At 45.5% G+C, this 286,885-nt stretch overlaps 9 protein-coding genes across 23 annotated transcripts in view; 4 read left to right on the forward strand and 5 right to left on the reverse strand.

Annotated features, from left to right (window-relative positions):
- Positions 1 to 2,232: 2,232 nt before the first annotated feature.
- On the reverse strand, positions 2,233 to 27,078 carry Cplx1 (complexin 1). The gene is made up of 4 exons (XM_041632224.1): positions 26,944 to 27,078; positions 25,542 to 25,644; positions 7,540 to 7,715; positions 2,233 to 4,003 (listed from the first exon to the last, which is right to left on the reverse strand). Exons 2-4 carry the CDS (start codon positions 25,570 to 25,572, stop codon positions 3,806 to 3,808), a joined length of 405 nt encoding a protein of 134 aa, XP_041488158.1. The 5' UTR covers positions 25,573 to 25,644; positions 26,944 to 27,078; the 3' UTR covers positions 2,233 to 3,805.
- A 13,495-nt stretch (positions 27,079 to 40,573) lies between these two features.
- Positions 40,574 to 95,597, reverse strand: Gak (cyclin G associated kinase). 5 transcript variants are annotated; one of them, XM_041632110.1, is made up of 28 exons: positions 95,360 to 95,597; positions 91,010 to 91,071; positions 90,134 to 90,193; positions 89,241 to 89,355; positions 87,003 to 87,145; positions 84,186 to 84,311; positions 81,436 to 81,525; positions 79,463 to 79,598; positions 76,944 to 77,056; positions 74,911 to 75,001; positions 73,455 to 73,578; positions 70,096 to 70,145; positions 69,411 to 69,559; positions 68,375 to 68,497; positions 66,238 to 66,371; positions 62,872 to 63,066; positions 62,316 to 62,433; positions 61,796 to 61,875; positions 57,716 to 57,909; positions 56,533 to 56,679; positions 55,037 to 55,435; positions 54,383 to 54,514; positions 53,213 to 53,335; positions 50,136 to 50,252; positions 43,935 to 44,147; positions 42,646 to 42,791; positions 41,257 to 41,433; positions 40,574 to 41,114 (listed from the first exon to the last, which is right to left on the reverse strand). In XM_041632110.1, the coding sequence occupies exons 1-28, from the start codon at positions 95,502 to 95,504 to the stop codon at positions 41,013 to 41,015; spliced, it is 3,804 nt and encodes a 1,267-aa protein (XP_041488044.1). In that variant the 5' UTR covers positions 95,505 to 95,597; the 3' UTR covers positions 40,574 to 41,012. The 5 variants fall into 5 exon arrangements, with proteins under 5 accessions (XP_041488044.1, XP_041488043.1, XP_041488045.1 ...); XM_041632109.1 differs by having other exon boundaries at positions 54,383 to 54,553; XM_041632111.1 differs by lacking the exon at positions 56,533 to 56,679 and having other exon boundaries at positions 54,383 to 54,553.
- A 145-nt stretch (positions 95,598 to 95,742) lies between these two features.
- On the forward strand, positions 95,743 to 119,792 carry Tmem175 (transmembrane protein 175). 8 transcript variants are annotated; one of them, XM_041632032.1, is made up of 14 exons: positions 95,743 to 95,901; positions 96,028 to 96,181; positions 107,841 to 107,864; positions 108,254 to 108,289; positions 109,413 to 109,669; positions 109,844 to 109,882; positions 112,601 to 112,698; positions 114,597 to 114,648; positions 114,918 to 114,953; positions 115,614 to 115,697; positions 116,022 to 116,186; positions 116,953 to 117,031; positions 117,309 to 117,444; positions 118,580 to 119,792. In XM_041632032.1, the coding sequence occupies exons 5-14, from the start codon at positions 109,526 to 109,528 to the stop codon at positions 119,244 to 119,246; spliced, it is 1,500 nt and encodes a 499-aa protein (XP_041487966.1). In that variant the 5' UTR covers positions 95,743 to 95,901; positions 96,028 to 96,181; positions 107,841 to 107,864; positions 108,254 to 108,289; positions 109,413 to 109,525; the 3' UTR covers positions 119,247 to 119,792. The 8 variants fall into 8 exon arrangements, with proteins under 8 accessions (XP_041487966.1, XP_041487963.1, XP_041487965.1 ...); XM_041632029.1 differs by having other exon boundaries at positions 109,498 to 109,669; XM_041632031.1 differs by having other exon boundaries at positions 107,845 to 107,864; positions 109,498 to 109,669.
- Positions 119,784 to 133,948, reverse strand: Dgkq (diacylglycerol kinase theta). 2 transcript variants are annotated; one of them, XM_041632026.1, is made up of 23 exons: positions 133,521 to 133,946; positions 131,205 to 131,284; positions 129,271 to 129,370; positions 128,892 to 128,977; positions 128,690 to 128,815; positions 128,302 to 128,455; positions 128,151 to 128,225; positions 127,974 to 128,074; positions 127,575 to 127,804; positions 127,403 to 127,493; positions 126,911 to 126,965; positions 126,715 to 126,776; positions 126,258 to 126,408; positions 125,806 to 125,844; positions 124,988 to 125,103; positions 123,402 to 123,553; positions 123,041 to 123,189; positions 122,752 to 122,930; positions 122,393 to 122,493; positions 122,156 to 122,302; positions 121,947 to 122,058; positions 121,710 to 121,862; positions 119,784 to 121,434 (listed from the first exon to the last, which is right to left on the reverse strand). In XM_041632026.1, exons 1-23 carry the CDS (start codon positions 133,771 to 133,773, stop codon positions 121,336 to 121,338), a joined length of 2,811 nt encoding a protein of 936 aa, XP_041487960.1. In that variant the 5' UTR covers positions 133,774 to 133,946; the 3' UTR covers positions 119,784 to 121,335. The 2 variants fall into 2 exon arrangements, with proteins under 2 accessions (XP_041487960.1, XP_041487961.1); XM_041632027.1 differs by lacking the exons at positions 119,784 to 121,434; positions 121,710 to 121,862; positions 122,393 to 122,493 and having other exon boundaries at positions 121,952 to 122,058; positions 133,521 to 133,948.
- A 13,660-nt stretch (positions 133,949 to 147,608) lies between these two features.
- On the reverse strand, positions 147,609 to 154,046 carry Slc26a1 (solute carrier family 26 member 1). The gene is made up of 3 exons (XM_041632012.1): positions 153,944 to 154,046; positions 152,176 to 152,793; positions 147,609 to 151,449 (listed from the first exon to the last, which is right to left on the reverse strand). The coding sequence occupies exons 2-3, from the start codon at positions 152,764 to 152,766 to the stop codon at positions 149,926 to 149,928; spliced, it is 2,115 nt and encodes a 704-aa protein (XP_041487946.1). The 5' UTR covers positions 152,767 to 152,793; positions 153,944 to 154,046; the 3' UTR covers positions 147,609 to 149,925.
- Positions 148,177 to 162,495, forward strand: Idua (alpha-L-iduronidase). Of its 3 annotated transcripts, XM_041632014.1 has the most exons (15): positions 148,177 to 148,336; positions 148,950 to 149,090; positions 159,016 to 159,101; positions 159,249 to 159,356; positions 159,608 to 159,703; positions 159,792 to 159,994; positions 160,068 to 160,247; positions 160,362 to 160,578; positions 160,844 to 161,056; positions 161,136 to 161,257; positions 161,345 to 161,470; positions 161,543 to 161,619; positions 161,925 to 162,025; positions 162,135 to 162,264; positions 162,374 to 162,495. In XM_041632014.1, exons 1-14 carry the CDS (start codon positions 148,197 to 148,199, stop codon positions 162,239 to 162,241), a joined length of 1,917 nt encoding a protein of 638 aa, XP_041487948.1. In that variant the 5' UTR covers positions 148,177 to 148,196; the 3' UTR covers positions 162,242 to 162,264; positions 162,374 to 162,495. The 3 variants fall into 3 exon arrangements, with proteins under 3 accessions (XP_041487948.1, XP_041487947.1, XP_041487949.1); XM_041632013.1 differs by having other exon boundaries at positions 162,135 to 162,385; XM_041632015.1 differs by having other exon boundaries at positions 160,101 to 160,247; positions 162,135 to 162,385.
- An 8,651-nt stretch (positions 162,496 to 171,146) lies between these two features.
- On the forward strand, positions 171,147 to 183,905 carry Fgfrl1 (fibroblast growth factor receptor like 1). The gene is given in 8 exon segments (XM_041632011.1): positions 171,147 to 171,528; positions 172,033 to 172,131; positions 180,180 to 180,452; positions 181,558 to 181,638; positions 181,748 to 182,032; positions 182,112 to 182,465; positions 182,607 to 182,971; positions 182,973 to 183,905. Coding segments are annotated over 7 exon segments (1,509 nt in total). The 5' UTR covers positions 171,147 to 171,528; positions 172,033 to 172,046; the 3' UTR covers positions 183,039 to 183,905.
- A 25,085-nt stretch (positions 183,906 to 208,990) lies between these two features.
- Positions 208,991 to 249,559, reverse strand: Rnf212 (ring finger protein 212). The gene is made up of 12 exons (XM_041632244.1): positions 249,451 to 249,559; positions 245,298 to 245,359; positions 235,853 to 235,927; positions 232,284 to 232,340; positions 231,064 to 231,122; positions 226,700 to 226,752; positions 226,547 to 226,598; positions 225,105 to 225,147; positions 222,990 to 223,053; positions 211,962 to 212,040; positions 209,469 to 209,632; positions 208,991 to 209,103 (listed from the first exon to the last, which is right to left on the reverse strand). The coding sequence occupies exons 1-12, from the start codon at positions 249,557 to 249,559 to the stop codon at positions 208,991 to 208,993; spliced, it is 930 nt and encodes a 309-aa protein (XP_041488178.1).
- Positions 249,560 to 279,768: 30,209 nt separating this feature from the next.
- The window catches only part of LOC121433605 (lysosomal-trafficking regulator-like), a 42,290-nt gene continuing 35,173 nt past the window's right edge, over positions 279,769 to 286,885 (forward strand). The window contains 1 exon segment of the mRNA XM_041632090.1: positions 279,769 to 280,230. Within this exon segment, the coding sequence (XP_041488024.1) occupies positions 279,769 to 280,230 (462 nt within the window).

Consider the following 286,885-nt stretch of genomic DNA (forward strand, 5'->3'; position numbering starts at 1 on the left):
CGGCTTTCTAGTTTTGATTGGGCAGGATCTGCATGTGATCATCTTGGAACCAATCGTGGCGCCCCTCAGTGGAGCGCGGTGATTGGATCAAGCCTCTTCTGTGATTCCCACACTGCATGCTGAGTCCCACTCTCTGCACCTTGCACCCTTCCACCAGTGGCCGGTTTGAACTGGACTTGGTTATGGGTACCCCTCCTTCACACCTACAGGAGACCTGGCATGTTGTCCCGTTGCCCCTCTGCCCTGGCCCTCTTTCAGCACTGAAGTCCTGAGAGCAGCCAGTGTCCAACAGTGTGGACAGGTGGCGCAGACCCAGGAGTCCTTGGCCCTGCTGGTTTCACGTTGGACAACAGGATTTGTCTAGCTGCGGATTAGCAGGGAGAGACAAAATGGTCCTTAATTGCAGGTGTTTTTAGTTTTCTGGAATGCCTTGATGATCAGAAAGCTTGTGATTGGAAACAGCTCTGCCTCTTGGTCTTAGAGAGTGGAGCACAAGTCAGAACAGATATATATCTGCTGGCTGCCGGGGCTAGCTGCCTACAGATGCCAGAGAAAAGCTGTAACCAGAGCCTGGAGAGAAAATCAGCCAAAAGTGTTCAGGATAAGTCAGCATCCAGAAGGTCCACCTCCAGTGTCTGGGGTTAGGCTGGCAGGTGGGGGTTTTGTAGGAACATCATGTCCTACAGCTTCAGGACAACTTTTCCCTAGCCCTGGTGCCTATCCCTTAACTTGGAATACACACACTCCGTGCATACACAAGCACTTGCATGGAGAGTGCCCACATGACTCCTGCCTCCCATCCTCTTGATCTCTATGTGTCACTCCTGACAGTAACCACAACACTCATGAATAGCAGTTCCAGTTCCTGTAACTGCATACCCATTTTCCTCCAAGCAGAAATCACTAATTACAGTGTCTATTCAACACGTCTCCCATCACACACACAACTACAAGAGAAGGGACCTGGGCTGGAGAGATGGCTCAGTGGTTAAGAGCACTGACTGTTCTTCCAGAGGTCATGAGTTCAATTCCCAGCAACCACATGGTGGCTCACAACCATCTGTGATGAGATCTGGTGCCCTCTTCTGGGGTGCAGGTACACATGCAGGCAGAACACTGTATACATAATAAATAAAATTAAAAAAAGAGAGAGAGAGAGAGAGAAGGGACCTCAGTTGTTCCAGGCCTAGAAGATAATATAACATAATCTGTCAGGATCTAACCCATCAATCTTTGGGTGACCAACTAATTAAGTTCTCCATCAGCTAAAACATTCAGATCATTGTTTAGGCCCAAGGTGGAATCACAGACAACTGTGAGGTGGAGCACCAGATGACAGGTAGGTGACTAATAGGAAGAGTATCCATTCTGGGTGACAGCATTCTGCAAAGCTCCAGAGCCTAGACTCAGAGATCAGGGTCTTAGGTACACCTCCAGGAAAAAGAAGTAGCTGCTGCCCCAGCAGCTGGGATGTGCCTGGAGGAGGTGGTAGGGCTTGGGGTGGATTTCTTCCTCCATAGTCATGAGGGACGTGAGAGATACTTCTCCTGTACTTGGAGAACAGGAGAATCACCTAAATCATCCCCATTTCCCACTTTTCTCTTCACCTCCACCCACCCCAGCAAGTGAGAGTGAGATACATGTAGCCTTTCTGCTCAGACTGGCAGGTTTTGCTGGTTGGAATTTCCACCATTGCTGTCTCCTAGAAGAGGGATGCCCCAAAAGAGAGATGAACAAGGGCTCTTTTAGGACAGGCATCTCGGGTTGGGCTAAGCATGGGGCAAATTGGGATTGCAGACCCACAGAATGAGGTAGATGGACTAGAGTCTGATAAAATATGGCAGGACAGAGAGCTAGCAGGTGCTGTGAGCACTTCCAACTGTTCAGCAGAGTTGACAGTGATCTCAAAAGGTGTGCCCAGGGTATAGGGACATCACCCTGGGCTGGGCAGGGGAACAGAACTATGGAAATTCTAGTGGGTCCAGGCCTGGGAAGCATTGTAGTCTGGATTTACCAGTGCCTGGCAGAACTGTGAGGAAGGAACATTGTGTAAATTGGGGGCTCACCCTGGGCACTGGGGTTCTGAAGGGACAGCTTTGCCCTCTGGAGAATAAGTTGGAGCAGTAAATCTGAGTCAGGACCTAGGAGACACTCTGTATTTGTCCCCAATGTGAGGGAAGCCTCCCCTCCCCCAGGGAGAATGGAAACCCAAGAAGGAAGAGTCACACGGTGTGAAATCACTGTTTATTGGCTGTGATTCCCTCAGAGAGAACATGTGAGGCCTCTGACATGCAGGAGGTGCAGGTACAAGGACAGACAGACAGGTAACACATAGGCTATACTAAGCGCGGCGGCCCTGTGCCCCATGCGCTAAGAACAGGATGCAGGGTTAACTCAAGAGAAGGCCATCTGCTCAGAGCTGGCTTTTCAATCAAACCAGCCAGAGATGCAGAGAGTGGCCCAGGTGAGCAGGATATTGTGGGCCGAGCATGCTTCATCTCTTTGGGCAGAGGGCGTTCTGATTAGTATTGCAGTCTAGTTGTTATGGCTTCTCTAAAGAGCTATGTAAGGTCATGAAGGTCAATGCCAAGCCACACACCTGGCCCAAAACTCGTGGACACTTAATGCAGTTTTAATGTGAACAGGAAGGGTCGGGAAGACCAGGCTGGCCTTTCTGTCAAGATAAAACTTATCAAATACAGACCTCATTTACCTGAGATTCAACATATTATGATGTAAATTAAACGAATATGAAGAACAAAGGCTGCTGGCTGGGCATAGGGGAGTAGCTGAGTCTTATTGCCCTTGGGCCACACACAGAAGAGAATACCACAGTCCGAGCCCAGGAGTTTGCATGTGCGGGCCACTGTCAGCCCTTCAAAGGAGGAATAGTGGAGAGGGTGGGACACCTGCTCCCGTGGCCCTCTATCTGTTCTGCACACGGATCCCCAGAGCCCTGGGCTCTTAGGAAGTGGGGCATTTTGAAGGTAGGTGTGTGGTGGTAAAGCCAGGAGTTCCCTAGAAGACTGCCTGCCCTCCATGAAGAGAACAGGAGGCCACCAGGGAGAGATGGGGTCAGGGAGAGATGGGACTCTGGGAAGTGTGCATCACAAAGGATATCGAGGGACTCAAAGCATGTCTGAGACCCACCCACGTCCAATCTATTGCTTTGTTCCCCCTGGCTGTGGCATTCTTAAGAAGCCAAACCTTGCCGAGCGACAGAGAAAGAGACAGCTGGACAAAATGTGCGAGGGCCGCCGGTGAAGACTAGGGTGGTAGCACACAAACAGGAAGACAGAGCTAATGGTCCAGCAGGTCCAACAAGTCCAGAAACTGGGGCCATGGGCTCAGGGAAGGGCTGGGGCCCCAGGCACCCACGGCTCATTCCCCAAGTCCCACCCCACTATGGCTGTGCTCCTGAGTTTAGGCCCTGACTGGTGGCCACCCACGGAGGGATGGCACCCCAGGGGTGGTCAGGGCTGGCCCTCGGGGCCTGACCTTGGGCAGGCTCAGTGGGAATGGTGAACTCAAGATCAGTAAGGAGGGGTCCAACCACCCAAAGGCAAGGATGCACAGCACAGGGGCCTGAGGGTCACACCCTTGCCTGGTGGGGCCAATGATGGCAGTGCGGGGAGGGTTGGCCAGAGGCTCCCGAGGCGCGAGGGGGACATGGGCGGGATAGATCTAGGACTATGGCTTATTTTTGCAGGGGGGGCTGCATCTGCTCCCAACATCCCTTGTGGGGGGAGGGGGCTCCGAGGGGGTCTGTACAGTGGGCGGGGCTCCTGGCGCTGAGGCAGGATCATTACTTTTTGAACATGTCCTGCAGTGGCCCAGGCAGGTACTTGATGACAGTGTCCAGGATGCTTTCGTCCTCCTCTTCCGGCTCGTCCCCACAGCCTGGAGGGATGGCCTTCTTGGGTCGAGTCAGACTGCCTTCTGAGTTGGCTTCCATGGCTGCCTGGGCCTCAGCCTCACGCTCCTCCTTCTTCTTGATGCCATACTGTGAAGGAAAGGGTAATCAAGCAGGGCTTGCATACTCCCCTCCCCTGTACCCAGCCTGGGTGGCACTGATGCAATACACAGAGAGGCTAGGTCCTTCTTACACGGAGAAACCAACCAGGTGGTTCTCACAGCTGGGGAAGCCTCCAGCTGCGTCCCAGGCCCATCCTATTCACCAGGGCTCCAGAACTGATCCCGCTCAGGTTTTGGAAAACCATACAGAAAATGGGACAACTAAGAGGTGCCTGGAGGACACATGGGATTGGAAAGAGAAAAAAGGTCTGGGGGTGGCTGGAGAGGTGAATCAGCAGTTACCAGACTTGCTGTTCTTTTAGACTGGGACTTGGGTTTTGGTTCCCAGCACCAGTGTCTGTAACTTCAGCTCTAAGGAACTTGAAACCTCTGCCCCTTCAGGTACCTGCACTCATGTGCACACACCTACAGTGTAGACGCACGATCCTACACGTAATTATAAACAATAAAAATAAATATAAAAAACAATAATTTGGGGATGCTACAAGGGAGGAACTGAAGAAGGAGGGTGGGGAAAATCACAAAACACACTTTGTTTATAATGGCATCTAATATATTATATAATGATTTAAAAACAAAAACAAAAAATAAAAGAGGTGCGAAAGATCACAGAGGTAAGAAGGGGCTGCTCGCTAGGGCTCCCTGCTGGAGTCTATCCTGGGACCCCACCCACCCACCCACCCACCCACCCACCGACATAGCACTAATCCTGGCTCCGTTTCCAGCCCCTTTTACGGTGGACCACCCTTCCTGGAAGCCTGAAAGCATGCAAACTCTACAAACTCATAACTTTGTTTCTCCTGCTTATAAGGGAACACAGACACTCCTGACTTATTTCACTACCAGCCCCTATCCAAAGAAATGATGTGATCTGTTTCCAGATGGGGATTTGCCTGGGTGCTCATCCTCTGCTAAAGCCACTTTTATTCTCTCCTGGTGGAGGAGGCAACGGTCAAATTCAGTCAAGACCAGAGGAGACAAGTGTCCCTAATAAAAAACAAATGGGGCTCATTTCTGCTTCTTTGGTGATCCCTCCATCCCTTAACAGAACTGAGAATAGTTTTGTTGACCAGGTGAAAAAGCACGGCAGTGAATGTCATTTTCCCTGGTGCCTTCCAGTACCAGACAGAGAAGTGATGGGTGTCAGCTGGCATGAAAGGCAAACACGGGGGCCACCCCCATCTTCAGCCTGGCACTGGTCCCACTGCAGGTCACCTTCTGGGAAAACCTTACCCATACAGGCAGAGTCCCTGTGGTACAGAAGAGGAACACGTGGCTCAGTGTTCTGTGGGGTAGTGTGTGTGTGAGCCAGGAGAGATGTCTCCAGAAACTGGGTCAGGCCAGAGCAGCTTCCAGCCAGGGGAAGAGCAGAAGGATAAGCCAGGTGGGGTCCATGGGCAATCTGAGAGTCTGAGCTGCCTACGGCTACATTTGGAGACAAGTATGTGATAATTACCTGAAAGCAAGTCCTTCCGCTGAGATTCAAGGTCGTTCTGAAGCCACTTTGAGCTCTATCTCAGGGAAAGTCATGGTTATTCTGCTCGAGAATGCCATCCGGGCCACATCCCAGAACCAGACTCCACTTGTGTGGTCTGTTCTGGTCTTCTGGACTCCAATGATAAATGCCAGGCTAACCCCAGCCAGGTATTCATTACGTCAGGTACCCAAGGACAGGACCACAGGAGGTATCAGTCAGGTTAATTAGAAGGCACACGCTGGGGAGCTTCCAGAGCCAGGTGAAGACTGGGGACTGGGTTAGGGGGTCAACAGAAGACCTAAGAACATTGTTTAGAAGAAGCCTCTAGCGGCTGTCAGTGGTAAGAGCCAACGACTCTAGCTGGTATTCACCGCACACCCTTCCTCATCATACAGATGAAAGAGTCTGAGTACAGAAGCTTGGGGCCTCAAACATGCCAGCTCTACACCTGGGCCTTGTCTCTTTACCAGGAGGAAGGTTCTGGCTCGACAAACGGTTCACTGTGGGTGGCTGAAAGCAGGCGCCAATCGGGTGGTACATATGCAAACCTGAAGGTGTGTGTGCAGATTTGGATGCTGTGGAAATAGAAGTTGGATGGTAGGTATGCAAATCAAGTACCTGCTTAGATGACTTCCTAATGGACACGGATCCTTCTCTAGGAAACACCCCACCTCTTGAGACACTCCCAAATGGCCATGTCCAGTTTTCTGAATGGATTACTGGGGCCTCACATCATATGGATATGAAAATTGTCCCCATTCTCAGTCTCTTCCCCTCCCCCATCACTGCAAAGCCTTGCAACACCATTCAACCTATCAATCCCTGACCAGAGAGACACAGTCGAGGGAAGGTCGGGGATCCAGTTCTAGTGAGGAGCAGGGGCTGCCCAGTGAGGGCTAAAATGTCATACCCAACAGGCAGAATTTACTCCTGTGGGAGCTGGGAAGGTGGAGCAGCAGCAACAAAGGCCCAAGAGTCAGAACTATCAGGTAGCCGGGCAGTGGTGGCACACACCTTTAATTCCAGCACTTGGAGGCAGAGGCAGACAGATCTCTGTGAGTTCGAGGCCAGCCTGGTCTAAAAGAGCTAGTTCCAGGACAGGCCCCAAAGCTACAGAGAAACCCTGTCTCAAAAACAAAACAAAACAAAACAACAAGAAAAGAACTATTAGAGTTTGGGGTGGCCAAGCAGTGGTCCAGCAGCAGGAGGGTGTCGGGAGCATGGCAGCTCTGTACCACCCTGTCCAGTACAGGCTGAGGTCGGATGGGGCCCTACAACTTTACCCTTGGGCCTATCCTTCCCATGGGGTTCATTTGAATGTTCTCCATTTCTTCTTCATAATTAGTCTGGCACAGGCTGTTGAAACTTTCTGAAGTAGTGGTTCTCAGCCTTCCTAATGCTGCAACCCTTTCATACAATCCCTCACATTGTGGTGATCCTCCCATCCCTAACCATAAAATTATTTTAATTGCTACTTCAGAAATAATCTTGCTACTGTTATACATCACAATGTAAATATCTGTGTTTTCTGATGGTCTTGGGTGACCTCTGTGAAAGGGTCATTCTATCCTCAAAGGGTCAGGACTGACAGATTGAGAACTGATGTTCTGAAGAATGAATTTCTCCACAATTTCCAGGAAAATGTATGAAAACAGAAAAGTGGAGAAGGTACCCTGTAGGGTCTTCCTTGAGTCCTTTTTTTAAAAATACTGAGAGGTCAAAGTCTTTGTGAGTGGTGTGATATCTGGCTGTGCTTGCAGCTGCTCTGAGCCTGATGAGCCAGCAGCCGAAAGATCCTGAGAGCTGGCCGTGGCTAACGATCCTTATATAAGCTGCCCCTGAGCGCAATAAAGTTTGGCATTCTTGTATCCAGGATGACCCGTGTCCAGGGTGTCTCTCTCTGTCTATGTGTTTTTAAGTCTCCAGCTTAGTTCCCAGCTAGCCTACGGTCTTGTAGTGGCACGGGTGCTTCAGGACCCTTCGGCTTTTTACGTCCCCGCACCTATCCGCACCTATCCGTTGCTCACCTTGTCTCGGATGCCCTGCCGCATGACCTCACGTTCCGCCTCCATCTTTGCATACTTTGCCTTGCGCTCCTCCTCTGCCTGCCGCAGTGCCTCCTGCCGTTCCTCCTCCTTCTTGGCAGCATCAGGGTCCTTCTCCTCATCACCACCAAGCATCTTCCCCATGTCCTTGGTGGCCCCTAGGAACAAAGGCAGAGGTCAGGCAGTAGCATTCAGCGTTCCCAGTCCCTTCTGCCGGGCATGGGTCCAGTGGTGCCCATCCCTTGTGGGAAGCAGTGGGTGTTCTGGCTGTGCGCATACTTGCAGATATATGTGCAAGTAGTTGTGTTGTAGTTGCATGTTCATATGCTTATCTGTGTATCTTTTTATTGGTGAACATGTTACTGCATATGTGTGCCTAGATGCACTGATGTGTCTGCTCATCCATGTGCTTCTAAGAGGCACATGTCATCCCTGAGGCTTGTGCTGGGCAGAGGATTTGGCTCTGGAAGGTGGTGGAAGGAAAATCCAGATGTGCAGATACATGGATGATGAACAGTTAGGGAACAGATGTCTGGTGGACAATACTGGTCACTAAAGTAGGCACCAGGCACGCACCCATGACCCAGGCTGCAGGGACTGCCTGTCTTTAGCACCAATAATTGCCCCTATGCTAGGCACCAATCTTCTCATGAGCTCCTGAGTCACAGGCCCTACAGAAACCACCCCAAATGCCTTACAGTTTAGCCCAGAGGACAGAGGCTGTAATTACATACTAAAGCTTGACCCAATGAGCAATCCTAAGCCCACTGCACCCAGACATCATGTCACCCAGGATGGGGCACTAAGCCCCACAAGATCTCAGCGTGGGTGCTGGTTCCCTAGTTTTTGTGTCTCTGGAGTACCTGCAACCCTATTACCATGACAAGCAAGAGCAAAGCCAGACGTCCTCTCTCCTCTGCATGATGTCCTTGGATGTTTTGATTGCCTGAAACTCTACCACAGGTGATAGGGTGTGGAGAAACTGAGGACACATCGTTGCTGTCAGGGTGAAGACAGAGACCCAACTTGAAACAGACATTTTCTGACAGAACAGATCTTGAATCTTATTGAAAGTTATGAGCTTCTTGGTTAGTTCTCAGCTGCATCTAGAAACTTACAAAGGAGATGCTGGGTCAGTGACTCAAGGGAAGTTGTTGGGTCGTGAAGAAATCTTTCAGTGGTTTTCCAGGTAACTCACTGGATTCTCGCTGCCTCTAGCACTGCTGTCTCTGGCAGGTGTTGGGGCAGGCAAGGACAAACCTTGCAATCCTGACTGCCTTCATGTAAATTTTATTCTCTACTAGAACAAGCTAATTTACACTTAAGTGAGAGAAACCCATAATTATTTCTCCCTCTGAAAAGGTGCTGGCATTCTAAAGCAGAGATAACTGAATCCGGTGTCTATGTCTATTCCTAGAGCAGTGATTCTCAACCAGTGATTCACAACCCCTTTAGGGGCAGGTCGAACGACCCTTTCACAGGGGTCACTAAGACTATCAGAAAACACCGATATTTATATTACAGTTCATAACACCAAAATTAGTTATGAAGTAGTAATGAAGATTTTATGGTTGGGGATCAGCATAGCATGGGAACTGTTAGGCACTGAAGGACCAGAGCTATAGGAAGGCTGAGAACCACTGTCCTAGAGAAGATGAACTGTGGCTGGAGTGTGACTGTGGGGGCAGTGTGGCTTGTGGCTGCCTATTTAAGGCCTGGCCTGCACCCCACTCTTCACATAGACTGCAATCTCCATTTTACTGACTGCCAGCTATGTGCTACTACAGATCTGTGTGCCTTCCCTGAATCTCCCTATATGCCAGGGATTTCTGCTTGGGCTGGCTCTGGGCTCTGAAGGAAGATCTACATCTGTTACAGGAATTCTGAGCCTTCAGACTGTGGAGGAAGCTCTGGAAGGCAGGGTGACCCCAGCCTGTGGTGCATGCACACAGTGACATTCACAAACCCATAATGACAAATGAATGTGTGCACTCACATACATGGATGAAAAATGTCTTAACAGATCTTTTACCAAGAAACTTATACATGTGGCAAATATGTAGAAATGTGTGATTGGCTGATAGAAATAATGCTTGGTCACAGGAATTCAAGATTAAGTCACCAACAAGTAGAGAATGGCTATACAAGTGCTGGATAAGATGTGCAAACAGCAACACATACTGGTGGGATACAGATGATACAGGAATTGGGGGACAGTGGGTCGACGTCAGCTTGTTCTTTCTCTGCCTTTTTCCCCCAGTGCTTGGAATTGAACTTAGTACCTCACATGCTAGACAAGCACTCTGCCATGGAACTATTAGGGGTTTTGTTTCGTTTTGGTTTTTCGAGACAGGGTTTCTCTGTAGCGTTGGAGCCTGTCCTGGAACTAGCTCTTGTAGACCAGGCTGGCCTTGAACTCCCAAAGATCCACCTGCCTCTGCCTCCTGAGTGCTGGGATTAAAGGCGTGTTCCACCCCTGCCTGGCTTAGTTTCTTACAGTGTTAAACACACCTATAATGTGATTCAAAAAGTATAGTCCCAAGTATTTATCCAACAGAGATAAAACTTAAGTTCACATGAATCTGGGACAAAAGTTATAGCAGTTTTGTTTGTAATAGTAAAACAAAATAACTTCTCTGGCCATCAGCAGGCAAATGGGCAAGTGAACCACGGAACGTGCATGTGGGGGATAAATACTGCTCAGCAATGAAAAGAAGTAGGCCATTGGTTGACGCGCCCAATAGATTGAAAGAAGCTCGACTCTTTGGTGCTGAGTGTAAAAAGCCAGAAAAGAATTATATGATTTTTATTTAAGTAAATTTAAGTGTTGACTGATCTATAATGAGAAGGCAGCTTTGGGATTCTCTGGGGATGGCAACAATCTTAGACCTATGGAAGCTGGTTGACCAATTCCTGTAGGACTAGTATTTGTACTTTCTAAACACCAGAGACACCACAACTCTAATGAGTATTCAATCTCAAAAGACTAAAACTAGAGGTGGTAGAGACCATGTTTCTTGATCCTGATCTAATCAAACTACAAGTTCTAAACAGAAGACCAAATTGCAGAGGTTATAGCCCCAGAGGTTCAAATATTAGAAACAGTTTGCCTTTCAACTGAAGCAGATATTAAACTGAAGGCATAAAAAGCTCGAAAACAGCGGAAAGCAGACACCCTACAGCTGTTCTCTGGCTTTTAGGGAATCACAAGACCATGCACGCACCTGGTCGTGTTTGCACAGGGCATCAGCTCATCCCCCAGAAGCTGCAGGGAAAGTCTGGACAGTTTCAGTGCAGACAAAGGGATCTTCATTTCCCCAAATCTTCACCCCATGATTTGATTAACCTAATCTAACAGACTATATGTCTAAAAATAAAGTCTATGACTAAAGCTGTTCTGGATGAATAATTATAACCTTAATCACAAAGAAGGAAAATCAAAGTGGAGGGGCTTCATAATCATTCTAAGAAATAAAAAAAATTAATCCTACCCAGGTAACGCTGGCACACACCTTTAGTCTCAGCACTCAGTAGGCAGAGACAGGTGGATCTCTGAGTTTGGGGCTAGCCTGGTCTACAGAGTGAGTTCCAGAACAGCCATGGCTACACAGAGAAACCCTGACTTGAAAAGTTAAAAAAAAAAAAAAAGATCCAATGTGATATTGGGAGAGAGGATCTATAGAGAGAATCAGAACTGCAATGAAAGAGAACATACTTCTATTACAATAAAGTGTGACAGGTGCATTGCTGTTCAGCTTTGGAGGCCCAGTTTCACGAGAAAAGTAAATAATAGTGAGTATGGCATCTTAAGACACAGCACTCTCTGTCTCTCCACTTCTCTTGCTGTTGGTGCCATCTTCTGTCTAAAACTCTCAGGATGTTCTAGCAAAAACTGACCAGAACTAACTGCATAGAAGGATAGCAGGGGATGACATTTTACCTAAACTCAATATAGTTTTGCCCCCAAACTATCCATGCCAGTTGAACACACGTACCGAGAACTTGCATTTACAATTATGGAAACAAACTGCATTTTACAAAGAAATCTATAGAATCTTAAGGGTTTTTTAAAATTTATTTTTATTTCATGTGCATCCATGTTTTTCCTGCATGTATGTCTGTAAAGGTGTCAGATTCCCCAGAAACTGGAGTTACAGACTGTTGTGAGATGCCATGTAGGTGCTAGGAATTGAACCTGGGTCCTCTGGAAGAGCAGCCAGCGCTCTTAACCGCTGAGCCATCTCTCCAGCCCATGCTTAAAAAATTTTTTTAAAGACATACCAGCTCCCTGCTGGACAAGCTTACTGTGAAGATGGTGACACCATTGTGGTATGCAACTGTATGCTGCCTGGATTGAATCTCTGACTTAAACTTTGGGGTATCTTAAAATTCTTGATATATTTAAGGTTCTTATGACAGAATGAATGTCTGAAAAATGAAAATACAAAGCCTGAAACAGTAAAGCATACCTGAAATCTTAAAACTTGAGAGGTGTAGCTGGAGTTTCATGAATTCAAGGCCAATCTTAACTAAATAGCAAGTTTGAGGCCAACCTGAGCTATATGAGACCCTGGACCAAAGCAAAGCAAAGCAAAGCAAGAAGGAGGCCAATAAAGTAACAACAGAAGGTGGTCATGTTGTAGATGTTTTAAATGTCATCATGTCCACTCCTGGGGACGGTGCACAGTTAGTTCTTGGAGAAAGGGGGTTAGTGGCAGAAGCTTGGGAAAGTGGTCAGACATTGTTATGCACATCCTCCTACCTAGCCCTCTTACTCCCGTCATCTGTCATAAATGGTCCTTTGTTGGGACATGGGCCTACAGATATCCACTATCCCAACACAAGGCTAGAGATAAGGGATGTCTTGGGCATATGGCCATATAACTGGGGAACATCTGGAGTTATAGTGCACTTGCAGATGTGGAAGACCTAGGAGAGGACCATCATATCCTAGAGGAGGTTGAGAGGCTGCCTCAACCTCCTCTATATTATTATACTGCCTATTATGCAGTATAATAGGTCCACTATGTGAAGAAAAGTTCATCACAGACTCAGTTTTTGGGAAGAAAAGAAAAAAAACCTGGTGGGTAGCCAGGCATAGAGGTGCATGTCTTTAATCCCAGCATTTAGGAAGCAGAGACAGGAGAATATCTGTGAGTTTGAGGCCAGCCTGGTTTACAAAGTGAGTTCCAGGCCAGTCAAAGTTACACAGAGAAACCCTGTCTTGAAAAATCACACACACACCCCAAAACCAAAAACCTGATGGGCAAAGATACCCATGATCTCACAGTTCTTTGAGGATCAAAAATTACCAGAGGCTGTATGTCATCCTCCTGTTAATCCTCAACCCTGGGTGATGGAGGAAGGTCATTGGCTAATAAAGGCACTGCCCTGGCCCATTTTATTGGTTCTGTTTACTCCTCCCACCTATCCTCTAACCAATAAAATGGGCCAGGGCAGTGCCTTTATTAGCCAATGACCTTCCTCCATCACCTGGGAAGCTCTGGGGATGTTCACTAAGATCCACCAAATGCCAGTTTCCACTATACTGAGATACCTCGCACCATACATTAGGACAGGTATTACAAAAGACAGAAAACAGAAGTATTGGTAAAGATGTGGGGGAAAGTGGAACCTTGGCTGGGAATGTGTAGTGGTCCAGCCTGTGGAAGACAGTTTGGTTGGTCCTCAAAAGGCCAAGCATTGGGCCTGAAGAGATAGCTTAATACTTGGGAACACTGGTTGCTCTTGCAGAGGACCTGGGTTCCTGGCGCCCACATGGCAGCTCACAACTGCCTGTAACTCCAGTTCCATTGTATCCAGTGCTCTCTTCTGGTCTCCAAGGATGTTGAACACACATACACACACATCTATCTATCTATCTATCTATATCTATCTATCTATCTATCTATCTATCTATCTATCTATCTATCTACATATACTACACACACACACATGCACTTGTAGGCAAAACACATAAGTAATAGAAAGATCAAATACAGAATTACCATATGATCCAGTAATTCTGAGTACGTACATAAAAATGCTGAAAACACGAATTCAAACAGATATTTGTCCACTTTTAGTCTGAGCAGCATCATTCATAATAGCTAGGAGGCAAAGCAGCAAGAATCAGTCCACAGGTGAATGGAGAAAGGAATAAATGTGTCTGCCCCCACCTTACATATTGCTCAGTCTTAAAAGGGAAGGAAGTTTTGACACAGACCGTATAACCTGGAGACATTATACTGAGGGAAATGCACCAGTCTGTGAAGCCCTCAGAGGACTCAGGTCCATGGAGCAGAAAGTAGAAAGTAGTTTGTGGGCTGGGAGACATAGATAAGAAGCTAAGTGTTTTCCTGGGACAATTTCAGTTTGGAAAGATGAGACCATTCCAGAAGTAGACGTGATGGCTGAACAATAGTGTCATGTGTTTAACAACACTGCTTTGTGCACCTGAAACTGATTAAAGCAGTGAAACTCATATGTATTATCACAATAGAAAGAGAACTATAATTTTAAATTACTTATAATTCCATCTCCCTGGTAGGTTTCCCAAAGCATACATGAGGCTTGGACCAATCTGGTCAAAGCATGACTGGTAATGATATCACCTGTGCAATGAGGCTTGCAAATGTGACCTCCCTAGCAGCAGATGGGTTGTGATATTAGAATGGAAGCTAGAGGTAATGGGGTCATGCTATAGGCCCTAGAAAGCAGCTGGTTTGCAAACTCCCAGCCTCTACCTCAGTCCTCCACAGTAAAGAGAACAATCAAGCAGAAACAGAAAGGAAATTAAAATGACCACACAGGCGCTATGCAAGTGTAGTGTGAAGACCTGAGTTTAGATCCTAGCACTAATGTAATAAAAAGCATGAGAGAGGTGGTGACAACAGGAGGATTGTCCGGGCCTGCTGGAAGTCAGCCCAGCTCTAGACACAGCTCCAGAGAGCTGCTGTTTTAAAGGAATAAAGTGGCAATCATAGCTGAACACTCCGCATCCTTCTTTGGTCTCGTCACACACACACACTAACACACTCACACACAGTAATAAACAAATAATACTAAATACATTGTGTTTTCTATCCTCATACATGGGAAATCTTCAATGAAATTCACACCTCAAAGTATACTTATTATAAAAAGCTGAGAATAATGTCTAGGAATTCACAGATGGAATCTTTCAAACATTCAAGAAACAGGTAATTCCCGTGATATTTAGAATGTTCCTGGAAAAAAAAAAACAAGGAAATCCTCTGTGTTATTTTTATTAAATTACCATAAAAGCGATGCCAGACGTCATGCTGAAGGAAAGGGATGAAGGGAAGGATGAAGGGAAGAATGGAGAGAGGGGGACAGGAGGGAGGGAGGGAGGGAGGGAGAGAGACAGAGGGAGGGAGAGAGACAGAGAGAGAGAGAGAGAGAGAGAGAGAGAGAGAGAGAGATGGGACTGTGGGGGGAAGAGCACTACAGCTTCCAAATGACTAGGAACCAGCACATGGACCAGAGTAGTATCAGCCAAAGGGAAACTGGCATCTGCCATGTTCTAAGGAAACCTATAGGAAAGCACAGCTTCAGTTCAGTGGAGTTCATTTGCAGAAGGTAAAGATGCCCCAGCACCAAAGCATCAATCATGACAGATGTCACCCAGAGCCACAGTGGCCATTGTGCACCTGCGTCATAAGGTGCTGTTCTGAGTATTTGTGTATCCCAGAACAATTCTGTTTCTTTCCCCCACAACAAGTCAGTTCCTGTGTCCCTGATGTAGCTATAGCTTTCACCGCCTTTAGAGGGGGCCTAGAATAATAGGAACTTGCACCATGTCTGACTACTGGCCTGCCTCCTTCATCTTGCTTTACACACGTGGCGAAGGTAGAGACTACGCGTGTAGCTGCTACATGACCATGGCAAAACAAACAACAACAACAACAAAAACGGCAAATGTGCCCTGCCACATTGAACCCACTGCTAAAGTACAATGAGGGCTTATCAGAACATATAAATCTGGCAGGCGGTGGTGGCACATGCCTTTAATCCCAGCACTTGGGAGGCAGAGGCAGGCGGATCTCTGTGAGTTCGAGGCCAGCCTGGTCTACAAGATCTAGTTCCAGGACAGGCCCCACAGCTACAGAGAAATCCTGTCTCAAAAAACCAATAAATAAATAAATAAATAAAATCCTTTACTCTGGACCGGCAGCTGGGGAGCCAGCATGGGACCGAACTAGACCCTCTGCATGTGTGTGACAGTTGTGTGGCTTGGTCTCTTTGTGGAGCCTGTAGCAGTAGGACCAGGATCTGTCCCTGGTGCATGAGCTGGCTTTTTGGAACTCATTCCCTATGCTGGATGCCTTGCTCAACCTTGATGCAAGGGGGAAGGGCCTGGTCCTACCTCAACTTGATGTGCCAGGCTTTGTTGACTCCCCATGGGAGGCCTCACCTTTTGGGAGGAGTGGATGGAGGGCTGGGAGAGAGAGGAGGGAAGTGGGAGGAGGTGAGGGAGGGTGAACTGTGGTTGGTATGTAAAATTAGTAAAAAAAATAAAATAAAAAAATAAGCCTTTGGGGATGGAGAAATGGCTCAGTGGTTAAGGGCATTGCCTACTCTTCCAAAGGTCCTGAGTTCAATTCCCAGCAACCGCATGGTGGCTCACAACCATCTGTAATGGGGTCTGGTGCCCTCTTCTGACCTGCAGGCATACATGTAGGCAGAATATTGTATACATAATAAATAAATATTTTTTTTTAAAAATAAGCCTTTTAAGATGAATGGTAGTGACACACACTTTTGATCTCAGCACTTGGAGGCAAGTGGACCTCTGAGTTCCAGGCCAGCCTAGTCTAAAGAGTGAGTTCCAAGACAGTCAGGGATACACAGAGGAATCCTGTCTCAAAAAACCACCGCTACCACCACCATCCAATCAATCAATCACAAAACATTTTAGCAGTGCTCAGAATTAAACTTTATAACCTTTAATGTAGTTTTTTAATAAATGTGTTCTTTCATCTAAGTTGACAATAATAATATCTATTGTTCTTGTACTATCTATGTCTGAAGAGATGCACACATCCCATTTCTGGTCATTGTCATTTGTCTCTTCTTTCCTTTTCTGATCAATCTGGTTGTTGATGTTATTGATGTTAACGAACTAACTTTGGATTTTTTTTCATTTTATTCATTGTCCTATTTTATTCACAGCATATACTTTTAACTCTGAACTACCTCTCTAGATTCTTATGCTAAAAGCTAAAGTGAACTATTTATAGCCTATCTTCTAGTAGAGCTTCATGACAGAAATTTCCTTCTAAACACTGCTTTAGTTGGGTTTGGTGGTATTCTCAGGAGAATGAGGCAGAATGACTGAGAATTCTAGACCAGCTTGGGCTACACAGGGAAACCATCTCAAAATACCAAAGGATGATTAATTTTCCCAGCTTCTTATATGCTCTCTACATATTTACTTCCTTCAAAAATATAGTTGACAAGAATTTTCTCCTATTTTGTCTTTTTACTCTGCTGATAGTTTCCTTTGCTGTGCAGAGGCATTTTGTTTTTATTTTTTTTTTAGAGTGATTTGCACAAAGTCTATTCAGATTTTAAGATGAGAATATGCAAATAAAATTCATTAAAATATTTTATTTTATTTTTCCCTGTCCCCCTCCTTTCCTCTCCCCTTCCCCTCTCCCCTCCCCTATTGTCCCCATGCTCCCAATTTACTCAGGAGATCTTGCCTTTTTCTACTTCCTATGTAGATTAGATCCATGTAAGTCTCTCTTAGGGTCCTCATTGTTGACCTAGAGGTTCTTTGGGATTGTGATTTGTTGGCTGGTTTTCTTTGCTTTATGTCTAAAAGCCACTGCTCTAGCGCTCTGCCTGCTCCCTTGGTCACGGTATCTCTTTAGAGCAATAGATGAGTAAGTAACATAGTTCTGAAAGAAGAGCCCTCACTCACTTCAGAACCATTACCCAGCCCCTTTAATCCCAGCACTCAAGAAGCAGAAGCAAGCAGAACTCTGTGAGTTCAAAGACAGCCTTGTCTACATAGTGAGTTCCAGGTCAACCAAGGCTAACTACACAGTGAGACCTTGTCTCAAAAAACAAACAGGGGCTGGAGAGATGACTCAGAGGTTAAGAGCACTGGCTACTCTTCCAGAGCTCCTGAGTTCAGTTCCCAGCAACCTGTGGTGGTTCACAGTCATCTATAATGAGCTCTGGTGCCCTCTTCTGGCGTGTAGGCATAACACTGTATACATAATAAATAAATCTTAAAAAAAAAACAGCAACAACAAAACCAAAACAAAACTAAGTAAGTTTAACGAAATAAATTTATAAGTATCACAAAATCAAATGTGAACACCAAAATGCTCTTGTGTACGAAGAAAATAGAATGTTAGCTCAACCCTCTACACTAACTCAAAAGACCCAAAAACAGAAGATAAGAAAGAATGAAAATGCACAAGGAAGTCCTGCATCTGGGAAGTGCAGGCACAAGAATCCTGAACTGAGCCAGCCTGGGCTACTACATCATAGAGAGACCTTGTCTTTGTGGGGAGGGGTCAGGGATGTAAGTGGGCAAGATTTTGGACATGATGAAACCATTATACATTGTGTACATGTGTGAAAACATGGCAGTGTACCTGTAAATATGCAAAATTACTAAAATATATTTTTAAAAGTACATGGAACCCCTGTAGTTACCTTGGCAAGGACTTGATCATTTCTGGCTCAAGCAGTTGGGACTAAATAATGTTATTTATTTCTTGAAACAGTATCTCACTATGTTGTCCTTGCTAGCCTAGAATTTGGTATGTAGATCAGGCAGGCCTCAAACTCATAGAGATCCACTGGCTTCTGCCTCTCACTAGGTCTCAGATACTGAGATTAAAGGTGTGCTGCCACAGCCAGCTTTTTATTTTGTTTTTACACATTTATTTACTTATTTATCCTGTATGTACGCGTGCACACACGTGTGTGTGTGTGTATGTGCATGTGTATGTGTCTACACATGAGAATATGCCATATTGTGGGTGTGGAGATCAGTGGATAATTTTTTAGAATCAGTTTTCTTTGCCTATGCAGTAATCCAGGGATTGAACCCAGGTCATCAGTCTCAGGAGTAAGCACATCTTCCCCCTGGGCCACCTCATTGACCCTGATGTAGGCTCCAGAGCTCTGCAGAAGACTTTTGCTTTTCTGTGCTTGTTTTAGAGGCAGGGTCTCTCTCTGTATCCCTGAGTGGACCGGAACTTGCTATGTAGACTAGGATCACCTGTAGCAAACTTACTGCTCTGCCTCCCAGGCATGTAGCAGATTTTTTAAAAAGATTCAGTCTCCATTTTAAAACGAAATAATGAACCTAAAGAAAGCACCTCTGAAAGTTAGGGTGATAAAGATCAGGTCCAGCACACTGCTGTGGTGGGTGCTGGCACTGCCGAGGAAACAGGCCCTGACTGAACCGCAGCAGAGCTGGCTCCATTGTCTTTGTTTTTAACTCATATGGTTATTGGTTTTGTTGTCTTTTATTATTTCCTTTAGCTTTGAGATTATAATATAATTACATCATTTCTCCTTTCCCTTCCCTCCATCCATACCCTCCCATATACCTCTTCCTGCTCTCTTCAAATTCAAGATATCTTTTCTCATTAGTTGCTGTTACACACGCTTATGTGTATGTATACACATATGTATTCCTAAAGATAATCTGTTCAGTCTGTATAATGTTATGTGTACATATGTTTTCAGAGCTGACCATTTGGTATTGGATAACCAACTGGTGTGTTCCTCCCTGGAGAAGATTATTTCTCCCACTCGCAGAATTCCTTAGCAGCCTGTAAGTTGAAGCCTGGTGCTCTTCCTCCATCCACTTTGGCATGTCTGTTATTGTCCTTGGATGGAGTTTTACTAAAGCCACAGGAATGCCAGCCCAGCTAGACAATGGCATCCAGTAAATACTAGAAAAAAAATCAAAGTAGAATTCTAGGCAAAAACTAGAGGATGATTGACATGATTTTATATTATCTATTAGGTTTTTGAAGTAAAGATGAAACACATGGTGCTGGTTTCAGTTTTTGTCAACTTGTCATGAATCAGTTATCTGGGAAGAGAGAACTTCAACCGAGGAACTGCTTCCATCACACTTGCTGAAGGAAGTCTATGTAGGCATTTTCCTGATTAATGATTGACGTGCAAGGATCAAAGCTACTGTAGGTTGTGCCAACCCTGGGCAGACAGATGGTCCTGGGTTTTATAAGAAAACACGCTTAGCAATCCACGGAGAGAAAGCTAGTAAACAGCACTCCTCAGATAAACTGTAAGCTGAAATGAACCCTTTCCTCTGTAAGTTGTTTTTAGTCTTGGTGTTTATCATAGCGACAGAAACCAAACCATGACAATCGTTTCTTCCCATGCAGTAACCACCTCGAGCTAGGGATGTTACACAAAGTAGCCCCTCTGTCTCCAGCCACTGAAATTCCTGATGAGCCCCAATCCACAATGGGCCTTCCCCTTCCCTCTTGGCTTCTTTCTGGGAATACCCGTTCATCACCACCCTATCTTCACTCCTATAGTACATAGGAGAGGGGGTGGCACATTCAGAACCTGGTAAGCTAGAACTTTTTATCCTTTCTGGTCAATGAATAAACTTCTTTCTAGAGGCAAGACTCCAAGGTTCTGGCCTAAGATGCTTGCTGGACTTGTGTCTCCAAGTCCTACCCCTTAGCCTACTGGGGATGAGTAATGTTTTGATATCACAGTAAATTAGTTTTCTGCTCTTATTCCTGCTTCTGTATATCCATCCCAGGTATCTCTTGAGTTTTAGAAATCTGGTCTGAAGTCCCTGATCCCACCATGCAATGTCTTCAAGTCAGAAAGCAAAAAGGTCCTGGGAAGGTATCTATGAGCTGGACTTTGCCCTGACCTTGTCACCTACTTAAGCACAATATTTAGGCCTTTGGTCTCATTGGTTCCTTATGGCTTTGCCTTGGTGAGTAGATTCAAGGTCCTCGCAGGGCCGGTTTTCATCCCAGATCAGTTCCGAGCCTTGTGTTGTGGAAGCCAGCATCTATGCCCCATGTCATGGGCTAAACAGAATGAACACACCGGCTCAGTTTCTGCGGGGCTTCCCTTGATTTTGGACCTGAGACATCAAAGACTGCTCCTGGGCACAACCCCTTTTGTGGTTCCATAAGCTGACTAGAGCACACACGATTGCCGTACTGGCTAGATCCTTCGGGGAGGAAGAAAAGGCCTGCTGTAGGTACTGCCATCGGTTCCTATGGAGCAAAGTGTCAGACAGACAACACTGTCTGATCTTGGCTTTTGGGAAAGGACAAACACAGAGGAAACAGAGATTAGATGAAGTCACCAATTAGTAAATTCAAAGAGTCGGGCTCTGTGACAGATGGCCCAGCCACCAGTCTTGAACGTGATTGTAATTCTGGCCCTCTGCTCAGTCATTCTTCCAGTCACTCGGAACTGATCCAGTCCACTGACTCTGCCATGTGCTCTCCCCAAACAACCTCAGATGACCAGAGGTGACAGTGCTGCTGTTCTCTGCTGAGGGAGACAAGGGTCAGGGATAGTGAGGTAGGACCCAAGGCAGGGGCCTGGGAGCGCCTCCATCCAGCTGAGCAGTCAGAGCCTGACATTTCTATTGGGTGCGACCACTCATAAATGTCAGTCTGAGACAAAGGCCAGGAGCAGCAGCTGCAGACAGCAGGGCACCAGCCACCCTTGGAGCCTGTGCTCCAGCAGCTGCCTGAATGACTAGATTAGTCCTCCACGTCTGGACCTCAGTCTGTACCTAGCACTGGACACCAACTCCCAGTAGCAGTTCTCAGCACAAGCTAAATGCCCTTGGCTGCAGAGTCCACCTCTCTTCTCATAGAACCATAGGCTGTCCTTCTTATCCTGCTGAGCTGCTGGTCCTATAAAAATGCAACAAGAGACCCTGGGACCGTAGAGGCAGAGAGCGGTGGTGTTCACCCTAATCCAGGAGATAAATGAGGATAACACCGGAAAACTAAACTACGTGGGGGCAAAAGCAGGTGAGGGTGGCTCTGGAGAGATGGTGAGACCAACCGGGTGCTTTCCTGTCCCCCGGCCAGAAGCTCCTTCCTCCAGGGATCCTTTAGGCACACAGGCTTCTCCAAGAAGTCCCTGGCTAATAGTGGGAAACCTCAGACTCCGGGTTTCTGCAGAGCGGGGTGTTTAGCCCCCTCTACCCACCCTATGGTGGTAGGCAGGAAGGAGCCAAAGAAGAGGGTATCCCGTGGGAAGGTGCCAGGGGAGAGCCTGCAATGCTGCCTCTTCTTTCTTGATTCCCTTTCCAGCTTGGGTTGGGCTTTGCTAGGCTAGTCCGCACCAGGCAGCGTGAATTTGCCCGTCACTCTGAAGCTTCTATGCCAGTAACCTCCAGCAGTAGACGGCTGTCACGGCTAGTTCTGCAGTGTGCAGCATTGGCACACTAGTGTCCATTAGGGCTGGGAAATGTACCTTGAGTCCCAGCCAAGATTTCTTGCCAACCAATGGCTCAGAACATAAATGACAATCGGTAAAGTGCTCAGCATCCTCTTCAACCCCAGTCAGGACTAAGGCATTTTCAGTTGATCCACCGTCTAATCGACCAGGAGTATCCTCTCCTAAGGAAAGAGCTGCCTTTCAAGGTTTAGGGAGAGAAGCTGTTTCCCTGAAGTGTCCTTCTCGCCACTGAGAGTCATGGGGCGCGAGTTGGATCTGCTGCGGTGCACCGTACTAGTGTCTTCTGAGTGCACAGGAGTGTGGGTATTTTGTCCTCAAGTGTTTGCTAGCTGCCTGCTCTACTGGGTAAGACAGGAAACGGGGAATCCTATCTATGAAGGGCTCATGGTTAGCAGGCCTGGCATCAAGTGCAAGGCCCAGCCAAGCACTGAGAGCTATTCATTCAATTCCTGCCCTGGTCTGGAGTTCGTGCGTCTACACCAGCCCTCATCTTTGTAGCTGCTTCAATCAGTGGTGCCTAGTGGAAAGCTTCCACAGGATTCCACAGACACATCTGCCAATCAGATAAAGGGCTGTTGCTTAGTTTCTACCCAGGGTAGAGCAGTGATACCAGAATAGCAACAGCCACTTTAAAACTGAGGGGTAGGATAAGTGTGGATGGGCACAAAGGGTAACACCAGGTCCCAATGGCATTGCTGAGCCACCCAATCCTCTGCCACCCTGACTCCAGCTGCTTTCCTCTGGGTCTCTGGTACTTCATCGTGAGACACCCTTCAAGAGCTTCACCTGCAGCCCAGCTCAGTGGCAACCCCATTATCCTCTTTGTACGGGAAGCTCTGAGTGTCTACCTGTGTCCCATACAGCTAAGACCAGCAGTAGTCTGGGAACTCAATGCAGAAGGGTGGGAGAAACAACAGAGAAAGCTGTACTGGTGAGACAAGGTGTTGGGTATTTGCAGCAGACAAAACCGCGAATGAAGATGGAAAGGACACCTGACTCCTCACATCATGCCACGCTCCTCCTCACTAACACCCTCCAGGCTTGCTCAGCTCCTCACAAATCGCATCCTGGACACTTGTCCACCTGTCCCAAGCCAAGGTGCCAGACTTTCACCTGAAATCTTCCTTTTCTCATGCAGTAGGGGCTCCAAGGGTTGTGTCCTGCTCCTGAATCACATCATGGTCTCCAGAGAGGATGCAACAGGTGGCACTAGAATGGAGAACCTCTGGCAAGCAGCAGAACTGGGGCTTGACTGAGCCCAAATAGGCCACTGGAATTGCACACACAGCAGAATCCAGGCACCCACATAGCATCTACAGGAAACACCTGAAACTATCTAGAACTTTGCAATCCAAGGTGAATTTGTCTCTGAACCGAAAGCCTGTGAATTTCAGGACATCACTCACGGTTCCATGGCATTCACACACAAGTCTCGGTTTCTCTGAGCCTCATCTCCAGAACGTACTGTTGCCCAGGCCTGCCTCTGAGGAGGCATTAGGAACACATCAAAAGGGACACGAGGCTTCAAAGTGGGGGCTATTGCTCCTGACAGGCATGGGCCTAGAATGGCCAGGCAATGACGAAGGTGTGTACCATATCCTCATCTAGCCAGATCACAGACCTACCCCTCTTTGGTCTAGGGTCGTGTGAAGCAACAGACCATAAATGCCTGGACCTGCAACCCTAAGAAGACGCAACCCAGTGAAAGAGCTGTACATCTCTTTCTAGGATATTGTTTTCTTTCCTGTCACCTCGTTTCTCTACATCTGGGGCTTGATCTGTGTCCTGGGGTCTCTGGTGCATTCTGACCCTTATCTGGAACTCATTCCTCTCCTCTAACCATCTATGTCTGGCTCCATTTTGCTCACAAACATCCTAAGACACCAAAGGTGACATGCACTAGAGAGAGAGGAGTTCAGGGCCCATGACAAAACTGAGAGTGAGCTGGTGAAGCTATTACCAGCTCCACCAAACATTGCAGGAACTACATTCATATCCCCACAGAATGAATGCAAAACAGATATGGCTTGGTTTTGATGATGTTCAGCTTAGTATGTGGCTGCTACCCTATAGCCCTCTGTCTGCTGGTTATCTCCCACACCGGCAGCTTCCACAGCACCCCAAGAAACACACCCCATCGCTGGTGCAGGAGAAACTTTGGGCTGGCATAGAACAAAGAGGGAATCCAGGCTGGCAATTACCCAGCTAATTTCAGCTATGTAGACAGCCAAATCAGATATTTCAGTTTCTTTAAAAGCCCACCTCAGGGCCTGAATTAGCCATCTAATTAATTATCTGTAGCAGCCTGGGATTCTCTGGTATAACACAGGTCGCTACTGATGCAGGATGCTAGCTTGTCCCTGAATCCTTTCCTGGTGATGTAATCATTATAATTAGATTCAACCTGAGTCTACCTCTGCCATGAACTCTCCGCAAGCACAAGGGGTCTACTTTTCATCATGTATGAGAGAAGTCAAAGACACCCTCTGGGTGGGCCTCTCTCTTTGCTAGCCCTGAGGCCCCAACCAGCTTCCTCTCTGTAAGGTCCCTCCCTTCCCCATATCAGCAAAGGATGCCTAGCGCGTTCCAGCTGCCACTCACGTCAGTCAAGAGGTCCTCCTGCAGGCTACAAGGATTCTCCAATAGTAGAACTGGTAAAGTCTTGGCATTGACACCACACAAGGTTGCTGGGGCACCCACAGCAGGCAGCTCTGAACAAACTTAAGGCCCGTCTAGGGTGATCTCAAAGTCTACAGGCCTGAGCTGCCCAAACTGCCCTGCTGAAGCTCATTCAGGCCAAATGGGAAGCAAACCTTCAGTTCACTGTTTTAGCGCCTCCTGGCCAAGAACTTGGCCCACTGTTCTCTACCAGCTTCTAGTCCTATTGCTGCTGGTTACAAAGATGATTTTGGACCACATGGGGACAGGAGTACCTCCAAACAGTGGCTGCCCTTACTCAACAATATAAAGGGGCTATATTTTCTCTGCAGAAGGGGATTTGGTTACATTTGGCTACACAGTTATCTTTTCTTGTCCTTGCGAACAGTATCATCTCTTACCTGGGTGAAGCCCATAGGTGCCAATGCCACAGTTAAGATTACCCCAATCCTGTTTCCTAACCCAATGCTGGTGCACCTTTTGTTCCCCGGACGGCCACGGTGAAGGCTGCTCACAAGCCTCCTTGGAGTATCTGCCTTGATTTATGTGGCTCAGCTCTTGATTTGCCTCAGTATGACCAGTGGGCTTTACTGGACCATGGGATGGGAGCACATTGCCATCTTACACAGCACATCTTGTCTTCAATCCCAAGCCTTGAGTTCCCAGGGGATTCAAAAGTATTGGGCTAGGGCACTGCCCTGGTTTTGTTCAGTTGGTAAGCGAGCATCTGTAGAGGCTGTGTGTGAGGTCAGAGTGGTCATGCAGCAATGTGTTTAAGTGCCACTGCAGTGGAGACATGTCTGTGTATCCATAGTGGCCCAACCAGGTCCCCCTCCCTGCCCACTTCCTACCTCCCAGGGCTTGTTTCATCACGAACTCCATGATGATGGCTTGGTTCCTCAGGAGCCACTCCGGGGTCAGATTTCACATTCAAGTGTGGTCAGAGTCCTCTTCCTAGAGAGAGCAGGTGATCACAGGTACCCTGACCAGGCTTTCCTCAGACCCTCATCTACTCCTTCCGCCCTTCTCCAGTACCCTGTCGGGGAGGCTTTGACCCATAACCAGACCAGGACGGCAGGGTCCGGAGCCTAGTCAAATCAACAGTTATCTTGCTGCTTCTGGGGTTTCTGAAGGAAGCTCTTAGCTGCCACTGCAGCTTACAACTTGGGGACACCAGTTACAGGAGTCTAGCACCAGCCTCCTCAAGGGGGGGTGGAGCCCAGGGGGCGTTTGAAGGTCAATGCTCCACTGTGGTGCCTAGGTTCTGGCTGCTCAGCTTCCTTGATAGTTCTGGAGCAGTGGGGCAGGGGCCCCTCTGGAGAAAGACTGGAGTGATAAGTCCATAAATGCTGCCCCCCCCGGAAAGGTCCTTAGGGCTTCTTACTAGTATCAACTATATCCGTCTCTAGGGAGACTCTGGAGGCCCCCAAAGGGCCCAGAGCAGAATTGGCCCTGGATTGGGGAGAGAGAGATGGCAGAGGTCCAGTCTTCCAGTGGGAATGGGGGCATATGGCCCCCACCTGCCTCTGCATGGAGTGGGGTGACCCAAGCCAGAATGTACAGCCCGGGCTGAAGTGCCAGCAGCGCTTGGGAAGGTGTTTCTGCAATGCCAACAGCTGCAGGGACAACCCTCTTTGTAGGGTCTTTTCTGCCAGGGAACCTAGTCCCTGGGGATCCAGTATTTCACGGGCTTCCCTCTGCGGAATGAGACCCCAACGAACTGTAGAGGAATGCCAGGCAAGGATAGTGTCCCAGAAGCTAGGGGTTCAGGGATGCTTTTGCCGCAAAGCCAATTGTCTTCTAAACTTCTGTTTCCAGGGAGTAGGGGGATGGGGGCTCCGCAGGGCCAGCCGCAGAGAGGTTAGGACGCTGCGGAGAAAGACCGAGGCGTCCAGTTCTTTTGCGGCCGCCGCACCCTTTGCTTTGCGGACGGGCGAAGTGCCCGGCCCGAGCGCGGCCTCAGGCCAGAGCGCACCTCTCAAAGGAGAAAAAGACGCCTATGGGAGAGGGAACTGAGGGCCGTTTCAGCACCTCGCGCTGGACAGCACCCTCAAGACTGAGCAACCTTGAGGAAAATCCCGCGGCTGAGTGGAACCAAGAAAGAGCCAGGGAACCCGGGAGCTGGGGAGGAGACCCAGGGCTAGAAAGCGGGGAGCCGGGAAGGGAAGCCCAGGAGTCGGGAGGAAGACTGGGCTGGGAAACCGAGAGGAGGGAGCCGGTTAAGGCCGGACCAGCATCAAGGGCGCCAGTTACCTTCCCGGGGCGGACGATCAGCAGCAACGCGCTCTGGGGCCGGCGGGGTCCATGTGGCGCTCTGTGCTGCTGCGGCGGCTGAAGGGCACCGCGAGGAGGGCGCGTCACTCTGAGGCGCCCCCGCCCGCGTCCCGCATGACGAGGAGGGCGGGGCGCGGCGGAAGGGGGGGGGCAGCCGCGCCCCCGGTTCACAGATCCTGGCCTGGAGCGCGCGACCGCTGCATAGGGGCCCCTCCTTGGTGCCGGCCACTCTTTCCACTCCAGCTTGGAGACCCTCGAGAAGTCCTCGCTTGCGAGAACAAGGAGAACGCAGGGTTGGGGTCTGCACCCCTAATCTACCCATCGCGTTTTGCGCCTGACCCGGTTGCCTTCGTCTCTACTCTTTTGCTGGCAGGGCAGGAGGAAGCGAGCAGAGTCCGAGACCCGGTCCTCCCTCTCCTTCCCCCCTCCATAGCGCTGGATAGGCCTACACATCCAAGCTTGTCCAAGTGTGCAGATCCAAATGTGGCTTTGAATAGACAGAAACTCCAGCCAGCAAGGGACGCCTGAAGGTCACTGCGGACACAGATGGGCGGGGGCTCCTCTGGGACAGCCTTAGCCCCGCCTCTAGGCCGCCCCTTCCCTGGCGCCAGGATTTCAACCCTGCTGAGCCAGCACGGTAGAAGAGCCTGGTTGCCACAATGTTGGCCTGGCATCCCTGCACGCACCCTGGGGCTTCTGTGAGGCAATCAGCTCCGCAGAAGCCTGATTATCTGGGGACGCCTAAGCTGTTCTGGCTCTGGCTAGCCAAGGGTGACTATCAGCCTACAGGGGCTAGTGCTGATGGACATTGCGTTAACTGTTACTGTTCCTCCTGGCTGAGTCATTCCTCAGGATTAGGTAGCTCTTGACCTCCATCCAATTCAGGGAGATTTCTGGCCTAATGAGTATTCCTCCCTCACCAACTTCCCAAAGTTGCTTCAAGGTGCTTGGCAACTTGAGCTCACAGGGGTGGTGTCCATCACTGACTTCCTTTCATCATATCCTGTTCCTTTGACCTGGCAGACAAAGTAGAAGAGACTAGAAAGGGAGCTGAGGTGAAGAGAGGAAGAGAGAGTATCAAGCCCTACGCTTTCAAGCTCCCACTTCAGTCTGGGGAGCTTAGAGTTTGGGAACTTAGGCAGCCCCTCAATACGGTCTGTTCCCAATGGTGGAGTGAACTGCACCTAGGCTTATGCCAACGAAGAGGAGACCAATTAGGAAGCTGGACCAGCAAAACTCACACTGAACACAGAGGAGTTTAGTCTCCCAGTGCCCCTCCTCCTGGCGCTGTCCATCTCAGTTCACCCTCCTGGTAAGGTTGGTTGATGCCCCAGGTCTTGTGTATGCCCAGGACTGGTGCCCTGTGGGACAGCATCACAGATGTGCCCAGTCTGGCTCTGTCTGTGTTTTCAGTCTAGGGTAGCTAACAAAATCAAGGACTGGAGTAACAGACCCATCATTTCTCATTGGCTTTTCCTCTCTCCAGCACTCCATTAGATGGACCTGACCCTCTGGCAGCAATCCTGTAGAAGATCCCAGGTTGATCTCCTGAGCCAGAGCAGGCCAAGCTCATCCATTTACTACCCATAGCCCCAAGACTGACTGACTGACTAACAACTAACTAAAGGACCCTAGGACTTTCAAACTTCTACTTCATCTCTGTTTCTCTCTGGCTGTCTCTCTCTATCTCAATATATCATCTTTATATCTGTAGCTCTTGTCTTTATGTCTCTCTGTCCTAGCTTTTCCTTTTGTGACCGTATGGGTACTTTGTCTGCCTGTCTGTACACCACATGTGCATCTGGTGCCTGTAGGGGCCAGAAGAGCGTGCTGGGACTGGAGTTACAAATTTTGGTGAATACCATGTGGGCACTGGGAATCGAACCTGGGTCCTCAGAAAGTACTGTCAGTGCCCTCAACTATTGACCTATCTCTCTAGTTTAATTTTGTATATGTGATTTTTTTGTTGTTTTTTGAGGCTGGCTTTGAACTTGATATCTAGTCAATGGATGACTTTATACTCTTGTCACCACCTCTGAAGTTCTGAGAGTATTGTACACTGCCATACCCAGACTCTGGGAGAAATAATGATAGTCTAGGTTTGAGTGACAGAACCCTGGGAGGTGGCAGCTGCTTGGGCCTGAGACATGGTTTGAAAGCAAAGAGGCCAGTCTGGCCTCAAACTCACAGAGATCCCCCACTTCCACCTCCCAGCTGCTGGAAATTAAGGGTATAGATCACCACTCCTGGCTGCTTCATTTCTATTTTAATATTCTTGTGTGAGATATTTCTACATAAAAGGAATATTAGAAGCTGGGCGGTGGTGGCGCACGCCTTTAATCCCAGCACTCGGGAGGCAGGCTGAGTTCGAGACCAGCCTGGTCTACAGAGCTAGTAGCTAGCTCCAGGACAGGCTTCAAAGCCACAGAGAAACCCTGTTTCGAAAAACCAAAAAAAAAAAAAAAAAAAAAAAAAAGAAATTAAGAAAGAAATATAGGTTGATAACCATCCATAATAGTCAAGCGTGTAGTCATGTTAGTTAGGTTTTCTAGATATATAAATATATATTTCAGTTAAGTACTTTTCAAATCTTTCAGAGACCTTCTGAATTTTAAAATGTTTAAAAAATTTTGGGCTTCTCATGGCAATGAGACACATCTGCTCCTGGCAGCACCAATCTACTTCAAGAGTAAGATGGGCATCAAAAAGGCTCTTCATGGAGTTTGTTAGCCATTTGGGCAAGAAACTGCTCTTGCCTGGACTGCTTGATGGTATGTGGTATGAACTGGACATGCAGATCCAGAAAAAAATGACTGCTGAAGGTGAGACAGTCCTTCAGGGTTCCTGCTTCATCTTCTGCAGGACACAGAAGAAAGTGACTGTCAAACTGCCAATATAGGCAGATCTGTCTTTAAAATTTCCTGCTACATGGAAAAGTCTGCCAGATACAATGAGCCTGTAGTCTAAAGATGGATGCCCCAACAGTACAAAAGAACTCTGGGTGACTGCCCAGGCAGTGGGATGTCTCTGTCAATTCTAGAAGTCTGGAAGTTGTTTACAATGCACTTCCTGTTTACTTATGTAATATTATATCCTTCTGGAGTCTTTGATGGAGTTGAAATTATAATTATAGTTTTCCTTAGTTATGATAAAAGATAATGTAGATATAAATATAGTAACTGTAACTCTTGCTTGATAACTGTTTTGTTATATATAATTTTACTACATTAAAGTTAAAACCTTTTTTTATTTAAACAGAAAAGGGGAGGTGATATGGGATTCCCTTTGGTATGCTATGACTACCATTGGTTAATAAAGAAACTGGCTTGGCCTGACAGAGTAGAACAGAGCTAGATGGAGAAAACTAAACTGAATGCTGGGAGAAAGGGTGGAGTCAGGAAAAACCGTGTAGCCCCACCAGAGACAGATACCAGAACTCTAATCATTAAGCCACAGCCTTATGGCAATACACAGATTAATGGAAATGGGTTAAACTAATATGTAAGAGTTAGCTAATAAGAAGCTAGAGCTAATGGGCCAAGCAGTGTGGTTATTTGGGGGCCAAGAAGCCAGAAACTAATTAGTGGCCTCCTAGAACATCCTGTAGCTTTTCAAGTCTTTTCCCCAGGTGTGTGGTCTCAGTACCCTGGCACTTAACACCAATGGTTACTTCTTCAAATCTCCTGAGAAGCTTTAAGCTGCATACTAGGGGCTTCCAAGGAAATGGTTCCAAAGGCCTCCTTACATCCTCTAAGAAGCGTGACCTTCCTTTCCTCCACTCTGAACTACCTTGTCAGCTCAGCCTGTGTGCTTACAGAAGAGCCACTTCTGTCCCTAGACAATTCAGACTCACAGAAATAGCTGAGTGGTTGCCTGAGGATGTCAGTGTGGGGAACTAAGGTTGAATGGATCCAAGCAGCTCCTACCTTTCTGATGCCATGGAATCCTGGAACAGTCATCATGTTCTAACTTCCCTTCTGTTCCCTGAGACCTGAACCTCACTCCCAGGAAGATCCTAAGCTAAAGCAGGATTAAGAGTGAGATGTGGACACATGCTGGTGGGGTAGGGAAGCCTGGAGGCCTAAGGCATGCTAAGGTTCCCTGTTCCTGGCTGAGGTCTCATCCATTAAAGCTAGGACACTTCAGGTCATGCCCCATGACTGCCACTCTTCTAATATTTGTAATTTCCAGTACGCCATTTCCTCCAGGCTCAGGGCTGACCCAAGTTCAGCAGCTTGCCTAGGCAGTAAGGCTGGTTCTCTAGCTGCAGGTAAGAGCCCCTGGCTTCTTAACACTTGTCTGGGAGTGTAAGTCAAGTAGCCTCCTTCAATGCGGTGACTGAGCTGGCTCTTGAAGAGCAGGCTTCAGGGAGACTCTCTTCAGACAGGAGTCTGCCTGATGGTGATTAGTGGATGATGAAAACCTCTTATAAAGATGCAGATGAGTGGCAGGGTAGGAGAGGTGAGCTAAGACTTTTTGGAAGGCATATACTTCTTTCTGCTTCTTCTCAGGTAACACACAGATTGAGGCCATGTCACATGCAAGTATTTCTGGACTGTCACATAGCAGAGAGGCAGTGCGGGGAGCCATTTTAGCTCTGCTGCAGCAAAGCCTGCTGCACTCAGATACTGAAGCTCTGGCTCAGGTCTGGCTTCTCATTGGTACACATGGGCAGAGATCTTCTCCTGACCATTGGGGCTCAGTCCATGGCATCAGTTTTTGGATCCAAGTCTTGTCATGTGGTGTGGCCAAGTCAAAGCAGGGATGAATGGGAGGTATAGAAAAGCAGCTGATGCTGCAGAGGGTGCCTTCCCTAATGAAGGGAGGGCATCCAATGTTGAACTTCAGCAACTCAGTAACTTTAAACCAGTCAGGTGGGAGACCTACAGCACCATCCTGGCCTTTTTCTTTACCCTCATCCCATAAAGCCAGTTGGTGACTGTCTCAGCATACCACTGACACCCAGAAAAGAATATGAAGCCAAGTTGTAGGAATATTTTTCAGTATTGGATATTAACTTCTGTGAAGTAATCACTCTACAAACTGTATCCCCAACCTATGGAACTGGTTAAGAAATGTTAACATAAAATAACTTTCTGGTAACTAGGGTTAATAGAAAGACAGGTGCTGAGGGAAAGAATGTATATCCAAGTGTGGGTGTGGACTTCTTAAAAGAAAGGCATATTTAAGTTTCTATAATAACTATATAGATAGATGATTTTGATGACTTCTGAAGTTATCTTTAGGGATGGCCAAGGAATCTTTCCCTTTTCATAAATGAGATCATATGGTGGTCCCTGCGGGACACTGGATATGATACGGCTGGTAGCTGGTAAAGTAAAAACATGCTTAAGCAGATTGTTTTTATTTTTATTTATTTATTTATTTTTTTTTTTTTTTTTTTGGTTTTTCGAGACAGGGTTTCTCTGTGGTTTTGGACCCTGTCCTGGAACTAGCTCTTGTAGACCAGGCTGGTCTCGAACTCACAGAGATCCGCCTGCCTCTGCCTCCCGAGTGCTGGGATTAAAGGCGTGCGCCACCACCGCCCGATTGTTTTTATTTTAAATAAAGTTTACGGTCTTGTTTGGGAGATTCCTAAAATCCTGCAGATTTGTAACTTGGAAATACTACACACTATATGCTTAGGCTTTAAGCATGGATATTGTGTTTTTTTTAAATTTTATTATTACAATTTATGTGTATATATATGTGGCTGCTTATCTGTATGTACATCCTGGAGGCCAGAAGAGGGCATGAGATCCCCTGAAACTGCAGTTACAGTTGGTTGTGAGATGCCTAATATAAGTGCTGGGAATTGAACTCAGATCTTCAGCAAGAGTGCCATTAACCACTGAGCCATCTTAAACAGCCACAGCCCTTTCATTATCTTTTTATCAAGACAGGATGTCCCTATGTAGCAGGCTGGCCTAGAACTTTCCAAGTAGACCAGACTGTCCTCAAACACAGACATCCTTTTGCTTCCACCCCACACCACACATACAAGTGCTAGGAATTAAGGGTATATACCACCACTCCAGCCTGCTTCATTATTATTTTAATATTCTTGTTTTAGATATCTCTATATAAAAAGAATATTGGTGCTGGAGAGATGGCTCAGCAGGTAAGAGAGATTGATGCTCTTGCAGATGATCTAGATTTAGTTACCCACATAGCAGCTAACAACTATGTGCATCTTCAGTTCCAATGGATCTGATGCCCTGCATGTGTACATGCAAGCAAAACACGCATGCAAATATTTTTTTTAAAAAAAAATTAAAAACAAAGTAAAATGAACATTTTTTTTATGTAGGCAAACTTCACAGCAAATCTCATTAATTTTCCTGGAATTCTTGACCCTCAGCTCATAAGGATTTCAACCAGGCTCTGGGGTAAGGGATTTCTTTCTCCTTCTGTGTATCTTAGGGTTACTGTTGCTGCGAAGAGACACCATGGCCACAGCAACTCTTTAAAAGAAAAAAGCTTTAATTGGAGAGGCTTACAGTTTCAGAGGGTTAGTCCATTATCATCATGGTGAGCCATGTCAGCACGCAGCAAGCAGACATGGTGCTGGAGAAGGAGCTGAGAGTTCTACATCTTGATTGGCAGACAACAGGAAGTGAACAGTGTCACTGGGCATAGCTTGAACATAGGTGACCTCAAAGCCCACCCCACAGTGACACACTTCTTCCAACAAGGCCATACCTACTCCAACAAAGCTAGACCTCCTAATAGTGCCACTTCCTATGAGCTTATGGGGACCATTTTCTTTCATACCACTATATTCCACTCCCTGCTCCCCAAAAGCTTATAACAATATAATGCAAAATGTGTTTAGTTAGTCCAACTTCAAAAGTCCCCAAAGTCTTTCACAGTCTCAACAATTTAAAATCCAAAGTTCAAAGTCTCTCTTCGGCTGACTCCACTCCCTGTTAGCAGCTTTTCTCGGCAGGTATCCCATGGCTCAAGCATCCCCAATCTTGGGGTCTACAAGGCAAATCCGTGCTTTAACTTCACAGCTTCACACATTATCTTCTCTGGGCTTCCATACAGGTACACCCCTGAAATGCCTGGCCTCGGTGGTTTTCTTTAGTTGTGGAGGGAGATTCCATAACCCCTTTCTTTTACCCTTGACTCTAAAGCCAGAACCATGTGGCTGAAGTTGCCAAGTACTTGCTGGGGCTGAAACATGGCCCCCTCATTCAATTACAGCTTCACCAGCTTTTTGCTTTCCATAGTTTCCTTTACTACCTAAGCTTGGCTGTCCTAAAATTGGATCTGTAGACTAGGTTGGTCTCAGACTCAGAGATCTACCTGCCTCTGCCTCTGGAGTGCTGGGATTAAAGGCATACACTGCTGTGGGACAATGCTCTTATACACTATAAAGATTTGTCACTCATATTGGTTTAATGATATGCTGATTGGTCAGTAGCCAGGCAGGAAGTATAGGTGGGGCAAACAGACTAGAAGAATTCTAGGAAGAAGAAAGGCAGAGACACAGTTGCAAGCCAGACACAGAGGAAACAAGATGAGAATGGCTTACTGAGAAAAGGTACCAAGCCATGTGGTTAACCATAGATAAGAATTATGGGTCAATTTAAATTTAAGAGCTAGTTAGTTTGGCCTGAGCAATAGACCAACAGTTTATAATTTTTTATAATTAGTGTCAAGTTGGGAGTTAGGATTTCTATTGCTGTGGAGAGAAACCATGACCACAGCAACTCTTATAAAGAAAAACATTTAATTGGGGGCTGGCTTAGAGTTTCAGGGGTTTAGTTCATTATCATCATGGTGGGACATGGCAGCATGCAGGTAGACATGGTGCTGGAGAAGGAGCTGATTGCCAGGCAACAGGAAGTGAACTGTGTCACTAGGTGGACTTGAGCATAGGAGACCTCAAAGCCCACCCCCACAATGACACACTTCCTCCAACTAGGCCATATCTACTGCAACTAAGTTACACCTCCTAATAGTGCCGCTCCCTATGAGTTTGTGGGGACCAATTACATTCAAACGACCACACTGTGTTCCCTTAGTTTTCCTTATCTTTCACCCTAACTCACAGACATGCTTGAGAATTGTAACCTTGAAGTGGATTGCTTGGGCCCTACTCCTACTGGGTTGCCTCCTGGATGCAGAATAGTACTCATGTGTCTCCAAAGTCCCTCTAGCAACCTTGAATGATTCAGTAAGATGACAGAAAAATTACCCAACACCAGTCTGGGAATGGGTTCAGGAATCTGCCTGTGGGTAATATCCTTGTAAGACATCAGTACAGAATCAGAAGAATTTGAGGTCCTCCAACAGGTTTTGGCTTCAAGAAGAAAGACAAGTTGGACTAGGGTTCTGGCCCACCCCACCCCTCTGCTATTAGCTCAAGCAGGGCTGGACTTAAGACAAGTTCAAAATACTACTTGTGTATTGGCTGCTGGGAAACATATAGAGCAAAGAACTCCTCAGGAGGTGTGAAACAATGTCTGAGATGGGCATTCCTCAGCTGGGGACAGAGGCCAGTTCCATACTAGGCAGGGGAAAGATGCAACGCCTGGAGCTAAAGACATGATCTTCAGACATGCTGCCTAAGGCTATTAGGAGGTATGGCTTTGTTGGAATGGGTATGGCCTTGAGGTTTTCTATGCTCAGCACACTGCCCAGCCAACATCCTGTTGCCTAAAAGATATAGGACTCTCCAGCATGTTTGCCTGTATGCTGCCACACTTCCCATTGTGATGATAATGGACTGAACCTCTGAAACTAAGTGAGCCACCCAATTAAATGTATTCTTTAGAAGAGTTGCCATGGTCATGTTGCCTCTTTAAAACAATAAAAACCTTAACTAAGACAGATTGCCATTCAACCTTAGGTGATGAGAAGGCCTGAATTCTCTAGCCTAGGGGCAATAACTTTTCCATGTTCTTCCCAAGGACTCAGCTTATTGTCTAGTCACTTTTTTAGTCTCTGTGTTGTACAGAGTAAAGCTCAGTATTCTTAGATTGAGGACTAGGGCCCTAGACTACCTCCACATTGTTGCTCTTAGTACATGGTTCTTTCATTCCACACATGGTCTCTGTAGGGCTTTGTATGTAGGATCAAGGTCAGAATTCCAATGAGGGGCTCAGGCAATTTTAAGTGAGTAGAGAAATGTGCCTATGTTAAGCCCAGCAGGGAATTCTCTGGCCCTCCCTCAGCAGAACTGACACTATCAGATGGGCTCAAGTAGCCTGTCCCCTCTGCTCTGATAGGCATGAGTAGCAAGCCTACCTAGAAACCATTATCACATCTACACAACCTTGGCTGAAGGTAGGGTTGGGTCTGGGGTTCTGGGTTGAACCTTTTAGTCTTAGTCAAAGCTTTGAGGATCAAAGTGGGAGCCTCAGCCAACTGCCCTATGTGAGCCCGAGTTCCCTTCTGGTTAATATAAGAACATCTCACTTGCTTCTCCTACACTTGGCAAGACTTTCTTGTGGACTAGGCACAGCCCTGCAGTGGCTCATGCTCAGGGAGGTGGATTCCTTGAATCCCAGCAAGAATGCTGTGAAGGCTGGGCATAGCAAGAGTGTACAGAGCATCACACTCATCCTTTGTCACCAACTGGGATCCCTCTGGGCTCTGACCCATAAGTGCTGTTTGTTGAAGTAGGTGGCAGTCTACCAACCAGAGCATTCGTGGCCCAAGGCCCTACCCATAGCTACTAGCCAATCTGCCTGAACTTGCCCAGCTCCAGTGCTGGTACTAGAATCAAGAGCTCCATCAGGCTGTGTATTGGTGAAGGGAGGTTATGAGCACCATATAAAGGGTTTCTGGGTCTCTGTGGGGGCCAACTCGCATTGTCTTTTAGTCCCCAAATTATCAGCTAGTCTGGATACACTCTACCCCACCTCAGGGCTTTTGCTGACGGTTCTCCAGGCCACTTTTGGAGACCTTCCCACCAGGTATAGCTATCTATCTACTTTCTAGGTGGGTTTTCTGTTCATCCTTCCTACCTGGAGGTCAGGGCCACAAAAGCAGGCCCATACTTGCACCCTTAGATCCCCTAAAAATAGTTCCCTCAAAATATGGGGGATTATGAGGGTGTTTACAGACTAGTGTGAAAGCGCTGGTTCTATCCAGCCATGTGTTAAGGCCTTGCTAGACAGATCTGTCAACCTAGAAAGCACTGGTTTACCCAGCCACGTGCTAGGCAGTGTAGGAGGGTCTTCTATGTGTTGCTTTCATTGGTTAAATAAAGAGACTGTCTTGGCCTTTTGATAAGACAGCAGCTTAGATAGGCAGAGTAGACAGAATAGAATGCTGGGAGAAAGGAGGCAGAGGCAGAGAGCCGCGGCCATGAAGCTAACATGTCAGACATGCTGAATCTTTCCCAGTAAGCCACGGCCTCGTGGTGACATACAGATTATCAGAAATGGGTTGAATCAAGATGTGAGAGTTAGCCAGTAAGAAGCTAGAGCTAACGGGCCAGGCAGTGTTTAAATGAATACAGTTTCCGTGTAATTATTTCGGGGTTAAGCTAGCCAGGTGGCGGAAAGCAGCCTGCGCTCCTCTTACAACAGCTAGGGCCTTGCTAGACAGATCTGTCAACCTAGAAAGCAAAGATAGTTCTTGGCTGGCAATCAGGTAGGTAATCACACCATGCAGGAGTATTTCAAGAACATTAAGTGTCTGGGCTGTGATTTGTTATCTGTATACTTTTCTCCACATGTGGGTGCTTCCGAAAACCCATTTATGAGCCCCAATTCCTTTTGGGTGCCAGTCTCCTTGGGTGGAACTTCCCTGTCTTGCAGTCAGCGTCTCTTTTCTGTTCCCTTCCTCATTCTGCAATGAATTAATAATCTCTATAACCTCTGGGAGGCTGGGCAGGTGACCTGCTGCCCCTTAGTTACAACCATGGTTCATGCCCCAAATGAGGGCTTCCAAGGATGCGGCCAAGTACAGTGAGGACTTGGATTTCCCCCAACCCCAGGGAGGGCAGTGTTAAAACCAGTAAACTGTTGGAAGAATTTGAGGTCCAACATTCAGGCCTGGGGTAAGAAAGGTTTGGGAGCACTCTACATTGTAGGGTTGGCAGAATGGGAGCTGGGATACTCCAGCAGGGGTGGAACAGAAATGCAGATGGACATAAGGCCTAGCACAACCAATGTCAGTGGGGAACCAGTGAGGTTGGGAACTTCTTTATAGTTCCAAGGACTCCCAGAGTCCACCTTTTCCCTATCACTGGAGGCTGTTTGCTACCTAATGGATCCCACTGAGCCCACTGAATATTCCCCAACATGATCAAGGAGCTTTATAGCACCTGTCTGAGCCCCACCAGGTCCTGAACTGGGAATCCTGAGCAGCTTTGAAGTGAAACATCTCGGCACCTATTCAGGTTGCTCATTATTTTTTAAAAGAGCAGAACACTAAAAATAGCATCAACACAAAGGAAATAGGAGTCATTAAACAAGGGAATGACAGAATGAAGCTTGCATATTTCAGGGCCAGATTAAAGGGGAGGGTGCTTGGTGTCAAGCATCACATATGGGGCAGGGTGGGCAGTGCCCACCATCCCCAACTCAGATTCTGGGCCTGCACTGGGCTAGGCTGAGTGGCAAGGAGGGAGGGCTAGGTCTGCTGAACTGGGGCTCTGAGCACCAGAGGTGGTCATGGAACCAGGGCCATCATGGTGTTCTGGGCAGTAGTGGCAAACTTCTACCTTCACGGTGCTGGAGCTGGGACCATTTGGTATCCACTATGGTGGTGGTGCCTAGGATTTCCAACACTATTCTACGAGGACATCATACTTGCTTCCAGGGTTCTGTAAACAGTAATCCCAACTAAAAGAAAATAATATTCCTCTGCAGTAGACCCACAGTGACTGAGGTGACATGATAGACCTGAAATGGAGCAGCCCAAGGGAACAAAGGATAACCCCTATAACAGACATGCACTTTAACTGGTCACTAGACTGGCAGAGAATGGCCCCTTCTTAGGCTTCCATCTGGATGGATGTGGGGTTAGACCCCATTGCCTGTATTAACTAGCAGTCACCTTACCACTTCTTATCTGCTCTTGCTTTGTTAGCCCAGTCAAATGTGAACCCTCATTTCTGCAAGTTAAGAGCACCGGGTATTGTTCAGCAGCTAGTGGATCTGAAGCTTCAGCCAAACTTGTACCCATGGAATGCCACTGGGACTCTCACAGACAAGTTATCTTATATACACGTTATAACCAAAGGGCTAACATGCACTACAGGACTTGCATATTTAGCCAGGCTCTAGCTGGCATCATACTGAATTAATGACTTACATCTAGATAAAGAGGCCACACAGGGACGTGGCAAGTGTTCTGCCAACAACATAATTCCTTGGGCACCTGTGAAGAGATGCTACTTACAGACTTCCAGGGGAAGATGAATTAGTCACGCCTGGCTGAAGTCACCATCCATAGCCCAGAAGCCCTATGATGAAGTCTGTGATGGGGGCAGTTGAAGAAATTACATTTAAATTCCCTGAATAATAATGCAAAGTTCTTGCTCTAATCCTGCTCAGATCCAGAACAATCCAATGGGGCAGAGGAATCTCAATCTTTTTTTTTTTTTTTTTTTTTTTTTTTTGCTTTTTCGAGACAGGGTTTCTCTGTGGCTTTGGACCCTGTCCTGGAACTAGCTCTTGTAGACCAGGCTGGTCTCGAACTCACAGAGATCCGCCTGCCTCTGCCTCCCAAGTGCTGGGATTAAAGGCGTGCGCCACCACCGCTCGGCGGAATCTCAATCTTGAAGGCAGAAGGGGCTCTGAGTTCTGCATCTGTGTGGATCCAAACTGACACAACTGCAGTCATGGTGAGGTGTCTGTGTCATGACTTCCCAAGTGAACCACAGAACAGATCATCAGAGTGCTTTACAAGTAGACCCACGATTTTGACATTAACTTAAGGTAAACCTGGAACATCCAGTCCCGGTCTGGTCAGTGTTGTCCTAATCAATACATATTTAGGTGCTTCAGATCCAAATCATGGGGTCTGGGGGTCTTGTTGCATCCTTTTATTTTGTCCCCAATAAATACCACTGCAGTTATGGTTGTCTGCCTGCCTACTGGATTGTTTTGAAGCAGTGTTCCTCACTCTAAACTGCACTCTGACCATGGACGGTTAGTCCAAGGGGCAATATCAAGCCACCTGCCCCATGGCTGTGTCTTGTCTACACAGTGACGAAGGCATTTCTTCTGTCAGTGACTTTTAGGCCTGGACCACTGGCTTGAGGTTTCACTAGAGTCCTTAGAAAATGAGTGAGATCCAGCCAATAAAGCAAGTGTCTGAGAGTAGCAGCCCCTGGCATGTGGAAGTACCCTAAGACCCCTCCAAGAACTCTAGTTATGAGCTGAGATGAAGAACAGCAGCATTTTGGAAGGTGGTGTTAGACTCCAGGCCCTGGGAAAGGTCCAATGCTGTAGACTAGACTCCCATTCGATCTCTTTCTAGAACTTTCCTTTAACAAAGTGTTTGGAGAAGACAGTATCAATGCTGGTCTTTGCAGGCAATTCTCAGTCAACCTCAAGATCCTATAATATATCCTAGGTGAAAAACTGAGGACAAACAGGTTACCAGGTACCAGGTAAGAAGTGCTTTCCAAGCCAGAGACTGCACCAGCCATCAGAAAATAGTTTAATTATGTACAGATGATTGGTGAACTGATCAGAGTAGGGTGTGAATGCCCCCAGATTTGAAGAAGTGGCAGGAGGGCAGTGCCGGCGACATGTGCCATTCAAGAGGTGACAGCCACCAGGCACCAAGTAAGTCACAAACCGTGACAGCTGTGGAAGGAGTATAAATCAACACTTTTCCTCTGGGACAAGAAAAAGAAAAACAAAACAACAAACATCAGATCCGAGGAATGCTTTCTCTCCCAGCCATGGAATGGTATTTGTCCATGATGAATGCAGGATGGCTGGGAGTAGATGGTCCAGGCCCCTGGGGCCGCATCACCTGCCACACCTGCTTATGGTCCCATCTGTGCATCAGTCAGGCCAGCAGCATTCGGGCTTCATGAGCAGCTCTTGCAGTCACAGCAATCCCTGGCCTCAGAAGAGAGGCCTTGAGCCCTGGTTCTCAAACTCAGACCATGCATCATTCAGCTCCATGAAGATCATCTTGGCATACTGCTCGTATGGCTGCCCAGTGGCCTGTGGGCAACAGAGGGAGAGCCAGACTGACCACTCAGCCCACTCCCTACCAGCACCTTTCATGCGATATAGCCAGCAGGCAAAAGGCTCCTACAGGATGAGAGACAAGCACAGGGTCCAGAAGCCCCCTCCATACACTTACTTTATCTGGATGCACTACCAGCACTGCTCGGCGGTACTGCTTCTTCACCTGCTCTGGAGTCACCAGGTCAGCCATACTCACAGGTGTCCAGCGGCTCTCCCCATCCCACAGTACTGTGTGCAGCGTGGACAGCAGAGCACGGATGTTCCTCTCCTTGCCTTCAATCCACTCCAAAAGCTGCAGACACCAGTGCATAAAGAACCTCAGGAAGAAGCTGTAATTTAGGAGACCTCCCTCCCTGCTATGTGGAGTGTGGGGTGGGAAAAATCAACGTAAGCAGCAAAGCAAGTACTGAGGGATATTCAGATGCTAGAGAGGGTGGGGGCATCATTTCAATGGTCCTGGGTCCTAAAGGGAAAGACAACCTGCAGGCTGGGGAGCAAGCTTCTATGAAAGCCCCTTGAAAACATGGTTTGGTACCTCTCTTTATTCCTATAGGAGAGCAGGGAAGCCATGGCTCCACCCTACTCACCTAGCCCTTCTTTCAGCACTGGGCCCACCCCAGACCATATAGACCAGGTGGGTCAAGCTATACATCTAGGACAGAACTGAGCCCCTTTTCAGCCATATAAAAAGACAAAACCCTAATCCCTCAATACAGCCTCCTGACCGATGCACAAGGTTCAAAGAGGACAATTGGGTCCCTGGCAACCTTTCAGGTAGTTTGTAAGGAAACGGCTTCACTGTACCCTAAAATTGATCACCACACAAACTTAAAGAAATAGTTACATTTAATATATAGAGTGGAACAATCTGACTGACCATTGTACTATGCTGATTCCTTCTTCCTGCACAGTGAGTGCCCCAGGTCAGGACCAAAACCCAAACAAATCGCTGTCCTTAAAAGCCAAATAAGCAGGGTGGTGGTGGTGCATGCCTTTAATCCCAACACTTGGGAGGCAGAGGCAGGAAGATCTCTATGAGTTTGTGGCCAGCCTGGTCTACAGAGTGAGTTCCTGGACAGTCAGAGCTGTTACACAGAGAAACCCTGTTTTGAAATAAACAAAAAAACAAACAAACAAAAACCAAACCAAACCAAACAAACAACAACAAAAAACCAAAACCCACAAAACAAAAGTCAAATAAACCTTAGTTTGGATGGGTACAGGTCTGAGCTATGCCCTCTTGCCAGCTCAAGGCCAAGGTCAAACATGACCAGAGGACTAGAAGTCCTGTGTGGTACTTGCTTCCCTCACTGATCTCAGTATCATGAGCAGCACTATGAAATGCAAATATCAAGTATATATCAGACTGCCCGGGAGTATGGCTACACATGCCACACTCCTATATGCCCTACTCCAGGGGCCTCCAGGTGCTAGGTTCACACACAGTGAGTCTGACTGGAGACAGTGAACTTCACAGTGTGGTCTGGTCCCTGAGGGTACCCACCTTCAACTTTAATGGGTCTGTGTCTCTGGCTAGGTCCTGTTTCCGCATCTCAGCCATGGTCTTTGGCCCCTTCTTGTCAGATTTGGAGAAACCTTGATTAGGCAGCAGATCTTCAAAATCATTTTCTGAGACTTTTGGCTTTTGGGCTAGGAAAAAAAATAGACATTTTTATAGACATTCTGCCTGCTTTTACCTTTCTCCTTGAGCATGAGCTGTCCTGATACCTGGACAGAAAAGAAGAAAAACATGGCTTCAAGGCCACTGGTTAAAGGCCAGTGAGAAAGGGGAGATGGGGAGAGAAAAGTTAGAAGGGAAGGAGGTCGGGCCTTGGGAAAGCAGGAGGATTGGGATCAAGGAAGGTTGGACAGGGGAGCACGGAACCACAATTCTTAGTTAAGGGAACCACTTTAGGGTTGGCAAGAGACCTGACCCTAGAGGGGCTCCCAGGTGCCCAAGCTGAGGTCCCCAGTTAGTTCCTTGGGCAGTTGAGAATAGGGAACCTGAAATGACCCTATCCTTGAGCAATACTGACGAATATCTTGCATATCATCATAGAACCTTCATCTGGTGATGGATGGAGATAGAGACCCACACTGGAGCACTGGACTGAGCTCCCAAAGTCCCAATGAGGAGCAGAAGGAGGGAGAACATGAGCAAAGAAGTCGGGACCACGAGGGATGCACCCACCCACTGAGACAGTGGAGCTGATCTATTGAGAGCTCACCAAGACCAGCTGGACTGTGACTGAAAAAGCATGGGATAAAACTGGACTCTCTGAACATGGCGAACTATGAGGGCTGATGAGACGCAAAGGACAATGGCACGGGGGTTTGATCCTACGTAATGTGATGGCTTTGTGGGAGCCCAGCCAGTTTGGATGTTCACCTTCCTAGATATGGACGGAGGTGGGAGGTCCTAGGTCTTACCACAGGGCAGAAAACCCTGACTGCTCTTTGGACTGGAGAGGGAGGGGGAAAGGAGTGGGGGGAGGGGGAGAAGGGTGGGAGGAGGGGGCGTAGGGGGGGAGGAGGGGGAGGGAAATAGGAGGCTGGGAGGAGGTGGAAACTTGTTTTTTTTTTTTCTCCTTTTCTCAAAAAAAAAAAAAAAAAAAAAAAAAGGCCAGTGAGAATTAGGAGAAGGGCACATAAATCCAAATCTACTTTCTTGGGGCAGTCTCAGTGAGCAATATAAATACAACTGTCTCAGCTGGCTCTGAGGGGAGAAATAGAATGCTCTACTCACAAACCTGTAGGTAGTTGTCTAAATCACCAGACAGACACAGGACTTACCAAAGCTGGGCACACGGACACCTCTCTCCTCTCGAGCTCCGATCACACTGAAGTGAGACCTTAGCTGTTCAGAGGCTCTGGGGGCTGGCTTGGCCTGGGGGGTCCATGAGGTTCCTGGGGCTGTGGGACGACTTGTCTGCCAGGAGCTGCTGCTTTTGGGAATGGAGGCTGATGTGGTAGCAAAGGCCCCTGTAGGAAGTCCAGCAGGCAGGCCTGAGGAGACACCACAGGACACTTGTAAGTCACTTAGCCAAATGGTGAGTTGCTTCTTCTGTGGCTGAGGATACTGAGTTGCTGGGACAAACTGCTGTCACTTAGTTGATCTGCTCTAATCAACAAGTAGATAGCCCTGAGTAACCAGGGATATACACGTGTGTTGCTCAAACACTTCTAGATGCCAGGATACTCTACATGCACACCCACACAAGCTTGATATCCCCATGTGTTGAGTGTTCTATGGAGCTGTCCCATTGTGTGGACAACTTCCTCAGAAAGCTTCTCAAATATGGGGCTGATTTTTTAACTTTCTGTGAAATAACTGAACTCAGAGAAGTCGCTAGACTCATGCCAAGTCTAGAGCACCTTCAAAGAATGTCCCCAGCTGTGAAGTTCCTCTGTGAAGGTTGTTGTTATTTGTCAGTATCTAATATCACCCAGGAGATGACCCCTGGGCATGTCTGTGGGGGATTATCTCCCCGCACTGCCCCTGACAGGGTTTCTCTGTGTACTCTTAGCTGTCTTGGAAGACTCTCAATTGATGTGTGAAAATCCATCTTAATTGTGAGCTCATCCGTGGGCAGGGGATCCTGGGCTGCATGGAACAGAAAAGGTAAGCTAAGTATTAGCGTGCATGCATTCATCTTTCTCTGTTTTCTGACTGACTGTTTATGTGATCAGCTGATTCAAACTCCTGCAGCCTTTTTATTGCCATGGAATATTTTACAGTTTATTTTCTTGGCTATTACCAACAGCTCTTCTCTGAACACTTGTTTGATTTTTTTTTGTAGAAATATAAGCCCATTTCTCTGGGATAAACACTGGGGTCCTATGGTGTCTGCATGTTTACTTCTGTAAGAAACAGACCAAGAGTAGCTGTATCATTTCACATCCTTACAAGTGTGTATATATACTATAAACCCAGTTTCTATGATCCGTGGTGATGCATGGTTGCTGCCTAAAACTTCTGGCAGCTGATGACTCAACACTGTCTCATGTGCTTATTGGTGTGCCAGAATTACTGCTGATGGAACCTCCCTACCTCTTCTCATTTCTCCACCGGATTACCTTTTGTTTTTCCATTAGTTATATATTCTATATAAGAGTCCTTTGTCAAATAGTTTTTGAAATGTTTTCTTCCCACATTTTGTTTGGTCTTTCCACAGTTCAAGGTCTCAGATCTGCGCTGTCTTTTGCTAGTAGAGCTGCTCTGCCTTATATTCCATCTGCAACGGGCTGAAGCTCAGTATATAGCCGAGGCTCCTTTTCTTGCCTGTACAAGTCCAATGACTCTAGTTCCATCTGTAAAAACTTTCACACACCTTTGTCTTCCCTGGGTGTATACCTGGGTCCCCTCTGCCATGTATTGGTGCCTAGCCTTTTGCCAACACCAGTTTTGGTTTCTGTGGCCAGACAGTGTACTTCAAAGCCAGGGTGGGGCTTCTATACTACTCTCAACTACAACAAGCCCCAAGCATTCTTGTCTATCTGCTTTTTCAAATAAATGGCAGCAGAGGCTTACCAGAGGCCGAGGGAGTATACAGCAGGTGACAACTAGTGTTCAGCAGGCCAACTCACTAGATGAATGACTCTCTGATGGGGAGCCCTGCTGGACTGTAAATGACGAGCTGTTTCTGTCTATAATTATCTCGTGTGCTGCCACATTCCTCCTAATAACAGCTATGGGTGTTTCCCCACTGCTTGTGAGTCTGTCTCATGTATCTATTACATTTACTGGAAACACGTAGCTGTGAATGGTCAGGAATATGACTTCTGCCTAAACTGTATAATTTTGATGAATAGAAATACTAAGATATTTTTCATTATTCAGACTGACATAGGAAAGTAATAGTATTCTTAGTCACAAAGATAGTTAATTTTAGACTTCAGAACAAATGCAAAACAAGTCTGCCCCTGCAGAGAATACACAGGATGAATTCCCAGGTGTTTATTGCTTATTCAAGGTCAGAGACTGAAGCAACTTTAGTAGACATAACTTCCTCAGCAATGGGCTTTCTGAACATACTCTCAGCCTCAGTTTATGTTATAGGACTCAGGGGGTCAGACAACTAATTGCTACTGTTAAGTCCTGAATTTCAATGCCATTTTATGTCTGGGATTCCTAAGTGCTAAGTGCAAGGCCAAGGGTTTCTCACTGGCCAGTCAATGTGACTTCCCCAGCCTGAGAAAGCCATGTGACTTATCTTGTGTTATGAGACTGGGTCAGGCCCTGAAAATGTAACACAGTTGTACAGGGTTTGGCTGTGGAGAGAGAAGCTGCTGTGTAGAGCAATGAGGAGCCTATGCAGAGCTTATTAGGAAGCTATATAGAGCTGTGTAGAGGTGCAAGAGAGATTTTGAGAGAATTTTTTCAAGATGAAGACAAAGAGGGGGTTACCACCAGAAAGCGTGTGCTGATTTCCCTTTTAGATAGATATTCAGTTCCCACTGCATTCATGGATTTTGTTGTTGTTGCCAAGGTTTGAACTCCAACCCCAACTTCCTGAGTGCTGGGATTACAGCTATAAATAAGCCTCTATCTCTGCCTGGTCGAAAGCTTTACAAAAAAATCAACTATACATAGTGTTGTATGGTTATATAATTTTGGTCTCCTTGAGCTGTCCTAGTAAACCTAACAGCAACAGACTACCGTTTGGTGATCTTAGGTATTGTGAACTTTTAACTTAAAGTTCTAAGCCTTGTAAATTTCCTCTGATCTGACAAGCAATTATGCTACCTGCAAACAGGAAAAATTTAATTCTTTTCCTTCTATCATATGTAATTTCTACTTCTTGCCTCAGGTTATTAGCTGGGTCTCTTAATAAGTAGACTATTATGGGGGCATCTGTGCTGCTCCTGGGTTCAGGAGTCCTTCATAGTATGTCATATCTGATACAATTTGTGTGCCTGCTCTGAAGATACTCTCATCATTTGATGCTGTATTTTGTTTTGTTTTGTTTTTTTTTGAGACTGGGTCTTTCTGTATAATGACTTGGCTGTTCTGGAACTCACTCTAGACCAGGCTGTCCTTGAAGTCACAGAGATCTGCCCGCCTCTCTCTGCCTCCTGAGTGCTGGGATTAAAGGTATGACGTGGGATTCTTCTCTGAATACTGTGAATATGTTCTATTACCATTGGTTAATAAAGCTGCTTTGGTGTATGGCAGGGCAGAATAGAGCTAGGCGGCGGGGGGGGGGGGAAGGGGAGGGGAGAGGGCAGGAGTAACTAAACGGAATGCAGGGAGAAAGAAGGCAGAGTCAGGGAGATGTCATGTAGCTGCTAAAGGAGAAAGACGCTGGAACCTTACTGGTGGGCCATAGCCTCGTGGTGATACACAGAAATGGGTTAATTTAAGATGTAAAAGCTAGACAAAAATAAGCCTGAGCCACTGATCAACAGTGTTGTAATTAATGTAGTCTGTGTGTGATAATTTGGTTCTGAGAGGCTGGAAAACTAAAGTGCAGTCTCCATTTACAAAAGTGCATCACCACCACTTGGCTGCTGCTGGGTTTTAACAATCATCCTATCAGAAGCACTGGTAAGAGCATGTCGTTGTTCTTCAGCTGATAAACATGGCAGATGCTACTCTCTGACTCTGGAAAGGCAGATCAGATTGGTGCTCCCTGAATATGCCCCACTTAGTGGTAGTTGCTGCCCTTTAATCCTCTGAAAAATTCTGTGCCCTAATGTTGTAAGGGTCCATGTCTGTCTTGAGGGGGGTGGCTTGAGGCTTTCTTTCCTGAACTAATTTGGCATATGCACTTCGGAAAGTCAGTTTCCTCTCTTCTAAGCTTTCTAAAAGATTATGTGGAACTGGTCATATAAACATTTGGTAAAATTCTCCAGTGAACTCATTGGAGGCTGGGGAGTTCCCTTTTAATTCATTCTTCATAGTGACGAACTATTCAAATGCCCTGCTTCATGCTTGGAGTTTGGTAGTGGCTACCTGTGAGATATCTGCATATCTGGATGCTGCCAGTTTCCCTCCTAGCACTTGACTTTATTCTTTCACCACCTTCTAGATCCCTATAGACCCTGACCATTCCCGACACTGATGGCTTGTGCTATCGTTCCTTTTTGGTCAGTCTCAATAAATTTTTTACTGCTACTTTCAAAGAAGCAACATTTTGTTTCATTGATTCTTTCATTATTGAGCAAGAATCTCAAATAGTTCAGGCTAGCCTTCAAATCATTTATGCAACCAAAGACAACCTTATACTTCTCTGATTCTTCTGCCTCTACTTCCAAGGGTTGGAATTATAAGTGTACCACCACTACACTTGATTTGGTACTAGAGTTTAAAACCAAGGTCTTGTATACCCTAGGCATGCATTTTATTAAGTGACATAAATTCCCAGTCCCTGTTTCATTTATTTAAAACATTTTTTTCCTTTTTCCAGATTGCTATAGATTTTGATCTTCTTTTTCAAACCCCTTGAGGTGTCATTTGTCATGACGACATATTCCATCCTTTCTTTTCTTTTTCCCCCCCCAAGAAAGGATTTCTCTGTGTAGTTCTGCAACTCTCTCTATAGACCAAGATGGTCTCAAATTCAGAGATCCACCTGCTCCTGCCTCCCAAGTACTGGAATTAAAGCCCATCTTTTCTAGAGCATGTAACCTACACACTCTAGTACCCCCAGCTGTTATGTGCCAGGTCCCTCTAAGATGCAAGGTATTCCCCTTAGTGCAGTGAAACACGGCTATTTCCTGGGCCTCCCTGCTGACACTGGTATTTAAAGCACCGTTTTCCTTTGTATTCTTACCATCACTGATTTTCTGAAGGCCAGAATACACTGTGATTTCAATTCTTTTATCCTGTTGGAGGAACCTGCACTCTGTGCTACCAAGTATGGCCTAGGACAGTCAAGCAGCCATTGTGATGAATGGTATATATTGCATTTTCATTTGTGACTTGGGCTTGCTGAGTTTTCAGCCTGGTTTCCTTTAGGGCTGCTGTTTTCCCAGGGTATAAAAGAGCTGAGGGCTAGCTCTGTCCAGGACCAGACAGGTCTCCTTACCTTTCAGAAGGCAAACACTTTTCCTAAGAAGATGCCTACAGCCCTACCCTGTGTTCAGATCCATCAACCTCAAATCCACATAGGGAGAGGAAAAACAAAGATATCAGGCAGAAACTCCTAGAAGATCCAAGAAATATAGTATAATTTGGAAAAAAAAAAATGGAGACCATTAAGAAAAAAAATAGCATAAAGGATGTTAACAGCATGAGTAAGAGAAGAACTCCCCATTCAACCTAAGAACAGAGTGAAGTCAGAGAAGAGGAGAAGGGGCAGACAAGGGCCCACCCAGGACATCAGTTCTGGAAACAATGAGTCACAGGATAAGGAACTAGAAATGAGGATGTCAGGTGCCCAGTGTGGTGCTTCAGCTGAGCTATGGCCAGTCAAGCTTCAGTGAGTGACATCACTACTACCTGAGACAGATGCCAGAGCAAGCAAGTGACCTGCCAACAAGCATCCTGACAATATCCTCAACCCGAAACCCTACATGCCCCACCTATATAGCTTAGTGTATTTCCCGTCTCAGAAGCTATGAAGAAGAGGTACTGACCAAGGAGCTGAGGAGTCCTAGGGAGATTCACCTGAGAAAGCAAACCCGAGATGTTATCTGTGCAATTCAGCTTGTGAAGACAGGAGACACAAATGTGAGTCAGCCCCAAGACAGGCATGGATGCTGCAAGGAGTGACTGACCCTTATCAAGTGCATGCTGATGCTACACCAGTACTCAGCAGAGCCTCATCAACTCCTAGACTGTCCTTACTTCCTGGACACACTATAATCCTGAAGTCAGCTGGTGCACTCACTGCATGGCCATGAGGATCATTAGTTCTAGCAACTCCCATTTTTAGTCTTTCAGTCAGTGGGCATTCAGAATAGAAGCAGACACAAGCTCCCAGGGTCCCTGGACACAGTAGTAGAAGGTGAAAATGAGTCTCTTGGCACATAGGGTTGGCCCCTCATTACCTTGGAGGCTAGAGCTGAGATCACTGAGATCAGCAAATGGGTCTAGGCTCTGAGACTTGGTTTGGCTGGAGTGGTGACCTGGTGGGGCTGGGTGACCTCCAGAAGAGAAGAGGGGACCTGGAAAAAGGATTAAGGCCATTAGAATTGCACAGTATAGAATGAATGACAGTGTTCCAAAGTCCCTGATCCCCACTCAAGGTTTGGTAATTCTTTAAGGACAGTGAGCAGAACACACAGGCACATCTGGCACAGTGGCTAGCACCAGCATCCATATTGTTCCTCATGGAAATCACTGAACATTTGGTACCAAGAACCAGAAAACGTCCTCATTGTTTTGACTTCATAGCACTACTTTTTATAATATATCTAAAATGTGACTTCCTTTATGATATAATAATGTAAATTTGAGACTAGTCTAAGCATAACATCTTGAAATAATTGTTGTGTAACTACTCAAAATATTATCTAGTCATTAAAAATGATGGCTATGGAGATGGACAGATGGCTTGGAGGCTGAAAGCGCTTAAGTAAAGACACATGGATAAAAGGGTATACTGTATAACTCACTGTGGCACACTACAGCTTCCATGACATGACTTTTTTTTTTAATCTTAAATTTTAATTTTGGAGGAGTTGCAAGGGCAGAGGGCAGATATGCAGATGTGGAGAGGTAAATGGGATCAAGATGCATGATGTGAAAGACAATCAATCAATCAATCATGAGGACCCAAGTTCAGATCCCAGCACCCATGTAATAACATTTGCACTCATAAAAAATAATCCTTAAAAGAACGAGAGTTATCTATAAAGAGCAGGCAGATATCTATTGATTTTGAGGCCAGTCTGGTCTAGTGAGTTCCTGGACAGCCAGAGCTACACAGTAAGATCCTGTCTCAAAACAAAACAAAACTACTGTGGCTCAGCAGGTTTTTACTTGTTATGTAAGCCTGATGACCTGAGACTGATCCTGTGAAAAAGCTGGATATAGATATATGCATCTGTAATCCTGGCACTTGGTGACAGGGAAGTAGAGTCAGGAAAATTGCTTAGAAGTTTGCAAGCCAGTATGTGCAGCAGAAATGAGAGACCCTGCCTCAACAAGGTGGAAAGAAATGATTCCAAAAAGTTGTTCTCTGACCACCAAATGTGTGCCATGGCATGCACACGTGCTATATAGCAGGTGTAAATCCACACTCACATACAAATACATGCATATAATAATTAACAAATATGAGCTGGCTAGGTGGCATAGTTGGTATAGGCATTTGCTGCCAAGCCTAATATCGTGAGTTCAATCACTAATACATTACAATCCCTGGGGCCTGGATAGTAAAAGCAGAGAATGGAGTTATCCAAGTTGTCTTCTGATCTCTGCATGCCTGCCATGACAGGCACACTGTCCCCTGCATCCCCCTAAAAATAAACACCATGTAGAAGCCTTTTTAAAAATTAAATTTAAAAATTTTTTAAAAAATTCCCAATGTAAAAAGGGAGTAATAAAGAACATGAAATAATCCTGTATAAAACAAAAACAAAAATACCCTACAACCAAAAGCATACAAAGTAATAGTTAACCCCATCTGTAATAAAAAAATTCAAACTGAAAGCACCTACAGGGGCTAACAAGTGGCTCAGCAAGTGAAGAGACTTGTTGCCAATCCTAATGACTTGATTTGATCCCTGGAATTCACATGACAGGAGAGACCTGAGCCCTACAGATTGTCCTGGGATTTCTACAACGGCATTCTGACACACGTGCCAACTCATACACACATTAAAATAAATGTACAACTTTTAAAAGATGCTTACTAAACTAGAAAAACGTTTTAAATTTATAATATAACTCTGATGAGAAACAAAAGATAGAAATTCTTGTTCCTATGGGATGTACTCACTCATATTTGGTTTCTAGCCATAAATAAAGGACACTGAGCTTATAATTCATGTTCCTAGAGAAGCTAAATAAGAAGGTGAATCCAAAGACAAACACATAGGCATCCTCATGAATATTAACCTTCATCAGGCGATGAAAGGAGACAGAGACAGAGACCCACATGGGAGCACCGGACAGAAATCTCAAGGTCCAAAGCAGGAGCAGAAGGAGACGGAGCACGAGCAAGGAACTCAGGACTACGAGGGGTGCACCCACACACTAAGACAATGGGGATGTTCTATCGGGAACTCACCAAGGCCAGCTGGCCTAGGTCTGAAAAAGCATGGGATAAATCCGGACTAGCTGAACATAGCGGACAATGAGGACTACTGAGAACTCAAGATCAATGGCAATGGGTTTTTGATCCTACTGCACGTACTGGCTTTGGGGGAGCCTAGGCAGTTTGGATGCTCACCTTACGAGACCTAGATAGAGGTGGGCGGTCCTTGGGCTTCCCACAGGTCAGGGAACCCTGATTGCTCTTCAAGCAGATGAGGGAGGGGGACTTGATCGGGGGAGGGGGAGGGAAATGGGAAGCGGTTGCGGGGAGGAGGCAGAAATCCTTAATAAATAAATAAAAAATAAATTAAAAAAAAATTCTTGTTCCTGAGCAAATAAACTGAGGGGGATGTGGATCAAAGACTTTGCAAACAGAACTATTGGATCAGAATGTGTCAGCAAGGTAGAACTGTAGGTGCACAAAAAGATCAGATGGATATTCACAAATATGAACTACTCCTTGTAATTCATGTTACCAACAGGGCATATGCCAGTAGCCATGGCACACGTGACAGTTTTTCTAAGGGTCCTTCAGAGAACACAGAAAAACATGAAGGTAAAGTGTGGGCAATCAATTACACACAAGCATGGAATTATGTTGCAGAACGTACTTGCCTTCATGAAAAAGGAACAGCATGGAAGAATAGGAGGACCAGACACGACTGTACTCAACAAAGTATAAGCAATTATCGAGTGTCTGTGTTCCCATCGAACAAACAACAGAGAACTCTGTGGTCACCACACGTTGGGCTGACTGGAAGGCAAGCAAGCCCTCTTCATCCTCTTCTCAAAAGGGCATGTGGAGACTCCATGGCCATAGTAACCATCTTGAGAGCCCAGCTAACAGTGGGGCCCATGGTCATACCTTCTGGTACTGGCATGGAGGCTGGACCGGGCATAGCAGTCTCAGCCCAGGTATCCCATCCTCCTAGCAGATCTGGGTGGCTTGATGAAGCTATCACCTTGTTGGGCTCTGCTTTGAGATCCCCTGGAAGGAGCCAGAGAAAAGCAAGTTTGGTGTATGTGCCGTCTCACTTCACATGATGTTTGGCAACCTCTCTCACCTCCAGATACAAGCAGAAGGCAACCTATTGGTCCAGCAAACAACTCAGGGGACAAGTATGGCTAAGCAGTTGAGGCCATGCCTTGCGCAGACACCTGGTAGTTGGTATTCTGAATTCAAAGGACTGGTGCTCAGAACTGGCTGGGCTAGATAGTCCTGAGGATGTAGCAGGCTGATCAGGCAACATCTTCACAGGGCAGTGATAACAACACTTGTATACTGCCTTTCTGAAAGGGCACTCAGAGCCTTTCTGCCTTTCTCTAAACCTACCATACATAGCCCATGATGAGTAAGGGGCTCACAACCATGTTCAAAAACTCCCTGAAATCTGGAACTAGTCCTTGTGCCCTCTGCTTGTCAAGCATCCACCCCAGCATGGCACAGTCATATGTCATACTTTCTACCACAAGGCATTCAGGGCAGTCAGTTGTCCTCTGGAACATACCCTAGTAGACCATCAACTCTGTTTGGAAAAAGAACTAAGCTTTCTCTTCAAGATTTGGCTAGAGTGACAGCCTGTCCTCTCCTTTCCCAGACCCCAACTTCTGTCTAAATGGGCCATGCCTGCTGCTCCAACACACACACACAAGCCTTTATACGTCTTGTTGTCTATTCCTAAAGTCATAGCCACAATTCCAGAGTCAGGGAAATGCCCACTAGGAAGGCCTGTAAACAGCGGTGGAACCTGTCCCAGATTTGAAGAGACAGCTTAAATTTGAAGACACAACTTAAAGAGATGAGAAAAAGACACCAATGTGTCCTGTCAGGCTTTGAGATACCGTCGACTTTGGGAAAGTCACCAAGGGGTATGTTAGTCCCATTACACCATAGCTGCAGTAGACAGAAGGCCCTGCTGCCTACTGATCTATCCCTGAGCACTATCCCCAGGGGCCTGTAGGAAGTAGGAGTTCCTAGGCCCTTCCAAGCACAAGCCTGTGGCTTCTATGTAATAGTCATCATGGCCATACTCACCTAGGTGCAGGAAGGTAGTGCTGGAGGATGGGGGCGGGGCACTGTGGGTGGATGGGAAGGCAGTTGAGGAAGCTACAGAGTCAGGATTGAGAAATTCTCCAAAAAGATCAGGCTTGGAGCAGGGCTGGGCATCTGAGTTGGATGACAGTAGGAGTTGGTCAAATGGGTCCACTAGGAAACAGAGGGAGGGCAGGGACAAGCATTATACCTTAGCCTGTATCCTAGGAGCCCTGCTCTGAGGTCTCTACTTTCCTCAACATATGCACTCAGACCATTCAGCAGCCTACCTGGGGATACATGGCCCCCCTCCCTAATGCCCCACAGCTTAGGACTCTCCCATGGCCCTCCTCTCCAATGCCCCACAGCTTAGGACTCTCCCATGGACACAGCATCACCCCTGAAGCCAAAGCAGGCAATCTTGGTTTATGAGTAGGAACTGATGTAGCCACGAGCAATTTCTCCAGAAGGCAGTTTCCTCCCTCCAGATGTCAATATAACAGTGAAGATCCTTTTTCTACATGGCAGGAATGGTTAACCCTGATTCTTACTATGAAACCAATTATATGCATAACTGAAATGTACACCAGTGTCCTTGTAGGGTGTTCTGTACCCCAAGAAGAAAAACTGGGCTTGCCAGAAGCAGAGGAGCCTCACCACCAAGCAGGTCACCAGGAGTTCCCATTTGAGCAGCATCAGATGGCTCAAGAAGGCAGCTCAACAGGTCAGTGTTGCTGGAGGGGACCCTGCAAGTCTGCAAGGGGGCAGCAGGCCCTGAGTCACCCTCAGAGTGCAGGCCCAGGAGATCCACACCCTCTTCCTGCGGTGCAGGCTCCTGTTGGGCAGCAGGCATGCCCACATCAAATATTAAATCTTGCTGTCTGGTCCCAGCTGCCAGCCTTGGTGTGTCTTCTCCAGACCCTGGCTCCCTCTCTTCACTGGGGAATGGAGGCTCTTCTTCATCTGACATTTCACTTCCATCTCTGTCTGCAATCAGGACAGACTGACTCTCCTTAGGAGAGGTATTGTCTGCACCAGTCTCTGGTTCTTTTTCCTCTGTGGAAAGAAAACCATCGGTTGATTGACTCACATGCTGGGGTAGCTGTAAGAGAGCAGAAAAAGCTGACATAACCAGAAGCCTCAGTAGGGCCCAGGTTGCAACCACACAGCCAATACCAGGATCTTCATGCCCACCCCTGTGGCCAACCTTGGGCCTCAGAGCACATACCTTGAGGCTTAAAATTCACAGACCACCCACCCTGGAACCACAATACTGGCTTCTATCCAACAGCAAAGAAGCCAAGGTTCTAGGATTTTTCTTCCATTTCTCCCGAGCCCAACTTCAAACAGGTCCACCTGCTAGCCTCTCCATCTCTATGGATAGCCTTGGTAAATCACAACCTAGCAGGGGACATACCATAGCACTTCTTAGGGGAAATGTCATTTGCTGAGTACACCCTGGGATATGTCCAGGAGGCGAATGGTCAAGGTGAAGATCCTAGGTATTTAGTTGTAATAACTAGGCTATAAGATATGAAGAAGGGACTAAGAAGCTCAGCAGAAACTAGAGGCAGTAAAACATAATGTAACTCCCAAATGGAGAAGCGATCAACCACCATGGTTCAGTTTATCCTTCTACTGAGGCCCCTTCTCTGCTTCTTAAGAACCTCTGGGTCTGCTAATAAGACTATGTGTACAGGGATTTGGTCAGTAAATAATTTCAAATCAATAATGAAATGAAGTTGATACCTCAGGCTTTATGGGCATATACATGTGTGTGTGTCTAATGCTATCATGAAAGAATATACAAACTGTTCTTAATTTATGTGCCAGGCACACAGCTAAATGTGTAGCTCAGTTGTAGAAGATTTTCAGACATGCATGAGGCCTGGGGTTTGATCCTCACCAACACAATTCCTCCCACAGCAGGCCAATGTGTAGGATCTGCAGTCCCTCTAAGGATACATCAACTCTGCTTGTCCCTATGAAGTTTAACCTAAGTACTTGACCTTAGCATATGGCCCTTGCAGAATGCTCAACTGTGTGGTTAACAGAACCTGATGTCAAAAGTTAGTGGTGACAAGTGAGTTCAGGGGCATTGGACAGATTGGTCCCCAAGGAAGGATGAAGGATTAGCTGTGCCCTATGCCTACCCTGCCAATCCAGCGTGTGAAGAAAGTGGTTGGTGTCCGTGCTGCTGCTCTGCGGTGAGTCCGACTCTGTGATCTCAGCCTCTGGAGACCCTGCCTCAGCGTCATACTGAGCTGTGGAGCCCGGCTGCCGGGGTAGCTCTGGCTTCCCTGCCAGGAAAAGGCTGGCATCAGGCTACCTGTGCCAGGCACAACACTGGGCAAGGTACAGCCAGAGCAACAGGGCAGGTAGGCCATAGGTACACCCGTACCAGTTCCTTGAAAACAAGGTCTGGCTGCAGGCAGATTCCCACCATCCTTCTATTCAGATGCTGTGTCACATCCATGAGCACACACAGCATACTCACAGAACATACACACACACAAACATATACATTCCTTTTAAGAATACTTAGTTGTCTGCAGATTAAAAATACAAAATGTACAAACCCAGATGATAAAGAAGCTGCAAGCAGCAAGTCAAGCCCAGTCTGTCCACTTTTTGTAGAAACTGGGCTGACATAAACACCTATGCTGAGTGGAGAGCCATGCCGAAAGCCGCAGGTCTTGCTGTCCCACTCTCAATGGAGCATTTACATTGTTATGCCCAGAGCATATGACCTGAGTCAGCTTATGGTGTGGACTTAACTCTGGAGGGAATCCTTCCAGTCATAGCTCCTGGCTCATGTACCGAGAGAGCAACAGCATCTCACTCTATAGCAGTGTTTCTCAACCTTCCTAATGCTGTGACCATTTAATACAGTTCCTCATGTCGTGGTGACCCCTAGTCATAAAATGATTTTTGTCGCTACTTCATAACTGGAATTTTGCTACTGCTATGAATTGTAATGTGAACATTTCTGGAGACAGATGTTTGCTGGAGGAGTCACGACTGACAGGCTGAGAACAACTGCTCTAGAGTTTGTTTTCGCAGAGCAAGAGAATAGACTTCCCTGCTGGGCCCATGTCAGGCCCAGGTATTTCGTGTGGCTAATGAACCCATGAAAGGCCTCTGGATCACAGTGTTATGTGTCACCTTTCTTAGTACCATAGCTGCACCTTATGAAACAATGAGTTTCTGCTACCTTCGGTAGCACCTAGGAAAGCACAGATCAGGAAGTGGTGCCCAAATCAGGGGGAAAGGACCTGTTCCGGTAAATCTTTCCTAGAAGTCTAAGTACACTGAGAGAGTCAGGGCATAGCTTACCAAACTTAGACAGGATGTCCTGCTGCTCTTCCCTGCTTGAAAAGAGAATCTTGGGGTTCAGGCCCCGCAGGCTCGTATTCTCCCAAGGTGGAGCTTCTCGGCTGGGCCTGTCTCTTGATTCCACCTCCACCTCCAGATTTACCTGGAACAGATCTGGGTACTTCTCCTGAATATCACAAGCGTCCAGGTCATACCTACAGGTATCGAGAGGGAGTGTGTGAGTAGTGGCCAGGGTGTTTCAGAAGTCCTTCAGCATCCGCAGAAAGGATAACAGACCGCTGGTGAGGCAGTGGACACATAACCATCCCTACCTGTGGGACACAAGGCACTTACAGCAGGGCTGATGTACTCAGGATCACTCCCCAGGTCCCATAGTGTCAAGGCAGGGTTTCCCTGGCTGTTAATGTAAAAGACTAATAAGCTAGATTTCTGTGTTCTCCAAGTCTATGGAAGGCTAAGTGCTCAGAGAGACTACAGGACAGCTGCCATGACTCCTACATCCAAGAAGACAGGGAAGCAAGTTCCACAAAGCAGACCCATAGCCCTGACCAGAGGAGAGGCCCTAGGTCTCACTCCTCACCCCTAAGCAGACACATACTACAGATATCTGAATGGTTCAAATCAGGTACTCTGAAATCTTAAATAGATTTTTACAAAAATATGTGCACCTTGGCAAAAATCCCAAATAGATAATCATAAATCCAGGACTTCAGGGATTCAGTTATTAGAAACTAGGAGTAAGACTTGCTGACGATCCAGGGAGGCCACTTGGGCTGTGAGAAGAGGAACAGGCAGAAAGCAGGAAGCTGGGAGGTCATAGGGTCTTCAGACATCACAGCAGCATGGGGAGCGGAGGATGATGAGCCAGGCCACCCTGCAGGCAGCAACCTTAATCATTTTACAAACTGTCCCGACATGGTAGCTCCACACTGCTCTAAGAAATCCTACATTTTGAACATCCCAGAGTCACAAACATACCCTGGTTTTCACATTTGCCACATAATATCTCTGTACGTTAAAGTAAATTTTGTACCTACCAACAACACCATTGCCAACAAAATCTAAGAAACACACACAGCAGTGGTGACCTATTTTCAGGGGTGTCCAGGGTGCCAAGGGAGGCCATGTATTCCTGGTCCCAAGGGCTTCTCTGAATCTGTGACTGTAGTTATCTATACTACTGTGCAAGGAAAGCTGGGGAGGTGGGGAGGAAAGAGTGGTGACCTGGGTGGCAAAGCAATGGTTCATTTTGTTTCTTACTATTATAAAATAAGCATGCAGGTGAGCCCGCGAAGTTTAAGACCCCCAGTTTATGCTTCCTGCCTGGGATGCAGCCCTCTGCATACTAGAGAGCACAGGCAAGGTGGCTTGGCTCTGTGACAGGGGTTTTCCAATTGTGTCTTTCAGCTGGGACGTAACTCAGTAACTACATGGGGCTAGGCAGAAACAGCTTACATGTAGCTGATGGCTACCGGGAGGAAAGGCTGAAACTTGCCATCAATGAGGATGGAGGGACAAGGCAGGAGAACCCACGTATTCTATGTACTTGGCAGGCTCAGCCTCTAAGACAGGTCGATGACAGTTCTGGGCACAGCTCATTTCTAACTTCCTTGCCCAACTGACCTTGAGACTACCCAGCCTAGCCAGCAGGGCAGTGAGGGCACAATGAGGGTGTGTGAGCAGGGGCTAGGAGCTGGGCTTTAAGACACAGCTCACAGGCCCTGGAAGGTGGATACCAGTATGTCTAGGCCCCAATGAGAAGTGAAGAGTATTCTCACACATGTAGTACATTGTAAACAATATTCTGACTTGTGTTGTGACTGTAGTATGATGCACTGAAACTCACCTGGGACCCTCACTCAATCACAGGACAACTCAGAGACTGACCCACTCAAGCTGATCTGATGGTCTTGCAATTCTTTTCTACAGCTACAGTTCAGCTGCTCTGAAGAGCCATCTGCTGCACTTATATGTAGCTTCTCTTGTCAACACCCTTGCCTTACTGCAGGCTTATATACTCAAAACATACTTCTGTGTTTGGAAGCTCCCCCAAACTCAAACAACAGTACCATACACTGGATACTTCAAACAAGAGAAATCAAGTTTGTTTTCCATTTTTTTCCCTAGTTACTGAAGTTTGAGAAACTCAAGTCACTGTATTAAAGATCTATATAATGATTTATTTACTTGTTCTGCTGGCTAAAAAAAGACATGACAGCAAATGTAGTTTAACCATCCTGTTAATGGGTGCTCACAAACACATGAATGGTCTGCCGTTGCCCTCACTCCTTTCATCACACCACAGTGCTTCCTCTCAAAGCATCGCACCGCACCGTGGTCCACACCAGCTGTTGCTGACAGTGACTACATCTTTAGCCTGTGTTTCTGAGGTAGCGGCCATTCTACCACTTTTAGCCTTTTTAGTCATCATTGCGTGTATATTTCTAAAACACGGCTCTTGTAAACTACACACATTTGAGGTCTCTTTTTAGTTGAGTTGTTTGTTTAAACAACATGACAACATCATCTTTCATGTGGCATATTTTGTACATGTGGAATCAGACTGGGGATGGGTTTGCTTATTTTCTGTCCATTTCCTCTGGTTCTGGTTCATTTCTCCACCCTGATCTTACCTAGATTAATCATATCTGTGTTCCATTTTTATTCAGCTCTTTACTGTTTTCTGTGGAATCATAACATAGTTCCTTAGTCTACAATTAGCACATTGCTGACCTCCAGGCCTCAGCGGCTAACGAGGAAACATTTCATTGTTATCTCTCCTGACTCTTTGGTGCTGCTGTCATGTATTTTACTACAAACAAATCTTTTTTTTTTTTTCTTTCTTGAGGCAGGGTCTCTCTATACAGTCCCGCCTATCCTAGAACTGGAGATTAAATTCCAGCATGAATATTTGTGGAGACATTTAAACCATATCAGTATTAGTCAGAACTATTAAAAGTTCCTGCTCATTAACTCTAATACCTAAATCATATAATCTTTTATCTACATTTTCTTTAGTCATTTGGTCTTAAAAAATAATTAGCCAGGCCTCCACGGTGGCTGAAAATTACAGAAACTACTATTTGCAAGAAAGAGTGAGGCACCTGTAATTCCAGCACTTTTAAGACTGAGGCAGGAGGATCAACACGAGCTCCAGGCTTGCCTGGGCTACATAGTTGGTATGAGCCTAAGCTTCAGAGTATGAGACCTTTGCCTCAAATTGAGATTGAAGTATCAATATCAAAGAGACAAATGCAAGAGATTAGCGCGCGCGCGTGCGCACACACACACACACACACACACACACACACACATCTCTGAAGCTGTGACCTGTGGTAGGCCTGGTCTAGTGCTCTCCTTGAAGAACACAGCATGGCTGTGGCATTGCCCTTGGAAATCCTCTGCTCGCTCCTGGACCACTCACTTCCTTTCTGCCCAGGGCTGGAAAGTATGCTCAATGGAGCAGAGAGTCCACTAGCAAGACTCACACACCTGAATCTGAAAATACATTCTGATGCTTACAGGCTACACCGACAACCTTCAACTGGTGAGTGATGCCAGCTGCTCACCACAAGCTAGAACCTAGTATATACAACAGCATCCTGCAAGCCCTCTAATCAGCCTACAGGTAGATTAGTGCAGTAGAGTTTGTGCATACATTTGTCTGTAAAAGCAGACCAAGCTTCTAGAAGGTAGGACCAGCATGTTACCTCCAAACTTAGTACCCAGCAGAGCCCTGTGCACAGAACAAAGAATCGAAATGTGGAATAAATTTTGCCACTCATTGGTTATGCCACATCAAGACTTAACTAGCTAAACTCTAAAAAGAGATGCATAGGGTCAGTCCAAAGGTATCAGGGTACAAAGTGGAAGCCACTGGGCCCTTTGTAAAGTGTGAGGGGCAGAACACACAAGCAAGCAAGGGCCTACGTCCACTTTTGCAGTCAGCATCACGTGGCAGGTCTTTCACCTGCTAGCCTTTTTTTTTCTTTTTTGGGACTGACCCATACGCATGTGTTCAGCTAGTGGTTCTGGGTACCTGTCCCTCTCCAACAGCAGCACAGTGCAACACCAACATACTTTGCAAATTTCACAGTGGTTGCATTTCGAGGCACGAACCCAGTGTGGAACTGGATCTGGAACATTTTCATGGACGCCATCTACAAGAAGACCAGCACAGGAGACCCATTGAGAGTGCATACTAATCCTGGATCAGAGTTCTTCCCCAAGAACACAAGCTGCTAGATGGGGCACGCACAACTTAAAGCACAGGACAGATAGGATAACACTATCTGGAGGCTGGTACTCTCGGCCAAATGCTTGGTGAGAGTGGAGAAGATGCCTGCATAAGGGTCAGAGCAGCTTGGGTTGAGGCAGGAGAGGCACCAAAGCTAAGCACAACAGCTCTTCATCAAGACTATAGCCTATGCTCATGGGGGAAATTCTTGACCTTTCAGGCTAAAATCCCGTTTGACCCATGCCACACAAAGAGCATCGAGGACTAGCCCAAATACTTACGGAACAATGTCTTACAGCTCACTGGATAATAAGGTCAATCAGGAGGCCAAAACACACAGTAAGCAGCTCTAGCAACACTTACCTTGGCCTGCAGTCTCCCTCCTAAAGTGGATCTGGCATGGTAAATGATGATGAGCACATCCCCTTGAACTGTTACGCCCAGGGGGATAACAGCCCTGCCATCCTCAATTTTAAATTCCCTGGAACACATTAAGCCTTATGTAAGCTAAAATAAATAAACATACAAATAAATAAATAAAACAAGAGTTCTAAGATTTTACCCAACACTTGAATCCACACTTTCTCTAGCTGTTTGTATAGGTTGCTAGCAGAATATTTATCACAAGAAATTACTCCTTTTGTTTGCTTTTCAAGACAGAGGTTGTCGATATATCCCTAGTTATTCTGGCACTTGCCCTGCAGACCAGGCTAGCCTTGAACTCAGAGATCCACTTGCCTCTGCCTCCAAAGCATAAGAAGTCACTCTTGCACATACATCCCTCTCCTCCACCCTTAGCCCAACATGCAGTCATTTGTACCTAGCACATGTCAACCAGAACACATGACAGTTTCTACTTCAGAAGTCTGCAAGAGGACACAAAACATCAAGGGGTGAGTCACCCCAAATCTGTACTCACTTCATCCTGTCGTATTCCTGGGATGTGGTGGTTATGCGTTCCTCCCCAACATAGACCTCACAGAACGGTCGGCAGCCATTCCTCTGCTTACTGAACAATGGCACAGGGGTCATGACAACAGATTTCACCAGCATTGGCTTGCTATGGGGTGTGATGGGCTCCTCTGCCACCATGTCACATACATATTCAATATACCTAAGGCAGACATGCACTTGTCATTCAAGTATGTGATGTATCCTCAGGGGACAGGACAAACACATCAGTCATTTTTCCTTCTCAAATAAAGTATTTAATGCCATAAATCTCCCTTTGAAGGTTTTAGTTGCTCTTCAAAAATCTGTTACTATATTTTGAAAGTATTTTAAATCCCTTGAGATTTTTTTACCTTCCTTTTTTACCCATGAGTTGTTTAGAAGTTTTATTTTGAAATATTAACCCTTAGGACCCAAGAACGTATTTTTGTATGTATAATTTCAATTTTTTTTTTTTATTTAGGAGCTGGAGAGAGGACTAAGCAGTTAAGAGTACTTGCTGCTCTTCAGAGGACCCTAGTTGAATTCTCAATACCCGTATCAGGCAGCTCACAATGACCTTTATTTTCAGTTCCAGAGGAATTTGAACACACACACACACACACTTAATGGCTCAAAATGAGGTTGCTTTAATGTTCCACATGTGTTTGAAAGAAGTGTTATCTTTGTATTTATGGTGAAACATTCTATAGCAGTGAGTGTTAGGAAGTCAGTGATACTGTGTGTATTTATTCTACTGACTACTGAGAGAAGAATAATGGTAGTCAATCTTAAAAATTTTTATTTTAAAATTAATTTATTTTATGTGTGTCAGTGCTTGTCTGCATGTATACTGATCTACTCAGCACTTGAACATCTGGTACCCTGGAGGCCAGAAGAGGGTGCTGGATCCCCCCCTGGGACTAGAGCTAAATACAGTTTTGAGTAATCATGTGGGCACTGAGAATTGAACCCAGGTCTTTTCTGCAAGAATACCTAAGTGCTCTTAACCACTTAGCCATTTCTTCAGCTTTACCATACTATAAATTTTGATTAAGACAAAGACCACATAAATCAGACTGGCCTCAAATTTCTTACATAATTAAAGCTGGTTTTGAACTTCTTATCTTCTTGCCTCTAACTGCTTCCAAGTACTGGGATTACAGATATGTGCCTCTATGATCAGCTTTGCTGTTGTTTTTGTTTTTTGGAGGTAGAGGTTTGCTATGCAGTCCAGGCTGGCCTTGACTCCTGGTCCTAACTTCCCAGTCTGAGATGACCATGCTCAGCTTGAATCTACTTTGTCTACTGACAATAGAGCTTTTCTGACTTTTTTTGGGGGGAGGAGAGTGTTTCTATGGTTTACTCCTCTAAGAGCCTGAGATTCTCACACTACTGCGGTGCAGCTCTACTAATGTGAATATCCACACCCCTCCTCCCCCCGCCATCTTGTCTGCTTTCCTTGCTAGGGTCTTTGGTAGACTTATCAGCTATTTTAAATTTCCTTCTGAATTCCAAAGTGCTCTTTGGTTCTGTTTATTTCCCTAAGAAAGGACTAGACACTGTATATGCTTTCTGGAGACCGTGGAGAACAGTCATCCAGGAAGGGACACTCTGTCACAATGCCCCAAGGCTTTACTCATGCCTACTACAGTATTCTGGGTCTTCCCATGTGGTATCCAGCCAAATACGTCCTGACAACAAATGTACCATCTCTTCAGTGCTCTTTACATCTGAAGCGAGTTGAGGGCATTTGGGCCCCAGTTTATAAGGGGTTTGTAAAGGGCATCGATGTGAAGTTGTATCAATCACTATTAGGACAAGAGTGGAGGCACCAGAGTTCCTGGTGGAGTCTCAGAGACACTGTCTTGTTTTATGTTCTACTCACCCTCAGCAGCTCTGCTGCCCACATCTCTGACCCAGCAGGCCTCAACGTGTGGGAAATAGAAGCACAAAAGACTAAGAGCTGAACATGCTAAAATCCTTCCAGCCACCCCTAACAGAGGCTAGGAAAGGGACAGAGATGTACAGTCACTCTCCTTATATGGCCTGAGGAACACATTGCAGTCATGATGACCAACCCACCAGGCAGTGAGCACCTAATACTACTGCTAAAGTGTAGGGTCCCTTACTGGCCTGGAGCTTTGCCTCAAAACAGCATCCATGTTGGCTTTCTGTGTTATGCTCCACCCATCCTCACACCCCACTCTCCTTCTCAGTGAGAAGGCTGATCCATGCCCTTCCAAGTACTCACTAGACAAGAGGACAGCCGGGCAGTGGTGGTGCATGCCTTTAATTCCAGCACTTGGGAGGCAGAGACAGGGGGATCTCTGTGAGTTTGAAGCCAGCCTAGTATTCAGAGCAAGTTCCAGGACAGGCTCTAAAGCTACACAGAAATCTTGTTTCAGAGGACATTTATGATGGGCAATGTCTCTCTAGACCTAGACTTTCAAATGTGACTCTTGTTCTAGGGGAATGGTGAATACTAACTAAACAAGAGTGGACATAGCAAATGAAGTAGTTCCATAGAGAATGAACGAGGTGGCAAAGCCAGGCACAGCCTCAATAATTTGCTTTTTAACCAGACAGGACAACTCATGTCTATAATTTCAGCACGAGGGCAGCTAAGACAGGACAGTGGTGCAAGTTTGAGACTAGTCTGGCCTATATAGCAAGATCTAGATCAGGCTGAGCTTTACAGTGGGTCCCTATGTTAAAAAAAACAAAACGATTCTCAGAAAATTAGGAAACAACCTTCTTCAAGAACCAGCAATACTACTTTTGGGTATATATCCAAAGGAATGCTCAATAGTGCCACAAGGACATGTGCTCAACTATGTCCATAGCAGCATTGTTTGTCATAGCCAGAACCCGAAAACAACCTACATTGCAGGTGAGTGAAAGACCTACTTTATGTCAACAGGAATGTCTGAGTGAGTCTTACATGCATTTTTGTGACCTCAGAACAAGCGGGGTAACATTTCATATTTGAAAGTTTGAAGGTTCACAGTGTATTCCCAAATAACCTTCCGAGTACACACAAGGCTAGATCCCACAGAAAACATGGCCGCACCAAGTTCACACATTTATTGGAAAACCTGGTACCCAGGCACTCAACAGGAGGCTGCCATCACAAGTCAGAAGCCATCACACCTTGAGAGTTCCAGCTGAAAGTCAACTGTGATCTACACTTGCTGCATACCTTTGGGCACAGGTCTGGGGGCTGAGCTAGAAGCCACAGTGATGCTAACTTGGCCTGGAACAAACTAAAGTACCTGACCTTAGGTCCAACACAGTGAAGGCAGCATCACAAAAGCTGTAGGCATCACTGTCCCCAGCAAGAATCACCTGGTACCTTTTGTGAGACGGCCATATGCCTGGCGGGCAGCGCTTCATGCTGAACATGTACACGGCAGCCTCTGCAGTGCTGAAGAGACGGCAGAAGCACAGGAATGCGCAAACTGCCACAGCAGAGGCAGCTCTCCCATCCTAGAATGGAGAAAGAAATAAATTTCCTTTACACATAGGCCCTGTATAAAAAAGATGAGGGCCCACAGCAGTTCCTATACACCTCCCAACTGTCTATGGGCCTAAGAGAAGGACCTCATGCTGGGCTTGTTTAGGAACATGTAATATGCTTGGTGCAGTGAGAATTCAGAGCCCCAGAAGATAACAGTCAGTAACAAAGTACACAGGCTGGCCTCCCACTCAGGTTGGCCTGCTGGCCTCACCATGTTTAATTCCTTCCCAAGACCTCTCATCAACATCTTTATCTTCATTTGTGTTACTGGGAACTGGACCCAGGCCCTCCTGCACGCTAGGGAAATGCTGTATCACTTATTTTGAGACAGGGTCTTGTTAGTTGTTTAGGCTGGCCTTTACCTTGTGATCCTTCTGCCTCAGCTTCCCAAGTGGCTGAGATTACATACAGATCAGTATCACCAGGTTCATCTTACCACTGTTCTTGTTGTAATACTTATTAACAGTTTAGCAGATGTGATGTTATACGCCTTTAATCCCAGAACTTGGGAGGTAGAGAGATGGATCTCTGTGAGTTAGAGGCCAGCCTTGTTGGGGAATATTATTTCCAGCTGTGTGACTTTTGTTTACACTGCCTTTGTTTAGCTCTGTGAAGCTGTGTTGCTGTGCCTGTCTAAAACACCCGATGGGCTAAGAAAGAGATGAACAGCCAAGGAAGGACAGGTGGGGCTAGTAGGCAAAGTGTAAAAAAGAGAAACAAGGAGGCGAATGGGGAGCAAGAGAACAAGGACAGGAGGACATTAGGGGCCAACCACTCAGCTACACAGCAAGCCACGGAGAAAGAAGAAAGGTATACAGAAATAGAGAAAGAAAAAAGCCCAGAGGCAAAAGGTAGTCAGGATAATATAAGTTAAGAAAAGCTGGCAAGAAACAAGCCAGCTAAGGCTGGGCTGGCTTACAGGTAATAATAATTGTGTGTTTATTTGGGAGTGGTAAGGTGAACCCCTTAAAAAGCCAAAAGTAAAACATCCCACAACACAGTCTGGTCTACATAGTGAGTTCTAGAACAATAAGGGTATGTACAGACCCTGTCTCAAAATACTAGAACACAGGTGCAGTAAAGCAGGGCTGAGCCCTAAGTGTGCTTCCTGTTGGGTGTCACACTGCATGTAGGTGTCCCAATTTTTCTCCCTCACTCTGTGGTTAGGAAAACCTGAGGTAAAAACTCATTTATCAGGGCTGGAGAGATGGCTCAGTGGTTAAGAGCATTGCCTGATCTTCCAAAGGTCTTGAGTTCAATATCCGGCAACCACATAGTAGCTCACAACCATCTGTAATGAGGTCTGGTGCCCTCTTCTGGCCTTCAAGCATACACGCAGACAGAATATTGTATACATAACAAATAAATAAATAAATATAAAAAAAACCCCTCATTTATCTCAAGATGCATACCCCTCTCCCAGAGGAGTGGCTTATTGCTGCTCAGATAAAGGGCCCTTATGAGTGCTTCTTATCTCATAGGAGCAGAAAACACCAGGGAGTCTGTGTCCATCAAGCCCTGATGGAGGAAGGTCATTGGCTAATAAAGGAACTGCCTTGGCCCATTTTATTGGTTAGAAGATAGGTGGGAGGAGTAAACAGAACAGAACGCTGGGAGGAACAGGAAGTGAGCTCAGACTCCACAGCTCTCCTCTCGGGAGCAGACACCTCAGAGAGAGGCCATGCTCCCGGCTCCTGGGCAGAGGCACGCGATGAAGCAAGCTGCCAGGTCAGACATGCTGAATCTTACCCGGTAAGACCAGTGCTCACAGATTATTAGAGATGGGTTGATCGGGTTATCAGAATTAGCCAGTAAGGGCTAGAGCTAAAGGGCCAAGCAGTGATTAAATGAATACAGTTTGTGTGTTGTTATTTCGGGCATAAGCCGAGCAGGCGGCTGGGGTGCTGGGAACGCAGTCCCGCCGCCCTTATTACTACAAAGCCCAAAGCTGTAAGTAGCCAGCACAACTCACCATGCAGTGCACAACACAGACGTTCCTGTGGTCTTCCCGGAGCCAGGCATGCATGTTCCTGCATAGAGTATACAAACCGTGGAGATGTGGTGCCCGCCTGGCTGCCCAGCCACACTCAGAGACCTGTGGGGGAAAAAGTTCACTCAGCTGAGTTTCTGTACCAGCCCCAAAAAACCTGGCTGGCATCTCCACATGGTTACCATGTTCCTGCCTACAAGATAGTCCCTTGTGTGTGTGTGAGTGTGTTTGAGACAGGATTTCTCTGTATAGCCCAGGCAGTCCTGGAACTTGCTCCGTAGACCAGGTTGGCCTTAAACTCAGAGATCTGCCTGCTTCTGCCTCCTGAGTGCTGGGATTAAAAGTATGCACCACCACGACCCAGCAACACTGTCCTTTTTAAAATAATTTATTTTTTTAACCAGTGTGTGTGTGTCCATTTATGTACATAAACAAAAGTGCCACAGAACATATGTACATGGAGGTTAGAGGGTAACTAGTAAGAGCTGATTTTCTGGTCCAAGAGACTGAACTTTGTTGTCAGGCTTGACAGCAGTCACCTTCATCTGCTGAACCATCTCTCTGGTCCCCCAGAATTGTCCTTTTTTGAATGACTTAATAAATATGGTGGCCTGTGTCTCTGAGCATCTTTCTCAGCTGGGGTTCTCATGTGACATCTCTCTTGGCTATGAGTGACCTATGCTACAAGATTCATTCAGGACTGTTCATATGTATGACTGAACAGTCCTGGAACCCAGGAGCAGTAAAGGGGAGGTCATCCTAGGTTCCTGGAAATCAACAATCTTCCCAAGGTTTTCATCACATTGTGTTTGTGTGTGTTGCAGAATTCCCTTCACACTCTGGCCTATCCCCAGCCCCGGCTACACCTCTAGCCCTAGCCTCTCTGGCAGCTGCCATGTTCTACTCCTGGCAGCTGCCGAGCACTGTCCATATCAGGCTAGTGCAGATCCATCACTTAGAACTGTACTTCACTGGGAAAAGAATGACTTAAATCATAAAATAGTTCAAAGCCACTTACCCGGTTGTGGAATTTGGAAGCCCGGTATATCCTTGGAGACAGGTTGTAGACAGCATAGTGTCCTGGATGCTTGGCATCCAGAAACAACCGCACATCCTCTATGTTGTTTTTGATTGCTGACTCCACACCTTCTGCTGGGAATGACATCACTGAAACAGAGTAGATTCAAGTTAGCTGCTCAAGGATTGCCATCTTGGGCTGTGCTTGCCTCCTAGCCGGGTAGCTAGCAAAACACAAGCTCTTCTCACCCTCTTATGTCCCTCGGCCTGTGTAGTGGGAGGTGTGCAAGCTTACAACACAGGAAATTTCACAAAGCTAATCACAGACATCTGGCAAAAGTTTGCAAGAAACCTGATACACATCATGGTCTATAGCAGCTACAGTTAGCTCTTCTGATTATTATTTTTTGCCTAAATTTTCTAGCTTTAAATATGCATGGCCCTACTATTACATTATTCCCTTTGTACCCTCAGAGTTCCAATCATGCCAGCTACTGGGCTGACACTGGTTCTGCCCTCTTCATAAGCCAAGAAATAAGCTCAACATAGGCTACCTACCCACCACCAATCTGGGCAGTCTCCACGTCATACCTCAGATGAATCCATGGCTACCAAAGAGGCTAAAGAGGCATACTGGGCCCCTTGTCTAAGTCCCCTATAGATGTCTATCATCCAATTAGACATACCTGCAATTCTGGATGTGATATAAGATATGTCCAGATCACCCTTTGCATAGCTGGAATGAAAAGAACATTCAATCACTACAGAAACACACTTGGCAGTTATATCTTAAGAACATTAAGTGGAGCCCAAGTCCTAGAATGCTGAGGTAACCTTGCTGGCAGGCTGCAACCCATGAGAAGTATGTGTGTGCATGTGCACAAGGTCTTGTGTGTAACTTTGCTGTATGAGCTGACACCCAATGAGAAGTGGCATAAAACACCTGAAAGTGGGAGACAGCAGTCCCAGAAGGGCTTTAGCCATCTTTTGCTTTCTGAAGTATTCTCCAAGGCAAAAACATTGAGGGCTAATCCTGACAGTAATAAAGACAAGGGTGTGTAGACATCAGTCATTGATCCCACTGCTTTAGGGGGCTAGATAGGAGCAGTGATGGGCAACTTGAGTCAAGAGCACACCGTATGCCCTGTACAAGCCTAAAAGGAGACAGCAGACATTGCTGGACGGAAACAAAGACATCCAAGTGACCAAGACACATCACTGCTCATGGCCACCAAAAACTCTTAGGAACCAATCCCCTAGATCGGTTCACAAAACTGACAAAAATACAGACCAAATCCTAAATGACTATGCAAGAACTCAACAAACTTATTCTACATACAATTCCTCTTAAAAACCAAAAAGCACATATGCTAGAACAGCCAAGATAAGTTGGAAAGGAGAGAGGAAGATACATGGTGTTGCATAACTATTTTGAGTAGTACACTATAACTGGGCAGAGAGGTCAAGACAAGAAAGTCAGAGACAGCTAAAGAAGGCTCACTTGGTATCAGCAGAGTCAACAAGGGATCAATACAGAGGGTCAGGTGGGAAAAGGAACAGACATACACTATAATTCACTGACATCATTCACTGATTATGATAATCTTAACAGTTTCAAATGTCATTTGAACCTATTTAAGACAGGCTAACTTAGGGTATAAAGGGCTTTCTGAGACAACAAACAGTATGTACTAAATATAGTTTTATCTGGTGTTTAAATTTTGGTGGGAAAAGGCAGTAAAACTAACAGGCCACATATCAGAACTAATTAGTTCCAGTCTTTTTCTTCACAAAAACAATAACCCAATAGTAACCAAGATACCAGATATTGGTGGTAGATGTCTTTAATCCCGGCATTCTGGAGGCAGAGGCAGGCAAATTTCTGATCTCTGCGAATTCAAGGGCAACCTGGTCTACATAGTGAGTTCATATCAATCAGGGCTACAAAGGTAAACAGAGTGAAGTGCAAATATAAAGCAGACGACAGCATTAAAGGAAGACAAACATGCCCCAGCATTAGGTCAGGTACAGGAAAGCACACGCGAGACACCTAGTGGTATACAATAGGTACTGAGTATCACTTAGGGCTCCACATACAGTATATCCTAACCGCTAGCCTGTTTAGGAGAAAGTACAGGGGACCTAAACAGTTTAGCTCTGGGCACAGGCTCAAGGGTATACACATAGGTTTGTACCTAACATAGACCAGGGTGGCCCAGATCTTGACTTCTAAAACATCAAGCAGCCTCAAGCAACCAAGAGTGCCTGAAGTGGTCACTCTTGCCACCTGTCACCACACTTGGATATTTTCACATATGATATAACCAAAATATGATGGAGTTTACTGCTAATTTAAATCAATTTAATAAACACAGGAGTTATGTAACTCTTACCAGTTATGTCTACTTTGTAGCCCACAGGTTTCATACAGCCAAAGACAGTTATAAATGTAGCTCAACAAAAAAACCATAAACTTACTTAAAAATCATGAGTTGTTGTTGCTTTGGTTTTAAAGTTTATTATAAACTCAAAGTTGTAAGAATGAGAGAGAGATGCCATTTGACCTGGGTATGGAGGTCAGCAACATCACAAACAAGCAGCAGTATGGTGAGGAGTGGTGCTTTAGAGAGAGCGAAAAAGCCCAAGTACTAAATAAAGCTCTAGGAAACATCCAAAAGATAAAAAAGGAAAAATCATGCCTGAGATAGACCCAACAGAACCGAATGGGGATACCGGAGTGACTGCTTCACTAGACTTTAGCAGTGTGGACTAAACAACTATTGGATTCTTGGCTTTTCTGTCACGAGACAATCATCACTGGACTATCCAGATTACAGCCTGTAAATCATCTAATAAAACCTGTATAAAATATGTAATATTCATTCTATCATTTCTGTTCCTTTAAAGAACCCTAATATAGACAGAGATCATGTTACAGTATCAAAAGGCTGGACATGCCCAGTAGTTTAAGCATATATTCCAGGCAGAAGGCACATGCATCTGTATGCTCACGTAACTATTTCCACAATGTGGCACAGCCATGTGCACTCCCCACTGGCACAGGGCAAACACATGAAACTGCTAAGGCTATGAACATAAAACAGTCACACACACACACACACACACACACCCCAAAACAAAGGAAAGGATGTTGCATCAACTGTAGAAGTTTGGGGACTACAAGCACTATGATCCAGTGGTGCTTACTACAGCAGCAGACACCCTTGTAAGGGCCAGTGAGACTACCCGAGCATTTAGTCACAATGCCCTCCAGAGAGCTGACGGAGTAAGCTTTAACACAGTGCTGTTCTGGAACACTCACCAAGGCTCGTGGGCTATCATTTGACTTTCCTAAGCACATACTCACACCTACTGTGTCCCAGGTCTCTCAGAGAGACTGCCTTCTAGCAATGAGAGGATGTTGGAGGGTGCCACTTTGCCCTGCAACTGCTTCATCTATTTGATGCCAAAGAAAAAGAACAGAGTCATCATGCCAGTTACTGGCAGAGCTAAGGAGATCCTGAGCTGATGGTGCACCAAGTCAGTTCTGTCTCGGGTCCTACAGACAGGAGCTTTAGGTTTGCGCTGGTTAGTGTTTTGTCAACTTGACACAAGCTGGGATTATCTGTGAAGAGGAAATCTCAATTGAGAAAAATGTCTCCATAAGACTGGCCTATGGGGTAGGGGGTCCTAGGCTACATAAGAGAACAGGCTGAGCAAGGCATAGAAAGAAAGACAGTAAGCAGCGTTCCTCCATGGTCTCTGCTTCAGTTCCTATCTCCAGAGTTTCCTGATTGCAGTTCCTACCTTGGCTTCTCTTGATAATAGAATATAACCCTGTAAGCTGAAATAAACACTTTCCCTTCCAGATTGGTTTTGGTCAGTGTTTCATCACATCAACAGAAAGCAAACTAAGACAAGGTCCCAGACTCAAATCTGTATCTGGCTCAGCGCTGACTTAACAGAGGGTTACAATGTATATAACACCGCCTTGGGGAAATCTCCATACAGGCAAAGAACAGGATAGGACAGCCCTCACACTTACTTAGCCACAGACTGGATGACCTTGGAGGAAGTATCCTTGAGGTTGGTGAAGAGCCGTTCTGTCCCGCCCCGTAGGATGTCGAGAAACCCACCATAGGGCTGGTCATACTCTGCCAGAGTCATAACTACAGGAAAGAGCCACAGTAGGTCAAGAGTATGTCCCCAAGAAGCCTCATTGCTTCCCCAGATTCCCTCAAACCCACCAGTGAGCCATCTTTCCCACTAGCAAGTGATAGCCTGTTGTTTCCAACAATTTCAGAGACTCAAGGAAAGGGCAATGTAGGCACAGAAGGCTATGTGAACACATCAAATCCAGTTTCTACCTGGAACTGTACCAACTATGAGTCACAGTCTCAAAATGGTAACTACAGGACAAAATGGTAACTACAGGACAAAATGGTAACTGCATGATACTCTTTCTAAAGTGAGTGCAGGTAAAGCCAACAAAAGTGGACTCTGAGACCACAGTGACACCCTCAAACTGTGGTGGTAGAGCTAACACAGATGTGACTTAGGCTCTGAACAGCTCCACAAACAATAAACCCATATAGCATGATGTAAAAGACACCCTGAGACCCACTCTCCATGGTCTACAACTGTACCACACATGCTAGGCACCGTGTAAAAACCTCAAGTACTAGGACACTGCGGTAGCCAATCATTGGAGACAAGAACCTCCTCTCTAGGAAACAAAGATCTAGAGAAGGACACAGTTAGTCCTTGACATCACAAAAAAGAGATTAGAAAATGACTCATCCCACAGTCAGTCCAAGACCATATCTGTTTCAGAGTCCTCCTCTCCCTCATTGATGCTCTTAAGGTGACCATCCACATGAGATGGAAGACCACTGTTCTGTGGCTTGGCCTTCACAAACCAGCAGGAACAGCCCTCAACCCTTCCTACTGCACTCTAGCTCCTAGGACCCCCATCTCTCTCCTTCTCTCCTCCTAGTAGGTACCTGTAGTACACTGTGACCGTAAGGTATCATCTGCTAACCTTGTCTAAAGCAGGTTTGGCCTTGATAATTTCTGAGAGGCACCCTGGAAGGTCTTCTTTTATGAAGGGTTTCCATAGGTTTTGAACTGTGCAGATGTCCAGGATACAGTGTACCCTTCAGAGGAGCTAGAGACTATGGTCAACCATGCCTGGAAGACTTGTTTCATTATATCCTGAATGGCAAGTGAGTTAACCCTTGCTTTATTAAGTGCTAATGTGACTCCAAATTTGTTTCTCCTGGATCTTGCCCTGAGAACTCTTACCTTGGCTGATTTTGAATACAAATGCCCTGTAAAATTCTGCATTCTACTCTGAACACAAAGGCTCAAAAGAACTATGAGTTCCTTAGAATGGTAGAGCCAATTACCAGCTGAAAAACCCTTGATATCTGCTCTGATGAATACTGGGCACCTGGTAAACAACCGGTGAGAAAGGCCAGTGGTTAGGCTGGGGCACTTACCTCCACCGTAACTGCTATTCACAGGGCCCCCAGGAGCAGGTGGTGCTCTCGAAGGCCCTGAATTCCCAAAGCCACCATTCTGTTCCAGCAGCTGTAAGATTCAAAAGCATGGCGTCAGCTTCAAACAAAGCCAGAGCTCGTTTGCACCTGCACTTAGCACTGTGCCCTCAGTTGATGAACAGACCTCCATCTGCTTTACTCTACACAAGGATAACACACAGGAGTCTTGGCAGGGGTAGAAATAAAACAAAACTTCCACAGCTTTAAAACAACATTCAGGGTAACCTAGGGAGTAACATCAGACAAATGCTAACACCTTTATCCTATGAAGACATATCTAGACCTTTATGGACATAAAATCCATTCTTCCTATTCCATTTCCTCCCAAATCTACTCGACCATTTTGAGTAGATGTATCAGGCATGCAGCCCAGAACACTAATACCTAGTGCTGTGTGGCTCCTTGGACCAACCTTGCATTATTCTTTGAATTCAGTCCACAGTGCATATTGTCTAAGGAGCTGGTTGGTTCAGAGAAAGTTCATGAGTTCTCTAAGCACTACAATCATAAAACTCTTTGTGTCTTCACTGGCACAGTACTTCTTCCCTGACACACTATGAGGAACAAGGCCCACAGTCCTGCATCCTACCTTTCAGTGGTCTCCAAGACAGCCATCAAACACTCCTGCAAAGGACCAAAGGTAACAGGACAGGCCCCAGGTAGCCCTGCCACAAAGCAATCCCCCAATGCCTTCTTTGTCCTTCTGACCTATTACCATCAACCTGATCAACCAAAGAACTTGTCAAAAGCACCCATATCATCAACCTGCCATCCTCAGTACACACTGTTTGTAGTTCTGAGATCCCTCTAGTGCCAATAGAAAGGGTCTTATCAGCAGGTTCTCCTAAAGGAGTCACAGACCTCTTCTCCCCACGACTTCTCTGAGGATCCCTACCCACAGATGAGGACTCAGACCAGTATATCCAAACGTCCTCTCTTCCATGTTCTACCCCTGCCCTTCAGCAGCATAGACCTTAACCACCCTGATAACTAGTTCAATATCAATAGACTCGGGGAAGCTCTGCTTCTAGGTGTGAAAGAACCAACAACAGGAAGCAGACAAAACTATAACCAGGAACTTAGTCTCCTCACTGCAGGAATGAGCTAGAAGGTAGGGCAGCAGAATCAGGCCTCAGCCAGAGCTGTGCATAAGGTGGACATGGATGTTGGATTCTTAGAGATGCTCAAGGACCTACCTATATCCTGAGGGTGTAGGCTAGATTTTGTAGTAATAAGGGAGGCAGCGGGGCTGTGTCCCCAGCACCCCAGCTGCCCGCACTACAAGATTTATGGCTGTTTTAGAAAGACTCCTGGTCCACATGCCACAACGTCTTCTCGGACTGCCTGCTTTTCCCAAGTACATGACAGAAGGTGCCTCAGTACAACAGTAGGACACAAGGCAGAGGATGGCCAGCAATCATATGCCCTGATCCTGTCTTAAGTATGGGGATGAGTAAAACCACACTCCCAGAAACTGTGAGATATAGATACTAACAAATATCACCTGAACCCAGAAAAAAAACCAAACCAAACAAAAAAACCTACCAGATGATATGATAGAGCCACTCTTTTGGCTCATCTAAGTGAGCATTTCAGAGTTTGAGACCATCTGAGCCAGGACCCACAGGAGTGCCTGTCATGAGTCTGTGAGGGCCTGTAACTTCAGTTAGACCAGATAAAGGAGCCTCAGGCTAATGCCAAGAATACACAACACCACTGGGAAGTGGTGACGCACACCTTTAATCCCAGCACTCGGGAGGCAGAGACAGGAGGATCTCTATGAGTTCGAGGCCAGTCTGGTCTAGAGAGTGAGTGCTAAGACAGGCTCCAAATTTACACAGAGAGACCCTGTCTCAAAACAAAAAAGAAAAACAAAAACCCACAAAAGATTAGAGAGAGAGAGAGACACAGAATAAATACACAACACCTTCAAGGTCTAGGCATGGACAACAAGAGCCTCATGATGTCCTTACCTCTGTGATGGGGGCCTTGGGGTTCACATTCCTGGCTGCTGCAATTTCCTGAAGTTGTCGGACAACTTCAGCAATGGACAGCCTCTCCTCTGGGTTGACCTTTAGCATTGCACCTAAGGCAAAATAATAACACAATTTAGCCCTGTTGTTCTCTTGCCAAAAGTCAGATCTCAGGACTAAATATCGTAGCTTCCCTTTCCCTACCCACCAAGCAAGGGGCTCCCTTCCGGGAACTGATTGGCAGCTGGATTTTACTCATATGCCCACAGTCAGGAGGATTAAATATCTCCTGGTTCTGGTGGATACAATGTCTGGGTGGGTTGAAGCCTTCCCCACCTCTAACAAGAGGGCCCAGACAGTCTCTGATATTCTTCTCCGAGAGATTATTCCTCGGTTTGGACTCCCAACTTCTCTTCAGTCAGATAACGGTCCAGAGTTTACTTCTCAGATTTCTCAAAATCTGTCTAAAGCGCTCGGGATCCCCTGGAATTTTCATATACCGTACCATCCTCAGTCGTCAGGTAAGGTAGAACGAACTAACCGCTCTTTAAAGGAAGCCCTCATTAAGATGTCACAAGAGCTCCACCTCGACTGGGTAAGGCTCCTGCCTTTAGCTCTTTTCCGACTCCGAGCCCTTCCAAGGGGCCCCCTCCTCATCTCACCCTTTGAACTCATGTATGGGCGGCCGGTCTTAACCCCCGGCTTCTCATCGGAGACCTCCCCCCTTCCTGACCACCTGCTCACTCCCCTCCTGTTCCACTTACGCTCACTACTATGGGACTTCACAGATCACTCACTAACTCGACCATGTGCTAATACATGTCCGCCGCCAGTTAAAATAGGGGATGAGGTATTACTCTCACCCCCAGGCCAGCGCCCTTCACCCCTTTCCCCTAAATGGCAGGGCCCTTTCAAAGTAATTCTTTTAACTCCCACAGCTGCCAAGCTTAAAGGAATTCCTCATTGGATTCACCTGTCACATCTTAAACCGTTTATCTCCACAGCTCAAGATAATCCTTCATACACGGTGACTCAAACCGGACCCTGTACTCTTAAGTTCCAAAGGACGCCGGATTCAGCCCCCCCTACTACAGTCTAAGGAAAACAATGGTCCCAATCCGTCGCTGTGTTAACACACCCTCCCTTCTTTAAATTCATAAATAACCGTCTAGCTGTCGTTACAGGTACCCCCATCAAATACGGAGTCAAGTGGTAAGCAGATTCTCCTCTACAAAGCTCTTTAACGTAACAGGCCAGCCGCTGACTGCAGCAGTGGCCCCTGAAATGTTAAGAGATGTATGGTTAGAATCTATTTCTTTTAAGACAGTTTCCTTAAGCTCCGGGATGCCAGCCCAACGGATCAAACACAAAGGAATAAGTATCACTTAATTTTTTTATCATTCTTAACCCCGGACATCCTAAGACCCTCTCCTCCCCCCCTTCACCCCAGCTCCCCAAAAATCCCCCCCTTCTTTTAATTTTTTTTCTTTTACTAATGCAACTTTTGCCTTCCAGCATCTTAATGATGACCCAGCTACTCAGGAAAAGCCACACAGATTTCTTCAATCAGCCGCCTCAGACGACAGCCAGGACTTCAAACATCAGTGACCAACTACACCAGCCAGCAACCCTGGACATCATTGACCAACTACACCAGCCAGCAACCCTGGACATCAGTGACCAACTACACCAGCGACCGCAAACGCCAATGGGACATTGCCAAGATAATCGGACAGTCCCTGGACCCCTCAACGCCCAAAGCCAGCAGGAAGCAGCCATGAGAGACTGGACTACGCCCCCATTCCCTACCCTTTAAGGTCCCCCAATTTTTTTAATCAAACCAAAAGGGTGAAATGTTGTTCTCTTGCAACACTACAACTCCCAGCATCCCTCTGGACTCCAGCGCACGCAAGCGCGGGACACATTTCCCAGAAGCCTTTGCATCCTCCGTTAAAAGCAAGGACAAGTCACGAGTTCACCCCTTCTTGCCTCTTTTTCCTTCCCGCCTTCCCTACCGTGTTTGCACGCCCCTCCCCACCTGTTTGTTGCCCCTCCTCCATTAAAAGTGCACCCACGTGGGACTGCCACCTTCTGTGTCTTTCCTCGCGTAACCCTCGTCTAACCCGCAGGAATTAAGAACAACAAGCCCCATATCACCTACAGCCCTGGGCTTCCACAGGACAGCACCACCTGCTATTGCAAAGGTTACAGAACAAAGATCATATACTTTACCCATAGTACTGACTTCAGAAGCAAAGGAGAGAATGACAGAATATCTACAAAAACTAAACAGGTCTATCAGAAGTGGCCACTCAGAATACCATAAGCTCACCAGAAGGGTGGGCAGGTGGCAGCTCCATGAGAAAGCCCCCCCCCCCGCCAAGATGCTGTCAGAACATCAGCTATAGAGGCAAATGTGGGACCACATGGCCAAAGGATGAGCAGCTGCACCTAAAACCCAACAGGGAAGCTCATTTCCTCAGGTTTCTAAATCAAGCAAATTCACAACAGGAACTTACGAATAAGGTCATGGAAGACTGTGTAACGAGTGTCATTCACAGGAATGGAGTACTTCCCATTGACTATCCGAAGTTTTGCTCCATCCTCAAAAGGATGCTGCCGGAAACATAGTAGGTATAAGATACAGCCCAGTGCCTGTGGGGAAAACACGGAGAGCAGGGTCTGAGAGGCAGATTAACGATGGAATGAGAACGTGCAGGGAGGACAGAGGCTGAGTGCTGAGGGTGGGAGGACTGTGCAATTACAAAGGGCACGAGAGGCTGTGCAGGGACCCAGGAGCCAAGGTCATCAGCAGAGGGGACAAAAGAACTGCTCTTCCAGAATCCATGTCTGGCACCTTACAACCACCTGCAACTCCAGTTCCAAGGAGATTTAATGCCTCTGGCCTCCTCAGGCACTAGTACTTACTACACACACACACACACACACACACACTGACCCTCAGACTCACACATACACGTAATTTAAAATTTAAAAAGTCAACCTGGCAAGATGGGCCAGTAAACAGCAATTCCGTCCATGGGAATGGTTTGTCCTACTCACTACACCCAACAGTGTGAACGGGGGAAACTGAAGCAGTGGGATTTTATCCAGATGTGTGCTGAGAATACCCTAGGGTGGACTAAGAAATTAATGACGATGTGTCTTCATTAGTGGGGTTAGCACTGGCCCCTATAAACTTCAAATACATAAGTCCTTGACAGTGTCTGGGGGCTGATGATGCCACCACTGTCTGAGTCCCTAGGGAAATAATAGCTCTAGTCACAAGGAGGGTCCAGCTCAGTGTGTAAACAGGGGTCATGCAAAATTATATAATTAGTCTTCTTCTATTTCCTACCATATAACTCCTAAAGTCCTTGATTGCTGGCCATCTGTATGTAGCTTCAAGGTGGGGCATGTCACCAGAAAGACCAAGACAAAAATCAGGATTAGAGGCCTCAATCTCTGAGAGGACAGAGGAAATGAGGGTTAAACTGACTGACCCTGACCAATGTTGTGATCAACCATAAGGTCTCCACAAAATGCAAATGCCAAGATTCATGGGAGCTCTCAGACAGCTGAGCAGATAGAAGATCTCACTCAGAGGGTGGTAAACTTTGGTAGAGTAGTGAGACCCCCACCTACTCTCCTACAGGCTCTATCATTATCAGTTATGATATCCTCTGTGATAATCAACTAGTAAATGTGTTCCTAACCCCAGGAGGGGTTTGTGGAAAGCTAGGCTTCTAGTCAGTCAGTTAGAAGCACAAGAAAACAATCTGTGACTACTACTGTTGTCCAGAGGGGTGGAAGTGGGCATGTCGGGCTCCTGACACCACAGCTGGCAAAAAGACAGCCTAAGAATGCCCCAGGGACATCCTTTTGTAACTGACTGATTACTGTACATGTGGGACAGACTTGAGGTCACAGAGGTCTCTTGTGTCAACTGTACCGGTGTGAAAGAAAAGTAGATGTCTGTGGATGACGACAGTCCCAGAGGGTATTAGGTACCCTTGCAGAGACATCCCTGGGCCTGGAATTCAAGACTCCAGAAGTAGAACAGCAGTGAAAATTGTCTGTATTGTCTGTCATGAGATGCCTGTGCAGACTCAAAGTCATGCTGTTACTTCAATCGCTCTACTATTTTTTTGAAGATTTATTTATTTTATGTTTATGAATGTTATGCCTTTTGCCCTTGGAAGCCAGAAGAGGGTTTTAGGTCACCTGAACTGGAGTTATAGATGACTGTAAGTCAGCATATGGGCACTGGGAATCGAACCTGGGTTCTCTGCAAGAGGAACAAGTGTTCTTAACCACTAAGCCATCTATCTTTCCAGCTTCCCCTTCAATTGCTCTGTTAATTCACCTCTGGTAGCAGTCACAACTGATAAGGGCAGGGAAAATAAGAGAGGGGAGCTGATGGGACATGAAGCCTCTGCAGCTCCTGCCATGACCTAACCAGGCACCAGCAAGAGAAGGATTCAGGCCTCACCCAGATATCCTGCTTCTCGCCAATGGGAAAGTTGGAATACAGGTCTACAATTTCTGGCGTTCTGTACATGGGTGTGGTATTCCTCGTGATCTGAAGAAAACAAATATTTCAGGGGAAGTTAGACATAAGCATTATTTTTTTTTATTTTATTTTACACAGAGACCCTACAACTTTCTAAGATTTCTACTGAAGGCTAACACAGTGACTTTTCCTCTCACTGTGTTCTGGAAGGACCTCTGGCCACTCCTCCAGCAATGCAATGCTGCACCACTACTTTCCTTACATAAATTGTAATCTCTCATGGCCACCCAGGATTAATGAAAGGAATCAAGTCAAAGTATTAACCCACTGGAGTATTTTATTTCCTCAAAGTAAACAAACATACCCGGCATAAGAAACCTCTTTCAGAGTGATCAAAGCTTACACGATGAGCAAAAGGAAATACTAAATACTAAAGAGGCTTCCAGATGAGTTCTAGTCGAGAGATAGCCTGTATAACCTAAGAAATAATGAAGTCTTCTGGTCTTTTTTAGAAAGCCACCAGAATTCAAACACTGGGCTCCATCCTGATGACCTTATCTAATCCTAAATTCTTTCTAAAAGGGTCCATTTCTAAACACCATAGTTGATGTAAGATTCTACACTATGAATACCTCACAATCAGGATTAAGCTCAGTATAAGTTTGGAGAAACAAACCACATTAAAACCATACCAGATGGTAAATGTCAAAAGAATCCAGATGCTTGTGAAGCAAATCTAGGACATTTTCCACCAAAATAGACCTACTGAATCGTGACCATGGGAAAAATGGTATCCAAGACCTTATGAATAACAAATACATAAGCAGGTTCTTGGGCTCCTAACTTCAGAGATGAGCAGAGTACTACAGTCAGTAGCAGACAGCAAAGATGGGTTAAAAAGAGTCATCAGCACTGAAGGAGACTTGCATGATGGAGGAAGGTCATTGGTTAAATAAAAAGAAACTGCTTGGCCCTCATTGGTTAGAAGATAGGTGGGAGGAGTAAACAGAACAGAACGCTGGGAGGAAGAGGAAGTGAGCTCAGACTCGACAGCTCTCCTCTCGGGAGCAGACGCCTCAGAGAGACGCCATGCTCCGACCCAGGATGGACGTAGGCTAGAATCTTCCCGGTAAGCGCACCTAGCTGTGCTACATAGAATATTAGAAATGGGCTAGTCCAGGTGCGAGAGTTAGCCTAGAAGAGGCTAGATAGAAATGGGCCAAGCAGTGATTAAAAGAATACAGTGTCCGTGTAATTATTTCGGGGCATAAGCTAGCCGAGCAGGCAGCCGGGGTGCTGGGAACGCAGCCCCGCCGCCCCTATTTACTACACTTGCAGGACACCAGAAGCTAGGAGAAAGGAGTTGAACTCTACACACAACAGACGGGCATAATGAAAGGACGCAGGACTGTATCCACATGTCCCAGATAGGCAGGGCACTGAAAAAGGATCACTAAGCAAAAGGAACTAGACTGGACTGATGATCCAAACACACACTTGACCTGAATGGTTTTCACTCACAGGGGTGGTGACTGACAACTCTGATATACTGAAAACTGAGACACCGCATATACAGTGGGACGAATGCTGAGCAGCAAGGGCAGGGCTTTCAAGTATCCTTCTTGGGCTTCAAACTCAACAGGGAAATTCTGCATCATCTTTGCAAAGGTAAGGACACACTTGGTCCAACAAGCATGGCTCCAAGTAGCCCAGAAATCCTGCCTTTAATAAGGTCTGCATCATGCTAAGCAATAAGTACAATTGTCCCTGACAGGCATTATACCAGAGTAGTTATGCCTCTTCTTCCACAGATGCATCCCTAGGAAGCAAGTGTCCTCTCCTGAGAGGCAATCTGGCCTTGAAGTGGCTTCACCTGAACTAAGCTGCAGGCCTCTCAAGAAAGAATATTTCTAAATAATTATTTTATACTAGGGATTGAATTTAGGCCCTTGCTTATGCTTTGAGCCACATATTCAGCCATCCAAATGACATTACATTTTTTTCTAAGTTTAGAATAACAGAAAAAAACTGGAGATAGCTGCACAATAATGTGAGTATCTTTTTCTTTTTTTAAAGATTTGTTTATTTGAGTTGGGTGGTGGTGACACATGCCTTTAATCCCAGCACTCAGGAGGCAGAGGCAGGCGATCTCTGTGAGTTCAAGGCCAGTCTGGTCTATAAGAGCTAGTTTCAGGACAGGCTCCAAAACTACAGAGAAACCCTGTCTCAAAACAAACAAACAAAATTTATTTATTTATGTATATAGTATTCTGCCTTCATGTATGCCTGCACACCAGAAGAGGGCACCATTATAGATGGTTATGAGCAACCATGTAGTTGGGACTGGAACTCAGGACCTCTGGAAGAGCAGCCAGTGCTCCTAATCTCTGAGCCATTTCTCTAGTCCCTAATGTGTGTATCTTAATGCCACTGAAATCTGACTTAAAATGTTAAAATAAAACTTGTTGTGTATATTTAAGACAATAAAAATAATTCTAAGAAATCAACAGAATGACGATATTTAAAGGTAGGTTGATAACAATAGTATGAGATCAAATGAATTATCCATTCTGTTTAAAGCTGTGGCTACAAATTAGCAGAGTAAAGCCAGGAAGATGATCATGCTCCCAGGATACAGTAGCAGGGAATCTGCTAAGAATTTTTATTTATAAAGTCATACTCAGACTTGTACCCGAAGACTCAGAGGGGGACTCAAATGCATGCCTCACCTCTTCCTCCACCATGGCTCGCTTCTGGGCGCTCCAGCTGTAGTCAGGATAATGGGAGATGGTTGTGGCACTGCCAAAGTCACACAGCTTAATGGTCCCCTGGTTACTAAGCAGTAAGTTTTCAACCTGCAAAATGCCAAAGGACGATTCTTATGAACTTAGTGTGTACATGGAACCTAAACCCCAGCAAAGACAAACAGGAGTATTAGTCATGTTCAGTTCCTTATCAGGAAAACCCTTTGCATCAAGGTCCAGGCTGCTGGCTGCTAGGGGCTACTATAAAATTTCGTAAAGTTAAAAACATCCACCCAGCAAACAGATAACCTAATGAAAGACAATGAACCTTATGAAAAGTCAGAAGATAAAGAATAAAATATACCACTAATATCTACATTAATTTAAGAATAAATCTAATAAAGATAGACAAAAGACTTTCTGTTTAGAAACCATCAAAATAATTGAGTTTTTTGTTTATTTTTTTAAGATAGGGTCTTACTTTGTAGCCTTGGTTGGCCAGGAACTCATTATATAGACCAGGCTGGCCCTGAACTTACAGAGATCTACCTGCCTCTGCCTTCCAAATGCTGGCATTAAAGACACACATTAATACACCCAGCCAAATTTTAAATCCATGACTCATAAAATTACATGTAATCCTAATTCCAGTACATAGCTTTACTGACATCCTGTTCCTCTTTCTAGATACATTAAGTATTCTGTGCATTCATCAGAGTAGAGTGTCCCAACACAGGTCAGCCAGCCACCTACCATTCCTAGTCTAGCTCTCTGTTGACAGTCTATCAACCACGATGAAGAGTCATAGCAATTCTAATAAAATTCAGAGTTTTAAGGAGGTAGGAACCTGCAAAATGAAAATGCAAATAAACTATAGCTACTTGTATGATCTGTCAAGGTTGAAGTGTATGTAATACCACAGGCTGGCAAAGGGAAGAACTATGAAGCTTGTTTGTCTCCAGAACACCCTGGGTTAGATGCCTGTACCCTCCAACCACAGAGGACACTTGCTCCATAGATGAGCCAGATGGAACTATTCTCAGGACACACAGGCCAGCAGAGTCAGCTACAAACAAGGGAGGTAAAACAGATGTGCCACGTTGTTCACAGAAGAAAAGCTACACACTGAGAAAGTCCCACAATCTATAGTCCATGAGATAAGGCTACACAGAAATACAGATGGAACTGAACATAACACTGAGCAAAAGCCAGGCGCAAAAGAATGCACAGGTACAGGTACATTCAAATGACACCCACCAGCCCAGAAAACAAACTGTGTAGCATCAAGGGGACCAAGAACATCATCACTGAAAGCAGGCACTGGCTGCTGCACAAGTCAGATCTGCCACACTGATGTGCCTGTTTCACAGCACGCAGTGACTACGGGGCAGCCAGCTCTTGGGGCTCCTGAAGTAGAAGGCTACAGGCTTCACCTGTGCAGACACCTCAGTGGGTAGGTGACTGATTCTCCACTAATTTTATTCTTTATATTCACTTTTTAAACACACATCCACCTACCACCACCAATAACCACATTGTCTTCAAGTCTAAAGAAAGAAAAAAAGAAAGAATGAGTGATTTTTTTGTGTGTGTAAAGAGGTGTATGCATGCAACAGCATATCTGTGGATGTCACAGAGAGCAAGTTCTCTCCTTTCATCACATGGAACCTAAAAATCAACTCAAAGTTGTCAGGTGTGGGGGAGGGAGAAAAAAAAAAAGTTGTCAGGTGTGGTGGTTTAGATGAAATGGGCGGCCGGGAGGTGGTGGTGCATGCCTTTAATCCCAGCGCTCAGGAGGCAGAGGCAGGTGGATCCTGTGATTTCTACAAGAACTAGTTCCAGGACAGGCTCCAAAGGTTTGAAGGCTTGGTCTCTAATTGGTGGAACTGTTTTGGGAAGGGTTAGGAGGTGTGGCCTTGTTGGAGGAGGTGTGTCAGAGGGGATGGGCTTTCAGGTTTCAAAATTCTGTTATTCCCAGTCTTTCCCCACGATTACCTCTGCCTCCAACTTGAGGACCAGGATGTAAAGTAAGTTCTTATTCTGTTCTACATCACGCCTGCTTGCCTGTCTGCTGTCATGCTCCTCACCATGATGGTCATGGACTCACCTCTAAAACTATAAGGAACTGAATGTTTTCTTCTCTAAGTTGCTTTGGTTATGGCATCTCTTCACAACAGTAGGAAAGTAGCTAAAACATCAAGCTGGGTAGAAAATGCCTTCACCTGCTGAGCCATCTCAACAACCCAGTTTCAGATTTTTTTTTAAATAGACACAACAGGGAAATGAACACTAGGCTATGGCAATACAACTTTAAAGGTTTTATTCAATAATATACCAGGAATTCTAGTAAGTCAAATATATATAAACAAAGGGAAAAGAATAAGTGGGAGAAAAGCAAAATAAAAAGAAACTGAAGAATAAGGTGCTGGTAGCTATAAATACTCAGCTTCATTAATAACAGAAAAAGGTGAAAGAAACTCAAATGACTATACTCCTCAGCCCGGCTACACCAGTTAAAAAAAACACAGTAATTCAGACAGGCAGGTGCCACCCTCAGCTAGGCTGTGGTACACTCACACCGCCCATAGCTGGAGATGCACAATAGAAGTTTTTTCATGTAAGTGATTCCCCACCAAGGTCAGAACTGCACCATGGCAGCAATTCTGTGAGCAAAGGCAACTGAGAAGCTTAGAATGACTGGACAATAGCTGAGCAAATAGCTGACCAAGCATGAGGGGCACAAGGACTAGTAGGAGAACAGAGTGTGAAGACATACAGCCAGCAACGTAACCCAGCTGGTACCTTGAGATCCCTGTGGATGATGGGTGGTTTCTGCCTGTGCATATGCTGCACTGCTCTGCATGTCTGGTAGAAGATCTTCAGAATGCTGTCGCAGGACAGAGGGCCTTTACATTCAACTCTCCTGAGAAACTCCACCAGCTGTCCTAAAGAAGACAAGTGAATTTATTCACCCTGGGGTTCAGAATGCTATACTCTACTTGTTTACAGGTTTGGTCTGTCTCTGTGTATGGCAGCCCAGGTGGGAGTGGCATTTCTAAGGCCTTAGTCAGGGTGTATACCCAGTCAGTGCCACTCTAGTCACTCCTTAAACTTCTGTAGGAAGGCAAATAAAAGGGGGTCCTTGTAACTCTGGGTATGAGAACTACCCCTGCTCCAGGGAGGGTAGGGGAAGGAAATGGTTTGAAGCATCCCTGGGACAAAATAAGAAGCAAAAACCATCATATGAGAAAGCTTTGAAGGCAGAGGGAAAAGTTCTAGCAGCTAAGACCGAGGCAGTGACCAAGGTCACTGAAAGAATGATCACAAACCGGAAGTTCTAGGCTTATATGCACAGCACAGCAGAGGCAGAGCAGAAACCCTGACCCTCACTACAATTCCTCACCACAGTCCCCTGGTCCAGAACTACACCATGGCTTGCTGGTAGCCCCATGCTGGCTTCTAACTCTTGCAGGATTAAACTATTTCTGCTCCCAACACACTTGATTTGCAGAATCTATTTACAAATCCAGACGAACAGTGGACCATGGTGAAACACGGGCAGGCTCCAAGGGGCAGGAGCAGGTTTGTCCACCTAAGCTCTATGTCAGACTGATCATAATGCAACTTTTAACTGGCGCATTTGATAGCTCATTCTTGGTAAGAATTAAGAGATTTTTATTGTTTTGATACAGAATTACAAAAACTTGCCTTTTTGAAAGCATATACATATGCCACCATAATAAGCCACAAGACTACCTTAAAGTTCATTTATTTTGGGGCTGGAGAGATGGCTCAGCAGTTAAGAGCACCTATTACTCTTGAAGAGGACTTGGGTTTGTTTCCTAGGATTCACATAGTGGTTCATAACCATCCATAACTCCAGTTCTAGGGGACCTGATATTCTCTTCGGACCATCATAGGCACTAACACATATGTAGCACACATACACACAGGCAGGTAAAATCCTCATACACATGCAAAATTTTTTAAAACATTTATTTTTTTATTACATCTTTAAAAATTTCACGTGGGCGTGTGGTGACAATGCACACAGGAGGTCGGAGGACAATTTGTGGTAGTTGTCCTCTTCTCTCACCATGTGTGTCTTAAGGACTGAACTCAGATGGTCATGTGTGGCAAGCTCCTTTTCCTCTCTGGGCCTCTTCTGTCCCAACACTCACTGCTCAGGTGGACACATAAGCAGCCAGTTGTACCGTAGTTTTCCCTCAGCATAGGCATCACACAGTCCAGACTACACTGGGAATGACAGCATTTTGGCAGACATTCAGCAGTGGAGCTCTGTGATGGACTTTGCTATTTTTGAGTGGTCAATTCCACTTCATAGCCAGAATATGGGGTTCAACTCCCTATTGTTAGGATTGCAGGAGTGCAATACCACACCCAGCAAGGGAAAGACTAACCTCAGGCATTACCCATAGTCACTTAAGCAACCATTCTGTCCCTACGGATCTATCTGAGGTGTGTCCTATCAGTGGATCAAAGAGTCTTCCTGATGCTTTCTTAGGTTTGACTTGGATAAGGCTGCAAGCCAGCTAAGGGCTTCCTCCATTCCTCAAAAGAAAGCACTATTTGCACTATCTAAAGACATGCCACTTATGGGCCTGTGTTGATCCTTTCCAGTTCACATACGACGACATTGCGGTTCCACTGCATGCCTGCCTATCCTTTTTCAGGAGAAGGACATGATGAGACCCTGCTCTTCAGAATCTAAAGCCTAAGGCCAGGTATGGTAGCACACACCTTTAATCTCAGCTCTTGGGAGGCAGAGGTAGGTATCTGTGATTTCAAGTCTAGCCTGGCCAACCAGACCTACATAGTAAAACTGTCTCAAAACATACAAACAAACAAAGAACCTATAATCCATGAAGGACACACAAAAGCATATTCCAAACAACACAAACACCAGTGGATAGTTGTTTGCTTCTTTCAGCCAAGACCAATGTATTTTCAGAACGTCTTGGGAGTATTTAACTACCATCCAAACATGTCGGAAAACACTTAAACTTCAAGGCACTTTACCTTTACAGAGCTCTGTAAGCAGAAGGAACTCAGCCTGCCCGGTGTCTGACTCCTCTTTTCCTATGGACGCTGCAGAGCAGAACTGAACAATGTTGGGGTGGCCGGAAAGTTTTTTCTGCATGTCTTGTTAAAGAAGATATCAGTAAGTATGACCACAACTCTGTGCACTTAAAAATAAACATTCATAAGTGTTAAGAAACCAAAGTCATGATAATCACATTGCCTTATGCCTCAGCACACATAGGCTGAACAAAATGATGAGGGAGGGGCAAGTAAGGACAGCGAGAAGATGAAAATTGTGGCAGGAAGCTAGTGGAAATGCTAAATATGAGCAGGCCAGAGACACAGGCAGAAGCCCTCCGTGCTCCACAACAGGAAGATGGTCAGGAGTGACTGTGCCCACTCAAAACTCAGGCAGTCACTGGGGTATTAGATAGTACATCCGAAAAAGAAAAGGAAGCAAATCCTATCTGCAGTAAAGACTATGCCTTAACATGTAGTAGAAGAGAAAAGGCAAGAAAGGTCCCGTCAAGTACCGTATGTACAGGGTGAGGAGAGCAAGCAGGGTGTACATTCATGCCCACTGATATGGTAGCATCCACTAGTACTTGCCCAGGTCATTAGAGGGGCAAAGTGGGACTCTCCTTGTGATAACTGACCCATCTGTTTGGCATGAAGACTTCAAAGGCAACCCTCTTCCCAACACCTAGGAAACTTCTACTTCAACTGTGCGAATGAGTAGTAGAGAAAAATCCTCTGCATGAGAAATCTGGAAATCTGATAAAAGCAAAAGGCTGATTTTTTTTTAACTTATCACAGGAGCCTCCCAGGAACTGTGTCAAACCTGACACATTTAGTGATGGCAATAACTCTCAGTCCCAGGAAAAGGATACCAAGAAGCAAACTTCCTGAATGATGGCTCTGTTCTTTTCCTCTTCATTGGATAATAATCTCTGTCAGGGAATAGCACACAAGAAGATTGAGGTCTGTTTACCTTCTGCTTAACAGATAAAACATCCTGGAGATTATAGGCAGTTTCTGAGAGACACTGAGTCTCAGGGAGCATAGTATACCATTTACCTGCATTTGAACATCCGATCTCATAGAAGTTTAGAAGACTTGAATGACCTTTATACTCCAAAGACCCAAGAAAAAGTAAAAGGAGGCCAGAGTAAAACAAGACAAACAAGGAGACAGAGTATACACCAGCAAAAATAGGCATACAGTGTGTACTGCCAAAACCAGCCTGGTCTGGGGGTCCACTGGCTATGCCCCACTTGCCAAGAGAGGACACCCCTGTTTGACTATCAAAGCAAAGCTGGACCTACTGCTATGTCTCAGGGCAAAAAATTCAGAGCTGCCTAATTAAGCATCAAGATCTAGAGACCACTTCCTACCACATTACTTTATTCCTATTTACAGGCAATTTATAAATGTAAATTTGGTAAGTAGCTTCTGAATTCTTCAAATTCCTGACCCTTGTTTTGAATGTGGAGCAGAATAGATGAAATCTATACAGCGTCACTCCTACTCCTCCCTCCAAAGTGGACCAGCTCCCCAGGTAGAATAGGAAGCTACCAAGAGAATTCTCAATGTAAGATGGAGTTGTGGGCATAAAGGCAAGCCCTGAGAACATGGAGGAAACAAGGATTAACAGACTGAAACTGATTGATACACACATAATAACAGAGATGCATCCTTGAAAACAGCCTAAGATATCTTTATAAAAAACTAAAATCTCCATAAAGTAACCCATCATTAGTTATTACCTTTAATGCATACTCTCTGCCACTTCCCAGATCTTGAGCTTCATAAACAAATGCGAACCCTCCTGAAAAAAAATTGTCAGTCAGTGCTATGACTTTTTTCCCCCCAGTGCTATGACTTAAACTTAGAAATACCTTTACTGAATAAAATACAAACCAAATTTTGGCCATAGATAGTAATTGCTTCCTACAAAAAACTGCAGCCCAATTTCTATGCCACAGCCCTTTATACCTTCTGCTCAAAGATAGGGAGGGAAAATGTAAGTCAGATCAGCAAATAGAAAGAAACAGGAAACCAAAAGCAAGCAAGTATCCTGAAAACAAGTAAGTAATACTGATGAATTCTATCTGGATTATCAACACTAAGGAAAGCTAATGTAAACAGAAAAAATGTCAATACCCAGATGAAGAAAGTGGACTATGCTCTCCTGACATCCAAAGAGAAAAAAAAAAAACTGATCAGTATCACTCATAAAGATGGATCAAAGAACTCAGTAAGTTTGTAATATTTTGGCTTTTCAAAACAGGATCTTGCTATGTTGGCTCTGAATTTACATTCTCTACCTCAGCCTCCCCAATGCTTCATTTAAACAGACAGTTCCGTCATAAAATTTAAAACTGCCAGCAAACCAAGACTAGAAAGAAACTTCCTCAACCTTATAAAACAAAGTCCCTAAAGGACCAACAGCAGCAGTGTTAGTGGTAAAATGAGAACAGGAAGAAGGCCAAGGTGCACATTCACATCGCTGATACTCGGTATTATACATGAGTCTTTTGCCAATGAAATCAAAGAACAAAATCAAAGGCATCTACATCACAAAAGTAAAGATGTTTTCACTTGTAGATTAAAGTGATCTTTCATGTAGCAAATTTGGTAAAATCTCAAAAAGAAAATAATAGAGAGAAAAAGAGGGGAGGAAAGAAGTGAAATGAAGAAAATAGAAGAAAAAAGGCAGACTGGCAAGATGGCTCAGTAGATGAAGGAACTTCCCACCTAGCTGACAACTCAAGCGCAATTCCCAAGAAACTGCATTGTGGAAGCAAAGAAGCGATTGCTCTGACTACATGCTAGCCATGACATGCCAACCCTCCCAGCCCAAAAAAGAAAGAGAAAAGAAAAACAACTGAACTATAACTAATTTAGGAAGGCTACAAGGTATAAAAACAAGACACAAAAAAATCAGAGGCGGGAGAGATGGTCCAGCAGTTAAAAGCACCCTTGCAGGGGACCCGGGTTCCGTTCCAGGCAGCCACATAGTTGGTCAATCTTTCTTAATTCTAGTTCCTGGGGATTGGCTGCCCTCCATAGGTACCATGGACACATACAGTGTATAAACACAGGCACAGTCATACACATAAATTAAAAAGAAAAAATCAGTGAAGACTTTGAACAAGTTCCAAAATGAATAGAAAGCTATCCAGCTTTATGGTTTTGCCTAACAACCTATTTCACACTCAAGTATCAAATTGATTAAAAAAAAAAACTATGACAACAAAGCGTGGTGTATCATAAACTCCTCTGTGACAAAATCTGACATAAACTGATAGGTGTAATTTGCCTACAATGAGAATATTTATTCATTTACTTAGAGACATAGCAATATATTTGACTATAGAAATTTTTCTCAACCTGTCTGGGAACATCCCTTTCAGAACTCGAAGAATTGTGACGTTAAGAACCTTCATTATGCCAGGTAGTGGTGGCGCACGCCTTTAACCCCAGTACTCGGGAGGCAGAGGTAGGCGGATCTCTGTGAGTTCGAGACCAGCCTGGTCTACAAGAGCTAGTTCAAGACAGCTAGGGCTGTTACACAGAGAAACCTTGTCTCAAAAAACCAAGACAATAAACAAACAAACAAAACCCTTCCATTATTATATTCTTTTAGCTTGAATCCCAATGGCCCATGGTCTAAGGCTGCTGTTCAGAAAACTCATTTAAATAATCTATGTAAAATACTACAGATTTCTTACTGTCTCAATCCAGAAAAAAACTGAAAATAGCATATTATGTTTAAAAGGAAGAAATCTATGGCTTACAATTGCCCTGATTATTTTTATTCCTGTCTGGGCCAGAGAGCAGAATGAGCTGCTAGGCACAGACAGAGGCTGCCCACACTTCCTGGTTTCTCATCTTGGGTTCTGTGTGGTCTGGGTAAGCTTCCTGCTTTACACAAACCTCCCTCTCCTGCCAATCAGGACCACCTCCCACCACAGACGGCCTCATGGCTCCTTGACCAGGTAGGTACAGGCCACAGCAATCTTCTGCCCTCCTACCTATCCTAGAATTCACATTGTTTACTGCCCCACCCCAAGCTGTCTCTTCTCTACCTCTCTCCCTTCTCAGTTTGTGGATGGAATCCAGGGCTTCATACATGTTAAGCAAGAGCTCGCCCTATCACTGAGCTATATCCCCAGCCCTTTTCACTTTGTTTGTTTGTTTGTTTGTTTTTTTTGAGACAGGGTTTGTCTGTAGATTTGGAGCCAGTCCTGGAACAAACTCTGTAGACCAGGCTGGCCTCAAACCACAGAGACCTACCTGCCTCTACCTCCTGAATGGTGGGACTAAGGTGTGTGGCGCCACCACCCAGCCCTTTTCAGTTTTTGAAACTAACTAGCCCAGGACAGCCTTGAACTCTGTTTGTAGCTCAGGCAGACCCTGAAGTTGAAATTTTCCTGTTTCAGACTCTCAACATGCTAGGATTATAGGTCTATGTCATCAGTCCAGGGCTGAATTTCTTGAAAAATGAGGTAACTGCCAGGTATCTTCAGAATAACAAACCAATGGCATCATCTTTATCATTCCAACAGATGAAAGGGAACATTGCATACCATTATACCATTAGTGGAGGCATTAAATCCATCTCTGAAGGAAAAAGTGCCAGAGGTCTTCCCACCAAATCACATCCAAATCTGTTTCTATCCACAGTGGAGAATATATGTGACAAAGCTACTGCCAAAGCATCCCGTCTGCTCTTCCACAGTAAAGAACATTAAACAAGTTCCCTGCTCCCACAAGGCACAAACGACGTGGATAACTTCAACAGGATGATTCCCCAAACCTGAGAGCTACTTCAGACTGGGTCAGGCCAGTTTTCTCCCTGAAGCAATTTGGCAGAACATAACAATGTTTGGCAGGTAAATTTCACAGCTAGTGAGACCTGGCACACTCCAAGGTAATGATGGTGGGCGGGGGGAGGCACAGAAATGGCTCAGAAGTGAAGAGCATTGCTGCTCTTGCAGAGGAGAGGACAACGTTAGATTCCCAGCACCCACGCCGAGCTTAACAACTGTCTATCCAGTTCTAGGAGATCCAATGCCTTCTTCTGGCCTCAGCAGGCAATACATACAGATGTTGCCGAGATACAGGCAGGCGTCCATACACACTAATTAAAAAAAGGGGGGGGGGGAGAAATCACAGAAGAGAGAACAGGATTCCATACATACCAATTGCAGATCCTGTGTGAGGAACAGAGAGGATGTTCAGGAAGCTACAAACTAGACTGACTTCAAGACACATGACTACGGCATTGTCTACCAAGCACAGTTTTTAAAGGTTACACCTACTGGCTTTGCTTCCTGTAAGTTATAAGATGTCAAGAGGTGAGGCAAACACTAAGGCTATAAGAGAAAATGAGACTACAAAGCCCTATCTATCCTCTCCCTCACTGAGCAGGGGCGATTGCTATGGACTGTAGAGATCCCCAGAACTCAGCAGCACCAGCACTGCAATCTCGAGACAGTCTCCTTGACGCAAAAGCAACCCTGGATATAATACAAAGAATAATTAGCTTATGACCCCAAAGTGACTGGGCTCAACTCCTAACTCCACCTTTCAACCTTTTTAAACTTTTTTTTTTTCAGCCCCAGTCACAGCCTTGGCCCCAGACAGAGGTGGTCCCTCCAGTCCCAGGCCTCCTTTACCGGACAACCACCTGCTAGCATGACCCTTGTACGAACTCTACCCTCCAGGAAGTGTTTAACCCAGACGCAGCCTACCCTTAGCAATCATCTCCAAAGGCCCTAACAGAGGCCCCTGTGGTCACCCTTCCCTGCCAGGCTCCACCCCGACCTGATTCACACCCCAGTCTCTCCACAGTAAATGACCTGGTCCACATCCCAACAGTGACTATTCCCACTGACTCTGCCCACAGGACTCTCCGCGTCCCTGAGCTGACCTACACTGTATTAGTGATTCTGCCGGGCCCAGACTTGATTCATACCCTGGACACGATCTTTCTAGCTGCCCCTGCCCACAGTGGTGACCCTCGCGCGCCTTTACTTGAACCACACCCCAGCAGCGACCCTCCCTGGCTGCTCCAGCCTTCCGCGGCCTGGAGACGCCTTACACCTCACCTTCGGCTAGGACCCGCCGCACCCGCAGACGTAGCTCGCCCAGTTCCACCGTCTGCCCCACGAAGTCACTCTGGTCACGGCCGGCAGCTCCACCAAGAGAACCAGGACCTGCCAGGAAGTCCAGCGCAGACTGCAGCAGTGACATGGCGGCGGCCACTCAGTGGCAGCGGGAGCCAGGCTCCGGCTCCGCACTGCCGGGTCAGCAGCTGCGGGAGAACAACCCGGCCATCTTCCGCCCGCGCCGTGACGTAAACCGAGAGCAGGTTGCGTCGCTACGCCGCGGCCCCGCCCCGACGCAGCAAGCGGAGGGGCGCGTGGTCCCGCAGAGCTAGCAGGACGCGCAGGCGCAGAAACTGCAGTCCCACGGGTGTCAGACTCCGGAGAGGAGCGGAGAGGGGCGGTCCCTTTCTGGCCCTAACCTCGCCCCGTTGCTTCCGCTGGCCGGAGTTACGACCGCTTTTGCCGGGTCCAGCCTCGGTGGCTGGGGCGTCACGGGACGTTGGGCGCGTGCTGCGGACCGTCCCAGAGCCTGACGCCTCAAGGTAGAAGGGAGGCCTGGAGCTTATCCTAGGGTCCCTTAATGCCCGGTTGAGGAGAGGACATGTCTATCAGACAAGCAGCCAGCCTATAATCCACAGACAAACATTCTTATGTTTTGGCCCACACAGGTTTGGGGGAGGACGAACTAGTTGCTAGCCTTAAGACTGAAAAACGATAAGTTTGAAAGAAAAAAGGGCTTCACAACGTGCGTAGAAAACTCACCTGGCGGTACTGGACCCAGAATCCTGTGTGATGTCAACCATCTAGAGCTGTTCACTTCAGGTGAGACTCGTGAGATTCCCCTTACCTCTGGTTTCTGAAGCCACGTGAAGTTGCAGCCCGTGTGTAGATGATGTGTTTTGGAACTAAAAAGTTGGCCCTCAGGCTCAAATCAACATCTTAGCCTTCCCAGGACTGTAGCTATTAAACTACGTGCTCTCTTAAAAGTCAAGCTGAAAAGAAAGATGATCATTAGCCACAGTGAGGTAGGTGGAAGGCGAGGAAGCTCACACGTGGAGGAATAGAGAGCTGATGGAGTAGAGATGGTATCTGAAGGTTACTGAGGAGGTTTGTGGTGAACAGTGGGAGCTGAAAGGGCAGTGTGGTGTTGACATTGTTCTTAGATGGGAGACATGAACAGCCCAAGCCAATGGGAGTTAAGCCTTCCTAGTACAGCCGAGAAGGGTACTGTCCCTTAGAATAGTAAGACAACCAAGTCACATCCAGATATGGGATATTTAGTTTTGGCATAGAAAAGACTTAAGCCGGACGGTGGTGCACACCTTTCCCAGCACTCGGGAGGCAGAGGCAGGTGGATCTCTCTCTGTGAGTTCGAGGCCCCCCCTGGTCTACAAGAGCTAATTCCAGGACAGGCTCCAAAAGCTACAGAGAAACCCTGTCTCAAGAAACAAGACCGCAAGAGGGGGAGAGGAGGAAATAGGGCTTGCAGTTGCAGGTATGCATTTATTGAAATGAAGTTGAAGGAATCTTGGTGGATTCAGATTTTACTAAATAGAAGGAAACGAAATCTGAAAGTGAGAAAAAAAAATGGAAACCCAAGGCTTAAACAGTGTTCAGGAGACCTAAAACAGCCATTGGAAGAAACCTCATAAATAATTTGCTAGAATGGATAAGGGAATTCAAGACTGTAAACTCTTGCTGGTATGACCTAGGACAAATGGAAATCATGTAAATACTTTAGAAACCAGAGTCTTCTCAGACTAATTATTTCATAAATATACCTATATGGCTTTGTGGTAGATGTCATACTGAGAGCATGTTAACATACTGCATCTTATGGGCTTCTCTCCTGACTCACCTCATGTATGAACGCATACAAATCTAAAACTCTTACTCCACCAACACTTTCTCTTGTAGCAGATTTCGTAGTAAAGGTTATTGTCAAAGAGTAAGAGAATTATTTTATACTGATGAAGGAATGAAGTCATCAAAAGGATGTTTCAGGGGGTTTGAGAGTGGCTTGGTGGTATAGATTACTTACGCTTGCCGAGTGCCAAGGTTCAATTCTCACCACTACATGGTGGTTCACAACCATTTGTAACTCCAGGTCTAGGGGATCCATTGCCCTCTTTAAACCTCAATGTGTAAAGAACATTTACTAACCTCGAATACCTGGGCAATGAAACAAGTATGTTCTCTGACCACAGTGAATTAAGTTATCTAGAAATTAACTATGTGAAAAATGTTCTGAATATTTGGAAAGTGGATAGCTTACTTTTATGTGTCAAAGAATCAATCAAAAGTAGTATTTTTGCCCGCCGGGCGATGGTGGCACACGCCTTTAATCCCAGCACTCGGGAGGCAGAGGCAGGCGGATCTCTGTGAGTTCGAGACCAGCCTGGTCTACAGAGCTAGTTCCAGGACGAGCTCCAAAGCCACAGAGAAACCCTGTCTCGAAAAACCTAAAAAAAAAAAAAAAAAAAAAAAAAAGTAGTATTTTTGAACTAGTTGAAAATGAAAATAAAGAATTTCAAAATTGTGGGATACTATTAAGTCATTAGTAGGAAATAGATCACATATTAGTGACTTTAGTGTTCATCTTAAAAAACTAGAAAAAATGAAGTGGTGGTGGTGCACGCCTTTAATCCCAGCACTCGGGAGGCAGAGGCAGGCGGATCTCTGTGAGTTCGAGGCCAGCCTGGTCTACAGAGTGAGTTCCAGGACAGGCTCCAAAACTACAGAGAAACCCTGTCTCAAAAAGGAAGGAAGGAAGGAAGGAAGGAAGGAAGGAGGCTGAAGGAGCTAACTAGAAAAATCAGAGAAAATGAAACCCAAAGTAATTAGAAGGAGGGAGATAAATACCAAAATGCAGTGAAACGAGCAACAAGACCTGATTCTTTAAGGTCAATAAAACTTAGAAGTCACTGGGCAAATTAAGTTAGAAAACCAGAAATGTCTGAGATCATCACAGATGAAGGAAATGTGTACCTAAAGGTTAACAAAAGCTATTATATTATGAACATTTTCCCAATGTTCATAATATAATGTTTCCCAATGTCTAAATAAATGGATTCATTGAAAGCACAAACTTAACTTACTCAAGAAGAAATAGGGCCGGGCGGTGGTGGCGCACGCCTTTAATACCAGCACTTGGGAGGCAGAGGCAGGCGGATCTCTGTGAGTTTGAGACCAACCTGGTCTACAAGAGCTAGTTCCAGGACAGGCTCCAAAGCCACAGAGAAACCCTGTCTCGAAAAACCAAAAAAAAAAAAAAAAAAAAAAAAAAAAAGAAGAAGAAGAAGAAATAGGCAAATAATTCTATACCTATTAAAAAACATTCAACTTCTAAATTAAAATCTCTTAAAGATTTCAGACTTACATGGCTCTACTGAAAATCCACTAAACATTTAAGAAAAATGATTTTAAAAATCTATATGAACTTATACAGAAAATTGAAGTATTTCTACAGCTCATTCCCAACATCATAACTTTGGTATCCTAACTTGTCAAAGACATTACAAGAAAATAACAAACTAATATTTTTCATGAGCATAACATTTTTTTTAAAAAAGATTTTTTAAAAAAAAAATGTATTAGATTAAAAAAAAATACGAATCCAAGTTTCTACTCCCTTCCCTCCTCCCATTTTCTCCACACACTCTCCCATCCCACCCCCATCCAATCTTCAGAAAGGGTAAGGCACATTGCTTTTTGGAAGGTTCAAGGCCCTCCCTACTATGTCTAGGCTGAGCAAAGGTATCCATCCAAAGAGAACAGGTTCCCAAAAAGCCAGTACATGCAGTAGGGATAAATCCTGGTGCCCTGCCAGTGCCCCTCAGTCTGCCCCAGCCATGTAACTGTCACCCACACTCTGAGGGACTAGTTTGATCCTATGCTTGTTCCTTCCCAGTCTGTCTGGAGTTGGTGTGCTCCTATTAGCTCAGGTAAACTGTTTCAGTGGGTGAGCCCATCATTTTCTTGATCTCCTTGCTCATATTCTCATTCCTTCCACTTTTCAACTGAACTTTGGGAGCTCAGTCCAATGCTTCGATGTGAGTCTCTGCCTCTGTTTCCATCAGTTGCTGGATGAAGGTTCTATGGTGATATTTAAGATAATCTTAAAAAAATATGTTTTAGCAATTAAGTTTAACATGTAGGACTAGCATCCTTAATCCAAAACACAAAACTTTTAATGAGTGCCAACATGATGCTTAAAGAGTTTCGGGCTTCTCATTTTGGAATTGGAATTATTCAGTCAATAGAATGCTCATTTTCCAAATTTTTTTTTGAAATATGAAATACTGTCTCTGTATATAAAGAATAATATATCACAACTGATTGAGGTTTATCTGTAGAATGTAAAGTTGACTTTATATTTAAATTTTGACCAGTGTGATTTGTGCTTACTAAAAAGTAAAGAACAAAGCAAAATAGCCTGACATAGTGAGGCACACCTTTAATAACTGCACTTGAGAAGTGGAGCACAGAAGACTTTTAGGATAGTTGAAATATTTTGTCTAATGCCATAAAGATGGACATATGTCCTCACACATTTCTCATTGCACAACACAAAGAATAAACTATAATGTCAACTATGAACTTTTAATGATGTATCAATATTGTGTCAATTGTAACAAATAGGTCACCTTAATACAAGAAGTTAATGAGGAAATGAAATGTGAATTAGTATAAAAGAATCCTTTATTTTGTACTCAACTTGCTTTAAAAGTCACCGGGAAAAGCCAGGCATGGTGGCACAAACCTGTAATCTCAGCACTAAGGTGTCGAAAGCAGAGAGATTATCCTGGGCTGAGACCCTAGTGGAGGAATGAAGAGAACTCAAGACTGGAGGAAGAATTGAGAATTGCAGATTCATAAATGATAAAAGAACTAGCCAGGTGGTGGTGGCACCTGCCTTTAATCCCAGCACTTGGGAGGCAGAGGCAGGCGGATCTCTGTGAGTTCAAGGCCAGCCTGGTCTGCAGAGCAAGTTCCAGTACAGGCTCCCTAACTACTGGGAAACACTGTCTCGAAAAACAAAACAAAGAAACAAAAAATTTATAAAACATACAAGTATTTTGCCTGCATACATGCATATATGTGCACTCCATGTGTTCCTGGTACCCTTGGAGATCAGAAGAGGGTGTATTAGGACTCCTGGGACTGGAGTTACAGAGTGTTGTAACCTAACATGCAGGTGCTGGGAATTGGACCTGTGTCTTCTGCAAGAGCAACACGTGCTCTTAACTGCTGAGCCAACTCGTCAGTACCAGTTGTTTTCTTAGTAATGTGGTAAAGTATGCATGAAAAAAAATTGTTTTAGATAAGCCTTGCTGTGTAACTTAGGCTGTCCTCAAATTTGAACCCTTACCTCTAACCCTTAATAATGAGATTATAAGCATGGGTTCCTACACACATGTGCACACCACACACCATTGTGTGTGTGTGTGTGTGTGTGTGTGTGTGTGTGTGTGGCATAAGCATATGCATTTGTGTATACCAGAAGTCAACACTGGATTTCTTTCTTTCCTTTTTTTTAAAAGTTTGTTTATTTATTTTTTAGATTTATTTATTATGTATACAACATTCTGCCTCCATGTATGCCTGCAGGTCAGAAGAGAACACCAGATCTAATTACAGATGGCTGTGAGCCACCAAGTGGTTGCTGGGAATTGAACTCAGGTCCTCTGGAAGAGCTGCCAGTGCTCTTAACCCCTGAGCCATCTTTCCAGCCCAACACTGGATTTCTTATATCATTCTCTGTCTTTGTTTGTTTGTATGTATGTGTGTATGTTTGTTTATATGTGTGTGTGTGTGTGTGTGTGTGTGTGTATGTATGTGTGCGTGTTTGTTTGTTTAGGCACAGTGCTTCTCACTGAACCTGGAGCTTATCACTTTGCTGTACTGGCTGACCAGTGACCCCACCAGGACCCTCAGTTTCTGCTTTTCATTGCTGGGATTACAGAAGTGTGCTCCCACACCTGGTATTTTATATGTGTGCTGAGGCAGATCCTCATGCATGCATAGCAAGCACTTAAATCACTTAGCCATCTTACCTTCCTATTTAGTCATTTATAAGTGCATAGTTTAGTGGTACTAAACACATTCACATTCTTGAACAGCTGCCATTATCCACTTACAGAACATTTCATCTTGTAAAACTGAAATTTTGTTCTCATTTAAACTCTACTCCATTGTCCCAATCTCTGGCCCTGTTGTCTCTCTCTCTCTCTCTCTCTCTCTCTCTCTCTCTCTCTCTCTCTTTCTCTCTGTGTGTGTATTGATATTTATTGAGCTCTACATTTTTCTCTGCTCCCCTCCCTACCTCTCTCCCTTCCCCCCTTCAACCCTCCTCCAGTGTCCCCAGTTTACTCAGGAGATCTTGTCTTTTCCTACTTTATACTTCCCATGTAGATTATATCTATGTAAGACTCTCTTAGTGTCTGCATTGTTGTCTTAAGTTCTCTGGGATTGTGGTTTGTAGGCTGGCTTTCTTTGCTTTATGTTTAAAAACCACTTATGAGTGAGTACATTTGATACTTGTCTTTCTGTATCTGGGTTACCTCACTCAAAATAATGTTTTCTAGCTTTATCCATTTTCCTGCAAAATTCAAGCTGTCGTTATTTTTTTCTGCTGTGTAGTACTCCATTGTGTAAATGTACCACATCTTCCTTATCCATTCTTTGATCAAGGGGCATTTAGTTTGTTTCCAGGTTCTGGCTATGACAAACAAAGCTACTATGAACATAGTTGAGCACATGTCCTTGTGGCACGATTGAGCATTCTTTGGATATATACCCAAAAGTGGTATTACTGGGTCTTGAGGAAGGTTGTTTCCTAATTTTCTGAGAAATCACCACACTGACATCCAAAGGGGCTGTACCAGCTTATATTCCCACCAGCAATGCAGAAGTGTTCCCTTTTCCCCACAACCTCTCCAACAGAAGTTGTCATCAGTGTTTTTGATCTTGGCCATTCTTACAGGTATAAGATGGAATCTCAGAATTGTTTTGATTTGCATTTCTCTGATGACTAAGGATGTTGAACATTTCCTTAAGTGTCTTTCGGCCATTTTAGATTCCTCTGTTGAGAGTTCTCTGTTTAGGCCTGCACTCCATTTTTTATTAGATTATGTGTTCTTTTGGTGTCCAATTTCTTGAGTGGTTTCCTGTGCCAATGCGTTTAAGTGTACTTCCCACTTTCTTGTCTATGAGGTTCCATGTGGTTGGTTTTATGTTGAGGTCTTTGATCCATTTGGACTTGAATTTTGTCCATGGTGATAGATATGGGTCTATTTTCATTTTTCTACATGTTGATATCCAGTTATGCCAGTACCACTTGTTGAATATGCTTCCTTTTTTCCATTTGATATTTTTTGCTTCTTTATTAAAGATCAGGTGTTTGAAGATGTGTGGATTGATATCCAGGTCTTCTATTCGGTTCTATTGGTCCTCCTGCCTGTTCTTACGCCAATACCAGGTTGCTCCTCAACTGAACCTGTCTAGCTGCTCTTATTATTGGGTTATAAAGAGTCTTTATATTCTTTAGTTGCTAGATCCTTATCAGATAAGACTTACAAATAATGTTTCATATTTTATAGATTGTCTTTTATTTTCTTAATCTTACCCTTTTGAGTCACAAAAGGTATTAATGTTGATGAAGCTCAACTTTAGCATTTTTTTATTTGCTATTTAATTATTTATTTATTTTACTTTTTAAAAATAGGGTCCCTCTACATAGCCCAGGCTATCCTGGAACTCACTATATAAAACAAGCTGGCCTCTAACTTGCCTGTATGTTGCCTCCCATGGGACCAAAGGTGTAGGCCACCATGCTAACATTGTTGCTTATGCTTTTTAATGCTGTCTTTAGAAATCTTTGCCTGCAGCAATTTCCCCAAAACTTTCTTCTAAAAGTTTCATGGTTTTGTCTGTTAAATTCAAATCTTTGCTCCGTTTAAATTCATTTTGTTGGGGTTCTTTGGCATATGGACATTCAGTTGTCCCTATACTATTCGTTGAACATTCTTTTCCCTATTAAATAATCTCTGCTCCCTTGTCGAGAATAAAAAAATTAGTTAACCTTAGATGTTTGAATTTATTTCTGAACTTTACATCTCTGTGCCAGCACTAGGAAAACATGAGTCTTTCTCTGCCTGTCAGTGGATAAGCTGATAGTTCACAGTGAAAGTATGACAGCAGGCAAAAGACGTGTGTTGTGACGTTCTCAGGAACATGGTGAATCTCAGGTAGCAGAAGCCATACTAAAAAGATCCCTTAGTGTGTGCCTCATGAACAAGGCATTCTGGAAATGGCAAAGTATCAGTAATAGCAGAAACACCAGTGTCTATCATCAACATCAGCCGAGTTTAAGGTCTAGGCATGGAAAGCTTAGAAGGGCTAGCTGAGGATGGAGCACTCTTCAGTCTTTATTTTATGAGTATAGATGTTTTGCCTGAATGTATGTCTGTGTGCCATATGCTTGCAGGGTTACAGATGGTTGTGAACTGCCATGTGGGTGCTGGGTTATGGAGCCATGGTGTTGAAATAGGAGCGGCAGGGCTGTGTCCCTGGCACCCGGCCGCTCCCCACGGCTAGGAGCTGCGGTGAGCTGCATTCCCACCCAGCTCTGCACGGCTAGCTTTACCCGAAATAATTACACTGAAACTGTATTCATTTAAACACTGCTTGGCCCTTTAGCTCTAGCCCTTACTGGCTAATTCTGATATCCCAATCAACCCATCTCTAATAATCTGTGGGCACCGGTCTTACCGGGAAGATTCTAGCCTATGTCCATCCTGGGTCGGAGCTTCATGGCGTGTGTCTGCCATGTTTGTGTGTTGTTATTTCGGGGCATAAGCTAGCCAGGCTGCCGGGGTGCTGGGGATGCAGCCCCGCCGCCCATATTACTACAGATTGGCGCCCAGACATGTGGACAACTGAATCCACTGAAAGCCTGAGAAAGCTTGGGAAAGAGAAGAGCATGTTTTCTTGGTAGCTGCAATTTAATAGAGGCTTCCTGACTCAGCTTTAGCTGCAAAACCCTGCAGCTCATTAAGAGGTCCTGTCACGAAACACTTAAATGGTGTTGACGAAAAGCTGAACGCATGCTTTTCGGTTTTCAGCCATAGCAGGAAAAAAGCTGCGCCATTTAAAAATGCCAGCTTTCTGGGCTGTCCTGCCAGGGCAAACTCTGACTCTTTTACGCAGGCGGTTCGTGTGGTTTGCAAGCACAGGCTGCTGAAGCTCGCTTGCTGGCAGGGACCTTGAAATGCCATAGAGTTGTGGCAGTAAAGTGGCTACAGCCAGTACCTCAGCCCTGAGGGTGGAAAGCTAAGGAATGGGCTGGATCCAGCCGCCAAAGCAACAGCTTTAGTCCTACTGAGATTGCTTGGTAAATTAAAGACTCATGTGGTCAGAAAAACAGAGAGAGATACAGTAAAGAGAGCGTCAAAGACAAAGAAAATTTTTAAATGATTTACAGCGTGTTAAAAATATATGCAGACTAAAAGTTAAAATTCTTAAAGTAAAAAACAAAAAAAAAAGGAAGAGAGTTGTTGTGTGTGGTAGTACACACCTTTAATCCCAACACTTGAAAGGCAGAGGGAGATTGAACTCTGTGACTTCAAGGTGTGGTAGCACACGCCTTTAATCCCAGTGCCTAGAAGGCAGAGACAAACAGATAGATCTCTGTGAGTTCAAGGTGTAGTAGTGTACATCTTTAATCCTGAATGCCTGGGAGGCAGAGACAGGTGGATTTCTGAGAGTTCAAAGACAGCCTGGTCTACAGAGTTACTTCAGGTCAAAGATACAGAGAACCTGTCTCAAAAAGCAAAGAGTTAAAAGTAAAAATAAATGAAATAGAGGTTAAAACAAAGGTGTACAAAGATGGAAAATAAACAGAGAATTTTGATACTGTATGCTATTGTGCTCTCTTTGAATTGTTTGAATGCTGAGGAAAGAGCAAAAGCTACTAAAAGATATTTGTTTATAAATGCTGCTGAACTAATCCAACATAGATATTTTGAATTTGGATCTAAGGATATGATACTTTGGAAAAGAGATTCTTCTTTTGTTTTCACAGAGGATCAGACCTTGTGGATTGCATTTATCCCGATATGGTATGATGGACCACGCCCTCCTGAAGGGTTGTTGTGAACATCTTCAGAAAATTGCTTCGCTCAACTGCCAACTGAGATGAAACTAGCACACAGTTTATACCGTGAAAGACCTAATTAACGACGCCCCCATTCAGCAGGAAGCAGTTTGGAGAGAAAAAACTGCGCCCATGTTCCCAAATATGGTTTATAAACGTTCTTTTACATTTAAAGGGGGATATGATATAGATATGAATAATTTGCTTTAGTATAGATTTTGCTTTATTGATAGAGATTTACGGTCAATTTTGTTATATGTATATGTATTTCTGACAATGAGACACTCTGCTCCTGGCAGCACCAATCTACTTCAAGAGGAAGATGGGCATCGAAGAGGCTCATTATGGAGTTTGATAGCCATTTGGGCAAGAAACTGCTCTTGCTTGGACTATTGCATAAACTGGACACAGAGAACCCACAGAGAGAGGACTACTGAACTTGCCTAAGGTGAGATGATCTTTCGGGGTTCCTGATTCATGAAAGAGTCTGCGAGACATTCTGCAGGACACAACAGATAGTGACTGAACTGACTTTGAATTTTCCTGCTTTATGAAAATGTCTGCTGGATACCATGGGCCTGAAGGCTGAAGATGGATGCCCCAACGGTACAGAGGAACTTTGGGTGACTGTCCAGGCAGCGAGATGTCTCTTGTCATTTCTTGAGTTTTAAAAGTTGCTTTTTTCTTGTTTGCTTAGGTAGTATTGTATCTTTCTGGACTCTTTGATGGAGTTAAGAATAGTTAGTTATAGTTATAGTTTTCCTTAGTTATGATAAAGATTATTATAACTTTTACTTGATAACTGTTTCGTTATATGTAATTTTGCTATGTTAAAGTTAAAGCCTTTTCGAACAATGAGGGCTGATGAGACACCAAGGACAATGGCAGGGGGTTTTGATCCTACTTAATGTGCTGGCTTTGTGGGAGCCTAGCCAGTTTGGATGTTCACCTTCCTAGATATGGACGGAGGGGGGGAGGACCTAGGACTTACCACAGGGCAGGGAACCCGGACTGCTCTGTGGACTGGAGAGGGAGGGGGGGGGAGAGGAGTGGGGGGAGGGGGAGAAGGGTGGGAGGAGGGGGAGAAGGGTGGGAGGAGGGGAAGGGAAATGGGAGGCTGGGAGGAGGTGGTAACTTGTTTTTTGTTTATGTTTTTTTTTCTTCTTTTCGCAATAAAAAAAAATTAAAAAAAAAAAGTTAAAGCCTTTTTTTTTTTGTTTGTTTTTTTGTTTAAACCGAAAAGGGGGAAATGATGGAGGAAGGTCATTGGTTAAATAAAAAGAAACTGCTTGGCTCTCATTAGTTAGAGATAGGTGGGAGGAGTAAACAGAACAGAACGCTGGGAGGAAGAGGAAGTGAGCTCAGACTCCACAGCTCTCCTCTCGGGAGCAGACGCCTGAGAGAGACGCCATGCCCTGCTCCCGGGCAGACACACGCCATGCCATGAAGCTCCGACCCAGGATGGACATAGGCTAGAATCTTCCCGGTAAGACCGGTGCCCACAGATTATTAGAGATGGGTTGATTGGGATATCAGAATTAGCCAGTAAGGGCTAGAGCTAAAGGGCCAAGCAGTGTTTAAATGAATACAGTTTGTGTGTTGTTATTTCGGGGCATAAGCTAGCCAGGCTGCCGGGGTGCTGGGGATGCAGCCCCGCCGCCCTTATTACTACACCATGGTCCTCTGAAAGAATAGCTAGTGCTTTCTCTCCAGTCCTCCTCCAGTCTTCGTGGTTGGGGTAACTCAGCTGTGTGTATTCCTCAGTCTTTGTGGTTGGGGTAACACAGCTGTGTGTATTCCTCAGTCTTTGTGGTTGGGGTAACACAACTGTGTGTATTCCTCAGTCTTTATGGTTGGGGTAACACAACTGTGTGTATTCCTCAGCAGCTCAAGAGACCTGCACAGCAAAGGCATGGTTTTGACTGCATAATCTAAAGCAGTGATTCTCAGCCTGTGGATTGTGACCCCTTGGTGGTTGTTGAACAATCCTTTTGCAGGGGTCACCTAAGACCATCAGAAAACACATACATTTACATTACTATTCATAATAATAGCAAAATTACAGTTATGAAATAGCAATGCAAATAATTTTATGGTCAGAGGGTCACCATAATATGAGGAACTATATTAAAGGGTCATAGCATTAGAAAGGTTGAGAACCACCGATCCAAAGAGTGAGCTTTAAGTGACCGTAAACCAGGGATACAACAAAAAACCATGTTGGTACTCCTGCCTGCCTTTGCCATCCACCTGCTTATCCTGGAGCTAATAAATCTGTTTCTGTCTGTGTTTTTGTCTTACATATTGCCATTTATCATGAACAAGGAAGATGACAGAACTTGTCTTTTGGTAACTACTTTTTTTTTCCTTCGTAGCATTGTGTTTGAATTTTACCTCTGGATTCATGTGTAGGGTCCTCACAACATTAATGGCTTAATAATAAGTCATATTTTTTTTCCTTTTCTTGTTGTAACAAACCTTGCTTCAGTGCAGACTCCAGTTGTGTCCCCTCAAATTCAGCTGTTTCCCTGTAAGGGTGTTGTTTGCACTTTTAGAGTTGTTACTAACTGCCAGTTCAGATATGGCCCCTGTTTCTCCCTAACATAGCCAAGTGTCCTCCTCATATCCTAGCTAGCTCTTGACTAAGTGTCTTTACTATTCTAATTGGTACCACATTGCTTTCAGTTGTGTTTCCTTGATTACTAGTAAAGTTGAATTTTGTTTTCTTTCTTTTGCAGTGCTGGGGACAGAACCCAGGACATCATACATGTAAGGTAGGCTATCTCCCACTGAGCGGTACTCAGCATGAATGCCTTATATATACTTGTTTGCATCTTGCTTATTTCCTATCTGAAGATTGATAGTTGTCTTTGTTATCCCTTTGTTTTTTCTGTATCATCTTGTAAAGGCTTGTGCTTGATTGCTAGAGCAGCATGCCACATCACCCCTTTGTCTCTGATTTTGTAGTGCCTGATGTTAGATCAACAGCATCCTCTTCAGAGTAAACCCAGTCATTCTTTATGTTAACCTTGTTTCAGTACTAAAGGGCTTAGGCTTGTGACTACCCTTCAAGTATTCTGGCTCCTACTTTCCCATCCTCCCAGGGAGTACCACTGCCTTTCAGCCTCTTCTTCCCTAACTCTGCCGCCTGAGGCTGTCCTTCCTATGTCTTAGTAAATGTGCCCAAAGCAGGGTACATTTATGTTGTTGGGCTAGTGGGCTTGCCCTTCTAGATCCAATTATTAACTTTCCTCTTATTGTCTCAGAACCTGCTCTCCCAGAAACACTTCTGTACCCTGCTTGGGCAGACATATTCCACCTTATTCCTGGTCACAGCTTCATCGTTCTGACCAACCTTGCCACGCTCCTATTCTCTCTCCCATAATTGCAAGTGGGGACTTGGAAAATACTTCCCAGTGACCCACTCTTCCATATCCTATAACTGCTGAGTGTTTCTCAGAGTTTCTATCACTGGGTCTGGTGTGGATACAGATGGATTCCAAGTCTGTACATTAGCCCTTTGCTCCTGGAGCACAAATACCTCTCTTTCTTAGAGAACATTTCAGCTGGCATTGTTTCTGAACAGCTTAAAAACATCCCAGAGCCTGTGAGCTAAGGCCATAACCGCCCTCAGGGACATTATCTTTAGCCAGAAGATGTGCTGAAGCCTGACAAAGCAGCTTGTAGTGGAAACTTGGGGTCAGATTTCAGGCCTTCCGTGGTCCCATAGTTTGCTGAGCATCTACCCTGTATCGTCAGTGCTTTCCCAGAGACAGACAGTATATCATCCCAGTCACAGAGCTCACTGATGAGTCTGATGCTGATACTCTTTGCCTGTGGCTGGGAAACTGAAGGGGCTACCTTGTGAAGTGTCTCTTTCTTTGTCTCAATACCTAGCCCTTGTTTCTACATTGAAATGGCTGAAGTCCGCAGGGTTGGCCACCTGGGACATCCCACTGATAAGAGCTACACTTCTTCCCAGGCTGCTGTGACAACTTGGTGGCCCCACCATGTCCAGGCCTCAGACCCGGGAGCAGGCAGTGGATTTCGAGGGAGACTCATCCCTACACAGGAGAGACGAGGAGGGGCCCCAGAGCTCCCACCGCATGCTGGGCTTCAGTGATGCTCTGCTCTCCATCATTGCCACTGTCATGGTCAGTGCTGGGCCCACCGCAAATCCACCCCTGGTTCCTGCAGCAGCCTCAGATACCCACACCTTTCATGAAGTTGGGGCTGCTCAGCAATAGTCAAGATCTCACATACCTCTGCCTGTGAGTACCTACAGCCCAAGAAGCATCTCTTCATTATTTTTGTCTTTGTTCCTTTAGATCCTGCCTGTGACCCACACAGAGATCTCACCAGAACAGGTAACAGGAGCAGACTGGTTTGTACAGTGGGCCAATAAGAAAACCCAACCTGGACTTGGGGAGCCAACCCCCCAATCTGCAGGCAGCAGAGCCCAAGGCAGGGTATTTATTGAGAGGGCAAGACACCTGTGTTTCTTCCTGGGAGGATACGTACTTAGAGTTAGGGCTTAAGCACAGGCTCCTTCCTGCAGTGGAGACTTCTTCTAACCAGGTGGACAGTTAGTTATAACATGTCTGCCCCACCAAACTAGCCTGTGGGGGTAGCAAAGAGCTTTTTAAAAAGCATTTCCATTTATAGCCAACTTTATGGGAATTTTAATTTTTTTTTCCGGAGTCAACAACATGCAGCTCTTCAGTGAACTTTGAGACTTGGATAGCACTGAGGTGTATTCCTTGGTTTCATCCTTGTGACTGGCATGGCACCATACAAGCCTCAAGAGGCAGGTTGCAGCACTACCTCACTGTCCCACAACAATGAGGTGTGATTCTAGCTATACCTGCAAGCTGAGCTAGATCTTTGGGGAGGGCCCAGAACTACTGAGGTTTTTCTTTTGAACTGTGGTTACAACACTAGTGTAGCATCAGAACGCACTTGGACTGTGCTTAACGCTGTTCTGAGAAAACACCTGCTAGTGGGTGGTCTACATAGCCAGCTCCAGGCCAGTCAGGACACACAGTGAGAACCCGTCTCCAAAAAACCTAAATAAAATTAAAAAGCATAGTGACAGATACAGCTTAGTGGTGGAGTGTTTGCCTAGCCTGCATGAATGAGGTGGTAGTTTTAATTCCTGGTACTGAAATTTTAAAATTTCATTTGTTTTTTGTTACTGTTTTTTGAGACAGGGTTTCTCTGTGTAGCCTTTGGCTGTCCTGAAACTTGCTCTGTAGACCAGGCTGGCCTCAAACTCCTAGAGATCCATCTGCTTTTGCCTCTGAGTACAGGGATTAAAGGCTGCACCACTCCCACCTGAAAATGTATTACTGCGAGAGTATAATGTGCATGGGATAGTGCTGGCACACATATCCCACAGCGTGTGTGTAGAGATCCGAAGATACTTAGCTCACTTTTCTTTTGGTTTGATAGAGTTTTGGGTTTTTTGTTGTTGTTGTTGTTGTTTTGACAAATTATCTCTGTGTAACGGTTCTGGTTGTATTGGAACTTGCTTTGCAGACCAGGCTGACCTCAAACTTACAGAGAAGATCCGTCTGCCTCTGCACCCTGAGTGCTAAAATTAAAGGTATGTGGCACTATGCCTGGCTTCTGCCCAATTTTTTAAAAAGAAGACTTAACTTATAGGCCGGGTGGCAAATTGCCTATGATCAATATCTGCTCTGGAGGTTGAGACAAAAAGGTTTCCAAGTTCAATGCCAGCGTAGGCAACTTAGACCCTGTCTCAGAATAAAAAGTAAGAGGCCAGGTGTGGGAGTGTGTACCTTTAATCCCTAGCACTTGGGAGGCGGAGACTGATGGATTTCTGTGAATTCAAGGTCAGTCTGGTCTCCATAGTGAGTTCTAGAACAGCCAGGGCTATAGAGAGAGACTCTGCCTCAAATACAAACAAAAAGCTGGGCACACCTTTAATCCTAGCACTCACAGAGGCAGGTGAATCTCTTTGAGTTGGAGACCAACTTGGTGTACAAAGAGTTTCAGGACAGCCAGGACTGTTAACACGGAGAAACCCAGTCTCAACAAACAAACAAACAAAAACAACCCAAACGTGGAAAGATACTTGAGGGTATAGCTCAGTGGTGGAACACAGGAGACAAAAACATACAAACGAATGTTTGTGAGAGCATTTGATAGGATGATTCTGAAATGAAATTTCAAGTCACGATCCAAAGCAATACTTGCACAAGAAGAACTAACGAAGCCAATAAACAAATTGATTTCTTTGAGTATGTTTAAAAATATAAAGCTTAGCCGGGTGGTGGTGGCGCACGCCTTTAATCCCAGCACTCGGGAGGCAGAGGCAGGCGGATCTCTGTGAGTTCGAGGCCAGCCTGGTCTACAAGAGCTAGTTCCAGGACAGGAACCAAAAGCTATGGAGAAACCCTGTCTCGAAAAATCAAAAAAAAAAAAATATAAAGCTTCCTTCTCATGATTTTTGAGGTAAGTGTTCTTACCTTTGAAAATTGAGGTTTCTTTTCAGTACAGTGGTCTCTGTTCAAGCCACAACCCCTTGAGTGGTATCTATGGCAGACCCATTCTGCTTGTAATCTCATTGGGGACTTTTAAAGGTGTCCTGCCCGTGACTATGCTAGATAGACCTTGCTATAGCTTAGACATTTGTGTCTCCAGAATCCACATGTTGGAACTTAAACCCCAAAGTGAACACTTTAGAAGGCAATTAATTACCTTCTGAGAGGACTGGATGCCGTTTGTCCCTTGTGTCCCTTACTGTTGAGGTGCTTGGACTCTCTCTGACAACAAGCCTGCTGACAGCCAGGATTCTTTTCCACTTGAGGTGATGGTATCAGACTGTGATACCCAGGAATCTATTGCCTTAGAACTGCCTGTAAAAGACACTTTTGAGGGTGGATGTGGGATAAGTGTGGCAGATGTGAGATTAGACTGGGAGCAGACATAGACTGTGTGCACTATGAGGCTGGGGACCTTCCTAACTGTCATACTCTGCATTAATGGAAGTCTTGTTGAAATGACCACTGTTGGGTCACATATGTTACTTTGTTCTAATAACAGTATTCTTTTTCATACAGCAATTTGACAAAAGTATACAGAAACTTCTAGCAACTAGGATTGCTGTCTACCTGATGACATTTCTAATTGTAACTGTGGCGTGGGCAGCACATACCAGGTAGGGAGTCAGACCTTTATACAAGGTCCTCATTGTCATGAGTTACTCAGGGTAGGCAAAGGAGGAACAGGAAGCTTCCTTAAGCAGAGCTGGGCATGTAGGTGTTGCATTCCTGGCTGTAGATCAGCATGTTCAAAGGAAATACTCTTCAGAGAATGCTTAGTGTGCAGAAATATCCAGATCCTAGTAAAGATTTCACCGCTGTGTGTGTGTGTATGTAAGAGACAGACGGAGGAGAGAGAAAGAAACTATGTAGTAGACCAGCCTGCCTCTGCCTCCTAAATGCTGGGATTAAAGGCATGCATCCAGCTCACTGCTCTTTAAAAGTACATTGAAAAGTACAGAAAAATGCTTCATGTTATATACTTGTCCTTGGCAAGATGATGCTGATAGATGCCTTCCTATTGGAAGAATTGGGCAGGCTTTATCTTTTTCATCTCCCTTGTTTATAGAATGTCCAGGAGGCTCACAGCCTGGTGGGTGACTTTAGCCAACCTTCCCTATACCTACATCATGATTCATTCATTAGGGGCCACACCCACTGTGAAAAACATCAACAGCAGGGTTCTGAGGCCCAGGGAGCCTGTGAGGAACTTCATGGCTCTAGTCTGCATCCTGCTTTGGGTACTCACTTACACGCATGGTCTTAGTACCAGCAAGTAGGCAGCAGAATGGCCATCTCTGGGATTGCAGCCCCTTCTATTTGGCTTATTAAGACTTCAGCCCAAATGAGCCTGTGCCACTGACGTGAGCCAGGGGTAGCTCCTGGAGTGAGAGTGCCAGTTCAGCTGAGTCCAGTCCAAGGGAAGGACATGCTCAAAGTTGGAAGGGTGGCATCTTTAGCCACAGTCAAAGACTATTGGGAGCAACCCTATTGTAGGGCCCAGGCATTGGGGGAAGCTTCATGATTCCTGGCAGTCTGTGCTCATGTTTCCATGAAGGATGGTGCTCCATTTTGTTTTCTATTTACGTTGTAGTATCTCCATATAAAACCATTTCTCTGTTAAATACCAACTTCCAGCAGGTGCAGTTTATGAAATCTTTGAGGGGAAAATGAGAAAGAAATATTTCCTTTCTTCAAAATGGATTTTAGACATAATGAATAAAAACACAAGTGTACTGCACAATAGAGCTCTAGCTTCACATCCCCAGAGACAGGCAGCTGACAGCCGCCCTGCTAGTCCTGCCCTTAGCAGGGCCTCTCCGGAGAGTTAAAAGTCCCCTACGTTTGTGCAGAAGTCGTCTTCAAGGCTTTCTCTGAAAAGACTGTTCCTAAGAGCTACAAACTGTACAGGTGATTTATATAAGCTATTCCTGCAAAATAATGGGAAGAATGTATGGGAAAGATACATGCTTCCCTGCATAAGCTATGTTTTCTTTGAATTTTCTGACTTTCACACACTAGGTAGTATTTACATTTTTTAAAAGTTAAATTTTAGCCCGGTGGTGGTGGCGCATGCCTTTAATCTCAGCACTCGGGAGGCAGAAGCAAGCAGATCTCTGTGAGTTCCAGGCCAGCCTGGACTACAAGAGCTAGTTCCAGGACAGGCTCCAAAGCCACAAAGACACCCTGTCTTGAAAAACCAAAAAAAAAAAAAAAAAGAAAGTTAAATTTTATTTTATGTGTGTGCCAAAATCAGAGGATAGCTTGTAGGATTTGGTTCTCTCCTCCTGCCACGTGGGTCCAGGGATCAAACTCAGGTTCTCAGGATTAATAGCAACCTAAATAGCCACCTAGTTTTCTCATCAGTCCCACTAGGTAGTATCTTAAATTTGATCAAAAGTGACATCTTTAGTGATGCTTTAGCTAGAAAATACTGTGGGAGGTGCATTTTAATTTTAATATTATCGGAGCCATATTTGAATGATGGCCCATCTTCTCTTTTTCCTAACTTTAGATTGTTCCAGTTTGTTGGGAAAATAGATGATACACTTGCCTTGCTTAACCTGGTGAGTTATTGTTGTTTTGAAAAATGAGTTTAAGGTATGATTTAGCCCTCTTGAAAGATAGGAAAGGTATGGGTCCCCACAACCTGGATCATGTCCATTCCTGGAAGTTCCTCAGATAGCCCGTGGGGTCAGTCTGTCCAGGACAGGGGCACAGGCTTTTTGGGTCTAGTGCCACAATTCCTGTAGATATATTGCTGCCTTCCTGGAGTGTCCCTTACTCTCTAGGCTTTCTGGTGACTGTGACCTCCCCTCCTTTCCTTTCACTACAGGCCTGCATGATGACCATCACCCTTCTACCCTACACAGTGAGTAAAAAGATCATCTCCTTGCACGCCTCACTGAGCACCTCTGTGTGTGGCAGTCCTTAGAAGTGCAGGTTCAAGCCAGGTGGTGGTAGCACATGCTTTTAACCGCAGCACTCGGGAGGCAGAGGCAGGCAGATCTCTTTGAGTTTGAGGCCAGCCTGGTCTACAAGAGCTAGTTTCGGGACAGGCTTCAAAGCTACAGAGAAACCCAGTCTCAAAAAACCAAAAAGAGAGAGAGGGGCGGGGGGGGGGGGGGTGCAGGTTCAAGTCCTGGAGTACAAATTACAAAGAGAGTTCCAGGGAACTAGTGGTTGGGGCTGAATAAAGAGGAAGGAATTTAGGACTCCTAAAGGCAGAGGCCACTGAGAATGTCCCTAATGCCCCTTCCTCCCACCTGCCTCTCTCCATAATCTCCACAAGCATTTAAAATTCTTAATATAGGCATTATAGCTATACAAAACTATAACATAGATAATTCAGACCTGAAGGATTTTACATGAGGTTAGTGATACTGGCTTTAAAGGCCTGAAATAGTGGTTTGCAGAGCTGAATATACCCATGCCCAGCCCCATACCCTCGTCCTCACACTAGGACAGTTTTCTTCTCAGTGCAACCTAGCTCTGATAGCCTTTTGGGGGTTTGTGGGGGTTCTTTTGACAGTTTTCTCTAATGGTGACGTTTCCTGATGTGCCCCTGGGCATCTTCCTGTTCTGCATGTGTGTGATTGCCATTGGATCTGTGCAGGTAGGGACATGGGATATGATGTGTGTTTGCCATGGGGTGTGCAGGTCAGGTGCTAACATCCTGATCTACATCTCAAGTAGGGGTCTTCCCCATAATTGCACCTGGGATGTGGCATACCCAGGGCCTCACAGTCTCAGAATAGGATGAAAATTTCTACCTTCTTCTTGACCCCAGCCTCTCAGAACTTCCCAGGGTAGGAGGCCATCAAGGAGGGACCCTCTTGCTCCTAACCCCTAAAAATGTGTTGGTCCAGGGGTAACTGGTACTTCTCTACCTGCTGATGGTGCCCTCTAGCCTGTTTTGTTTGTTTTGTTTTGACTACAGGCACTGATTGTGGGGTATGCGTTCCACTTCCCAAACCTGCTGAGTCCACAGATCCAGCACTCTGCACACAGGGCCCAGTCTCGACGACACATCCTGCGCCTAGTCCTCCGTGGCCCAGCTCTGTGTTTTGTTGCAGCCATCTTTTCTCTCTTCTTCTTCCCCTTGGTGAGCACTGAGAATCTCAGAGGAAGTCTTAGCACAGCTGAAAAACATCAAGGACAGTCAACAGGAGAAAGAACAGGCAATGCTGTAGAAGCTGTCTTGAACAGGGTCCACTTAAGTACTATGAAAGTACATTGAATTTTAAACCAAAGTATCCTAAGAATTGTGGAAAAAGCAAATACTAGTTATTTTTAAATGTTTGGTAATAGGCACGAGCATCCTCATGCATACAAACAAAAAATAATAATTAAATGTAGTTAAAATTAAATAAGTAAAAATTAATGAATTTTGGTAAGCATTTCAAGACCTTGGCAGGTCATCTTCTTGTGAGGGGATAAGGTTCCAGCTGAGTGGGTAGGAGCCAGGGAGCCCAGAGACTTTTAAACTACAACAGAACCATATATAGGAAGCATCTAGCCAAGCAGCCCTTGACTGGAGAGGTCACAGGTAAAGTGTCTTTTCAAGCCCATTCCCTTTAATTTCATGGTTGGAATGCATACCTTCTGTTGTTGTGCTGTTTCCATTCTTTATGTATTCTGGATACTAAATTCTCAGAAAGTACACGACTGGTATGCAAAAGGAAGATAGCTCTTCCTTTTGGGATTAAGCCTTTATACACAGTTCGTTTCCATAAAGGACAGTTCTCTGGATTTTCCTTTGTTGCTCCTGCTGTCCCTCCATCTGTGGCAGAAGAATGGGACCAGACTTCAGGTGTGAGCAGTTGAGATTCTCAGGGAAACACCCTGACCTGTTTTCTTTCTTTCTGTAGTCATATGTGCTGATGGTGGCTGTCATCTTCCTCCCTCATATCAGCAAGGCTACCACCTGGTGCAAAGACAAGCTCACGGGTAGGTGACTGCACACAGTAAGCATGTTGGAAAGTTCTCTGATTGGGAGAACTTTCTGATTGGGAATAAGGCATCAGTATGTGATGGCCCTTCTGGGCTGAGCCTTGGTCTGGTGGCGGGTTTGCTGGGCCCTGGCTGCTTCTTGCCCCTTAAAATCTCTGCATCATTTCACCTCCTGACCTGTTTATTCCTGTCCCCTTGGAGAAGAGGGAAGTGATAGCCACACTGGTCTGACAGTCCCCCACCTAGGCTGTTTCCTTCCCTTGGCATGTCACAGGCCACAGGGAGTCTCCAGCTCACAATGTGGGGCCCTTCAGTATTGATCTGCACGCACCTCTCAGCAAAGAGCGGGTGGAAGCTTTCAGTGACGGTGTCTATGCCATCGTGGCCACACTCCTCATCCTGGACATCTGGTGAGGACCCCAACTCTGCTACTTTGGCCCATCTTCCAGGTGGTAGTATGTCTTTCAGTGTCTTGTGAGTACCTGCAGATTTATGTAGGCATCCTCTTCCCCTTCGACCTGAAAGCACAGGTGCTAGGGTGAGTGTCCTTGTGCTCTCTGTCCCAGGAGTATTCAGGCAGTTCCCTCAGACCTTCTCCTCTTCCATACCTCTATGGCTTCTGTCTGACCTGGCTCTGATACAGTACTGTTGGAGCTCTAGTTTGGGTGTTCACTTTTATTCCCAAGTGTCTCTCCCATCCCACCCCCTTTTTTTTATGCCCCTTGACCTCATCTAGTCTATGGTTCCTCAGTCATATTCCATTGCATTCTTATTTTATTAAACATGTTACAATTCTGGTTTTAGATTCTGCATCTGACACTATGATTCTCCTGATACTTCTGAGTAGGTTTTCCTATTATAATTTGCGAATTCTTATTAGCTAGAAGTAAATATTCATTAGTACCTGATATCCTCAGGTCTTAGATTTAAAGAATCTTCCAGAACAATCTCCTTTTGCTTCCATTGCCAGGGCTGAAGGACTCACAGCTAAGAAGCCATGTTAGGGCAGGAAATTGTAGCCAATAGAAGGCTGCCATCTCCTGCCTGGAGTCTTACCCCATTTGACAGCCCTCAGGCTCTTCTCTTTTGCCCTCACTCATGTCCCTCCTTCTAGCTGATTTGGAGAAAGCAGTGGGCACTTGGGCATCCTGTCGTACACGTCCAGGTGATGGGTTCCCATCGCTAGACTCTATGCTTTAATACAAGCTGCAAGGTTCAGGATAGCTGTGGAGGCTGTCTTTTATAGGCACCCTACCCTCAGAAGGCTGTCCCTGGCCAATGAACCAGAACTATCTGTCAATTCTTGGCTGTCAGATAGGGCCACCAGTTAGCAGAGAATATAGAGGACTGGTTAAATTTGCATTTTTGAGTAAAGAAGAGTGGTAACTGATTAGTATGCTAAATATATGTAAGTAGACATAGGGAACATTTGTGTACTAAAGATCACGTCATTAATCTCAAATTCACTTATGTTGCTTGTCTTATCCCGGGGGTCCGACCATCTTTGGGAGGTTATTACAAATGCCATCTGTTCATACTTCCCAGTGAGGACAACGTTCCGGATCCCAAGGATGTCCGAGAGAAATTCAGTGGCAGCCTTGTGACTGCCCTGGGTGCATATGGGCCACAATTCCTGGCGTACTTTGGCTCCTTCGCCACAGTGGGTCTGCTTTGGTTTGCCCATCATTCACTCTTCCTGCATGTCCGGAAGGCTACACAGACCATGGGGTTACTCAACATACTGTCACTGGCCTTTGTGGGCGGCCTCCCTCTGGCCTACCAGCAGACCTCAGCTTTTGCCCGACAACCCCATGATGAACTTGAGCGTGTGCGGGTCAGCTGCGCCATCATCTTCTTTGCCAGTATCTTCCAGTTTGCCATCTGGACTGCAGCCCTGCTGCATCAGACAGAAACACTGCAGCCAGCTGTGCGATTTGGTGGGCAGGAGCATGCTTTCATGTTTGCCAAGCTTGCACTGTACCCCTGTGCTAGCCTGTTGGCGTTTGCTGCCACCTGCCTGCTGAGCCGCTTCAGCACAACCATCTTCCACCTCATGCAGATTGCAGTGCCCTTTGCCTTCCTACTGCTCCGGCTCCTTGTGCGCCTTGCCCTGGCAGGCCTTCAAGTCCTGTGGGACCTCCGGCCAGAGCACCCTCAATCAGGCCAGGGTGAACCCGAGGCACAGTCTCAGCTCTTGCCTGCCCCCTGCTAATGCCAAGGAAGCTACATCTGCCCATTCCAGGCGTACCGTAAGGGGTTCTATGAAGATGGCTCAGTAGAAGTCTGTGACCTTGGGGCTGTGGTTTTATTGGCTTGAGTATTGTGTACATTGTGAAATATCAAGATCTATTTCAAGATTATGAACATTGTTCACATTTTGCAGTAAGGGGTTTCATGGGAACTAATTTTATTGCTTTTACCCATTTACTTTCCTCCCTTTCCCAACACTGCCACGGGAAGTTACCTTCTGACTAACCTGAATAAGCTCTTGAGGCTGTCACTGAGGTCATGTTTGAGGCAGTGGCACCCAGCCAAGATCAGAGGTCCATCCCTTTTACTTGCTATGTCCTGCATGTGGCCACACAAGCCATCCTTATGCTCAGAACCTTCAGGCAGTTGAGTCTGGGCTAAGTCAGGCTGTGAAGTTGCTGTCTGGCTTACGTCCTCACAAGTGCAGAGCTTCCCTGGTGGGACTGACAGTTTCTCTGCCCATTCCCATACCAGTTGTTAGACAAAGACAAGAGGCAACTACAGGACAGCAAAGCCCACAATGTATTTGGCCCAGATATAAGTTAGATCACATTCAGGTAGTGATAAATTACACACAGAGACAGAACACACTCCACAAAGTGACAGTCTCACCTAATACAGAGGACATGCTACACTGATCTTAATTTACAAACAATTCCTATAGATTGAAATAAAAGTGAAAAACTACATCACAATTTCTTTCGAACGTGGAAAATGATGTAAACATGAGGAACATCTATACTGAGAACACAAATGGCTATCTGATGCACTTGTATGCACTTTTGGCAAAAGCAGATGAGGGTATGGCACAGTGGGCCTATGAAGCTGCCAGCCAGGAATATCCCCTGGTCCATACCATAGCCACTTCTGAGAGTGGCACAAGCCCAGGATCTAGACCTATTTACTTGTCTATGGGGGTAAGCATCACAGGCTACTTCCCACGTAGGTCCTTCCCCATCTAGGGCTGGGGCTGGCCCACTGACATCTTTTAGGCCCCTGTTTCCCCCATCTTTTCACTTTTTGGGAGGGGTTTTAATTCTACAGCCCAGTCAGTTCTTGAGCATGCTATTCTCTTGCTTTAGTCCCCAAGAAATGAATTACAGACATATACCACCAGGCTTAGCTAGACAGCTCATTCTGGGGTACACTCCTCTGGGGTCTGAGGTGTGACAATTGAATTCTTGGGTGCATGGAAGAGACAGCTTTGTCTCATTCTGTGAGCCTGATGCCCCCAGCAAGGTCTGGCCATCAGAGCTACTTTGGTTTGTAGGAGCCAGAGTAGCAGCTCTGCATCTACAAGGAAGGGCTGCAGGCTGGCAAACAGCATGTATATAAAGTGCTATACGTTGAGTCTAAGGGAGCTTTAGCCACTCCACAACAACAGATGTTATTTACACATTCCTCAACCAGGTTCCACCTGGCTCTGTTCTGATCCCTTCTTGGCACTAGGTGCCCACTTGAGGGCCGAGGAAAGACACTCAGGCCCTGGCACACACTCCAGCTCTGACACATGGGTGACACCTGAACTTGACTAGCCTCCCCTTCCTAGGTATAGCTTTTCAGCTCAGGGCCACCAGCTGGATGAGCCAAGAGGACTTGAGGATACCACACCCACCCAGTGGGTGCAAGAGGAACAAGCAGCATTCTGTATCTACTAGGCCAGGGCCTAGACAGGGCTACTAGCTGCTTTGAAAGAACACAAAATAAGATCAGAGGACCCACCTGGATGACCCGCATCCAGAGGTGTTGGGCTCAACAGGCTCTAAGAGAGGTTTTATATAAGGACCAGTCGTGTACAGAAGACAGACTAGCCAGAGCTTCATGCCCATGCCATATAGACCAGTACTGTGGCAGTGGCCAATACCTACCCACTCCTAGGTTTGCACATGACATTGGATAAGGATGAGGTATGGTAACATCCCAAGACCCATGAAGATGTTATGGTCAGTGGCATAGCTAAGTCCATCTGTTGGCCAGCCAATGTGTGACTTGGAACAGAACCAAAGACGAGAAAGGCTGGGTAGTTGAGACCCTTCATCTTGGCTCCTCTATTAAGGATTGCTCTCAGGAGCAGGCAAGGTGTCCACTCGGGTTTCTCTGATGTTGCCAGCCTTCCTGGGCTTCTGCTTGGCCTTCCTCAGCATGTGGACCTGTTCCAAGGCAGGGATGGAGGGTCAGAGGACCAGAGTAACATTACAAGTGATAGCTCTGGGACCTCTGGGCCAGTGAATACTTCTTGGCTCCATTCCACAAAAGAGGGGCAATGACTTCAAAGAGCTGGCTGCTTTCTCCAGGGTCTTATGACACCTGGAGTCTGGGAAGGCCAAAGCTTAGACCCACCTGGCCTTAGCTACTGTACCGCATCAGCCTACAGTGGCCCTAACCCTGACCCATCTTACCTCTGCTCTCAGCCTAGCCAACATACCTTAGGGGCAGTAGCGGAGATGATCATGTGCCCTGGGGCCTGAACCCAGGGCTCACCATCCACTTGTACTGGAGTAGCCTTTAGGAGTGTAACACGGAAGTAGGAGCCCTGGGCAATGCGGATTCCAGAGCGCAGCCCACCCTGGACTTGGCCCTGGGCAAGACAAAAGCTGAGCTAGCTAGTGGGACCCAAGGGGTACCCCAGGGTCTGCCTACCAGCCTGCCAGTGAGTGCTCACCATGTGCACGACACCTGTCACACCCACCACCTCCAACAGCCCGTCGTCTATGCGTGGCTTCTCAAACCTTGAGTCGTTGTCAGAGCCCCAGAGGTCAGCCCCTGAGCCCCAGCTGCCCCCAAAAGATGAAAATACAAAGTTAAGCATGGACTAGACACAGACCTAGCGCCTGGCCCAAACTGCAGTCTCTGAGAGCCCAGCCCCAGCACCTGGGGATGTTGATAAAGATGAGACCCTCAATGCTGGGTAGCTCCACCTCCTGCTGTTCCACCTGCAGCCTGATCTCCTTGTGTAGACTTCGAGAGTGGCTGATCTTCTGCAGCCCGACCCGCACATATACACCCTTGTTGTGGAACCTGCCATGGGAGGCAAACATCCTGCATTACCAGGTAAAAGTTGCTGGCTGCTGTGAGTGACCTGGTCCCCCAGTCCTGCCCTACTAGTACCTGCTTGTGAATTTGCCAGGCTCCTCCTCACGTGCCTGGTGGAAATCTAGGCTGAGCTCCGCATCGATACCAATGCCACAGTAGTTACTCATCTGAACAATCTGGAGACAGGGCATAATAACCAGGATGCTGGCCAGCCACTCCCAAGTGTCCCAAATTGTGACAGCCATCCCTAACTGTTGTCACCAATGCCCTTTCCTAATAACCTCTGCTTAAATGCCACAACATCCCCAGAGAAGGCAAAACCCTACAACCCCACAGGCTTGAGTCAGCAAGCTCCTGCTCTGCCTCAGGAGGAAAGATGAGCATCAGCAAAGGGGGAGTCAAATGTAAGATCCTAGCAGGTGCGACACTGGTACCTTGGGTGGCTCCGTGTCTACCACACTGTTCTCTGTACTATCAGTCTCATGAGCATCCAGCAGGATTGTCCAGCGATCCATGAGCACAGCATCAGCCTCATCCACAGACACCAGCACAGAGAATGGGTCCTCACCACTATAGCCTGCCCCCCAACGGAGGACCCGGCCAAGGTCATTCCCTAGGAAACAGGAAAGGCAGCATAATCCACATACCACCATAAATCTCTAGCAAAACCCATAGTAGGGGCAGCCCTGAAATCCCATCTTTCAAGTTGATGGCTAAGCCCACCTGTACCCAGGGGCAGGATGGCCACAGATGGCTCTGGGCAGGCCAGATGGCGCCTTGTCTCCTCCAGGGCAGCGAGCACCCAGCCCACGGTGCCATCTCCACCACACACCAGTACCCGAAAACAGGGCACCTGAGAGAAAAGGTGGAACCTGTGTGGGAGACAGTGTTCTGCCACTACCTCCTGGCTGCCCAGGCCAGGACCTGGCTACTCATTCTTGTCCTGGGCAGCCCTTTCCTTTTCAGATGTCCATCTCTGGCCACACAGAGGATTTAATGAGTCCAGCAGTGCCATTTGGAGTTTCTACTAGCTAGAGACAGGTAGGGGTTGCTCTTTTCACAAGTCAGAAAACTCCAGACTCACCCAGGAAGAGGTCCCCCGTTGGTCAGCTCAAAGACCTGGTGTGGATTCAGTAGCTTCCGGAAACTGTAGAGCAGCTCTCGGCCTTTGAGGCCCCCGCTCTTTGGGTTCACAAACACGAGGAGGGGGCAGCAGTCAGGAGGCAACTTCGTGTGCTGAGAAGTGGGGGACTGAATTATGTTGCGGTCAAGGTCCCACATAGAAATTGCTTAAACAATGTGCAGCCTCAGATTCCAAGCATACTAAGCCATAGCCAGACCTTCCTGAGGCTAAGCAACTCAGAATATCTTTTCCCTTGAGAGCACCACCATGGCTGCTTGGAGCTCTAAGCATAAATGCCAGGGACATACTATGACATATGTCAAGGGACCATTCCTACCTTGCTAGCCATGAAGCCACAGGCCCATGTTGGAAATCCATAGATCCTGGAGTGAGAGGCCTGGCTCTTGCAAAGCTACCAACATAACCTTTGGAAGTCAACAGCTTCCAGATCCCATTTGCCACATGGCAGCCAAAGGACTCAATTTACAGGGGTAACCACACATCTCTTGCTGGTCATGGGGACAAAATTATTTTCCCCATACATAATACCAAGAGATAGTCCCTAGACACAGTAGGCTGGTTCAGGTCCCTACACTGGTGTTGGATAACAGGAGACATACAAGCCAAGTACAGACACAGGATGGACAAGGACATACTGAGATGGGTGCCTGCACTCGACTCTTGCTCACTTGCTGCAGGGCAGGCAGCTGAGAGGAAACAAACTGAGTTAGGACAGTGCCTGGGTAAACATACAGGGAACCCTATATCCTTGGGCACTGATGACAGCTACGTTCAGGGCAGAACCAGTAGGCAGGGGCAGGAGGGACTGGTAGGCACTGCCTGAGCTCATACCACTTGAATTCTGTTCCTCTTAAACTTGAGTCTGAAGTAAGGATCAGAATTCAGGATACAAGCAGGACATGGACACCTGCAGGTACTTTGTGGGGCACAGGCATAAATCCTTCGGGCACTCCTCATAGGCAATTCCTCTGCCCTCTGTTGCCCTCTGAGTTTATCTCTTCCCAGCCATTGACAGGTCATAAGAGTGGTATCTGAAGACGGGAAGCTCCACCTATTGGCCAGAAAAACCCTAGGCACAGGGCCACCTGGGTTGGGGCCAGCATCAGACTCTAAAGGACGGGGCTTGGCAGGATGTAGGCACATGGTCACAACACAACCTGGCCTTCAGTGGGGGTGGAGCTGTGTCCTGATTATATGTATAGTGTTCTGCCTGCATGTATGCTTGCACACCAGAACAGAGTGCCAGATCTCATGTGGCTGCTGGGAATTGAACTCAGGACCTCTGGAAGAGCACCCAGTGCTCTTAACCTCTGAGCCATTTCTCCAGTCTACCAGCTTTGGTCCTAAGCATTATCTCACTTGAGTCAGAAACCATGGACGAGCACTGACTCTCTGACCTCTGATCCTCCAATGTAAATTGTCCAACCTTGTCCCTTTTTGGCTGTTATAAGGTAAGCCAAAGCGGCACATAGCAGCCACCTGGCAATGAGGACATGGTCTTGGGTATCAGAGTCCTAAGCACTTACCAGCACGTCTGGAAGCACTAGTGCAGTCAGGGGCCGGCCATGCACTGCTGTGTCTCTGGCCAGCATGTATAGCCGCTCAGCCTCCGCGAAGCAGGTGACATCCAGAATTACCGCACCTGCCACAGGTGGGCCAATGCTCAGGGTGGGTGTCCCATGCATCCCATCCACAAGGCACTCAGTGAGGAGTCCTGTGTATCCTGCCCCAGGTGCCCAGGGAAGGGTGTATTGTGCATCTTCCCCAAATGGTACTCAGGGCAGGGTCTGTCTTATGAAATCCACCCCCGAGATGTCACACCCACAAAATCTCTCCTGTGTACCATGCCAACCAGGCACGTAGGCAGAGCCTCAGCTACCAGTCTCAGCCTAAGCTCTGACCACAGCCGGCTCATGTCAGCTGACTAGGTCGCATCCACAGCAAGGGGCCACTCTTCCAGCAAAGTACTTCCACAGAGGGCAGACTGAATTTAGAATCCAGCAGTGGATAAAGTGGTTCATCTCCCTGACCAACCATCCTCATACCCAAATCTAGTACCATGAGCACTGCGTGGTCTCTGAGTGCCCTGGGGTCACCCACCAAGAAGGATGGCAGTGCATTTGAAACCTTCCTTTCCCAGTGAAATATGACAGCCCGTAAAGGTGACAGATTTGGGGAAACAGCTAATCTCAGCCACATTGTAACAAAAGCAACAGATGTAAACCAGAAAAAAAAAAAAAAAAACGAACCCAAGGGATGATTTTAGACATGTGCATCTAAAGAAGGGAGTAAAGTTCGGGCTCTTCTACCCCACTCCAAGAACATTCACCAGACATCAGCTCACCTTGTAAGGAGTAGACGTGACTCACAGACACCACAGCAGCTGCATAGACAGTTTGCAGTCAGAGTGGCATATTGAGACCTGGACCTGACCTCCCAATCTAGGGCCAGCCTCCCTTCCAAGGACATCTATATACAGCCCACCCAAGCAGCCTTGACCCATCCTTTGGGGTCAGCCCCCTGGGAATTACCCAGACCCTATTCCCAAAGTTCTCGACTCCTGAATGTACAGGGACTCCCCCTCCCCCCCAATAAGAAGCATAGTCTAAATAAGAAACAAGAGGGGGAAACAAGAAGCCTCTCCATAAGAACCATATTGACTGGCCTGGGGTGGGAACTGAGCAAGGGCTTCAGATGGTGCATGAGGAGGCAAAAGAACTTGGGTTTAGCACCATAGCCCCACTGCCCAGTCAGGACCCTCTCCCAGCCAGAGCCCTGAATAGCCCAAGGTCACACCTTTGGTGGCCATGGCCTCATGCAGCAGGTTGCTGTAATCCTGGGGGGACAAGCCAGGTGGCAGGCCACCCACGAACAGGGAGACATGTGGGGTCATGGCCCTGCTCTCGGCCACGTAGAACCGCGTCTGGCTCACCTGGCGCACAGATGTCTGTAGGAAGAACAGGAATGGGGAAGGCTGGGCAGCAGTGCCCACAATGCTTCTCCATCTCCCCATTCAGCTCTTGAGGGAACTAACTTGGATATTCTTGAGACTCAAGGCCTCTCAGCTCGAAATCGGTGCCATGTTATAGGGTGTACTGCCAGCCAGGGATATCAGCTGGCTGGGGAGAATATGGTGTCTGAGAAAAAATGCCCCTCTGCAAGCGGCAGGTGGGGGACAGCCTCAGTGGCATTCTTCTGGAGGCCATGGCTAAGGGCTGGAGGTCCCCTGGAAGTACTGTCTATACCCACTGACCTGTCGGATGTCCCAGAGTCGGTCTAGCAGAGGTTCCTCATCCATCAGCACTGTCCTCTGGACTGTAGGATAGAGGGATATGGCATGTTAGCACTGGGTTCCGCCTTTGCAGTCATCGGGACAGGTGGGGATGCAAGCAAATCTAGGTGGCCCAAGCCTGTTACATAAAAGGATCTGAAAAATGCAACTCACTTACCTTGTCTGCTGCTCATGAGCACCTCAGTCAACTGGAATTTCTCCTGATCCTCAACCTACATAGTATGGGCCAAACATCAGGCCTAGAACAGAGCTCCAGCCGCGCACCGCAGCCCCGGTCTGCGCTCTATGTACTAGGCCCCAGTTCACGAGCTTTGGGCAAGGGACTGGAGGTTGAGAACACAGACGCAGAGACAGACCGACACACAGACCTTCAAACACTGATACCAAAAGCCCATCTTTAATAGTACCATGGAGGCTTAAATACACTGCAGTCAATGGCCAACAGGTGAAAATCCCATCCTCTGATCCTCTAAGCTAGGCACAGCTTCTAGTAACTTTAATTAGAAGGTTCTAGCAGGGAAAAGCAGCTGAAAGCCAGGACTCAATTAGTCCCAACAGCTCCCACAACCACAGGACATGCAGAGGAATAGTAGCCTGGCCCATTGGGCAGGTGACCCCAAAGTTGGGTGGGAATGGTCAGTGTACATACCTGCCGTCCAAGCAGTGGGAGAACCTCCTGAACCACAGACCGTGCTGTACTCTGTGAGTTCACACGGATCGACACGTAGGCCACACCCACCCTGCAGGGGACAGGCTCAAAGTTTGGGCTTTGGATCCTCACCCTAACCCTCCCTCATCAGATCCTGTGCTTTGAGCCTTACCTGAGCCAGGCAGGGTAGATCTTCAGGATCTCCTGGGCACGAGGCAGAGACCTGATGACCCAGGCCTCAGGCATGGAATCTCGGGGCCCAGGGCCTTTGCTAGCCTCTTCCTCAGTGGTCCCAGCCTTCCCCAGGGCCTGGGCATTGCTGGAGAGTGTGGTTAGGGGCAGTGCCTGCAGCTGAAAGTCCCTAGGGTCCTCGTTGATATAGAAAGCCCGAAGTGCTGCCTCCTGTAGAGGGCAGAGCCAAGTGTGTGGGGCCAGGTGAACAGTGGACCAGGTTAAGGAACCAGGTAAAGGAGACAGGTATGGAGAAGCCAACTGAGAAGGGTGCCAGGTAAGCAGGGGGCTCCAGGCATGGCAGTGTGTACCATACTTCTGTGCGAAGGCCCACTCTTACCATCACCTCCTCATTCTGAGCCAGGCGGGAAACTGTAACCAGGCGAAACTGATTTCTCCTCACGGAGTCGTTGCCATCAAAGATCTTGAGGGTCTGTTTGGCTAGGCCAGAGGGGAGCAGCTGAGAATCTTGGGGGCCTGGAACTAGGCAGGAGTGACAGCTAAGTGGGATACTTACTGGATTCTGTAGCTGTCGGCATCTCTCTGCCCACACCCGTGGCAGCACTTCCATCCAGGCCATCATCCCCATCACCTGAAGGACGGACAAAACCCTGTACTCAGTACCTGGCCCAGCCAGGGTACATCCCGGTCCCACTTCTCTGTCTCACCAAGCTCCAGGGTCATGGCCTCGGGGATACGGAAGCAGTGCATCTTGCTGAAGTTTCGGGACAACAGGCGCACACACGAGGGAGGCAGTACCATGGAGCGTAGACGCCCAAACGTACACTCGGGAGTGAGTGCTGCGGAGCACACTGAGTGGGCCTGGCAGGACAAAGGTATAAGTCTGGCATCCTGGGCAGAAAGTGGGCCAATTCCACATCCACCCGGCTACACACCCATCTAGACAGTGCACAAAACCAGAGGGGCTACTCCATAACTCAGAGAACAGTAAGATGTAGACAACTTAAAGAAAGGAGCTTTCCCCCTCCCTCCTCATACACCCTGTCACGAAGCCCACCCCTATCAGGGCCCCATCCATCCCATTCCCATGCCCACCTGCACACCACACCACTCGCAGCGTACACCAGCCAGCACATCTGAGGAACCACACGTCTTCCTACAGACCTCACACCGTGCGCCAGAAGGCAGGTTCCCCTCCCGCCAGTGGTGGTGATATGTGTCCTGGGGACGGGGGAGGCAGTCAGAAGCTCAGCCAGCCGAACCCCTACCAAACCTACCCCAGTACTTGTACACTCACATAATCCTGCTGTCCATCCTGGTGGCACTGACGACAGTCGCTGCAGGCGAAGGGCACACAGTCGGGGTGAACGTGCAGCTCACACACTGGGGGGCGGGCAAGGTTAGGGGCCTCTTGCCATACCCTTGCCATCCTCACTGACCTCATGGCTTGGGCCGGCTCCAACCCCAACCCTTGCCATCCTGAATCAGCTTCTTTTAGACTGATTGCTTCTTGCCTGGTAGGCTCCTACTGTTGGAGCCCCCCAAATTAACCTGATCCTACTCCCCATGCACTTAACAAACCACATATAGAGGAGGGCTGAGCTACCCAGGGCAGCAAAGACCAAGCCCCTTGAGCAGTGAGCTCAGTTCGAAGAGGACCACAGGCCCAATGGTACCTTCACAGCGGAGCGCAGGAACCTCCAGGCTCTTGCGGCAGACCACACAGAACTTGCGCTTGTAGAGCCCAAGGGAGCCAAAGCAGTGGGCTACAGGGACCTATAGGGGCAGAGCAATCCTCAGATTTGGGCCTGCTGGTCCTGCTGCCTTATCTCTGGTAGCCTTGTGAACTGGCCCAGCATCACCTTCTGGTAATTGCTTGAACAGAGGGGATCATCTCTCTTCCTTCTTCACCTTCACAGATCTATAGCTCAGGTCCTGGTTGGGAGTACCTACCTCACTCAGCTGTACTACTGTGAGATCTGGACTGGGACTAGCCTGGCTGACTGTTGGACAGGTGAGCAGAGAAAGAACTCAGTAACTTAACATCTGTAGTACTGTAAGCACATGTAATAGAAGTCCACCTGGCATCCATTCCTCACTCCACAGGCCAGCAAGACTGTCAACTCCCAGACACCTGTCTTGGTAGGTTCAGGAGCTTCCAACAAACCCCAGATCTGCCCTTTGGGAGGCAGTTACAGTGACTGTAAACACGTGATAGTAAATCGCTTTCCCATGAACACAGATTGGAAGGGTCAGGTCTTAACTTGACTGGTCCTTAGCCCAAGACTTAAAGACTTAGCAGAACAGAAAAACTACACAGTAGAAGGATAGTATGTGTGTCCGGGACGGAAGATGATTTTTATTTTCTTTTTAAATAGCTACATACTCTGAAAATATTTACAATCTTACTAATTTTTATTTTAATTCTCAAGTAAAATTAAGAATACATTGAGATCATTTAAGTAGCTATGGCCTCAACATGTTCACGAGGGCACCACTCTGGCAAGCACAGCACCCTGAGAGGACAGCAGCCAGCATCTCTGCATTTTTGTGCTCACACCTAGTAATTAAGTATCCACTAAGTAGCAATGTTAAGGGAAAGCTGACAGTGTTACAGACACTGTCAGCTTCAACTTCTGCTTACTGCAGTGCCTTACCGCACCCCTTAGTTTCTTGTGTCCTCTCTCCCACATGCTAGTGCAGACAAGGGCAAGCTCGGGGCAGCAGAGGTGCCAGTGAAGTGGCCTTGTGCATGCAGCTGATGGGCAGTGAGGCCGTCATGGTCGCCTGCTTGAATGATGTCTAGCTATGCTGCTGTCACTACTACCATTACTCACAGAAAGGAAGTCTGTGCCCTGTTGGGAGCCTTACTGCCCTCTCCAGGGCTCTGCAGAGGAAGGTCAACAGCCAGAACAAACTCCAAGGCTCTGAGGCTTTTTACATAAAAATGTTACACCCTCGAAGGGTTTAAGTGTATTTGTGAAAAAATATCCATGGGGCTGGAGAGATGGCTCAGCGGTTAAGAGCATTGCTTGTTCTTCCAAAGGTCCTGAGTTCAATTCCCGGCAACCACATGGTGGCTCACAACCATCTGTAATGAGGTCTGGTGCCCTCTTCTGGCCTGCAGGCATACATGTAGAAAGAATATTGTATACATAATAAATAAATAAATATTAAAAAAAAATATCCAGAGATCCCCTGTTGTCTTTGCCCATTTTCCAATGTTAACATCTTGCAAAACTGGTCATTGTCACAGCCAGAGCACCAAGAGTGCATGCAGCCTAAGCAAAGTACCCAGCCTCCTGGACCCTTCATTTGGTCCTTTTGCAGCCACATCCACTTCCTCACCTTGAACCTCTGATCTGTGTTCCTCTGGCTTCCTCATTCGGAGTGTTCCATAGACAAGTATGTGCCCTTTGACACTGACTTTCCTCAGTTCTCTAGAGATCCACTCAGGGTGCTCAGCTCATCGATGGCTCCTTCCTTCTGACTGTGAGCAGGACTCTGCCCTTTGCTTCCTAACTGTGATGTGGCTAAACTTACAATCAAAGGACAGCTACAGGTCGGCACTTAACCCAACGAAAGCCATGTGCGCTGCCCCCACACTCACCCGGACTAGACTTGGAGCAATGCTTGTGCACGGGGTCTTCACCTGCTTCAGGCACTTCTCGTGGGACATGAAGTTGCATACTGCAGGGAGGAGAACTGTGTGAGTCAGGCCACCTTGCTACGCAGCCCCACGGGTGCTCAGGAAGTGCGAGGTCCCAAGACGCAGCCTTTGTCAGCATACCAGTCAGCATGGTACCCTAGCCCTGTGCCACTTAGTGTCAGGGACATTATTCCTGTGACCTTTGTCATTATGTAACAGGCAGTAATACCATCCTCAAGAGCACAAGGGCCAGATGCTACAGTGGGACCACGGTGGGAGATGAGTGTGCCCTGCTGTCTTGGGAGTGGCCCATGCCCCTCACACTAACTCGGAACTCCCATGTCTCTGAGGCCAATAGAAGAGCAGAGAGATGAGTTTCCAAAGGAAGAGTGCACATGAAGAGCTGTGGGAGGGGCACAGGGCTTACAAAACACACGGGGGCAGAGGGGGGCTTGTTTCCAGGCCTCAGCACAGATAGAGCTTCAGCGGTGAAACAAACGTGGAGATAGACAAGAGCGATATAAGCCTGTTTAACATTATCAAAGCCAGGTCAGGACAAGAGAGTGAGGGTCTGGCCCTCCGCAGATGGGAGGAGGTTGTAGGAACAAAAGGGCTTGACCACTAAGACAGCCTAAGGAGCCAGAACCTATCCAGAGGTCCCCAGCCTATCCTTCCCTTCTGCTGAGACCCCAGATATCTCCCTCCTAGGAAGGGACAAACACTGGAAGGAGACTAGGGCTTGTGAGAAAGCAGTGACCCAGCAGGAGTCTTTCCCAGGCACTCCATTTACTCTTGGAAGGTCTTGCCAGTTGGCTCCTTCATAGGCCGAGGCAGTGCCTGCTGTGTGCAGAACACCTTACATGCTCCTCAGGTCGAAGGGCTCTGCCCACGCGGCTGTGAGGACATCTGCTGGAGCCCCAGCCCATTTCCCCACAATGCTGCCTAGAAGGGGCTCTGCACCCTTGCCTGAGGACCAAACTCTAGGGCCATTATACCCCAGGATTTTGCTTGGGTTTCCTGACTCCATAGATCTAGTCTCAGGGGTCATGTCTATAAGGGGTCCCTGGAGTCCACCCTTAGACTTCAAGTCCTACTCTCATTATCTGTCCGTTCTACAGAGACCCTAGGTCTAGACTCTGACCTGCAGGCCTACTTCCACTAACCACATTAGACTTAGACTGGAAGCTTTGCTTTCTGTGGCTTTCAGCCATAAAGTGAGTCAGGGAACAACCCTTCTACCTGAAACCCTGCCTCTGCTACTCTTGTAGGTCCTGGAGTATAGCTTCAAACCTGCAGCTAAGTCAGTGTACGAATCACAGCCTTCATCTTAGAGGGACTCTTATGTTACAAACGGGCAAAGTAGGACAGTATAATATATCTGATCTGACAGAAAAACCAGGTGACAACTCCTATCACTGGTAGCCCTGAGGTGCCATGACAACTAGACATCCCCACTAGCAGAAGACACTCCTGTGTGAGGAGCTATGGCCTCAGTGATCTCCCTGAGCAGGACAGATGCTCCTTAACTGGCTCCACCTTCAGTCCCTGGTCAAGACACTCTGTCAAAGGCTCAGATGCCTCTCTCAGTCTTGGGCTGTGGGTCTCAGGGCTTGCCTCCTCACAGGAGGAAGAACACGAAGAGGGCCAGCCACAGAATTACAGAGGTGCCATCCTCTGCCCTGCCCAGCCGGCTTGGCAGCTGGGTGGGAACTGTGTTTGGACATGCCACATCTGTAAAAAAAAAAAAAAAAAAAGTCTGGGCCTGGCTCTCCAAGCAGTTGAGCCGGAGCAAAGCAGCACTTAGTCCCTCTGTGCACCAGCCTGCACTTGGGACAAGAATGACCAGGCCTATGGTTCAGGCCAGCCCTGCTTGTCCACTCCTAGTGTACCAGTTGCTTAGAAAGCCAGACACGAACACCAGAGGGACCCCCATTGATTAAGGTCTCAGACCTGCCTTCTCTATGCCCAGGCCCAGCAACTGACTCAACACACACCTTGCCTCTTGCAGCCACGTTGGATTCCAGCCACAGCATTGCACTATGGCGACTCTGTCTCCACCTTCCACTAGGAAATCCTGAGATCCCAGACCAAGAGGGGTCAGACCCGGGACACCCCTCCTTCCTACCCCTAAAAGCAGGCGTCACCTCCAAAGGGACGTCCTATTCAAACAAGAGACTGTCTCTAAGGTCACTGCCAAGAGGGACAGGGCTCAAAGGTTAGGGCAGTGTCTCCGGGAGGAGGCTGGGAGCGGCCTCAGCAAGCAGAGTGGACTCTCACCATCGCACAGGAAACCGGCTAGCCCCCAGATGAAGTCCGAGCAGAGATGGCAAAAGGTGGGCTTGGTGAGTGTCACCTTGCGGAAGCTGTGGCCGGGCGCTGCAGGGCCAATAGCTCTGCCGGTCCTCTCTGGCCCTGACCCCGGGCGTGCGCGGCCTGAGATGCCCAGTACAGGGCTGCCGGCAGGGCTGCCGAGACGTGGGGAACCGCTGCCGGGCCAAATCCGGGCCCCAGGCTCGGCTGCCGCCTCCATCCGCAACCCGACCACCCCAGCTCCAGCTGCGCGCTAAAGCCAGGTCGGCGGTGTAGAGGGCCCTCGGCTGTGCCCGCTCCCAGCTTCCGACTGCGCTACCTAACGCGCAGGCTCGCGTGGGAGGGGCCCGAACGGAGAGAGTGGCCAGGGCCTCCAGAGGGGCGGTGCCACCCTGCTGAAGGCGGGACCTTTGCACTAGGAGGAGGGACGAGGTGGCCCACAAGCATTCGATACGTCCTCCAGCGCCAGTTGAGCAAAAAAAAAAAAAAAAAAAAAAAAAAAAAAAAAAAAGGAATGGGCCAGATATCCCACACAGGGTCTCAGGACACTGGATATAAGGCCTTTGCTTGTACAAGCAGGAGAGACTCTATGGGAACATTCATAGCTAGCTGGAAAACTTCAGTGGGGCTTCCACAAGTTCCCTTACCCCATGGCAATGAGTTCCCAGGCCTTTGAGGACCTGCCTGCAAGGGAAGGGCATCCACAGTAACCACAGTTTTGTGCTGTCTACATAATGCCTGTGAGTTTAGACCTGCAATCGCTCTGCCCCCATCGTTAGCGGTCCTCAAGGGCCTTGCTTCTCTAGGTCCTGGTTTGGAGTTGGGGAGACCCTACTGGCATTGATGGTCCAAGGAACTCCTGGCCTCTAGCCCAGTTCCCAGAGACCACAGTGGGGACCTGCAGGATCAGTGCATTAGGGGTTAGGGGAAGGAAACTGCGATAAGAATACTATCAGCACAGGTTAAAAACGCCTGGATAGAGCCACTGCGGAAGAAAAGCCTGAAGATAAGTCAGAAACTCTTGAGATCAAAACAAGGAAGCCTGGCTTGAAGAGCTCTGCTTGCCCAAGAGAAAAATATAATCCAAGAATGGCCAAAAGGCCGAGGGAAGACCCCTGTGAAACTGGGAGAGCCTTGATCCTCCATTGCTTCAGGACTCACTCCCCACTCTGGGCAGGCCTAGATACTGGGGATGCAGCCTGTTTTCCTGAAGCTGTGTCTGGGGCAGACGGACCACAGTTGATTAAAAGGCCAGGAGCAGTCACTGGCCAATGGAGAACCTAGGACCAGGTAAGGAGAGCTCAGGAAAAGTATACAGGCAGGGGACTACTAGTGCAGACGAGTGGCTGAGCAATCAAGGAAAAGACAAGGGCCGTGGTAGCGCAGGCCTTTAACCCCAGCACTTGGAGGCAGAGGCAGGTCAGTCAGTTTGAGGTCAGCCTGGTGTTGACGGTCCTCTCATTGTTTTGCTGGTGAGTTCCATGGATCTTGTTTTTTATACTAGTGCAAATTGAATTGTGCAATAAGTGCTGGTGGCTCAGGTTCATAACCAGATTTTTACTTTTTTTTTTTTTGAGACAGGGTTTCTCTATATAGCTCTGGCTGTTCTGGAACTCACTCTGTAGACCAGGCTGACCTTGAACTCAGAGATTCCCACGCCTCTGCCGTCTGAGTGCTAGGATTAAAAGCACGTGCCACCACCACCCTGCTCAGATTTTTACTTTTATGAATAACGTTTCTTGAACATTCCATTCTTGTACCTGCACGGCCCATGCCCAGATACTCATATGTCTGGAGTTACACAAGAGGTAGCAGGGCACATTTCAGTCACGTTAAAAAATAATACTTGTTATGCCCAAACAGAGGAGACCGAGCCCCATATGTAAAAGAAAGAGCCTTTATTTTAATCAAGTTTTCAAACTCAGTCTCTCCACAAGTCAATGCATCAGAAAAAATGGAGAGTCCCGAGCTCAATTAGAATTGGGTTTTTATAGTAGTAGAGGTGGGGGTGAGGGCTCTCTGAGGTTCAGGACTCCTGATTGTCTGACATTTGTCTAGGGTGTTGTCTGGCAGGTGATTCTATAGTCTGGCAGGCGACCTACCTACAGCTCTACAGCGTTGGGAAGTTAGGCATTTCCTTTGAATGGTCTGCCCTTGGGTGGGGGTCAGGTTATCTCAGCTGGTATTGCTTCAGGGTAAACTACTGAGACTCAGGCCTCTTAATTAAATTTATCAATGGCCAGAGTCCCAGGTGATAATGGTTGGAAGTAAAGAACTTCCTTTGGGTGACCTGCCCAGACTTAGACTTATTGTGGCTGGCCCCCAACTAAACTGCCAGGCATTGTGGCACACACCTTTAATCCCAGAGGCAGAGGTGGGAGAAGGGGGGGTGAGGGGGGTGGGAATCTCTGTGAGTTCAAGGTCATCCTGGTCAAACGGCGTGGAGCTACACAGCGAGTCACTGTCTCAAAAGATAAAAATACTAAACTGGTTCTACCAGTTGTGTGGAAGACTCTCTAGGCTGCAAACTCTGCTGACTGTGGACCCTCAAATTTGTATTCTTTGGTCTCTGCTCATATTGCAGGGGTATCTCTGATGTCAGAGGACCTTTACCCATCTTATTTGCTTGCCATTTCTGGCTATGCTATGAAGCCTTCACACATCTTACTGTCTTCTGCTGGGCCTTTTGTTCTCACTGGCAGGGATCTCTGGAACTCACGTACTTGTTATCTGCATTAGTTCTCGTCCTAAATAGTCTCTGGAAGGAGCACTGCAGACCCTGAAAGGAATGCTGTATCACTGCCCTCAGGGGCTAGAAAGGTTCTGCTAGCTGGGGCACTTGATTGACACAGGACCTTACGTGGCTCTGCTTACAGATACCTTGTTTAATAAGTTACATATATATAGCGATTCATGACTTTCTTCTGTGGCCTGAAAGTGCTATCACTTGAAAGAAGCTTCTCTAAAATATCTTTTTCTGTAAGAATACCACAACCTAGGGAACAGGAGTCAGCACTCAACCCTGCACTAAGACCACTTCTGTGACTAACAGAAGCAGGAAAGTGTGGTGATGCAGATGAACAGGGAGTGGGAATCTGCATGTCAGGAGCTCAGACTGCTATGTCCTCAATGACATAAAAGCACAGTAATATTGATTTGGATAACACAAACACATTTAGGGAATTTGTAGATTCAGGATCTGTGGACATAGTCCTTGAGGCCACACCTCCCTTATAGCAGGGCAGTCCTTCATAGTCTTGAGGGCAAGAAGCCCTTCACTGTCACCAGTATGGGTGGCTCATGATGTTTCTGGCTCCATCCATGTCTGAGTGGCCACACTTCCTTTTCTCCTGAGGACCCATGGGTCATCCTGCAGGTCACTTCATGCTCCTGTTTGTAGGAGAATGTGGTTAACCACACACAAACAGAATGGTGGGAGCACCAGCCATTCAGTGACCGAGTCCTGTTAAATGACAGTTCCCACAAAAAAAGATGGCTAGGCCAGTACCATAGAACTCATCCACTTGAGCAGCCTAAAGTGAATGCTCCTCCATGAAAAAAATTATTATTACAAAATTTGGTATATATTTACTTGGTGTGGGAAGTCCTTCTGTTTATGTGTTGCTTGTATTGGTTAATGAATAAAAAACTGCCCTGGCCTGTTGATAAGGCAGAACTTAGGTAGGTGGGGAAAACTAAATGGTGTACTGGGTGGAAAGAAGCAGAGTCAGGGAGACGCCATGGATCCTCAGTCTGAGATAGACGTGTTGGAACTTTGCTGGTAGGCCAAGACCTCATGGAGATACACAGATTAATAGAAATGCGTTAAATTAAGATGTAAGAGTTAGCCACTAAGAAGTTAGAGCTAATGGGTCAAGCAGTGATTTAATTAATACAATTTCTGTGTGGTTATTTCAGTTTTGGGCGGCCGGGATAAACAAGCAACCCTTCCTGCAACATTTACTCAGAAATAGACTTGGGAGTGGCACTATTTAGAGGTGTGGCCCTGTTGGAGTAGGTGTGACTGTGTTGGAGGTTGTGTGTCACTGGGGGTGGGCTTTGAGGTTTCAGAAGCTCAAGAGAGGCCCAGTGACTCACTTGTTCTTCCTGCTGCCTGCAGACCCGAATGTAGAACTCTTAGCTACCTCTCCAGCACCATGTTTGCCTGTGTGCTGCCTTGCTTTCCACCATGACTATAATGGACTAAACCTCTGAACTGTAAGCCACCCCTGATTAAATGTTTCCTTTTGTAAGAGTTGCCGTGGAGAATCTCTGAATTCAAGGTCAGCCAGGTCTACAGAGTGAGTTCCAGAACAGCCACGGATAGAGAGAAACACACACACACACACACACACACACACACACACACCCTGTCTCACCCCCTTCAAAAAAAAAGGAGTTGCCATGGTATCTCATCACATCTATAAAACCCTAAGTCAGAGACAAAAATCACAAAAATAAAGCATTTTAAAAAAGAGATTAAAAGCACAAACATCACAAAAGCTATAACTAGAATTTTTATTCTTTACTGATGAGTAAATTGATAGTTTTTAAAAATTTAATTCAATCTTATGTGTATGACTGTTTTGTCTGCATGTATGTCTGGGCATGTATGTGCCTGGTGGCCGTAGATGCCAGAAGATCTCCCTGAAACTGGAGCTATAGAAGGTTATGAGCTGCTGTGGAGTACTGGGAATGAAACCCAGTCTTTTGTAAGAGCAGCAAGTTTTCTTAACCACGGAGCCATCTCTCCTGTCTCCATGTTGCTACTTTTAAATTGTCTCTTCTAACAAGAAGAAGATAACTTAGCCCCTCCATGGCTGAGTGAACCCCAAAAGTTCAGTTCAACAGAACTTGGTCTGCTGTCACCTCATTAGTGATAGAAGTGTCTTGTGACTGAGGGGGCTGGAGAGATGGCTTGGGGCATTTGTTGTTCTTGCAGAGGTCCCTGGTTCTAGTCCCAGCATGTACATGGCAGCTCACAAACATCCCTCACTCCAGTTCCAGGACAACCAGTGTCTTCTGATCTCCTCAGGCAGCAGGCACAGACATATAGTGTGAGCGAACACTCATACAGATAAAATAAACCTTTTTGCTTTTAAGACAGGTTCTCTCTACATATTCCTGTAGGCCAGGTGGCCCTGAACTCACAGGGTTCCACCAGCTTCTGCCTCCAGAGGGCTGGTATTAAAGGCATGCTCCACCGCATCTGGCAAAATTAATCTTTTATTTAAAAAAAAAAAACAAAAAACAGCGTGGCGGTGGTGGCGCACGCCTTTAATCCCAGCACTTGGGAGGCAGAGGCAGGTGGATCTCTGTGAGTTCGAGACCAGCCTGGTCTACAAGAGCTAGTTCCAGGACAGGCTCCAAAACCACAGAGAAACCCTGTCTCGAAAAACCAAAAAAAAAAAAAAAAAAAAAAAACACAGAAGAAAGAAAGTCTGCTGCTAAGGAGCTGGAGAGTTGATTTGGTAGTTAAGAGCACTGGTGGCTCTCAGAGGATCTGGGTTCAGTTCTTAGCACCCACATGGTGGCTTGCAACCAACTGTAACTCCAGCTCCAGGGGTCTCTGAAGGCACTAGGCACATGCACGATGCACATACATACATGCAAGCAAGTAGAAGGGCTGCTGTTGAAGTTGGGATAACACTGCCCAGTGCTGACACAAAAACCAGAATTGTCTTCTTAAAAAGAATAAGAGTTTATGCTGGAGCCATTTTGAGTGACCTTGGTCCAGAGACACAGATTTAAGTTACCCCAAATTCCACATTCTAACATGGAAACAATTTCATGAAGTTATATAATTTTATAGAACGAGGAAGCCATAAATAAAGGAAATTTGTAATATATTGATGGGTACATCAGAGAGGAGGTTTAAAAACACGGGGTCAGTTTTCGATAGGCTTCAGATGTTACACAGTGACATTCTTAGCATGTGGGTTTGTGTAAACTAGTGGCCCTGATAAATTAATAGATTTAAAAAGCTTTCATGTATCACAGGATGGCTATCCATGGGGTTAAAGCTAGCCCAGGTTAAGTTAATTAGCCTCTGGACCGCGGCATCCCAACTCTTCACCTCGCTGCAGCTTGGTAGACAGAGAGTCTTTCCAGAAATTCTTGTTCACGCTGGAAGGTTTGGAAATTGGCTGCTTCAGAGGTAGCCAATGTGAAAGCCCTCTGATGCACACTGTGGGAGCTTTGAGTGCTAGGACCCTGCCCCACTTTGTCCATCAGCATTTTCTGTGGAACCAGGAAGACCCTGGAAGCAGCCATAGCTTCCTGGAAACTGTTTTCTACTCCAGAATGCCCAGCCCTCAGTCTGTTAAGAAAAGAAGTGACTAGAAGAATGTAATCTCCGCTAAGCTTCAACTGATACCTCTAAAACTTAATTTCCTTTTGGTCAAGCCCCAAAGTACTTACTTCCCCAGCCGCAGACCAGCCAGAGAGAAGTTGGAGATGATACGGACCGTGCACTTTATTGAGTCTTACAAGATGTTAATATGCGAACACCTTTTAGGACATTGAAAGGGACTACCTTAGCTTCTTAGTGAGTGATGCCATTGTGGACTTGGTTTTCTAGGGATCCTCTGTCCCTCTTTGCTAGTCCTTTTGTAGACTTTATCTAGGATGATGACCCTCAACAGCTCAGAGTGCTAAGAAGCTAGCATTTTTGCCTCCCTCTCCTGCCACCCCAACTTCTGGCCATTGGCCCAGCATCCACTTTCAAATCCAGGCAGGTTCTCATCAGGTGACCTGCACCCAATTGACAGCTTTCTGGAAAGATGCACAACCTACACTTCCTTTGGGAAGAGGCCTGATATGCCAAGCAGGCTCTGGAAACACCAGTTTTAATTGGAACAGAAGCAGGGGAATGTGACCCAAGCCTTTATTGGGGTTCCCAAGAATAAGTGTGTGAGGTATGAGCTATTGGATAATCTGGGATAATCTCACTCTCAAACTACTGGGGCTCTATGACAGGCTCTGTTGTCCACCTTCTTAGGTTCTAGAGCAAGGATGCCCACTTGGTGTGAGTCTGGACACTCAAGTGTTTAGTCTTCATACCAAAGGTACTCCATTTGCTCTCTGGAATTAGCCAACCTGGGGCATTGTACGGGTATATCTAGGATCAGAGCGCTAAATGTCACATCTAGAACACAGAAAGTAAGAAAATATAGTTAACACTAGCAAGATACATAAAAAGTGAGGTTGGTCATCTAAAGGAATAAGCTAAACTTTTGAGGAAAAAATATTTCAAGATTTTGTACAACAGATAATGATCAGGGAAGGTGATGATATAGGACAGAGTCCACTGGAGAGGACCAGCAAGGCAGACAGACTCCTTACCTCTTCTTCCTCTGCTCAGCCAGCGGCAAGGCTAAAACCCCCAGACTGGTGACAGAAAGTGAGTTGAGCTGAGTAGAAAGAAAAGATAACAAACATAAACGTCCTGGAGAGCAATTATAAGCCCACAGTTGGCTTTTTTTTAAAGCTGAATAAAAGATAAGTTGTGTTCCAGTGGGTTATTGTGGCCTGGTGCTGAAGTTCTTGCTCTCAGGGCTCCATATCCAATCTCTCTCACATATTAAGAACGGCAAAGTGAACCCCACCCACTGCTGGTGCATATTCTTCCATACACTGGTCCATGCTCCTGTTGGTGTCATTTTAACAATGCTCAGGACCAGCTGCCTCATCCTTGGGTGGACACCCAGCTCTCTGCACCTCCCTTTGAACCCCATTAGTGATCACACCTTCTCAGGAAAAAGCCTGTCTCGCCTTCTTTCCAGGAGCAGGTGTAGCATTTTATATAAGCCATGCTCCTTCAGGCACCAAGTCCTGTGCCTTGTAATTGTCTGTGGGCTCTGCCAGAAACATATTCCTTGTTTACAAACTGCTTTCCTGAAGGGGAAACTATCAGCTGATAGTTTCAACCAATCACATCTAGTTAGGGTGTGGCCACCTAGAGCCCAGGTAGAAAAACTCTTTTCATAGTGCCTGCCGGACCTATCAGATTTCAGAACTCCCATTCTTATAGTGTAAGTTTCCCCTCTTTAAGCATTAAAGTATTCCTGTTACTCTTGAGCTAGACTGGTTATTTATCATACCGATCTAATTCGCGACATTTTCCCATGGGCATTTTCGTTGGGGCCCTTGAGGCTCTCCACTGTGACTGCTTTGGGAACCTCTCATCTACAAGCCAAGTCAAGCTCCTCCTGGTTTTCACAGTTGTCCCCTCACCCTTGTGAAAGAACCACTAGAATGGCACAGGCCCAAGCCGCTTGCAAAGCTTTCCTACAGATAGGCCCTTACAGACATGAACCTATCCCTCTTCTGCTGCCACGGACAGGCTTCTCTAAGACAAGGTAGAGCCAAACTGGACCCTCTGGTATGTTTATCTTCAGAAGTAGATAGTTCTCCAAGTCCAATTCCCTGCCAAAAGCTAGGGTTCCGCCTCAGATCTCAGACCATCTGGTGGGACCCTTAGTATTCATGGCAATGAAAGCCGATGAATTGCTGGCAGCCCTCTGAACAAAATCTGGAGTGTTCAGAGAGGAACTGATGATATCCATCTCCTAGCCAGGATGGACCTACACCTAGCCACTCTCTAGGTAGCCTCTTAGCACACAATACCCTCAAATGACACATGGCCCCACCCTCACATGTAGGATACACTGCTGGGCTGGAAAACTCTGGAGATCTGCCCGTTAGTACTCAAATACAAATCAAAAGTACATACATGTCATTAGGCCACAATACCAGGTCTTGCTGAAATATCTTACCTATTCTTTCAGGATGTCACTCCTATGTCTGCTGAGTCCACATGCCTGGCTTAAGAGCCTTGGTTTAGTTTTCAGGCAATTTTATGAGGCCACCTTAGCCCCATCTCCTGCTGCCTCCTTGTGTAAGCACACCGTCGCATCTGGGATCCACTGGATAATCTAGGATAATCTCACATCTCAAGATCCTAATTCAATTATGCCTGCAAATATCCTTCACTGAAAGAAACACCCTTCACTGCATGCAATAAAGACTGCATGTTCTGGAACTACGACAGTGGAGTTCTAACACTGACACCTACCTCTAGTGTCTGTGCTGCTTTTACCACAGTGTAATTCTCCAGACCCATTTGTCTTCATGCCCCCATAAGACACTCCTACTACTGTGACTTTCACAATTTATTAGATTTACACAGTTTTTATACTCCTACTTTTCATTCTTTCTTGTTCCTCTGCATTTGACAAGGGATCATTATCTTTCAGCTTGAAGAACAACATGTAATATTTCCCTAATAAAAAATAGGCAGCAACAATTGTTCCCACAATTTCTCTAAAATGTTTTGATTCAACCTTTGCTTTTCAAAGTATCTATCTGTGTGTCTATGTACGCCATATAGATATGTTTCTCACTATGTTGTTCAGGCTGGCTTCAAACTCTTAGGCTCAAGCAATCCTTCTGCCTCAACTTCCTGAATGTCTGAGAATTGAAAGATGTATCACGGCACCCAAATTGATTTTTTTTTGGTTGAATTTAGAATTTTAAGTAACCAGTTACTTACATGGTAGTTAATCTTTTTTTTTTTTTTTTTTTTTTGTCAATGTGACACAAACTAGGGTCTTCTGGGAAAACAAATCCTCTATTGAAAAAAAAAAGCCTTTATCAAATTGGCCTGTAGGCAAGTCTGTGGGGGCATTTTCTTGATTAATGACTAATGTGGGTGGGTCCAATCCGCTGTGGGTGGTGCACCTCTTGGCAGGTGGCCATGGAGATCAAGCCAATAAGCAGCTTTCCACCACAGCCTCTGCTTTAGTTCCCACCTTGAGTTACAGCCCTGACTTCTTTCAATGATGAACTATTATTGGGAAGCATAAACCAAATAAACCCGTTCTGCTCAAGTTGCTTTTGGTCAGCATGTTTTTATCACAGCAAAGAAAACAAACTAAGATGCTTACTTTCAGGACTTAGAAGGCTTGTTTTCAGTCTTCAGGTCCAGCCCTTCTTCTGAAGAGTCAGTGTTCATTTTATTGTTTGCACTTTGAAGGCCATTTTCATTTGGCTGCTTCCAGGATCACTTTGTTGCTTCATTTTGTCTTTTTCTGCTTGGTCTTTACAGTTCCCCTTAATTTTTTTTCAGTGCTGGGAATCTGCATATGGCTTTGCACATACTAGGCAAGAACTATACCATTGAACTACAGTCCCAGTTCTTGACTTTTTGAGACAGGGTCTTGTTATGTAGCCTAGGCTGCCTTGAAATGTGATTCTCCTGTTTCAGGCTCCTGAGTGCTAAGATTACAAATATGTACCACCACGTGAGACTTTATATAGTGCTTTAAATTTTTTGAGATTTATTTTTATTTCATGTTGTATGGTATTTTGCCTGCATGTATGTCTGTGTACCATATGTGTGCAGTGCCTATGGAGGCAAGAAGACAGTGTTGTATGCCCTGGAGCTGGAGTTGTGGACAGTTGTGAGCCACTGTGTGGGTGCTGGGAATTGAACCTAGGTGTCGGCCGATTTTTCTGTCCTGCCATCCAGCTCCCAAATCACAACATGGAGACTTATTGCTAATTATGAAAGCTTGACTTGTATTGTTTCTAACTAGATCTTCTTATAACTTAAATTAACCCATTTATATAATTTACTTTCTGCCTCATGGTTTTATTAGCTCATCTCCGTATTGCCCATCCTGCTTACTCTGGATGTGGCTGGTGACTCAGTCCTTCTTTCCAGTATCCTCTGTACCCCAAAAATCCTGCCTAGCTATTGGCTGTTCAGTTTTTTACTAAACCAATCTGAGTGACACATCTTCACAATGTACAAAATGATTATTCCACAGCACCCAGGTCCTCTGGAAGAGAAGTCAGTACTCTTAACTGATAAGATATCTCTCTGGTTCATATGATGACATACTTTTTTTTTAATATTTATTTATTTATTAGGTATACAGTATTCTTTCTGCGTGTATGCCTGCAGGCCAGAAGAGGGCACCAGATCTCATTACAGATGGTTGTGAGTCACCATGTGGTTGCTGGGAATTGAACTCAGGACCTTTGGAAGAGCAGGCAGTGCCCTTAACCTCTGAGCCATCTCTCAGCCCCATGACTTACTTTTAATCTGATAGTTTGATTGTCTCTCTGTGTGGATACAAATGTGTGTTCATGGAGATAAGAGATCAACACTGGGTTTCTTCTTCATTTGTTCTCCATCTTTGTGTTCTTTAACACTTTATTTATTCATTTGTGTACATATGTGTAGGAGCACTTGAACGCCACAACATACAGGTAGAGGCCATAGGACAACTTGCAGGCATCAGTTCTTTCTTTCTGCCATGTAGATTCCAGAAACTTTGCTTGTATCATCAGGTTTGGCAACAAGAGTTCGTATCGGCTATGTTATGTCACCAGCTCTGTCTCTCAAACTCGGAGTTCTCAAATTCTGCTAGACTAGCTAGCTAGGAAGTGTCAGAGGGTCCTCTTGTGTCCTCCTTCCCAGTGTTGGGATTACTAGCATGTGCCACCACACCCAGCTTTTCCACTAGGGCTCAACTCAGGTCACTTTGTTAACAACCATCTTCCTGGCACCTCAAGCAGATCAACTTCTAGGACAGCCAGGGCTCCACAGAGAAACTTTGTCTCAAAAAACTACTACTAGCTGGGCGGTGGTGGCGCACACCATTAATCCCAGCACTTGGGAGGCAGAGGCAGGTGGATCTCTGTGAGTTTGAGGCCAGCCTGGGCTACAAGAGCTAGTTCCAGGACAGGAACTAAAAACTATGGAGAAACCCTGTCTCGAAAATTCAAAAAAAAAAAAAACAAAACCTACTACTACTACTATTACTACTACTACTAGGGTCAGGCATGGTAGCAGATGCTTTTAATCTCAACACTCAAGAGGAAGAGGCAAACAGATGCCTGTGAATTCTAGTACAGACTGATCTACATGGCAAGTTCCAAGTCAGCCAGAGCTATATATGGAGACCCTGTCTCAACAATAATATTAGTTAGGATAGTAGTACACATTTTTATCCTGTATCACCACCAATTATTAACATTTTACCTAATTTGCTTTACCTCACATATTATGTGCACTCTTTAAACTTAAGAGCCATTTTGACAAAAACCTTTGATCCCAGACATGTCAGCTAAAATATGAAAGGAACAAGTTCATCTCCATTCCCACTGTGACGCAGTCCAGTCATTTATCCACCTTGGATCTGTCATTGATAGAATTTTAGTACATTTTCAGGTTAAAAATTTCCCCGTCTGCTCTGTGTGATTGATCATCTTTTTCTGACCCAGGATCCATTCCAACATCAATTAATAACCCATTGATGATTCATTAGCTTGAGCTTCCTGGAGTGGAGGGAGTGTGTTCTCTTCTGTCGGATGGCGTATACCTACCTTCACTCACTCGGGGCTTGAGATTTGAACTTCAGTTCCTGTGAGGGTAGTTCAGTTTCTGTCTCACCCTCACTTTCAGGGTATAGCTGTCTAATGTACGGAACCTGATCCTCAGCTTCTGTCCCACAATCCTCATAAGACTGTTCCAACTTCACAGCTTCTTGGCCACTGCTTCCATCACTGAAATTCTCCAGCTGTAAATGCCTGTCTCACCATCAGAGAAACTGTTTCCCAAGCCGTGACCCCAAGGATCCTGCCATCACTGCCTGTTCTAAGGAAGCTTAGTCTGAAACAGCTTCGCTCCCACTACTGTCTCTCTCTTTAGTTTCAGCCTGGACCCTTTCCTGTTACTTCAGCTTTTAGGTTATTGAAAACGATCCACTCACCATATTGCATATTGGCAGTTTTCTCTGGAGTATTTTTTTTTTTTTTTGGTTTTTCGAGACAGGGTTTCTCTGTGGTTTTGGAGCCTGTCCTGGAACTAGCTCTTGTAGACCAGGCTGGTCTCAAACTCACAGAGATCCGCCTGCCTCTGCCTCCCAAGTGCTGGGATTAAAGGCGTGCACCATCTGGAGTATTTTCTATCTCTGCATTGTTCCTAGAACATTTCTGTGCATTCGTGGAATTTTTTTATCTTTACCCCCCACCACCTTTTTTTTTGGCATCTGTAGCTCAGGCTATCCCAATCATTTCTGTTGGGTGTTGTGAATGACCAACATTGATGCCTTGCTATCTGCTGCTTCTATTCACTACTTGATATTCACTATCTTACTTTTGCTTGCTTTGTACTTAATAAACTCACTAATTCAGAGGAAGAGTACCTCATTCTTCATACAGAAAGTCCTACCAGGTAGCATCCAGACGTCATCTATGACTGAGCTTTGTATTCAGTCACTGAAGAAATGCCACATGGGCTCTTGACTTTCTGATCCTTGAATAAGGGTTATGACATAAGAGCTTTCATTTCTCCACCCAGAAACCTTCCCTTCACCAGCTGTCCTGAGGACCGAAGACTTAAAATCACCAATCTAAGGAACTACAAATACTAGTTGTTTGACTTTAGGAATGGTCTGTTACTGTTGGTGTCAGGGAAGGACTACATGAGAAAGGGGTTTTTCACGGGATCATGAAACGTGATTGCTTTTATTGTTGAGGGAACCATAGAAGTTAAAGGCATATGCTACGAGGAGTGCCAGGAACAGGGGTCGTTAGACCCTAGTTGATCTGTTTCACCATTGCTAATATCCCACTCAGCTTGTGTGCACAGTTCAAATCTAAACAGCTATTGACCTCGCCTTTCCCAGACATCTGGGATTGACCTTTGACTGTCCCCTAGAAGTGACCACTTGGCTTCTGAAGCGTATCTGACCATGCCTCTTATTCTTAAAAAATATCCTTGGGGTCCCCCTGCCCCGCAGCAAACTCCGGTGGGTCCCAGCAGTGCCGGGCGCAGGCTCTAGGGTCCGGCACCCGAGCAAGCGGCTACAGCTTCTCACCAGCGGGAGGGCACGCACGCGGCGGGTCAGACATATAAACACAGAAAATAGCCATAAATGTTTATTAAAATGGGGGAGGGAGAGAGAGAGAAGAAGAAGAAGAAGAAGAAGAAGAAGAAGAAGAAGAAGAAGAAGAAGAAGAAGAAAGAAAGAAAAGAAGGGAGAGAGAGAGGAGGAGAGAGACAGAGCCCCGTGTGTACACCGGGAGAGAACACAGGGATAGAGAGCAGTGGCAGGCGAGGTCAGAGGTTAAAAGGAGTGGGCGTGGCCAGGGTAGGGACGGAAAGAATAACAATGCCTGTTTTTCTTACAACAGCTCCAGTTCAGGAAAAAGCATAGACCCGCTCTGCCAAAGCTCTGAAATACCCTTGACTTTCTTGCCAAACCCAATCCTTGGAATAGTTCCGCAGCGCCATCTTCTGGTACAGCTTTCCACCTTCACTCCTCACGAGACTGAGTAGTGTCTGACGTGCTTTTCAAACTTCTCGTAGGCCTCCCGAGAGACCTTTCCTGGCATCACCAGGAATAATGGCCTCACCGAGACACCCAAGGCCAGTGTTCTGCCAGTGGTCGTTCGGAGATTGGAGCGTCTGAGACGCAGCAACCTGGGCGGAACTCGCCAGGGGAAGAGGCGGCGCGTGTTCTGCCTGCCCCTGCCTGGGGAGCGGTCACGTGGGTTCTACCCGGAGGCGGAACCGCTGCTACCGGGACCTAAAGGCTTGCAGATCAGGGGCGCCTGGATACCTTAGCCATGCGCCCCCGGCGCCTCGCGTTTCTAGCTGTGCTCTTGGCCGCGCCCTTGACTCTGGCTGAGACCCCATACCTGGTGCGAGTGGATGCAGCCCGCCCGCTGAGGCCTTTGCTGCCCTTTTGGAGGAGCACCGGCTTCTGGTGAGGCCCACCGCACGCTCTTGCCAAGTCTAGGAAAGCCCTTGCTCCGTTCTTTGGGTTTCTCTCATCACACCTTTGGGCTCGCTGCCCATCATTCCTGGACACTCAGGAGTGAAGATCAAATTCCTTCAGGGTGTGGCATGGGTTTTCTACTTTAGTGGCTCTCCCAAGTGCCACAGCTTCCCTAAATGCCCCCCCCCCCCCCACCCTAATCCCCGGGATCAAGAGCACGGTACTCAAGCTATAGGCTCATAATTAGTACTTCGGCAGAACCAAGGGCTCTCCCAAAGTACCAAGACCTGACCTCGAGTGTTGGGCCAGACCTGGTTTCTCAATGCCTCCAAGTCTCTCTAGGAATTTGCAGATCCTCTTCTATGGCAGGCAGATGTCCTATTAGAATGTGGTACTGTGTCTTGTTGAAGCTCCCCGACTCACCCCACCCCAAGACAAGACTGTAGAACATTTCTGGTGAAAGGGCTACTTTATCATACAATGTGGAGACACACACTGCTCCTCTGCAAGGGCCTGTCAGTCAGGTATTAAATGTGTAGAACCTGGTCTGCTGTAAGTCCCTGCTTGGGACAAACACTTCACTTCTTTGTCCTGTCCCCAGCCCCCCACTGCCTCATGACCAGGCTGACCGGTTCGACCTTAGTTGGGACCAGCAACTGAACCTTGCCTACATCGGTGCTGTGCCTCACAGTGGCATCGAGCAGGTCCGGATACACTGGCTGCTGGATCTCATCACAGCCAGGTGGGTGATACTGAGGTGGGTGCCCTGGGAGTTGCTGGTCAGAGCTTGTCTTACAGAGATGCTGAGCCCGGAAAGCTGTGGAGCACAGTGCTGGACTGTGGGTAGGGCACGGTCGGGGCTGGGACTGTACTTCCTGTTAGAGCATCCTGTTGGGCAGAAGAGGAGGGGAAGGTCTGCTTGGCTATGCCAAAGGTAGCCCTTGGATGGAGCGCAGGTGGTTTCCGTCTGAGGATTTCTTAGAGGTACAGAATGGGATTGGTGTTTCTACTGTGCCTGACTTTGTACTATACATGGGCCACGTTGTGGTCACCAGTATAAGCTGTATAGAGACATCATGCCTGAAGGTCAGGTGTACATCATCTTAGACCGTGACACTGGAGCATCTGCTCTGGAGCAGGTGACTGCCTTCGCAAGGGCCCAATCAAGATGATCACTGGGCATGAGAAGGCCTTTCGGCCATGTGTTCAGCTCATATCTCATACCTGGTGGTGCAGGGGGAGGGAATGTGCCCTTTTGGTATCTTAGAGACCGCATAATTTGCAGGACTCTGTTTCAGATAAGATGGTAACACAGACTATTGTTAAACTGGGCACTGCTTTGGCTGAGGGATCATGTGTGTGGGTGCAGCCACCAGGGGGCAGCAATGGTCTCAGATGTAGAGTGGCTCAATTACTGAATGTTTGGAATTCTTGAATGTGTTCCTTTCTTAGTTGGAGTTCCCTGACTTTTCCAGGTTAGAGGTGGTCTAAGGGTATATCTCTCTAATGACTCCAGTCTTCATAGCACTCCTACCAAGGAGGTCAGTACTGGCTTGTGGACATGGGTCTCGGTCCTGCTAAAAAGCAGAGTCAGCAGCCGCCAGCTCCTCACGGCGGGCTTGTGCAGCCTCCACGGCACTGTGTACACTGGGGAACAGGAGCTCATCCTCAGCTCCCTGGTCTTCCCCAAGGAAGCCCCCTTTCTTCAACGTGTCCCTCACTGAGGGACTGCAGCAAGCCAGAAGCAGGGTGATGTCCAGGGCCCTGTAGTCTCTGTGCAGGTCCTTCAGTGTGGCCATGCCAGCCACATCCAGGAACAGCAGTGGTGCACAGTCAATGACCACTGTGTGGAAACCGAATGCCAGGGGTACCACCAGCCCGGTCCCGCTGCTCACTGAACCCATATCCTTGCCATCAGCAAGACTGCTGTCACTGATACCCACCTCTGGGCCCTTTTTCTTCCTGGTGGCTGAGTGCCCTGCATCCAGCCCTGTGAGACTGTAGAGTGACCGCAAGAAGAAATCCTTGTTGGCATAGTAGAGTGGGCCTGTGAAACGGAACACTCGCACCTCAGGTGGGGGCAGGAGGCCCTCAAACTCGGCAGCATCCTCATAGAAGGTTGAGTCTCCAATTCGAGCAAGAAGGGCAGCCCGTGGACGCTGTGTGCGGCCCACCAGGCTGAGCAGTGAGAAGAACACCCCAGCTAGAAGTCCAGCCTCGGTGCTGACGAGCACACAGGTGGCTGCAGTAGCCACCCAGACCAGTGCATCAGCAGGGCTTAGCCGCCAAAGCTGTGGGAGGTCCTTAACCTTGCGCAGCGCCCCACGCAGGCTGACAACAATGATACAAGCCAGCACACACCGCTGCAAATCATGAAACAGTGGAGCCAGCACCAGCAGCACCAGCAACACCACAGCAGCACTGACCACACTGGACAGCTGGGTCTGGCAGCCAATGGCTGTCTTCACCAGGGTTTTGGACAGAGCAGCACTGGTGGCAAAACAATGGAAGAAGGCAGGCAGCACATTGCAGCAGCCCACGGCTAGAAGCTCTTGGTTGGCGTGAACAGCGTAGCCATGACTACGAGCAAACATCTCTGCCAATGAGATGGAGAAGGCTGAGCCCACAAGGGCTAGGGACACAGCATCCAGGGCCACACGCCACATTATCTTAGGGTCTGGTACCTGTGGGGCTACAAAACCAGTGGGAATGTTGCCGGCCACACTAGAGCCAAACCGTGAGTGGAGCTGTCCAAAGTGGGATACAAGTGTGGCCACCACAATGACTAGCAGCTCTGTGGGTACTGGCACTTTCAGACGGTGTCGGTAGCGGTCTGAGAGCTCCTTAGCCGCTATCAGCACTCCCAGGCACACGGCACTGGTGACCACGTCACATATATTGGCCTGTCCCACACTCTGCAACAAGCTGAGCCATGTGCGGATCACCATGCCTAGGCCCTGGTGCCGAGGGATCCGCACACCCAGCAGGTGTTTAGCCTGAGAGGTCAAGATGGTCACAGAGGCTCCCATAGCAAAACCGTCGAGCAGTGGTTGTGAGAGGTAGGTAGACACGCAGCCCAGCCGGAGGACACCCATGAGGACCTGTAGATGGAGTACAGTCAGTTTGGTAGGTCATGAGGCAGGAGCCAGCATCGGTATAACACAGGGTAGGGATTACAGCACAGAGCCTGGCGTCTTCCCTTGCTTACTCTCCTGAGTGGGCTCCTGCTGTTTCCACATGCACAGTGGGCCAGAAGATACAGGGAGATAACACATACATGTTGCAGTTGGCTGTGGATGTTCACTTCTCATACTCTCACACATGCAGAAATTGGTTTTGTTTCAGAATCAGGGCGTAGGCAGACCCTTCCCCTGTGCCCTGTATGCAACACACAGCTCCTTCCACCCAGCTCCCTTCTGGGCAGCCATGGAACAGACAGGAGGAATAGAGAAGACAGGATCAGCAGAAAAGAGCTAGGTGGGGAGCCAGGGGAATGCATCTCAATTCTTAGGTCCTGTTTGTGTCAGGAAGCCAAGGTGGACATTGGGGCTGTAATCTAGCTTTTCTGAGCCATGACCACATTTGGCCCAGTGGCCCCACTCAGACTACAGCTGGCCAGTCCAGCCCTACATATCTCTCCATTCTGTGACTTAAGTCCCTCTGGTACCTAGGCCTGGACTCCACCTCTCCTCTTGCTGTGCTGTTTTCTCTCTGAGCCTGAAGGATTCTTCTGTTTCTAGACTTTTCCTGATGGTAGTGACAAGCACCTGTAGGTGCTCTAAGAAGCCAAGTCAGCCGGCCTGCTTGCTATGCAGCTAACTCCTTACCTGATAAAGGCCAGTCACCAGAGTGAGGGCAGTGGCGATTCGAATGGCGTAGCAGTCCCGTCCACAGTCCTGTAGCCCAAGCACCAGTGTTGTGGTTGCGTTGTTGAGTGTGCTGCCATTGTTTCTAGGCCCTAGAGAATCCTGGGAGGGGTCAAAACCAGCCAACTGGAGTTCTCGGTCTACCACCTGACCCACCATGAGGCACAACAGGCTAAAGATGCCCACATTAACATGGCGTGAGGTGCCCATGAGGAAGTAGATAAGGTTGGCAAAGAAGGAGGTATAGAGGCTATAGATGGGCTGCAGCCCAGCCAGCAGTGAGTAGGCTATGGCTTGTGGCACCAGGATAATGCCAATGACCAACCCAGACATAACATCACCTGCCAGGTACTCTTTAGGGCGGTACTGACGCAGCCAGTGCAGGACAGGAAACAGATTCTGCACCAGAGCCTGAGCACATGGTATACTGCAGATGCAGCTCTGCTTCAACCTGGCCTTCAGTGTTTCCAGCAAACCCTGGGACACAGGAGGCTGTCGTCGGATCAGCACCAGTGTCCCACCCTTCTCTTGGGGCTCGGGAGAAGGATCCATCCTGTCCCACCACGCTCGTTGGCCAACCTGCGAGGGAGAATGGGGAGAATGGGCATGGTTAGGAGTCTAAGCTCTTGGAGTCCAGGAGCCAGCTTCACAGAGCGTATTTGTCCACCCAAACACAGACATCAGACATCAGAGGTTGTGCTTGTGTCAAGCGCTTGTTCTTCTGTGTGGATGGGTGTAAGGTCTTGAGCTCCAAAAGTTAGTTTTATGACAAGAGTGCTCACGACAGCAACGTGTTTCAGGGAGTCATTCTACCCAGCCTCAGCCCCAGCTGTGCTCTGTGGTCCACCTAATTCAGCCTCTATATTAAGTCTACCTAGAGGGTTCTGAAGGTCACCCACTGAGACGAGGGCTGGACTAGGCCCACGTACACCCAAGCCAGTGACAATGGAGGCAGATGCACGCTTGACTGAGCTTGAGCTCTAAGCCACTTCCCATCCATCTGATCTGGCAAGGGGCTTTGCCAGCCACCCCATTTCCACAGGAATTCTCCTGTGAACACCATGGGCTTGGAGGTTGGCAGAAAGCCTTGTATATTTTGTGTGCTAGGGCCCCTGGTCTATGACAACCTTCCCCGTGAATTTAGAGGGTGTCTCACCAGTCACCAGTGTATTCTGAAATAGTGTGCCCCTAACTCCGAGTGCGGAGCCTCTGAGAAGAGGTTCAACTCTACTAAACAAACACACTGGTCCACAGATGTCCACCTTTGGCCTAGCTGTCCTAGCCCCTTCTGACCTTGCCTTAGTACTGAAGAGTTCTCAGGCCATACTGACCACATGTTGGTCTTGGGTCATGTTTACTGGTTCCAAAGTACTTGTTTGTAATATTAATCAAACACTCCCTGTTCTCTTGGAACTCAGGACACGGTGGTGGCTGTTGGAGCCCATTGTGCCTGACCTGAGTACTAGGGCAGCAGCTTCATTGCTAGGGTGGTGGTCTATCAGGCGTCCTAGCTCTTGAGGAATATTACAAAAACAATGATACACAAGAGCCACTGAGCACTCTGAATCTCACCCCAAGTCTTTAGGGGCTCATGTTTATGGAGGAAGGTTTGTAAGTATCACCTTCCTTGTATCTGAGCAATCCCCAGAGAAATGGCAGTCTAGGTTCCTGTCTCTGCCCAGTAAACCACATCTTTTGGGGCCTGTTGTATGGGTACAACAGTTCTTACCTGGGATGCTTGGCCGACTCTGTAGGCTTTGCAGTATCCAGGGGCTATAGTGGGCTGAACCTTCAATCACTCTGTCTTCTGATAGCAGGCGGAGAACAACGTTGGCAGGCACCTCTGAGGCTGACCTGTGGGAATACTCTGCTGGGCTTGCTGTTAAATTATTTACCCCCCAAATAGCTGAGTCATGGGTTTCCCCCGTCAAATGAGTGTTACCTGAGCGTCTAATCCGGTGAGCTAATTCGGCAAGTTGTACTATAATCAGAGGCTCACAAATAATTATGGTTATGTGGGCTTCTGATAATCCCCCCTTTGCAGAGGGGTGGCTGCTCCAGGTGCAACAGCTTCTGTCTTGTTAAGAGGGAGAGGAGGTGGGGACAGGAGCAGTGAGGCAGAGTGTGAGGCCCCAGAGGAGCTGAGTTGAAACACTTCAGCTATGAGGTTATGGGGTCATGTACAGCTGACTCCACCTACCCAGATACTGGTTATCTTCTCTCCACCTTCATGGAGCGTGTTCTAGCTGGGGCAAGCTAAAGCTCAGAATCTGTTCCATGTCCCTGTGTGCAGCTACTGCTGTGTGTGTACACACTTGTGTGAATGAACACATGCCTGTGTTGTGCACAGCCCAAGGACTGCCAACATCAAGTTAGGTGTGTTCTTCCCTTTGCAACAGGGATCCTGGATTGGCCTCAGTTCTTGCCACCCTTGACCACCTGTGATCATTGTGAGGTACTTGGCCCCCATGTACCTCTGTAGGACGTGGGATTTGCCTTGTAAGGATAGCCTAGAGATAAATGGTCCCTTAACGTAAGCGTAACTAATCAGTGTCCTCAGACTTGAGGTATGCCTCCAAGTTCTTTCTGTAAGACTGGTCAGAACCTCAGATCCACATCTTGTAGTGAGCAATGAGGCTCTCACATGTGCTTAAGAGTAAGTAGTTTTGTGTAACAGGTCTTGATCTCTTCTGTGAGCTGCTGTATTCTGGGTACCCTCTCATCCTGGAGATAGCACCCTTCATTATGGCTGGAAGGCCCAGCTAGGCTGGTCTGCAGTCTTCACAAGCCCAAGCACAGTGGGCAGTTTGCTTTGGGACTGGGCGAAGTGAAGCCAAATGCTTTGCTCCTCTTATCCCCAAGGGTCTTGAGAAGGGGCTTGAGATCAACAGTTGTTGATCAACCCTGAGACTCTATTTCTCCAGGTCAGGAGATAATAAGAATTCGGAATCCCATCCAGTTCACAGGTTGGACACTCCTTTGGGACATCTGTAAGCCTTGTCCAGTTCCTGGCAGCCATGGGCCTGGCCAATGCCCTCCTTGTGGGTAAAATAAAAACAGGATGTGGGTGGAATGGGCAGAGTGGGAAGCCTGATGTGAGACTAGGCAGGGCTGGATGCTCTGTGGGTTAAGTATTCCTCCACCTTTGCCCTCACGCTCCTCACCTGGATTCTGTCCTGTCTCTCCAAGTAGGTCTGCTGTTCCTGGAAGGACCTATTAGGGCCCCAGGGTCCCTACCTTTGTAGGACTAGACCTCCCTTCTCCCTTACAACAAGTCCTGAGCCACTGTTTGCACAGTAGTTGGGAACTGTGGTTTACAGAAGCAGTTAGTTATCCAGTGGGTGTGGTGGGGCTAGTCAGAGCAGCTCCTCTTTTGTCAGATAAATGCTCCTCTAGTGGTGGTGGGGATAGCTACTGAGGGTGCCATAAAGTGACAACCTCCCCAGTTACCCACAGAGGAGCCGCTGGGGAATGTACTGTTGCTTCAACTTTGAGAAGGGCACAGCTGAAGTTGTGGAATGGATACACCTGTAAACACAGAGGTTCTGGGCTGAAGTAGAGTGTGAGAATATTCACCTTCCCTTCGAAGCAAAGAAAGCAGTATACAGGAATGGGCCCTCTCATCTCCACCGCCCTGGGTGGGAGGGATTGGGCCTTACATCATACACCCCCCATCCTCCACCTCCACACCCCCCCCCCCCGCAGTGTCCACAGCCAGTTGAAATGTAGATGAAGTCATGTCTTCCATGCCTTGCCATGAGTCCTTTCCCCCACTTATTCTTTGCCTCTACAGCTCTGTGCACTCAGGGTGGTGCTGCAATGAGGCACCGGGGGACCAAGCCCACTGGCCTATCCCAATGTGCCCTTTGAGCCTCAGGCTTCTTGACTTGCTGCTGGACACATATAGGACAACGCTATAGGGTCCATAGATCTGTTTGGTCCTATGCGGCTCAGTGATTTCCTTCTTTTATCTCTAAGTCCACCATTTAAATCTTGAATACATTTTATTTGGGAAGAAAACATTGTACCCTGTCCCAACAGTAGAAAATGATGTCCAGACAGGCTCCAGGACCACATCAGAATTTCTTCCACCAAACTCGGCCGAGCGCACACCTTCCTGGGGGCTTCAGCAGGTTTTCCCAAGAGATACCGAGCGTTTCCGCTCTGCACGCACCGCCCCCATCCCGCTTGGCATCCTTCATAGTCGGCATCCATAGACCGCGTTCTCCTCGCAGCCCTGGCCCCCCCAAGCCTGCTACGTGCACCGGCCTTGGTGCTGCCGGGTACTGCTGCACTCCTCTGCAGGAGCGTTCCGCCTCCCCGCCAGCTCAGGTTCCCCCGCGCTCACCCAGGCACTCACCAGCCGCTGTGGCCTCATCCTCCAAGCGCCTGCGCTACGCCTCTAGCGGGAGGCCTAGCGCAGTGCGGCCGCTGCGGGCTTGCGTGAAAGGGCCCTTGTGTGGCCTTGCTATGTGGCTGCACCTTTTCCTGCCCAGCCCAGCTGGGCTATGGCACAGATCGCTCTGCAGGGGATGAAGATTTCCCTACACTTCACCTCACTGACTTGCCCCCTCCCCAATTTAGGATTCTTTAACACCACCACCCTTCAGCAGAAAGGAACTAATTCACAGTGAGAACAAAGGACTGTTCCCTGGGTTTCTTGGGCATGGGAGGCCCCTGGAGGTAGCCGGATGGTCTGGCATCACTGTGGAGACTGACGTGTGTGTGTGTGTGTGTGTGTGTGTGTGTGTGTGTGTGTGTGTGCGCGCGCGCGCGCGCCAGGCAGACAGTGTGGTCCATACGGGGTTGCAGTCTTGGGACATCTCTGATGTTAGATACTGGCCCAGAAAAAGGCCTGTTGCTGAGGCCTGCTCCCATGAAGTGTGTACTATGCCTGGTTTGTAAAGACAGGGAACTGCTGATAGCTTCTAACTGACCCCAACAACTTGGGACTTTGGAACATGTGTTTAATCTTTATCCAAGTGCTTGTTAGGTGTTATTTATTTGCAACTGTTTTTGACCATTGGGTGGAAAGGGAAAGAACCAAGCAGGTCTGTTTTGTAGCTGTAGGCAGAGGCTCCAGTCCAAAAGCACAGAGGGCAGGCAGGGAGAAGCAGGACCTGAACTTGGCCAATGTGACCATGTACAGTGATGGACTGATATGCTTAGAATTGCTGGTTCTTGTAGAAGTGGTTCTACCACCCACAGTGCAGACTGTCTCTGACCTACCATCCCACTCAGACAAACCCATGAGCTGTCTTACACAACTTCTGGGGCAACTGTCTTCAGCACACCCTAAGAACCTGGCAGGACTGACGCTTTGTACTTGTTGGCTGGTACCTTCTAGCTACCTCAGCTGCAGATTCTGTCCTCAGGGCTGCTCTTCATCCCTTCCCCAGAATTGTAAGCCAGAGACAGCCCCAAGCATCAGTGTCCTGAAATTCATGCAATTGTGCTGCACATTGCCCACAGCTCACCTCAGATCTGACAGTAGACACTGCTCAGTCTACACACTGTCCTGTCATCTTCTGCTTCATGCCCATTTACGTCTCCTGCTTTCATCTCAATTAACCCTACATGATCTTTCCAGAACCTCGTGGCTTTGCTCTGATCATGACCTTACATGTCTCCTGTTTTGCTCAGAATCATGTGGCCTGAGTCGTGTCCCATCTTCATGTGGTCACAAGCCCCCATGTAACCCCATTTCCAGATCTGTACCTTTATTCTGCTCCAGGCAAGCGAGGTACCTTTCTACTGCTTGACTGTTAATTTGCTCCTACTTAAGGGTCTTTGTACTCGCTTGTTCCCCAGATATTCTCATCACTGGCTCAAGCCACCGCTTGGCAGGTCTTTGATGTTACCTTTATAGAGTGGTTTCCTCTCCCTGATCATCTTCCCCTTCACTCTGATATATCCCTTTTGCCAACCTTGTGATATTTTAATATGGATCCAGGCAGTTGTCTGATGGCTCTTCCTCTCAGAAACGGAGCCCTATGTGAAGAGGCCCAGTATGGGACTGAGGAAGCCCTCCACCTTCTTTTCTTGTCCATCCATGTTGTAAGGGACTGTGGAGCTAAGTTTGGAGCTTTGGTCTCTGAGAGTATGTAGAATGGAGGTGGTGCCTACCAATTTCTGCTCGTCTGCTGCTCCGTCCCCTGTTCCCATATCAGCTGTCTTTAAGATGCCTCTTCACCTCTCTGCCCAATCCCTGTTTTACACCTTTCCTGTACAACTTGTCTGTCCCTCGCACCTCAGTGTGGTGACTGATCTGAGCCCTACCTGAATCTCTTGAAGGTTTCACGCACACACACACACCTGTTCACATTCCATTGTGAGTGATAGAAGCTTCCATAGCCCCAACTTTTCAGTGTCTTTTTTTAATAAAAGACTTATTTATTCTATATATAGTGTTCTGTCTGAATGTATGCCTGCAGGCCAGAAAAGAGCACCAGATCTCATTACAGGTGGATGAGCTACCATGTGGTTGCTGGGAACTGAACTCAGGACCTTTGGAAGAGCAGGCAGTGCTCTTAACCGCTGAACCATCTCTCCAACCCTGTTTTCAGTGTCTTTAAGGCTTAGTGTGGGGTTCTGTGTGCACACACTTGTACATAGTGTGTGCAGACTTGTACACACTGTGGTAGACTTTCACAGTGCTGGTCTTTTCCAAAGGGAAGGCCCATCTGAAAGCCTGGATCTTCCTGGGAACTTGGGACACCCACATGCTTAAATGTGGCCCTAGTTCCCACCTAGAGTGTGGAGAAATACTGCTGCTCTTCAGGACTGACCTTCTCTCCACAGGAAGTCATCTACACAGGGGCTGATATACAACTTCACCCACTTAGATGCTTTCCTGGACCTCCTCATGGAGAACCAGCTCCTCCCTGGTGAGTAGCCGCCCTGTTTTTCCCACAGTCTGTCATTCTGTGTCCTGGTGGGTGGTGGTATCTCAGCACTGACTGAGGTGCTGATGAGGTATAGCCCAGCTGGGCTTGGTGTGTTGGATAGTGGGGCAGCTACCCTGTGTGTTTCAGGATTTGAGCTGATGGGCAGTCCTTCTGGGTACTTCACGGACTTTGAGGACAAGCAGCAGGTGTTTGAATGGAAGGACTTGGTTTCTCTCTTGGCCAGGAGATATATTGGTGCATAGAAGGGGGAAATCCTGGGGGGCTGCAGTGGGCTGTCCTGGGAGGCCCTCCTTCCTGATCACCCAGACCATTTCAAGGTCTTTCCTGCCACAGACATTCCTATACCCCAGCCAGAGATGGCTGATGGGTGAGGGATTCACCTGATGGGGGTGGGGTGGGCCCAATCCCTAGGAGACACCAGGTAGGCTCTATCCCCAGACCTGAGGGTAGAGCGTCCAGCGTGTAACAGCAGAGACACTCTGCAGGTAGGTATGGACTGACACATGTTTCCAAGTGGAACTTTGAGACTTGGAATGAACCAGACCACCACGACTTCGACAATGTGTCCATGACCGCACAAGGTGGGCAGCGTTTTTCCAGGTCCTGTTGGGTGGGCCGCATGAAAGGAAGCACAACAACACCAGACCCTCAAGACCCCTCTTGCCCTAGGCTTCCTGAATTACTATGATGCCTGCTCTGAGGGGCTGCGTATTGCCAGCCCCACATTGAGGCTGGGTGGCCCTGGGGATTCCTTCCACCCCCTGCCAAAGTCACCACTTTGCTGGAGCCTCCTGCGCCATTGTGCCAACGGAACCAACTTCTTCACTGGCGAGGTGGGCGTGCGTCTGGATTTTATCTCCCTGCACAAGAAGGTATGTGATTCCCCCACCACTCCCTCCCTGATTTCAGTTGAGCCTGAACTGAGAGGTACGGTGCTGGCTGCAGGGCGCAGGCAGCTCCATCTCCATCTTGGAGCAGGAGGTAGCAGTTGTAGAGCAGATCCAGCAGCTCTTCCCTGAGTTCAAGGACACCCCTATTTACAATGACGAGGCAGACCCTCTGGTGGGCTGGTCACTGCCACAACCTTGGAGAGCTGATGTGACTTACGCGGCTTTGGTGGTGAAGGTGGGTCCTTGCTATCTAGCCTCATCCAGCCTCGGGAAGTCTTCCTCTGGCGGTGCTGGTGGGGACAGTACAGATGGCCTCAGGTACACGTCTCATCTGCCCTGATGTCCACAGGTCATTGCACAGCACCAGGACCTGCTGCTTGCTAATAGCAGTTCCTCCATGCGCTACGTGCTCCTGAGCAATGACAATGCCTTCCTGAGCTACCACCCGCACCTTTTCTCCCAGCGCACACTTACTGCCCGCTTCCAGGTCAACAATACTCGCCCACCCCATGTGCAGCTCCTGCGAAAGCCAGTCCTCACAGTCATGGGGCTGATGGCCCTGCTGGGTGAGCCATGACCCTGCTTCTGCATATGCTGGGTCAGAGTGAGAGAACATGGAAATACTGGGCAGGGACAAGCATACTTCCTCCAGCTGCTGGGTGGGTTTCTTAGGCTGGTTTTCCAAATCTCCACCTCATCCCCTCCTCCCATTCTGTGGACTGAACAGTATGGCAGGGCCTCCCACAAATGGTGGGAGCCAGGCATTAGGGTAGGAAGCCAGGTGCTGGGTATGAGGGAGTCAACAGCCTCGGTCCTCTGCCTGGCCTATAGATGGAGAACAACTCTGGGCAGAGGTGTCAGAGGCTGGGGCTGTGTTGGACAGCAATCACACAGTGGGTGTCCTGGCCAGCATCCATCGCCCCGAAGTCTCCTCGGAGGCCTGGCGTACCACGGTCCTGATCTACGCTAGTGATGACACCCATGAACACCCCAACCGCAGTATCCCCGTGACTCTTCACCTTCGCGGGGTACCCCCTGGATTGGGTGAGTGAGGTTCAGAAGGAAGTAGGGATCCCAGCAGGGATGAGACAAGGGAGGTAAATCATGGTGTATGGGTTCACAGGGCTTGTCTATGTAGTACGCTACCTAGACAATCAACTCTGCAGCCCCTACAGTGAGTGGCAGCAGATGGGTCAGCCAGTCTTCCCCTCTGCAGAGCAGTTCCGACGTATGCGCATGGTGGAGGTTTGTGGGCAAGTCGGGAGGAGGGGAGAAGGGGTTCCTTAGTTAGTGGGGAGGTTTGCCAATCACATGCCCCTCCCTTGTCTCCAGGACCCAGTGGTTGAGGCACCGCGTCCCTTCCCTGCTGGAGGCCGCCTGACTTTACATAGGAAGCTTTCTTTGCCATCACTTCTGCTGGTGCATGTATGCACACAACCCTTGAAGCCACCAGGGAAGGCAAGTGGCGGCTTTCTACCCCACCTGTGAGGCTCCCTAGCTCACTCCTTCATAGCTACTCCCTCCTCACAGGTTAGCCGGCTCCGGGCACTGCCCCTGACACGTGGGCAGTTGGTTCTAGTCTGGTCAGATGAGCATGTGGGCTCCAAGTGCGTGAGTGGGAGTGGTTATCCTTCCCTATGTCATTACCCTTGTGATCATTCATCTCCCTTCTCCATTGCCGCAGACCTCTGTGCTCAGTACACAACGCACACACCCGCACAGATCCATTTGTGTGAGCTGGAGATCACTCCAGTGCTCCCCCCTCACTGTGACCTGTCACAATTTGAGAGTAACCAGGGACCCTAGTGGTACCAGGAAGGGAGTTGAAGAGTAGAGGGTTGTGGGCCCACCCTACCCCACCAATCTAGTCCTTCAGGGTTCCCAGCTTTAGTACTGACCCAGCCCTCCCCAGGTGCCTGTGGACATATGAGATCCAGTTCTCCCAGAAGGGTGAGGCGTATGCCCCAATCAGCAGGAGGCCGTCTACTTTCAACCTTTTTGTGTTCAGCCCAGGTGCGCCCAACCTTGGCGGTTGTACTGCCGGACCTCCTTCTATACAGTATGGTGTGGGGTGGGTCTGGGGTTTCAGGAGCTTCAGAAAACATGTGCTTTTTGTCTGCAGACACAGGTGTGGTTTCTGGCTCCTATCAAGTACGAGCATTGGACTACTGGGCCCAGCCAGGCCCCTTCTCAGACCCTGTGACTTATCTGGATGTCCCTGCCTCATGAGAGTCACTGGCTTCTAGTGACTGGTGAGCCTGTGCTGACTGGTAAATGGGGTCGGCCAAGTTGAGCTAGACTGCCGTTAGCTAGTCAGTTGACTATGGCTCCCTTTGTTGTTTCCCCCATTTTCTTTTAAAGTATCTTTCTCTACCTCAGCCTTGGAGTCTGTCTTTGTGGATGAACACTACAGGGGGCCCAGTTGCAGTGACCTTTGCCTGCTTTCCTCTCTCCACCCAGATGCTCAAAAGTTTAACTTTGGAACTGGGAAGATGGCTCAGTGGGTAAAGTGCTTGCTGTGCAAACATGAGGTCAGTACTCATGTAAAGGCCGGGCATGGCGAGAGATGCCTATAACTCTAGTGTTGGTGGGAGGGACAGAGGCAGGCCAGGGCGCACTGCTCATCTAGTCTACCTGAAACTGCAAGCTCCAGGTTCAGTGAGAAATCCTGCTTCAGAAAAATCAAGTAGAGAACTATAGAGAAGATACTCAATATTTAACTTTGGTCTACACGTGCACAAATACACACCCTCTTTCTCTCCCTCTCTCTCTCACCCGCAAAACACACTGCACATCATACTATGCACACACAGGCTAAATTCAGTTCCTTTTCTGAGACTCAAGACAAACTTTTAGCTTGAGATTCTACAATATCAAGAATAAAGTTATGCGCTTCTGAAATACAATTGCATAGGATAAACATCTCCATGTCAACAGGAAAATAAATGACAAGGAAGGATTTAACTGAAGCAAGATCAAAATATTAAATCCTGCAGATACAGTCCCAGAACTGGGGCAGATGTTATTGTGATGTGAACTCTGAAAATGTTCTGTCTTTGTGGTGTTGCCACCTACAGCTCCTATGACTTTTCTCCTGGGCTGGTATTTTACGTTTTCCACCGCTGTGATTAGACATGACAAGCACAAGCGACTTGGGTAGGACAAATTTTATTTTGCTTACATTTCCAGGTTACAGTCTATCGTTGAAGGAAGTCAGGGCAGGAACCTAGAGGCAGGGACTGATTTAGAAGCCATGGAGAAGTGCTGCTGACTGGCTTGTTCTCCAAGGCTTTCTCAGTCTATTTTCTTATAGACCCTAGGACCACCAGCCAAAACAGTGGCACCTCTCACAGTGGCCTGGGCCCTCCTACACTAATCACTAATAAGAAAATGCAATACAGGCTTGCCCATAGGTCAATCCTGTTAGGGCATTTTCTCAGTCTTCCCAAATGACTCCAGCTTGTGACAAATTGACATAAAACTATTCCGGCCTTGACACACATTACCAGGCCTCCCAAGTCTTCCTTTGAAATCTGCCTGGAATCCTATATAACCCTGTAACTGTAATTCTTGTATTCTGTCTTCTACGCCAGCATCCCGTGGATCACACGAAGCTTGGATGGTAGCTGAGGACCCTTGGGCCATCCATGGCTGCAGTAAACTTGGAGTGCCTTGTTACTTTTCCCTGTGCACTTGGGCAGAACATCATAAGGATGGTAACTTGTAGAGGGGGAGGCTGTTCACCTCATAGGGAACAGGAAGCAGAGTAAGGATAGAATTAAGTGTAACCTTCAAAAACACTTCTTCACTGACCTTTGTCCAAATAGGCCCTACCTCCTAAAGTTTCTAGAATCTCCCAAAACAGAACCATTACCTGGAAACAATTGTTTAACATATAAGCCTTTGGGGGGATTATATTTACTATTTAAAATTTGCTGGATACATCACCTTGATTCTGGAAGAACCCTTGCTCTTTCAGTACCAGTCCCTGGTGTGCTAAGACACAGTTACATCCCTTTCAGGTGACCTATTGGACACACATGTCCTTAATTCATTCTGTACATATCCCTTCTCTCCAGCAGCCCATGAAAAAGCCCAACATACAGAAATTTGTGCTGCAGCCTAGGTTTGCTGCCAAGCTCTTCCAAGTTAGTATTACCTTCTGTCCAGGAAATAAGTCTGAATGGAATGCTTGTACACGCTACGTGGCTACATCCAATTTAGAGTTCCTCTGGCCTTGTGGCTTTTAGAAGTGGGTAGAGTAAATAAAATACAATGACCTTCTGTAGTGCTTTTTATCCCTGTAGGCTGGCCTTGAAACCTTGACCCTTCTGTCTCAGCCTCCCTAGTACTAAGATTATGGGTGTGTATGTATCACCATGCCTGTGAATGACCCTTCATTTCAAATAAAATAGGACATTTCCCACTGCCATGGGATCACCACAGGCTCCCCTAGAGAATGCTGAGCTTTTCAGAGCTTGCCTTCCACCTCTTGGAAGTATGTTTTGCTAAACCCTCCAGGGCATGTAACTTCTTGCCCACCAAGCCCAGTGAGCATGACCAACAGGTTGCATTAATTTTGGAAGAGTGATGTCACCAGGCAAACTTCACACCCATTATGTGAACGTAGACTGCTCTTGATGAGACAAAGAGCACTTTCCAGTGGAGAAACTTATGTCAGGCAGCCAGCCCTCAGATGTAGTGGGTGTTGATGTGGTCATGTTGCAGTGAACCACCAACACAATATCTCTGGGGCAAGTTATGAGGATCTGGAAGAAGACCTCTCCATCTCCCTCTCTGTCCTAAACTGGAAAAGGGCCTAATGGGTGGTCTTCAGAACAAGCCAACAAGGTCTGCTGGAAGATGCTACTGAAAGCCTCAGGTGACAGGACTGTAGCCACTTAGACCCATTATCCAATCACTGTGGGAGTTCACCTTCCTTTTCCAGGTGGGGCCTAGTCTCCCTCGTTCTAGGTTCTGTGTCTGTAAAGTGGCTCAGGTCAGAGATTAATATGATGCTTTGGAGCAACATTGTGATAGTTTGTGCTGGCAACCGGTCCCGTAGGCCCATGTCTGGCAGCACTCTGCAGCCTGTCCTCTGGAAATATCTCAGGCCCTCTCATCTTGTTGATGGTGTTTTATCTTACTGGTGACTTCTGTAGGCACATTGCTGTGGAAGTGCTTGAGCAATTCTTGACTAAGGAGCATTCCCATCGGCCTGTGCTGTGTTTACTTCCAAAGGGCTTTGGATACTGTTTGATACACTGACCACTGTCCCTGTGTACATCATGAACGAATGTGTATCACCAGCTTCCTAGGACAGTGTATGCAGGCAGGGTATTGTCCAGATCCCTCAACTTGACTTTTGAACCCTGTAGGTTACTCAGGCTCACACCACAGACTTCAGACCCTTGATACTCTAGGCAGTCAATGCAGGAGCTTACTGGTTTGCTCTTCAAGGCTTGCTCACTTTGCTCTTATACGAGACAGGTCCATCTGCCCAGGGGTAGCATTATGCATAGTGAGGTAGGTCTTCACATCAATCATTAATCAAGAAAATGGTCTCGAGACTTGCCTACAGGCTAATTTGATGGTGACAATTCCTCAGTTGGGGTTTCCTCTTCACAGATGACTCTAACTTGTGTCAAATTGACAAAAGCTAATAATGATTGAGGGTCTATGTCATAATGCCTCTTCTGGCCCTGATGACTGGGCATAGTTGATCCTTGGCTCTTCTCTTGGTCTGACTGGCATATTTCATTTTCTTTTCTTGCTCCTCCTCCCTCATGGCCTGGTTCAGTTTGGACCGTTCTAGATGCTTCTGGCTGAACTTTCCCTCATATCTACAATAAAACCCTTCTCCTCAACCATACCTTGTAGTGATCATGCCCTAATTTTCATTCAGGGTGCTGTGTTAGTTACTTTTCAATTGCTATGATAATACAACATGACCAAGGCATCTATGAAGAATTTTTTCTGGCTTAGTTTCACAGGGATAAAAGTTTGCTATGGCAGAAAAGGCATAGCAGTGAGAAGCAGGCATGGTCCGTGGGAGCAGGAAACAGAGATCACAAACCTTTAGCCACACACACAAAGCGAAGACAGTGAGTTGGAGGTAGGGCGAGGGCATAAATTCTCAAAAACCTGTCTCCATTGGAGTCTCATCTGAAACTAAATCTCAAAATCAAAAAGTAGTACTACATTATATAAACATATGTATATATGTTCTAACTTAGAACACAGAATATGTATTACCCTTCCCAAGGGGAGGAATGGGGGTATAGTGGGAAAACATTGGACCAAAGTAAGACTGAAACCCAGGAGTGAAAACTGTAAATCCTATAGCTCCATGTCTGGTGCTAGGACTTTAAAGTGCTTAAATGGCATAGCCTCCCACCCACCTTGCTGCCTGCAACATACATCTCTCTTTTGGACATGTTTCCAATCCCTGCCTGCAATGTTCCTTGACAGATGCCCATAGCTGAGCATCTCCAACATCCTGGAGGTTTCCCTGCAACCTGGTGTCACAGCTTCATGCAATGGCCTCTCACATTGCCCTCTTAAGGCCTTCATACAGGGACTCTGCTTCCAAACACTGCCTGACCTTAGTTGGAAATAAAGCTGCTGTGAACATCTGTGCGTATATCTTTTGTGGACTTTCTTTTCTGTTGAGTGTGGACCTGAGAGTATGATGTCCAGAGCACATGTGAGATTCAGGTTTCTTTGGTGAGTTCCAGGCCAGCCAGAGCTACAAATCAAGACCATGTCTCATAAACAACAACAACAACAACAACAAACAAACAAAAACAAACACCCCCCCCAAAAAAAAACAAAACCAAAACTTTCTTATGTAATCTCTTAAATGCATTGTTATTTCTTACTTTAAACAGTTGTCTTTTCTATTCTTTTTGAAACAAGGTTTTATTCTGTACCCCAGGATAACCTCAAACTTATGATCCTCCTACTTTAGCCTCCAGATGCTGGAATTACAGAAATCTGCTTCTGCACCTACCTTTAAATAGTTACCTTTTAAAGGGAATTAAATAAGACAAGTATTGCTTACATCTGTTTACTCATGCAGTACTAATGTGATCTTTATCTTTCCTAAAGAAGACACATACCTTCTTGTGTGTCTTCATCTGTTTGAAGGACACCCTTTAGTCCTTCTTTAGAACAGAACTGCTGGTCACAAATTCTTTCAGCTTAATATTTTTAACTTAGCATTTTCTTTTAAAGTTTTTTTTTTTTTTTTTTTTTGCTGGCAAAGAAGACTAGCTTGATGAGTTTCTTTTCCTGGCATTAAACACACTGCTTTTGTTTTTGTTGCTTGAAACTGCTTTCACACACTCTGATTTTCACAGCTAGCTTTACAACAGTGTTGTGCTTTTCATCATGTTTCCTGAATTTAGGTGTGTTGAACCCTCTGCAACCCTGGGTATGTATACTTCTCATCACCTTTAGAAAAATTTATGGGTATTTTGCTTGCATGTATGTCTGCGCACCATGTGTGCCTAGTGCCCAAGAAGGCTAGAAGAGGGCCTCAGATGCCCTGGGCCTGAGCTACAGATGGTTGTGAGCCACTATGTGGGTGTTGGGAATTGAACCCTTTGAAGAATAGACATTGCTTCCAACTGCTGAGCCATCTCTCCAGCCCTTTTATCCATTTAAATTTTATCCATTATAAAATTAAGGGTATTTTTCTTTTCTTTTTTTTTTTGCCTTTCCTTTTCTCTTTTAGAGATTCCAGTTTTACTTGTACCTCCCACTAGAGTTTACTGATGTTCACTGATGCTTCTTCAACTCTACCCAGCCATCTTCCTTGGCACAGTTTTTTTCTTTTCACAGTTCTGTTGCATTCAAGCCCAGTAACTCTTGCTTTTGCAATTATTCATCATCTTAATTCTGGGCATTTAATTTCATATCTAGAAATTGGATTTGTAGCTGCAAGTTTTTCCCCATTATTGTATGCAACATCTCAATCTTCCTTGTAGCACACCTCCCATCTTCCATACACAGTCTCACTGTGTAGTCCAGACTGGCCTAGGACTCATGCTCCTCCTTTCTCCTTCTCCTATGTGCTGAGATAACTGACCACTCCTGGCTTCTTGCAATATCTAAAATACAGAAATAGTTGCAGAATGTGATGTTTCTACTTCTAATTCTGCTACCTGTTGTTTCTGGTCAGTTTTGAGATCTTTCCCATCTGAGTTATAACTTTACATTTCTTTTCATGGTTTTATAGAACATCTGGAATTATGCTGAGTATTTCTATTTCTGCACATGCTTCTGGGATGCAACTGGGTTACTTGGAACTGGAAGATCCTCTGGGTCTTGTTTTCACACATCAGGAGGGGGCAAAACTACTTGGTCTGAGTGATTCTTCCCCACTTCAACTTAGGCAGGCTTCTTTTTATATTCTAGCTACTGTCACTTGAGCTTTGTGGTTTGACTTGGGTGGTGGATACTGTATCTGATTGACTCTAGGCAGTTCCTGCTCTCCTGGTATTTCCCTCCCTTGTCTTCTCTGTCCTCTCCGGAGGTCCTCTGTACTAGGTGGGGTTCTCTGAAGCCTCTGGAGCTCTGTAGATTTTGTCTTCTTGCCTTCTACCTGCATCTCATCTTGCCTTTGCCTGAGAGTGATGAGGACACTTGTTGGCACTCATTTTCCTTTCTTGTTTCTTTCTTTCTTCTCTCTCTCTCTCTCTCTCTCTCTTTCTTTTTTTTTTTTGTTTGTTTTTTTGAGACAGGGTTTCTCCGTAGCTTTGGAACCCAACCTGGAAATAGCTCTTGTAGACTAGGCTGGCCTCAAACTCACAGACATCCATCTGCCTCTGCCTGCCAGTGCTGGGATTAAAGGCTTGTGCCACCACTGCCCGGTGGCAGTCATTTTGCAAAATGTGCTGTCTGTCCTTTGCTGCCACTTCTCATGGCTTCAGTGGCTTTTGCATTTATTTGCATTTATTTCTCACTGTTGATTGTTTCAGGCGAAAGCGCAAATCTGATCCTAACTACATCTCAATTCTCTGCAGATGTTTTTGGGGGCATGTGTACTTTTCAGCCTATACAGCTGATAAGGGACCGTCCTCACAGTAGGTTTGACTGTCTTCCTTGTTCAGCCACAGCTCTAGACCATCACCGAGACTGGTCTTACCAGCGCTCAGAGAATGAAGATCACAGAAAAAGAGAATTAGGGACTGCAGGGACATGCGACAAATAAACTCAAACCCGTGATGCTACGGAGTGGGATTGCCTACTGGACACAGAATAGCCAACCGCCTAGATTTCACTTTCAAAGGGGCAGGGCTTGCACTCAATATACTCCGGTTTCTGGTTCCAAACGCAGCGAAGCAAGGCGAGGCAAGCCAGGTTCCAGAGCTGCACTGTGGTTTCCGGACAAGAGGAATGGGCACCCTGCGGGCTCCAGTACGACAGGGTGGGGAGGAGTTGGTTAAGTTCCCTCGGGAGCTGCTGGACCCGTTATCTCCGCCAGGGGGCAGCGTGTTCCTGCGCCGGTCAGGGCTAAGGAGTGGAGAGTCTGGGAGGGCCACCGGGAACAGGTGGGGGGGGGGGGTGGTGTAGAGGGGGCGCGGCGGTCTCCCCAGCAAGGAGGGTAAAGGGAGACTTGGGCTGGAGGTGGTGACAAGGGGATTAGCGTCCAGCGGCCAGGAAGCAGGAGGGAGGCGAAGGGCAGTATTTCCCCTTCCTGGCACACCTGCTCTGACACCTCTGTCTTTGAACAAGCCTCAGCCACCTGTGGTCTCTGCACCTTCCCGTAACTCCTCCTCACTGCCCATTTTTTCCTGCCCCTTGCGCTCACCTTCCGCTTTTAACCTCCCCACACTTCAGAGCTACCTTGACACACACCTGCCCTTGGCAGCAACACACCTGTTGGAGCTCTTCATGCTTCAATGGCATCTCCTCCCAAAACTTTTTTGTGGAGCCAGGGCCTACTCAGACAAGCCAGGACCACTCTATCTATCTGTTTTGAACGCTGTCTGCCACACCAGTGCCAGCCCAAGTCCTCTGGTAGCCCAGAGAAGGTTCTGCAGGCTGCTTCTGAGACAGTTTTGTAGGTGAGATGACTAATAGTTGGATCCCTGGACCTTCATGCAGGGCACAGAGGAGGCACAGGAGGAATGATAGGCTCACCTCCACTTCCCCACCAGGCCCAGAAACAGAATTTGGAGCTAGGGACACTAAGGGATTACCCAGTTTCATTTTTCTCTGGAAGGCTTCCTGGAAGAGGGAGACTTCTTAGCTCAGAGAAGAGAGGCTGTTTGGATCAGGGTCCTTCAGACCAGAGCGTAGTCGTGATCTCTTGGAGTGCTCCTGGGACCTGTTGGGTAGCTCCCAGACTTCTAAGGCCTCAAAAATTATGAGGTTTTGTATTGAGTGACCCATGTTTTGATGAATTTTGGCTCTGGTGAGTGAGGGTAGGCGGGAAGCTGTGGGGTGGCTGGTGGGAACTCAAGCCAGAGACTGCAGGGAATGGGAGGAGATGGTGAGGCCTGGGAACCAGGTGGTTCTTCCCCGCCATGTGATCATGGGTAACTCACCTCTCTTTTTTTGTTTGATGGGTGCCGGGGGACAGCAAGACACCTGTCACGCAGCAAAGACAAAAGGGTATGATTATTATCACAAAGCAGGTGAGATGCGCAGAGGCCATAGAACCCTATCTGCTTTCCTAAGGTCACTAGGTAAAGCTAGATGTTCAAGTCAGGGTCTCTTTGGACTCCAGCAGTAGAGTCCTGCTTCTGCTTCAAACCAGAGCAGCCCAGCTGCCCTCTCTACTCACAAAAGCTCCAAGGGTCGCAGACTTAAAGCAGAGTGGTGTCCAGTTCTTTTCCTCCTGGCATACCAGGAGAGAGCCAGGGCAGTAGCGGCCAATTCTGGGAGCCAGGGGAACTCAGAGTACCGCCTGGCTGGTAAGGGTCTGGAGTGGGCTCCGCGGCCATTAGCTTGTCTCGAGGCTAGCAGGCCCGCACGTTCCCAGAGCAGACTGACCGGGCGAGGTCGGGTGGACTGGGCGCCCTCCGAGAAGCGGCCGCGAGAAGGGTGGAAGCACGGCGAGGGTTAAGCTGCGAGCTTGGCGGGCACGTGCGCGGATTGGAGCAAAGTTTCGGGGAGGGGCGGGGCACGGGGAGGACTGGGGCTCACAGATTGGCCGGAAGTTGTGCGGGGCGGAGCTCACGGCTGCTCCGCGCTCGCTCCGGGAGAGTTGACAAAGCCCCGCAGGGAAGGACGCCTCGCGGCGCGGCGCCCCGGGCCCCTCGCCCTGCCGCCCCTCGCCCCGGCCCGCTCCTAGCCCCATCGTTTAAACGCGTGGACAGCGCGCCCCGCGCCCCAGCCCGGCCCCAGCCTCCAGCGCCCAGGTAGCGCCGCCCCGCCCAGGCCGGGCCCGGGGGCGCGGGGGGCGGGATGCGGCGCCCGGGGCAGCGATGACCGCGGCGCGCTACCCGCGGGCCCGGCCCTGACCCTGCTGCCTGCGGCGCACCCGCACGCCGACCCCTGTCGAGGTGAGCCGGGCTGTACGTCCGCGACCCCCGGAGGGAGGGCTGGAGTGGGTCGGAGTGCGGGGCGCGAAGGGCAGGGCCGCGATCACTGTGCGGGGTGGGGGCCGGGCTCGCGTCGTAGCTGCTCCTGTGGGGCCCGCGGCCCTGCCCCGCGCCCCGCCCCCGCCCGCGCCCCACGTGGGCCCCCCAGCGCAAATTTGTCCGCTAATGGCGCAGGCGATTATCTGCGGGGCCGCTCGGTGTTGTGTGTCCCGCGGGCAAGGCCGGAGTTACAAGCGCCAGGAATCCAGACGGTGTTTGGAAAGGGGGCGGCGGGGGCGGCTGGTAATTAGTGTAAACCCTTTGTCTGCCTTTGATACGCTCAGCGTCTACGCGCCTCGCTTCCTTTGCCTGGAGCTCAGCGCCGAGGGGGGCTGGACCCAGGCTCTGCGGCCGCGACCTGGGTCTTGCCGGACTGAGCCCTGAGCCGCGTCCACTCCAGCTCCTGTGACCGCGCCCCTACTCCAGGTTCGACTGGCGAGATGACGGGGAGCCCGGCGCTGCTGCTGCTGCTGCTACTGCCGCCGTTGCTACTGGGGGCCCTCCCGTCGGCTAAGGCGGCGCGAGGTGAGTCCTGGCGTCCAGTCTGGCGCTCTGGCTTCTGCAGCGCCGCCCCTTTCCCGCCAGCCCTGAACCCTGCCACAGTGCCCGCCTGGCACACTCCTCCCCTCCCTGTCTGCCCCATTGCAGCAGGGCCCCCACCCCTGATCCTTAACCCGTACTGCCGGCTTCACATGCCTCCAGCTCACTCATGGAGTTACCAGGCTCACACTCTGGTACCCCCACCTCATCCTCTTTGACTGACACCTCACTTAAAGGGCCCTAGGATCACTTGATTGTTGGCCAAGTGTGATCTTGCTTAGTCCCCTCCAAGAGACGCTCATAATCTTGCATACACATACTTCCAGGTACATATCTAGGTGGAGGGCAGGTGGTCACCCCATAGATTCTTGGGGAGTGGACTCTTTGTGGACACAGAAAGTCTGATTGGGACCCTGGAAGCCTGTAGAGACTCAGTCAGTGGCTAGCTGAATATAGAGAACATTGGTGACATCTTAGTGATTGGAGCTCACCCAGATCCAGCACTCAGCTGACCCAGCCCTGGACCCTTGGCTTGCTTATCTATTACAGGTAGCATAGTGTAGAGCCTGGTGGGGAGGGGGTTCCTAGAGCACAGAACATCACTGCACAGGGAGGGCTGGTTTCTGAGAAAGATACTTGAAGATATTAGACCTCAGGGCTACACAACACTTGGTTGCTGCATACACCACACTACAAGCTTGGATACCGTCTCACCCATCTGATGTCCTGTGGAGAGCTCAGCCCTAAACCTAGCCCTGGCAAAGGCATCCATAGCTGATGAGTGATACATGCGCATGGATTTTTGCCCACCGTGTTCCAGTGTCACGGGACATGGTGCTGGCCTCCCCTATGGTTAGGCAGGACTCATGGTCAGGCGGGCCCTTTGGGTGTGTTGACCATTCAGAATTGTCCTTGCTCTGTCCACCAGTCCCCTGAGGCTTCGCATCTCCTCCCCCCCCCCCCCCCCCCCCCCGCCACCAGCGCGGGCGCACTGAACCCAACCTGGCCTTATATGGCCACATTCGGTGTTGGGCGGCGGGCGGCGGCCCAGGTGGGCCTTATGCCACTATAACCCCCCCCCTTCTGCTTGGGGACTGGCTGGCCGGAGGGTGGGGGCTGTTCAGGCACAGCTGGGCTGGACAGTGTCCTGGGCATGTAGGCACTTGGGCCATGCTGAGTGAGTCGTCTTTTCACGCCCTCCCCCCCCAACCGGTGGTCCAGTCTTTGATTACTCTTTTATCTGTTTGGATAACTCCCATCCCAGCACCTGCCTCTTCTTTGCTCAGTCAGGGAGGCTCTGAAGGCCTCTCCTCTGTTATGATCACTGGCTGGACCTTCAGACTGATTGATGGGTCGCGGTGAGCAAGCAGCACCCTACCTTTTTGCTGATGGCCCTAGAGAGGCCACCACTTTTACCTTGTCTCCCGTGGCAACAACCTTTGGACTGAGCCTTATACCCTGACTGTGCTAGCGAAGGGCCTTGGCCAGCACTAGGGAACTGGAAAAAGCTGTCTTCCAAGGGCCCTGTGGTTGGGGTGGAAGGATGGTGTTTCCTGAACTATGCTGACTTCTTCCTTCAGGCACAATCTGGACTGGAGGGGCAAAGTTATTCCAAATGCATTTCTTTTCCCGTGGTTCTTCCCTGAGTAGGCCCAATTCTGTCTTGAGTTGGGCCAGAGAACTGCATGTAGAGTTTGGGCTGTTTTGAAAGCCATTTCCCTGGGGTGTCACAGCTATTGGAATCTGTACATCTCTAGATTCAGATCATATTTTAAAAGTTACCCTTTGCCCAAAGTTTCACAATGTTGGTCAGTTTGCCTTAGAATATTTCCCCCCAAACTTGAAGAAAGATAAGTTTTGGCTTATTACTCTCTTATATTTCTCACAGTGAGAATGTAAGTTTCAGAAGAGAATATCATTCTCAAAGATAAGTCTGCAAGTGTGTTGGGCTTTCTGAGAAATGCCGCCTCTGACCTTTTATAAGGATGGTTCCAGGATCAGTCTCTGAGCATCCAGCACAGGTTTCTCCCTGTCTTTTGGGCCCTTATGTTTAGAGTGAGCTTACCCTGGTTGACTGTTAGGGCGCTTGCCGTGGTGTCCCATGCAGCAGGGACAGCTTAGTTTCAGCCATTTGCCCAGAGCACTGTGTTGTAGAGGAGAAGGGTGTGTGATGCTGTGAGAGCTGATGGCTGGCCATCTGTATGGAGCTGACTGGCTTTTAACCAGGCTGTAGGAGGCCTCTTTTCTTCACAGGCTGTGGCTGATCAGAGTGTGGCTGGAGAGAGGTAGATGTGCAGGAGCCAGGCCTAGCCCCTGTGAGGTAGGGATGTGGGCCAGCCTCCCATTCACATCTGGGGCCCTATTCCTGGAAGGGAAAATAAATCACTGTCCCCCTGGGGGTGGGGAGGGAGCTGTGAACAAAGTCGCCTTTGGCTAGGCCTGGAAATACCGACCACAGGCTCCTTTATCCTTTGTGCGGGATCAATGGGCCTCTAGGCTCTCAGAGTTGCCTTTCACTCGGCCTGCCCTGTACTGTGGCCCTTACTAGGGAAATGTTGGTTTTTCCCCAGCTGAGGCCTCTGGTCTCTGGCTTTCCTGGCCTTGGCTCAGTCTTTGCTGGTAGTGCCGGGGGCAGTTGGCTGTGGCCCAACAGCCCTGCTCCCCCTACTGGCCACCTGCCCTCTGTATAGCTAGGGCCTGATGCTTGGCCCATGGTGTCCTTTTCTCTATCATTTTGCCTTAATGTGGTGACTCCAGAATGCATAGGGTTTAACGTGTGTCTAAGCCTCTGTTCCCATACTTCATTGACACTCTCCTCTACTTGCTACCTACTCTTCTGTCCAGTACTCCTGCCTACATCTCAAGGAGGAGGAGATCAGGGGTTCCTGGAAATGGGGTAATGGGGCTAGATCCTCAGACTGGGATGCAGACAGAATAGGTTTATGGGGGTGTGGGCTGAGTAGGCCTAGGAGAGGTAGAAACAAGGTGCATGCCATTGGGCAGCTGTTAGAAGCAAGAGCTTCCCACTGAGCAGGAAGCACAACCCCTCTTTCCACCAGGAGTTTATTTCCTGAGAGATTTATATGAGTTGCCAAGGGCCTGGAGAGCTAGTTGGTAGTGCCTCCAGTAGTGAGTGGGAACAGAGCCATCTGCTCTGACTCAGGTGTGGGGCTGGACAGCGGGGGGGGGGGGGGAAGGTTCCAGCCCTTGATGACAGTCCGGGGTACCCCTCAGGGAACTTGGGTTTTGTGTCCAGGGCTGCCAGCCCAGAGCCTTCTACTCCTTGCAGCCTACTTTTTAGCTTCTGGTGATAGCAGTATGATTTGGGCTGAGGCTCTGTGCCACACATTGCTACAGGCAACTGGGCCCCCTGGGGAGCCCTCAACTCTATCCCTAAGAAATCTCTGTGTCAGCAGTGTTGTGTACTTTTGGATGGGTTTGCCCAGACTATGTGGTTTAGGCTGTTCCAACATCCCTTCAGTCTTTGTAGGGGCTAGGTGGCATGCTGCCTTGACCCCTGACCTCTGCCTCGGGAGCTTTGGGTTCAGGAAGTAGACTTATTTACAGTTTTTGATGAGGTATCAGGGGGCTGGATGTCCAGGTGAGCCCCGCCCCCCAGTGGATCCTAAGGCAGTTATCTTCTATGGATGGTGTGTATGTGGCTGCTATAGGGTGGTGGTCTTAACTGATGATACCCATGCTACTGTATGTGGTCTTGGTGGGTCAGAGAGTGTCTAGGAACTAGCAGTGTGCAGATGTGGCAGCTGAGATATTCCAGAAAGAGGTGCAGACCTAGGGGACCAGGCAGTACCTCCAGAGAACCCTTTTCCCCACATTAACTGGCTTGCCTAATTGCCACTGCTGGGCAAAAGGCAAGCTAGCTTCACTAACTAGCTTGTTGAAGCATAATGTCTTCTTGGGGTGCCTAGATGGCTGGTTCCTAGGATAGCCACCTGCCTGGATCCTGCTAATGTGGCTGTAGAGCCTATGGTTCTGGTCCTTGGGTACCCTCAGTTTGTTGCCAAGCCTTGGATTTTCACAGCACTGGACCTGTGTGTCCTTGTCCATGCAGTTATGGACCTTCAAGGATCTTGGCCTCAAGACAATGTAGAACCTGCCCCTGGACCCTGAATGGGCAGCTGGGCCTTGTGACTGTCACCTGTGCTCTTTCTCTGAGGGGCATCTCTGCTATTTCCTGGGCTTTGGTCTCCTAGCATTGCTAGAGAACTGTCTCTGGATTTCTCACCTGTCCTGTCCTGGGGCTCCAACTGTGAGTATTGTGGGATATTTGTTCTCACAGCCAGGGACCAGGGCAGTTCCTTGGTGGGGGCATGTCATACCAGTCATAGTAAGCTCTTTACTCGGTAGGACCCCACCTGGGTTGGGTCTTACTATAACCCTACAGGGTCTTGGAGCAAGGTGTCTAGAGGGCCAGATGAGTCCACTCCATTCCTTTGAGGTTGAGGCTCATCATACTATCCTCTGAGTCTCCTACTCAACCACTTTGCATCTCCAGGAGGAGATTAGCTGAGCTAGCTGACCCAACCCCATAGCCAAGCTCACTGCCTGGCCAGAGAATTCCTTTCAGGCCGGAAATTCCTAGGGCCATGAAGGGCTCTCCAGGGCCAAGCTAGGCCTGAGCTGGCCAGGTGGTTCTCACACGTCACACTCTTACTTTGTCCAGGGTCTGTTGCTAACTGGTGCCTAGACTAGCCCTTTGAGTAGAGCAGTTCAGGTCAGCAGGCCTGGAACCCCAGTTTTCAGCTGTGCCTGTTCTACTTCCCAGGCTCCAGGCTGGACCTTTTGGGCATTTTCCCTTCTGGTCCCCAGCCTGGCATCTAGACCTGACAGTGGCCACCACATTCTCTGGGCAAGAACTTCTGCACAGACCGTGCCTCTTTCAGAAGATCCTCATGCCGTCCCCTCTTGGATCAATGTTTAGTTTGACTTGGCTGGAGCTGTATGGGTTTTTCAGAGGTATGGGCATTGCTGCCCTGGTTGTAGAGTTACGGAGAGACCAAAAGCTGGTTTAGCTTCCTCCATGACCTGGGGCCTTCAAGTTGTGAACAGATCCCCTGACTCCAATGTTTGGTCTCTGTTTCCTATCAGAGGAGCAAGGCCAAATCCACCTTCAATTTACTTGTGCTCACTTGCCTCCAACCACCAAGATCCAGTCTGTTTTGGCCTTTCTTCGATCCTTTGGATTCCTGAAAGAGCCAGCCTGGGTGGGTTGGTCAGTCAAGCTCTGTTGGAAGTTCAGTCATGGCCATTAGGCCCCAGCCTCTACCCATAACTGACTCCCCCGCAACTATCCTCAAGCAGAGTGTGGGGAAGTGATGCCCCCATTGCCCCTGAGCTTCAAGTCCTTAGTTTCCTCACTGACTGAATAGGGTGGATGGCTGTCCAGGTAGAACAAAGGGGGCTGTGTTTCCTGAGTTAAATATAGATTCAAGGTAGCCATATCATGGCCCAAATTCCCAGAATTCTAGTGGCTGGACTTTATCCTGAGGGCAGGGTCCTTATGTGGGTCTCTGTAACAAGCCTGGGAGCCCAACCTCACAGTAGGGTACAGTGGAACCTAGGTGGGGGCAGGGCTAGCAGGGTACTGTTTGCTTTAGGATAAGGCCGGCTCCTCCAGCCAGCCTGTCGCCAGCCTGTCCCCCAGCAGTATGTGCAGGCAGGCCCCAAGGGCCAAGCTTCCGGCCATCTGGTGATCACTTAAGCCCTGTCCCTCAGCAGTGGTCATGGCAGGGCTCCTGCCTCTGGGTACCCCTTTTTCTAGGCTTTGCTTCTTCTGTCTGAGGCTAGGAGGGGGGAAGGCACAGTGAGGCTTGGTTTCTCTGGAGGTCTTCCTATGTGGTGTAGGGTGATAGATTAGCCTGGTCATTGGGCATTCCCCAGGTATGCCTCCTAACACCCACAGGCAGCTGAACATATGTGTATATGCTTGCATATATGGGTCTATCTGGGCGATCCCGGATACCAGGCTGGTTGGGACCATGAAACCAGGCAGGTCTTTGGCCAGTTTCTCATTGACCTGACGTGTGGGAGGCACTGTGGATGGTGGGATTTCAGACAGTGACATCTGGTGGGAATGGGGCTGAGATCCAAGAAGACCTATGTGCCCAGCAGCCTCTAACACTCTAAGCTGGATGCAGGAGGAGAGCCTTGAGACAGCTATACTTGCATTGCCCTACTGCCTTAGGTGGTCTGTGGACAGCACAGGTTATGGGAGAGGTGGGCTGACAGCCATCTTTTCCTTTCCAGAGGCAGCCATGAAGGAAGGTGAGGAAGAGGGCTGGTGTTGAGATCTCAGTTGGTAGCAACTTCAGGCCCAGGGCAGGGATGAGGAGAACTGAGTGGAAGGGGAGATGGAACTTGGAGAAGAGGGTCTCAGAAAAATTGGGAAGGGTTTGTGACATGTGGATGTAAGTGAAAGCAGAGGTGTGGGAGGGCATTCCTCCATGGCTCCTTACCCCACTGAGCAGGAATTTGGCCTTGGAGTTTCCCTGGGAGACCTGGTCCCTTCCCCTTGGGCTGACTATTCTTCTGCCTCCTTAGAACCCACCCTTAGTACTTCAGGATGGGCCCTGAGAGGTAGGTGCACCATAGGATGTTGGAAAGCTGCTTCTGGGAGTCTGAAGACATCCCCAGAAGCTCGTCTGGGCTGAAGGGGGCCACATAGCTAGGGCAGCTGCATGCTGAGGAAGTACCCCATGCCCTGTGCTGCATCATTGCTGAGCTTTTACAGACTGCCTGTTGGCACCATTGTGCTCAGCTGACCTTGTGTTCTCTGCCCAGGACCGTCCTTGCTAGAACTGGTTGATGTGCAGGGTAGATGCCTCTCACTAACAGAGTAGAGATGTGACATGAGGGTGGGCTGGGGACTGTGGATGCCTCTCTTTATTCAGAGGTGACACTGGAGCAGTTCCCGCTAGCTCATCCTCTGTCGTGAGAGCACTTTTCCTGCAGCCCCACACCTGGCACCTATGGGCTCTGTGCACTCTGCACTCATCCTTCCAGCCAGGTGGTCTCTTCTGCCTGCTACACCCAGTTACACTCCTGTCCCTGCACTACAACCCAGAGATACTCTGATAGTTGGGGCTGAGGAGAAGGATGCTTGGTGTGGGTTGGTGAGGTTGAGAATGTGTTTCTGGTGACTAGAGTTGTGGGTCCCAGGGATTGGCCTTTTCTAGGATGATGGTCTTGACTTAGGGAACTTGCACCTCTACTATGGGTCTCTCCTGTGAATATCCTGTTGGGAGTTGTCTCTGAAGGCCAGACTACTTCCCAGGTATGACCTAGGGGCCATCACACACATGGACAAAACCCACTGGGTTCTTCTTTATGAAGTAGGTTCCCTGAATGGAATCCAGGTAAGGTACTGAGTGCCTGTGCCCAGCCCTTGCTTACCCTGTGTATCCCAGGCAACCCTCTAAGCAGACTGTCCATGAATTAGATACAGAGCACAGAAGCAGGACAACCAGTTCATACATGGTGCACACTCATGTGTCCCTCACTCGTGAGCATATGAGTGCTATTTATTCTGGGTAGCTGCTCCTGCTGACCCATTTCCATCTGAGTTAGGTTTAAGGTGGCTGTCCTTTGCACAATGTGCCGCAGGAACATAAGATAGCTTATGAAGCTGTGTGTGCAGAAAAAGAAACTAGCCAAAAGCCCATCCTGCTGTCCTGTTCCTGTGGTTCCCTCCTTTCTGACAATGGAACATGTAGTTCTCTCTGGTGAGACAAAGGGATGGCCTTGTTTTCTTGATTTGAAGTTTTGAAAGTATTATTGACTTAGGCAGTGTCCTGAGTGCTCTGGCCTCTCCATCTCACTTCTCGGGGAGGCTGCCTGCTATGATGGTGCACTAGCAAGGTGCTTGGGACTGACACAGTGGGGTATGTTGGGCATGGACTACTGTGGTTGGACAAAAGACTTCCTTAGTAGGATTCAGGTGGGATTCCTAGCACGTGTGTCAAGCCTTTGCTCCCCTCATGTGTTTCCCCAACCAAGCTCTCTAACTCCTGCAGGACCCCCAAGAATGGCAGACAAGGTGGTCCCACGGCAGGTGGCCCGCCTGGGCCGCACTGTTCGGCTGCAGTGCCCAGTGGAGGGGGACCCACCACCCTTGACCATGTGGACCAAAGATGGCCGCACAATCCACAGTGGCTGGAGTCGCTTCCGTGTGCTGCCCCAAGGGCTGAAGGTGAAGGAGGTGGAGGCCGAGGATGCGGGTGTTTATGTGTGCAAGGCCACCAACGGCTTTGGCAGTCTCAGCGTCAACTACACTCTCATCATTATGGGTCAGTTGGTGCGCGAGTCAGAGGTTATAGTGGGACCACTACTGGCTGAGCACAAGGTGTACAGCAGACACACCTGGATTCTTCCATCCTGTTTGTTCAGCCTGCACCAAATCCACCTAGACATAGACAGGACCCAGGAGGTGCTCCCTATCCCCATTCCCAGCCTGGGCCCTAGGGCAGCCTAGGCCTCCTGCCTTAGGCTTTTCCTTCCAGGTGGCAGAAATGGATAGGGTGTGGGGAGGGGAGGCTCAGGCAGTGGTTCCACTCAAGAGCTGCTGGGTGGGGTAGGGTGGAGTGGGCTGAGGACTTGGCAGGGCAAGCCTTGGCAGCCATGACTTTGAGGCTCAGATTTCAGAGTTCAGAGGGGCCGCAAACAGTGAATGGCCTCTGTTCTCTTCTGTCCTTGGTGCCCGGTCAGTAGGGAATGGGCAGGTGTCTTTGGTGACACACCCTTCATACATGGGTAGCAGGCATTGCCCACCTTCTTCACTGGGCTCCCTAGTGTGTGGCTCTGGGCCAGGATGACTCTCCTACTGTGGAGGTCTAAGGTAAGCCTGGGACAGCCTTGTCCTTGGTCCCACGCTGTATGGAAGAGGCGGCTGTCATAGAGCAGCAAGGGGACATTCCTTATCACACCCTGCCCCCCCCCCCACATCGCTGCCTAGTACAGGCCCCAAGGCCTTCTCAGGGTTTGGAATGGGAATATTGCGGCTGTCCACCCTCCCTACCCCCATCCTTTCAAAGAGGATGATGACCAGGCGGTATGTAAGCCATGTCTCTGCACCAAGCACTCGGCCCCTTGATGTGGGCTAGGGTTACTGCAGCTGCTGGCTGGGCCTGGCCCCCTCCTCCCAGGCCCTGCAGACCCCCCGGAGCCAGGGTGGGGGGCGGGTCTCTAGTCCCACCATGCCTATCAGGGTCACCTGCACCCAGGGAGGGGGCTGGCAGGCAGCCATGGCCCAGCTGTCCCTGAATCCTGACATGTGGGTGTGTCCATGGCCTTTGCTTGGGTTCTAGGGCTGTCTCAGCCTAGGCCATGCTGGGCACTGGTGAGGGACTCCCCTGTACGCCTGACGTGGCTTCCTTATGACATGTTTCTCAACAGATGATGTCAGTCCAAGGAAGGAGAGCCCTGGGCCAGGTGGCTCTTCTGGGGGCCAGGAGGATCCAGCCAGCCATCAGTGGGGTATGTATGGGGTAGGGAGATTCTGTGTGTTTGGAATAGGAAAGTGACCATTCTCCTGGCATCCTCACATACTCTTTCCCACTGACCTTGATGCTGCCCTGCCCCACAGCACGGCCTCGCTTCACGCAGCCCTCCAAGATGAGGCGCCGAGTGATTGCAAGGCCTGTAGGTAGCTCTGTGCGGCTCAAGTGTGTGGCCAGTGGGCACCCACGGCCAGACATCATGTGGATGAAGGATGACCAGACCTTGACACGCCCAGAGGCCAGTGAACACAGGAAGAAGAAGTGGACGCTGAGCTTGAAGAACCTGAGGCCTGAAGACAGTGGCAAGTACACGTGCCGTGTATCCAACCGGGCAGGTGCCATCAATGCCACCTACAAAGTGGATGTAATCCGTGAGTGGTGGGTCTGGGGTAGGATGAGGGCCTGTGGTGCCTAGAACTCCGCTGACATGTTTGTTTGTCCCTGCCATAGAGCGGACCCGCTCCAAACCTGTGCTCACAGGGACGCACCCTGTGAACACGACAGTGGACTTTGGTGGGACAACATCTTTCCAGTGCAAAGTTCGCAGTGATGTGAAGCCTGTGATCCAGTGGCTGAAGCGGGTGGAGTACGGCTCCGAGGGCCGCCACAACTCCACTATTGATGTCGGTGGCCAGAAGTTTGTGGTGTTGCCCACTGGTGACGTGTGGTCACGGCCTGATGGCTCCTACCTCAACAAACTGCTCATCTCTCGGGCCCGCCAGGATGATGCTGGCATGTACATCTGCCTGGGTGCGAACACCATGGGCTACAGCTTCCGTAGCGCCTTCCTCACTGTGTTACCAGGTGTGTGTCACTGGTCTGGGCTGTCCTTTCCCCTTCCCTGTGGGAGTCCAGGGGCTATCCGTGTAGTTCAAACTTGGGCTGGTTGTCTCATTAGTGTAATGACATTCCCTTCCCTACTCCTCTCCTTGATCTCTCTTGCAGACCCCAAACCTCCAGGGCCTCCTGTGGCTCCTTCATCCTCAACCACAAGCCTTCCTTGGCCTGTGGTGATCGGTATCCCGGCTGGTGCTGTTTTTATCCTGGGTACTGTGCTGCTCTGGCTTTGCCAGGCCAAGAAGAAGCCATGTGCTCCTGCATCTACGCTCCCTCTGCCTGGTCATCGTCCCCCAGGGACGTCCCGAGACCGCAGTGGGGACAAAGACTTGTCCTCCTTAGCTGTGGGCCTGTGTGAGGAACATGGATCCACCGTGGCTCCCCAGCACATCCTGGCCTCTGGCTCAACTGCCGGCCCCAAGCTGTACTCCAAGCTGTACACAGATGTGCACACACATACGCACACACACACATGTACACACACTCTCTCATGTGGAGGGCAGGGTTCACCAGCACCAGCATGTCCACTATCAGTGCTAAATGCAGCAAATCTCCAAGCATTGTGCCCTGAGGTAGGCATATGGGGGCCAAGGCAACAGGTTGGGAGGATTGAAAGCAATGGAGGAAGAGTATCCTAGGACCCTGTATTTGGCACTCATGAATTTGGCCAAATAGATGTATGTACTGCCAAATGAACGTATACGCAGACAGCCAAACCCACAAACAGAATTTACAAATGCAAATGTGTGTTCGTTCGCACGCACGACCTGAGAAGCCTTCAGGAGGATTTGTCGTGTGACTTTGCAGTGTCATGTAGCGATGGCTAGTTGAAGGAATCTCCTCAAGTCTTAGTGGTCACGGCCACTCCCCCACCCCTGCCCACCTGTGTCCCTGCCTGGCCATATATGCTGGGTGTCCAGGAGTCTACCAGCCACCTGGATTTGGTGAGCAGTGCGACTGTGCCTGGAGGTTTGAGCCACCCTCCCCTTGCTAGAGAGAAGGGTCTCAATATTTATATTTAAGAAGTAAAATAATATTAATAATGATGTAAGGAGGGCTGGGACACAGGAACTCTGGCCTACCCTGGGGCCCAGGACCTGCCTGACCTTGTGGTTACATTGGGTATCCTCACGTCCATGGCTACCTGGCCTCTGTAATTTTATATAGAGTTTGGGCTGAAGCCTCGTATATTTAATTTATTTTGTTAAACAAGAAAGTGCCTCCTTTTTCTCATTCTGGTGTTTTTACCTGGGGTTGGTCTATGTGTTTTGCCAGCAATCATGTACATATGCTCACTTTGGTGTCTACTTACATATCTTCACTGGTGTGCACGTGCACAAACGTGTTAGCTTGCATGTATTCACATGCTGATGCTGTGTTTGTGTGTCTTCCCTGTAGGGAAGCTCCTACTTTGCCTTTCTCAGGCCCAGGCTTGGGATTTCCCAGGGTTTGTCTTCTGTGGGACCTTGGATTTCTGAGCCTCGTGGTGTACCAAGAGTGGCTGCAGCAGGTGGCGTGAAGTGAGTCCTGCTCAGAGTGGCGATCTACACATCTGGCTGAGTGCTATCACCTCTGTTCTGTGCATGCCCTTGCCCTTAGTGGGGAACCTACTTTTTGTTGTTCTATTTTCTGTGACCTTAGCAGGAAAGCTGCTTAGAGCTGGGGTAGGGCCAGGCCCAGATCACAGCAACTTCTGTTCTTGGGACTCCAGTTGAGTGACCTCCCAGGTTCTCCTGTGGTGATATGTACGGCAGTTCTTTTTTGTTGTTTTTTTCGAGACTGGGTTTCTCCTCTCTGTTATAGCTCTGGCTATCCTGGAACTTGCTTTGTAGATTAGGTTGTCCTCAGACTCACAAAGATCCTACTGCCTCCCAAGTGCTGGGATTAAAGGCATGCACTACCATACCCAGTGGCAGCTGTTCTTTAAGTCAGGAAAACAGAGGCTCTGATTCACCTAGTCATTTTGGAAGCTGGGATGTCTGTCTATCCCAGGTTCAAAGCTCCCTAAAGCACAGAGGACTGGGCATATATCTCAGTAGTAGAGTGCTTGTCTAATACGTGGGAAGTCAGGTTAGTCTGTAGTATCATGCACTCTCACATGAAGATCCTGCATGCACAAACCAGCAATATACCGGTAAAAGGTTCTTGCTATGGTTCTAAGAGCTTCTCCCTGAGAGTAGTCACCTTTCCTAGCCTCTATAGATAACAAGTGACTCCTTAGTTTCACCTAGGAATCTTTCCATGTGGACCCCTCAGGAGTAGTGTTAATTACTCTGGACATTTCTTGTAGGACCCCTCATATAGGATAACTCCTGGCCTTTGACCTCAGAGGGTAGCTGTACTGGCGTGGACCTGCCTGGTAATGATGGCCATCTCTGACTGCCAGATGCTGGGAAGGCCCAGATGCATGTTCAGGGCACCTGGGGCTCCAAGTCTATAGCTGGTGATAGACAGATGTTCCCTAGACAGGACGGCTCCGCACTTGGTCTAGTTTGTCTGAAGTATGGAAGGGTTGGGAAGGGGGAGAACTCAGGCAGTGGGCCATCTGTGCCATACAGATGCACTGCTCCAGAGAACAGGTAGAGAGGAGGCACCCTGAGGGAGAAGAGACCAAGATCTTGAGCCCTTATCCTTGGCCTAGGGTCAGGAACCAACCAATGAGGAGTGAGAGCACCCTCTCACCCTGGCTGCCTCATAGGCAAGGTCTTCCTGGGGAGAGCAGGTGGTGAGTGATAGCCTGGGAAAGGGCTCCAAGGTAGATAAGACAACCTACCCTGCCCCCAACAGTGTTCCAGGATACCCCTAACTGATGGCCCTGTAATTCAGAGCTTCTTGTCTACTGCAGACCTATGTGGCTGTCTTGGCTCCCATGCAGCACCTGTGAGCCCATGTCCCCAGCCCCAAGGCCTTGCTGTTCCTGTTCCATCCCAGCTCAGCTCTGGCAAAACTTCATGTGGATGCAGTTGGCTCATCCCTGTAGAGGTGCATGCTCTTTACTCCACTCTGTGCCCCATTTGTTTTAACATTTTCAGAGAGGAGCTCATTGTCTTGCCCACGTGTCCAGGGGGCTGCTGTGCCGCACGGGTGGGACTAAATGGCGTATGTGCCTCTGAGGGCAGCTGCTAGTGTCCAAAAGATGGTGCTTTAGGTCTTGGCCATACCTCTTCCCAGGGCCTGTGTTACCTAGACTCTTCCTACTGCCTAGGTTTAGAGGGAATGGATATGTGTTGAGTATGGTGTACTGCTGAAAGCTGGGGGCAAAATCCTTGTGGAAATGATAGACTGTGGGTCTTGGAAGAAGGGAGGAGCCTGAAATAGCTCTCCCCGACCTGCTGAAACCCCTCACGTGGACAAGTGCACATGTCCCTAGCTTTCCCTACTTAGAGGTCAAGAGGGGATACTGCTGTCCTTGGGTTGACCCACAGGCCAGGACAGGCACAGTGACTTCTGATTAGAAGCTGTGTAGGAGGAGACTCAGTGTCCTGGTTGAGGCTCAGTGAGTGGTGAGTGCGTGATGGATGCTGTAGGGAGCCATGCCTGAGCCTTCACCTCACCCATCTAGGCAGTGATAAGCTGGTTCACTGGGAAAGTCGGCACACTTGAAAGGTTGGCCCAGACTGACACCCTTGGGTGTGACACCCCTCCCTCCTTCAGCTTCAAAGGATGTCCATGAGCTGTCCTGCAGCTGTCCCTGGGGGCAGGGAGGGGCTAAGGCTAATGCCCAGGGTAGCTTGGTAGTACAAAGGAGAGGGACACGGGCTGCCCCACCCTGCAGTCAGAGGACCTGGCTAGAGATCAGAGCCTTGTTCCAGGACTGGGACATGGCCACAAAGGACCTGTGACATAGAAGGGAGGCAGAGGGTAGAGATACCTCCACAGCACAGACTCAGCCAGGATACCAGGCAGAGTGCAGAAGAGTTGCCCTGATCTCTCAGACATCACAAGGCTGGGCCATATGTAGCCAGGCTGGTCTTCAGGCATCAGAAATAGTGTGGTGACCTGGGCTGTAGGGGTGTGGGGCACAGCTCCCCCCACAGCTGATGGTAACATACCATGAAAAGTGCTTCTTGTATCCTAGTAGAATAAGGGTCTCAGCCCAACTTTGTGGTGCAGAACTGTGGTTATTAAGGCTCGGAGGGCTTGGCAGAACACTTCTGAGATTTGTTTGTAGGGGGCTGGGATGCAGGGTGGCAGCCAGAGTCTCTCTCAGCTACCTGAAGACACAGGTGTGTTTCTGTAGCACTCTGCAGCCCCAGAGCTGATGGCTTATATTGTGGGCTCACAAGTCTCTTTCTGAGGAGATTTTTGCAAAGGCATTCTTGCCTCAGGGGCTAACCAAGTACCTGACTGATCATTTGATTGCTCTGTTGCCTAAGCCAGCATCCAGGTACCCTGTGTTGAGCTTGGGCAGGATAGCCATCCTTGGTGGTCAGGGTTCCTCAGAAAAAGAGTGGGAGGTCCCTGAGAGGGACTACTGTGACAGCAACTCCAGCCTGCATAGGAGCCCCCTTGATCTAAATAGAAGGGGTCTCCAGTAGAGCTGTAGCTGGGGTCTGTGAAGCAGAAGTGGATGCTAATCCCAGTTCTGTACCCTTTGACTAGCCTGAGACCTAGGCTGTACATTGTACAATTCCCACTTGGAGATAAGTGTCCCTTCACTGGGGCATCCTGGTAAGCCTGCAGATCACCCCGAGGGCTCTCAAGAACCATTGAAACACGGCCAAAACCCATGTGGAACCTTGTATGGCCTCACCTCATCCCATGGTGGGCTAAAGCTCTCTTCCTGTTCCATATGTGGACCAAACCCCAGTTCTTCATCCTTCCCACCAGTGTTTACCCAAGCAAGGTCGCCTGACCTTGCTTAGGTTCTCAGTTGTCCTGTCTCTTTGCCTTCTCTGGTCGCTGTAAATCACTGGCTTTTCATAGGGGTCCGGTTCCATGGGGCTCCCCCAACATGGTCCCACCCACCAGGGCTCAGGTGGCCGTCCATGTCCTCCCATCATGCCCCATCTGGTGTATCAAAAGCCTCCATGAGCCTCCTTCATCCTCACCTGGGCCCAGAGCCTCTCTGGCCAGCTGATGAGGAGAGGAGAAACCTGGTACTCATGAAACCCACCAAAAGTAGCAGACTACTGCTTGCCTCCCAGGCATTGTTGGGTGGTGGACTCGTCAGGTAACTCTCTCTATACCTGAATTGGAGGCTGCCTGTGCTTGATGTCCAGGGTTACTTCTCTGGCCCCATAATTCTCAGCTAGGACCAGGCCCAGGGGCCTAAGGTAAGGTAAAGAGAGTACCCTGTGCCCACTAGGAATTGGGGTTCCAAAGGTCCTCTGAAGACTGGGAGTTGTGGAACCCTAGTTCTTCCTGGGACCTTACTGATAAGAGGGCTGAGCAAGTTCCTGATGGTTTTTGTTGTTGTTGTTGTCAATGGAAAGCCTTCAGGAGGCTCCTGACCAGACGACTTAACACCTCCTCATGGTGCACACAGGCAACTTTACCCTGTGACCTTTTAGACTGCCTACAGTCCCAGTGCTGCTGGGTTTGGATACTGGCCCTGTCACTTGCCTAGAGGATGGGAGAGGGCCCTCGAGGCCCCAGGCGGCCCAGGAATGTAGGATGGGCACTGGGAGAGACATAGGCAGGTGATCCTGTTCTCTATTGGATGAGCCAACCATTTTCTTCAGGCAAGGCGTTTCCTTTAGAGATCTCTACTCTGGAGTTTGTCTGGTGTGGAACAAGGTAGCACATTACACTAGGCTCAGAGGCCAGCACAGAAGCCTAAGAATTGTAGCCCTGGGTGATCCAGGATCCCCTGTGTGTTGAGAACACTCTGATCTGCAGTTAGAGCTCCTGTCCCACCCCCATAGCTCCTCCCCTTGCTGCTCATCTCCGGGGAGACTGACAGATGACCCCATCAACTGCCTTAATCTGCCCAGGTGAACACTGGGTGAGCTTTTGGTGGGAAAAGTAAGATGACCACCAGTATCTCCATGTTTCCCTGCCTAGGGAGGCCTAATATCCAGAAATGAGATCTCAGCCTAGGCCAGCAGTCGCCTTAAGTATGAGTAGTGAGAGGGGCCTGAGGCTCTCATGTCCCAAAGCAGCTGCCCCCATAGCTCCCACTCTTTGCTGCAGCAGCCCTCAGGCATGTGGCCTTGGGCCATCAGGTGGTGACAGCTGCCAACAGCTGGCAAAAGAGGCAGTAGGACGTCTGAGTTTTAGGGCTGTGTTCTGGCTGGGCTGGAGCTCCCTTCAGCTGCATGGGAGCTAGTGAATTACATGCAGGGACTTGAATATCTCTGAAACATTTCTCCCTCCCCATACAAGGTTAGCATATAGAGCTTCTGCTAACAGGGCCCATAAGGAAAATCGTAGCAGCAGTGCTAGGGTTGAGGACTTCGTGAGGCTCATCTGTGTCCAGGGTCTGAAGATCTTGGGACTGTCAGAGAGCCAGCTAAAGAATCACAGACAGAAAGCTGGAGTTCTGGGACATTGTGGAATTACCAGGCAGGTCTCTGTGAGACTGGGGAGGTAGAGGGAGAGTACCTGGGTGGTTGTCCAAGGAACTCATTTTTCTGGGGACATAGGCTCCTGTCTCTCTACTCCCACGAACCCCTCTCCAGGTTATCTTAGCAGCCAGTTCAAGGAACCCTTATCCCGCTCCTTTCCAAGGTCCTCCAACTTTCTTAGCAAAGAGTGGAGGGCTGTATGTCCAGGGGGACAACCTGGCTTTAGTGGGGGATCCAGTGATCCTGCTGGGCAGGTTTTTTTAAGGCTAGAGGCCAGCCTTCATGAGAACCCAGGCCACATAGGGTCCAATATCTGACCCTTCAGTGAGGTTATGTGCAATCATGAACCTGGGATTTGTCTGCTGTTCTGAAGCCTGGGCATGATCTCAGCTCTGACCCTCCAACAGGTGGCTCGAGGGGGCATGGCTTCTAGAACCCCATTGTTCTTGGTCTGGATTTGCTAGTGCCCAGGGCAAGCACTCCTGACTGGGTGCACGGACCAGGTTCTCTGGGACTAGGGAGACCCTCTACTGTGAAACCCCAGGAAGCCACCCAGTATCTCAATGCACTCTTAATAGGACAGAAGCTGGCAGAAGCCAGCGGTGGACACACAGAGGGAACACACAGACCTGCTTAAGAGAAGTTCCTTGTCCATTTACAGCTTTTTCTTCTACCTTTCCCTCTTTCTCCCAAAAGCTCTCCTTCATTTCTCCTTTTGGAACTTCTCCAAGACGGTCGGCACCCGCCTCACTCAGGCTACAAAAACCCTCTTACAGAAGTAACCAAAGTAACAACAGTCGAGCAAGAGCAGCCACAGGAGGGTCAGTGCTCAAGGCACAGGTGGTGGGAACATGACTCCAAGGTTGACCCTCAGGTAAGGCCTAGATCCTCCAAAGGTCAGAAGTGAGCATCAAATTAGGACCCTACCACCGTGGTGCATGTGCCTATGACATTGGAGCTCCTGCTTCCTGGTATGGGGCTGGGTGTACTGAACCCAACCCTATACCTGGACACAGACAGACCGGGTCGCTCACAGGAGCTTTTTGCTGCTACTTTCCCCAATCTCTGTGCAGCCATTCCTATTCCCAATTCAGATACATCCCCAAGTTATTCTCTACCCAGCAAGTGGCTGAACTGGGGACTTATTGGAGTAAGAGGAGGCCTCTGCATCATGAATTCTAGACCCACACTGACTGGGTGTGTGGTGGGATCATTTGTGTAGCTGTGGGTACTTTGCCCCACTGGGAGGAAAGACTTGGCCTTGTTTGGCTCTGCAGAGTCTCCCAGGGCCAACACTGAGCACAGGGCACTCCCAAATCCTCATGCCAGGGATCTCTGGCTGTGAAGTAGAGGTTCTTGCTCCTGATTCAGCAGGGTAGAAGGGCTGGGGGAAGATTGCAGGATATAGAGGGTCCCAGTGAATTGGGGGCTGGGCTAGTTGTCATTGGCATAGGTGGGGACAGAAAGTTGATGTACAGGGGTAGACACTGGAAAGGCTAGGCAACCCAACCACTATCTTGGACTTCTGGAGGTGCTTGGGGCTGGTGTTTCCTGAAGCCCTGTTTTTGGAGCCCACAAGAATTGACCAGGGGAACCCTAGTTGGCTGGAAGCACGGCTCTCACCTATAAACCCCTGTAGAGGCAGTGGCTGTGCTGAGGAGCCTCTCAGGCCCAGGGCCAGTATACAGGCCTGAAGGAGGCACAATCCACCCTTTGTTTCCAAGGCAGCCGAGCCTTCCAGCCAAGAGGAAATGAGAGGAGCAGCAGCCAGCAGTCCTTGCCAGCCTGCCTGGGCCTGGCCGCCAGAGCCCGGCCCAACCCAGGAGCTGCAGGGCCCTGCTATGGGGAAGGGCAATTCATCGTCCACGTCTCTGCTCAGTTCGGCCCTAGCTGGCATACCTGTGAGGCAGTGGAACCTGAGGGAGCCTCAAGGATTCTGAGACATGCATACAAAGGGTAGAGAATCTGGAAGGGCAAGACTGGCCTAAGAAGGTTGTGCTACTACAAAGTCTCTACCCAGGCCCCAGGCAAACACTCCTGAAGAGCCCTTTATTGGAAACCCGGGGGAAGGGTCCCAACTGCATGGTTCCAGCTCCTCACCAGCCTGTAACCCACCCTCACAGCCCAGGGGCATTTTGGAGGGCTTGGTCTCTTGAACCTACAGGACATATGATCTGGACTCCTGTTTTGCATGTTCCATGTGTGCTATGGCCAGGTCTGGTATATGGCTCCTCCCAAATCCTGTCCTTCGAATTGAAGACATCCCTCTCACTATGACCTCCAGCCTCCCATCCCACGTTCTTGCTAGAGAGTGGTAGAAACCAGTCAAGGGTCTATGGGATTAGGTGCCCTGCCCTGCTGTCTAGAAAGGTTTTGCTCCTGCCACCTCCACTTCCCACCCGTGGACTGAGGTGAAGCTTCTACAGGGCATCTTCTGGCTACTGTTCTTGTGCTCACTGAGGAGTCCAGTCTGGAGAGCCAATCTTGGATGGTCCCAGGCCCACCTCAGAATCCCATCTCCACAGCTACTGATGGAAGTGTGCATATGTGAGTGTGTGTATATGTGAGTGTGTACATATACTTCTGAGACTCCGCTGTCCCCTCTATCGCATTTCCTCAGAAGCCCCCTAACCCACATGTGGCTTGGTCAGATGGACAACACGGCTGAATTCACATAATGGTCCCTTGGGCCCCATAGTGCTAAGGTTGTTCACTGAAACCCCTCATCCCTCTCCCCACCAGCAGGGTCTCAGACAACAGCTAGGCAGCCAGATGTCATCTGCTAGTTCCTATTCTGTGGCACCCTCCAGCTTGGCTGGCTTAGGGCTGAAAACAGAGCTCTGAAGACCTGTCTTAGCTCCATGCTTATGTCCTGGGTTCAGCTCTTTATCCAGCTGACCCTGCCTTTGATCCTGACAGGCACAGATCTTCATCAGGGCCCAGGAACCCTAGGGGACCAGTGTCACCTAGAATATAAACAGTTCTCATGTCACTAGCCTCGGAAACTTAAACCTCAACCTTTGTGACAGATCCTCTGGAAGGCCCTGGGACCTGAAGCTCATCTAGAAGTATGAGGGGCCTGAAAAGCTACTCTTTTTTTTTTAATATTTATTTATTTATTTATTATGTATACAATGTTCTGCCTACATGTACCCCTGCAGGCCAGAAGAGGGCACCAGGCCTCATTACAGATGGTTGTGAGCCACCATGTGGTTGCTGGGAATTGAACTCAGGACCTTTGAAAGAGCAGGCAATACTCTTAACCACTGAGCCATCTCTCCAGCCCCCTGAAAAGCTACTCTTGAGGCCCAGGGGTCATCACCTTCCCCAGAAGTCTTGGGTTCAGCTGTATGGTTGAGTGCTTGCACCCAGGACTGCATTACATGGGCTTGAGTGGAGCTCCTGCGGGATCCTGTCTCGGGAGCAGGAGGATGGCCAGTGACTAGGCCCTTTGAACCAGCATGTTGCCTATGTTAGGAGTAGGGAATGGTTTCTCTATTATTTGGGGCCTTGTACATCCACCTATAGGAGAGGAAAAGTGTACCCAAGCTTGAATACCATAAGCCCTTAGGCATGTCTGTGTACTTGCATGTGCATGTGCTAATCCTGCCAATCATTAGTCATCAGACTCACCCACAGCTCTGTAGCCTTGGACTGTGGTGCCAGCAACTGCTAAGAAGGCAAACACTCAGTCTAGGTGTAGGATAGGGCAGTAGCTCCCTGATCTGTGAAGGGGTTCACCTTCACTTTTGGTAGATTCCAAGTATATCTGGTACTATCTTGGTTCCCCAAATGGCCAGCATCTTCCTGGCTATTTTCCACCCCATTTTTGGTGTATCCATCACATGGAGAAGTTCTTGGAGCACTGAACACCCTGAATTCCTATAATATGCTACACATCACTAGCCCAATGCCTGAATTCTGCTAATCAGTAGCAAGTCACTAAGGTATGGTTGACTTCTAGTGCTTTCATTGGGGCTTAGTCCACCCTCTGTCTAAGAATCTCAGAGCTCGCTCAGGAAGTCTGCCAGAGCAAAACTCGATTGGCCAGGAACACAGGCCCAGGACTGCCTGACACTGAGGCTGATAGTCCCCTAGCCTGGTAGACAGGTTCAGGGTGCTGCAGTCAGAATAAAGGGACATGTCACATTGTATGAGAGCTTCAAGGCAGGCACCAGGGACCCCCCTATAGCTCCTGGTCTGACAAGGCTGTGAAGGGCTACATGTGACAGGCAATACTTGGCTTTCTTTCCAGGAACAGTCTTGCCGCATACAGGACATAAAACTTGCTGAAAAGATCCTACTGGGTGGCATGGGTAACTTCCCCAACAAGGATACTTGCCAGCCCCTATAGAAGACTCTATATACATAGTAACTCCATAGTGGACATTAGGTACCTGCTGGCTGGGTGGCTCTAAGTTCTGAATTATTTGTGGATGCTGCATCCGCAACATTCAAGCATGGCTGGGCTTGGAAAGAGAAAAGTCCCCAAGGCTGTCACTCTAGGGATTCAGAGGTCTCATTCTCCCAGTGACCAGGGGTATGTCAGTCCTGAAGGTTAAAGTTCAGAAACAACATCCCAAGCTGGGCAGGGCCCACATCTGAGTGTAAAAACAGACCCTTGCCCTGGGTTTCTGGGAGCCTTTGATTATGGTGGGGATCACTTCTTTCTTTGGAGCATAAATTTCTAAAGTGAATATTGCTCAGATGAGGAGCCCTAGGTCAGCATAGGGCTTAGCGGAGAAAGATGGGAGTCAGAAAGGCTGACCCCACCCTGCACCACCCAAAGATCTTTAATGTTCTGCTGGATGCAAGCAGCTGAAGCTTCAAAGGGCCACCATGTACTCAGTTCCCTCCACAAACATGGTGAGCACCTTCTGTCTTCTAGAAGTTTGGCTGCAGGAGGGCTGCAGAATCAACAGCTTTTTGTCTTGAACCATGGCAAGGTCGGGTGGCTGCTTTCAGGACAAGTAGCCACAGGTTTGTCAGGCTGGTGGGTGCAGATTTCTGCCCCCGCAGGAGATCTCAGAACTGAGGGAGCGTGCGCAGGACAAAAGCTTGTTCCTGCCAAGTTGCAGCACTGCTGGGGCCAGGCCCCACTGCTGCACACCTCTGCTTCCCACTGGAAGCCTAGCCATTTGGAGCTATACTGCTCATGGTGTTAGTCTCAACAGGGCCTTCAGTTTCTTCTCCTTGGCAGGCACCTCACCTCCCCCTCTGAAGATGAACTCTGTGTTCCTGTCTGGGTGGAAAGAGCTGGTTTATCCTGGCCCCTGTAAGGGTCACTAGCTTCAGGTGTTGGAGGCATCTCTTGGTGAATCAGCACAAACTACTTTGGGCTGTTGCTTCAGTTTCCACTGGAAAATAGCCCCCTGGAGTGCTGGCTCCAAGCTATGCAACAGTTGCCACTGTTCTGAGTAATCCTAGGCAGACATGGCCTCTTCTGCTGGACCTGTCCAGGGGGGAAGATAGCCTTTGGCTTATGAGGGACAAGAGAGTCAGCCACTCAGAGTCCTCTGTCTTAGAAACTCACCAATGTGTCCTAGAGTAGGCAGCAACACAAGTAGCTTCATAGTCAGGTCAGGAGTCCACCTCCAAAGTAAGCCTCACCAGGCCCCTAATCTCCCAGGTATCATTCTATATGCCCAAGAAGCCATATGCCCATACACATGAGTCTGTATATAAGTGGGTGTGTGCATTAGTGTGCACCTGCATAGGCAAGTGTGCTCAATGTGTAGGGTCAGAACAGAGCTCAGAATCTCCCACTACTTCTGCAATCATGGGGAGACCTGGTTTCTGGAGAGAATGTACCATGAGGACTCATGAATGGGTTACATTGGGTAGCAAAGGGCAGGCTCCCTGTTTCCTAGTGTCCTTTAAAGAGGATCCCAAGGGTGAGCCAAACAGCTTCCTGTTGGGCTGAGGCTTCTTGAGCCTCTAGGCACTTACATGTCAAGCCAGGTCCCTCTTCTGCGAGGGTTCAGGGCCTGTGTCCACCCACCCAACACGAACCTCCTGCCCTGGCCTGTTTTCTTTGGAAGGCAGAGGATGTTATTTGGTGCAGTATGGTTGATACACCAAGCTACAAAAGGACCCACTGGGTAAACTGGAGGTCTCAGTCCCTGAGTAGGCTGGACCCTCAGGAGTACAGGAGGATCCAGGGGCAAGAGTCATGCTCTTCCTACTCAAAAGTCCTGGTACCTGCGGAGGACCACAGGCTAAGAGCTCTGGGAGCTGAGGTAGAGTTTCTTGAGTAGCACCTGGTAAAATGCTTGCTCTGCAAGAATGAAGAATGGATTTGACTTCAACACCCACACAAAAGAAGATGAAGCTTGTAATCCCAGTCTTGGGGAGGCATAGAGGGATCCCTGAGGTTCACTGGTCAGACGGCCTGACCTAGGTGATGAATTCTAGGCCAGTGAGAGACTGTGTCTCTCCTTCCCCCAAATCAAAAGCATACGAGAAATGACACCTGAGGTTGTTCTTTGACCTCCATGTGCACATGCACATCCATACATGTGTGCCCCACACATACATATGTACTTGTGTACAAATGAGTGTGCAGAAACACACATGTACACACACACACACACACACACACACACACACACTACTTCAAGTAGCTCAGAACTAGGCATAGAGGTTGCCTGCCTATTCCCTAGTGGTCAGACAGATGACCAGCAGGCCCTTCAGTTCATGTCTGGCAACTCAGGGCAAACCAGACCAGGAGGCAGGAGCTCGAGATGAGTAAAGGTGGTGATGATGCAGAGAATTCAAGAAGTCACAGTGTATCCTGTCCTATTCTCAAAGTGTGGGATTCTACTCTACCAGAGTGGGCAGGAGGAAGAGAGTAAGGGGCCTCTTGGATCATCAGCCCCAGGGGTCGTGTGAACAGGGCCTCCTGTGGGCAAAGCCTTTGTGCTTCTTCACAACAGGAGAACTTGATGCCTCTTCTCATGTTTCCTGCAGTGTGTGTGTGCAAATGCACACCAGGGCTACCTTCACTCCCGCTGCCTCAATCACAGACAACAAGAAGGGCCTGGTTGGATTCTACAGCTGAACTTTGCAGAGAAAACAAACTTTAACAGAAGGGCCTTCTGCAGTGCTCCAGGGCCGTGTACTCAAATCATTAGCCAGTCTGTCCTCACAGAGGTCTTGGCTCAGAAAAGTCCTGCGGCGAATCAGTTTTCTGCCAAGTGTCAGTCTGAGATGTAAAAACAGGGAAACCAGAAGCATTAAAACTAAGCAGGATGGGAGGGTCGTCTCAGCAGGAAGCAGGCCTGAGACGTGTCTGTGGCCAGGCCAGCAGCAGTCTTCCCACATGCACCTCACTGGGAACATTTAGCCAGTCCCTAGGGGAACTGCAGCGTCTTCACTTCCTGTAGCCTGGGACCTGGTGTCAGGACCAGATTTCCCAGGACCAGAAAGAGCCAAACAGCAAAAACCATGGCCTCCTGGTCTGGGGCCAGTTGCATTTTTCACATCTTCCTGGTTTCTCAAACACTGGGTTTGAGAGTGATCCCCAAAACAGAGTCCATCTCTCCTTGCACACCACTGGATACTGTATGCCAAGAGAGTCACAGTGTGCAGACTGCTCCCACAGGGCCTCAGGTCCCAGTGTAAGTGTGTGGTATAAGGAGATTCCAGGCTACATTCTGTGGGATCAGCATATGAACAGCAAAGGGAGCCAAAGGCACCTGTCTTGGAAGAGACAGCCTTGAGGTATGGCCTGTAGGCTATACATGAGATAAAGCTTCATTTTCCCTAAGTCTGGAGCCCAAACCCAGACATATTTGTGTCTTTGGGTCACCAACTCTGACACCCTCCCATCTGGATTTGGGTTTCTAAGGATGACTCCGTACCTTTCCTTGCTCCACATCAGCTTGGGGGCGTGGCTTTTGTCCACCCTAGCCCCTAACAAAGGAGTGAGGATTATGGGATGAACCTGTGTGGGCTGTGTGCTGTCCCACTCCACCCCATCTAGCCCTTGGCCCCTGAATCTGACAAAACAGACAGAGGCCATGGAGAGGGGATACAGGAGGGGCCGAGGTAGAGATGGTGAGAAGACACTCTACCATGGTGCCCGAGTCTTGTCCCTATACCCTTTGGTTCTTCCCAGCCCCCACCCTACGCCATCTCCCCTGCTGTCCTCTCCAATGGCTGCCAGGCTTGGTCAAACCTAGACCAAGTGACCAAGGGGAGTGCCAGACACCAGGAAGGGAACCTGGGCACCCTTTAATAATCCTCACACCCTGGATATTCCCTCTAATACCTTCCCTCAACAGGGCCCTGAAGTCTAGGTCTTTCCCATGCTCAGCTCAGGAAGAGCTGTGAAAGGCTCAGAGGAGTTCAAGGTCATATTTCTCAGTGTTTCTATGGTGGGAGAAAAGATATTTCCTGAAAACAGATTCCTGAGGTTTCTAAAGTGCCCTCACTCCAATTACCAAATTCCTTTCTCCTCCTCCTCTGAGAGCTACACAGTGCCCTATGTCATAGAGAATGCACCTCAGGCAGCCTCAGGATACAGGAACAGCACTGGGGTCCTGGGTCTCCTACCCATACCTCTAGGCAGCTAGAGTCTCTTCCAAGTATTCTGAAAGTCCCTTGGGGAGGAAAGTTTGGGTTCCCGGCTGGACACACGCGGCTCTGAGGCCCCAGTGTGCTCTGTAGGCTGACTGACACTGAGACTGGTATGCTCTGCTCAGATGGCAGCCTTTGAAGGAGAATCCTGTTACACTGTGTTCTATGCTGTGTGATCACAGGAGCTCTTTTGGAGGGAGCTTTCTGAATAAATGTAACAACAAATGACCCATTGCCTTCAGAAAACGAGGTGACATCTCCCCACAGACAAGCCATTTTATCAATAACTTTTCAGGAAATCTTTGGATTTACCTAATCCTGCTTATGGATGTTCACCAATTCCTGCCCATTCTGATCATGTTGAACCTGCAGCTACTGTTCATGGAGATGGTTATATAAGCAGCTACCAAAGCCTTATGTCCTTCACATACTGTTGATCTGGGGTTGAAATTAACCTAATCAGGCATCCCCAAGAGCCTGCATAGACCAGGGTGGCCTCTGCTTTTCCTCATCAAAGTTGTGTCCCCTTTCTGTTGGTCTAATCAATTCTTACACTCTGTGGGAAACTCCAGAGTCTCAGAAACCTCTGGTTTCTGGTCTGGTACAGACAAACTTCTGTCTGCCTGTCTATCAATCTGCCTGAGGATGAACTGCATGGCAGGGCCCAGTTGACCCTGGGTGAGAAGAAAAGGTGAGAACTGGTAATGTGCATACATGTGGCACTAATACTCCTGTCTGACAGTAGCAATAGAGACTGACGTGCCCATAGATAGGCCAGAAACAGAGCAGATCTTAGGAATAAGGGCCTTGAAGCACTGGTCTAAGCTGCTCACTGCTGTGCCCAGTAAAATAGTTTAATTTTTTCAGATTTAAAAAAAATTGAGGAGCAGCAAAACAGTTTAGTAGGTAAAGGCATTTGCTGCCAAGGCTGATGACCCAAATTTGACCCCTGAGACTCACATCATGGAAGGAAAGAATTCACTTTTGCAAGTTGTTCTCTGACCTCTATAACATACACTGTGTGTGGCAATGCACTAACAAACCCATATAATGAATAAAAATATATGTAATAAAAAAGAGAATTGAATGCGGTGCAGAGCAATGAACGCAAGTTTTTGCACATGCTTTATCACTGAGCTATTGCCAGTTCCAACAGATTAGTTTTGTGTATGGTATATGTAGGTGCACATTGTATAAGGAGGTCAGAGGCCAACATTAGGTATCTTACCACTATCATTTTCTCCACCTTTATTTTTTAAGACATGACTTTTCAGGCTGGGCAGTGGTAGCACACAATTTAATCCTAGGACTTGGAAAGCAGAGACAGGCAGATTTCTGAGTCTCTCTGGTCTACAGAGTGAGTTTCTAGGACAGCCAGGGCTACACAGAGAAACCTTTTCTTGGAGACACCCACCAAAAAAAGACAGAGTTTTTCACTGAACCTGAAGTTTATTGATTCAGCTATGCTGGCTGGCCAATGAGCTTCAGCTAACTCACCTCTCTAGAGCCAGAGTTAAAGATATTCACCACCATTCCTGTTCTATATGGGTGGTGGGATTCTGAACTCAGATTCTCATGCTTGTGTGGCAGGCACTTTGCCCACCTCCCTAGCTCTCCCGAATAGTTTAATTTTTGAAAAGAGAGACAGAGGAATTATGGAGCAGCAGTATCCCCTGAAATCCAAGACAGCTTACCCTGTGCTTCCCGTAAGTGACTGCATAGGGACACATCTCTATCAGTGACAGTGTATAGTCAAGGTTACCGATCATAGGTCCTGGCATCAATGCCTGGGGTTGAATCGTGCCACACTCCCGAAAGGCTCAAAAATATCATGCATTTAACTGTCTCTTGTGTGGGCTAAACAGCACTCCCTGCTATCCACAACTACACTCCACCTGTACCACAATTGTGGTGCCATCTGTCCCTTCTTTGGCCCTTGGAGCTGCAAACCAAAGCTCTGTATATCCTGGCTTTTCTGGACCCACCTGTCAGCAGAGTTGGCATTTTTCCTGAAGTTTTGGGTGCAGCAAGGCCTTCCCAGGTGACTCATGTGTACATGTCCACTTATGGGAAACCATATGTGTATTCACTGATGGGAGTTCTATGTGTGCTAGTGATGGGGACCATTTGTGTGCTACCTGAGGGAGAACCATATGAGTACCCACTGAAGAGGAACTACATACATGTCAAATAAAGGAACCAGGTAAGTGTCCACTGACAGGGAACTATACATGTGTTCACTGAAGGGAACTATCCAAGTGCCAATTGATAGGGAAATACTTGTTTGCCAACTGAGGCAAACATAGTGCTGATGGGATTTCACATACCTAATGCAGACTTGTCTTTCTCCTCAATACTATCTTTGAGGCTTAGTCTTGTTAGTGCTTTTACATCTAACTCAAGGATGTTTATAACTTTGGCATTTGTTTTTTGTTTGTTTGTTTTTCAAGACAAGGTTTTTCAGTAGCCTTGGAGCCTGTCCTGGAACTTGCTCTGTAGACCAGGCTGGCCTCGAACTCACAGAGATCCACCTGCCTCTGCCTAACTTTGGCATTTGTAAAGCCAAGTCTCTCATGTGCCTGTCTGTGGACAGTCTGGATTGTCCATGTGGTGTGTCTCTCTTTGGTGCAGAGGCTAAACTTCAGCCTTTCCAGCTCTGTTGTCAGTATCCCCAAGACACTTGTGTTTCCAAGAATCACCAACTAGCATGGTGGGGACAGGGTCTGCCGATGGCTTCAGACGAAGAACTTTTATAGCACATAGCCCGAGAGAGTTCACTTGCAGTGGATACTGGTCCAACTCCAGATCCTTGGCCCAGCCCCACAAGGAGGTTTTTTCAAAGCCTGAGTTGGTTCGGTGAACTGTATAGGTAGACATACTGATGCAAAGTACATTAGATGGGGAAAGTGTTCCATCAGGCCCTGAAGCCATACGAGGGCTCTCTAAGAACCTTTTGGCACATAGCCCAGCTGCTTCTCAACTCTGCACAGCAGGTGGAAACATGCTCAGCATGGACATGCACTTTAGACGATTCTATAGCTCAGACCTGTCCACAGTTTTACATTAATTGAATCTAGTAAAAAAAAAAAAACAAAACTATGAGATAAGCAGTTACTAGAAAAAAAAATGGGCCTGTACTTTGTACTTTAAGAGATTTGTTTCGTAAAGTTTTCAACTATATTTTACCTAAGTATTGCTTTGTGACAGTCTAGAGCAAAAAAATTTGTCAGAATGTAGGTTGGTGCACTCTCATCTGGGGCTAGCAGGTGGTTATTGCCTTGAGACTAATGGATATCAGAGCCTTAGGCATTCTTTTGGTGGGTGCTGTGGGTCCTGAGGAATGGTCTAAGTTAACTGCTAACACCTGTGAGAATTCACCACATTAAAGTTGAAGCCCAGCAACTAGCTTAAAGAAAACAGAATCCAAGCTCAACTAGTCCCTCTAGGATTACACCACCATTCATGTATTTGTAAATGTGCTTAGAAAAAAAAACATCACCAGTAAAAGGAGCTGAATCTCTGTGTTCACCAAAGGAAGATATTCATGAACAAAAAAATCAGGCCTTTGTCTAAAATAGTCAATGTCTTAAAACAGGCAAGTTATGGAAATGTTCCAGATCCAAATTCACCAAAGAGGTACTTTATGCAGCACAAGTTCCATACTAGACTTGATCCAGACATACCTGGCTGTGCAAACTGGAACACAATCATGGGATGAAACTAGTCTGTGGCTGACCTCAAGATTACCTCTAGAAAACACACAATAGTACACAAAACCTGCAACTATCAAATAGCTTACAATAAAATTGTGTGTATATGTAAATGTGGGCAGACAAGAGCAAGCATGTTTGAGTACATGCAGGAGTATGTGCAAACACATGCAGGAATGTGTGTACCGAACATCAACGTGTTCACATGCATATATATATATATATATATATATATATATATATATATATATATATATTCATTCACTGGGGGTGTCAAAAGCTGGGTTTTTTTTGTATCTACCTCTATACTGTAAATTTTCTGCCACTGTGAAATTAATCTCAAACTGAAAGGTAACCATAGGTACTTCTGATGAAAGGGCAAGGGCAGGTGGGACATGATGGCCTAGGGAGACTCAGGATAGCAGTGATGAATGGCTTTCAAAGTGTGTGTGTCCAGTACACTCTCTGCCCAGCTCTCCAGTAGGCATTTCTTGTGGGGATGTGGGGTCTCTTTTAGGGTTTGCAGACCAATTTGCACTGATACAGGAAAACCTGGAGTGGGGCTTCGTAGGGGTAAGATAGGTGCCAGGGCAAGGTAGAACTTTATGGATATCAGGTTGCAGGCCACACTTACTCCCAGCCTCTCCTTTGGTGCCATCTCTACCTAACAAAATGCTCAGTACCAGTGAAGTCAGTGTAAAGGCTTGGATTTACCACATAAGAATTTTAGGAATTTCCTCCTAGTCTGAAAACTTGTTCAAAACATCCCTTCATATTTACAATTGCTTGGGTTTGAATTTTTGTCCTGTTCAGAGAATCCATGGCTTCTTAAGAGTTTGTGAAGAACAGATCTGACACTTCAGGCTGTCTAGCTGTGCTCCACTCCATTTGGTGCTCAGGCTGGATCAGTATAATGGTGCTGTCCTAGGAAGGTGGCTAGGAGCCCAGGGTTCCTCTGGGCCTGGACAGGAGAAACATCACTGCTTGGAGGGCCAACTAAAAGTGACTCAGGCTCAAGGGAGTGTGTCTTGTGGTGACAGGTCAGCAGAGGTGGCTGGAGCAGAGGGCTTTGGGCCATTTGGCTAGACCCATCTCCTGTATGTTGGTACACTTCCTGAGCCTGGTCCTAGACTTTCTTGTCTATTTGGGGGCTTCTGGATTGTTCTTTCTAATAAAGTGCTCTGTTAGGACTGGTGGGTAGGTGGGGGTGTAGGGGTCTCCACACTGTTATTTTTCCCAATCCCATTTTATGACTTCTAGTTTCTCAATGATAAGGCTACACAAGCAACTGCCTGGATGCTATAGTCAGGAAAGGCACACGTTTAGTTGAGGCTAAGCACTCTGGTCTCTCCAGAAGCATGCCATCAGTAGTAGATTCTGCATGCCACTGGAAACAGTACTCAGAGGTACCACTTACTTTTGAAAAGCACATTGTAAAGTAACATCCAACTTTATAGTCTTTATCCTTGGAAAATTTAAAGCTTAAAATGCAATCTCTGCTAGAAGTCAGGGAATTTTGAGCATTAGAGATGGAAAGCCAATAAAAGCAGAAGTTGTGGTTGACTTAGAATCTTGTCAGTTCAGCAAGGGCACAAGAGAAGGGACAGTACTGGAACCATAAGAAAAAAATAGAGATTCTGATATGGGAGTGAAGAAGTTCATGTCAGGAAAGAATGTCTCTTTAAGCAGTGTCTAGGATACCTTTGAGATATGTTTGGGGAAGAAAGTGTTGGACAGAGAAAATACAACACCATGGAAGTCCGGAAGTATTGATTGCTCAAGGAAATGTGAATGAGGCACAGTACTTACTGTTTTCAGGGGACATACTTGCATTCTGGTTTTGGTCAATGTGGGCAAGTGCTGCATCCCCTCAAGAGCCTTTTACTGAAACAGAGATGGTAATGTGAACAGACAGCTGGTGCAGATGGATGGACAAACCATAGAGAACCAGTTAAGTCTACAGAGAAAGGAGAGAGGAGAGAGGGAGAGATGGAGAGAGGGAGAGGGTGGGTGTGAGAGAATGCTAATGAAGACCTGATGGAGGAAGGTCATTGGCTAATAAAGGAACTGCCCTGGCCCATTTTATTGGTTAGAGGATAGGTGGGAGGAGTAAACAGAACAGAACGCTGGGAGGAAGAGGAAGTGAGCTCAGAGACTCCACAGCTCTCTCGGGAGCAGACACCTCAGAGAGAGACGCCATGCCCTGCTCCTGGGATGAAGCTCCGACCCAGGATGGACTAGGCTAGAATCTCCCCAGTAAGCGCACCTTGGGGTGCTACACACAGATGATTAGAAATGGGCTAAATTAATATGTGAGAATTAGCCTAGAAGAGAATGGGCCAAGCAGTGTTTAAATGAATACAGTTTGTGTGTTGTTATTTCGGGGCATAAGCTAGCCGAGCAGGCAGCTGGGGTGCTGGGGACGCAGCCCCGCCGCCCTTATTACTACAAAGACCGAAGTAGGGGATAGAGGTCTTGAAATTTTTTAGTAGGTAATTCTAACTTCAAAACCATGCATGTGTATGGAATTGTGAGCAGACTTAGAACAACAATCTCTAAAATGAGCAAGAAGAATACTGTTGCCTGCTTGTTCATCTGGAGATATAGCTATATAAGGTCTCCTACAAGGATACCTAGAGAAAGCTGCTGGTGTGGGAAGAGGGCAAACATGTGACCAGTCAGCCAATCATTGGGCTTGGGCCCTAAGCTGACTCCTTGATGCAGATGTGGACTGTTTCGTAATAGAGCTTGTCTTTATTAAGCCTAGCCATAGCTTTCAACAAGATGGTCCCCTGCAACTAGTGGGGTCATCAGACTGCCACCATGTCATTGATGATTCCCTCTAAGCTCAGCCCACAGGAAGCCACCCTTGCCTTCCTTGTATGGACCTCTAACCCTCCTCCACACTCCTGTTCCTTGGCCACTTACTCATATTGACTCTGTTCCCACTGTGCAGAGAAGTGACAAAGACCCATATCTCCACTGGAGCCCCCAGTTGGGTCACCCGATCCTGTTCCGTGTTAGAAGGCCATTGTGAAACCCCTGGTCTCTCTTGTCCCCTATATATCTACGGAATTCTTCCCATCTTCTGTGTGTGTGTGTGTGCGTGCACGCACACGTGTGCACACACATGCATGTATCCTAGGCCTTCAAATCTCCCTGCTTCAGTGCTGGAATTAAGGCATGTGCCACCAAGCTTTATTGGAACAGATTAAAAAAGGGATTTAGTTATTTTTATTTTATGTGTATGGGTGTTTTATTTGTATGTGTCTGTGTACCACATGCACATAGTTTCAGCAGAGGCCAGAAGAGGGCTCTTGGATCTGGAGTTACAGACTTGTGATCCACTATATTGGCGCCCAGAACCAAACCTGGGTCCTCTGCAAGAGCAGCAAGTGTTTTTAACTGTGGCCTTATCTCTCCAGCCTCTGGGTAGATTCTTAATGGGACTTCTGCTTCTGACTTGGGGCGGGGGGAGGGTTCAGCTGTGCCTCCTGTACTCTTGGTCACTTGCTCTTGTATGTGCAATAAGGTTATGGAAGATAGGCTATAAAGTGTTATCTTGTAATCCAAGTTAGATACATACAGCATGGGCTACACAGCAAGATTCTGTCCCAAATAACAAACAGCTGGGGTTGGTGGGGATGTGGAGTGTGCACTCAAGAAGGAGGACGATGAAGAAAAGAAGATAGATAGTTACAGTGGGTAAGGATAATATTTACTCAGTATCTATTGGGTGTGCTATGATAAAGGAGATTAGAGATGAGAAACAATGTCATTATAAGACTAATTACCAATTAAATAAGAATTCAGTGTGGAGTAACTTAAGGCTGTTGGACTCCATTCTATGTCTGAATGTTTAGTGATAATCTTTACTTTGGTCCTGCTGCTGTACATAGGAATGCTCCTAAGATACCCTAGCTTTTAGGGACATGCAGTTGCACCCAGTGTGTCCCCCTGGTGTCACTGATAGACCGTGAGGCACATACACTGGAGAGGAATCAGGCAACCCCTGCATCTGACCTTATCCCATTTTTCCCTTTGTGAGTTTCTTCAGTTGCCCAAACCTTTCACAATGCTGCACTGAATAGTTGATGTGTTTTTCTGTGAAATGAATTCAACAGGGGCTCAGAGCGACACCAGCTTGCATGGTCCCCTATAACCTATGAAATCCTTCCCATCTTGCGCCCCCTAGTGTACCAGAATGTGCTGTGGCCGTCATGTTTTCCCCAGGAAGGCACTGCCCCACATAAATGGATCTGTGCTTTGAGATGCCACTGCTAACCTGTAATTACTTTACCTGTCAACTAGTTAGTTACACAAACTTTCTTAAACCACACTTAAAATGGCTGTCTTTTTTCATTCATTTTCATACTATAATACGATTAGCAGCATTTTTCCCCCCCAAGACAGGGTTTCTCTGTGTAGCTTTGGTGCCTGTCCTGGAACTCACTTTGTAACCAGGCTGACCTCTAACTCACAGAGATCTGCCTGTCTCTGCCTCCTGAGTGCTGGGATTGAAGGTGTGCAACGTCACTGCCTGGAAACAGCACACATCTTAAAGGAAATGTCTTGTCAATCTGAACTAGAATTACGTCATTGTCCTAAAGAATATTCCACTAGCTCACTCATTCTGGCTCCAATGAACAATCTGCTGATGGTGAGATGGTAAAGATGGTTGCTAACAAGCCCGGTGACCTCAGTTTGAACCCTAAAATTCACAATGTAGAAGGTGAAAACTAACTCTTGCAAGCTGTTTTCTGACCTATATGCATGCATACATACGTACATACATACATACACATAAATAAATTTAAATGTAAAATTAAAAAAAAACCTTTCAGATTTAATTCCTCTTGTCCACTTCCTTTTATAATATTCCTTCAGAATCTCACATGGTGATGACATTTTCTGTTTATAAACATACTGTCTGTCTTTAGTCTTAAAGATTCCCCCCCTCCCCAAAACTCAGAAACTTACTTAGCAAAAGGAAAATAATAACTGTTCATTTTCTTGGTCAGGTGTAACACATACTGAGGCTATGAGCACTTGTAGCTGTGCTCCACTGGGTCTCTTAGCAAGGCCTTTACTTGTTGGTTGGCAGGGATGCTCACAGGGAAAGGGGGCCTATGAATTTGTACAGTTAGGGAGGAGCAAAAGGGGACTTCTGAACTCTGCTGCACTGTGACGTTAGGAAATAAAAGTCCATGTGGAGGACAACATGTGACCATCTGACACAGCACGCCATCGAGCCAAAGCTATACTGTTAGTTACCATGGCAGGCCAATGCCAAGGCAGAGCTCAATTGCTGATGAATGCAGGTGGGACTGTGGCAAGCAGGATCAGGGCAGGTGGGACAGGGTGCTTCCCCTCCAGTCTGTCTTCTCTGCTGCTCACACCACCCACCACTGACCTTTGACTTCCACACACTCTGTCTCTGAATAATACACACTTCTATGCTGCTGTTGGGGGGATTAATGTGGGCTTCCAAGATTGATTAGTGACACTGTCACCCAGGATCCCCATCTTGGAGTGTTACCACCTGTGTAAGTAGCAGGGTTTGGGCAACTACCTATATGTTTGCTTAAGTGGAGATTACTGGAAAAGAGCAACAGATGGACTGGTGTTAGTGATAAGTGTTGATGAAAGAGCCGGCAAGGGTAAACATCTCAGCTCTACCAAATGCTCAATTGTAACAAAATAAGAATAGTGTGCAATGCTAAAAATCATGGTATAAAAATTTGTATGTGGAATGTAATGTAAAGCAATGAAGAAATTGTAAAAATTTAAGATTACATCGGAATAATCAGCCCTGTGACCCAGGGCTCCTCTGAGGGAAGAACATAGCAGGGTGAGATGCACCTGCTGGGTTCCTCAGCACTGTTTTCAACAGCCAGGAGTGTGGAGTTCCATCTGCTGTGCCCCTTGGCACCTGACCCATGGGTTCACACTGAGGTATCATAAACACAGGAGATCTTTTACATTTCTCATTTATCTGACATCTTAGCATTAAGTAATCATGTTTTTTATTATATGACAGAAAATCTTTTGTATCATAAATATGGATTTTATAACATTTTATAAATTTCTGGGAATTAAAGGTGTAGAACTGGATTAAGAGTACTTGTTAGCTTAGTGTACTGGTGCACGCCTTTAATCCCAGGGGGAAGATGCAGGCAGATCTGTGTGAGTTGTAGGCTAGATTGGTCTATATAGTGAGTTCCAGGATATCCAGGGTTATGGGAGAGACCCTGTCTTAAAACCAAAAACCAATAATCAACACTCTGCCCTTCCCAAACTACACCAAATAAAAAGAAAAAGAATGTTTGCTGCTCAATCTTGAGGACTAGAGTTCAGATGCCAGCACTCATGTTAAGTGGCTTACTATTGTCTATAACTCCATCTCCAAGAGATCCAACGCCTTCTGGACTTGGCAGAGCCTTGCTCCCCAACATATACAGATACTTACACATACACATACACATACAATGAAATAATGTAAATGTTTTTTAAAGACTAAGTGGTGATATGATCAAAATGCACTGCATAGCCGGGCGGTGGTGGCGCACGCCTTTAATCCCAGCACTCGGGAGGCAGAGGCAGGCGGATCTCTGTGAGTTCGAGGCCAGCCTGGTCTACAAGAGCTAGTTCCAGGACAGGCTCCAAAACCACAGAGAAACCCTGTCTCGAAAAACCAAAAAAAAAAAAAAAAATGCACTGCATAAAATTTACAAAGAATTTATAAAAATATTTTTACAAACAAATTCTGGAAATGAAATCAACTTAGAACAGGTATATTACTACAAGATTTCTGAACACCCAACACTTACTTCTAGGATCAAGTACATGGCTTTTCTTGGGGGAAAGCCATGCCTGGGCCATATAGCCTTCTGGGACAGCAGACACAAGGCTTATTCCTGCTCAGCAGCCCAAGCATCATTTCCAGAAGACTGGGGAAATGCAACACAGGCAAGAACATTCATAAAGGTCACACACTGCTGCAATAATCCAGCGTGCAGTCTGCCTGCATCTCAGCCTATCTGCAGAGTGGGCACTTACTTCTTTCTGCTGTTAATGTCTTTCTACAGAACCAGACGAGTTCTCTGACAAGTTAGAGACAAATAAATAAATAAATAAGTAAATAAATAAAGGATTAGCCATTATGGTGTTGAATTATGAGAGATACAGAGAATGGAACTGAGGCACATGCCACTTACCTATGAGTGCCAGATGTCTCCTATAGAAAGGGTCTGCTGTCCAACAAAGCAACAGGTTCTATGCCCTTAGGCCTTACCTGCAAGGTCTCTACAGAGATCTGTCCATGGTATATAGCTTGTGGCTGGCACAAGCGCTAAGTAATAGAACTATGCCACTGGAAACCCACAACACAAGGAAGAAATAGAACCACTCTGAACTGTTGACTCTCCGTGGAGGATGTTCCATGCACATATATTATGCTGTGGCACTGGCCTGGCACACCTGAATCCCAGAGAGCTGCAGCTGGAGGTCCCTGACAATGAGCCACAGGTGACTGCTAACTTTGCCCCTCAGCCACATTTAGGAGAGTTCTACAGTGCCAGGAAGAATACAGCTGCAAAAAAATTCTACAAGTCTGTCCAGTTACTTTATCAGAAAGCTAAAAGCTACTTTATTTAGATACATCATCTCTCTGGAATGAACGGTACAGTGATATTTACCGATGAACATACACATGCCAAGGGCTGGCTGTAGAGTGTAGATTTGCAGGTGTGGAGGGCAAGAATGGGTTCATCTTCGCAGTGTCCATTCCCCCAGGGGATGCTGACCCTGTAGGAAGCATTAAGAGATGTAAGGAGTTCTGAGCTTTGAAATGACTTCTTAATTCTATACTGCTGAAGAAAACAAGAATGCAAATATCAAATAGGAGAGATAAGTTAAAAGAAAAGAGTTTACTGGCTTAAATATGTGTTTTTAAAATTTCATGTTAAATTAGTTCTTTCAGAGTACTGATGACTAATGTAAAAACCTGTCATAGAGACAGGAACCAGCACTAATGGCTTCTGAACTACTGCCAAGAAACTGAGGAGTATGAGGTTTTGTGTTTGCCCTCACCACACGTATCTACACAAACATCTCATGTATGTTCTCTTCTGAGAGCAGACTTAGTGCCAAAAAGCTAGATGAGCACTTGCCTGCACACTGCCTCTGCAGCAGGCCAGAAATGCTGATGGGCTGCCTGGGTAGTCCAGTCCATGAGCCACTAATGCTGGGAGAAGGCCCTTGTGCTGCTCTGCTGGACAGCTGTGACGCTGGAGCTGGTGATCGTTCCTTGAAGGGCATCTGCAATGGTGGGACTCTAAAAATAAATTAAACAAAAGCATTCACAAATCTTCATATTTCTGGTAACATAGTCATCCAAGCACTGACTACTGTGTGGCCTTAAAGGTCATCTGTTTATGAAAAATGTATTCTGAGTACTCAGGATAAATAAGGCCTGCTCTAGACTGAGAAGGTGGTGACCAGGACCACACAGAAGGCTGCCCTTGTTCTGTTAGCTACCCTAAGGTCTTGCTGTACAGACGCAGACCAAAGAGGCATTTTCACTTTCCTTAGGGTCCACGACAATGAGTAGCTGAACAGAAACAAAGGGCCAGGATCTTTAAAACTTCATGATCTTCTCTGTCACCACAGTTGGCTTCAGCCCGTATTTACCTGTCCCTGGAAGCTACCTCACTCCACATTCCCCAATCCCTTCTAGCAACTCTAGGCAATTCTAGCAACGTCTTACCATGTGGTACCATCTTGCCTCTTCAGGTCAGCCTGTAGCTCCCTACGCATCCTTTAGTCACCAAGGGCTCCGGGTTTCATTCTCAGCATTCTGAAGGTCATGAACGCTTCCTTGGCAAGCTGGTCCAGACAATGTTTTTTACTATGGCCTCAAGTGGAGTCTTGACTCACGTGTGCTGCCCAGGCTCACCTTACAGGCTGTACTCAGCATGCTGTTATCATCAACTGACTGGATTCCCCTTCTAATCTCTAGTTTTTCTAGATTTTATGGGTTTTGGACATCCTGAAACCTTGCAGTTCTTGGGGACACTGTTCATCCTGAGGTAGCTAACTTCTATAACTCATGAACAGCTTGCTTGTGGGCACACTTCTCACAAGCAAACCTACTTGCCTACAAATTCCTCTTCAAATTCACACACACCAACCTTTCTCTTGCCTGTACATCCTGGATAGGTGGGGACTGTCAGTGAGTCCAGGGTCCACAGAGTTATCCAGAATGAACAATCAACATTTCTTGCCTTCCACAGAAAGCACAGAACAAGTTTATTTTCACTTTTCCCTGCCCTTTCTTCAAAAATCTCTAGATAGCCATCTCTGTTGCCATCTTACCACAGATGATTCAAATACAGCGAGGGTATTCAGCAACATACTTGCCCTGTCTGTATAACCATGTAGTTTAGAGGAGTCAGTAACAACATAATATACCACCAACCAGGGGACTCAAAAGCCAGTAGAGATAAGGGAAGGTTGGAGCTTCAGGGTGAGCCAACTTCAAGCAAGAGCAGATAAAGTCCTCAGGGTGGGTAAAACTTCTTGTCAGGCACTTTAACCATCAGACAAATGCCCAGAACCTCAGGACCCAAGAGTCAGACAGTTACATGGACTAGGCCATATGCTTACTGCAGCTGGGTGAGCTGGAGGTGAACAGTAAAATGCAGACTTGATGTGGCATTGTAGGATGTTCAAGGGAAGCAGCTGAAGGAGCAGGGCTTGCCTTCTTGAGGCTGGCCTTTGAATGCTCAGAATGTGTGAGAGAGACACTGGGAGCTGCCTACCTATCCATGGAGAAAGGTGTGGGTGAATGAGAGGTATGTCCTTAGAGCTGGCATACTATAGCCATAGGCCAAGCCAGCCTGTCTCTGCTTCTGTGAAGTATCTTATGGGGCACAGTCAACTTCTGTTCCTCCACCTACAGTCCTCTTACAAAGGCAGAGCTGAGGAACTGCATGAGAAGCAAGATTATTTACCTCTTGGCTATTACAGGAAACCTTTGTGACCCAAGCTTACTCCTTTAAGGAGTTATTTTGTGCTGTGGGACAATGGTTTTACCCTGTAAAGATTTGTTTCTTGTACTTGTTTAATAAAATGCTGACTGGCCAGTAGGTAGGCAGGAAGTATAGGTGGGATGGCCAGGCAGGAAGTATAGGTAGGGTGAAGAGAGCAGGAGAATTCTAGGAAGAGGAAAGATTCAGTCTGCAATCGTGACCCAGCCACAGAGGAAACAATAGGAGAATGCCTCGTGGATAAAGGTACCAAGCCACATGGCTAACATAGACAAGAATAATGGGCTAGTTTAAGATGTAAGTATTAATTATACCTGAGCTACTAGGCCAACCAGTTTATAATTAATATGGACCTCTGAGTATTTATTTGGAACTAAATGGATGTGGGACCTGGTGGGACAGAAACCTCAGTCAGCAATTGTGCAGCCATTATGTAGTTCTTTTTGAGGTGTCTAAGTTATACCTTGGATTAAAAAACAAAAACACAAACTATAAAGTGAAGCATATAATACCACATTCTCCAAACATGGACACATAGATTAAAAGGCAATCTGTCAGTTTAAACACTGGCTGGAGGTTTTGTTTGGCTTATGTTTTACCCTAACGAGGACCTGCCTGATAGCCGTCGTCGTCTTCATGCTTGCATGGCTGGGTGTTAAGTTGAGATGCTGGGGTCCCCAGCAGGAGACACTGCCTGTGGAGGGAATAGAACACACTGTGTGGTACCAGTACCAGACCATACCTGCTGTTGCTTCTCTGCAGGTGTGGTCACGTCTTCATTAGGAGACCAGTATCAGATGGCATGTGCACCCAGAGATCACCTCTGACTCTAGGTAGCCCTCTGAGCGTGACTATTGACTCACCATGTACCCAAATCCTTCCCACTGCCACAGACGGAAGATGTTTCTTGTGTTCTATTTTTCACCTATGCCCTTTTTCAACTTGGAGATAATGTGAACAATTCAAATAATTTGGCAGCTTGATGCCAGTAGTTGAGACCAGAACCAACCAGGGTAGCTGAGTTGTGAGCCATAGTGTCTGATCTGCTGGCCAGTAGTTAGTCAGTAAGGGCCACACATACATGGTACGTAGGTGTTCAGTCAGTGACTACCAGGTAGCCACATATTAAGGCCTGGAAAGAACCTGTAGGAGAATGCTCCATTTAAATTGAAAAAGAATGTACATTCTGCTATTGTCAAGTCATGTCTGTATATGCTTTTTTTTAATAAGTTATTTGGCTAAACTTCTTCTAGTCTTCTAACTTCTCAGCAATTACATATTCAGTGATTTTTCAATTATAGAGAATAGTATACTGAAATACCCAAACTATAATCTTTGGTTTTCTCTTTAATTCATCATATATTCATTTGGGTTTGTTGTCTACAAACAGTAATTGCTTTAGCTTTCTAGTAAATATTTGGCATCATAAAATGTAGAAGGAGAGAGCTGCTTGTTGGTTCTCGGCCGCCTGGCTAGCTTAGACCCAAGATAATTACACAGAAACTGTATTAATTAAATCACTGCTTGGCCCATTTGTCACGAATTAGGTTGACACGATAAATAACCAGGCCAGCTTTATGGTTATAAGGGGGAACTCATGCTACAAGAGTGGAAGGTCCGATTTCCTATCTCTCAGGCGGGAGTCGCACAGAGAGAGAGAGAGAGAGAGAGAGAGAGAGAGAGAGAGAGAGAGAGAGAGAGAGCAAGCGAGAGAGTACATCTGGTTCCTCCCACCTGGGCTCCAGGTAGCCATATCTTAACTAGATATGATTGGTTGACAGAGTTTTCCCATCACCCATTAGCTCTAGCTTCTTATTGGCTAACTCTTACATATTAACTCTACCCATTTCTATTAATCTGTGCATCACAATGAGGTCGTGACCTACCAGCAAAGTTTCAGCACATTTGTCTCCTTCACGGCTCCATGGCTTCCCTCTGATTCTGCCCTTCTTTCTCCCAGCATACAGCCTAGCTTTCACTGCCTAGTTCTGTTCTCCGCTGCCATAGCCTCAAAGCAGTTCTTTATTCATTAACCAATAAAAACAACACATAGACAGAATGACCTCCCACACTAAGAAAATGTCTCTTTGTTACTAGTGATATTGTTATCTTAAAACTTACTTTGTCTACTATGAATAAAAACCACTCTAGTTCCTTTCCAGTTGCTGTTTGCATGATGTCTTCTCTGTCAGTTTTCCTTCACCTATTTGTGTGGTCTATATTAATTATAGACAGAATGTAGGTACAATTTTCATGCCAGTCTGACAATCTCTGCTTTTTTGCTAGAGCATTTAGTCCATTCCACTGAAGGGAACTTTTGATGTAGTTGTATTTGGGTCAACACACACACACATTGATAATGGGAGACTTCAATACCCCACTCTCATTAATGGACAAATAATTCATACAAAAGAGACATGTCAGAGTTAACAGATGCTAAGAACCAAATGGACCTAACAGATATCTACAGAACGTTTCACTCAAACACAAAAGAATAGATCTTATTCTCAGCACTCCATGGAACATACTCCAAAACTGATTACATCTTTGGTCACAAAGCAAGTTTCAACAGATACAGTTTTTAACCCCCTGCATCCTATCAGGCCACCACGGATTAAAGCTAGATTTCAACAACAGAAACAACAGAAAGCCGATGAACTCATCGAAACTGAACAACTCTCTACTAAATGACTACTGCATCAAAGCAGAAATAAAGAATTTAAAGAATTCTTAGATTTCAATGAAAATGAAGGTACAACACACCCAAACTATAGGACACGATGAAAGTGGTGCTAAGAGAAAAGTTCATTGCACTAACTACATGAAGAAACTGGAGAGATCTGATACTAGCAACTTAACAGCAAACCTAAAAGCTCTAGAACAAAAAGAAGCAAGTGCACCCAAGAGGAGTAGATGTCAGGAAATAATCAAACTGAAGGCTGAAATCAATAAAATAGGAACAAAGAGAACAATACAAAGAATCAATGAAACAAAGATTTGATTATTTGAGAACATCACCAAGATAAACAAACCATTATCCAAACTAACTAAAAGACAGAAAATATTCAAATCAGAAAAATTAGAAATGAAAAGGGGGACATATCATCAGACACTGAGGAAATCCAAGAAATCTTTAGGTTTTACTTTAAAAATCTGTACTCCATAAAACTGGAAAATCTAAAAGAATTGGATAATTTTCTTGATAGATATCACTCATCAATGTTAAATCAAGAACAGATAAATAAATAGAACAGATAAATTTAAATAGAACTACAGTGAAATAGAAGGAGTCATTAAAAGTCTTCCAACTCCCCCCCCCCAAAAGCCCAGGTCAGATGGTTTTAGTGCAGAATTCTACCAGACTTTCAAAGAAGAGCTTACACTGAAACTCCTCAGATTATTTCACAAAACAGAAACAGATGTTTAAATTGTTTAAATTTAGTTTAAATTGTTAGTTCAAATTAAACTAATTTTATGAGGTAACAGTCATTCAAAAATCCAAAACACAAAGGTTCAACAAAAATAGAGACCAACTGCCCTCACGAATATAGGTGTAAAAATACTCAATAAAATACACATCAAGAAGATCATCCACTATGATCAAGTAGGCTTCATCCCAGAGATGCAGGGATGGTTCAACATATGAAAATCAGTCAATTTAATTCACCATATAAGCAAACAGAAAGGAAAAAAACCCACATGATCATCTCATTAGATGCTGAAAAAGCCTTTGACAAAATTGAACACCTCTTCATCTTAGAGAATTTAGAGACAAAAGGAACATACCTAAACATAATAAAGGCAATTTACAGCAAGCTGATAGCAAACATAAATTAAATTGAGAGAAACTCAAAGCAATTTCACTAAAATCAGGAACATGATAAGGTTGTTCACTCTCTCCATATCTATTCAATACAGTATTTGAAGATGAAGCTGGGGAGGTAGGACAAACTGAAGGAGATTAAGAGGATACAAATTGGAAAGAAAGAAGTAAAAGCATAATTATTTGCAAATGATATGACAGACTCCAAAAATTCTACCAGGGAATTCCTACAACCGATAAACACCTTCAGTGAAGTGGCTGGTTACAAAATTAATTATTAAAAAATACGCCACAAAGAAACACCTGACCTGAGCTAATGGGAGTTCACTCTCTGGCCTGACAGCGGAGAACCTGCATATGCCCAAGCTAGGTCCTCTGAACGTCGGTGACAGTTGTGTGGCTGTGGCAATCTGTGTGGTCACTGGCAGTGTGACCAGGATTTATCCCTAGTGCTTGAACTGTTTTTTTTTTTTTTGGGGGGCCCATTCTCTTTGGAGGGATTCCTTACTGAGTCTAGGTGGGGAGGGCCTTGGTCCTGCCTGAAAGTGATGTGCCAGACTTTGTTGACTCCCCATGGGAAGCCTCACCCTTTCTGAGGAGTGGATGGGGAGTGGAATGGGTGGAAGGTGGAGGGAATGAGAGGAAGGAAGGGAGAGGGAACTGGGATTTGTATATAAAATGAGAAAAGATTGTTTTACAAAAATAAATAAAAAGAAGAAAACCTCAGTAGATCCATAAATAGCAAGAGCTTAGAAAGAAATCAGGGAAACAACACTCTTCATAACAGTCACAAAAAATTTAAAATATTTTGGGGTAATGTGTTGGGGGAGGCTGCTTGTTCATTTGCTGCCCAGAACCACATAGAAACTATATTATTTAAAACACTGCTTGGCCAATCACTTAAGCATATTGCTAGCTAGCTCTTATATCTTTGGTTAACCCATTTCTATTATTTTATATTTTACCAGGAGGCTCATGGCCTACTGGCAAGGTTCTAGCTGGTGGACTGCGTCTTTTTCCTCTGGTGACTCCATAGCTTCTCCTTGACTCCGCCTTCTTTCTCCCAGCATTCAGTTTGGTTTTGCAGCCTAGTTCTACTCTGCCGTATCACAGGCCAAAGCAGTTTCTTTGTTTATTAACCAATAAAAGCAACTCATTGGCAGAAGGACTTCCCACATCAGTAATTCAGTGACATTTGAACTGTATTTTAATAAATAGATTGCCTAAAAATCTGAGAGTAAAACAGTCTCATTGGTTAGCCTTACAGACCAGATTGTGGTAATGCACCTTTAATCCCAGTAGCCATAATGGCATGCTCCTTTAATCTCAGTAGCCATAATGACACGCACCTTTAATCCTAGTAGCCACACTAGTTGCCATAGCAACTTGGCAATGCACGCCTTTAATCCCTGCCTTAGAGAGAAATATAAGACGGGGGAAGACAGCTCTCACACACAGTCTCCTTTTGAGATTCTTGGAGGCAGGACTGCCATTTCAGACTGAGGTCAAGGTAAGAGCCTTCGAATCTTCAGGTTGAACCCCAATTTCTGACCCTGAGCTTTTATTAATGGTGCTTTAGAGTAACTCTAACCAAGTAAGTGAAAGACTTGTATGATTAAAAACTTGAAATCTTTGAAGAAAGAAATTGAAGAAGATATCAGAAGATGGAAAGATTTCTTATGCTCATGGATTGGTTAGGATTAACATAGTTAAAAATGGCCATCCTTCCAAAAGCAATCTACAGATTCAATGCAAGCCCCATAAAAATTCCAACACAATTCTTTTTTTCATTCTTTTTTGTATTATTATGATTTTATTACTTTAAAAAAATGCGAATCCAAATTCTTACTCCCTCCCCTGTTCCCACTCCCTCCACACACTCTCCCCCCACCCTCTCCAATCCTAAGAGAGGGAATATTTTTCATTCTAAATACTAACATTATTCTTTCTTGAATAAGCAAATATAAATATCTGCTTTTTGTAACATAAAGATTCCAAAACATGTGAACATAGCCACAATTTTCAAATAAGAAAAAAATAAATATTTTGTAGTCTACTTCATATGTAGTTATAAACTAACATTGCAATTTGTTGTGGTAACAAGCAGGCATTCTTTCTTAGTGGACATTATGTTTACCAACAGCAGTCTAATTGCATCTATAATTATTCATTTACAAATGAGATTCTTATATGTTTTTCTTACCATTATTTCTTTTGCTATTAGTTCCAAACCTAGAATCACACATATTCAGTATGTGTTTCACAATTCTTTACAGACCTTGAAATAACAATACTTAACTTCATACAAAAAACCAAAAACCCAGGATAGCTAAAACAATCCTGTACGATAAAAGAACTTCCAAAGGTATCACCAGCCCTGATTTTAAGCTGTATTACAGAGCTATAGTAATAAAAACAGCACGGTATTCGCATAAAAACAGACAGGTTAATCAATGGTATCCAATCAAAGACCCAGACTTAAATCCACATACTTATGGACACTGATTTTTGATAAAGAAGCCAGAAATACACAATAAAAAAGAAAACATCTTTAGCAAATGGTGCTGGTCTAACTAAGTATCAGTCATGTAGAAAAATGCAAATAGATCCATATATATCACCCTGTACAAAATTCAAGTCCAAGTGGACCAAAGGACTCAAAATAAAATCAGATACACTGAACCTAATTGGAGAGTAATTTTTGACCTACAATCTGTCCTGCCTTCACAAGATGAGTTGGAGTAATGGTGGTGCAAAACTTGTGGGAGTGGTCAACCAATGACTGGTCTAACTCGAGGTCCACACCACCAGAGTGAGTTCATGCCTAACATTGCCTGGATCGCCAGAAATCAGAGGCTGGACCATTCAGAGACCCAGGATATAAGATGACTGGTAAAAGGCAAACAAAACAACAACAACAACAACAACAATGAAATGATCACTAATGATATTCTGCTTTACTTACAGATGGGGGCCTAGCCCAGTTGTCATCAGAGAGGTGTCATTCAGCAACTGATGGGAGCAGATACAGAGATTCACAGACAAAGGATTGTAGGAGCCAGAGGGGTTGAGGACATCATGAGAACACAGCCCACAGAATCAACTAAGCAGGGGACACAGAGATGAAGCAACAATCATGGAAACTGTAAGAGTCTGAGCTAGGTTTTCTGCATATGTGTTATGGTTGTGTAGCTGGGTGTTCCTGTGGGACTCCAAACAGTGGGAGTGGGATATGTCTCTGACTCTTCTGCACGTCCTTAGAACTGTTTCCTCCTACTAGGTTGCCTTGGGCAGTCTTAAGGGTTTGTGCCTAGTCCTATTGTGACTTGTTATGTCATGTTCAGTTGATATCCCTGGGAGGCCTGATCTTTTTTTTTCTTTTTATGAAGAGTAACAGAAGAGTGGATCAGGGGATGGGGAGGCAGTTGGGGGAGGAACTGGCAGGAGTGGAGGGAGGGGAAACTATGATTGGGATGCAATGTATAAGAGAATAATTAAAAAAAGACTCCTTCCTGGTATCACAGTTGCCTTGAATTAAAGACTGTCAGTCAAACAGCTAGTTGAACTACCCTTATGATAGCACTGACTGTCCCAAACACTCCATGGATGCCTTGTGGTAGCTACATGACAACTAGAGCTGCTTGCTGCTGAAGCACAGATCCAGCTCTTGAAGATGCATACCATTGCCACAATGATTTCAAACAGCAGTGCTAGACTCTGCTATCACAAATTTCAGTGAAATTTTCATCCAAGCTAGAGGAACGTGTATCCCCTGTTGATCTAACAGAGAGACTTTGACTGTATAAAATGGACAATACTATAATTGGTGAATGCAGCATGCCATTTACATAGTGGCTGTGCTGTGGGAACTCCTTCAACCAATAACCAATAGCTTTTAAGATGCAGGCCCAGTTTGGGCGTGGTCTCATGTACTATAAATTTAGATGAAAAGCGTGAGCTTTTCCCTTGGCTGCTGGACTCAGTTCCAGTTCCCTACTCATGCAGAGGACTGATAATCACTGCTTTTCCTGTAAGCCTACCCCTAAATAAATAAATCTTTATTATACTCCATTCTGGGCTAGCGTGGGGCCATTTTATTTTAAACTGCAACAGATTGGTGTCCAACATGGAGCCTGAGTTCACACCATTACTGGGACCTGCCCAGAAAGTCTGCAGCCTTCTCCCACCCCCACCCAATGCTGATCCTTACCAGTAAGCCAAAACCCTGTGCTAATACATAGATTAATAGAAATGGGTTAATTTAAGATATAAAAGTTAGCTAGGAGTATGCCTGAGTCATTGGCCAAGCAGTGTTGTAATTAATATAGTTTCTGTGTCATTATTTGGGTCTGGACAGCCAGGAAATGAACAAACAGTCTCTGCCTATATGGCTGTTACTGTTGCAAACCTTTTTGTGGCTATATAAGCAGGTTGTTCAACACACTTCTGAAGCCAGCTTGGAGATATGTTCTTATGCTGTATCTGGCTATTGAAATATTAAGCCCAATAAAAGTCTTCTCTCAAGTATTTTCATCTACTTTAGATTTTCATAATTAATTTAGCAGGATGAGATGGTTAACATTAAGATGGAAGTAGCAGCAGTGGTAAGAGTAATAACTGTAGAAGTGATTTCAGTAGGAACCACAGCAGCAGTGAAGTAGTGGACAGAGTTATGGCAACAGTGACCGCTACAGGAGTGATAGTGGCAAGAGCCATAACAGTAACTATAATGCAAACAGTAGCAGAAGCAGAAGCAGAAGTGTCAACAACATGCGTCTATGGGCCTTCCAGGAATCCCTGCCCTGCCCAAAAGTAAAGGATCTGGTGGCTGTGGGCATCATGGGATGGTCTTTCTACCTGATGTGCCACTGATTCAAAGTTGTCTGATCTGGAATCACAGATCTCTCATGTGAGAAACATGAATGCTGACTACACCCTGTGGTCCACGTCTGGGATGTATTTCACTTTTGCTATATGACTGTCACTCTGCTCTGAAAATGCAGCCTTGTGCTCCCTGGGGTCTAGTGGTGGCAGTGATAGTGGCAACAGCAATGAGAGGCAACTGAAGTGTTGTGGAGATTGGCCAAGCCCCAAAGCCAAAGGTCTCAGACATCCTAGGCCTGAAATCTGGGAAATTCTGGCATCTTAGACACTGAAGCTGTAGTGTTAGCCACTGTCAAGGGCTGGGGAATCCTAACTATGATTGTTCAAAACAAAAAAAAGATAATAATAGTGGGTAATAGAGTGAATACTTGTGAGCTATTATTTATGGATAATTTACATTACATTGGTATAGTTTTTGTATATTGATACAAGTTCAAATTATATTTGTTATTTTTGTTTACATTATTTGTACACCTATGCAAAGTTATTCTGTCAGAATGTATATTTGCACGTTTTTACCTTTGGTTAGAACATTTTGTATATTGATACAACTTTTAGGATATATTTTCATATTGTATTATATATTACTCCTACCTCTGATCAAGATACTTATACACTGTTTACATTTTGAGGTCATTGTCCTCATTTGTTGCACATTTGTTTACAGATTATTTAATAATCTGACATGAAGTTTTAGTCTTTAAGTTATACAGGTATTAATTATTATAGGTCATTTTTGTTGTACATATAGTCAGATCAATTAGGTTCTTTAGATACACAGAAATTGTATTCTGTCTAGATAGATAATCTTCAACCACTTCAAGGATCTGTGGAACATGGCATTTAAATAACGTAGGGTTCTGTTGACATGAAACATGATTGCTTCTGACAGCACCAATATATTCCTGAGAGACTGTTGAGCACCAAAGACACTCCACTTAGAGCTTGTTTTCTTCTAGGCAAAACTGGCCTTTGGGCAAGGAACTGACAATGCCTCAACCACTGACAAGATACATGATATCCGAAAATGGGTAAGCAAGACTGTCAAATCTTGCCAAAACAGGGTAAGATGGTTTTGAAAAATTTCCTGCCTCTAAAAATGGTCTGTCAGTTATACTAGGCCTAAGTCAAAGCTGGTTGTCTCATTGTTGCAAAATGAGACTTTGGGTGTTTGCTCAGGTAGCTAATTGTGTGGTGCCCCCCCCTCATATATTGCTCGCTTTGGAAGCTACTTGATTGTACTTCCTGCCTGCTCAAGTAATATTATCTCCCTTCTTAGGTCTTCTATGGGGTTGAAGATTAAATAGTCGTAGTTACTATCCTCTTATGATCTAGCTAAGCCATTTCCAATATAAGACTTAGACTCCATAGGATAGAATGTTTATTAAAACATTTAGCATATGTTCCTTGTTTAATATTATGTTGGTTGTAATTCTAGTTATACTTGCTATCTGTTCCTAGTGTATATAGTTTTGTATTGGGTTTGGAACTCTCTTATTTAAACAAAAGGGGGTGGTGCTGTGTGAGCATATTCTGCTCCTTCAGCCAATAGCCTTTAAGATACCAGCCCACTCAGTCATAGTCTCTTATACTGTAAAAGCAGCAGTAAACGTGCAACACTCTCTTGCTTCTGTCTCCCACTTCCAGCTGCTAGACTCTGTTCCTGTTCGCGCAGAGGACTGTTGTCTAGGATAGTAATCTGTAAGTTTTCCCCTTAAATAAATAACCCTTTTATTATTCATAATTCTGAATTGGTGTGGGATTGTTTTGTGACTTATGTCATCATTCTAGGTCTATATAATCACTATAACACTTGTTACCCAACACTGAGAATACCAGTGAGGTCTGCACATAAATCATAATACTACAGAATGCCACCTGCTCCTGCCTGCAGCCTGGCTGAAGAAGCCAAGGGTTATAAAAGTTGTCAAAGGTTAGTACTGGCAGAACTTTTCCTCATTTACCCACTATTTCCATCCAGGTAGAGCAAAGGACACCAAACAGTGGCTGGTAACATTTTATGAGCCATGTTAACTGTTCCTTCCCTTCCCTCCCCTCCCCTCCCTTCCCTTCCCTCCCCTCCCCTCCCCTCCCCTCCCTCCCCTCCTCTTCCCTTCCCATCTCTTCTGTTCTCCTTCTCCCCCTCGTCTCTCCTGCTCCCCCCTTTCTCTCTCTCTGTGTGCACCTAGAGCTCAGGGGTTAATGTTAGGTGTCTTCCTCTGTCATTCTCTACTTTAGTCTTTGAGATATAAAGTTGCCAATTGCCAAATCTGAAACTTGTCATTTCAGCTGGACTGGCTGGCTAGTGAACTTCACTGCCATCTCTCAGGACAAGGATGTGCACTGTTGTATCAGGTTTTTAACACGGGTACCTGGGGAAGTGAACTCAGGTCCTCATGCTTTCACACCAAGCACTTTATTCACTGAGTTTTCTCTTTCCAGGATAGAGCAGGCAGAATGGCCATGGGCTCTATACTTCTTAGGAGAACTGTCAGGAGGCTATAGGTTTTGGAATTTTTATCTGTTAGCTAACAAGAGCTCCCACACCCAGAGCAGGAGGAGGGCTGTGGATATTAGGGAGCCCACATGACAAGAATCAGGGTCTGGAAGGATCACTGGACAAGAGCCACCAGGGCAATGAACTAGCAACCCAAGTCAATTATTAGCAAATAAAGAGGCAAAACAACTTTTGATTAAACTACAAGGAGACAGTAAAACAAGACTAGCATTTTTCCCCATGGTGCATGATCCCAAGAGCTTTTCCTAATATGGTTCAAAATATCTCTGCTGTGGTAAACCCCAAATCTCCCAGCCAGCTGGTGGATGGGCAGCCCTTAAGTAGGTAAGTACTGACAACTTTGGTGAAATATGCCTTTCAGGGAAAATACCCTTGTTTTTCATTGATTTAAAGTAAGATCACAGGAAATTTTACTTACCCATGCGTCCATCCTGAGGTGGACTAATCAGAGAGATTCTTGAAGGGCCTGCTGTCATCTCAGGCTATATAGGCAAAAGAAAACAGCCAGTGAAATGTCCAAACTGCCGCTTGTGAGGGTCCAATTCTGTTCATCAGGACAGATGTCTTTGGAGCTCTAGCTCTGTAGTCCTGACACTTATGACAAAACCACCTGTTTACTGGATGATAGCCTCATAGACTGAGATAGAACAGGGAAGGACAGAGGATCACTTCTGTTCTCCCTGGCCCTGAAATAGTAAATGATGCGGGACCCCACTAAATTCCTTTAGGAATATCAGGAGAGGAAAGGACAATTAAAATCCCAAATGATCTGGTTGGAGCTGCCTAGGCTGAACCCTCCTTCTTGGGCCCCCTTTTTCCTGAGACTCTAGGAGCACAGGTAATGTTACTGTCCTTGCTTGACTCAGAGAAGACTTCTGCCTTGCAAAGTTTAAAATGTTTACTAACTGCCCTCTTTCCAGATGTCTGTCTATGTGTTGTCTAACACTTCTCTTTGGAGTTTCACTCACTGAATTCTGTCCCCCCCTCCCCCAGCTGCAATGTATCAACTGTGCCTGCTATCTTCTGTATCTCTAGCTCACCCCAACCGCTTGGAGGCTAAAGAAACCTGAAGCAGAATGACCTGCCCCTGCCCCCCATAAGGGTCCCTCTTCACCATTAATATGGAGATCTGGAGAACCACCAGTACATGCACAACAACCCTGAAACAAGGCCTCCGGCAGAAGGTAGAAGCAGATGTCTAGCCTCTAAGGAGCTGAGAGATGCAGCAGGGATCTGTGAGCTTCTGGGCAGTCTGAGGTAGAGAGCAAGGGAGAGTGGGAAATTGCCCACAGTAGAGTAGGTGTACACTGGAGGAAGTAAGCACGCACAGGAGGTAAGCTGAGCAGGGAGGTGGCAGTCTGTCTTTGTGTCAACTGCAAAGGACCTTAAGTATCTTCTCCTCAAGGCATGAATAACTTCTCATTCCCTGCTAAAGTCCTACCTATCTACTCTGAAATCTAGATTCCTTTACAAGCAGGTTCAGGAGATTCTCTTAGAAATGGACATGACTTCTGATTAACAAGTCCACATACTGGTATCTACCTTGGAGGACTATTAGGAGAATGGTCCTCATTTAAAAAGCACTTAAAGATGTGCTAGCAGGCAGGCAGCTCTATTAAAGGCCCTTGAAACAACACAGTAATAAATTCACACCAAAGAAAGAGTGTCATTACAGTGTATGCAGTCTCTCTCCTTTGCTTGATTCTTCTGGTTACAGCCCACCTGGTGATACCCCAGCCTTGTGAAACATCTCTGAGCGCCTCATGTTTGAGCAATATGGCACGCATAGAATCCAGTTCTGCCTGAACTGGGGCATTCCTAGGTTTGGTTTCACTTCCACTGTTTCTGTTTTTCTCCAATTTACAGTTGTGGCTTTGTTTTTTAACCCTTACATGTCTGGACCACTTGTTTTTAGTGCTGATAGGGTTGTTTATAATAAGCACTTCTTTCTTGATTATGGTCAAGGGAAGGTGAAATACAGGGCTCCAAGTCCTGCCACTTTTACTAACAATGCAAGGGACCCTGTTGCCCTTATCATAGGCCTGGCCATAAGGACAGAAGGGAATGTTCTTGTTTCTAATCACAACCCATCCATTAACTCTGGTGTTAACACAGTAAAGTGGTGTGGGATTGTCCCCCTGTATGCTGTGAGTATGCTTTATTACCACTGGTTAATGAAGAAGCTGCTTTGGCCTATGGTAGGGCACAATACAGATGGGTGGAAAATCCAAGCAGAGAAGGAGAAAGAAGGAGGGGTGAGGGAGATGCCAGAAGCTGTTGGAGAAGCAAGATGTGAGGTAACAGTCACAAGCCTCGTGGTAAAATATGAAATAAAAGAAATGGATTAACTTAAGTTGTAGGTGCTAGTTAATAATAAGCCTGGGTTAGTAGGCCAAACAGTATGTATTTAATGTTAAGCCTTGGAGTGGTTATTCAGGAACTGGTGGGCACGAGAGAAACCTCAGTTACAGTAAAAACCTTTGCTAGAGACCACCATGTGCCTTGAGCAATGTGGCAGCCCAGGTATACTTACCTTTCTTGCTTGAGGAGTTGGGTCAATTTCCATTGATTCTATTCTGTTAAACAGTGAAACATGCTAATGAGACTGAAAATTTACTGTAATTTAAAAACATAAATTTAAATATCCTTGTATGTAATAAGTCAGAGCAAATTTCCAAGTCCTTTCATGGGGTTGTCAGGGTGTGTATAGGTATAAGTTTGCTTCTTCCTATGTATTCTACTGGGTGTTCATTGACTGCAAATTAGGCATAATTTCTCCAGAGCAGAGCTACAGCCCCCACATTTGTCTTAGTTCTTCAACTGCTGCCTAGTACTACTGACTAGACCCCTATGAACAGGAACATTCACTGACTGCTGTTAATATATGATTAGCCCACATGTTACAGAATTCATTAGTCAAAAAGAAGACAGAGAAACATCAGTTTGATTTATTTTCAATTTGGCCTTTACCTAGCCTGGTTAAATGATGGTAGTGACCTCAGAGCAAGGGACACCCTTTCTTAACTACTTCAGCAGGAGTCCAGGATGGCTCATTATCTCAGCCTACATATACAGTTGCTCCAACATCTATTTAAATTTAATTTTCCTGGACGGGGATGTCACCTCAAGAGTTTTCCAGATCCCTACCTTCCTCTTTGTTTTCACTGTCTTCTATCTGGATGTTCTACATAATATTCTCTTTGTGACAACTCCCTATAGGGCGGCTAGAGACAGTCTACTTGACTGGTAACTTCACAACCCACAAGAAAGCACAGATGTGACAACTTCCCAATCACAGGAGAATCTCCTGGAACTCACATCTACTTGCTGCAGACCCATCAACTAAACCCATAAAAAAAATCATGTTTAGAGAATACGATGGGCCCATTAAAGGCACATGCCCATGGTGATTCCCTCCTTATGCCTAATTCTATTTCAGACTCATGAGGAGCAAGGATGGAAACTGCTTTCCCAAATCAGGTTTTAGGGCTAAAAATGGCATAATGAATGTGTACTTTCCAAGGGATAGCCAGAGTTTCCCAAGGCTGAGTTGTCCCAAAGATACTCAGAGACACAAGATAGGACTCTCAGAGTAGAGTGGTACATGAGGTAGAAGGACCATCCTGCTATATCTACAGACACAAACCTCACTTTTGGGTAGGGCAGGGATTTCTGGGGTGTTCATAGACACCTGATCATACTCAACTAATTTGCTGTGGATGTAGGAATAGAGTACTATGACTGTCCAGTGAGAATCTAAGTTCTGACTCTGGAACCAAAGTTTCACACTAATGTAAGCTAAGTACTTAGAGCAGCTAGACATCCAGTGACCTGCTCATGCCCTTAGTTAATGGGTAGGATTTGGAGATTTGGAAGTAGAATCAGATAGAAAGAAAATGTAGACGTGTCCATAGATATGACTATGGGTTACTCAATTTTCAAAAATTCCTACACCATCCCACCAGGCCCACACACCTGTCAGGAAGTGAAGAGTTGGTTGGCAGCAAGAGGTATCCATTTGGCTTTGCTGAAGGAACAATGATTTAAAAAAGCCTTTTATTAGTGTCTACTTTTTGTGGCTTAGAGCAGGTATCTTTATATTCTCCTTTACAAAATCACTTCACTTACTTGAAACAGAAGATTTGATTGTGTTGAAAGCTGCTTGATGTGATGACCTCATACTAAATATATGGAGTAAAGGTTAATTAAATGGATGGAGTAAAGATTAATTAATTAAATTGATTTTTCCCTCTTTCATCCCAAAGTATAAAAAGGCTTGGAAAAAGTTAACTGAAATTCTACACATTCTCTTGGCCTACTGCTTTATTCCTTCACAACTAGAATGCAAAGAAAACCAACACTGGCTACCATGTAACTGATACTTGTGGTTGCAACTATTATACTAATGGGTCATTGACAAGTTATGTGTATGACAAGTTAGTTTTAAGTGTATGAAATTCAAATGTAACAATAAGAGATACTAACTATTCAGATTTAATGGCTAACAGGAGAAATGGAACAAGTTTTCCTCAGCAAAGCAAGCCTGATCTCTGTTACAGAAGGCAGAAGAGACAATCTTGCCTGAGGTCTGATACCTAATAACCCTACTCAATGCTGCATGCTAAGCTGTCTGTTCCCAGCAGGATGCACCCTGGGCTCTCTATCTGCCTAGCCTACCCTAGTAGTGTTTATGTGAATGTAGGGCAAAGCATGTCTGTTTCTAAAGACTCACAAGGAATGTATGAAAAATGCAGATGAGATACTGCAACATACACATTGGTCTGAATGTTGAGAAAGTCTATACTTGCAATCAGTCCAGTCAGACCAAATAAGCCAAGAATAGACATTTATCGAGAATTGTGACCTGGGCTTCTGTTATAAAGTCACTTCCTGGAGCCCTCCATTAGTATTCATTTCTCTCACCCAGTACCATTTCTCACAAGAGTACATGTTCCTGTCTGATATAAGTTCATTTATTGCCCTCCCTCAAACAGAAGCACCTGAGCACAAGCAGTTGACATACTTGGCTCACATGAATATCTAAAGTCAAGAATGGTGCCTCTTAGGTGCCCATGGAGGCTTGAAGAGGGCATTTGATTTCCCAGAACTAGAGTTATAGACAGCTGTAAGCCACCTGATGTGGGTGCTGGGAACCAAACCATGGTCCATTGAAACAGAAGCAAATATTCCTAACTGCTGAGACATCTCTCCAGCTCTTCCATTTTTTTTTTTTTAAAAAAAAATAAGGATAGAGAAAAGATGTCCTTTTCTTCAAGATGGAGGTAAAAAAGAGCTTGGTCAGGAGCTATAACAGGTACTCACACCTACTTCCTGGTCACATTCCCAGGCCCAATATGGCCATGACACCTTTAGGAGTTTGGTTGGTAAGGCTAGTAGGTGTCCACATACTCAGGTAACCAGTGAGAAAAACCTTCATGGGTAATTGTATCACTGTCTCAGAAATACACAGCCACCACTGGACAAATATGCACCATGTCTTGTATCAATGTGTTGTCTAGACTATGGTGTGTTATGGAGTTCATATTTCATGGACATTAAGTACAAATACAGAGCTTTAGCCAGGCAGTAGTGGTGCACGCCTTTAATCCCAGCACTCAGGAGACAGAGGCGGTAGGCAGTCTCTGTGAGTTTGAGGCCAGCCTGGTCTATAAGAGTTAGTTCCAAGACAGGCTCCAAAGCTACAGAGAAACCCTGTCTTGAAAACCAAAAAAAAAAAAAAAAAAAAAAAAAAAAAAAAAAAAAAAAAGCTTCACAATTGCAGCATTATTATGGCACTGACCAAAACAAATAAGAAATGAGAATTTTTAATGTTTGTTATTTTTCAGATATTGAAATGTAATATAATTTTGGTTATCTGTAGTACTTTGAGATATACCTCACTATAATATATGACTATGTGGTTCATATTAATTGTTAACTTGATAGGATTTAGAATTGCCTAAACCTTTGGCAGGTTAATGAGCAAGTTTCTAGACTGAGTTAACTGAGTTGGGGCAACTTATTCTGAATGTGGGTGTGGTACCATCCAATAGGTTAAGATCTCAAGCTGAAAAAAAAAGGAGAAAGCAAGCGCCACCAGGATTTATCTGTCTCTTGACTGTAGAAGCAGTTTGACCAGGTGCTTCATTACCACTGCCTCGATGTCTCACCTTTCACAAAGGGCTGCCACTTCAAAATGTAGGTAAAAATAAACTTATTTCCTTAAGTTATATGCTTTTGTCAAAGCCATGAGAAAAATAATTAATATAAAAAATTGGTACTGAGAAGTGGGACTATTGCTGTGATAAAGCTAACCACATGGTTCTTAGGCCTTGGAAACCAGTTTGCAGGGAGAATGTGGAATAGTTTGGAACTTCAGGTTAGAAAATTCTCAGAAGTTGGGTAGTGGTGGCACACGTCTTTAATCCCAGCACTTGAGAGGCAGAGGCAAGCGGATCTCTGTGAGTTCGTGGCCAGTCTGGTTTAAAAGAGCTAGTTCCGGGACATTCTTGACAGCTACAGTGAAATCCTGTTTTGAAAAACAAAAAACAAAAAACAAAAAAAAAAACAAGAAAGAAAGAAAGAAAATTCTTAGAATACCACAAGCAGAGCTTAATAGGCCAGTCTCGTGTCTGGTGGGAATTTGGAAGAATAAAATGCTGACAGAAATGTAGGTGGTGGAGGCTTAGCTCATGAGGTTTCAGAGGAGAAGAATTCTACTAGGCACTGGGCTAGAGGTCATTTGTGTTATCTTCTGGCAAAATAGTGGCTGCATTCTACTCTTCGGTGAGGCTGAATTAAAAAGAAATAGGCTAATTTGATTGTGGAGGAAATTCCAAGATAAGATATTACCCAGGCTCTTACCTATTACCCAGGTCTACAGGAAGAAAGAGCAAAAGCAGAATGGATAAATAAGTAAATTGCCTCTTAGCAGGGAAAGGACACAGTTTAAAGTTGTAGATAGATAAGGTGGGCGATGAGAAAGAGCTGTAATTGTTAAAAAGATTAGCACTATTAAAGAGAAAACTTAAACTTTGCACTGGGAAAATAGGACAAGCGCTCTAGGAAAGATTCTAGCCATTAAAGGCTCCATATTGTGAAAGCCAAATTCTTTTGAAAGAAAAGCACCTAAACTGAGAATGACTGACAACCACAGCCTAGGGAAAAATTTCCTCAGGATCAGCCTGGAAGGTACACAGAGGCTGATACTACTATGGTCCAAGGTGCCAGGCTCAAGCTGGCAGCATAATTTGGCAATCTTGTCCATGTGGTATTGGTTCTAAGGAATGGAAGATGAAAGAAAAAGGTAATCAGGGAAGACCACCACTGAGACCAAACAATGTGTGGTATGGTTGGTCCTCTGCTAGGGGACCCTGAGGGGCTACTGTATGAAGATGTGAAGCTGAAGTCCAGTGGAGATCCCAGAATCTTGGAGATGCCAGGATCATGATACTTTAGCAAGGAAAGCTGTAGGCATGGAGTGGGGTCATCCCAAAAGAAGAACTTTGTGCATTGAGCGATAGGCTACCCAAGTTATTTGGAACTGAAATGATTCTAGCAAGAATTTGGTGTTTTCTTTCTGGGTATTAGTCTTGTCTACCTTTGCTTCGCCCCAGTTACTTCCTTCTGGACTACAAATGTTTAATTTGTGACACTATAAGTTAGAAGTGCATAACTTGTTTTTTAAAATTTTATTTTATAGAATATCATAGTTAAGATAATGAACTGTGTCTTATAAGAGGCTCTACATTTATACTTTTGAGCAGTTTTGGAACTGTTAAAGATTATGTGGACTTTTAAAGTTGGACAGCATTTTTCATTATGGGATGGTTATGGTGGAAAGTTATGGCTTTAAAGCTATGTTTAGGTATGAAATTGACAAAGGATAGACTGACAATGACTAATATCAACTTTACAGAATCTAAAATTTCAAAAGAAACAAATCTTTGGATATATCTATGAAAGAATTTATAGGTTGAATTAAATGAGGAAGAAAGACCCACCCTAAATTTGGGTAGCACTATTCCACAAGCAGAGATCTTGGACTTAAAATGAAGACAGTAAGCTGAACACCAGCACTCACTTTTCTCTGCTTTCTGAATGAAGGAACGGTACAATCAGTGGCCTCAAGTTAGTGTTGCCATGCCTCTCACCCCAGGATCTACTACTGTACAAAATAAATTCCTCCTTCCTCAAGTTGCTTTTATCACAGAAATGAGAAAAGTGACTAATAAAATGAACTGACTCAATGTAAGTGTCTTGAAGAACACATGCCATGCTAAGCTCTCCCTCCATACCTGGCTGCCATGTCATGCACAAAAGAGACTGCAGGCAGCCACCATTTGCATTTTGGTCACTGTAATTCCTGGCCTTTTACCAATGCCTCGATAAGCCTTGGAAGCCTCTATGGGGACCTTTCATCTCTTTTATCTGTTTTTGTCTATCTCAGTAATATATGGAACTAGATTATTGTTCCCATGAGGCACTCTTACCTTTGTAGTTGCTTGATTTGTAGCAGTGACTTTCTGAGGGACTCTTCCAACTGAGAAATCTGAATATAAATAAGATCCCATTATTAGATAGACTATGCCAAGTGGCAGTTCAGAGAACACTTTGGTTTGTCTACAAATGTGACATTTCAGCAAGCCTAGCTCATCAGGATCTTTGTACAGAGCTGAGTCAGGTCAGAGCTCTAGAGACTGGGGACCCAGCTCAGTCTCCACAAGGCAGTAGACCTGAACTAGCCAGTAGGAGCCCAAAGCATGAAGCTCTGCTAGGTACTCCTTAGAAATTCTGATGTCAAGTCTTAAACATGTCCTCCTTTACACAGATGATTTCAGAATGCAGTCTGTAACATGTCAAGATTTAGATCTGGCGTTGTCACGAGGCACTGGGAAATGTCAAGGGGTAGATTTAAAGTCTTCAAATTTATAGTGGTGTATGTAAAACCTCTCATTTGCTAAGAGGTTTAATAAGGTAATACATATCAAATGAGTAACCAAGGCTAGACTGGAAGAAGCCTCTAGGCTGGATTTTGGGCAGCTGTAGAAAGTGCTGTGGATAAAGCAGTGGATATCAGAGTGAGGACAGTGAACTGTGCACAGAACCTGAGGGCCCTGCCTGCCTGTGTCATCTGTGTACCACAGTCGTGGACTGGGAAATGCTTTCTAGACTTGATAATGGGTTCTCAGAACTCTATGGACTTATAAATAGGATCCTCTCACTTCATTTATTATAGAGCTTTTGGAGTTTTTTTTAAAAAAGGACTTTTATGTAAAAAACAAGAGGGGTGAGAAGAGAAGCCTCTGGGCTACTCTCATGTTCCTAAGGCCCTAGTATTGGCCAGTACAGATGAGGGAGTCCAGGTGGACAGAATAGTTAACTCTGTGTAGTCTGCCCAAAGCAGAAGGGCTCCTAGGCAGGTCAGGCAAACAGACTGATGGTCATAAGAAGTAACCACCTCCTCAACTGGAAATGCTAGTGAACCCTATTCAGATCATGGACTCAAAGTTGGATATAGTGGCACATGCCTTTAATCTCAGCACTCAGGAGGCAGAGGTCGGGGGATCCCCATGAGTTTGAGGCCAGCCTTGTCTACAGAGAAAGAGAGCGGGGCGGGGGGTGGAGTGGGGGGTGGAACTTGAACTATAACAATATGACATTGAAATTACAAGATCAAACAAATAAAGAAGAAAGAGTTTATTTCATTTACCTTTTCTTGATAGAAGGCCACCAGTCTCCTTCTGTGTTTTTCTTGAAATTCTGAAATCTAGTAAGACAACACATTTCAGCTGCTGAGGGCACAAAGTCATGGCATATCTCTTGTGGAAGCTGAAGGCTGGAAGAAACTTTAAGTGTGGGTTGCAGCATGTTCTGTTTTACATGTACTCCCCCAATAGACCTGCATCTCTTCCCATGGGGACAGTCACAGATTCCCTGGATTTGTTTGTGGTTAGTGTCTGACCAGAGTAGACACATAGTTTAGATGCTTCAGGAGGAACAGAATGCCAGAAGGTTGTCAAATGCAAAGGCAGGTAGGCTTATCCAATATGAACTCTAAACAATAAGGCTCTTTGTCTCTGTAGCAGCCTTCCTGTTTAAGATGTTCCAATGGTGTGCTTACTCTTGTAGTAAGTAAGATAGAATACATGGTTCCACTTTGAAGGTAGTGATTATCTAAGGAAGGCCTTCTGCCTGGTGAATAACCTTAATACATTGACTAGGGCAGGATTGGAGAGGTGGAAAGAGCTGAAAGAAGGAAGTACAGCATGGTGAGTAGCCTTGTATGGACTGTTAGAGCCAGCTACATCCGAAGCCAGCACCATCCCTACCTTCACACTCACAGGAAACATCATATACCCTATGTGATTTGAATTGGGATTTTGAGAATGGCAGTGTGAACAAGTGAGCAGGCTCACTCAAAACAAGAAAGCTAATTGATGGTTTGAATAATGGTGTCAACTTAGCTGAGACATTAAACTGTCACTCCTTCACCTAAATCTGCCACCACTCAGTGCTGGTCCACAGGTATAGGGTGATATAGGTAGAGATTAATACTTTAAGGTTCCATATGTCCCTCTAAGTAATAATAGCACAGACACAAAGGTGGTATTCATTCACCACACAGCTTCCCTTGGATCATAGTAGCATCAGCAGTATAGTTCTGTTGTGGAAAGCAACAACTCAACAGAGCATGCAACTCATCCACTGTGAGCGCCTACTCCTAGGGATGGGACTATACAGGGCATGAACCTTCAGGTCAACAGGGACAATATCCTCCCTATACCTGAGCTCTGGCTCTACATTTTACATGTGGCTTAAGTCTGAGTCTCCAAAAAGAATCACAGTGTTTGGGACATGACAGGGACAATCAAAAGACTGCTGCTTACATAGATAAGTATAGACTTCATTGAGGCCATCCCTGTAGGAATCCTCACTGGAGTAACAGTCAATATCCTTGAGCATATTCCTCAACTGTGCAAGCAACTCTTGCCCCTCAAAGTCCAGCACCAAGGGCCTTGTCATGAACTTTCTCTTTACCTGCTTGGATAGCCCTGATTTTCCAGCTCCTAATATCCATGAGAGAGACTTAGCGATAGATCCTCTTTCCCTGACTGGAAGCCTGCTGGTGTCATGCTTGAACAGGGTAAAGTTATGTTTGGGGGATTTTCTTTTCCTTCAATTTTCCCTTCATACTGTGTAAGGCACATGACATTATCCATGTTCTAGATTTGACCTATGGGCCAGGTGGAGCTGGAAATTGTTCTGGCAGCAGACTGATGTTCCCAATTTCTGTTAGTAACTAAAAACTTGCCAGCTGCCTATCTTCTACTTTCTTCCTCAGTACACCCACACTGGTAACAAGAGAGAAAACTTAATTTGCTCTGCCACATTCTCAAGGACCCACATTTCTGTAGCATGTGTCAACACCAATCAGGATGTAGGCTTCCAGTGGGTGGACACTGGAGCCTGGAAAGGCCTGCTCATGAGGAATGCTCCCCTTGCCATGGCACAGTGAGTTTTATATAAGGACCCTGGTAAGAGCAGCTTTCAGGACTATGGAAGATTCCGGTCTCTTCAGTTGCAGATTTGACAGACACAACTGCCCCTAGGATACAACCAAATGGAAAGCAGTACTGGAACCAGTCCTGTCATGGTGATGGCCTGGCAATGTAGATGACACTAGTCCAGAGAGTCTCTTATGATAATGGGAGCAGGCAAGACCCCAAGCATCTGTGTCACTGGGTCTTCTGCCTGCCTGGACTCTTCCAGGTCTGTAATCTCAGGTTGTCTAGGAGTTGTGGTTTGTGCTCCAGGAGGGGTTGTGCTCTAGAGACTAGAGGGCTAGAAGTGGCCTCACAAGCGAGACTACATTCATAAAACAAACAAACAAACAAACAAACAAACAAATGGACCACGAAACCTGGAATGGTGGCACACAACTGTATCCCAGCATCTGGAAGGATGAGGTAGGAGAATTATGAGCTTAAAACCAGCCTTGGCTGTATAAGAACTTCTATGCTAGTTTATAAATAATGATCTTCACCAACTCCACATCAGACAGAGGTCTGATCTCCAAAATATACAAGAAATCAAGAGATTGGTCATCAAAAGAACAAATAATCCAATAAAAAAATGGAGTACAGACCTAAACAGAGAACTCTCAATAGAGGAATCTAAAATGGCTGAAAGACACTTAAGGAAATGTTCAACATCCTTAGTAATCAGAGAAATGCAAATCAAAACAACTCTGATATTCCATCTTACACCTGTAAGAGTGACCAAGATCAAAAACACTGATGACAACTTATTCTGGAGAGGTTGTGGGGAAAAGGGAACACTTCTACATTGCTGGTGGGAATGCAAGCTGGTACAACCCCTTTGGATGTTAGTGTGGTGATTTCTCAGAAAATTAGGAATCAACCTTCCTCAAGACCCAGTAATACCACTTTTGGGTATATATCCAAAGGATGCTCAATTATGCCACAAGGACATGTGTCCAACTATGTTAACAGCAGCATTGTTTGTCATAGCCAGAACCTGGAAACAACCTAAATGCCCCTCGACCAAAGAATGGATAAGGAAAATGTGGCACAATGGAATACTACACAGCAGAAAAAAAATAATAACATCTTGAATTTTGCAGGAAAATGGATGGAGCTAGAAAACATGATTTTGAGTGAGGTGACCCAGACCCAGAAAGAAAATTATCACATGTACTCACTCCTAAGTGGTTTTTAAACATAAAACAAAGAAAACCAACCCATAAACCACAATCTCAGAGAACTTAGATAACAATAAGGACTCTAAGAAAGACATACATGGATATAATTGACATGGGAAATAGAAAAAGACAAGATCTCCTGGGATAAATTGAAAGAGGGCTGAAGGAGAGGGGAGATGCAAGGAGGGGAGCAGAGAAAAATGTACAGCTCAATAAATATCAATTAAAAATTATTTTACTAAATAAAAAAAAAGAAATATAGTTGGCATCTGTGGGGGTATAATGTCTAAAGGAGGGTAGATCTAAGCTAAGTTGAGCTCATATGTATCTCAATGTCACAAAAGCATACACAATGACATAGATCAGAGATAATGTCAGCACTGAAACCTTTATGATAAACTATTTTACAAGTGAGATAATTAAAAAACACTAGAGAAGCAGAAGATATTTTCACACTCACCTCTGCAAGCGACTGGTTCCAGAACATTTACTTCACAGGGTCTCTGAGGTAATGTGCTCTGGGTATCACCAAGTCAAGCCTCAAAGTCGCAACTCACCTGAGAGGTTTCCTGGGAATACTTCTTACACAGACCATCTATGCTCAGAAAGAATGCCTGGATATTGGAGTTAGTCTAAAGAGAAAGCAAATGACTATGTAGAAACTTCTGGCCACTAGTTAAAAAACTGTATTTGAAGATCTACAATTAACTATGCATACATAACACAAACAAACAGCAATCCACCCCTGAGAAGATAACCACTCCTCTAAGGAGCATGCAGGGCAGTGGCACCCATTGGCAGTACTGAGCCACCCTGGACCACATGTCCCTCTATATCCATTGAAAATGTGCTTCAAAATGAAGGTAAAAGTTTAGGGTGACTTTTTTCCAGACCCCCCCCCCCAAAAAAAAAATCCAAGAGGATTTGTCACCAACAGATCAATACTAAAAGCAAAAATAAAGGAATTCTGTGTGGGGAGGAAACAATCACCGACAGATCACAGAGTGTGGGAGGTAGCAGAGAGCAAGAGAAGAGGAAGCATGAGGAAATTCAACCAAGGATTAGCTATGTGTGGAACTGCTGTGCTGTTGGTGTAGCATGAAGTAAGAGCCAATATTCCATTGAGAAGGGAAAGCATGGTAAAAAGATCAATGGACTGAAACCACCAGAGGTCCTTGCATAGCTAGGAAAATCTAAATTAGTTGAGTCTTTAAAAAAGATTTTATTTTTATTTTAGTGATGTGTGTGTCTGTGTGTAGGTATGTTCACATGAGATCAATGGAGCCAAAAATTAGCTTTCTGAAAATGCTGAAATGAGTTCAATAGTACTTAATACACATTTGGCAAGGGTGCTCAAGAAGAAAGGACTCACAATAGTCACTAAAATTAGAAAAAATACAGCAATGTGTAGAGGGAGGCACATGGCTGCAATTCCAGCACTTGGGAGGCAGGGGTAGGCAGACCTCTTTAAATTTGAAGCTACCCTGGTCTACATAGCGAGTTCTAGGACAGTCAAGTCTACATAGAGAGACTCTGTCTCAAAAATCCAAAATAAATAAATAAGTAAAACAAAATAAAAGAACACCATTCCAGACCTTATATACCTGTTTTGAGGTACATAAAAGTGTAATTGATACTGAAAGCTTAAAATTCTAAGTAATCTCTATGGCTTCAGAATTTTAACTGTACAAAAATTCATCGAGATGTATAGTTTGTGGCTGGGTTTGAGTGGCTTTGTTAATCTAGCCATGCAGTGTTTCTATTTTTGAGTTCATTGCAATAAACTTATACATACAAACATATGTACATAAACACATACATACATACACACACACATACATATCCAGGCTGGTCTTGAACTAGTGACATAGCCCAGCCTGGCCCTGAACTCCTGTTTCTGCCTCCTAAGTGCTGGAATTAGAGGTGTGTGCTACCACTCCCTACTCTAAGAACTTTTATGACATTATTAACTATGATTTCTCAAACTTTAATATGTAATACAGGAAAGGAAACTTTCAACTTCAACTTGTATATGAATATGGGTGCAAGAATAATGAATATGAATATGAGTCCAAGTAAAATAATAGCAAATTCAATCTATCTACAAAAGTTGAAGTATGTCATTATAAGCTGACTCTATTCTTGGAATCTTATGTGGGTTTTTTTAATTTTAAAAGTAAATGAAGGGGTAAGAAAGTTGACTCAGTGGTTCCTAAAACCCAGGTTTGGCAGTTCACAATTATCTGTGTAGATGGAGTTTCTGCCCTGCCTGGTCTCACAGCCATTCAGTCCCAATAAAACACACAGAGGTTTATAATAATTATATAATTTGGCCTTTTAGCTCAGGCTTATTATTAACTAGCTCTTACAACTTAAATTAACTCATAATTCTTACCTATGTTTAGCCACGTGGCTTGGTACCTTTCCTCAGTGCAGTGTTCTCATTTTGCTTCCTCTGCAACTGGCTGGTGACTGCAAACTGAGCCTTTCCTCTTCCTAGAATTCACCTAGTTTGGTCACCTCACCTATACTTCCTGCCTGGCTACTGGCCAATCAGCATTTTATTAAGCCAATACAAGTAACAAATCTTTACAGGGTACAATAGTATTTCCCACAGCATACCTGTAACTCCAGCTCCAGGGGATTCAATATCTCTGGCCTTTGTGGGCACAGTACTCATGTGCACATACCACATACAGACACATAATTTTTTAAAAAGTAAATGTATTCCCCATCCCACAAACAAAATATGGTAAAACACAATATTATCAAGAGTTACAGAAAAGTAATAAATATAGTTATTTTGATTATATACCTAATTCATGATTTTAAAAATACCTTTTGCAAACTAGTATAAACATACTTGGTGAAATACTAAAACCCTGATCACCAAGTTAAGAGAGAGACCAGGGTACTTGCTGTAGTCAGCATTTCTACACAGCACTACAAGGAGTTCCTGCCAATGGCTGCATATACGAATATTCTAGAAGAATAGGATCTTTAGCAAAGTCACATTTTTGAAAAGTGTATTCACTTATTTTCCATACCGACCAGTTTCCCCTCCCCCCTCTCCTCCCATTCTCTCCCTCCACTTCCTCTTGCCCCTCCTAATCCATGCCTCCTTTGTTTCTGTTCAGAAACGGGCAGGCCTCCCATGGGCGTCAACAAAGCATGGCATAACAAGTAGTGGAAAGACTAAGCACCTCCCCTTGTATTAAGGCTGAGCAAGGCAACCCATTATGAGGAATAGCTTTCCAGGAGCCAGACTAGAGACAGCCCCTGCTCCCATTGCTAAGAGTGCCATAAGACCAAGCTACACAACTGTCACATATATGTAGAGGGCCTATGTCAGTCCCATGCAGGCTCCCTGGTTATAGGTTCAGATTCTTTAAGTTCTTATGAGCCACGTTAGTTGTTTTTTTCTGTGGGTTTTCTTGTGATATCCTTGACCCTTCTGGCTCCTGCAATCCTTCTTCCTTCTGTTCATCAGGATTCTCTGAACTTGGCCTAATGTTTGGTTGCTGTGGGTCTCTGCATCTGTTTCCATCAATTACTGGATGAAGGCTCTCTGATGATAACTGGGGTAGGTAGTCACCAATCTGATCATAGGAGATGGCCAGTTCAGGCTACAAATCCACTATTGCTAGGAGTCTTAGCTGGGGTCATCCTTGTATATTTGTGGGTGTTTCCCTTGCATCAGGTTTCAACCTGACCCTGAAATGTCCCCCTTCCAGTAATCTCTTTCAGTCCTCTCTCCATCTATCCACTCCCAAACCCAATCCCTCATGTTTCCATCCCCACCTGGCCCCCAGTCTACCCAGGAGATACATTCTATTTCACCTTCCCAGGGAGATCCATGCCTCCCCTCTTGGGCCCTCCTTATTATCTAGCTTCTCTGGGTCTGTGGATTGTAGCCTGGCTATTCTTTACTTTTCAGCTAATATCCACTTAAAAGTGAGTACATACCAAGTTTGTCTTTCTGGGTCTGGGTTACCTCACTCAGGATGTTTTTTTTTCTAGTTCCATCCATTTGCCTGCAAATTTCATAATACCATTTTCTAACAGCTGAATAATACTTCATTGTGTAAATGTACCACATTTTCTTTACCCATTCTTTGGATGAGGGACATCTAGGTTGTTTCCAGGTTCTGACTATTACAAATAAAGCTGCTATGAACATAGTTGAGCGAGTGTCCTTGTGGTATGATTGAGCATCCTTTGGGTATATGTCCAAGAATGGTATTGCTGGGTCTTGAGGTAGCCTGATTCCCAATTTTCTGAAACTGCCATATTGATTTCCAAAGTGGCGGCACAAGTTTACATTCACACCAGCAATGGAGGAGGTAACACAGAATTTTTTTTACAGACTAGTAATGAATGCATAGGAGAAGATGTTTTCAAAGCTGCTCTGGTAGCTCTTTAAAGCAATCAACACCTAAGGACAGGGCTACTACAGTTTGCAGGCCTCCAAGGAGAAGCACTTGTAATTTTCTGAAAGGTGAGAGAGCTCCTGAATAAAACACACCCCACATTAATGGGTTAAATGAGCCTTACTGGGTAGATGTCAATTATCCCTTAATAAGTGCAAAATAAAAATGCCAGTGAGTGAAGGGGAGGGAAAGGAAGAGGTATTTTCATAATCAGATTATTTGAAGTAGGAAGACCTACCCTACATCTGGGCCGCATCTTCTAATGGCAGCCTATATAAAAAAAAATACACAGTAGAAGGAAAGTTTTCTTTCTGACTCTTGGAAAGTTCATTTATGCCATTGCTAAGGCATTTCTTAACCAGTATTAGAACTAGGTTTTTCAGGATTCCTACCTAGACTGATGATCAGCAGCTCCTCAGGAATCCTCCAAGACTACAGCACCAGATTTGAACTGCTGAGATATCTAGCCTTATGGACAGAAAAATCACCAGATTCTCAGCCTTTCCATTGTGAGACAGCCACTGTTGGGCTACTCTGGACCACAGTTTTTACAACGAATCATTCCTCCAGTGGAATACCCCGAACACCACTATTATTGTCCACGTCACTATATAGGTTCTCAGGCAACATATGGTCCTTTTTTTCCAGGTCTGCAACCTATTAACTAGGAACATAAGGAACATTTTTGGGCCGTCATCATGGCCCAATATAATGGGACCTAGGTAAGACAGAGAAGAAATGCTAAATGGCCCAGAGATAAAAAAACACGGGTCTCAGGGGGTTCATTTTCTGTAGATCTTTTCTAGACCTTTGCCTTCTGAGGCATGTTTGCCTCTTTATCTCCATTCGGGGTTTTGTCTGCTTTCGGGTTCTGCAAGGTGAATGAGCACAATGAGTTTCCCTTACTCAGACTGGTCTTTATTGTTACAGTCATGACTATATTGCCAGAGATTTTCCAGTCTCATTACGCATCTGTCTCCTTAAAGCTACCTATTCTTTTCTACCTCTGAATGAAAGCCAGATATATTTCACTTGAACTCATTCTTCCTTGTGGTCCTTCAGGAAAAAAATTCCAAATAAGACATCCTTCTTCTTAGCTCTGAGGTCACCAGAGGTTTTCTTTCCAGAGGCCCAGTTGCCTCCCTGACTCTTACAGGCATCTGACTATTACTGCATTGGTATTGTATTGCATGTGTGAACTAGTAGTGGCCCATTTTAATGGCAAACAAGTCAACACATAAATATGTCTCCTGTAAGAATATCCAGGTGCACCTTTTGAATAGCCTGGGATTTGCTGATAAAAACTGTTTATATAACAGTTTTGAAGCTACAGACCAAACTAGAAACCACCAGAGGGCATTCCCTAAAACTTACTTCCTAGACTGAAGCACAGGTATAGATGAGACATACTGAGTGCATTACAGAAGCCTTCCTACTTTAGGTCATAGATTTGTTGAGCATAGATACACATGTTCAACCAGGAGTAGAATTGCTGGGTTTCTGGAGTATGTTTAAAAAGAAATTCTGGTGGTTCAGTGAACAGTAGTCTGGAATGAGAGAAACTAGGAAAGTGTGCATGTTATATAGAACAACAGAAATGACAGTTACAGAGACCTAACTTGAATACAGGAGAGACCATGGCCATCTGAGAAAATATTCAGGCAGAAAGACCAGCCATGAGATGGAGTCACCCTGCTACAAAAGTAGCACCAGGTTGGAATTGCTGACCTGGAGACCAGGAGTCTCCCAGAGGCCTGGCCACAAGAACCTTTTGACTTTTTCCAAAACAGTGAGACTCATAAAGGTGGGATGTGCCTTATATACAAGTAGATCCACTGGCTACAAAAAGGAAAGCAGGAAGAATTAGCACCCATGGTAGGGCATAGCAGTGGGGAAGAATGACACGGGTTACCAAGACACTGCTGAAGGAGGAACCTATGTGTTGATGGCTTAGGATGTAATGTTGGAGAAAGAGCAGAAGGAATGACCTCAATGTTTTTAGCAGCTTTACTGATTCATCTGCGTGCTCTCTCATACACAGAACAAAGAAGATATGCTTTTTACAAGCACCCAAATGCTGTGGGATAATGCTCTTATGCTCTCATTGTAGGAAGGCTGCTTTGTTTCCCAGCTGCCCAAACTTCCAAAATAACCACACAGAAACTATTATTTAAATCACTGCTTAGCCAATTACTTAAGTACATTGCTAGCTAGCTCTTATATCTAGAATTAACCCATCTCCATTATTTTATATTTTACCATGAGGCTTGTGGCCTACTGGCAAGGTTCTAGCATGTCTGTCTCTGGCAGTAGCTCCACGGCTTCTCCCTGATTCTGCCTCCTTCCTCCCCTAGTTTTCCCCACCTAGCTCTACTCTACCCTATCAGGCCAAGCCAGTTTTCTTTATTCATTAAACAATAGTATTCACAACATACAGAGGGGGAAATCCTACATCATGCTCTGTAAAGATTTGTCACTTGTACTGATTTAATAAAATGCTGATTGGTCAGTAAACAGGCAGGAAGTAGAAGAGGTCAACCAGACTAGGAGAGTTCTGGGAAGAGGAAAGGTTCAGTTTGTGGTCAACCGCCAGATGCAGAGGAAGAAAGATGACAATGCTTCACTTAAAAAAGAATGGCTGTGGCCGGGCGGTGGTGGCGCACGCCTTTAATCCCAGCACTCGGGAGGCAGAGGCAGGTGGATCTCTGTGAGTTCGAGGCCAGCCTGGTCTACAGAGCTAGTTCCAGGACAGGAACCAAAAGCTGCGGAGAAACCCTGTCTTGAAAAATCCAAAAAACAAAACAAAACAAAAGAATGGCTGTGGGACCAGGTGGAAGAAAAACTTCTGTCTATATCCAAAGAACAGTCATAACTACCATATACTAAAACATAATACTAGGGGCTGGAGAGATGGCTTAGTGGTTTAGAGCACTGGCTGATCTTCCAGAGGACCCAGGTTCAATTCCTGGCTCACAACTGTAACTTCAATTCCAAGAGATCTGCCACTATCTTCTGGCCTCTGTGGGTACCAGGTACATATGTTGTACACAGACATAAATGCAAGCCAAACAACCATACATATAAAATAATAAATAAATAAAAACACATTGAAAATCCTGGTTAACTAAAAAATACACTCTAAAGCCAAAATCTCTGGTCACATGCTATAAGATAAGATTTAAGCATAAAGATGATTGTGGAGCTAGAGTCTAACCATTTAGAAATTAAAGATGTTCCTATCTTTCTTCTTTCAACTCTCTCTCCACCATTCCTTCTTGTCTTACACTGTAGCCCAAGCTGACTGTGAACCCACAGCAATCTTCCTGCCTCAGTCTTCTAAGTGGTAGGATTTTTGGTGTATGTCACCATGTCCACCTGTGGAGGCAGATGCAGGAAGATCTCTGTGAGCTCAAGGCCAGTCTGGTCTACACAGAGAGATTCTGTATCAAAAAAAAAAAAAAGAAAGAAGAAGAGAAAATTATGGATTGTAGAGATATCTCAAGTGGTTAAAGTTCTTGCTATACAAGGATATGGACCAGAGTAAAGATCTTCAGAACCCATGAAATGCCAGGTAACCATGGTAACCCACCTTTAAAGGCGAAGATGGAGGATAATACAGAGCAAGCTAGCTAGTCAAACTATCTATATTGATGAGCTCTGGGTTCAACTCAGAGACTGCGTCAATGAACAAGGTGTTAAATGATTGATGAAGACTCCCAGTGTCAACCTTAAGCCTCCATATGCATGCATGTATATAAACAAGCACCACCCACATGCATATCAAACACACACACATTTATAAAAAAGAGCACATTATAGCTTACTCAAGAATCATGAAGATTTGATATAACTGACATTCAGGCAGATCCAATTTAGTACTATTTATAAAATATATCGGGTTAACTTATTTTTTTGGCATAAACTTTCACATGTTTCCAGGAAAGCAGTCCTCAAGACAACACAGACAGATAGTACATGGAAGGAAATGGACAGCTTAACTACATATATTAAGGTCCTAGTTAGGATACTTTTGCTGTGATAAAACACTTTGACCAAAAAGCAATTTAGGCAGAATATGGTTTATTTTGCTCACACTTCCAGGTAATAGTCCATCACTGAGGGAAGTCAGGGCAGGAACTCAAACAGGTAGGAACCTGTAGGCAGGAGCTGATGTAAAGGCCATGCAGGGGTGCTGCTTACTGGCTTGCTCATTGTGGCTTGGTTATCCTGCTTTCTTATACAACCCAGAACCATTAGCACAGGGACTGTGCCCTACGGGTCAACTGTTAATTAAGAAAATGCCCTACAGGTCTGCCCACAGTCTTACATTATGAACAATGCTTTTAATTATTCATTATGACTTTTATGAAAAACTAAACTTGCCCCATTAGGAAGGCAATGTCGTACTAAGGAAATCTAAGTCATTTTCATTTCTCTTTAAAAACATAGTACATCCCAATAAATTGTGATTAAGGCCAGCCTATGGCTAAGAAGAAAAACAAAATAAGATTTTAAAACCAAATCCTGATTGGTGCAGAGGCTCATGTCTGAATGTCAGCACTCAGTAAACTAAGGCAGAGGATGTTGTGGCTTTTTGTTTTGTTTTTTTTTTATTTTAAAGAATTTTAATCCAAACTTAATATAAACTATTTCAGTCCCTCTTAACATGTAAGACACTGACTCAAAATACTTTTATACCGTTTTTCAAGTATTGCACAATATAGGTACAAAATTAATATTTACAATTATATTTTCTTCCATAATATATAGCAAAAATCTTTAAACCTTTAACAGAAAATACATTTTTTTAAAAAGCAAATATTCATACATTTTAATTCCACCACTAAAGGAATATCCTGTACACAATTTCAGAATAGTTGATGTCTTTAAGATGGATATTTAACAATTTCAGTAAAAAAAATACAACATGAAGCTGCTGTCACAGATCACTGTAGTAAAAAGATAGAAATGCAATACCGTGTTGTAGAAACAATATATATATCCTCTGATATTTTACAAACTTTGTACTAAATTAAATTATACAATTAGAAAAGACCAATAAACCCACTTATTAGTGCCAATTTTTTATATAAAAAATCAGCCATGTCCTTGCTATATCTTAAATACTGTAAGAGTCAATATCTGAGAGTATACTTTAAAATATACAGTCAGTATAAAATAACTTTGTGCTTGGTTGTCAAATGAAAAATGATGCATGTTTTATTTTGTAACCAAGCTTGAATATATCCTTACTATAAGCTTTTCTTGAGGATGTTGTGTTTAAGGATTTCCTGGATGACACAGTGACAAACTCATGACAAATGCATTTTGCTTAGAAAAAATAAAAACAAAATTACAAACGTCAATCAACCAAAATCAATCAACAGTAAAACCAAACCACAGAACAAACAGCAAAATCAAACCATATTATGCTTTATTACTCAGAAGTCTCATTAGTTAATCTAGCAAAACGAATAAAAATTATAGATATTATAGTTACTAAAAATTTAAACTCAAGTTGAAAGGGAATACTATTATAATGTATATTCAAATTGTAAAGATTTCAACTTACATGTTTCGAAAGTAAAACTGTATGACACGGAACTTGACAGATCAAGCATTCATCCTTTTTACCTATCAAAGAAAAACAAATGTTTAATTACATTATACTGAATGTGTTGCGAAATGTGTGAACACAGACTTTGAGTTAGAATGCAGGATTATATAGTATCTAAATGTTTTTATGTTCTCATGTGATGAGGCTGTGGATTCGGTGAAACAATTTATACAATCATTTATTTTCCTGCTTTGTAAATTTGCTCCCCCGCCAACAGTGACCATAAGTGCTAACGATACTTAAATTAGATTTTACAGTGGTTTCCTTTTTCTATTCCCACATCCAGTGCACTTGTGTGTGTAGCACCAGTCTTTTTAAAATTTTCTTTTTAGGGCTGGGCATGATGACACATACTTTATATCCCAGCACTCAGGAGGCAGAGGCAGAGGCAGAAGGAGCTCTGTGAGATGCTGATCTACACAGTGAACTCCAGGATAACTAAGCCTACATAGATATCTAGTCTCAAAACAACCAAATAAAAACAAAAGCTCACAAAAAACTCAAAACTTTTTGAGACTGGGTCTTGCTAAGGTGTCCAGATAAGCTTTGAACTTCCAATCCTCTTGCTTTGCCCTCTCACCTAGATACAAGGCAAGCACTACCACTTGGTTTAGAGATTTTAATTTAAAGTTTTTAGCAATTTAAAATACAAATAACATCTTTAAACCTCTACAATACCTCTCAAGGTCACCATTATATCACCACTGTGTTCCTGCTACCTAAGAGCCAGTCTCAGCTGAAGCACAAAAAGTTTATATACCTGTCTACCTATCAGCATGTAACTAATTCGCCTGCTCAGACTCTAGTTCTTTGCTGAGCACCTAGGAGGATCCTGTCCTTATTTCACTATCCTCTTCTCTATGTATCTGACCTCCAAAGTACCCTATTAAAAACGCAGAATTGTCACAGGATTTTTTACAATTAGACTCCCTATGTTGAGCTACTTGTATATTCATTCTCTCTCTCTCTCTCTCTCTCTCTCTCTCTCTCTCTCTCTCTCACACACACACACACACACACAGAGTAGGGGTTGTTGAGGATGAACAAATATAAACATGTCAAGGTCAGAGGGCAACTTCCATGAGTCAGTTATATCCTACACTATGCTTTGAGGATTGGACTCAGTTAACCAAGTTTTACAGCAAAGTATGGTTAACTGCTGATGTATTTTGCCAGCCCTCCCTCTCTTCTTATAAAGGTATTCAAGTCACCTTTCCCCTCAGCATCTATCCTCCACAGCATGTTTCTGTTCTCTCTCTTACTATGTTTTATTTTACTATCTCAAGTAAAGCTGCACAGTAAACTATTACAGAATAGACTCACAAGCATTGTGCTGGGGACGAGAGATTGAGAGGGGGCAGAAAGAAAATCTCTTTCAGGTTAATGCCAAAGTGGCTGGTATTTAATATGTATTGTTTATAGGTCAACTAAAAGTAAATACTAAACTGTGAGAGGACCTGAATGAGCAATCAGCAAAAAGAAAAGAGACAATAAATGTATGAGAAGAAAATTTTGGCCATTCAGAAAAGATACACAAGTGAAGAGGGCACATCAAAGGGAGAATCTAGATGGGCATTGCCTCTCTGGAGAACCATTTGGCCTACTTTAATGTGCACATCCACATTTTAGCAGTTCTACCTCTAGGTGGAAAATTGTTTTTATAGCCAAATTTCATAAAACATAAATGTCTTTCAGTAGGCAATGAAATAACTTATGGTATAGTAACTGAGGATATTTACATCCTTAAAAATAAAACAGACTAATTGGTGTGTGTGTGTGTGTGTGTGTGTGTGTGTTATGCTTTGTTGTCATTGTTTGTTTTTTGTATTTATTGAGACATGGTTTCTCTGTGTAGCTCTGGCTATCCTAGAACTCTCTGTACATCATTTTGACCTAGAACTCAGGGCTCCACTTGTCTCTGACTCCCGAGTGCTGAGATTAAAGGCTTGCACCATCACTGCCTGGCTGAAACAGACTAATTTAAACAGTGAAGGCAATCTGTGCCCTAGTAAAGAATAAAAGCAATTTACTAAATAATATCTCCATCCATCCATCCATCCATCCATCCATCCATCCATCCATCCTCTGTCTATATCATTGTTTTTAAAATCCAAAATACCCTAGCCAACAAACTAGTTCAGCTTGTGTAAGAACACTTGCTACAAAGTGTAATCCACATGGTGGCAAGCTTGAAACAACTTGTACAGATAGTCCTTTGACATCCACCCCACAGTGTGATTGTAAAATTTCCAGCAAGGGCTGGAGAAATGACTCATCAGTTAATAACACTAGCCGCTCTTCTAGAGGACCTGAGTTCAATTCTCAGCATCCACATGGTGACTCACAATCTTCTGTAACTCCAGTCCCAGAAAGAGTCAATGTCCTTGCAGACACCAGGCATAAGCAAGATGCACAGACATACACATGCAGGCAAAACACCCATATATGTAAAAATAAGTAAAAATTAAAAAAGTCTGGGAGGATATGCACCAGATTTTAACAACAGTGTATGAACATGGATCACTAGAACTAGCTAGGTTAAGACTGTCTAGTACCCCCTATCCTTTTCCTCCAGCTTTGTGTGTGTGTGTGTGTGTGTGTGTGTGTGTGTGTGTCCTCAGGGTTGTTATAATTCTGACATGCAGTACTTGTGGTTCTTGGAAGAAAAATTTCAGGGTACTGAACCTATGTTGTCTTCATGATTCAAGAGTCAGAAGTTCCTTGATGTGTCCCTACCCAAGACTCTAAACTAGTCACCCATAACAGTGTTGGGGCATTGTAATTTGCAGTATCACGAAGGCACATATCCTTAGGTTATGTGCTAAACTGTTTTAACTTTATTTCAAATCACTGGTGACTTCCACCACTGACCCAGTAGATATTTTCAAATACTGATTCTTTGACTTCAGGGGAAAATCTAGGAATCAACACCTCTACTTCCTTCTTTACCTTTCTTCTGTTTCTATTTACCACCTATAAAACATACTTCCCAAGGTGGTAGTATTTTCCAATTGCCGAATCCTTTGGCACCAACTTCCATGTTACTGAATCACAATAAACATTCCTGACTCTTGAATTCCAGATATCCAACCAGGACTACCTCTTGTCTCCTCCCTAGCCAGCTCCCATAACATAGGGTCTAAGGCAGCAGTTCTCAACTTGTAGGTTGTGACCCCAAATAGGGGTCACCTAAGGCCATCAGAAAACATATTTACATTGATTCATAACAGTAACAAAATTACAGTTATGAAGTAGCAATGAACATAATTTTATATATGGTTGGGGGTCACCACAACTTCAACTGTATTAAAGTATTGAGTCTGAGCTTACCAGCTCTTCCCTCCATTCTGATGTCCAGCATCCAGCAAGAGTTCAGTTCCTTGCTTCCTTGAATTAAGTCTGTTCAGTTTACTGAGCATTTCCCAAACCCATTATTTCTCCTGATCCCAGGGCTACATCTTGTGCACACTGCTTCTCACAAGCCCCACTATACATCTGAATTTCTCTCATTACTACTTTTCACATCAGGCTTCCTCTTTAGAGCATAAACCAGAAATACAGGAATTCTACCCTTGGTTGCATACATGTACGTACAAACACATGAGCCAGAGTTTTCACAGTAACACCATCTGTCAGTTATCTGGAAACCACTCATGTTAGTTCAACTAATGAATAATTTGGAGTGTGACTACACAGCAGAGTTCCATGACTGTGGCACCTACGTGTACAATGCTGACACAAAATACTGTGTGTAAACTCCTAGATAAGGTAAGACTGGGAAATAAACTGAAGTTTCTGAGAATCCTCTGAGGGCTGGTGGTGTACCTGTTCCTTTACTTGCCAAGTTAAACATGTTGGTCACTTTGTGAAAACCCACTGCTTCTGCACCCTCCCCCGCCCACCTCCGTCACCGCAGTTTACTTCAACAACAAAAACATTCACATCTGACCAACTGACTGCTCCCTACTAGATGCCTAGGTAAGCAGCAGCTGGTTTTCTGCAGTTCCCGCTAGAGATCCCAGTGGGGGTTCGGTGGTCCTGGAGCTGCACAGGCCCCTGCCCCGCCCAGTGAGAGGAAACCCAGCGACCCTGGCCTGTTTCAGCGGACCTTTGCGGAGGCAAGAGTCGCAGTACACGTGCCCGCAGCTGGTCAGGCTGAAGGACGACTTCCTATGCGGCGGCTGGAAACAGAGATTACAGAACACCCAGCTGGCCATGACCGGAGACCCACGTGAGGCCCACGCGACACCCGCGCGTGGTCAGTGAGGCCGCCGAGGTAGGACGCACTTCTCAGTGCCCTGGCGCAGACTAGCTTTGCGCCTGCGCTCATACCGGCGCATGCGTACTAGCACGTGGCCTCCCGCCCAAACCCACACGGAGCCAACCGTGGAGCGGACGCAGGCTTCCTGAGGTAGCCAGTACCCAGAGCACCGAAGTAAAGAAAGGCCGCTTGCTTGGTGGTGGAAGGAAGCCTGTCGGGGCAGGGACATTGTTTTCTGGTACACCATGAGGAAGTGGGTAAAACTGGATGTCTAGAGAGACTGGGTGGCTCAGGCCGTAGGGTGATCTAGGTCCAGGGACATCTTTACGTCCTATAATGGAGAGGAGGGAAAAGGAGGAAAACCAAAGAGAACCTTAGTGCCCTAGCAGGGTTGGAGGAAAGGACTACCAGGAGGTTGGGGGATGGAGTTATGAATCAGGCTAGCAGGGCTATAAGTACCGAGGGAGCGATGGTTGGGAGAGATTGCACTGGGCCATCAGAAAGAAGTATATCAGCGCAGGACAGAGATCCCTGTTTGCCGTCAACATCTCTACAAGAAAGGGATTAATTTAGGGAAGATAATTTTATCTTTGAAATAATAGATGGTGAAAGGGCTAATTTCTGTTGATATTAAAATTATTTCAAAATTAAAAACTTATTTTTTAAGAACGTTTTTTAACAGTTGTGTTTCTTACATAATTCTGGATGCCTTTCCTTTCTACTTCATAAGTCTGCAAGGATTGTTAGAGGCCTTACGAGAAAGGTCTTGGGCTATTTATGTGTATGGAGAAAAGTTTACTGTATTTCAAGGAATTAGGAAAAAGTAAAGATGGAAAAAGATGCGTTTGATCTGTACAGAACTGTATTTGTTTTATCAAGTCCTTAAAATATAGCTGGTTCAAATTATGCTGTTAGCATAATGTAGAACCCAGGTTTACAAACTTAGTATGAACAAAATGTTGTAAAATATCCTTTTGCACATTAAAACTAATATTGTTTCTTTGTGTTATACTGTCATGTTTGTGAGATAAGGTCTCTGTGGTGGTTTGAATAAGAATGGGTCCCATAGGCTCATGTATTTGAATGCTTAATCATCAGGGAGTGGTGCTACTGGAGAAGGAGGATAGGATTAGCAAGTGTGTTACTAGGAGTGGCGTTGAGGTTTTAAAAGTCCATGCCAGACCCAATGTCTTCGCTCTCTGCCTACTGATCAGGATGTAGCTCTTAGCTACTGTTTCAGTACCTGCCTACATTCCACCATGCTTCCCACCATAATTTACTAAACCTTTGAACCTATAAGCAACTCCCAATTAAATGCTTCCTTTCATAAGAGTTTCCTTATTCATGGTGTCTCTTCACAGCAATAGAACAGTAAGACAGTCTCCTTTTGCTGCCAGGCTGGCTGGTCTCTACTTAGGGTTTCTAAGGATCCTCCTGTCTCAGCCTCCTTAAGAGGTAGCACTAGAGGCCCATGCAGGACACAAGGAAAAAGACTGTCAAATCTTACCAAGACAGGTAAGATGGTTCTAAAAAAATTTCCTGCCTCTGAGAATGATCTTCAGTTACACTAGGCCTTAGCCAAAGTTGGTTGCTTCAACATTACAAATGAGACTTTGGGTGATTGCTCATGTAGCTAATTGTCTCCATCATATATTGCTTGCTTTGGAAGCTGCTTGATTGCACTTCCTGCCTGCTCAAGTAATATTATCTCCCTCTCAGGCCTTCGATGGGGTTGAAGATTAGATAATCGTAGCTATATTCCTCTTATGATTTAGCCAAGCTTATTTCTGATATAAGATTTAGACTCTTTGGAATAGAATGTTTATTAAAACATTTGTCATGTATTCCTTGCTTAATATTGCTCATGTTTGTAAATTACGCATAATATCTGTTCCTATTATATATAGTTTTGTTTTGGGTTTGGATGGCTCTTGTTTAGACAAAAGGGAGAGATGATGGGGAAAGCCTTGTTAACCAATCATCCATAAGAGGTGGGTCTTTTCCTAGTCTATTTGGATGCACAGCTTCCTAGGCCTGGATGTAGGGGTGAGGGCCTTGGACTTCCCACAGGGCAGGATTCCCTGCCCTCTCTCAAGCAGGGAGGGGGAGGGAGAAGGATGAGTGGGGGAATGGGAGGGGAATGGGAGGAGGGGAGGAAGTGTATATTTTTGAATGGAAAAATAAAAAAAAGAGGTGGGTCTTAGTTTTAAGGTGTGGTTTTTCTGGGACTCAGGTAAAAAGATGTGCACCTGTGTGTGTGTGCTCTCTGCTCCTTTTCCCCACAGGACATTGCTGTGATTGGATTTCTCATTTCCTGTTTCATGAGTTTTTCTCCTTATAATAAATAAAATATAATTGTTTTATCCATAGCTAGCCTGGTTATTTATACAGATAATAATACCTAGGATTGAGAGTTTCAGCAATTTATTATTTTCTATTTTCCATCCTTATTTTTTAGGTGTATTAAAATTATCTACTCCTAAGGAAAAATATGGTTAATAAACATGAAAAATATTCAACCTCACAAGTAATTAAAAATTTAAGCCATAGCAAAACATCCCTTGTTTTTTTTTTAGTCATATTCCTGTTTTTATGAATGGGAATATGCCCTGTGCCATTATATGTTGTAAATCTTTTTTTTTATTTTTATTTTTTTTTAAATTTATTTATTTATTAAGGATTTCTGCCTCGTCCCCACAACCGCTTCCCATTTCCCTCCCCCTCCCCGGATCAAGTCCCCCTCCCTCATCTGCTCGAAGAGCAATCAGGGTTCCCTGACCTGTGGGAAGCCCAAGGACTGCCCACCTCTATCCAGGTCTCGTAAGGTGAGCATTCAAACTGCCTAGGCTCCCACAAAGCCAGTACGTGCAGTAGGATCAAAAACCCACTGCAATTGTTCTTGAATTCTCAGTATTCCTCATTGTCCGCTATGTTCAGCTAGTCCGGATTTATCCCATGCTTTTTCAGACCTAGGCCAGCTGGCCTTGGTGAGATCCCAATAGAACATCCCCATTGTCTTAGTGTGTGGGTGCACCCCTCGTGGTCCTGAGTTCCTTGCTCGTGCTCCGTCTCCTTCTGCTCCTGATTTGGACCTTGAGATTGCTGTCCGGTGCTCCCGTGTGGGTCTCTGTCTCTGTCTCCTTTCATCGCCTGATGAAGGTTAATATTCCTGAGGATGCCTATGTGTTTGTCTTTGGATTCACCTTATTTAGCTTCTCTAGGAACATGAATTATAAGCTCAATGTCCTTTATTTATGGCTAGAAACCAAATATGAGTGAGTACATCCCATGTTCCTCTTTTTGGGTCTGGCTTACCTCACTCAGGATAGTGTTTTCTATTTCCATCCATTTGTATGCAAAACTCAAGAAATCCTTGTTTTTTACTGCTGAGTAATACTCTAATATGTATATATTCCATACTTTCTTCATCCATTCTTCCGTTGAAGGGCATCTAGGTTGTTTCCAGGTTCTGGCTATTACAAACAATGCTGCCATGAACATAGTTGAGCATATACTTTTGTTGTATGGTAGGGCCTCTCTTGGGTATATTCCCAAGAGTGGTATTGCTGGATCCAGGGGTAGGTTGATCCTGAATTTCCTGAGAAACCAAAACACTGCTTTCCAGAGTGGTTGCACAAGTTTGCATTCCCACCAGCAATGGGTGAGTGTACCCCTTTCTCCACAACCTCTCCAGCAAAGGCTATCATTGGTGTTTTTTATTTTAGCCATTCTGACAGGTGTAAGGTGGTATCTTAAAGTTGTCTTGATTTGCATTTCCCTGATCGCTAAGGAAGTTGAGCATGACCTTAAGTGTCTTTTGGCCATTTGAAGTTCTTCTGTTGAGAATTCTCTGTTCAGATCAGTGCCCCATTTTATAATTGGGTTGATTAGCCTTTTACGGTCTAGTTTCTTGAGTTCTTTATATATTTTGGAGATCAAACCTTTGTCAGTTGCAGGGTTGGTGAAGATCTTCTCCCAGTCAGTGGGTTGTCTTTTTGTCTTAGTGACAGTGTCCTTTGCTTTACAGAAGCTTCTCAGCCTCAGGAAGTCCCATTTATTCAATGATGCCCTTAGTGTCTGTGCTGCTGGGGTTATACATAGGAAGTGGTCTCCTGTGCCCATGTGCTGTAGAGTACTTCCCACTTTCTCTTCTATCAGGTTCAGTGTGTTCGGACTGATATTGAGGTCTTTAATCCATTTGGATTTGAGTTTTGTGCATGGTGATAGATATGGATCTATTTTCATTCTTCTACAGATTGACATCCAGTTTTGCCAGCACCATTTGTTGAAGATGCTCTCTTTTTTCCATTGTATACTTTTAGCTCCTTTATCGAAGATCATAGGTTTGTGGGTTAATGTCAGGGTCTTCTATTTGATTCCATTGGTCGACTTCTCTGTTTTTATGCCAATACCAAGCTGTTTTTAATACTGTAGCTCTGTAATAGAGTTTGAAGTCAGGGATGGTAATGCCTCCAGACAATCCTTTATTGTATAAGATTGTTTTGGCTATCCTGGGTTTTTTGTTTTTCCATATAAAGTTGATTATTGTCTTCTCCAGATCTGTGAAGAATTTTGATGGGATTTTGATGGGGATTGCATTGAATCTATAGATTGCTTTTGGTAGAATTGCCATTTTTACTATGTTGATCCTCCCAATCCAAGAGCAAGGGAGGTCTTTCCATTTTCTGGTGTCTTCTTCAATTTCTTTCTTCAAAGACTTATAGTTCTTGTCAAGTAGATCTTTCACTTCCTTGGTCAGGGTTACCCCAAGGTATTTTATGCTATTTGTGGCGATCGTGAAAGGTGATGCTTCTTTGATTTCCCTCTCTGCTTCCTTATCCTTAGTGTATAGGAAGGCAACTGATTTTTTGGAGTTGATCTTGTATCCTGCCACATTACTAAAGCTGTTTATCAGCTGTAGGAGTTCTTTGGTAGAATTTTTGGGGTCGCTTATGTACACTATCATATCATCTGCAAATAACGAAAGCTTAACTTCTTCCTTTCCAATACGAATCCCCTTGATCTCCTTATGTTGTCTTATTGCTATTGCTAGAATTTCAAGCACTATATTGAAGAGGTATGGAGAGAGTGGACATCCTTGTCATGTTCCTGATTTTAGTGGGATGGCTTTGAGTTTTTCTCCGTTTAATTTAATGTTAGCTGTTGGCTTGCTGTGAAAGCTCTAGAAAAAAAAAGAAGCAGACGCGCCCAGGAGAAGTAGAAGACTGGAAATAATAAAACTGAGGGCTGAAATCAACAAAATAGAAATACAGAAAACAGTCCAAAGAATCAATGAAACAAAAAGCTGGTTCTTGGAGAAAATCAACAAGATCGACAAACCCCTATCCAAACTAATTAAACGACAGAGAGAGAACACGCAAATAAATAAGATCAGAAATGAAAAGGGGGACATAACCACAGACACAGAGGAAATTCAGAGAATCATTAGATCTTACTACAAAAGCCTGTATGCCACAAAACTGGAAAATATAAAAGAAATGGACATTTTTTAAAATAAGTATCATATGCCAAAGCTAAACCAAGACCAGGTGAATGATCTAAATAGACCGGTTTCTCGCGAAGAATTAGAAATGGTTATCAAAAATCTCCCTTCGAAAAAAAGCCCAGGACCAGATGGTTTCAATGCAGAATTCTACCAAAACTTCCAAGAAGAACTAATACCTATACTCCTTAATGTATTTCACAATATAGAATCAGAAGAGTCATTGCCAAATTCCTTTTATGAAGCTACAGTTACCCTGATACCAAAACCACAAAAAGACCCAACCAAGAAAGAGAATTACAGACCGATCTCACTCATGAACATCGACGCAAAAATTTTCAATAAAATACTGGCAAACCGAATCCAAGAACACATAAGAAAAATTATCCATTATGATCAAGTAGGCTTCATCCCAGAGATGCAGGGCTGGTTCAACATACGCAAATCTATCAATGTAATCCACCATATAAATAAACTGATAGAAAAAAAACATATGATCATTTCACTAGATGCTGAAAAAGCATTCGACAAAATTCAACACCCCTTTATGATAAAGGTCTTGGAGAGAATAGGGATACAAGGGTCCTACCTAAATATATTAAAACATCCCTTGTTTATTGTCAGATTGGGAAAGGTTTTAAAATTTTGGGGTAATGTGGAGAAATAAATATTCTTGAAACTGTTAAAAGGACTGGGAAACTGTTTTGTTGTATCAGTTAAACAATGTGTGTTAAAACTTAGAAAATGTATATCTCCCTATAGAAAAGTATTCTATGAACATGTGTGTGCAAGTACACAAAGTTACATAAAATAATATTTACTGTGCTACTTGTGGTAACAAGATTATTGCTTTGAAATAAAGAATAAATCAAGTTAGGAACAAAATGTAACAGTAAAAGAAACTAAGAAACAGGTATATATACTAATGATGTTCATGCATTTGCTGGTGTATGTATGTGCCGTACTATCCCAGGATGACCTCAAAGTCTTAATTCATCTACCTCTGCTTCTGGAGTGTTGGGATTACAGGTGCACCATCACACCTGGCTCTCCATGCTAATATACAGAAAAAATCATTGTAGGATACTATTTTTATGTGAGTCTGAGGATAGACTGACTTCCAAAACTGAAAAGCAAAAGAAAAATAGGTGGGACAAAATATCCAAGAACCATGGAGGAAACTTACAAAAAATGAACATACATAATGGTGGTATCTGAAGGAGAAAGAGAAGGAAAACAAGAAATCTTTAAAACAGCCTGGACAAATTTGAAGCAACTTTTGAAGCAAATTTTTTGAAGCAAAAATGAAAATTTCAAGATTAATGTCAGATACCAGATGTGGTTGTAAATGATTCAGGAAACACCATGCAGGATTAATGTCCAGAACAAAACAAACAGTAACAATGGAACTATACCTATGAACATCAAATTAAAATGATTAAAAAGCCAAAAAGTCTTGAAAGGAGCCAGAGGGCGAAATTAACTTATAGAAGAATAAAGATAAATACCCCTGACTTCTCCAAAACCATACAAGAAGAGAGTGAAGGTAATACAAGAAGATAAATATCCCTGACTTCTACAAAACCATATAAGAAGTGACTTCGGTTTTGGAAGTCAGTCTATCAAAGTGTGTCAAAAGGGAAGAATCCACCAACTTAGCCCTCTGCAAAAATTATTCCTTAAGAGTTGACCAGAAATACTGTAATAGAAAAATAAAAATTGAGGGAATGTATCACCAGTATAACTACCTTCTCTGAAATGTTAAAAGAAGTCCTTTAGTAAGAAGAAGGATGGTGAAGGGCAGAAGATAAAATCTGCATAAAGAAAAGTACATATTAGAGAATGAATCAGTGGAGGTAAAAATTTTAAAAAAATGTTTTTAATTTATCCAACAGATAATTGTTTAAATATTGGCAACAATTTACCCTAATGATAAGTTTTGTGTAAGACAATATAAAACCAGGACAATTAGGAATATAGAGAAGGACTTCCTACATCACACAAGTATTCAATCTATTACTCACTATTATTACTAGTATGAGCAAGCTCATACTACTCTACCTATTATACTATCCTATTTCCTTTTTCCCCACAAAGATATCACTGAGCCTACATAATTTCCATCCCAACCCTCAACCCCATCCCAATTATAATCAACCCCTAATTGATATCCCTAATCCTGAGGACAAACTTTGCTGTGAGAGGGGACACCATCTTCTAAAATTACTTCCAGCTGTCATGGGGGCAATGGGATCCTGTAAAAATTAAAATGATGGTTAATTTTCAAGATTACTGCCTGGTATAATTGCAAATAATCTCTGAGTAGTCAACAGGGTTTTTTTCTGAAGCTCTTATTTGAAGTTCTGGCCAGAACATTTTAAGAAGGTGCACCATTTCAGCTAACCAAGTTGGTGTCATCTTGAGCAGCTGGTACCCAAAACCAATCTTAAAGTAGTTATATCAGCATCATGATATCATATCAGCCAGGTGGAATCATTGTTGTGGGTCCCCATCTACTTCATGGAAACTTCAAAGATTACTTCTGGAAAATATATTGTTTATTGTGGAAAACTTAAACATTATTCATATAGACATATTTTCAATGAAAAGGATGATAAAGACAAACATATTTATGAGGAAAAGTAAAATCTTTCCTAAATTCTTTTTTCTATCCCATACCATATGGCTACTGATATGAGACAGAAACTCTGAATTTTTCTTTTAACAACATGCTTGGATTTAGAGAAGGATAGCCATTGTACAACTCCAAAACCAGCTTTAATTTTTAAGTAGAGATATATACATATTCAGGTAATGAAATTTTACCTGGCAGATGACATGCCATCAAAAGTTCGATTTCTCTTTGCTTGGTCATTCTTTCTGGATAGTTATCTTTTCTTCTTTAGGTATTTAGATGTCCAAGGTCTTTCAATATTTTGAAGATGAGTATTTTACTACAAAGATAAGAATAGAACCTTGCCCCAACCTTATGTGGGAAGTTCTTCTGTATATGTGTTGCTTTTATTGGTTAATGAATAAAGAAGCTTCTTTGGCCTGGGATAGGGCAAGAGAGTAGAGCTAGGCAGAAAAACTAAACTGAATACTGGGAGAAAAAAGGCAGAGTCAATGAGAATCCGTGGAGCTGCTAACAGGAGACATACATAGGAGAGAGATGCTGGATGGAACCTTGCTGGCAGACCATAAGCCTCATTGTAAAATATAAAATAATAGAAATGGTTAATTTAAGATGTAAGAGCTAGCTAGAAATATGCATAAGCTAATAGGTCAAGCAGTGATTTAATTAATACAATTTTGTGTGGTTATTTTGAGTCTGGGAGGCCAGGAAAATGAATGAGCAGCCTTCCACTACAGATCAGCACCCAACATGGAGCCTGAACCACGACCTGAGATTGAGTCTCATGCTCTACCAACTGACAGAATGGGGCCTGAATGACTGGGGCTAACCTGCGTGGCAAACACACACTTTGGATCTGGGTGCTTGTATACCTGCTCAGGGTTCAGAGAAAAGTAGCTGAGAGCATGCCTGCTACTCAGCATCCCAGCCTGGACAAGGGACAAGATTGGGTCTTCTAGGTGAGCATAGGCAGGAGAGTATGACAGATTCCTGCTGTCATACACAGATATTTCCAGGCCACACAGAAAAAAAGGATTTATATGCTGCATGGTGCTACCCAGAGTTGAGGTGGTGAGGACAGCTCCCATCCAGCAGTCTCAGAGGCAGTGAACATTCCTCTACCATGTTGGACTGGGTGGAGCAAACAGGCAGGACCACAGAGTTATTCCTAGCCATGCCTGCTTAGCATTTTCAAAAAGTGCTCCTGGTTAAAAAATAATTATAGATATTCAATAAAGACAGATTAAGATGAAAAGGACCTCTAAATGGGTTGTGGTATTGGATAAATGACCTGAGAATATTTCTAATGATTTTATTGACTCATATAAACTCTGGTCCTCATTATGTATGTATAATTCCAAGGTATGAAAGTTTTCCATTAATGATGACTTCTCATTGTTGAATATTATTTGGATGGCATGCAGATTGCCTTCCTGGAGAGATACTATATCTGCTAACCTATCTTAATGTTTTAACAGATTTTGATTGTCAAATTCAACAGTATGAATTCTTACAGATAATTTCATGACATGAATTGAATTTTGTCTATAAAATTAATGATATCCGTTTCAATGGTATTAATTTTTTCAGCTAACTTTTGATTTTCAATGGTATAAATCCTTTTAGCTAGCTTTTTATTATTAGTCTATAAAGACTGTATTATTTCCAAAAGTGCCTCATTCTTAGCTCTGTTATCAAACCATTTTTTAAGGATATAATATCAAAAAGAAAGCTAAGTTCCAATATAAACTAAATGGATGCATCAGAAAAAGAATACAAGCCTTGCAGAATGCCATCCATAGTATAAGAAAAAAGGTTATTAAATCCCTGGGTTCTGATATTGCCTGCAATTATATAACTTTCATATTTATTGATTTATTTAATAATCAAATGAACATACGCCCATCATGAGATTTCAGTAAATTGTTGTAGGGTAATAATCTTATTATTATTATTATTATTATTATTATTATTTATTAAAGATTTCTGTCTCCTCCCCGTCACTGCCTCCCATTTCCCTCCCCCTCCCCCAATCAACTCCCCCTCTCTCATCAGCCCAAAGAGCAGTCAGGGTTTCCTGCCCTGTGGGGAGTCCAAGGACCTCCCACCTCCTTCCAGGTCTAGTAAGGTGAACATCCAAACAGCCTAGGCTCCTACACAGTTACTACGTGCAGTAGGTTCAAAACCCAGTGCCATTGTTCTTGACTTCTCAGCAGTCCTCATTGTCCGTTATGTTCAGGTCTTTGCAGGTGGTTCCTCATATATTCTGATTTCAAATACTAACATTCAACTTGAGAGGCTCATAAATGTCTACTATTCCAGATCCTGTATACATATATAGAACATTCTCATCTGCAAAGATTTACAAAAAATAGCAATAAACTTGTTTTTGAAAGTGCTTGTGGACGGGCAGTGGTGACACACTCCTTTAATCCTAGCACTCAGGAGGCAGAGACAGGTGGATCTCTGTGAGTTCAAGGCCAGTCTGGTCTACAAGAGCTAGTTCCATGATAGGCTCCAAAGCTACAGAGAAACCCTGTCTCGAAAAACCAAAATAAAAAGTGCTTGTGACTTATAAAACAATTGTAAACTGAGTTGCTTTGGGTATCTACCGATTCTTTAAAAGTCTGTTATCTTGTATTATGTTTTAAAATGTTTTCATTTCCTCAGTTTGAAGCAGCCTTATTGGCAATCATAAATCAAAGTCAAGAGTCCACGAATAAGTGTACGTTCCAGAAATAGGTGTATCAGCATAAATAAATGCAAGGCAGATATTAAAGAATATATACAGCTTTAATGGTTAAATAAACTTACAGAACCGAGGTTCCCGCGTAGCACAGGAGGCAGGAAAAAGGGAAGAGCCGCCTCCCGCGCACCCGATTTATCAGTATACATTCGCCCAAGGCAAACCCGCCCCCTAAAGGGGCTGGCTTAACCCTACATCTCCCCCTTTTGTCTAAATAAGACAGAACTAAATCAAATATAACTATAAACAATAATAACAAATGATAAATATAATAAGCAATATTGAGAACAAAAGTTTTGCTAGACATTCTATCTCAAGGAGTCTAAATAATGTAGAGAGTAACTACAATTAAATAATCTTCAACTCCGTCAAAGATCTGAGAAGGGAATAAATATTACTTAACAAATGAGAGATATCTAAAATGTGCAACAAATGACTACCTGGGCAATCACCCAAAGTCTCGTTTGCAATGTTGAGTCAACCAACTTTGGCTAAGGCCTAACATAACTGACATACCATTATCAAATGCAAGGAACTTTCTTAGAATTATCCTACCCTGTCTTGGCAAGATAAGACAATCTATCTGTTTCATATTTTAGTCAGTAGTTGAGGTATGGGCTTTTCTTAACCCAAAGGCCAGTTCTGCCAAGAAGACAAGCTCCCAGTGGAGTGTCTTTGGTGCTCAACGTTCTCTTGGGAGTAGAGTGGCGTTGCCAGGAGTAATTGTGTCTTGTTGGCACAGAATTCTAGGTTAGATTAAAGGCCATTTTCTACAGCCCTTCAAAGAGGCTGAAGATTATATTATCTGTATTAAATATAATCTCTATGTATCTAAAAGACCTGATTAACCTAAAAATAAATATGACAAACATATAATTCTCAATACCTATCTAATTTGAAAACTAAGAGAATAAACAACTGTGCAATATATGAAGACAATGATCGTCACCTGTAAACAATGTCATTACATATCAAATGTAAACAATGTTATTACATAAATAGTATCAGAGGTAGAAATGTACATTGTGATATGGTAGATGTATCAATACAATATAAGCATACTCTTATACAAAAATAGAGGTAGGAACACTCACATTCAATATATCAATATACAAGAAACAGTACCAATATAATTTTCTAAAAACAGTAAGTCACAAATACCAATCATCCCATCAAACCAGTTAACCCCCCCCTTTTTTGAATATACCCCTAATTCCATACAATATCTCCCATCCCCTCAACCCTAAACCAACCACTAAAAGATGTCCCTAACCCTGTGGGCAAACTCTGTTGGGAGAGGGGACGTCGTCCTCTTAGATTGCTTCTAGCTGACATGGGGGCGACGTTCTTCTTAGGGGCCCCTGTGAAAGCAAATGATGGTAAAATTTCCAAATTAACCTTTGACTTAAGAAAATTATAACTAGTCTCTGAGCATTTTGAGAAGGTCTGGCCAGAGTGTTGTCAAAAATGTGCATCATTCGAAATTGTCTCATGCAGTTGGTACCAAAAAACAGGTCTAATATTAGCGCTTAAAAAAATATTCATGACGTCATAAAAACCAGATTGAGTTGATGTTGTGGGGCCCCATCTTCATCCTAGAAACTTCAAAGATTACTGTAGGAAAATTTGTTGCTTGTTATGGGAAATTTAAACATTAACAACAAGGACATATACTGACATATAAAGAAAGACACAGATATGAGGAAAGGCAAAGAAAGTTTATCAAGTATAAAATTATTCTTATTCTGTCCCATTTCATGGCTCCTGACCTGAGACAGAAACTCTGAAATATCTCTTATCATCAGGCTTGGAATTGAAGAGGGACTGAGCCATAGTCCAACTCCAAAACCAGCTCTACGCATTTATAAAGAGGTCTTCAATAAAACATATATATATATATATATATATATATATATATATATATATATATATAAAATCAATACTTACTGAATGTATGGAATTTTATTGTTGATCCTTAGTGGGTCATAACTATTTTCCATCCATCAGTAATTAAATATTCAGGGTCCCTTAAATTCTTTGAAGATGAGTATTTTCCTGTGGAGATAAGAAAAGAACCCTGCCCCCAACCTATCTGTAATTCTTACCATCAGTATGCTCGCCATCCTTGTTAATGAATTGTTATTTATCTTTTCCAAGTGACTTCTCTTCTTCAAACCGAACCTTTATTAATTTTGATGGTATCCATAATTTTTCCTCACCTGTGGAGATAAGAGCAAAACCCCTTCCCCAATGCAGCACATCTCCTGGCTTCCATTGTCAGGTCAGCACTTCCTTGAAATAAACTGGTTGATTTAGTTCAGCAGACTTTTCCATTATCCTATGTCTTTTTGCAGCTGTCGTTCCCTTCTCATTAGTGTTGAGAAAATTCAAGGTTAACAAAGCATTATGTAACCTATTTCTGGGGGTGTTCTCCACTCTTTTCTGTTTGTTCAACATATCCTTTAGAGTTCGATTTGATCTTTCTATGACTGCTTGACCTGTAGGATTGTATGGGATACCTGTAACATGCTTGATATTGTAATAATCAAAAAACCGTTTCATTTTCCTAGAGACATAAGCAGGACCATTATCCGTCTTTATTTGTGTAGGTATACCCATGATAGCCATGACTTCTAATAAATGAGTGATTACTGAATCAGCTTTTCCTGAACTTAAAGCAGTTGCCCACTGAAAGCCTGAATAAGTGTCAATGGTGTGATGAACATACTTCAATTTGCCAAATTCTGCAAAGTGGAACACATCCATCTGCCAGATTTCATTCCTATGGGTGCCCTTCGGATTAGCCCCTGCTGGCAGTGGCGTTTGGTTATGGAAAGAGCAAGTAGGGCATTTCTTTACAATCTCCTTAGCTTGTTGCCATGTAATAGAAAACTCTTTCTTTAAACCTTTGCTATTAACATGATGTTTTTTTATGAAATTCAGAGGCTTGTAGCACACTACCAATCAATAATTGATCAATTTCTGCATTACCTTGTGCTAGAGGACCTGGCAGACCCGTATGGGATCAGATGTGTGTTATGTACATAGGGCAAAGCCTGTTCCTGATCAAATCTTGAACCTGGATAAACAATGAGGTTAGTTCTGTATCATCAGGTATAAATTCAGCAGTTTCAATATGTAAAATAACTCTTTCTGTGTACTGTGAATCAGTAACTATATTAATAGGTTCTTTAAAATCTCTTAGTACCATAAGAATGGCATATAATTCTGCCTTCTGGACAGAATCATAAGGACTTTGTTCCACCTTACCCAAGTCTTCTGATTTGTAACCTGCCTTCCCTGATTTATTGGCATCAGTATAGAATGTACGGGCTCCAGTTATTGGAGCATCACGGATGATTCAAGGAAGGATCCAAGAAGTTCTCTTTATGAAGTTAAGCCTCTTGCTTTTTGGATAGTTGTTATTAATGTCTCCCAAAAAATTAGCACAAGCTCTTTGCCATGGTTCATTATCTTCCCATAATTTCTTTAGTTCATCAGCAGTGAAAGGCACTATAATTTCTGCTGGGTCTATGCCTGCTAGTTGAGGAAGTCTCAGCTTGCCTTTTATAATTAACTCAGAGACTTTTTCCACATAAGTTTTCAGTTTCTTACTTGGTTTATGTGGTAAAAAGGTCCATTTCAAGATAATATCGTCTCTCTGCATTAAAATTCCTGTAGGAGAAATTTTTGATGGTAATATGATGAGAATACAATCGAGCTCTGGATTCACTCTGTCTATATGTGCCTGTTGTAATTTCTCCTCAATCATTGCCAGTTCCTTTTCTGCTTCAGCTGTTAATTCTCTGGTACTGTTTAAATCTTTATCACCATCCAAGGTTTGTTCAAATGAATTATTAGATCAGGTGTTATCCCGATAGCTGGTCATAGACTGGAAATGTCTCCTAACAGTCTTTGAAAGTCATTAAGAGTCTGTAGGCGATCTCTCCGAATTTGTGCCTTTTGTGTCTTAATTTTTTGCAAACCTATTCTATAACCTAAATAATTAACAGAATCTCCCTTCTGAATCTTTTCAGGAGCAATTTGCAGTCCCCATTTAGGTAAAAGTATCTGTATTTCTTCAAACAGTCTGTTCAAGGTATCTATGTTTGAATCAGATAACAAAATGTAGTCCATGTAATGATATATTATCGATTTGGGAAATTTCTTGCGAATCATTTGCAATGGTTGATTCACAAAATATTGGCACAAGGAGGGGCTATTTAACATACCCTGGGGGAGGACGGCCCAGTGATACCTCCTCGAAGGTTGAGAATTGTTATAAGTAGCACTGTGAAGGCAAATTTTTCTCTATCTTCTTTTCACTTCTTCTATAGTGAAAAAACAATCCTTTAAATCAATAACTATGAGAGGCCATCCTTTTGGTAATAAAGAGGGCAAAGGGATTCCAGATTGTAGAGGGCCCATAGGTTGAATAACCTTGTTGATAGCTCTGAGATCTGTCACCATTCTCCATTTACCTGATTTTTTCTTAACCACAAATACAGGAGAATTCCAAGGGCTGGTAGATTCTTCTATATGTCCAGCATCTAATTGCTCTTGTACCAGCTGTTCTAAAGCCTGTAATTTTTCCTCAGCTAAAGGCCATTGCTTTGTCCATATTGGTTTCTCAGTCAACCATTTTAGAGGCAAGGCTGTTGGTATCTCTGAAGGAACATCAATTGCTTGTTCTTGAACAGCCCAAATGGCCGGTTTTCTTCATTTGTAATATCTATTAATATTATTCTCAGAAATATAGGCTTTAGAAGTAGCAGGAATGTTAATTTGGGTATTCCATTGTTGTAATAGGTCATGACCCCATAAATTCATTGCAATATTGGCTACATATGGCCTTAATTTTCCTATTTGTCCCTCTGGCCCTATACATTCAACCCATCTCATGCTCTGCCTTACTCGAGATAGGGTTCCAATTCCCAGGAGTTGAACATTTACATTCTGAAGAGGCCAATATGGATGCCAAGATTCTGTGGTAATGATACTTACATCAGCACCTGTGTCCAGCAGGCCAGTAATAAAAATGCCATTTACACACACTCTCAGTTTAGGTCTTTGATCATTTATAGAAGTTTGCCAAAACACACGTAACTCATCTTTCTGATCATTATTGCTTGTAACAGTAGGCATGTGGCTTCCTAATTGTCCTGACAGGGCACGTTCTCTGCAGAGACTGGAAATGACTGAACCATGTTTGCCATGGTGGCCTGTGAGGCCCCCCTCTCACATTTCCCATCTGTATCAGGTTGCCTTGTCTATCTCTTGTAGACCTGCATTCATTCGTCCAATGTCTGTCTTTTCCACATCTTCTACATAAACCTGAAGACTGAGTCCTTCTATTTCTGTTATTTCTAGAAGATGCATTATTATTATTTCTGAAAATCCATTGTTTACAATTCCTTTTCATATGACCCATTTTGCCACAATTAAAACATTTGGTATTCTGGTGTCTCCTTTTACCTTTGGAAATTGCTTCTTCTACCCATGCTTCAGTGCCATAGTCAAATGTGTCAACATCCAGTGTATGCAAGGCCCATTCTTCCAAGGGCTCTGATCTGAACTTTAAAGGCCCCAAGATCTTTTTGCATTCCACATTTGCATTTTCGTAAGCCAAAGACTCAATCATTATACGTCTTGCTTCTGGGTCAGATATCCCTATTTGTACAGCCTTAGTTAGTCTTTGTAAAAAGTCACTAAAGGGTTCTCTCTGACCCTGTTTAACTCTGACAAATGATTCCATTCTCTGTCCTGGGTCTTGTACCCTGTCCCAAGCCCTTAAGGCTGCTGTAGTACACATGGAGAGTGTGTTTTCATCGAAATTAGCTTGTTCCTGAGGGTCAGAAAAGAGCCCGTCACCTAGAATTTTATCTAGGGAAATGTCAATTCCCTTCGCCTTTTCCTGCTGTTCTAAAAGTCTAGCCTCTTGCCCGAATAAGCATTTCCATTTCAATTGCGGTCCACTCTCAAGGACCGTGGTGCTCAGCTGGAGCCAGTCTGAGGGGGTTGCTCTGCTTGTTGTGGCCCAAGATTTTAGCATCTCTTTAACAAAAGAGGCGTGCATCCCAAAAGTCATGACAGCCTGTTTAATTTCTTTGAGATCATTCATACGGACAGGCTCTCATGTATCTTCCTTGATGACCCTAGGGTTTCTGGAACCAATCACCGTCCCTGTTGTTATTACTGGAAAGGCAGGTAGAGCTGTAGGTAGAGCTTTGTGGAAATTGTCCCAGAGGGATTTATCCACAGATGTAGTTAAAATTTGCCTTTCTACCCTTTGCTCTTCTTCATCAGAATTTAGAAATTCCTCAATCTTTTCAATTCTATTCACCATTGCCTTCTGCAATGTCTGAATCTCTTGTCCAGAATTATGTTCCAAAGCCTTCATTGAGGATTCTAAAGTATGAAGTTTGTCCATTAGAGATAACTTGTCATCTTTGGACATAATTTTTATGGCATAAACCGTGCCTTCTTGTATTGACAATCTTTCCGCCAATCTGTCATAAGCTTTAGACAAAATTCAATTGTCACATTCAGCAGTTTTGATTCTCTCAGTTAATGTTTCAGTTCCTACAGAAAGGGACTGCTGGAACTTATGATTCAAATCAGCTGTTCCTTCTTCCATAGTAATGAATTTCTCCTTAACATCAGCCTGTACCTTTTCTAAATGTTGCTCAGTTAACCGAGTCATGTTAAACAAAGATCTGTTCTCTTCCTGGAGAACTTCAAACTGATTCTTGAGAAGATTGTTGTCATTCTCAATAGTTTTTAAACATTCAACCTCTGCCTTAAGAGACTTTATCGTATTTCTATTGTCAAACCATATAGTGCCAAGGAAAACTACAAATCCCAGAAATATCCATAGATGTGGGATGATAGACACCTCTTGTAAAATCTCCCACATGGTACACTCAAAAAGGCTGTTAAAATCTAAAACAGTCACGTTCTCAGACATTTTATTTATAAAAGAAAAAATTCTTTTACCTGCAATGACCGGTTCCTGCCAGTGGTGGCGAAAGAGTCCACTTGAGTCCACGTGGCCTAAGTCTGAAATAAATGACTCAAAAACAAAAATTGGAGGAGACACCAGGCTGATAAATAGCAATTGGGCCGGAAAAGGAACAGAGAGAAAGCCACCAAAGTGAACAAATCAAAGGGACGCCGGTGTGTTTGAGCCGGCTTGCAGGGCCGCCGTCACGTGACCTGAGCGCCGGCGGAGGTGGGAGGGGAACAGAGACTGATCACACTGTTACAGAGGCGCTTGTGCCATGGCAGGGCGCACAGACTTGGCCATATCCAAACCGCCGGGGAGTGCTAATTCTCCCGTCCCGTTTGACTTTCTAGCAAGCACCAGGAAAAATAGAGTCGCTCAGAATCTCAGCTGCTTCCGCAGCCGTAGTTGGACCGGCAAGGTGCAGTGCTGAAAGGGTACAGTCTGTGCGCCCAGGGAGACCTCCGGGGAGGAGGTGCCGCTGGGAGCCGTCACCCCCAGGAGCCTCCGATTTGGGGCGGGTATCCGCAAAGCCTCACGGGGCACCAAATGTATCTGCGTAAATAAATGCAAGGCAGATATTAAAGAATATATACAGCTTTAATGGTTAAATAAACTTACAGAACCGAGGTTCCCGCGTAGCACTGGAGGCAGGAAAAAGGGACGAGCCGCCTCCCGTGCGCCCGATTTATCAGTATACATTCGTCTGAGGCAAACCCGCCCCCTAAAGGGGCTGGCTTAATCCTACAAATAGGAATGTAGAAATAACGAAATATAAAGTTGTAACCTAGGAGAATGAGAGCAGACTGTCAGTAGCTTTCTCTGCAGCTTAAGGTAATGTGGAATTTTCCTCTGTGTGCTATGAATACCAATTGTGAATAAAGAAACTGCCTTGATCTGTTGATAGGGCAGAACTTAGGTAGGCAGGGAAAATTAAACTGAATGCTGGGAGAAAGAAAGGTATAGTAGTGAGAAGCCATAGAGCCTCTGTTGGAGATAGACATGCTGAAACTTTGCTGGTAGTCCAGGACCTCATGGTGATGCACAGATTAATGGAGATGTGGTAAATTAAGATGTAAGAATTAGCCAATAACAAGCTAGAGCAAATGGACCAAGCAGTCTTGTCTCACATCTGTACAGAATCTTTGTATCAAGAAAATATTAGTGAGGTTTGCTATCGAAACAACATCTCATGTAGACTTACATCTAATGTCTGTGGAGTGTGAACCATTGTGTTGTTACCAATCCTCTTATTCTTTGATTAAAATTTCTTCTTGAGTACTGAAGACCAATGCAGGTGGCAAAAATTAGTCTTTCTTTCTGTGTTGTCAAGGCCAGTTGAGCATCTAGTCTTTAGAGGTCACTTGTGCTTGGAAGGAACCTCAGAATCTTCAAGTCTCTCTATTATCAGTTGTCCATTAATATGAAGATAAGTCAAAAGCTTTGCTTTATGTACTGTGGCTTCCTTTGAAGCCTTGAAGAAATCTTTCCCACATCGATCCTCCTTTTATAGACTTGATAATGATTCCGATTCATTGATTGGGTTATCCATGGCCTCCATGAACAGGACAATAAATGATCGATAAATGGCCTTGTTCCTAGGGACCTCACTGACCTTGTATAGAAATGAGAGAAATATTCCCCCTTTTGGTCCCTCTAATGACATTAGAATAGCCTCTAAGAATGATTATTAAACACCTAGAAGATCAGTTTTATACTAGTTTTGTGCTTTTAACTACTTTTTTTCAAGAGTCAGACACAACTCAATAAACTTTGTTTGGCATACCTTTTAGCCAGTCCTTGAAATAGTTGGAATCTGACCTTGCAAATTTTAATAAATATATAATCCCTAAGTCTTATCCTTATGTACCTTAAACAACTTACTCAGACCTTCATAGTTTGTAAAACCTTTCCAGTCTTTAAGTCTCTCTCCTACGTAGTACATATGGTATGGACATTTGTCATATGAACCAAAGAGAAAATTAAGGAGACATTGTGGGTTCCCAAAACTCTGATGAAAGATAGGGTATTTTATTTTATATTTCTTTTTTAATTTTCATTTTTTAAAGTTTTTGTCAATTGCTTTTTTTTTTTTTGAGACAGGGTTTCTCTGTAGCTTTGGAGCCTGTCCTGGAACTAGCTCTTGTAGACCAGGCTGGCCTCGAACTCACAGAGATCCATCAGGCTCTACCTCCCAAGTGCTGAGATTAAGGCGTGCGCCACCACAGCCTGACTTGTCAATTGCTTTTCAATAGAGCTTCGGTTCTACTGTTGGATACTCAACTGTCTGTGGTTATATATACCCGTAAGTTTTCCAGTGAATTTGTTTGCTACAGTTCAGCTCAGCTACAAATCTATATTCCACCTCCTGTCTTCCTTCTTTCTTTCATTTGTTTGTTTTTGTAATCAGAGTCAGGGTCTCACTATGTAGTTATAGCTGTCCTGGAACTCCCTATGTAGACCAAGTTTGCCTTTAATAATAAATGTTCTTTCTTTGACTTCTTATGCAGTCTGGTTAAGGAGTGGAAAGAAAACGGTAATGAGCTTTGGGAGAACCCTATACCTCTGCCTCCCAAGTGCTATGATTAAAGGTGTTTACTACCATGCTTGGCCAAGTACTTTAAGAGTGACTATTTCTCTACGTAATTTTCTTTTTTAAAAAAATATTTATTTATTTATTTATTATGTATACAATATTCTGTCTGTGTGTGTGCCTGCAGGCCAGAAGAGAGCACCAGATCCCATTACAGATGGTTGTGAGCCACCATGTGGTTGCTGGGGATTGAACTCAGGACCTTTGGAAGAGTAGGCAATGCTCTTAACCTCTGAGCCATCTCTCAAGCCCCATAATTTTCTTTATATCTGTCTTTATTACTTTGTTAAAAGTAAGGAAATTCCAACCAAAACAATGATATAAATTGGATAATATAATAAACATATTTTAGTATATGTTACAATGTACATTAATCCAAGTAATAAAAATAATAAAATATTACTTCTGTTTTCTATTTTTTCTGGATTATGTCTATTATTTGAGAATTGATTAGCCTTTAATATAAAATATCTATTTAATTTCAAATTCAACAAACAATAGAATTTAAAGTACATTTTTGATGTGCAAGTTTATTTTGACCATGGGGGAAGACTTTGGAAATACATTCTCCCAAAGGTCATTACCGTTTTCTTTCCACTCCTTAACCAGACTGCATAAGAAGTCAAAGAAAGAACATTTATTATCAAAGGCTCAACGACCAGGTAGATTTCAGTAAAAGTGAAGACCTGGAACGATGAATATTGAGTTCTGTCACCCTGTGTTTAGGAGACCAAGGATTCTCTGGTATTAATTACTTATAATTACATAGTATTTCTGTGCTGTCTAAGGAGGAAATAAAAATATGAGTTCAAGTCCATTTGGAAAATATCAACAAGGTTAGGCCTTTTTCTCAATCTAAGAAAACAATGTTTGTGGAATGGAGTGAGGTATCAACTTTTTTGCATTTATGATAAAATTCAAAAGCCCTGTTTTTTTTTTTTTAGGAAAATGAAGTATAAGATTATAAAGACAATGATAATATAATGACATATCTGTATGTGTGCTGCTTTAGAAATGGGGAGTCATAAAGGAAAGAAGGAAACGCTAATCACTGGAAAAAACATCAAGTCTCAAGTGCTGAAAAATATTAGAACATTGTTTTAGAGAAAGAGTGCTTTCCCTGAGTCCTGTGTGCTTTAGACAGGACGGGAACAGGATCAAGTTTGTTTCTAAGTATTTACCTCTTCTAGATAAACAAATCAAGAAGTACAATAGCATTTGCTCCAAACTCCTAGGAAAGGAAATTATTGGTATTGAATAATTTTTATTTTTAAAATGAGTAAGATGCCAAAAGAATAATAGTTTATAAAACCATCGATTGAGTTTGATTCCAAATGTGCTGAGAATACCATTGTTCTCTTGTATGTTCTCCTCATTTATGTGTTGTACACAAAAGGAGACATATGTATAGTGACTTCTCAAATCTAGGACAAAGAACTGAAGGTACATAGCACATATGGCTTTCAGAAGCTCATGGTTAGCCTGCTCCTTCTGCAACAGACAACTGAAATTACATAATTCTGTGACTAAAAGAATTAAGCACAATGGATCTTGAAAGACACATTCCCAAATGACAGCTTATCACCACAGACATTTACATCCATGTGTTAATTTGGGAAAAGATCCTGAAATCTCTATTAATCCAAATTTATCCACATGGGCTTTCCCTTATGAATGACTCCTATTAGAATGTCTGCGATTTTACTACTAAGGATATCACTAATAAAATTAAAATTTGTCTTTTCCTTATACTCATTGCAGTTCAATTGATTGATAACCTCTTCCAGAAATATTGAATTCATAGTTGTCCACGTGGACTGACATGGTGTTATGCAACATGAAACAGGAAATAGGAGGATATAGGGTTAAAAACTGATGATAAATGCAGAGTACTTCATCTTCTGTTTTTACTTTTATTTTTCTCTTTGCTTCATCTATGTATTTAAATATCACATCAAGGAAACTGCAAAGAAATCCTGGAATTCGCCTAGCTATAGCTGAAGAAATTACCTGGGACATTGCTTCCTTCTTTTTTTTTTTTTAATAATTTTTTTTATTAAGAAAAGAAGAAAAAAAACATAAACAAAAAACAAGTTTCCACCTCCTCCCAGCCTCCCATTTCCCTCCCCCTCCTCCCACCCTTCTCCCCCTCCTCCCACCCTTCTACCCCTCCCCCCACTCCTCTCCCCCTCCCTCTCCAGTCCACAGAGCAGTCCAGGTTCCCTGCCCTGTGGTAAGTCCTAGGTCCTCCCCCCTCCGTCCATATCTAGGAAGGTGAACATCCAAACTGGCTAGGCTTCCACAAAGCCAGCACATTAAGTAGGATCAAAACCCCGTGCCATTGTCCTTGGCCTCTCATCAGCCCTCATTGTTCGCCATGTTCAGAGAGTCCGGTTTTATCCCATGCTTTTTCGGTCACAGTCCAGCTGGCCTTGGTGAGCTCCCAGTAGATCAGCTCCACTGTCTCAGTGGGTGGGTGCACGCCTCGTGGTCCCGACTTCTTTGCTCATGTTCTCCCTCCTTCTGCTCCTCATTGGGACCTTGGGAGCTCAGTCCAGTGCTCCAGTGTGGGTCTCTGTCTCTGTCTCCATCCATCACCAGATGAAGGTTCTATGATGATATGCAAGATATTCGTCAGTATTGTTCTCGGATAGGGTCATTTCAGGTTCCCAATCCTCAGCTACCCAAGGAACTAACTGGGAACCTCATGTTGGGCACTTGGGAGCCCCTCTAGGGTCAAATCTCTTGCTCACCCTAAAGTGGTTCCCTTAACTAAGAATTGTGGTTCCGTGCTCCCCTATCCACCTTTCCTTTATCCCAATTCTCCTGATTCCCCAAGTCCCCCCTCCTTCCCTTCTACCTTTTCTCTCCCCATCTCCCCTTACCCCCATCCCACCCCACCCCCAAGATCCTAATTTTCTCCCCGGCAATTGGGTCTACTTCCCTTAGCCAAGAGGATAACTATATGTTTTTCCTTGGGTTCACCTTCTTACTTAGCTTCTTTAGGTTCACCTATTGTAGACTCCGTGGCCCTAATTTATGGCTAGAAACCAATTATGAGCGAGTACATCCCATGTTCATCTTTTTGGGTCTGGGACACCTCACTCAGGATAGTGTTTTCTATTTCCATCCATTTGCCTGCAAAGTTCGAGAAGTCATTGTTTTTTACCGCAGCGTAGTACTCTAGCGTGTATATATTCCATACTTTCTTCATCCATTCTTCCATTGAAGGGCATCTAGGTTGTTTCCAGGTTCTGGCTATTACAAATAATACTGCTATGAACATAGTTGAACAAATGCTTTTGTCATATGATAGAGCATCTCTTGGGTATATTCCCAGGAGTGGTATTGCTGGGTCCAGGGGTAAGTTGATCCCGAATTTCCTGAGAAACCGAAACACTGCCTTCCACAGTGGTTGCACAAGATGGCATTCCCACCAGCAATGGATGAGGGTACCCGTTCCTCCACAGCCTCTCCAGCAAAGGTTATCCTTGGTGTTTTTGACTTTAGCCATTCTGACAGGTGTAAGATGATATCTCAAAGTTGTTTTGATTTGCATTTCCCTGATTGCTAAGGAAGTTGAGCACGACTTTAAGTGTCTTTTGGCCATTTGAACTTCCTCTGCTGAGAATTCTCTGTTCAGTTCAGTGCCCCATTTTTTAATTGGGTTAATTAGCATTTTAAAGTCTAGTTTCTTGAGTTCTTTATATATTTTGGAGATCAGACCTTTGTCTGTTGTGGGGTTGGTGAAGATCTTCTCCCAATCAGTAGGTTGCCTTTGTGTCTTATTGACTATGTCCTTTGCTTTACAGAAGCTTCTCAGTTTAAGTAGGTCCCATTTATTCAATGTTGCCCTTAATGTCTGTGCTTCTGGGGTTATACATAGGAAGCGATCTCCTGTGCCCAGCTCCTGTAGGGTACTTCCCACTTTCTCTTCTATCAGGTTCAGTGTGTTCGGGCTGATATTGAGGTCTTTAATCCATTTGGACTTGAGTTTTGTGCACGGTGATAGATAAGGGTCTATTTTCATTCTTCTACAAGATGACATCCAGTTGTGCCAGCACCATTTGTTGAAGATGCTTTCTTTCTTCCATTTTATACTTTTAGCTCCTTTATCGAAAATCAGGTGTTCATAGGTTTGTGGGATAAAATCCGGGTCTTCTATACGATTCCATTGGTCGACTTCTCTGTTTTTATGCCAGTACCACACTGTTTTCATTACTGTAGCTCTGTAATAGAGTTTGAAGTCAGGGATGGTAATGCCTCCAGAAGATCCTTTATTGTATAGGATTGTTTTGGCTATCCTGGGTTTTTTGTTTTTCCATATAAAGTTGATTATTGTCCTCTCCAGATCTGTGAAGAATTTTGATGGGATCTTGATGGGGATTGCATTGAATCTATAAATAGCCTTTGGTAGAATTGCCATTTTTACTATGTTGATCCTCCCAATCCAAGAGCAAGGGAGGTCCATCCATATTTTGGTATCCTCTTCAATTTCTTTCTTCAATGCCTTAAAGTTCTTGTCAAATAGATCTTTCACTTCCTTGGTTAGATGTACCCCAAGATATTTTATGCTGTTTTTGGCTATTGTGAATGGTGAAGCTTCTCTGATTTCCCTCTCTGCTTCCATATCCTTTGTGTATAAGAGGGCGACTGATTTTTTGGAGTTGATCTTGTATCCTGCCACATTACTAAAGCTGTTTATCAGCTGTAGGAGTTCTTTGGTGGAGTTTTTGGGGTCGCTTATGTACACTATCATATCATCTGCAAATAACGAAAGTTTAACTTCTTCCTTTCCAATTCGAATCCCCTTGATTCCATTATGTTGTCTTATTGCTATTGCTAGAACTTCAAGCACTATATTGAAGAGGTATGGGGAGAGTGGACAGCCTTGTCGTGTTCCTGAGTTAAGTGGGATGGCTTTGAGTTTCTCTCCGTTTAATTTGATGTTAGCTGTCGGCTTGCTGTATATAGCTTTTATTATATTTAGGTATGACCCTTGTATCCCTAATCTCTCCAAGACTTTTAACATAAATGGATGTTGAATTTTGTCAAATGCTTTTTCAGCATCTAATGAAATGATCATATGGTTTTTTTCTTTCAGTTTATTTATATGCTGGATTACATTGATAGATTTTCGTATGTTGAACCAGCCCTGCATCTCAGGAATGAAGCCTACTTGATCATAATGGATAATTTTTCGGATGTGTTCTTGGATTCGATTTGCCAGTATTTTGTTGAGGATTTTTGCGTCGATATTCATGAGTGAGATTGGCCTGTAGTTCTCTTTCCTGGTTGAGTCTTTGAGTGGTTTTGGTATCAGAGTAATTGTGGCTTCATAAAAGGAGTTTGGTAATGACCCTTCTGTTTCTATCTTGTGGAATACATTAAGGAGTATAGGTATTAGATCTTCTTGGAAGATCTGGTAGAATTCCGCATTGAAACCATCTGGTCCTGGACTTTTTTTGGTAGGGAGGTTTTTGATAACCTCTTCTAATTCTTCGCGACTAACAGGTCTATTTAGATTGTTCACCAGGTCCTGATTTAACTTTGGTATATGATATTTATCTAAAAAAGTATCCATTTCCTTTACATTTTCCAATTTTGTGGCATATAGGCTTTTGTAGTAAGATCTAATGATTCTCTGAATTTCCTCTGTGTCTGTGGTTATGTCCCCCTTTTCATTTCTGATCTTATTAATTTGCAAATTCTCTCTCTGCCGTTTGATTAGCTTGGATAGTGGTTTGTCAATCTTGTTGATTTTCTCCAGGAACCAGCTTTTTGTTTCATTGATTTTTTGTATTGTTTTCTGTGTTTCTATTTTGTTGATTTCAGCCCTCATTTTGATTATTTCCAGTCTTCTACTCCTCCTAGGTGAGTCTGCTTCTTTTTTTCTAGAGCTTTCAGGTGGGCTGTTAAGTCTCCAATGTGAGCTTTCTCTGTTTTCTTTAAGTGGGCACTTAGTGCTATGAACTTTCCTCTTAGGACTGCTTTCATAGTGTCCCATAAGTTTGAGTATGTTGTTTCTTTATTTTCATTGAATTCCAGGAAGACTTTAATTTCTTTCTTTATTTCTTCCTTAATCCAGCTATGGTTCAATAGTTGACTGTTCAGTTTCCATGACTTTGTATGCTTTCTGGGGGTAGCATTATTGTTGAATTCTAACTTTAATCCATGGTGATCTGATAAGACACAGGTGGTTACTAATATTTTTTTGTAACTGTGGATGTTTGCTTTGTTACCGACTATGTGGTCGATTTTCGAGAAGGTTCCATGAGCTGCAGAGAAGAAGGTATATTCTTTCCTATTTGGATGGAATGTTCTATAGATGTCTGTTAAGTCCATTTGATTCATTACCTCCACTAATTCTCTTATTTCTCTGTTAGGTTCCTGTCTGATTGACCTGTCCATTGGTGAGAGAGGAGTGTTGAAGTCTCCTACTATTAGTGTGTGCGGTTTGATGGCTGCCTTGAATTTTAGCAATGTTTCTTTTATGTACGTGGGTGCTTTTATATTAGGGGCATAGATGTTCAGGATTGAGACTTCATCCTGATGAACTGTTCCTGTTATGAGTATAAAATGCCCCTCTCCATCTCTTCTGATTGATTTAAGTTTAAAGTCAACTTTGTTAGAGATTAGTATGGCCACACCTGCCTGTATCTTAGGTCCATTTGCTTGATAGGCCTTTTCCCAGCCCTTTACTCTGAGTAGGTGCCTGTCTTTGTGGTTGAGGTGTGTTTCTTGTAAACAGCAGAATGTTGGATCCTGTTTTCTTATCCAATCTCTTAGCCTGTGCCTTTTTATAGGTGAGTTGAGTCCATTGACATTAAGTGATATTAATGACCAGTGGTTGTTAACTCCGGTCATTTTTTTTTAGTCGTAGAGTTTGTGTGTTTCCCTTCTTTGTTTTGTGTTGGTGAAGGGTCTCTAGATGTCTGAGTTATTGTGGTCATTGTTGGACTCCTTGGTTAGTGATTTTCCTTCAATTACTTTCTGTAAGGCTGGATTTGTGGCTGCGTATTGTTTAAATTTGTTTTTATCCTGGAAAATTTTATTTTCTCCATTTATAGTGAATGAAAGCTTGGCTGGGTATAGTAATCTGGGCTTGCACCCATGGTCTCTCAGTTTCTGCAGTACATCTATCCAGGACCTTCTGGCTTTCATGGTTTCCATGGAGAAGTCAGGTGTAAGTCTGATAGGTTTACCTTTATAAGTAATTTGGCCTTTTTCCTTTGCAGCTCTTAATATTCTTTCCTTATTCTGTATGCTTTGTGTTTTGATAATTATATGGCGAGGGGATGTTTTTTTTTGATCCAGCCTATTCGGTGTTCTTTATGCTTCTTGCACCTTCATAGGAAAATCTTTCCTTAGGTTGGGAAAATTTTCTTCTATAATTTTATTAAATAGATTTTCTGGACCATGGAGCTGCCCTTCTTCTCCTTCTTCTACTCCTATTATTCTTAGGTTTGGTCTTTTTATTGTGTCCCATATTTCCTGAATGTTTTGTGATGAGAGTTTGTTGGACTTGCTGTTTTCTTTGATCAGTGTGTTTATTTTCTCTATGGTATCTTCAGAATCCGAGAGTCTTTCTTCTATCTCTTGTATTCTGCTGGTTATGCTTGTTTCTGTAGTCTCTATTCGTTTACCTAGATTTTCCATGTCCAGACGGCCCTCTGTTTGTGTTTTCTTCTTTGCCTCCATTTCAGTTTTCAGGTCTTGAACTGTTTCCATTATCTGTTTGATTGTTTTTCCTTGGTTTTCTAGGGTATCATTCACTGATTTATTCAATTCTTCAAACTTTCTGTTATATTTCTCATCCATTTCTATAAGGGCGTTTTTTACATGCTGTTTAAGGGTGTCAATCACTTTCATGAAATCAATCTTTTCTCCTTCCTCTTGATTAAGGGGTTCTCGTCCTCCCGTTGTGAGGTCGCTTGTTTCTGGTAGCTTCATGTTGCTTTTCAGCTTGTTGGGCGAATTCTTGCCTTGACGTCGGCCCATCTCTTCTTCCAAATGCTCCCTATGGATCTTCTTTTACCGGATTAGGTCTCCTTGCCTACCAAACGCTGTCTCTCCCCAATGTTGGCTCTCCCAATGCTGGGTCTCCTGGCGCCGAAAGATCAGGCCTCCGTGCTGGTTGGGCAGCTTGCAGACAAAGCGCCTACCCCGCTTGGTGCAGGCAGGCCACAGAAACAAAGGAACTGCTGCCCGCCCGGGAGCCCCGGATACTCGGACCCTGCGCCCAGATAGGCTGGGCTGGGCGATGCCACGCGCCTAAAGAGGGCAGTGGGGGCGAAGTGGGGAGGGCTCTGGACGGAAGCTGGGTGGGCCAGGAAGAAAGAGGCAGCACCCGGGGAGTAGAGGCCCTGCAGAGAGCCCAAGCAGGACAGGGGGCCAAGAAACCCCCGAGCTCCCCGTCCCAGGCTGGCGCCGTGGGCCAGAAACTCACCCCAATGCTGGGTCTCCTGACGCCGAAAGATCAGGCCTCCGTGCTGGTTGGGCAGCTCGCAGACAAAGCGCCTACCCCGCTTGGTGCAGGCAGGCCACAGAAACAAAGGAACTGCTGCCCCCCGGGAGCCCCGGGTACTCGGACTCAGTGCCCAGATAGGCTGGGCTGGGCGATGCCACGCGCCAAAAGAGGGCAGTGGGGGCGAAGTGGGGAGGGCTCTGGACAGAAGCTGGGTGGGCCAGGAAGAAAGAGGCAGCACCCGGGGAGTAGAGGCCCTGCAGAGAGCCCAAGCAGGACAGGGGGCCAAGAAACCCCCGAGCTCCCCGTCCCAGGCTGGCCCATTGCTTCCTTCTTGATTAAACACCAGAGCTGGCTTCATCTACAGCAGATTCTTCTATTATCATCAATTTTTATCATATTCATGCATATTCTCTTATCTTTGCCTCTTCAGCATTTTGTTTTGATTTTATGTTCATGGACTGATTTAATTTCATTGTAGAACTGACATTTTATGATAAACAATAATGACAAAACTTTATATGACAAATGATGTGAGGGAAGTCTCATGAAGTTAAATGATTCATCTGTCTTATAGTGGGATCATTTTAGAATCAAGTGTGCCTAAATTAAGTTTCTTTCTACAATACCACATATTGATGTTCAATTCATGAGGTCAGATGAGAGACCATAGTGTCACTTCAAGATGATCCAAGTTTTAGGGGAAGGGGAAGCCTGCAGAAGTCATTGTGGCTTGTTACTTGTGATTTCTGAGTAGATATGATACCCAGGTAGGACGGTATGAAGCAGGGTAAATATGAGCAAATATTCTTAATTCTGTATAAACAATGCCGCAAACATTTGTTGATATTTCAGACAGTATTGTGTTTGAAATTTAATAGATATCTCATACAAAATAAGATCCAAGTACATTTAGAAGCTGATATATAATCTTTGAAACGTAGAGAAGCAATTTTTTCAGGTATTATCTGAGACTGCGAGAATCAGCCTTATGTCTTAGGCCTTTACTTCTCATCTTAATTAAAAAGAACACTGGGACATATCACTGAGGTAAGTTGATCTGAACAGATGCATTTAAACTGATTTCAGAGTATGGAAGTCCTAAGTGCTCCCCTTCTACCTCTAGTCATCATAATTTTTCATTTGTTATAAAATAAGAATGAGTGTTGATGATTTTTTTCATTTGTCTTTCAGGTAATTTAAAGTCTTTTTGGGATTATGCCCTCAAGAACTTATGCCATAGAAGGAGTAAACAATGTCAGTGAATTTATTTTCTGGGGCCTTTCTCAGAGTCCAGAGATTGAAGAAGTATGCTTTGTGGTGTTTTCCTTCTTTTACATGGTTGTAGTGCTGGGAAATCTCCTCATTATGGTCACAGTTTTCAGTGGCAATCTTTTCAAGTCCCCCATGTACTTTTTCCTCAGCTTTCTATCTTTTGTGGACATTTTCTACTCCTCAGTCACAGCATCCAAGAAGATTGTTGACCTGCTGGTGAAGAAAAAACTATCTCCTATGTGGGGTGCATGTTACAAACCTTTTGGGGTTCACTTCTTTGGTTGCACTGAGATCTTCACCCTTACTGTCATGGCCTATGATCGATATGTGGCCATCTGTAAACCCCTCCACTACATGACTATTATGGACCTGGAGAGATGCAATAAGATGCTGCTGGGAACATGGGTGGGGGGGGTTCTTTTTTTAAAAATTTTATTTATTTTTTTATAATTTTTTATTGAGAAAAAGAAAAAAAGTTTCTGCCTCCTCCTAGCCTCCTATTTCCCTCCCCCTCCCCCCACTCCTCTCCCCCTCCCTCTCCAGTCCAAAGAGCACTCAAGGTTCCCTGCCCTGTGGAAAGTCCAAGGTCCTCCCCCCTCCGTCCATGTCTAGGAAGGTGAACATACAAACTGGCTAGGCTCCCACAAAGCCAGAACATGAAGTAGGATCAAAACCCCGTGCCATTGTCCTTGGCTTCTCATCAGCCCTCATTGTTCACCATGTTCAGAGAGTCCGGTTTTATCCCATGCTTTTCAGTCACAGTCCAGCTGGCCTTGGTGAGCTCCCAATAGATCAGCCCCACTGTCTCAGTGGGTGCACCCCTCGTGGTCCTGACTTCCTTGCTCATGTTCTCCCTCTTTCTCCTCATTGGGACCTTGGGAGCTCAGTCCAGTGCTCCAGTGTGGGTCTCTGTCTCTATCTCCATCCATCACCAGATGAAGGTTCTATGGTGATATGCAAAATATTCGTCAGTATTGCTATAGGATGGGGTCATTTTAGGTTCCCTATCCTCAGCTGCCCAAGGAACTAACTAGGTGTAGTAATAGGGGCGGTGGCGCTGTGTTCCCAGCACCCCGGCCGCCTGCTCGGCTAGCTTATGCCCCGAAATAATTACACGGACACTGTATTCTTTTAAACACTGCTTGGCCCATTCTCTTCTAGGCTAATTCTCACATATTAAATTAGGGGTATATTCAAAAAAAAAAGAGGGGGATTAACTGGTTTGATGGGATGATTGGTATTTGTGACTTACTGTTTTTAGAAAATTATATTGGTACTGTTTCTTGTATATTGATATATTGAATATTGAATGTGAGTGTTCCTACCTCTACTTTTATATAAGAGTATGCTTATATTGTATGGATACATCTATCATATCACAATGTACATTTCTACCTCTGGTACTATTTATGTAATAACATTGTTTACATTTGATATGTAATGACATTGTTTACAGGTGAAGATCATTGTCTTCATATATTGCACAGTTGTTTGGTCATGTGTTGGGGCTAGGCTTGAGTGATAGAATGCTCAGAAGAAACCTGCAAAAAGAGAAACACTTCGGAGATAATAAATAGGATTATTCCATAGAATAGGACTTTTTGTACAATGAGTGTTTGATGTCCTTGATAAGTGCCTTTCTTATTACATCACGTCATCACTGATATATAGTGAGTGAATTACCTAGGAGTCCTAGTGATAGAAGGATAGGTGAATTGTAGTGGAATCATATAACTAAACCTGAGGTTAGCAGTAGGGCTGAGAAGGCCCCTGTTAGAGGTCATGGGCTTGGGTTTACTATATGGAAAGCATGAGTTTGGTGGGTCATTAGGTGTTATTATGTAGGTAGAGGCTTACAAGTAAGGTAAATACGTAAGCTTGAATTAGGGCTATGGCAAACTCTAGGATAGTGAGAATGGCTAAAATGATAAATGTGATTGTATCTGTTGGTGGGCTAATGCTGTGAGAACTACTGTAGCACCACTGATTAAGTGAATTAATAAGTGACCTGCTGTGATGTTAGCTGTTAAACGGACTGCTAGGGCTATGGGTTGGATGAATAAGCTGATGGTTTCAATAATGATTAATATAGGAATGAGGGAGATAGTGGTAACCTTGGGTAGGAAGTGGGCTAATGAGGCTTTCAGTTTATGGTGGAAACCTAGGATTACCGCTTCATCTCACAGTGGGATTGCTATTCCTAAATTTGTTGATAATTGTGTTGTTGGGGTCAATGTGTGTGGTAAGAGTCCTAGAAGGTTAGTTGAGCCAATAAATATAATTGATGATACTAGTATGAGTGATCATGTGCGTCCTTTGGGTGAGTGGATTAGCATTATTTAATAATGAGTTTGAGTAATCATTGTTGAAATGAGTGGAAGCGGTTTGAGACCAGTCGTTTGGAAGAAGTTGTAAAGTATTGATGGGAGTATAATGATAAGTATGACAATTATTGTAGGGGTAATGAAAGAGGCGAATAAATTTTCATTCATTTTGATTCTCAGGGGTTTCTTGTTTTTATATGTCTAATTGACTTGATGAATGGAGTTTGTAGGAAGTTGTGAAGTAAGATTTTTAGTTGTATAAGAATGAACAGTGTGATTGTAGTTGACAGGACAGTAATAAATCATGTAGATGTATCCACTTGTGGCATTCACTACGGAGACTATCTCTAACTTTAACTTAAAAGGTTAACGCTCTAAGCTTCGTAATGTAATTAGATTATTAATAAAGATCAATCTTCAAAGTTTTTTAGAGGAACTGTTTCAAGCACAATGGGCATAAAGCTATGATTAGATCCGCAGATTTCTGAACATTGTCCGTAGAACAACTCAGGACGGTTGGATGACATAGTTGCTTGGTTTAGTCACCCTGGGATAGCGTCTGTTTCAAGTCCTAGGGAAGGAACAGCTCATGAGTGTAGGATGAGATTAGTATTCGAATTGGTAATTCTATGGGGAGGACTACTCGGTTGTCTACTTCTAGGAGGCGAAGTTATCTGGGTTTTAAGTCAGAGGTTGGAATCATGTATGAGTCTAAGCAGAGGTCCTCATAGTCTGTGTATTCATAGCTTCAGTATCATTTGTGGCCCATTGTTTTTACAGTGAGGGCTGGGTTGTTAATTTTGTCTATTATGTACAAGATTTGTAAGGAAGGCAGGGCAATTAGAATCAGGATTACAGTTGGTAAGATGGTTCAGATAGTCTCTACTTCTTGGGCGTCTATAGTGCTAGTATGAATTAGTTTTGTCAGTATGAGATTAATGATATTTAGTACTAAAGAGCTGATTAGAAACACGATTATAAGTGTATGATCATGAAAATTTATTAATTCTTCTATAATAGGTAAGGAAGCATCTTGTAAGCCTAGTTGGAATGGGTAAGCCATATAAGATAGATGGAGTTTAGTCTATAATTTAACTTTGACAAAGTTATGTAATTTATTTACTAATATCTCATTGAGAAAGACATAGAGGCTATGGTGCTGGCTTGAAACCAGTTTTAGGGGGTTTGAATCCTTCCTTTCTTATTTTACTTTAACGAAGGTTGGCTCTTATTGTGGCCAATGTAAAGTAAGCTCGTGTATCTACGTCAAGTCCTACTGTGAACATATGGTGGGCTCGGACAATAAATCCTAGGAATCCAATAGATATTATAGCTCAGACTATTCCTATGTATCTGAATGGTTCTTTTTTTGCCTGAGTAGTAGGTTACGATATGGGAGATGATGCCAAAGCCAGGGATAATAAGAATATATACTTCTGGTTGCACAAAGAATCAGAACATGTGTTTAGATGATAGGGTCTCCCCCTCCATCTTGGTTGAAGCAAGTGGAATTTAGATTATGGTCTGTAAGAAGTATTGTAATTCCTGTGGCTATAACAGGGAGGGAAAGGAGTAGAAGGACAGCAGTGATTAGGACTGATCAGATGAATAAGGCGGTTTGATATTGTGTTATAGCTGGTGGTTTCATATTGATGATTGTAGTAATGAAGTTAATTGCCCCAAGAATTGAGGACACAACTGCTAATTGTAGTGAAAAAATGGGTAGGTCAACTGATGCACCAGCATGTGCTAAATTATCAGCTAATGGATGGTAAACAGTTCAGCCTGTTCCTGCCCCGGCCTCTACTATTGATGATTCCAGTAAGAGGAGAAATGATGGGGGTAAAATTCAGAAACTTATATTGTTTATTCATGGGAATGCTATATCTGTTGCTCTGATTATAAGTGGGTCAAGTCAGTTGCCGAAGCCAACGATCATTCTCATAACTGTGAAGAAAATTATTACGAATGCGTGGTCTGTGACAAATACGTTATAGATTTGGTCATCACCTAATAGGGCGACTTGTTGAACAAGTAATGCTTGAATTAGAATGCTAAGGGCTGTCCCTACTATCCCTGCTCAGGCCCCAAATAGTAGGTACAGGCTACCGATATCTTTATTATTGGTAGAGAATAATCAGCGGTTAATGAACATAGGTAAAATGGCTGAGTAAAGCATTAGAGTTTAATCTAAGCATAGAGGATAAAGCCTCTTTTTACCAAGCCTTAAGGTGATAATCACATCTAATTGCAAATTCAAGAGTTGTTGTTTGAATGTGACTTAGGTTTGGCTTCAGAATATCTGAGCTATGAGGGAAAGGGTTGATTACACTGGTCAGTGACTTTGTAATGGAACAAACATGCAAGGGACACCATATTTTAGAAGAATAACAGTAAGTGCTCTGAGAGCCTGGAAGAGTTTCTACTAAAATACCAATTTTCCTGACTGTATCCCTTAGGGTGGAATGTCAGAGCTGGGAAGGGCTGTGCTGGCTTAGTCATTTGATTTCTGCTCATCTAGTAGGGCAACTGGTACTGTCTTGAGGCTCAGCTGGGCAATCCTAGCTCTTGTGTTCAGATTGCAGGTACTAAAAGAATGCATTACCACATATAGCTTAAATAATTTTTATGGTCTACATCTCGTGTTCTTATCATGGCCAAGGAGGCCAGAAGATGGTGTCAGAAGCCCTGGTACTAGAGTTACAGATAGTAGTGAACTTCTATATGTACCAGGAATAGAATCTGGATGCTCTGATAGAATCTTCAGTGCTCTTAACTGGTAAGATATTTTCTATACTAAGTTTTCTATTCTTGATTTTACTGTCCAAGGCAGCCTAGTCATGCTCAAACAACTGATGCTGGTTAAAAAGTAAAAAAAAATCTCTATTTGAGAAAATAAATCTCAGGAAGGGATGAGCTCCCTAACTGTTTATCCAATACAACATGATCAGCCAATTATCCATATATGCACAATCAACAAAAATGGATGCATCATTTTGTATTCATGTGTTTCAGCATATGTATTCACCCAAACTTAACAAGGAAGAAATTGGAAGGGATTTGGGAATGGAGGGAATGAAGAGATAAAAAGGGAAAATGATGCAATATCCTTTAATTATCATTTTATGGTGTTGTAGGGAGTTTGCTAGTCGTTTCTGGCTGTCTGGCTTGCTTAGACCCAAAATAATCACAAAAACTGTATTAATAACTGCTTGTCCCATTAGCTCTCGCTTCTTATTGGCTAGTTCTTATATATTAATTTAACCCATTTCTATTAATCTGTGTATTGCCACGTGACTGTGGCTTACCGGCTAGATTCCAACCAGTGTCTGTCTCTGGCAGCTCCATGGCTTCTCCTAACTCTGCCTTCCTCCTTCCATGCTATAGACCACGCCAGTTTTCTTCATCCATTAACCAATAAAATTAACACATAGACAGAAGGACCTTCCTCACCAGTATGGAAATAAGTTTTAAATAAAAAGAGGGACTAGAGAGACAGCTCAACAATTAAGAACACTGGGTGAGGGCTGGAGAGATGGCTCATAGGCCCACAACCATCTGTAATGGGTCTGGTGCCCTCTTCTGGCCTGCAGGCATACACACAGACAGAATATTTTATACATAGTCAATCAATAAATATTTTTTAAAAAGAACAGTGGGTGTTGTTACAGATCCCAAGGTTCCATTCCCATAACCTACATGGTAGCTAACCATTTGCTGTAACTTCAGTCCCAGGGATCTTCTGCCTTCTTCTGTCCTCTGTAGGTACTGTGCACAGACATATGCTGGGAAAACACCCTTATAACTATTTAGGTTAAAAGAGTTCATCATAACCATCCATCTAAGAACAGAGTATACAGTGCTGTTAAGTGACCTTTCCTTCAATTTTTTTTATTTATGTTCTCTATCTTTTGTATCTGTAAGAATTGTGGCATTGGTACAATTATCTTTTAGATCAAACATCAAGATTGACAGGCCACATAGGCTCCATCTGCTGTGTGTTTTACCTAATTTTCAGCTAAGTCCTTTTTGTAAATTTAAAAAAGCATCATAAAAGTAGAGATCACAAGGAGGGCTTTTTCGCTCACCTGATCCTTTCTCTTCCCATCCCCCCTTCCTCCAGTATACCTATAAGTTCTATTCTATTTCTGCTTACCAAGGAGATCCATGCATCTCCCCTAGAGCTGTTGTTACTTAGCCTCTCTGTGTCTATGGATAGTACTGTGATTAACTGCTAATATCCACCTATAAGTGAGTAAATATCGTATTTTTCTATGTGATTCTGGGTTTCTTCACCTAGGATATTGGTGAATTCTAGTAACTAGACAACAACACAGCAAATAATCTAATTATAATGTGGAGCACATCTAAACATAATTCTCAGTAAAAGAATCTAAAGTCACTGAGAAACTTGAAGACATGTTCAACATCTTTAGCCATCAGGGAAAATTAATATCAAAACTACTTTGAGATTTCATTTTACACTTGTTAGAATTGTTAAGATCTATAATACAAGTGACAGCTAATGCTTGCAAGGACACGTGGCAAGGACATTTATAAGTGCAAACTTGTACAGCCAATGTGGAAATCAACATGCAGTCCTCAGGAAATTGAGTCAATCTACCTCAAGATGCAGCTATACCACTCTTGGACATATATCTAAAAGATCCTACCATAAGGACCATTGCTCAACTGTGTTCATAGTGGCTTTGTTCATAAAAGCCATAGACTGCTGT

Source organism: Microtus oregoni, unplaced genomic scaffold, assembly GCF_018167655.1.
Source record: "Microtus oregoni isolate MIOR12 unplaced genomic scaffold, Mior012 000040F_ref0000088, whole genome shotgun sequence".
NCBI classification, from domain to species: domain Eukaryota; kingdom Metazoa; phylum Chordata; class Mammalia; order Rodentia; family Cricetidae; genus Microtus; species Microtus oregoni.

Coding starts and splice junctions, on each gene's coding strand:
- Cplx1 (XM_041632224.1), bottom strand. CDS start 25,572: ATGGAGTTCGTGATGAAACAAGCCCTGGGAG. Junction 7,716..25,541: donor GATGAAACAAGCCCTGGGAG/GTAGGAAGTGGG, acceptor CTTTGTTCCTAG/GGGCCACCAAGGACATGGGG. Junction 4,004..7,539: donor GGCAGGGCATCCGAGACAAG/GTGAGCAACGGA, acceptor TTTCCTTCACAG/TATGGCATCAAGAAGAAGGA.
- Gak (XM_041632109.1), bottom strand. CDS start 95,504: ATGTCACTGCTGCAGTCTGCGCTGGACTTCCTGGCAGGTCCTGGTTCT. Junction 70,146..73,454: donor GTCATCCAGTCTGTGGCTAA/GTAAGTGTGAGG, acceptor TTTTCATTCCAG/CTATGCAAAGGGTGATCTGG. Junction 44,148..50,135: donor TCTCAGCTCTAGCCTCCAAG/GTAATGAGGGGC, acceptor GTGTCTCCTCAG/GCCTGCCTGCTGGACTTCCT.
- Tmem175 (XM_041632032.1), top strand. CDS start 109,526: ATGTCCAGGCCTCAGACCCGGGAGCAGGCAGTGGATTTCGAGGGAGAC. Junction 115,698..116,021: donor TTGCCATTGGATCTGTGCAG/GTAGGGACATGG, acceptor TTTTGACTACAG/GCACTGATTGTGGGGTATGC. Junction 117,445..118,579: donor CTCCTCATCCTGGACATCTG/GTGAGGACCCCA, acceptor CATACTTCCCAG/TGAGGACAACGTTCCGGATC.
- Dgkq (XM_041632026.1), bottom strand. CDS start 133,773: ATGGAGGCGGCAGCCGAGCCTGGGGCCCGGATTTGGCCCGGCAGCGGT. Junction 128,978..129,270: donor TCCTGCGCTCCGCTGTGAAG/GTACCATTGGGC, acceptor CCCGCCCCCCAG/TGTGTGAGCTGCACGTTCAC. Junction 128,226..128,301: donor GGCCATGACCCTGGAGCTTG/GTGAGACAGAGA, acceptor TCCGTCCTTCAG/GTGATGGGGATGATGGCCTG.
- Idua (XM_041632014.1), top strand. CDS start 148,197: ATGCGCCCCCGGCGCCTCGCGTTTCTAGCTGTGCTCTTGGCCGCGCCC. Junction 148,337..148,949: donor TGGAGGAGCACCGGCTTCTG/GTGAGGCCCACC, acceptor TCCTGTCCCCAG/CCCCCCACTGCCTCATGACC. Junction 159,704..159,791: donor TGTGTCCATGACCGCACAAG/GTGGGCAGCGTT, acceptor CTCTTGCCCTAG/GCTTCCTGAATTACTATGAT.
- Slc26a1 (XM_041632012.1), bottom strand. CDS start 152,766: ATGGATCCTTCTCCCGAGCCCCAAGAGAAGGGTGGGACACTGGTGCTG. Junction 151,450..152,175: donor TGGTGACTGGCCTTTATCAG/GTAAGGAGTTAG, acceptor CTCCATCTACAG/GTCCTCATGGGTGTCCTCCG.
- Rnf212 (XM_041632244.1), bottom strand. CDS start 249,559: ATGGCCAGCTGGGTGTTCTGTAATCTCTGTTTCCAGCCGCCGCATAGG. Junction 226,753..231,063: donor CAAATCAAGCAACTACAAAG/GTAAGAGTGCCT, acceptor CCATATATTTAG/TATGAGGTCATCACATCAAG. Junction 223,054..225,104: donor CAACTCCTCAAGCAAGAAAG/GTAAGTATACCT, acceptor TTGCCTATATAG/CCTGAGATGACAGCAGGCCC.